Consider the following 287,366-nt stretch of genomic DNA (forward strand, 5'->3'; position numbering starts at 1 on the left):
ATTTTTCCTCCATTCTGTCCTGTCTGAGGAAGAAATGCAGAGGGCTTTCCTTTCTGATAGTACAGACGTTGAAACAAGAATTGCAAGAGAGGCAGCACCATGTGCTGCTTAGGTACCAGACTGTAAAGATCACCTTTTCCACCTCTTGCTGTTGGAGCCAAGTACAGTGAGGCCTTCAGCATGCTGACAGTTCTGAACATCTCCTGCTTGGTTTCTGGCTGCGGAGAGCTGTTCAGGGTTGGAGATCTGATTAAAGACTGAATATAATCATTGGGATAATGTTGCTGGGAAGTCATCTTTAGAGAAAGAAGGAAGCTTGTGTTTTGTGAGTTTGTAGAAGGTTTTCTGTTAATAAGTAGTTCTTTGGGAAGCCTAACCAAAGGAAAATGCAGTTACCCATCTCTCTTTAGTGGAGTTTCTGGTGTCTAACAAGGTGTGAGCATAAATGTCTTTCAAAAGGGGCAGTAGCCTCTTTTCCTACCCTACCCCCCATCCCTTCAAGTTCTTAAAATTTCAGAGCCTGTTGAAGTTGTTGGCAGACACTGTCTGCATTAATGGTTTATCTTTAAGAAACCAGGTTCAAAGTAGCAGCTGCTTGAAAGTTTAGACTATTAGAAGCAATATCTGAGGGGAATTGAAGGGCAGGAAGCAGCTAAGAAAAAATGCAATCCATCTCATAATTGTAGAAATGTTTGTTTAGCATGCATGTCGGTGTTTTTGGGTAGCAGTTGTGTATGTATCCATCTCTTGACCCCAAAAACATGAACCCCAGCAGAATAGGACCAAATGTTATAATGTTTGTAAAAAAGGCACAGTATGCAAATAGACATTAGCAATTGCATAAGGAGTTACTCTCTCATTCTGCACATATAAGCATGTGGATAATGGTCAAGTTGAGACATATATGCATGTTCTACTGTGGCAGGAAATTCCTTTGCTCCCAATATTGTTCTCTCTGTGCATCTGCAGTCTTTATGGTCAGACTCTTGGTTGTGAATAAATGTCTTGGTTCAAATTACAAAAGCTGTGCTGATTTTAAAAGTGGCTTACTGTATTTGATTGCAGATGGCTGCAGTGTGCATTGCTATCAGTAGATAAGCTGGTAATAGCCGTTTGTGTTTGTGGTGGCTTTTGCTTCTGTGATGGATGTAGTTTTTCCTATGATCTGTTCTCATGAAAGCCAGGTTGCCCTGTTCTTAACCTCTCATTCCAGCACCAAAGGAGCTGTTAAGGCTGTGACTCTGCGTGTTGTCATTACAGTGCAGGTTTTGACTTGCCTCTTGCTTTTGTACTCTCCTTGTCTTCCAGGTGAGTCACTGCTGTTATCTGGTATCACACCCTATTTTTAAGCCACAATGCTTTTCTGTTTCTAGGGCTGCTGGAATACTTGTGCTTCATAGGATTGGAGTTTAAACTTGCTCATTCTGTGTCCTGTTTCAATTATTTAAGTTTTGTTTTGTATTTTCTGTGTGAGCTTGCTTGTTTATCAAATGGTTATCTGTGTTGCCCTCATCGGATGCTTAGAATCATGAGTCAGACAGCAAAACTATGAGGTTTCATAAATAAACAGTAGAGTTATAATAGAAGCTAGGGCTGAAAGGATATCCGTGAGTCTTCCGATTCCTCCACCACCACAGGCATGATCAACTACAGTTTAAGTGCTCCTGATTGTTTATTTACAGAAGCTTTAGAATATCTGCAACTGAAGCTTGGAAGAACAGGTTGGATAATTATTAAGTGCTTAGACACCATAAGGGTGGGTATTCTGTTGCCTTTGAGTTTTAGAAGTAAGATTCATACTTGTGCTTTGCCTCACCGTAAATGTTAAAGGAATGAAACTAAATTACCAGTAGACTTGTCTATAGTAGACAAGTGAGAAGATGTGGAATGGTGGAAGGAAAGCATTAGACTGAATCAGTGATCAGAATCAATATTGACAGAATTGCATGTGTTTGAAGCCTTGATCTTACATAGTAGGTTTCAGTATAGCATTGAAAAAGTTTGAAGCTTAAAGAAAGTGTTCATCTTTCTCAGGAAATTGTCCATGAACTGGATTCAAGAAACGTCTCTTATTTGAGATGGCACTTCTCAGCCTGTGCATATGTCCCTCTAGAATCATTCAAACTAATAATATTTTAAATTATGACCTAATTATGACCTATTCTGCACATTTGGTGCCTGTAAGTTTCCCCCAATTATGCATATGCCTCTCTTGCCTCCCTCCCAAAAAACCCACCATTGTAAACCAGAATACAATGTGGATGACCCCCTGTCCTTGTTCGGTGTGTGTCTGTGGTACAGTGCTTTGGCTGGATAATGTATGTGAGGTAACTCTTAATGACTGAGTCCTGCTGCTGGAAGCCGTGGTGCCAGTTGTGTGGCAAGGCTTCCTGTGCAGCTTGATAAGCCTTGCTGAAAAGCAGTGATTTTCAGGGAGACAACACATGTGTCAGAGGTAGCAGGAGGGGCCTTAGGCAACTCCTGTGCCTTCATAGGGTTTGTCCCAAAGGGGAGTTATTGTGGGAGCAGGTAATGAAATGGAATAGAAAAGATTTGAGATGCAGGCAATGGTCGTTCACTCCAGAACAGCTTAAGAATTTGACTTGGCCTCTCAGATGTTCTCTGGGAGCATCTACTCATCAAACTCCTTCATACAGCTCTGTGTTGATGCATATGCAATATTGCTTATTCTCTTCTTCTTAATCTTGGTTCTCTGTCTGTTGGTTGTTGGACTAATCTGCTTCTGCAGCTCATTGCAGCTGTACTGTGAACTGTCATTTGTTCTGCTCCTTTCTGCTCTTTCTCTGCCACCTGGCTTTCTCTGCAAGGCACTGAAGTTTTGCTGCAAAGCAAGGCAACTAAGTACAGCTCACCTTCTCTGACCCAGGTGTAGAAATTCTTGCATGCTGAGATGTTGTTTTCAGGCACAGCTTGCTGGGCAATTATTCAGATGAGTCATAATACATAGGTCTAATTTAATCTGCAATGTTTTTTTGAGTTTGTCAGCACTGTTGGGTCACAAGCTCCACTTGTCTGCTTGTTTCTGATGTAGCATTTAATGTTTCATTTTTAGGACACTTTTGCAGGTCTTGGACTCCTCAGGCATGGACTGTGGAACCCAAATGAGCATATTTGTGGGTTTTGATACTTAGAGTTTTGCTTCTTTTTTCAGAAGTACTTTGCATTTTCCTGAAAACAGTTAACACAAGCCTGAGGATCTTCTGTTCCACATCTCCTAAAGTGAAAGCAGATGCAGAAGCAGAAATATGTAGTGTTACTGCACCGACTTTATCTGCTTTATCCTTGTCCTGGTAGTTTAGAAACCATTTAGCTAGCTGGCTTCTGATGTAATGCAAAACCTACATGCTCTTTTTGTTCTCTGCTCTTGAAATCCCTAGCTAATAAATTTTCAATTTCACTTGTAGTTTTACTTTCTGGTGCCCTAAGTCATCCTAAACTTTCTTTAATCTGACCTGCATGGCTCCCAGTTCCTTGGTTTGTCAGGGGTAACTCTGTCTTGTGTGACTCTGAGGGGAGCTGACCCTGGCCAGCAACTAATCACCCACCAGCCGATGGCTGAGGCCCACACAGTGGGATGAGAGAGAGAATTAGAAGAGCAAAAGCAAGAAAAACTCATGGGTCAAGATCAAGACAGTTTAAACGAAGCAGGGCGAGGGGGAGGCGGGGGGGACAATAAGCAATGCAAAGGCAATAACTCATGACCTTCCACAAGCAGTGGGATGCCCAGCCAGCCTCTGAGCAATGACTACTTTGGAAAATACTACCTCCCAGGTTTTTTGCCAAGGATGATATGTGGTGTGGAAAATTCCTTTGATCGATTTGGGTCAGCTGTCCTGTCTGTGACCCCTCCCAATCTTTTGCCTACCTTTAGCCTACTTGTTGGCAGGGAGGGGAAGAGTAGAGTGAGAAACAGAAGACCTTGTTGCTATGCAAGCACTGTTCAGCAATAGCTAAAATATTGGTGTGTTATCAACACTGTTTTGGTCACAAATCCAAAACACCAAATGGGCTGCTGTAAAGAAAATTAACTCCATCCCAACCAGACCAAGTATACTCTTCTGTGATGGAAGTCTCTGCAAGGAGTTAAACTGTTTTAATTGCCTCCTATTTTATTTTATAGCGTACTAACTGCCACTTTTGAAGTTCTCTTTAAATTTGTGTCATGTAACAACATGTTAGTTCTTCCTCAGAGTATTGAAGTAGAAATATTAATTATGGGTATATGATAGGTTAATTATCTTAATTATGGCTTCTTTGGGTATTATAGTTGCTTCAAATGTGGATATATTAGATAAAAATTTGACAATCCAAAGAATAGCAAAAATAACTTTGCTTTGAGAACAAAAAAGTTTGGGTTTTTTTTTTTTGCTCAAGGTCATTCTGACAATGCTAGATTACTTAAATTTTAAGGCTTCTGTATTTTTTCTTAAAAACAATAAATTTAAACCAAATTTTTTTTCCCAAGCTGTTCTATAGAGCAAAAGCATTAAAAAAATTTCAGTATCTGAGCTACTCCAACTTAATCAATTCCACTTATTCTGCTTGTAACGCCTATAATTTTGAGATGTGGCCGCAAGTTATTTTGCTCAACTTAAGTAACTATCTCCTAGTCTCAAGTCTGACAAGGAGGCTGTGACACTGAGGAAGCCAGAAACCTTCCGACTTGGTTCCCGATCAGCGTCACCTCATCTTGGAAGGCTGGATGACAGCTGTCCCTCCTTGGAATAGACATTCCTAGTTTTTGGGGACCCCTTGGTTCTTAGCTGCCTTTTTGCTGTGGGAGAGCGCATGGGCTCTCTTTTGTGGGTCAGCCATCTTAAAGTGCTTATGGGATTGTGAGAGGTATTGGTTTCAGTTCCTGTGTTACCAAGTAGATCACATCACATCCAGGTAGTTTAATTTGGGCAGTGAATTAAAAAACTCTTAAATGGATGGAGTTAGATTGTGTACACAAATACGGGCAGTATCAAGGCAACCTGGATGACATGAAGTTTGGTTTTCCCAAAAGAAAGAGGGGAACAGTACAAGGTCATGAAGCCTAATGCTTAGGCTGCTTGATTTCAATCTGCTTGATTGATAAGTGGCAAAAGGGATGCCAGAGCCCTGGGAGCCTGACACTGATGGGGAGATGCCATAGAGTTGGGGAGCAGGTGGCCGGACCTCTTGTGATGGAAAGAGCAACTTCCTTGGGGGAGGGATAGTACAGGGTTTGCTGCAATCCAGAAACCCAATAGAGTGACCAGAATCAAACTTGCAATAGGGGAGAAGTCTCTTAGGAGAGACCTGTCTGTAAATCTGTTTTGTTTCTGTTGTGATTTGCATAGGCACTTTGCTTTTCCTTCTTAAAAAGTTAATTCAGGTTCTAGTAAAACTTGTCTTTTTGAGTTGAAAAGTCTCTTAAATTTCTGCAGAGCTCGCTACTCAACAGATGTCTAGACAGATGCAGCTAGGGAGGCCATCTCACCAGGTGAGACCTGTTGCAGATGACAGCAGACAGTGTGCAGGCAAGCTGCTTGGCAGCCCCAGCTAGCCTGGAGTGCATAGACGCTGGCTTCTTGAGAACCTGCTGGCAAGGAATGGTGCATTGTGATGGCTTTCCCTTCTGCTATTGTACAGGAGAGTAGGACTTGGCTTTCTTCCAAATTAGGAGCTAGGCACTATTAGTGGATTAACAGACTAGGGGCTTTGGCTTAATTCTTGGATCAGAGGCTTTAGCGGTAAGCGATACCTCCACGCTTGTCCTAGCTCCTGCTGTCTGTCTGTCCAAATGGCTAGCACTGCTCACAGAGCTAAGGTCAGCATTTTTACTGCCTTCTCAAAACACCAGCTGTGTGCAGTGAGACTGAGGAAGTTGGATTTGTGTGGATCTTTATTCACTGGCTTTTGTTCAGTGGTGTTGGCTGTGTCGTTGATCACCTCACTCGTGAGGGTTCCCTGGTGTCTAGAAGTCCTGAGTTCAAACTCCAGCCTTTCTCTCAGTAGGGGTGTAAATATCATCTCCCTTTCATTAACATGTGGTGGCATCGAACTATTGAGGGTAAATACAGAGGAAGTGTGATTGCGGAAGACTTTTTCCCATAAGAAACCAGGCTGTGGTATTTTTTTCTTCCCATACCAAATGGGATGGGTATGATACCAGTCTGGTATACATCCAAAACCAGATCTACTTCACTTGTAGTTCAAAAGAAAAATGGAAATACTAGAAGTGGATATAGTCTGATGATCAGGGCAGTAATGCTGTGGGAGATATGTAAGGATATGCTTGTTGCTTGTTCTTTCTCTTTTCCTCTACAGCTTTATAATACAGTCATCTAAGTGCAAGTTGGGTAGACCAGAACAATAGTACCTTACAGTGATCCAGGTTTAACTAATGTGGTAGCTTGTCTCTTAGGGGCCAATGGCAGTTGTGTGGGAGGTTATGTCCTTGGAGATCCTTGTCTTTATGACCCATTTGCTGATTGCTTTGCAGCATGCTAAGTGAGGACTGCTGCAGTGTTACCACAGCTGGAGACAAATTCCCTCCAGTTACAAGTAAGAGTGATGTCAGCCCAGAACTGGCCTGTTATTTAAAGCTGGATAGTCAACTGCTTTATATTTTTCATAAATATTACAAAGCTGTTTCTCACGTTCATATCCTGCAGCAAGGTAGTAATTGCATAATGTGTAAAAACTCACTGTAAACTCATTACTTTTCATTTTACTAAACGCCTGTAGCATTTGCATTGTCTGATAGTTTTCCAAAGTGCTGGAACTTAAACCTGGTCTGCAGATTGTTAAGTCATGTCTCTCGCTAGTATGTGGAGACGAAGCACAGTGTTTAGTGTTTTAGATAAAAGCACTTTACAATTTCATGTTGTAAACTACCTATATTTAGTCACTTATTTTCCAGTTTTGGATACTATTTATTTCTATGTCTGCTCTTAATACCAGTAATATGTTTAAGGTAAACTCAGTCTAAACAGTTCAGCCACTTAAAGCCAGATAGAGTGATTCTGTCACATTGCAGCTCTATAATCACCCTCTAGAAAGAGTAAAGGATGTAAAAGAGCAGGCAGCCTGTTTTCCCCTTTTCCACACAGCTCGTGTTACTGTGAGAATTCATATTGTCTCTGCTCATTTTGGGGCATGAGAGTTAAAAATGAGAATGATAGTAATAATCCTTTGGTCATTACTAGCTCTTCTCAATGATGCTAGGAATGAGATTGTTAGGCTGTGTACGTAGTTGACTGTGTTTCCATGCTGACCTTGTTCTGAGGCGCTGTTGTGGTTTAACCCCAGCCAGCAAATAAACCCCACGCAGCCGCTCACTCACCCCCCCCTCTGGTGGGATGGGTGACAGAATTGGGAGGGCACAAGTAGGAAAGCTCCCGGGTTGAGATAAAAACAGTTTAATATGAGAACAACAACAATAACAGAATACACAAAGCAGGAGATGTGCAATGCAACTGCTCACCGACTGTGTGTCACGAACGGGGGCGAGCCCCCCCCCCACCTGGTTTTTATACTGAGCATGATGTCACATGGTATAGAATACCCCATTGGCCAGCTGGGTCCACCACCCCGGCTGTGCTCCCCCCTCCCGGTGCAAGCACTACCCAGCAACAGCCAAAGCATCAGTGGGCCATCAATGCTCCTTTCACACTAAGCCCAAAACACAGCACACCCCCAAGCTACTGGGAAGAAAGTTAACCCTGTCCCAGCCGGAACCAGGACAGGCGCTGACATCCAGTCCTATCCTGGACAAGGCACGCCTGTGGCTCGACATACTGCAGTAGGTTGAAGCAGCCTCTTCAATGGTCTGGGGAAAGGCCAGATGCTGTACAGTCTTGTTTAGATCAGCGCAGTTTCTGACCTAGTGGAGTTAGCTCCACTGGATTTCCCCCAACTCCTCTCCAGTGTGATATCTCTGTCTGTGTATCATGCTATCTTAAGGAGAAAAATCGGAGAGGAGGTACTTCCTTTTTTTCTTTAGAAAGGGTGAGGCTTGTTCTGACTACAGATGCTGAGAAATATTGGCAAAGATATCAGAAAATACAGACTGATTAAAACTATCACACTACATGGTCCCCTACTGTTTTGGAGGCATGTTTGTTTGCTTGCCATCTTGCTAGGTGGACTGCTGAGGTTATCAGACCTCTAGTTTTTCATCCCATTCCCTCTTGAGGTTTAGCTAAGAACCTGACAGAAATTTTGATGCCTGTCCTGCTTCTGCTCTTGTGTTTATTGCCATGTGCTGATGGTCTCTGTTTGATTTGCTAGCTACCTTATCTGCGTGGAAGTAGCATCTTGAGAACCAGCTCAAGTTTTAACATAGTAACTCTCCCTCCTAGCTGCCCTCACAAGTCTCAGTCTTCAGGAGGGGAAGTTTCTGTTCTCCCCTTCTTCCTGCTCTCCTTTGAAGGCGTTCTCTTTGAATGTTTGGGTGAATATTACCTGGCCTTAGCAAGTGGTAATGGAAGAATGAAAAAAATCAAATTCTGCTCTGCTGACACTTCTTTTGGGGAGAACATAGGAGATAATCTATTTCTAAAGAGAGGTTCCAGAGTACAAAATTCCCCAGGCTGGTGTGAAGAACTTACTTAACTTTTCATTTTGAATGCATCCTCTGTCAATACTTCTTTAATAGTCTGATAGTCTGTTGATCCTATGGACTTCCTGCTCTGACATGCTGGAAGAGGACTTATTAGTCAGATTATGCCTTGATTACACTGTTCTTTGAATCTTTACCTGAGACTTTGTTATGTTGTGTTGGTATTTCATGAACCAGAGTTTATTTTTGTCATCTGCATTTGGACATATCTCCAGCTTCTTGAAGGGCATCTTCTTAATAGACTCCCTTCCTCTGCTCTGCATTGTCTCTTTCTTCCCTTGTTTCTAAAGCCTTTTTTGTCACAAAAGAATAAACTTAGTCCAGGCTTCCAGCATGATGACCTTAAACAACCTTCATTTTTCTTACAAATGTTTAACCCATTTAGTTGTTGAGACCTGATGGGAGAGACTAAGAATAGGTCTGGCACGCCCATGCTGCTGTCACTCATGGGACCGGATGTGTGGCAGACATCCTGCAGATAGCATTAAATTGGTTAAACTGCATTCTGGAAGATGTCTGACCAGCTAAGCTCAGTAGAGGCTGCCAGAGCTGCCTAAAAGGCTGAGGGAATAAACTGAGCAGTTAACCTGCAATGGTACTACATACCTGCTTCTCTTGTTCGGGTTGAGCCACCATGGCATGTTTTTAAGATGGTTTGGTTTAGGTACCGGTAGCTACCTAGAGAACGTTCTGCACACACATGGGTACGTGCTCTGTCTATACAGTCACTGTCTTATGTCTGGAAAAGTCTTTGTAGGGGTGGAGGGATTTGCCTCCAGCACTATCTTTTTGTTGTTTCTTTCCTGTTTCCTCCTTTATCAAGAAGAGTCAAAGGTTGATTTAGCCTTTCAGCCAGTTTTGCAGCATCCTTGATGTGGAAGACTACTGCAAAAGATGGCCATGGACAACCTTGGTTGCTTCATAAGGGTGTGGAAGGAATGACTGGTGGTAGTCCATGTGCAAGAGGCAGGGGTGACTCTTGGAGGAAACAGGAAGAGTGTGGCTGGTGTGGCACTACAGAATTTGAGCAAGGAAATTGCGTTGTCTATTGTCTTGGGAAGGAAAAAGTTAATATATTCATTTAGGTGCAGATGAGACTATGTCTTAACTGGTTTTTTGCTCATGTGAAAGTATCTCTACTTTATGCATAAGATGCTCAGACCAAGGAAGAACAGTTCTTGCTACTATAAGCTGTGGCAGGGCAACAGTAAGTGTGAGCTGTGTCAGTAGCAAATGTGGCCTTTCTTAATCCTTTGCAGAGCTGTTGTGTGGGTTCAGGGTTTAAATATCCAGCTAGAGTGGCTAAGGACAGGTAAGCACAGGTGGAAGCCATAAAGAATAAGCAAAGCTTGCCTGTGTTCCCATGCTAGGGAAGCATGCGCTTGCTCTAGCTGGGTTTCCCTGTCTTTTCTCCCCTCCTGCAGAGCTGGGAAGTAGTTGGCTAATGCTTGGCACATGCTCAGCAGTGACAGACCTGCGTAATGTTTGTAAGCTGTCACAAGAAGGGGCTCAGAGTTGAAACTGTCCCTGTTAAATTGTGGGTATTGTGGACAGCGATACTGGAGCGCAGTAGGGGAGCACTATGGTTTATCCCAGGAAGTAGTGCATGCAAATGAGAGGGAAAAACAACAGCTTTAAAAACCTTAGTTTATTGATAGGATGTAACAGCTGAATACAAATTGCCTAGCTATCTGTAAAATCTGTTAACTCCAGACAGATCATCTCCCTGTTCCAAGTGTTCAATACCAGTACACAGGGGTCCTGGGAAGAGGCTGGCAGTCAGAGCCAGTTCCAGATGATCAGAGATCATTTCAGGTGTTGGGGTTATATGCTTTAGCAACAGTAAGCCCTGGTGTTTTCCCGGCTGGAGCCAAGTAGCTTCTTGTTCATGACAGATTTGCGTTGTTTGGCTTGGCTTTCTTGAAAGAAGATGAAGAACTGAAAAGAAATGAAATATCCTTTGTTATTAAAGATGTATAGATATAATATATATCATGCCTTAGTAACATGCCATTGCAAGCAGCAAACTGATTCTGGTTTTCCTTTCCATATAGAAGTTGATTAAAGTTTTAGGCGGTCACAGTCTAGGTCCTTGTGAAGCACCTCTCAACCAGAGCATATTTTGATCTTCCATTTCATTTTCAGTGGGCTTTTTTTTGACCCCTGTCTTAAATGTATGTTCAGGCAGTAGCAGTTAGTCCTTTCCATCATGGAGGTACAACTGAATGTAGCTGGTAATCAAGCTGTCATTTTAAAACCTGCAATCTACAGAGGAAAGAAGTGTGGTTGTCACCAGGAGTGGAGGTAGGGTGAAGGTCAAGGAAAACTGGTCTTCAAGACAGAAAGGCGGAGACCTTTATCTGGAATATAAAACAGTGTAACATATGCTATTCCAGTCATGGATTATAGTTAGAACAAAGCAGGCTGCTTTACTTAACAGTTAGGAATGTCTAATGAAGACCTAGTAGCTTAAATGGTATAAATGAGTCTTCACTCCTCACACAATTAAGTTTTCCACATTATTGGTGAACATTACACTTGGAGTAGAGTAACATAAGTTTACATTTCCTTGAACTGATTATATTTAGATTTTTGTCAGGCCTTGGTAGTGTGTGTGGGAGAATTCTGCCTGTTAGGTTTTTATCTTAAATCTTGTGGCTAGTGACAGACTGCCTCTTGCTGTTACAACAGCAGCTCCACCTCTTTCCAACGTTAATTAGGAGAGGTTACATACAATTTAAGTAAACTAGTCCTGGGGCTATTTGTGAGGATGACCACAAAGATACAGGACGTGGAGTGGAGAGGGAGGGAAGAAAAGACTCATGGTTAAGAGGTTTCTTAAATTCTCTTCTAATTTTTTTTTTATGTGTTTTCCTTCAGGATAGGGGAAGGGGTTAATAGTGAACTACTGGTAATGCTGCGAAGGTGCCGCACCCCAGTGTTACAGGAAGGATCATTGGGGACGCCGGAAAAAGGGGTGACCTTTGGATTGCTTTTGTTCAACACAGTACAGCTCAGTTGAGTCATGTTGACGGCATGCTTGTTTCTATCCTATCGCAGCACAAAGCAAGATTATATTAGCTTAACATGTTGTTATAGATCAACTGGAAGTAAGTTCAGGTTACCCTGCAACTGGCAATTGACTAGTTAATACAGTTTAGCAAATACTTTGTAGCTAGCTAACAGCTAGTGACTTGACTGTTAGCAGTCATCTCTCTTTAGCCTCAGCTCCTTACAGGACCACCTCACAACACTTGTCCCCTGCGATCCTAACTGCCAACATACAGGGTTAAAGATAGGTAGCTTTGAAAGGCAAGCTTATGTGTTCAAACATAGGACTCTCAAAGGTGCTAGGCATAGAGCTAGCTGTTTCTTTCAAAAATCCTTGGAGTCGTTTGTGTAGGTAAATAGAAATGTGTACTTAAATGCTTACCAGGTGAAAGCTTTTGGTTTTGGTGCAAATTTAAGCCTGAATGATTTTAGCAGTGTCCCCCACAGGTTGTTCTCAATGTAAGGATCCTGGATTATTTAAAGTATAAACAGCACTTTCCTACCTGATCATGTCTGGGAATTAATTTTCCTCCAGCAGTGCTGAACGTTCAGGGAGAATACTTGAGGTGCCTTATACCCCCAGTGTAATGGAGATCTATGTCCCTGCACTGGAAAGAGCAGTGTTCCCTTGGGTTTGATTAGTTGTCATCATATTGGCTTCTAACACTATCTGAGACAGCTTGGGGTATCTGAGATGTGCTCTTGAGTCTGGCACGTAGGACTTGGGCAGACCCTCACCCTTCCTGAGCAGCAGTTGGAGCCTGTGCACGATACAGATGTCAGCACAGACATAGAGCTGCCTGCTGTTAGCTCTTTTGTCTTGAGGAAAGAGGCAGAAGAGCCAGTCCAGCAGCACCTGACTGCTAGGCTAAGGGGGTGCGGGGGGAGTTGATACTTGTGAGTATCAACTACTAGTAGTTTTACCATAAGTCTGTCAGTGTTTGAAATATGGCTAATAGTAAGAGAGTTTCTCCCTCCCTCTGTGGCCAGAGATGTTGGAAATGTCAGTTTTCCTTTTCAAACGTATTTGCACTCATTCTCGTCTTGCTGAGATATCTTAACTTGAGTTAAGATACCTTTGAAAAGTTGTAATCTTTTTATTGAAGACTTTTATTTGAAGACCTTTCTTTCTCCAAAACCCATGTCTTGCTGACTCCTGTGGGAATGTCCTGTATGGCTGAACATCTTGAATACATGTTCCTCATTTCCAGCATAAGATTTAGGGTTGACAAGCACTTCCCAAGGGTTTGGCCTGGGGAAGTTCTTGAGTATTTGAATTAAAACACCATTTACAATGGATGAGCACTAGTCCATGTAAAGCCAACTGCCAAACCCTTGTAGAGTCACCATTATTGCAAAGCGTTTGTTTTGTGGACAATGTCAGTATGAGTGAGTCTTACTGGCTTCCTGAATTAAAAATCATGCAAACTTCTAGACTTTTGCATTCTGCTAGTGCTAACACCTGTGTTAGATTAGCTTTGGATCAAGCACAAAGGGCATTTGTATGCCTTCAAGTTGTAACAATATCAGCTATCTTTACTAAGCATCATTCAGTGTGGAGGGAAAGAGATTTCCTGTTTATATTAGCAACTAAGTCATACAGTCATGAATGCTCTTGGCTAGAACATGTGTTTTGCAACACTTGTTCTTACAAAGCATTTCTTCTAGAATGGGTGCAAGACCAGTTTTTAATGAATATTATGCACTGACCCTGACAAATCCTTCATGTTCACTTTGAGACTCTAACTCAGTATGTAAAAGCTTTTGAGAGGGCTTCACAGATATTCCTGTTGATCAGCTGGCTGTGAGGCCATGTGATGGCCTGAGCAAACCTTGCAGCGAAATTGACTTGTTCTGTATGCCATCCTACAGGGAAGCCAGCCTTTTGGAGAGGCAGCCTACGGATGAAGGGTGAAAAGTCACCCTTTGTGCATGTTTTCCTCTCCTGAAAAGTACTGTAGTTAGTCTGGCAAAGCTCAGAGCACTTCTGTCTGTGGCCTAGCAATGAAAACCCATCTCAGCTCATCCAGCAGTTTATCTGAAGTGATTTCTTCCTGCCCTTTGGCTTCAAGCTATCAGCTCTGTGCTGAAAGATAGTTTACATAATTAGAAACCATGCAGTCAGTTTTCTTTAAACATCATGTATCCACTTCTGTTCCCTTCCAAATGTAGTTCTCTTCCTCTGCTTCCTCTGCTCCCTCCACTCAAGTCTAGAGAGTTTTGGGGGGAAAAAAGGACCAGTCAAGAGGGAGCTGACTGCTTAAGGATGAGCTACCATCCAGGAGGACCAGTAAGATACTGTCCTCCCTCTCGCCCCCTGAAACCAGCCAAGAAGTGTTTTCCCCCTGCCATTGAAGACTTGTCTTTCAGAATGTGAGTAATGCCATGCAAAAGAGCACTTAAAGTGTTGTAAACAAAATGATTGCACCAGGTGCAATGTCAAAGTATGGCTGTTTCCAGGAAAAATGTGTGGCTTGCCATGTAGTTCATGGCTGTTATTTCACTGGGTGGCTTGGTATTTACCACACTGCAGCTGTTTCTAATTCCAGCCAAGGCTCATAGTGGAATAACAGCCCAAGCAGATTTTGATTGTCTAGCTCTTGTCCTCCATGTCCTTTTAAAATAGACTTTGAGCTCTGTCTTGTCTAGTTTTTACTTTGCTCTTGTAAGAATAGCTTTCCATTGCTTTCATTTTCTTGACAACCCTCCTCATGTCTGCTCTAGGTATAGTTCATCTGTGGCAGTAGAATTGTACATGATGCTCCAGAGGGAGTCTGTGTTGCTGTGCATGGCATATACTTCTGTCTCAGAGTAGCTCATCTGCAATACCGACTAGATTTGTATTTTCCTTTTTGATGGCTGAATCACAATTTTGGCTCCAAGCCATTTCTATATTGCCTACAGCATGGTCAAGTATTTCCCCTTTTTCAGTGGATGATCTTTCAGAATTTGAGTTGTTGTTTAGTCTACAAGCGTTTGATCTTGCACTTCACCCTATTGCATACTATTGTATTTGTTACTTGATTTACTTCTGAATTAAATCCTGATTTGTTTCCAAATACCTAGGACCCACTTCAGTCTTGGTGTACTCTCACATTAGTCTATGACAGCTTTCAGAGCTGACTTTTTTCTCCTCTGTCCTTACTTGTAGTAACTATTTTGATGAGGCCATACAGTTAGGTGTATCACCCCTTTAAAATGTTTAGGATATTAACTTACATGCAGACGACTGAGGGCTGTGCCTCCAGAAGGGAGGGTGGGTTCGGTGTCTCTCACACTGCGCATGCTGTCTTTGCTCCCTGTCGATGGAGGACATGGGTTAATGACTGCAGCAGCAGCAAGTCCTTCAGCAGGCCCTTGACTGTCCACTCAGTCCAGCTCTGCTCCCCTGTCAACCTGGAGCAGAGAAGCAAGAGGTGACTTTTGCCCATTTGGCTCAGAGCTGTTGTCCCTGCGTCCCTTGCAAATGTCAGATTATTATTTCACCCAGGTCTCCAACCTTACCTAGATGGTCTCGGAAGTGATCTTGCTGACTTGTCCCTGCACAGTTGTAGCACAGGAGCTGACTTATCACTGCCAAAACTTCTCCCCTTGTAGTTGCTGTGCGCTGGAGTGCGCTGGCCTGGCTCCCTGAACGCATGCTGCCTGGCAATGTCTGTGCATAGCAGAGATGATTTGGGAAAGACGGAGCCTCCTTCCACTTCAGTCCGAGAGCCTCATCTCTCCACAAGTAAAAGAGGTACCAAGGCTGTTTGTAGTATGCAGAAACAGCCTGAGAAACTCAGCTGTCACCAGCACTGTTTGATTCCATCTCCCCACCCAAATCCTTTGTAAGCCTAGCTCCCTGCACCAGCCTTCTCCTTTTTTAGCAATCCAGACCAGGGTCTGGCCCACCCAGTCTCAGCAAGCAGGAAGGGTGCAACATCCCAAGAACCCTGCCTGTCTGCAGGGAGATCACCCATATGCTCAGCACAAAGATGTTACCATGTTGTTATTGCAGCCCTGTTATAGCTAAGCATTCCATATGTATATGTCTTTCTGTTTTAACGTAAATATGTGAAAGTACTGGCACCAGGGTGGGGATGGTCCTCTTAGATTTAAAAGAAAGAAAAAAAAAATCCTTAAAATGCCATGTTCCAGCTAGTAAAAATCTTGAAGCACTGTGACTCAACGTTTGCAGTGGAAGGTTGCTGGTTATAGAAAGATTGTCTCCCACCACTGTGTGCCCTATCTATTCATAGTATTGAGTGTTACAGGGTACCCTAAGCATGCTCTGTACCTTGCTCTGTTTCCTGTAGGGGGTGAAGCTCTAGGCTTACTAGAGAAGTCATCTGTGGTTGCTGCTAGTCTTTGCTGCTGGGACACTTTGGGTGCAGGAGGGAATTTGATCAGTCTGCAAGAATAATCCCTCCCTGAGTATTGGAGCAGGGAGGCGCAGGCAGTTGTGTACAGTCAGGGGCAACACTGTGTTCTTGCTGGTGATGGTCTAGTGCATTTCTGCACATCATGGACAGGAGCGATGAAATGCAACAGGTCATGGGTAGTGTCCCTCACATGCTGGTAGCTACTTGCATGGTGTCTTTGCCCTGTATTCCCTGAGTCTGGTATCTCTGTAGTGCCACTGTAACATGCCCCTCTGTGGCAGGAAGATTTCTGGATCCATGAGACTGCAGGGTCCACTGGGCTAGTATTGAAGAGCTGTTCCTTTTTGCTGTCCAGCAATTCAAACTTTGATATTCCTTTATTTGTTGCTGTAGCCTCAAAATTTCCTGACTCCTTTCTGGAGGCTAAAAGTGGGCATGGGAATGACACAAATTTAATGGTTTTTTTTTTTTTCCTTCTTAGCTGAGTTTAGATCCTTGTCATTCATGGCAGCCTCAGCCTTCATGGGCAAATGCTCCAAGGTCTAATTTACAGTATTTTTGATTCTCGTCTTACTGTTCCTCACCACCACATTCCCTTTCCTGATTTAGAAACCAGAGCTGTGCTCAAGAACACATCCACTTCCATTTCCTTGAGTCTCTTTCTTCATACAGACTAAGGATAACATGGAAATGGACATGTTGTTAATTTCATCCTTCACAACAGGAATATGGTAATTAAATTTCTCTTCATCTTAATACTAGCTTTGTAGAGCAATTGTGTTAAACAGAAAACACAAATATAAAATTGCTTTACTCTTTGGAGTTGTCTTTCATCCCCTAGAGATGAACATAAATCCAAAAACAAATTATAAGGAAAGATATTATTTCTTAATCTCTCTGTTCCTTCTCCCCTTTTTTACTTTGCCTTTAACAAGACTTGTAGCTTAGTCTCCAAGCACATGCATCATTGCCTGTACCTGAATAGCCATCCCTGAAGTAAAGGGAAGAAATCTTCAGCTAGTGGGTATTAGCACAGCTCAGTATTGGGTAAGCAACTGCAGGTGATTTGAGTCAGCTGTAGACCTATGCCTGCATATCAGTTTCTATTTTTGCACTAACTTCTACATGGGCAATTCATTACAGCAGATGATTGTTCTTGCTTCTCTGTGTTTCAAGAAGAACTGCCCAAGGAGAGGTTAAATACTATGGTGATAGCATGTACTGTAGGCATGTATATGTCTCAATATCATTTAAGGAAGAAAATGAGAACTGTCGTGGCAAACGTGATGGGGAGGAGTCGCAAGGGTTGTTGAAGCAATTTCGATGACACATCAGTATAGCAAGATCTTAAAGGCTTAGTGTTTAAGACAATTCTTCAGCATTCTGCAAGTCAGGGCAGTTCCAGATAATGTACGTTTCTCAATTAGGGAAGAGATTGACAAGGCAGCAGGAGGCTCCAACCAGAAAATTACTTCACAGTAGTTTAGTAAGGAGGAGGTTTTTTAGGATTATCCTAAGTGAGAGACTGAGTAAATGCTGCTTGACTCAGAGCCCTGGGTGAAACTATACAGTTTGCTCTTAAGGGCACAGGAAGCAAAACAAGATGGGAAAAAAAAAAAGTGAAGGGTCACAGGCATAAAAAATTATCCTCTGGCTTCCCCCATCTCCTCGCAATATGCATGAGTTCAATTAAGTTGGTAGTAGAGCAATAACAAAGGACAGCTGAAGACTTAAGTTTGCTTGTGCAGTAAGCTCTGCTTTAATTTCCAGCTTGTACACAAGCTGTTTATACTGGCTGCTGCTGAACAGAATCCTGGATATTCTGTAGCTTGTGCTGATACAGTTCTAGCAGCGCAACCTAATCCTATTAGTGTTTCATTAGTGGCAAATCAAAGCAGTGTGCTAAAAGGAGGTAGTTAGCAAATGCCTATCCAAAGGCTGAAACAGCACTTACCTTTTTTTGCTTATGGCTTTCTTACTGTATCCTTTATACAAAGAATGAGACTGAAGACATAGAATGTTGGAATTATTTGGGTGACACTAGATGTACCAGAGCATTTGTGGACCAGATGGGATGGTGAGCTCTTTGTGGGGAAACTGCTCTCTGTGTGCGCCATGTAGGAAACTTCGGTGCTTAAGATGAAGCTGTGAAACTACCCTGGGAGTCAGCTACATGTCTACCCCTTCGTGGATTTTTTCTTTCTCTTTAATAACAGAACCAGAGTTAATTAAGTGATATACATGTCTTGCTGCCGTAGGATGTCTCTGTTCAGACACCATGAGAAAAAAAAAAGTCTAGTTTTGTGTCAAGTTTCTTTGTGTGCAAGTTTGTGTCAACTTGCAATAACTGCAATAAATGCAGTTATTGTGCCTGAGTATTACTTTGATTCTCACGTTCAGGGGGACCTGACATCAACAAGATGATCCGGTTTGAACATACCGGGTAGACAAGTGTCAGGCTAGAGCAGGCTCCAAAGTTGGACTGAAGGCTTCAAGTTCCAAGCATATTTTGACTTTAATTAAACAGACTATTAATAAAATGAACTTGGCAGCAAATCCTCTGGTGACTGTAATCAAACACAGCCCTATGACAGTCTCAGCTGCAGCAGCGCTACCAAGAAAAAAAGCAAAAAGTGGATGAAGGTCCTTGTGTATTGAAAGCTTCTCTTGTTTCCTGAAGTTTCATAATGAAGGATACTCCCTCAATAAAATCAGAAAGGAAAGTGAAGGTTTAGTAGCTGTTGTTTCTCTGGGCGTGATAAAGGAGGTTGACGGCTTCCGGAAAAGTGACTGGATTTTGTTTTTCAGGAGCTTTATTTTAACTACTAGGTGAGAATTTGGAGCTAGGTCTTCAGAGAAGCACAGGCAGGTCTGTACTGGGATAGTTCAGCACCTGCCATGCAAAGGTATTGTGCTCACATGGCCTAACTGCTAGCCTGGGCAGAGGAACCTGAGTGCTGGTCAGTGTGCGAGGCTGCAGGCACACTGTGTTCTTGGCTGCCATTTTGTGTTTAGTAAAGTTTGTCTAACTAGAGTTTATCCTGGGAAATTCTACATCTTTAAAAGTTTCCTGCTCCTAAATATCTGGTTTAAAGAATCATGGTCTGGAACCCTGGTTTTGAGTCCTTTGTTAGGAAATTTTGGGTTTATTTGAATATGCAGATTTTCTCTTTGGAAACCCACTTGTACAAAGATGAGCCAAGATGAGCTTTGTGTGCCTGTTTGTGCAGTCTAATAATTGGTGTTTGTAAAGGCAAATGAATGTGACCAAAATCCAGTGGCAGATACACTTGAGCCACATGCACTGTGTGGGAAAGGACACTGAAACTTAGGGACAAGCCAAGTTGTAAGGTGTGTTGGGTGTATACTGTGCTTTTTCCTCATACAGAAGTTTGAATATGTCTTTCCTGAATACTTCGAAAGAACTATTTTAAAATATATTTGTGCTGAATATTTAAAATATTGCTAATATATTGGAAGATACTTGTGTGTAACTATGCGGAAAAGCATAAGCTATGAAATTTGGACTGGTGTTTGTAATGGGTAACAACAGAGCTGCTGTGCAAACTTTAATTATACAGGCCTAGGCTTTTCCATTCCAACTTGCACAGCCCATAGGCAGCCTTCCTTTCTTTCCCAAATGTATCTGCAGATCACAACTGTGAAAGAGTCAGTGTCCTGCACTGAGGACTGGACTCGCTTAAACTTGTGGCTACAAAGGTGTAGCCTGAGTTTCCTTCAGCTTTTCTGTTCAGGAAGGCTGCCTGGTAGCTGCCTGCCTCAAGAGCTGTATTTGGGGTGGCAGCACTGGATCAGTATTGACTTTTTCTTGAAGGAAGAGCTATTGTCCCAACAAAAGAGATAAGCAATTTGTCTGGCAAGAACCTTTGTAAATGCAAATATTCTCTCGAGAGTCTTCTATCCTAATATTAATTTAGGATTGTTATGAATAAAGTGGTTTTTGTTTCCTTGGCAGGTGCCTTGGTAACCGGACACCTCTGGAAGAGAAAAGATGAAGAACACGCTTGGCTCATCAGTCACTGATGAACTGATGACATCGCAGTGTCCGCATGTGAAAGAAAGTAATTTTCTGCCTTGACTTCAGGTAAGTGCCTGTTGTATACCATACCTCACTTGCCAAGCTTTGGGGGAATCTAGGAAAATGACAGTGCGTGTCTGAAATTAATTTCCAAAAAGACAGTGGCTGTTGCTTTTGTGACACTCCTTTAGGCTCTCTCAGATCAGAGGAACACCATTCAGCTCACCTGGGAGGCCACAGCCCCTTTCTGGAGTCTGATGTGTCATTAGATACAGATACCATACACATAAGGTGATCTGTAGCCAGGAATGCACGCTGCTGCAAAGCACAAGCTTCCTCTGTAACCTGAGCTGAATGCACTGTTGAGGGCTGAGAAACATGGTGCCTATAGTTTCTTGGCTGTTGGACTTCAGGATAAACTCTAGTTAGACAAACTTCACTAATGGACTAGATGATCACTGTAGGACCCTTCCAACTGAACTATTCTGATGAGAGGGCTGCCATGGGTTCCTTAACTAAGAGCAGACACCAATACATCCTTCCTGTGGCTACTGATCTAGCTAGGCAGGTCAGCCCACGTTTTGTTCAGGAGACAGATGGGGAAAACATTGATCCCAAGCTGGCAATTGTTCTATCACAGGATTAATAATACTTCATTATTATTATGAAGGAATGCCTGGCAGCTAAATGAACTAGAGACTTGTGGAGTAGTCAATGGAGGACACCTAGGGAAGATGATTGAGATTATGGTGCTTCCTGAGAGTGTTTTTTAAACTTCCAATGATTTGAGTCAGGAAATTCTTGGATCACAAAGGTGAAATCATCATATTTAAGAGCTCTATGTGGCATTTTCTTCCAGAAAAGTGATTATTCCCTTTAAATGTGCAAAATATTTGGCATTTTACATACCTTGCAGCAAGGAGTCACATACCTTACCTGTATATTATACGACAGTATCTTCTTGTGCTTGTATTAAACCTGCTGCTCTTGTTTGAAGTCCCCTAGTTATTGTATGAGGAGAAACAGTGAATAGTGTCTTCCTGTTCACTTTCACTAGTCCACACATTACTCTCTAGACCCCTATCCCTTCCTCCATACCTTTTTCAGGTTGCAGAATCCTATTCAGGCATTCCATGCATAGAAGCTGCTTTGTTCCTTTGATCAGCTGTGCTGCTTCTTTCGGGATCTTTTACAGTTCCTCTGTATTGGCTTTGAGATGGGCAAATGGACCAGAATTTAACACGGTATTCAGGATACAGGCGTGATGTGGATTCATGATGCGATACAAGTTTGTTCCCTTTCTGCTTTTCTGTTCCCTTTACAAGTAGTTTCTAGTGTTCCTCTTGTTTTTTGTCTGCTCCTGAGTTGATATTCTCATAGGAGACTCTGCCTCAATCTTATTCCTGAAAAGAATAACCAGCTCAACATCTGACACTTAGTAGGTAAGGTTAGGGCTGTTTTTTCTGTATGTGTGTCACTTCATACTTTTTCATTTTGAAGTTCATTTGTTGTTTTATTACATAGCATCTCAATATTATAAGATGTTTCTACAGCATGTTGTAGTTTTTCTCTTTACTGTCATGAGTAGACAGTTATCATTGGATGATTGGCATCTCAGTATTTCCTTTTTCCAGACCACTTATGAATATAGCAGAGATTCCTGTGAGATAGTGACCTGGCTTCACAAAAAGCATTATCACTTATTTCCTATGTTTCCTCTCAAGTGATTTTCTATCTCAAGCCTTCATATCCCATGGCAGCTCAGATCTTTTAAGAGGCTTTTGTGAGAGATCTTATTTAATTTCTTTTGGAAATCCAAGCAGACATTATCAATCCAATCTGCCTTATGCACCAGCTGTTGGCCTGCTCAGGAATTGATGTAGGTTTGCAAGGCAGCACTTCGCTTTACAAAAGCTGTGATGATTCTACCCCATACAGCATATTTATAGAAATACCTGCTACTTTTATTACTTAGTTGCTTGTGCTAATGTGGCCATTTTGTATATCATACTACACTGCCAAAGGTTCCCCATGCTTGCTTTAGAATGCTTTTTTGGAAAGATTTCCCTCGCTCTTCTGGCAATAAAGTAGTGTTGGGTGAGAGGCTGCATACCATCATCGATAATGCAGTTTTTCCATCTTTCACCCTGGAAGAGTGCTACCTGATCTTCATCACTTTGTTGGCTTCCCCCCAGTTTCTTATACTGATACTTTCCTCCCGAGAAATATCAGCTAGATGGTTCTGGTATGCTTCTGCCTAACTTTGGGTTGGTTTGTTTTTTTTTTTTCTTTCAGTTTGTGCCTGAGTTTATAACCCTTTCATTTTTTTCAGCTTTTCTTAAGTATGCTTTCTTGCTCCCAATGGTGTGTTGTGTGTTGTTGTTTTTTTTTTTTTAAATACCATTATGTTTAGCTTTAGGCTTCCTCAAGGATTTTTTTTCCTTTGGCAGGCAGGATGCATTTGCTATGAGACTAACATGATGTCTTGAAATAGTCTCTCTGTCTCCAGAAAACATGCAGTTCTTTAAGGTTCCCCTTTTATGTTCATTGATTTTTCTACTTTTGTGTGGCTCCTGTCTTTGAAATTGAGCATGGCAGTAGTTGATCTTCTGGGGGTCTGTAGAAATGCTGAATCTGATGCTGATGTAGTTTAGGTACATGGCAGAAATATGATAAACCAATTGTGTACTGGTCAGGACTGAATCAAGGGTTGCTTCCCATTTTGTGGGTTTCCTAGCTGCCTGTTCCTGAAACAGTTATTCACAGCATCTAGAAATCTAGTATTATCTGAGTGGTCAATGTAAAGATTTCACATTTTACTTCAGAGTAATTAAAATAATTGGAAATAATAGTTCCCTGGGATTTCTGCATTCCATTGCCTTCCTGCCACCATGTTTCCTTTATACCTGCTGTGTCCACGTCCTTGTTTAAGGTAAGCATCCTGGGTCTGTGCCATCATTATCTTCTCAGAGAATTCTCTGAAACATGGAAAGCATTGTTTTGGCTTTCTGTCACTGTATCCTGTTCATATCAGAGTTTTCTTTTACTACTTTTGTTTACTATTTGACTTTTGTCAACTTCTATCCTATTCTTTACTTGAGGTTGCCATAGGATTCAGAACAGTGCACCCTGTGTGCACCAGTCTGCTTTCTCCTACTTGTCAGTTTGAAATTTCTGTATGATCTTCCTGATGTGAAGTGCAAATCCCGTTTCCCTCCCAGTTCAGGTGGAAATCTGGTCATCTTTTGCTGGGCTTAATCTACTTTAGAAGCTTCCCCAGTCCCTGATGAACCTTAGCCTCTCTTCCTTACTCCATTGCTTTAGTTATACATTGAGACTTCGTCTCCTCACCAGCTGTGTTAATTTGGGGGTCCTGGTCTTTGGGATCTACGTTCTGCATCCAGAATCTCTCTTCTTTCTTTAACGTGGTACCCAGGTAGACCATAATCCCTGCCTCCTTCCCAGCATTTCCCAACGTGTCCAGACTTTTTTTTGAAGCTTGTCAGTGTAGCTCCAGTGAGCACATCAGTATACTGTCTCTGGAATCAGAAGCCAAACCTATTAGGTACCTGGTAACTGAACGACTGATGGCTATTGCCTGTCCTTTTTTCTCAACTGGGGTTTTTGCCCCAGGGAAGTATTGTCAGTACAAAAAGATACACAGACACCTTGTGCAGAAAGGGGACCATTGACCAGGATTATTACATCCTTTATCAGTTTGGTGCCTTCCCACCATGAAACTAGGGCTGGAAGAGCTTTTCAGTGCCCTAAAAAGCCTTCTCAGTTTAACCTCTTTCCTTGAGCAGCAACAGGTTTTTTGCCTGCAGGTGAGACTGTTCAGAGATTGCCATGAAACCTCTGTGTCGTGCATTCTTCCCCCTGTGCCATGATAAAGTCACAAGAAAGGGGTTTGTCTCTGAGGATCATGGGCTGCCTGGAATGAATACGTCTTTGCACCATCTACACACGGGTCAGGTAATCATATGACACTTGATACTTTACCCTTGGAAATTGTCACCCTCTAGCTAGGCTTCTAACTGCATTTCTCTTGCACATCTGGACTGACTCAATAGAAATGTTCCTATATGGGATGGCAATGCAGCTTCCAGTTAAAGTATTGAGAAGCAATTATGTTGTGTGCATCATTAGCAACGGTATTCATTGTGTTTTGTAACAAATTATGCTAAGACATTGACTGAACCCAAATTATGAGAAGCTGAGGCTTATCTTTAGCCTATGTTTCATTCAAAAGAAGCTGGCCTTCCCAGAAAGGCAGTCTTCCTGTTACTTGGCTATGGACTTGATATAAGTTGGAAGGAAGAGCTCTAGCCATGTAAAATGCATTTGCATAAGTGTGTTACTAAGCTGGTGATTCCTGAGCTGTAGAGGGGTCAAATGAAGGTCATTAAGGTGGAGGAAAAGAGTCCCTAGATGTTAGAAACTTTATTGCAGCCAAGCAAAGAAAATATGTGCCACATGCGTATCTTGTGATGATCTGTCATCTTTATTTGCTTTCTGAAACAAATCTGTGTGTAAGGCTATGTGGGCATATATATCTTCTAGTAAGCTTGATGGAACTGAGAAAACTTAAAATTGAAGAAAGGGTTCCCAAGAAAAGATTGAGAAATGCTACTTTAGGTTAGAATTTGTGCTTGTGCTAGCTGACTTGCCAGTTAACTTGCTCTAACTAGCACAAGTAGAAATTCTTATCTGGACAACCTGCAAATATTTCTATCACAAATGTTTATGACCTAGAAGAATTTTTCCAGGACACAAATGTGTGTGTGGCTAGGTGGCCACAATTAAAATTAACGTCTAAGGAGTTAAAGAAGAATGACAAACTTGAATGTAGCTGTTGTTATGGGGGCAAGTTCTTGTCTGGCCAAATGTCCAATTTCAAGGAAGTTCAATGTAGTTAAGAGGCACATGCCACTGAATCTACATCAATTTATGTCAGCTCCGTATCTGGCCTGGGACTGAACATTGCCTCTTTAGAACATGCAAATTTTCTGTGTTGGTCATGCCCATAATTTCTGATTTGTTTTTAATTATACCAAAGAAGGAAATAAACTCTGCGTCCTTGCAAAATTTTCATGGCTCTTCTGATTCGGGGTGTTGCAGGGTGTAGTTAATGCTCTGAAAAGGCTTCGGGATTCCTGGATGAAAGGTGTGATGAAAGAAGTATATTGTTATTGTTTTAGGGGAGGAATCATGCTACTGGGTAAGCCTCTGTCACTGAGACTTGCTGGACTTGTTTGTTCTGACTTGCCTATGACTCCTTTCTTTCCTAATTTGGGAGATAAAGCCTCAAGTCTATGCTGAGATGCAGCATAGTGCGTTGTGGCGTTCGGGACAGTGCATTTCCCAGACAGAAGAGCTTCTTGCTGACCTCTCAGTGATACCCAGAGGTGAGTGCCACAGCCTTCTGACTTGCTCCTTGGTAGTTTGGGCAGCATGGCTATATTATGCATAGATTCATAGGGCAGTTTGAGCTTTGACCGAGGGCGTGGGGAGAATGGCACTAGCTCTGAGCTTCTGATTTGAGCTGCCTTCCATACATCAGTAATCCTTCTGATATTTCGCCCTTTTTCCTCACCCAAAATGCATTTGTTTTCTGAGAATTCCCCAGCTCCTCTACAGCATGGTATGGTGACAAATCAAGGTGGCCTATGGCTACTGAAGGTTGCAGCAGGGGAGCAGGTGAGAGTCATCTCACTGTGCCCTGACTCTAATCTGCTCCTCGTGCTAGTGCGGTTAGAATATGTTGCAGTCACAACCGCTGAGCTAATAGCGTGGTATGAGAGGGTGAGTGGAGTAAAGTAGGTAAAAGTAGCTTCTTGTGCTCTTGTTTATTTTCATGGGCTTTGTATGCAGCCAGTGAAGTGTTAATCTGTGCAGAATCAGCTTGGAAACGCACCAAATCTGGCACCAGACCATTTCACCCACCCTGCCTTGGAATGAAAATCAAACCAAAAACGCATAAAGACTATAACTGCTTGTTTGGTGTCTCGCTTCTGGAGTAGATTTCAACCAGTCAAAGTGGGATGAAGGAAGGCAGGCAGAACTATTTTCAAAGGCTGAAAAGCAGAGATCTACTGCTATATTCTGGGACTGCTGAACCAGCAAAATAAGATACTTGTCTATGACCAACACAGCTAGAAGTGGAAATCTGAGAGGTAAAGATGATGTAGAAGTTGTAGAACTTTATCCTAAACTGATTGCTATCAGTGGTCGTGTACTTAATATTTACTTTACACTGGGATGGCCTCTCTCATGTTCATGCAGATTGTAAAGTCCTTATGTAGTGAATAGCCCTCCTAGTTCTACTAAAGCTTATTTCAGAATGGGAGTCTTTCTCAAGATGTTGGCTGTGGTAGTCAACTGTAGAAAGATGCGTTATCGATCAAGGATATTTCAGTTGTTGGCATTACAGCTATGTCCCACAGACTGTTGTAGAAGTACGGGAGGTTAGCTCTATCCCAACAATTAAAGAGTTCATAACCTCCAAAAAGCTGTATGCAAAATGGATGAGTAAGGAACAACAAACCTTTTGTGCTGATTGCAAAGGTGATCAAATAATCAGGGAAGCCTGTACGAGCAGCATTCTGGTATCATGGATATAGTTGCTGGTAAGCTCTGAATTAACACATCCCAAAGACTGAATGCTGCCCTTGAATCTTGATGCAAATGACAAGAACAGTATTTGGAGCTGTTGTCTTTACCCAGCTGAAGTGTGCTCCTGGGAAGCAGTGAGACCTTGGTAGAATTGGATGGTTAAGGGGAGAAGCTCAATTAGTAAGTGGCAAATGTATTAGTGATGCTTTATCTGACTGCAGAGGGGTGGCATGCAGCACCTACTGTTTTTGTAGGATGTTTGAGGGTGTGGGGAGATCAAGCTGATTCAGCGTGACGCATAGAAGGACACACACATTTTGTTTCCCTCTGCAGATCCCTTCAATGTTTGGAAGTCTTCCATTGTATCAGAATTGCTTTGGGAGATATCATACATTGAGTGATTGATGCTGGTAGGTAACTGACCTCATCCAGATAAGGGTCTTGCAGTACTTAGGCAGGCACTAGCTGCTTCTGTTTCGATGCCCAAAGTAGTAGAGGTTGTTGTCCCATTCTCTTAGAAGTGTGTGTGTCCCGAGTATGCCACAAAAGTGGAGGAGAAGCATTGGGCTGGTGTGATTGCTGGTGGGAGTGGAATCAGCATGTCTTGCTTCGTGGCCCTGTGCTTTTGCTACAGGACTCCTGGACTAAGCCAGATGTATTTCAGTTGCTGCTATTCCCAACCACCCTGCCAAGGTAGATAGCTTCAGGGACCTAGTCTGGATTTTCAAATTGCACTCACCAGGCCAGCAGATTAGTCTGTTCAGTTGTCTTGTGAAAGGTCCCATTTCTAGGAAGAGTGATTGGAGGGATGTGCCTGAATCCATCTTTGAATGGAAAAACTGGTCATGGCTATAAATGTAGAGAGACCCCCATCAGCAGATGTGCCATCCAAGCTCTGCCACTGGCTCTTCAAGAGTATTGGAATATCAGTGAGCAGGGATATAATAATAAAAAATATAATAATAAATGTATTATAGGAAGACAGCAGCAGATCAGATAGAAGAGGTTGCATGTTTTCTTCTATGCAGAGCCTGGCAAAACACTTTCAGTAAACAGCTGGTACCAGAAAAAGATTCATCTAAAAGCCAATCTAGGTTGGGATGCTATGAGGGCTTAGCTTAAGAAGTCAAAAAATGTCAAGGACAGATTTGTAAAACAGAACAGGGCAGTTGCTCCCTGCATATCCAGCAGCTCAGTGACGAGGGTGTTTTCTTAGGACACAGATGATAAAGTTACACTTTCTTTTCTTACCTGAAAAGACATTTTCTGATCAGTTTTCTGCTATTGTTCTTACTGAGGCTTTTGATAACACACAGTAGCTTAACTGGAAGAGATGGATAAGGTCAATATAGTGAATCAAATCCTGTCAGGCAGAGGTAGGAGCTGAACTTTCATCATTTGCATTGTGAATGAACACAGTAACCTTCTAGGGAGTTTGATACAGGATGAGAGAGGAAAAACAGCTTGTTACCTATGTATTGTGCTTGCCTTTTGCTTTCGGGTAAATGTTGCAAATTGGAAGGTGAAGAATTCATTTGGGGTTGATCAGAAACCCAACCTGAAATCCTATCTGGTTTCACAAGGAAGACCAGCCAATTTTAGCTCCTTAAAAATTTCAGTACAACTCTTCTTCCTAATGTGCCAATAACCATTAATGTAGCTTTTCCTTGCTGTATTTCACTTATTAAAATATTCTGTATTGAGGCTTGATTTAATATATCTCTCTCTAAATGCAACTTTACTGTGTTCAAAGTAATTCTATACGAACATAGCTATTTCCAAGATAGTTCATTCAGATTAATTTTTTTCAGTATGGAGTAACTTTTTAGTGATCAAAACACATTCTTTGGCTCAGAGCCAAGGGGTGTAAACTAGGAGACTTAATAGTTTGCATTTCCAGACCCAAATGAACTGTGATATGAAATTGTCAGCTGCTGCTGTCTCCATGGGTTGTCTTGGGCTCCTTGGGAATGAAGTGTGTTTTTAAATGAGAACAGGGATTGCTGGAGGAGGTCTAATGTTCATCCATATATTGCCAAGATAAGCAATTTTGTACTGAACTGAAAGATCTTAGGTTTGAAACTTCTTGCTAATTCACTGCAGACTGAAAGCTGCCAGACACAGACCGTGAGGAGGTGGTTTTCAGAGCAGAGAAGACTCAGCCTTCGAGATTTCCTGGTGGAGTCTGGCTTCTGATCTCTTGTTAAGGTTTGCTCTCGAAGAATGAAAGTTATCCTCATCCATGCTGGAGGATGAATGCATTGGTGTTACCTGAATTCCTCTGTCTGCCCCCTGAAAGTTAATTCGCAGCTTACTGGAGTTTGGGCAGTAAAAAAATCAAAGCATGTGGTATAAGGAAGCAAGAAATGTGAGGCTGTACAAAATACCTGACTCTGGAAGGCATCTACACAGACAGCTGTGGTATTGGGGGTCTTCTGAGGAGAACGCCTATCCATTAAGCAGTGCCTCTTTGCCACAAGAAGAAAGAAAGGATGCATCTATGGTTGAAGGCAATGAGATCATCTCTGCCTCTGCATTCATCAGCACTGCAGAGGATCAGTGTTTCTCTAGCCAGTGAGTGTTGCTGGGTGGAGCAGAGTTTTCTTGGTTACTAGAGTGCAGAGAAGACCATGCAGAAGTCTGATTCCTAAACAGGGGGATCCACCTGCCACTGAATTATTTAACTACAGAGATGGATGTCCCAGACACAGGAATCCCTGTCAGGTGGTTATTCTGGTAGAGCATGACAGTCCTGGCATAATAGCAAAAAGCCTAGGGGGGCGAAGGAGCTGGTTGGAGGTATAATGTGTGTGATTAATGACTGAATGCATTGAGTGGACATAACCTGAACAAGAACTGTCTTTCACTAAACATCCTAGTAGGTCTCTGCAGAGGCAGGCTCACCTAGTTGTGAGTGTGTTTTGTTTTGTGAATACAGCCTCTAGCATGACAGTGTCAAAGGCTAGAACTCCTGGGCACTACTGGAAATAGATGCTGCTCTAATATAAGCAATACACACTTGGTGTTGCCTGCACTTGAGCTGTTCTTCAAAGAGTAGAGGATAGCTGATTTGGGGTCAAACAAGACCATTTGCTCCTGCGTTCATGCTGCTTTCTAAAACAAGTGGAAAAAAAAAGATTAGCTATTTCCTAAAAAGCTAAAAACAGGAGAGTTTTTCTTTCCCAACGCTTCTGCACAACTGGTGACTAGCATGTCTGCTGATAAAATAGACCGAAAAAAAATGGGGGCTGCTGAGCTGGGTCCTGCACACAGGCATCACAGTTGAAGGATACATACTGGCAACTGTACACTGTGGGAGGAGATGAGGCTTGGTGCTTCCATTGCACAAGAGATTTTTTTTCCTGTTCTGGTACTTATCTTAGCAAGATGGAAGTTGAGAGCATCCTGCTAAAGGGAGGAAACTGTTTTGGGTTTGAAGAGGTATTTCCACTTTAATTTGTGTATCATATATACAAATTAATTACTTATATGAATGTAGAAATATACGGAAGTGCTTCCTTTAAACTGTTTTCTTAAAAAAATTTAAAGTGAAATCAGTATCAGAAGCGGAGGAGGTTACTATTCCTCATCTCCCATGTTTCCATTTCCCCCAGCACTGCAGCAGTTCCTAAGGTATGTTTCCCCTTGCAAGGGAAAAGTCTGTGTGACCTGTGGAGAGCAAGCAGTTCTGAAATGTTGGAGGAGAAGGGGGTCTGTGCTGCCAATGTTTGTCAATCTAGCTGGTATTTGCATGAAAAAGAAACAGAGGCAGATTGAAATGGAGGACAGTACTGCCTGCCAGAGCGCGAGTCCCACAGGCAGCGAGATGCTAGTTTCTCAAGTGTGAGTCTTAAGCTTTTGTAGCTTAGGCATAAGGCCATGTCTTGAGGAAATCTGTCTGTATACAGTTCAAGAAAGCTGGTGGTTATGAAACAAGAGTACTATTGCCTCAGTATCTGCAGAGTCAGCCATACGCCATCAGGGCTGTGCCGCGTGTTCTCTGTGTCAAGAGCAATGGAGGGATGTTGCTGTCATTGCCATTCAAGTGGAAGCACACTGGGGTGGGGACAGCTGAAGCACAGAGAACCAGCCTGATTGAGACTGATGGCAGGGACTCAGGCTGGAGAGCAAAAGCTCTCCAGTGAGGAGAGCAAAGTCAGATGCTAAAGCAGAATCTTTAAAACATGAGAGGTGGGTAGCTAAGGAGGGGCAGAGGCATATTGCCATAGTGGGCTGTTCTGGTTAGCCAAGGGGCTTGCTGTCAAGGGCAGTAATTGGCTGCCCATGAGGTATGATGCAATTCCATGAGCTAGGACTGTGAAAGACTGAGCTATGAGATGAGGATGGCAATGCTCCATGGGAGGCTGCAGCATGTCAAAGAAATTGAGGCAGAACAGTCCCACTGGTCTCAGGTTTTTATCTGAATCTCTGTATCCGTTAAACCTTAATGGATAATGTATACAGTGAAGGTCTAGATGGTGAGAAGTCAAGGCCTCCATGGAACCATTGAGTTCTAGTCTGTGTATATTACGTGCTTACTGCAACTTGCAGTTTCCAAAGAAAGTAATCTTGGCCAGCCTGGGCTTTCAGACTCCTATCAACTGCCCTACAGTCCATTTTGCAAAGCCTTGCCATCAGGGAACTGACCCAGTCTAGTGGGGAGACAGCTAGATTTGGGGAAAACTTGGACTGTGCATTGCCAGAACATAACTTTGCCCAATAAAGCAGGCACAACAGGAGAGGTACTAGGCTTCTCCGTAGCATGTGACTCTGAAGCAGAAGGCTTGATCCTGGTCACCTGTTCTGTCTATTTTGGTAACACTAAGCTGCTGCTTGTGACCACCTCCAGTTGTGGTGCTGACTGAAGCTACCCTGTTTAACTTTTTCTTTCCACCTGTTTTGAGTGGGTAAAAACTTGCCAGCTTCCCTTCTTAAGCAATGGACTGGGATACCTGCCAGCACTCTCACTAGCCAAAAACAAGGTTTTATGTGAGGAGATTAAACTCTGAGTTGCTTCCAACTTCCCTGTCACTTGCTGAGCACACCATCACTGTGTGCAGACCTCTCAGCAGCTTCCTCTGTGGCTCTATTCTTTTTTTTTTTCCTAGTTTCCCTTGCTTACCAACTCTTCCTTGTAGCTTCGCTCAGCTTTCTTGCCCTCAGGGCAGAGTGTATAACCCCATTCTTCTCTCCCACCACTTCACGGTCTTTTACTGTCTTGGATTTGTGCATCATACCCTTGCCTTCACTGCTCATCTGCCCCCTCAGCTCATTTCCTAAGATGGAACCTCTGCTGGTGTCCTGCTCTGCTTTCACTGTGATTTCTTCTTTGCCATCTTGTAGTCAGAAAAACCTGCAAAGACTTACTCTTTCTGCCTGCCTTTCTGCCCCTTCCTGCCCCTATTTCCTCAGATGTTGCTCAGAAATGGCTGTGCCATAGGCCTGAAAAGGGGAAAATAGCATTTAGTACGTCTTGTCCACAGCAATACAAACATGGATCAGTGGGTGTAAAAACAGCATGGTGACTAGCCAGCTGAGTCCCTCCTCCCCAGAGCTGGCTGCTGCCATTTGTCACTCCAGGCACCTTTGAGAGATTATCCCATATGTTTTTTGTGATACCCTGTACTAATGCCAACCATGATGTAGAGACTCAGTGCGTGGCATGACAACAATTACTACATAGTGTGCTGTGGAATTACTGGGGATCTGAAATAATTGTCCTTAAGACTTTGCATCATCCTATAAGAAAGCTACTGAGGACATGCGCAAAAATGTAGTTTTCCTAATGTTCTCTTGCTTAATGCTGCACAGGAGGACATAAGTGGAGGAGAAAGGCTTATGTGCCTTTGTCCATGTGTGAGTCAAGTTCCCAACCCCTTTACAGGTCTGCTGTTAGCTTTCAGCGAGTCATTAAGTCTTGTTGCCATATCACATTTACACGAGTAGCTATTTCTCTCCCCTCTGACAGACTGTCTGGCAGGAGATGGGATGCGGTCTCTTACAGTGTATGTGTGGTTTTGGTGCAATAAAACCCAAACCCTGTAGGGGATCAATAAATGTTACTACTCATACCAACTAAAAATAACTCAAAGCTGCATGTTATATGGCATGTCTGGTAGCCTAGAGTATCCTTGGTGCAGAAGTTATTTCGTCAGTCATGAATTATTACATTTATGTTCAATTTAAGCACCTCTGTGGGCAGTCAGCTGCACTTGAAATCTGTGTAATATTTCTTGATGGGAAATTGTCTCTACTAGCCATACCTGCACAACTCTAGGCTTTTTTCAGGGGTGCATGTGAAGCAACAGAGGCAAGTTAGAACACAGGAAATTCTGACTAAATATAAAGAAAAAGCTTTTGCCGTGAGGGTGGTCAGAGACTGGACCAGGAGTCCTGAGACACTGGGGGATCTCTGTCCTTGGAGAAACTAAAAACTTGACTGGACAAAGCTTGGAGCAACCTGCTGTAGTGGGACCTGGTTTGAGCAGAAGGTCAGACCCGCAGGGTCCAGAGATCCTTCCCAACCTACCTCATTCTGTGAGATTTGTCAGCTAAACTAAGCTGTGCCAGATATGATTTGGGTCAGGATGTGCTATTGTCTTTGTAATAGAGTTGAATTTCTCCATGTTGTTGTCTTCAATGCAGATAGTGATCCAGATGGACAGAGCAACGAGGCGTATAGAGCCATGGAAGATAGCAGTCATCGTTGTGTCGGTGATAGTAGGCTTAGCCCTCATCATTGGCTTGATTACATTTTTTTTGTGCCACGGTAAGCGCACCAATCTTTTTGTTGTCACAAATGTTCAGGAATCTGTTGTTTCACTTGCTACTGTGGTCTTGCCTGATGATTTAGGTTTACAATTCACCCCTGGTATAGAATCTGCATGAGAAAACGTTCTAGACCCTATTGAAGATCTGAATTGATTAGAAAACCTGCAAGAATACTTAAAATGTCATTTACCTGAAGCAGGGATTTAAGTGTTGTCTCTCTCTGTTTCTTGTCTTGCCCTGGTGCCTCCACTGGTATCCATGGTTAACCAAAGGCTAGTAGTCTTCTGTGTAAGTCAGGGGTGTGTCTAGTACTCAGGCTATGCATAGTAAGCTTGGTCTTGAACAGGGTTTTTTCAGAAACTGAACCTGACACCTCTAGCTGAGGATATTCCAGAAAGAGAGAAGGCAGAGGTTTAGGCTTTTTAGAGCCCACAAGTCAGTCCTGGTTGCCAAGGGCCCAGTTTCAGTAGCAGATGAATGAAGCCAAGTCATTCCCAGTCTCTGAGATACCAGTGTGAGGGGTTTTGAAATGCCGTCCTGCTGGGATGGAACTAATCATGTTGCTGTCACAGCTCACCGAGAGTCAACAAGGCCATGGCTTGCATTAGGACACTAGACAGAGCACTAGGCAGAGCTACAGCTTAGCTTTACTTACTTTAGCTAACTGCATTATGGGGCCCCTCTCTGCCATTCACCTGAGAGCCAGATTTTAAACTTAACCTGACTGCTGAATGGATGCAAACAGCTCTGGGCCACCTGCCTCTGAGGGGCAGGGACATGCCAGAGTGCAGCTAGGGAGGAGCGAGTGTGTCTACTGAGTCAGAAGGGACATATGTGGGATGGTACATCTTGTGCTGTGCTCACCTCAGTCTGATGAGAAGATGGTTCCCAGAGAAATGTTGTAGTGGGTGTAATTTAGAGCCACTTGGGATGGTCCTCAAAGTAGAAGTGAGCCCCTAGCTGGTCCATGGAGGAACAGGATGGTCCAGAGCCTGCTTTTCCCAAAGTGCTGCTAAAGCTGTAATTCTACAGCTGACAGGGTCACAGCCAGAGCCTGGGAGCCTTACTTGTGCCAAGCTCTGTAAGGTGCTGTACATGTCCGAATTGTACTGAAGGAGATAAGCCACCTTTCCTTTTCCTCTCCTCTGTAGATCAGGACCGATACTACAATGCATCTTTCCTAATTACCAATGTCAAGTATGACTCTCAGTACGAAAGGCAAACCACAGAAGAGTTCAGGCACCTGAGCCAAGAGATTGAAACCATGGTAAGCTACGATGTTTCTCTGTTTCTGCCTGACCTATAGTGAAGAGTCCTGCGATTGCATGACTGGAAATAAAGAGTCAGAGGTGATTGTGCCTCATCCTTATGCGGCTGGCCTTACCTTTCAAATCTTACTGTAGTGGGTTAAAGATGTATTGCTGACTGTGCATAAGCAGGTGGTAAGCACCTGCTGTCTGTTCCAGCAGCCCTGTGGTGGAACAGGCACCCTCAGAGCAGAAGGGACAGCAAAATCGGCCAACTCAGCTGTTTATTTTGGTTCTGCATCCTCTGATGGAAATTTAGCAGTAGCTTTGGTGTAAAGATGGAGATCTGAAGGCATTTTCTTGTGTTTTGGAGGCTCACGAGACTGTATATCTTGAGAGCATGAACATATTACAGGTGTATTTTAATACACTCTTCTCCTTTAACAGATATCTGCAGTATTCACGGGGTCCTTTCTAAGTAAAAGGTACATCAGGTCCCATGTTGTCAGTCTAAGGTAAGTAATGTGAAGGTCAGGAATAAGCAGGGGTGTGATAAATATCCTTTCTTCCTACCCCTTGACCATATGGAGTGTGCCTGGTTGTTTATGCTTGGATTACACCAGCAGGATGACTAAGTCTTGGCTGGTTGTCACTCTCCTTTGGTGCTCACAATACTGAGCTCAGTTACCCTCAGAGGTCAGCAAGGAAGAGAAATTGGGCCTTATACTTCTGCAGATTGATTACCTCAACACCAGTTGTCTGTGGCTGTGATGCAGTAACTGAATTACTAGGTGATCCCAGCCTTCACTACTAGTTAAGGGCTTGAGAGATGCAGAATCAGCTCTTTATTCCACTTAATGCTTCCTGTAGAAGCTCAGGCTGGTGTTTACCCCTCTGCTTGGTGTACAGCAGAAGGTGGCTATTTTCCTTCCTCAGGAGGAAATTTATTCCTCTCACAGGAATAAATGATTCCACTGTGAGATACCTGGATACAGAGTTGAAGGGAGGAGGCAAGTGGGACGTATAGGTATAAAGGTCCAGTGTGAGAGCTTTTAAGTCTTTCCTCCCTGGAGTATTTATGTATCACTCTCAGCGATAAGAGCCATTGCTTCCCTCTCCTTCACATTACTTTAGTTTGGACTTGTATTTCTATAAGGCTCAATTCTGCTGTGGAATATTTTTCCCTAGGCAGCAAAGAATGCCAGACTTCCCACAAATGTCCTTCTTCACAGCACTTCTGGGCTTTCTTGCCCTTTTACCTGTCTCTAGATGGAATGAGCCATATCCTTAAACTGTTCTACATTGTTTTCTGCTGCTGGTTTCTTCCACAAGCCTCCCATACTGCATATCAACTGAAATTACAGAACTTGGGAGCTAGACTTCAAGCAACCTCTTTACACCTTTTAGGTTGACCAAACAGTGTATGTCTTCCAAGCTTTTTTTCACTACAAATACCTTGTTGTGCAGCTAGGCACTGGACCAGCTTAGCTACATCTCTGCTACATCTCAGTTGGTTTTCCTTTAGACTGTTAGTCTAAAATATTGGGCCCAATATTTTATACTGACAGTAAGTGATCATGCCTTGCTCTGATAACTCAAAATATTGAGATTTTTGTCTCTAGATACAATGGAGCTAACTGGCCAATGAATGGACAAGTGACTTAAATGGAAAGAAATGCCAAAAGACCTTTGTAACTTCTGTGGCTCTAAACTGGGTCTTTTGCATGGCTGTTAGGAATGGCTTGTTGGATATCTGTTGGAGGATTTTAACTTGCTATATTGTTCCTACTGCCATCTGTGTCCTACTGACGCTGAGCTGCGTGGAGGCCAAAGGGAGTGATCCCTCCTCTCCTTCTCAGCTGTACTGCTTATAACAGTTCCCAGAAAATTCCCCTCTGATTATTGTAATAGTGAGAACAAAGCCTTTTGCTGCCTGCTGACATGTCATCATCTTCTTTTACTTGTGCACAGCTATGCTGTTTGTTCTATACATCTGTGCAGACCAGACCTGTTCTCATATAAAGAAGGCAGACTATGCAAAGCAGAACAAAGAGGATTAGTGGGCAAAGAGAATGACACCACTGTGTTTTTGTTGATTTGCAGCCCAGATCCTGGCGGAGTGTTTGCATCTGTTGTTCTGGTATTTAAATTTGCCTCGGCTGACAATAAGGCAACAAGCTGGGGTCATATCAACAGTGTGTTACGCAGAAGGCTGAAAACAAGCTCCACGTTCTTGACTGTTGACCAGTCTACCCTTAGACTCACAGGCAAGTGCCTTAGATTTGTGTTTTTAGCTTGGAATTTGTTCCTCATACTTTGCTGTTCTTAGTGTAATGAGTTTCACTTCAGTATGCAAATATGGGCTATTCTTGTTTTTTACTTTTGACTTTTGAAAATTGTGTGTTACGGCTGACAGCTCGGGAACTTGGAAGAAGCAGCATGAAAAGAACTAAAGCATGCTGGCATTGATTTATGAGTGTGAGCTCTCCTCTGCGTCAGAGGCTCTCTCTGTGTGACCTAGCTCTGTTGAATGAGATAGTGCCCCCCCAATTAATCAAAAAAGCCTGACTTTGTGACCATGGGTTCACAGATTACTTTAAGGCACACAGTGAATTGGACAAGAACCTGTATTACCAGGTACTGAAATGCAGAGTCCTCAAGCTATTAAAAAAAAATGCAAGGCTGAGATGGTTCCCTTCTCCACCCCCTGCCATTTCCTTTGTTTATTTGACAGATTGCTGTAGCAAGTGTTCATAACAAAATCCTGAGGTTCCCTGGGCAGTAATCCTCTGCCATGAATCTGTCGCTGGTTACCATCAGAATCTGGCAGAGGGTTTTCTGTAGGAAAGAAATCAGTAACGTTACAGTTTAGCTCCAGTCAATCTCAGCACTGAGGATTTGTGAAGACTGTTTTGACCACCTTGCCATACTGAACGTAAACAAATGCATGTAGGTGTTTATATCGTGCACAGCCACCAGCACATGTAGATGTTACTTGGACCTATTTGCAGTCATCTGCTGCTTTTGTTAGCTTTGAGCTAAGGCAAGAAAGATGTATGCTTTGGCCTTACACTTTTGGTGAGGAACAGAGGCTTAATTGAACTTCTCCGACAGAGCAAATTACTCCTTTTACCGTACTGTCACTCCATGCAGCAATGCAAGCCATTTAATTTGTGTTTGCTGGGTACAGGGAGGGAGTCTGTGCTAGATCAGATAGCAGTATGAGATACTCACTGTGGTGTTTGCTTTTCATTTCAGAGTTGAATAAGGAAAAAGGAGATAACCTTTTAAACAACTGTAAGTACAAATGCTTTATAGAAAAAGTCCAGGGATATGGTGCTGTAGGTTCTGTGTGTACAAGATTCTTACACTTTTGAGATGCAAGTTGAAAAAATAACTTGTTAAAGATACTAGAGCAGTAGACAGTGCATGAGCCAGGGAAGACTTCAGCTTATTTTCTTGCAGTCAGGCTGGCTCTGTAGTGTTTACAGAATCAGACATTCTGACTTGGTGGTGGGAAGCACTTGCTTTAATGTTGGTTATGGGAAGAAGGGGCATGTAGATGAGCTGCTGATAGTGAGCTTTGCACAAGGACTGCGGTTGCTGTGGGCCAAGAGTCTTGCTGGAATCCTTCCAAAAACATTTTCCCTCCTGCCCTCTCCTCCCTCCAGAAAGGTTTGGCAATAGGTGTCTGTCAGATTTGAGCTAAACCTTGCAATATACAGGGAAATGCCAGAGAATGGGAGAGGGAGAAGAGCTGTCCACAGTGAGAACAAGGCAGTGGCACAGCCCTGGAGAGGGGCAGGTTCTCATTCTCTCCCCTGTTCTGTGCTTTCCGGTGAGGTCTTAAAGCTCCTCTGGAAACAGGGAGACAGCATAAGTCCCCTCCCTACATAATCTCGGAGCCTTTGAATGTTAGCTTTCCATCTTTAAATGGATTCTGAGAATTAACTGGTTTGGATCTAACTTTTTTCAGCTGAGTAATACATGACTGTGCTGTTGGCACAGCGGCTATAAGTAACTGTTGGAAGAAGAGGACACTTTTTTTTGTTGCTGTTGTCAAGGCTGACCTAGAGGTGACCTGACAAAATCCTTTCTTCATTTGCTTAGTTTGTGGGTGGATTTTTTGTTTGGTTTTGTGGGTTTTTTTGCAAACTAGTCTTCAGCAATTCTGTGACATTTAAAGCTATACTGACTATATTGGTCTTGCCTTTGCTATACAGGTGGGATGTAATAAATGATGGGAAGATTGCCTCCACTGAGTTCACAAGTGATGTGCAGTGTCTGTCTTGTGCATATTTTGGTGGTGATGTGTGTATTAAAGCTTAGAGCTGCCCTGGTGTGGTTATTGTTTATGTGGGGGTTCCTCAGTATTTTCATACTCAATTTTTAAGTAGGTTTTTTTTTTTAAAAAAAAAGGCAAACTAAGGATATGCTTTTTTTTCATACAGTACCAAGAGAGGTTTAGCCTTTAGATGAAACTTACATGCCTTATTATGAAAGCTATATGAATTTAAATGCTTAGGTTAATTATCAGTGCATGTCTTTGTGCCTAATAACGTGTGTGTATCTGTATGCACCGACACACTAATGGCTATGTATGTTACCTTTCCCTCTGTACAGCTCTGGTCAAACATCAAAGCAAGGTTTATAGAGGCAATATTTTTTTTTAAGTAGGTAAACAGTTACAACTGGGGAAAATAAACAGTGTCTCAGATATACAGCCTTCAGTTCCCATGGGAGTGCATATGGGCTTGTGTGTCTGAAAACTGGCGTAATGAACCAAACTTCTTTGTTTGCCCCACACCTATTCTGAGATGCTTGTAACTATGACTCTTGGTTTCCTGCTATTGGAGACCCTGCTTTAAGTGAAGGCTGTCTCTTGACACCCCTGCCCTGTTATGCCTGTGCCTGCAGGCATGTGGCCCTTTCCCAAAGCAACACCCTGATTTCCCTCAATAAGCTAAAGCAGAGCTGCCTTTTCTTTGACAGGCTGTGGAATACGAAGACAGACATTCTCCTTCGCAGGAGTGGAGAGAATAGTTGGCGGGCAGCGTGCGAGGGATGGGGAATGGCCGTGGCAGGCTAGTATTCAGCTTGATGGGACCCATCGCTGTGGTGCATCAGTGATCAGTAATACGTGGCTAGTGACTGCAGCCCACTGCTTTAGAGGGTAAGTCATCAGCACCTTTCTGATCCTACAGTCCTTAGGACTCTTGGATGCTCTGACTTTTTGTGGCCCACTAATGTCTGTATCTGCTGAAAGATAATGAAGTTTGGCTCTTCTCTGTCCTGTTAGGGAAACCTGACCACATTGTGTTTTCATGCTTAAATGGAGAGGTAAGCTCCTTTGGTGATCTTGTTTTGTGTGGCTGTGACATAACCTCAAATATCTTACAGAGGAAGAGATCCTCGGAGGTGGACTGCCAGCTTTGGAATTCTGCTGAGACCTCCAAAACAGAAAAAATTCGTCCGAAGAATTATCATTCATGAAAGATACAGCAACTTTGTCTTTGATCATGAATATGATGTGGCTGTTGTGGAACTTGCCTCTGCTATTGAGTTCACAAGTGATGTGCACAGTGTCTGTCTTCCTGAAGCATCTCACATTTTCCCAGTGAACACTTCGTGTTTTGTCACAGGTTGGGGAGCTTTGGAGAACGATGGTGAGTGTCTCTTGCCTTCCCGTGCCCTGTCACACGTGTATCTGAGAAGATTGCTGTTAGTTTTATGGGCTTTCTTGTTTATTTTGGGTTCCTTAGACTTGGCGTTTGATAGGTGCATGTGCCAATGATATACTTGTGGACTTAGTTTGCTGGGTTTTTTTCTGGCTTGGTCAGTGAATTGGAATATGGGGGAAAGACCCTACAGGTTAGCCTTACAGGAGTAAGAGCAGCTTTTTTCTGTTGCTGCATGCATTGTGCTGGTTGAATACATTCTGTTCTCCATTCCCACTGGCCCAATCCCTCTGGGTTTAGCTCTGACATGAGTTCTTTCACCATTCAGCTTTGTCATAGATTTATCATGACGGTTTTCATCAGTTATTCTCTCTTTGGTCAAAAATCAGGCTTCAGGTCATCCAATGACTTGAGTGAGCTTTGTTCAAATTAGTCCATGTCATTGAGGTTAGAGATGATGGGACTATAAATCTGTTTGAGAGCCATTGAACTATATAGGTTGTGTTTCATGGTAGACTCTTGGGGTGTATAGTGATTGTCCAAAGCTACATTGCAGTTAACCGAATGGGTCTTCCCAATGATATCAAGGACGTATCTTGTAGCCTACAGTTGAATTCAGCACTGAAACATGTACAAAAATCCCTTTGCCTGTTATGCTAAAGAGCATCTGGTGAGGATGAAAGATGGAGAAGGGTTATGTTTGGGAACAAGTGAAGGACTTTGCAAGGGGTGAGGGCCGGGGGGGACACACTTCTTCCTAAGACATTGTCTGGGTAGCTCCCTTCATTGCCTGTAATGGCAGAAAAGCTGTAGGAAAATCTGGCTACTCCTAATCCTTGAGTGTTTTAAGTTGCATACCCTGTCTGCAAATTCTAATGCCACTTCTTCTAGGCTATAGTGTTAATCAGCTTCGACAAGCAGAAGTGAAAATTATAAGCACTGCGACTTGTAATAGAAGACAAGTGTACGCTGGAGCAATAACACCTGGAATGTTGTGTGCTGGATACTTGGAGGGGCAAGTGGATGCCTGCCAGGTAAGTCTCTTCAGAGGTAATAGTAAAAAGGAAATAGGTGGGATGGGAGGTGATGTCTCCTAGAAATAAAATATACTTTGGGGGATCTTGATTAAGTTTATGGGGTTCAGTATCTTGACAGATGTAAACGAAGAGCTTCATGGCTCATGGGCTGAAGTCTGCACTTAGGTGCTTGGGATTTATACATAATGCACATGTGAAAGAATACAAATGTGAGGGTGTGGAGTGGGAGAGGCTGAATTAGACATAGGCTGTCAGCCTCTGTCTTGTCAGTAAACCATGTGGAGGTTGAATTATAGCTGTGGTCTAGAGACAAATATCTGTCAGTTGTAACAGAACAATTTGAGGCTTGCTGCATTAGCGAGGTGAATGCTGTTTACTTTGTTCCTGCCTGTTGACATTTTTCTCCTTAGGGTGACTCTGGTGGGCCACTGGTGCATGCGAACTCCAGAGGAATCTGGTATCTTGTGGGAATAGTGAGCTGGGGAGATGAATGTGGCAAGCCAAATAAACCAGGAGTGTACACAAGAGTGACTTACTATCGAAACTGGATCAACTCCAAAACAGGCATCTGAAACCTGCAGCGGGTTAAGTTTTGTGGGCTGTGTACGGCTATTCCTCTGACGCGTTCTGCTCTGTGGTTACCCTCTAAACAGCTGCTGGCTTAGCTTGTGGTCGTGTATCAAGTGCCAGCAAGCTCGGAGTAGTCTAGGACTTGAAATTGGTTTGGCCTACAGCCAGACAGGAAGGGACTTGATCCACGTGACAGCTGTTTGTTCAGGAAGTACTCTGTCAAAGGGAGAACTGCCTTTGTCTATATGCAATCTACTGACCTTTTTTTCTCCATGGCCAAATGTCTTGGCCCCTTCTTTTATACCCAGGCAAAAGCGTTTGAGCCTGAACAATCATTTACCAGCATCCGAGACAAGTTACAACTAAAACTTGTAGGGCCCGCCCATTTGCTGTGTGCTCCCAAGGCCCCATCTATCTGTAGACCAGCTACAATCCAGCCCCTGACTCGACTGCTGCGTTTCTGAATTCTTCTTGAGCTTTTTCCTGCATCATTCCAGGGAGCATACTCTAATGAAGAACGGAAGATGGCTTAGAGAAGTCCTCGTTCCTAATATCACATCAGACTGTTACTTAGGTGAATAGAGGATTTTTCGTTGCTGTGTTGTCCTGAAAAAGGAATCAGTGGAAAACACCAGCTTCTGTCCACCTTCTTTGAACGCGTGTATGTTCACCCACTCATCGCTTCATATGAACAGCCCCTACCACAGTGTTTGCCGTGAGAGGGATTGCTGGACTTAAGACCAAAAACCACTTTATGTTCATTCCAGTCTGTTGTCATATCAGACTATTTGGCTGAGTTAATTTCCATTTTTAACTTTCCAGATTGTATTGTTCTGAATAAAAGTCCTTTTATTGGACTGGAGGATTGTAACAATCTCAGTATGACCATTGCCAAAAAATCCCCTCTCAAACTGCTTATTCTTGTGAATGCTGTTCTCGAGTCTTTATAATTTAATATGTGCATCTTCAGCTGCATCCTAAAAAAAAAAAGCTTTTGCGTTATGGTGGAAATACCTGTCTCCTTCAGAGCAGGGCAGAACTTCTGACTGACCCAGTAACCTTATGTAAAGATCTCTCTCTTCTGTCAGGAAGAATTGCCTGTGTCTCATTGCCAGACCATGGCTAACTCATTTGATCTCCACTACACAAAATTCATATTCTCTCTGACTTCATGTTTTCAGGAGCCCGTGTTTCTGTCTGCCAGGTAGATCTCAAACACTTTCTATACCCCAGCAGCAGAACATGCCTATTCCTTGTGAGGATGCTCTCCTTGGTGTGTCTGCAGATGCTTTCCAACACTTTGTGTGGATGCTGATCCTGACAACAGCAAGTGCTGTGGTCTTAGTTGCTAGATAATGAGCCACTCAATTGCTCTCTTTTCCCTCTATGGTCAGAAGAGAAAGAACTTGGTGAAGGAGATACCGGCCACACTGCTAAGACTCGGAGCTGGTCCAGCGTGGTAAGCAAGTGAGAATCTTATGCCAGGCTAGAAAAGGCAAACAGCAGGCTTTTGGCATGCTCATAGTTAGAAGATCTGGGGGAAACAGGTCCTCAGTGATTACAGTCTTAGGATCAAAGTGTTGTCCAAACTGAGTACAAGTCAGTTGACATAGTCAATGGCAGTTCAGGGGATCACCTCTGGACTATGCAGCTTGCTGTAAACGCTGCCAAAGAGAGGAGCAATCCATCGAGTTAACAGAAGTATTTTGATTACGCATCCTGTGATCTGGCTGCTTGCCATTACAGAGAACTATGCTTTTCTAGAGCCTCACTGGAGGTACTGGAATATTTGCATGCCCAGAGAAGGTCTGAGTAAAAGACAAGGGTCTGCAGCTGTTGTGTGTTCTGTACTTGAGTGTACAGGAAACCTGGCACTTAAAAAAATTTTCTCAGGGAACTTTTCTTGTGGAATGTTGTGAGCTTCAGAAACAAAACTTGGTGACTTAACTTCTACATAGGGAGTAAAAAGTGTCAGACTGGTTCCATAGTCTGTTAAGCCCAACAAATCTCATTTTAGTCCCTTAAGCAGAACATGGCTTTGAAGTATATTGCTCGTAGAGGAAGTTTAAAAATTATGTATGACAAGTATATATGAATTTTTTTCTTGCTGGGAGCAATTGTCTTACCAGGACAGTGAACAAAATTTGATGTTCACGAAGAAAAGCATCATTACAAGATGCCATGGATTTCCAATTCCCAAAGCACTTTAGGTTTGGGTTTTCAAAGAGCGTAATGGTTTCCTCATCCTGCTGGATTTCATTGTAACTTGGAAACTTAATATTCTTAGGCTTGCAAATCCCAGCTATCTCACTGGTTCTTCAAAACAGGTAAGTAGATGTCCAAAAAATTTTATTTTGCATCTGTGAACTTTCCAGTTGTGCTTATTTTGGGTACAAAATCAGAAGGCCTTAAGCATTTTGTTCTGTATCAAGGGCTGCAGTAAATATCATTCTCCAAAGTGGTGCACACAAGGCTGAAAAAGTGAACTTGTCATTTGCTTAAGGAGCTACCAGTTCTGAGCATCTACTCAGAGATCTACAGTGCCCGAACCACCTTAACGCTGAGTGCCAGCGTTAAGCACAGTGCAGCCAGGAGGAGTGAGGCTGAAGAGGACCTGACATCTACATGGTGTATGTTTTGGGAGCCTTTATTTTGGACTGCCGTGTGGAGTTTTCCTGATAGCAGCTGGAACAAGTCTTCTGATCCAGTTTCTTCTGGAAGCAATGTAGTTTACATGCTCTGAGACCTCTTGGTGGTGGAAAGCAGTATCAATGGGGACTGTCAAGAAGAGCGCTTGAAAGAATACCCCTCATCCACTGGGAATGTTGGTGCGGATGGATGTGATGGGTCTGAATCCCTTACTCGTGGCAAAGCGTTGTCTGGCTTTTCCTGAGGGAAATTCTAGAAACCTGAAGCAATGCAGGCGGCCAAAATGTTTTATTTGGTTTAGATGGCCTAGCAGACTTCTATTTCTTCTAAGCTGCAGTGTCACGTATTTATGAAGCCACAAGCTCATCTTCTCTCAGCCATGTTTTTGTAGGAATTAACATCTTCACTCAAGGCAAAATGGGATGTAGCTAACTATACAATCATGCATGACACGCAGGAACGTAATTTATATGTAAATTTAATAAAACCTGTTAAAAATTTGCCTTCTGTTTCGTGTACTTGTTAATTTCCTGTGTCATGGTAAGCAACTGTGAGATTGGGGACTCCTGTTTTAGAATGTGTTACACTGATCCTATACCATGTATTTATGTACTGGATTTTATGTAGTCTTAACCATCTCGTTGTATTGACTTTTTAGAAGAGCATAACTGGAAGAAGAGCATAACTCTTAGAAGAGCAAAACGCCATCCAGACTAGGACAGAATTTACCCACCTGGCCAGAGGTTACCCAAATTTATCTGCAGGCGAACAGGTCTCATGTCAGCCACTAGAGGGTGAATTGTATTGTATAAGAGCCTTAAACTCTTGGCTGCTGGTGGTGCTCTGTTTCATCTCAATAGAGAGGATCTGGAGGACAAAGCACCGTGTCCATGTTGCCTTGAAGATGCAGAGATGCTACACGATTGTATTGCAAAGTTTGAGGAGACTACGGCCGTTCAGCTTTTAGCATAGGCCTCTGCAGCACTTTGTGAGTTTGTCTTTTCCCCCATCAGAAAGTTGGCATCAAATGCTCCCCTTTAAGTACATTAAGTACAGTGTGCTATGGCTGTGAGGAAGGGGCTGAGCAGGTTTTGCCTGCTTCTCTGCCACACCATAGCCAGACCTTTGTCTGTGGAAAAGTAGACTGGAAAGGCACATTGTCAGGTATTGTTGGCATTATGGGTCTGTTTTCTCAGCTCATCAGCCTTCTTGCAAACAAGATAGCAAAGAGCAGCCGTAATTTTGAGAATCTGATAGGACGGAGGTGTGCAGTGGCATACAGCTGCTGTTTGCTTTGCCCTCCCATTTTGACAACTTCTGATGATTCTTGTAGATCAAAGACACTTACCAGACTTCTTGTGCCTTTCCTGTCAGGATGGGAAACTTGATACAAATTGCACCATATTCTGAGCTAGAAGAGCAAGCTCTTGATGAATGAAACATGCTGGAGTTCATTGATCCTGGTCTATAATACCTAACAGCTGAAGGTCTGGGATTGGAATTTCAGATTATCTGAGAGGGTAAAAAGGAGTGCAACAGCTTTATTGCAGTATTACAGGACATGCCAAGTTGGCTATGGATGGGAAGGTGGCTGTTCATTTGGAGGAACAGTAGCCCTTTTGTCACATTTTACTGGGTCAAGTGCAATAAAGGGAGTCTTAGAGACAGACTTCTTAAAGGACATCATTTTAACAAATCTGATTTTTTTTTTTTATGGCTTAGAGAAAACTGCTTTGTGCTGAGTTTCTGACAGAGCACGTGCTGTGTATGTAACACTTAAAGCATTTATGAGCATTCAGTAGCTGATAAGTGTGCCATGACCCAAGGATATGTTCAGCTGGTGTGGTTGTATCTGGCTGGGGGAGCTATGTCGGTGGAGTTTCTGTCAAAGGGTTTGAAGTGAAGAACTGAACAGAAGAATAACTCTCATGTTCTTCTGTATGTGTGGTTGAACCAGGATCCTTCTATAAAACATAGCTGTCAGTATTTCAGCTTGCTTGGGGTTTTGGATCTACTATTGCTGCAAAGAACACTTTTCAAAACTCATCTGGTTAGAATAGTTCAGAAACAAATGGCAGTTAATCTGCTTTATCGTAGGGTAAAGTTTTATTTTTAATTGAACCCATTCTTAAATGACACTTCCTTTGAAGAATAGTTTCCTCACCATTCATTGCTGGTGGCTTTTTCTCAGGTGCAAATAAATTATTTCTGTAAAGACAGAGAAAAGGCTTTTGGGAATTTGTTATCCAAAAATGCAATTATTTTCTTTTATGTAAGCTTGAATAGGTCCAAGAAATACATGGCATGTCTCTGATTCACTTGATTAGCTACTGAATTCTTTCCTCCTCCCAGTAAACTTGAAAGGTTGTGCTTGCTATGTGATGTTTGTCCCCTCAGCTCCTGTGCTTTCCATTTTCCAGTTGTGCCACTGGGCAGTCCCTTCCTTGAGGAAGGACTTGCCATCAGCCTTGCATCCAGAGCCTGTTTTAACCACAGATTGTTCTTTGTAAGTCAATACAAACAGTCAGCTGCCCATAATTGTCACACATCTCTGACCTTCCCCAGGCTCTTGGCATCACCTGCAGTCTGCAGCCTTTAGAGTTATGACCCAGACAGTCTGGCACTGTTCTCCAGGCCAGTGGAGATGACCTGCATACCAAGGAGAGCTGTTACTGGGATCATTTCTTCCCCGGTGGGCAGACCAGATGGAGGGACTGTGCTAGGAAATAATGTCTCCCATACTAGAGAGTGGTGAGAACATAAGAAAAAACTTTTTTACTGTGAGAGTGGTTGAACATTGTAACAGGTTGTCAGGAAAGGTTATGGAGCTCCATCCTTGGAGATATGCAAAACCCAATTGCATATGATCCTGAGCACCCTAGTCCAGCTGCCCTTGTTTTGAGCAGGGATTTTGGGCTAGACTATCTCCAGAGTTCCCTTCCCACCTCAGCTACTCTGTGATTCTGTTCTCCTGAAGTGCCTGGCAGCTTCAGGGAAAAGAACATGGCCATGGCTAAGTGACAGGTACTGTCTCAGATGAGCTGACTGCCCCTCAACTGTTCTGTGACAGGTGAATGCACTGGTAGACAATCTAAAGACGACTGACACCAGGACATCTTCATGCTTGACCCTTAGATGCAGTACCCAGTGCTGTTATCCCCAACTTGTCTGGCACTGTTACCATTGATTGAGTAATCAATGAAAATAGCAGGGTGCAGAAGGGAAAACAATCCATTCTGTGCCACCTAGGTAGAGAGCAGGTTACCCAAGAGTGAGGTCAGCCAGAAGGTCTCACAGGGAGGCAGCAAACCAAGTGGGACCTTCATTTGGTACTGAGCAGTCCTGCCTGAAGCATGCTGCATTTTTCTGTCAGAGTCACTCAGCTCCTGAGCTTGGCTAAAAGGACAGCCAGAGTTGAAACGGCTGCAGGATGGAGGTCTTGGGCTTGATTTTCATTATGTCTAATTTAGTCTATGAAGCCTTGTGAAGGGTAATGCAGTGTATGATAAATCAGGTGATTGCTCACAAGAATCACGTTTAGGATCTTCCATGCTGTTGCAGAGTAAAGTGGAACAGATGAGAGCTGTGGCAGAAAGCATCTCAAAGAGCCAGACTCCGTTTGGCTTCCACCAGGCAAGTTAGCTGCCAACAAATAATATGAAATCAAATCCAAGCTAACCATTCTCTGGGGATATAGAGATGTAGGAAAAGTCTTGTTTTGAGTGTGTTGTCTTCTGCAGAGCTCTGTGTTAGTGCTCCCAGTAAGTCTAGTGCTTCTGATGTGTGAAACAATGCTGCTGTTCTTTTGTTTATTTTGAGCTGTGCCTGTAAAGGATTTATTTTTATCTTAATGTGCCTTATTTCTTTGTAGGCCTAACCCAATTCATATAAAGATCTCCTGTCTCTTTGGAGATGCTGTGTATCTTGACTGGGAGCAGAGGATTTGTGCAGTGGATATAGAGAGCGGCTTGTTAGCCTGCTTGCTAGGCAACACCTGGAAGAAAATGCAGGCTGGCCTGTTTCACTGTACCAAGTAGCAGCTCTGGCTGAGCAGCTGCAGAGGACAGGTACATGTGTGCTACCTTTTTGCCTCGAATGGGGTGACGGGCTATGAATTCTTTTTTAATGACTGTGGCAGTGGGGGACTTCTGTTGTCTAAGGGCGTTGTTGGTATTCTGGGCTGGCCTATCTGGTTGCAACTCAGATGGGTGTAGCAGTTTCTGTTATAAGGGCCTGGAAAGAGGGACTATTTGGAAACCAACCAGGGCAGGATCTAGCATACTTCAGAGCTTGAGGCCATTGCTATAGCATTTGAGAGCCTCCGCACATTCAGTATCTCAAAGCTGCATGGGTATGTAATAAAATCTGGCCCCGAGTGACTTTTCAAGGCTCAAGATAAAGGACCTGCCTTCTCTCTTAGACCTGACATTGGAGAATCATTCCATCCTTTTAGTGGATTTTCTGGTTTTGTTTTTCTACTTATCAGTTATTAAAAGCAACAGCTGGGAATTTCATGTGGCAAAGGAAAGCATGAGGTAATAAACTGGTGACCTTTTTTTTGTCAAAACAGTAAAGTTGTGTAGCATGCCCATAGCTGAAGTTAAAAAGTATAAAGAAATGCAGCTTATTTAGAACTTTCCCTGAATTTTGAAGGCCAAATGCAAGATGCCGTTGTATTTTTTGGGAGGGGAAAAATGGCTTTGTTTGAAGCCATCACTGAGCTGTCAAGTGTGCTGATGAGCAGACTTGTCCTAGGGAAGGATTTCATCGCAGTGTACCAGTTTGGTCTTATCAGATGCTTACAGAATCACAGAGTAACTTAGATTGGGAGGGATGTACAGAGGTCATCTAGTCGAACCCCCTGCTCAAAGTAGGTCTAATTAGTTCAGGTTGTTTAAGGTCATGCTGTTTGACAGTGCTTCAGTCAGTTCTGTTAAATATCACTGGCAAGAACATTCACTTCTCAGTTTAAAAGTAATGACTGACCGCTGTCTTTGGTCTAAAATTCGTGGCCTGGGTTGAGTAACTGGTAGACAATTATGTAAAACATCTTTGCTTGTAAATTCCAAAGATGTTATTGCTATGGGGCTGGCCAGTGGCCTTCTGTGAAGGTGTTCTTTGTCTCTACAGCCAGGGAGCCTATGTAAGTATGCAAGCATAAACCAAGGTAGCCTATTATTACCATTCTTAGGCAAGCAGTCTGTCTGACCGGCTGGGCTGACTTTGCAGGGTTAAACGGAGAGAATGGTCATTACATCTTTTTACACTTTCATTCACAAAATCCTGTGCACCCACATTCTCGGATTTCCACCCTACGCTTTGACAGCTAGTTTCTGTCCTGCTTCCCTAGTATTAACCAAAAAGGTTAGTAACTGCCTTAGCTTACTGAATAACTCCATAATACCAAACACTTTGCAACTGGCTAATTTATTGTGAGGAAAATTGTTCCTTAATGATTGTCTTTTCTTGGCCTGTCTGTACCATTGTTCCTGGGGGATAGGTATGTGTAAATTGGTCTTGCATAATCTGACACAGGCAAGTGTATTTCCTTATTTTCCACTGTTTTCCAGGACAGTTCATTTTAATGGCTAATTTGAAAACAAAAGCGACCTACTTCAATTTTTATTAGGCAGCTCGCAAAAAATTCTTGATTGTAAGGAAATCAAATCACGTTTTTGGAATATCCCTGTTGTTCATGCTCTGGAGTAACAACAGGAAGGTCTGTCCTAGTGTGCTCTGACAGTTACTGGAAGTTCATTCATCTGTTGTCCAAGACCCTTCCCCTAGCACTACCTCCTGAGACACTTTGCAACCTGGTATTCTTCTAATGAATGTTCTTCATCTCCATGAAATCTTGTCGCAGAGCTCAAGATCTCAGGTAACTTTTGTCTTGAACTCTAGCTGTTTGCTAAAACCTACTTCTGCTGGAATATGTTTTTTACCTGACCCAGGTGGGTAGAGCTGGCCTTTGAACCTCCTCGGCACAGCAGGGAAAATTCTGTGCATCTTAAAGGGTAAACACTTCAAGGGCCACCTTTTCCCAATATGCTTGGCCTGGGTACTCAGGGCACCTGATTAATTTCTTCATTAGTATTTAGAGACTACTAATGTTATAACCCACTAACAATGCTGCCAAGGTTTATCTCTGTGAGCAGACCACTATGCACAGCCTCCGCCTGACCATTCTGGGCAGAAATTGCTATGTGCTTTTTTGTTACATCCCAAACTTAATTAAGCTTTTTCTATTCTAGGAATGTATTTTGTAAGGATGACAGGTTTTGTGATCACAATATTAAAAAAGAAAAAAAAATTAAACCAAGGAATTCTAAGGTGTTTTCTTGACTCCTGGATTGAATTGGTTTGTAATCGATCTTTAGCACTCCATCGAGTGCCGGAGTTCCTATGGGTGTGCGTGTGTTTCTGGGTGGAGCAGGGATTTCCTTTGTGCACAAACTTTTTTGAGTTTTACTAATCTTGAAAAAGAAAATAATGGGGCTGGGGGGTGGGGAAGAGGAAGGGAATGCCCAGGGAGGATATTAGTACTTGACAGGTAACTGTGTATTCAGTCAGTAAAGCCCCACGTAAGGTAGGTAACTGCAACAATGCCTTTTCTACAGGGAGCTAGGAGAAGCCAAAAAACCCAATTGATTTGATCAAAGCAAAGGAAGAAATCAGTATTAAAGAAATAGGAGATGCCGTGCAGCGGTGTTCAGCTTTTCCTGCTGTCCTAAAAATGGGCTGTCCAGACACTTACTTCTATAATTGCATTGATGTGCCTGTGAATGGGCATCTTTGGGGAAAGATGGAAAAGGACTTGGTATGATTAGGTGAAATTTTCCTCTTGCTGTTTTTTTTTTTTACCCTTTGTTGCTGAGGTTCTTTCTGGAAGATAAGAAGTGTTCCCATAAAAATGACTGCGAAATCTTGAGACTTCATTGGAAAACGAAATGCTTCAAACTTTTTGGCACAAATCCAAGCGCATCAAAGACTAGAAACCAGAAGTTTGGTTTCTGGTAACTTTCCTTTTTGGTTTGGGATTTTTAGATGCAAGTGCAGAATTTCTTACTAGAGAATATCCATTTTTCCCCTTTCCAGTTGGCTCTGAAGAATCATGTTTGTGCTGGAGAAGGGAATTCCAAGGAGATTGGTGGCCCTTTTCACAGAGTAAGCATTTTCCACAGGCGGGGTTATGCCAACCATTAAATGACTAACATGTAATTAGGGGGCTGGATACTTATAGTTGTCATGTCCCTGATGCCAAGGGAGTCCAGGACAGCTGTGGAGGAGTGAGCACCGAGGTAGATCAGGCTTGGCTGACCAAGCCATTTATGTCTGTGTTTGTTTTTGTGTTTGGCCTTTGTGTTGGCTATCTCGGGAGGCAAGTGACTTAGCTTTGCGGACAGTGTGGTGCCTCTTCCATGTGGGTTTTACAGTGAGTGTATGGTAGAAGGTGCTGCTGCTGCTCAGGAGAAGGCCTGCTGTAGGGATACAAGTTGGACAGAAAGGGAGTGCTGGAAAAGGGAAATCTCGCACACTTCCTGTTCTGCTGTGGTGAAGAACAAGTCTTCTTGCCTGGGCCGGTTTATCTGCTCTGTCCATCTCTGCCTGGGGAGCTCTTTGATGCAGAGCTGATCCGAAGGTTACAGTCTCCTTATCAACTCCATGCTTACCTCTGTTTGTTTTTATTCTGAAGTTCGCTCCCTCGTTTTGCAATAACCCACAGGGTGCTGGGTGTTGTGCCAGCCGTGCCTCAATGAAGGATCTTCATTCAACACCTTTCCCTTCCCGTCACACCAGTCAATGCGACTCCTGCGTTTTCCAGCAGCATTCGCTACGCAGTCCAGACTTTAGCCAAGCCTTGGTTGGCGGTCAGAAAGGCTACCAGACCTACCGGGACCTACCATGGGATCTTCAAAAGTAGGTGGCATCTTTTAACTCAGCAAGTCTGATTTGGAGGTGTAATGGTGGTAGAGGATGCTGTTTATGGGACAGCTTTAGGACTTCAAGGACACATACAGATCCAGAAAAAAAAATCTGTTTGTTCTCTTGCCTGACCTTGGACCTCATTGCTCTATCTCTGCCCCTTTCATCCTTTTAGATCTAGGGTACATCATGGATTTGTCTGAAATGTGCAGCCTGAAAAGGGGTGATAAACAGAGGGAAAGCTAAACAATAAGTTGCAGGCTGAAAGGGAGGTTTTGGGGGTTGTGGTCTGGGTGAAAAGAATAACATATGGCTGGAGTGAGAAATGCAGAGGGAAATCCTTCCCTAGCATGGCCAGGAGCACAAAGATTCGCTTTCTGTTTAGAAAGATGATGTGATGGCTTAGGTTGACACCTTTCCTCCCTGTGATTGTCTTATCCTGCCCCCAGCAGGCTTTTATTGCAGCAGTGCAGAATCCAGGAAGCTCTTTTGTGTCAAAATCAAATGTTTATAACACGATTTTGGGAAACCATGGGTTTTGATCAGGTCTACTTCCAATATTATTTCCCCCAAAACCTGCAGAAGGTCCAAGTTAAATCAGTGGCAGCAGCACAGCTATGTAAGGAGAACCCTATAGGTGTTCATCATTCCAGTTTTGACCCTAATACTTTTAAGGAAGAAGCCATGATTTCTAGGGAGTAATGACAAGGTGTTTTGTGTCTGAAAGTATTTTGTGCAGTCAGAGATGCTGGATATCCTTATTTTTGTTTTACTGTAACAATATTTAAGACAGTGCTGGAAAGTTCAGAGTATTTTTACAAAAATAAGTCTCCCAGCTGCAACACTGTACTATGCTCTCTTGGGTCAGAGCAGGGATCTGGTCATAAATGTACAGCGAGCCTCCTGGCATTTGTCGTTTCTGTTCAACGCTCTGGCTCCTGGATTCATGTGGCAATAGGAGATGCTCAGTCTCCCTTTTCTTTTTTGTTGTTGCTTCAGCAATTGATAAAGCTTAAAAGTATGATCACAGAAATAAAATCCAAAAGAATCTGATTTTTTTTTTAACACCCTAATGATTTGGCTGGATGGCTGAATTTTTGTGTGTGATTGCTAAAGACTACAATATTAGTCTCCTCTCTGGCATTGCTTTGGGCAAATGGCTGTGGATGATTGCAAGATGTTACTTTTTCCATCCTCAGTATTTTTAAAAATTGGGGTTTTTTTAATAATTTCTGGACATGCTGAAATAGAAACATTGTTTCTGGATTGACAAAACGTATTCTTTATGCCCACTTAAGTGTTTTTCTCATTTTGTGCAGACAATATCATTTTAGTCAATACAGTGTTGACTTTGCCAGGTGAAGACTGAGTTCAGCTTTTGGTTCTGTGCTCCTTAGTAGTATCCTGCTCAATACCCAAAGATCCTCTGCCCTATTTAATATCCATACCTTAAAAGCTATGTTGCTCTAACTGTCAGGTGAGGGAGAAATCCCAATCAGCTGTGAATACCAGTTTGTGCATGTTACATAAAGAGGGAAAACTAAGTGAGAGTTCTCTACCTAGCAGAATTGAAAAGCCATTCTTTTTTCTAGTTAGATGTAAATCTAGTTTCCATGTCTTGTTGATATCAACGGCGGTGTAAATAATTTTAATAACAGTGTGCTAGAGGGTAGTTAAACAACATCTGAGTCCAGTTTCATTACCTCCTAGTTAGAAAAGGATTTAGTTGTTTAAATAGTTGTTTAGATAATTATTATAAAATCTAAAGTATGCTAGGGGGAATCTGTATTGGATAATTAAATATTTACAAATTTTGGAAGGGATGGAGACTGGCTGGTCTTAATAAAAGACCCTGTGTAGCCTGTTAAATGACCAGAGTTCTTTGCTGGGCAGGGATGTAGATCTGAGCATGGAGCTGTAAGCTTTGCTATTTGAGCTCATCATGCTGTGCCTTAGTCTTTTAAGAGCGATGCTTCAGAATTAGCTTTATCCAGTTCCAAGATGCCTCTTTTCACAACATTTCAAGCTAAGGTGGAATGCGTGTTCCATAAAATCCTTCAGGAAGCAAAGATGCTAAGGAAAACTGGGTGGAGGAGACATCCTTGCTGGTTTTATCCCTCCTCTGTTGTGCTGTGTCCTGCAGCCTGGGGAGCAAATGCAGTGTCCTACCTGCAACTTCCTTGTGAAGATCTTGTGCCCTGGCAGGGTGAGGTACAGAGTAGCTGGTGTTGTATATGGTAGTCTAAAAGTGAATATGTAGGTGGAAATGCAGTGCCACTTGCACCAATTTGTCATGCAGTAGGTGGGCAAAATGAGTGTAAATTACAGACTGCTGAGGTGTAGCAGGAAATGGATACCAGCCCTGGTGCAAGGATACTCATGTCCCATTGGCATTAGTGGGAGTTAACCTTGATTATTGCAGGAGGCAGATGTGGTTCCTGCACGATACCAAACAGAAACCTATTCTGCTCAGTTTGCCCCAGAGTAGATACTGATTCCAGGAAACCCTAGTGAAATACCTTTGATTCTGGTACGCACTACACCTCATTTGACTTGTATGGGATTGGTACCATTTGTGTTTCCTTGCCACATTCGCTCAGTTCCTGACCATTTTAGACAGGAAAACCAGAATGAGAAAGGACCTCCTCCTGAGCCTTAAAATCTAGTCGTCTTCATTAACTGAGCAAGCCCCAGTGTAAACCCAGCAGCTTTTCTGGCCTCTGCTGTTCCTGCTAGAGGGTGTTGCAGAAGTGCTTCACTTTATTAATGTTTTTCACAGACAGTTTTATGATTGGGTATTTTGGTCAGCAAAAGCTTTTAAAATCAAGTCATTATGCTTCCTTCACATACTCCTTCCATGTCTGTATTTCTGGTTACACAGACATCTTCATTCTGAATGAAGTCAAACTTACACAAAGCTTGGGATGGCTTAATTTGACATGCTTCTGATACAAGGCAGTCTGAAAACTTCATGTGGTCTGTGGACAGATTTGGTGATAACAGGGGGACAGATTTCATGCAGCACTGAACATGGGAATTGTCCAGTTTCTCTGCCACTGGAGAATTGCCTGGGGTTTCAGAGTCTCAGCTGAACCTCTTGTCTAAGGAGCCTTCTCTAATTTCAGCAGCATTTCTCCCATGAAGAAATTTGTCCATCTCTGTTCAGTGAAAATACATTGCTAGGTTACAGCATCTCACTGTTTGTTTACCCAGCCTAGCAATTGTTTATTATATATAAAGTATAAAATACAGGGAAACTTATTATTCAGCCAGAAACGTAAGCTTCCAAACTACAGGAAAAGCTGGATACTTTGGGTCAGATTCTCAGTGGATATAAGCTGTCACAGGTGCACGCAAACTATCATGAAAGCAGAAGGGCTGGTCTGTTGTATCAGTCTTGGAGAAGTCTTCAGGAGTGTGCCAGTATAGTTGTTTTACAGTGACATTTCATATACCAGTAAACATTTATTTCAGTAAACAGGTTAAAACACCATCACTGTCCTATTATGTGTGTATTTATATATTACAATTATTGCTAAGGCTGATACAGTGGTTTTTATCAATTTTTTTTCTCAAAGCACCTTAATAAGAGAGAAGTACCACACGTATTCTAAAATCGTGGAAAAAATTTGTCTGTCTAAGCGTGCCTCTCTTACAGGACTAAAAACAAAGGACATTTAATAGCCCACAAGAGATCATCTCTAGGTGACTGTTTTGGGTTTGGCTGTTAGGCTGTCCTGTCAGCACCTTTCCTGAGCAGACACTGTCAGTGCATGCATGCCGAAGCAGAGCCTGTGTTCTCTGTCATGGTGCATGCTGACTTAGCTAGACACTGACTCTGATATGAAGCTCACTGCAGGTAATGGAGGGGTTCCCACAGGTGTCAAAGCGTGCTTTCTGCCCTGGTGAGGAAGACCTTTGAGGCTTTTCACTCTGAAGTGGTTTGACTCGTAGAAGGCAGTTTTAATTCTGCTTCTTTGCAAGAAGTGAATCTAAATTCCAATAGGTAAAAGACACTCATTTCTTTTGTAAACAGTTTCAGGCTTCAGTGAGGCAAGTTCATGCATGATTTATTTAATGTCATGTTTATGATATGTTTATTGAATGGCACCCTTAAAAAAAAAAAGTTAGGATATTAGGTAAGATTTTTAATTTTTCTTTGAGACTGACTTTTTTCCCCCCCGATATTCCTCTGTTACTAAAAATCAACAGACATAATTAGCTGTGTCCTTCTTATGTCTGCCTTGTAAAATGCATAAGGGGAGAGATCCCTCTGGCTCTGTGTTTATTGGTGTGAGCTCCTTGTTGACGAAAGGGTTCCTGGGGGCTTCTTTGTACTCATGATGGGGGGAATCCAAGTACAGAATGCAGGGCTCCAAATCACCTACCACCACTCAGAAAGGTCTCAGTAGGTATTTCTAGGAAAATGCCACCTGAATGCCAGTTGAAAAAGCTAAGACAGTGTTAGGAATTATTAGGAAACAAAGAGAGGACAATCAAGTAAAATTGTTATGTCAGTGTGGGCAATTTTATATCAGTTTTTGTTGTTTCTCTTTGCCAGCAAATATTTCACTCCTTCCCAATTGGACGAATCTTAATCTCAGACTTGGCAGTCTTCTGCTGAGAGATGAAATCCAGTCCCTGATTGCAGTATATTTAAGATTACTGTGCGGGCATGATTGTCTGGGAAAGAGCAGAGTCTCTGGGGTAAAGGGGAGGACCACGCAAGGCTGCAGGCAGAAGGGACCCTGACAGAAAGCCCGCTGAGGTCAGTGGGAGGCTTTCAGCTGGTATTTTGTTCAGGCTTAAAATCTCTATTTCTACTATGGAGGATTTCAGTGACCTTCTCAACTGGAGTGTCTTTAATCCTGCTGTGCATTTCTAAGTTACGCTCCCTGTTCCCTCTTTGCTGAGCAGATAGTTCCCAAGGAGTTAGCATGGACTGCTTGACTCTTGATGTGAGAAAATAAATTTCCACTGTTGAACCTTTATCAGCTCTCTGCAGAGTATTCAAGGTCTGATGGGTCATCATGTGGATCGAAGCTGTTTCAGTTCTGGGGTAGTTACTTCTCTTGTGTGTATTGAATCCCTGTAAGTACTGTCCAACTTTACACAATGGGACATGTTGTCAGATGAAATAATTGATCTTTGAGGAATGAACCTCAGTAGACGGAGCAAAGCAGCAATAAAGCTCAAAGTTAATAGGAATGAAAAAGTATCAGCCCAGCAATCTTCATGGGTTTGTCTCACAGATATCTTTGAAAACCTGGATTTGAAATCTTCCTGGTGTGCTCAGTCTGCACTTCTGTTCAAATGGAGAAGTATCCAGATGGTACAGCCTAACCAAGGACATTTTACTCAAAAATATCTTTTGTTTTTTAAAACAAATTTTTGTTTTTAAAACAAATTAGGAGTGGAGAGTAAACCTTAACAGTCGTTTCATGTTGTTATTTAAAAGGAAGGGGGAAGGTTTATTCAGGAGAAAAAGGAAGAAAAAAAAGACATCACTCTTAAGTGACTTTCTAAAATGTATTTATCAAACAGCTTCTTGTCTGAGGAAATTCAGTTTAGAAGCTGATGCTGAGTCCCATCTGCACCTCTTTGAAATGATGTTCTTGAACAGGTTTTCACAAATTAAGTGAAAGTCACGTGTGTGAGTAAAATTACACGTGTGAGTAACTGTTGTGGATTGGGGTTTCTGTTTGCTAAATGATAACATAGAACTTGGAAGGGAAGAAATAAAGAATAAGAGTTATAAAAAAATGTTATACTATGTACAAAAGGATGCTGAAAAGATTTCGAATTATCTAGTACTCTATATTTAACTGTGTCCCAGCCACTTCTGGTCTGAAACAGCTCTTTCACTGATATGATAGGCAGTAATTTCTTCACACTCACCTGCTGTGGTGTAGAGGTGGCATTCAGCCTTTCAAATGGGCTTCTCAAACCCAGCATTTTGGTTTGGGGCTATGCCAGGATCATTGTAGCTGAAAGGCCTTCTGAGTGTTTTTCCTTCTGTGCAGCTTAATCAAGCCAACTGCTTTTTAAATGAGAGTATCTGCAAGAATGAATGAGTAGGTTGTGTCAAGTTAAATGTGTTTGTTTTGTTTGTTTTGTTGGCTTTTCTTGTAACTTAGTCTCACTTCAAACATGGTAGAAACATTTGCAAAGCATATAAGCCATGCAAAGGACTACTAGGTGGAGCGGTGGGAAAAAAACCCTAACAAACCCACATCACAAATTAAAGCTGAACTTGCCACTGACTTTATGGTTTCACCTAAGAGCTACTATTTAGAAATATTCTTCTTAATGAGGTAGAGTCCTGACTATTTTTACCTGCATAGCTTTCATTTCTCCAGTTAAATTATTAAAGCAACTTCAATACAGTAGTCTCAGAAATAACTTTGGAGCTGCTCATCTGCAAACTCTTAACAAGACTCTTTAATTTCCGTCTTTTTTTTTTTTTTCTGCTGTGGATTCACAGATGCATTTTGAAGCAAGCCAGATGAGATGAGAGGTTAATTAATATCTGTTTTAGAGGATAGCAGGAGTGAAGGAAACACTAACTAGGAGATCCAGGACAAGTCAGAACAGATATGAGTGACAAATGAGTATTCCCATTTTCACTCAATCAAATGTCACGATATTTAGCCCCAGTCAGTTGTTTTCCAAGCCAAAATAAGAAGGCTGTAATTGTAAGGCTTTACAATGAAATTAGAATGAAATATCAGAACCTGCTTCGATATTTATGTACAGTGCACAGTGTGCTTGCTGTCTCATTCCTGCACGCAGCTGCAGTGGTTGCTTGCAATTATTTTCAACTTATTTTAATGTATTTAAACTTATGGCTCATGAGGTATGTGTTCCGGAATCGAGCTGTATGTACTTTGTTATGAATGTGGGAACTCACTGAGATGCCTCATACCCTCAGGAGAGGATCCCTGCAGCCTGCTTTCCTGGGGGAGGCTGTACCTTAACATGAAGATGTGCCTGTTTGCATGAGTGAGGTAGCTGGCTCTAGAATGAAGGACTCTGCCAAAAATTGTGGCTTCCTGTTCTGTATTTTGTAATGGCTGATAACATAATAGAAAAATGGCTTTAGATGTCTTTGAGTTTATAGCCAAAGGCAGAATTTGCTGTAAGTACGCTTTTTCAGGCAGTTTTTTGTCTAACTATAATACTGACCTACTGACTGTTGACTTTCCTTGAGTTAATTTGGATTAGCACCTGTATAATTAAGAGCATGGCAGACAGAAATATCTGGCGAGGCTTCCTACCCATGTTCCCTGGTCTGCTCACATGTCCTTGCCCTTCCCTGTCATGGCATCACTTTAGCAAATACTGCTTAAAGCAGTGCTTGCCTTTTGCTTTTAGATTTAGTGTGAGTAAAACAAGAAGCACAGGCTGGCCCTCTGAAATACCTTTCTCTTTTTTTTTTTTCCTCCAGCCCTGCTTTGCAGGTTGAAATGCACTGAGCAGCTTGGATAATGTATAGATATGTACTATACAAAGCATGGGACGCTTTTTACGAATTTTATCGCACAAAGCAGTTTTGGGAGCAAAGGTCCCACTGTGTCTGTGATAACTGATTGGGTTTTTTTTAACCAATTGAAAGCTGCCTACATTTCTGTATGAAAGTGCACCTAGCTGAAAAATAAGTTTTAGTCTTGCAAATTTCCAGTCGAGGGTCACAGAAGAACGTGCTTAGTGGGACTCCTATTTAATTTGGCCCTAATAATAAAGAAAACCCAAACCCTCAAACCCTGTCTGTGTTCTGTGATTTCTAGCATAGCCCAACATCTATTTCAAAATAGTCTTGAGTCATGGTTTCATTTTCAAGGACGTTGGGTGAGAAGTCAATTAATACTGCTGGGAAGAATCAGCTGGCGTTGAGGGAGAAAACTTAAGCTTCATTTTTGGGGGGTTTTAAATAGAAAATGATCTCTTATTAATCTTCTCCCTCTGTTCTTCTTATTTTCCCACAGAATTCATCAGCCAGCCATCAAAATAAGACATCTTGAGCCCTGGAAAGTTGCTCTAATTGTTATTGGAACAGCAGTGGCAGCAGCTATCACCATTGGTCTCCTAGTTTATTTTCTGGCATATGGTAAGTTTTACATACCACTGTTCCTATGTTTAGTGCATTTCCTTTGTGCTTGTAGTGCCACACAATGCTGGGAGTTTACTTTTTTTTTTGCCTTTTCATCATTGCTCTCTTTCCTTCCTCATTTAGCACCTTTGCAGATTTCTTAGGAACACTTCCTGCTGTGCAGGATGCTTTAGGGCTGTGGTTTCTTTGGCTTTCACTTGCTTTCACTCCCTTCACATCTTCCTCACAATCTACTTCTGTGATGAGGTCAACACACAGTTTTTCTGGTCTCCCTTATGTGAGTGACAGACAGAGCCTTACGTTTGTCTCTACCTGTGGTGTTTCTCTGTTCCCTTGCCCTGATCACCAGCAGCCACCTGCCAGGCGTTGAGTGGACGTACAGGCCAGGAAGGAAGGTAGCTGACCAGCAAGATGCAGCTTGTGATCCTGTGTGAGCTCAAAGTGCTGTTGGTTGGCCACAAATGTAACTGTTCAGGAAACTGGGTTTTTTGTCACTACTTGGCTTAGATCACCTAACTCAACTGAGTTCTCGCTCCTGGGCTCCTAGCTTTTGGAAGCTGTATTTGAATGTGTTGGATACAGGTGAAGGCTAATCCACTCCCTAGATATCAGTCAGGCCCAGGTGTTTCTCTAAAGTTCATTCATCTTGGTGCTTTGAGTATTGCCTGTTCCTCTTCTTTCCCTTACAGATCAGAAGCTGTTCTATTACAGTGGCAACGTAAAAATCACCAACATCCGATACAATAATGAATTGTCCAGACAGTCCTCGGGAAGGTTTAGAGACCTGAGCGAGAGGGTTGAGAAACTGGTAAGTTTGGACCGTTGTGCCTTTCCATTATTAAGGATTGTGTGATAATACAAGAGCCATTAATGTGAACAGCACGCTTTTAGACCACAGGTGTCTGGTGTACCCTGAGCCCCCATGGTTAGCAGATCTGGGAAATGGATAGCATGAGAGATAGTAGATCGTACCTGGCAGACCAGGCACTTCCCAGTCTGCTTGTTCTAGCATGTCATCTCTCTTTGTCCCTGCAATGGTGAAGTGGATATTGACAATAATCTTAGCTTCCTCCTATATCACTAATCATTGGTGTGTGTCTTCTCTTTCCTTGCCCTGAGCCTGGCTTTGTGGTTTATGCCCCACTGTCTCAAAGGAAAGCATGCTTTTACACCCTCTCCTTTACGGGGTGGGGAACTCTACCTGTCAGGCTATTGCTGTGTGTTGAGAAAACAATACACAAGCCCTTTTCCTGCGCCTCTGGTATGTTTTGTTGGGAAACCCTCCTACAAATAGCAGAGGCTGCTGAGTGGCTCTCAGTCATACAGTAGCTATGGAAATAAATAGACACATTGCAATTTCCTTTCTTGTTTTCTCTTTGAGACACTTCCCCACAGATCATAATTACAGAGTTCAGCTCTTCACAGCAATAAGCATGTGATTGTGCTTGTATCTTTTTGTGTTTCATTCATCAGAGTCCGATGCGTATCTCTTACCTCCTGTTTAGCAACCTTGCACAGATACTCAGTTAATAGGACAATCAATCCTTTGCTCCCCACTGTCATTTAATTTAGGGCCATGCCATTTGTCCACAACAAAATGTGAGCTGTGGTGAACATTTTTCTGGAGAAGTAGGGTGTTATATAGGGATTTGGCAGTGCTAGCATCTCTTCCTGGCTCCACTGCTGAGGGCCTCGGAGATCTTAGTCAAGTTGTCCTCTTTACTGTACTTGCTTCCTTTCTGCCCTCTTTGCCTACCAGGGACCGTACCATATTTCCCAAGATCTGCTCCTGGTGCATATCTGTATGTATAGAGTCTTACATAAGCTGCAGTTACTTAGGTGCTACCACTTTACAACTATTACCTAATAATTGCAGGCTTTTAACCTTGTGATATAGGACCTTGGAGAGGGAATGTTCTCCCTGACCAAGACGACATTGTGTATTGCTGAGGCGTGAGGAAGGCAAGCGCTGGGGAGAAGTCTGAGGAATAACGCTTCATTGAGTAAAGTTGTATCCCTTTCTACCACTCCATTCCCTCTTCATTTTTTAAAAGTGTGGCTCCTTTGGCAAAGAAACACTTAATTTAGCTAAGAAGTTTTTTCAGACAGCGTCCAATGCAGTCAGATTTCCTCTGAACATGGCTGTTAATTTAGATGCTTGAATGGAAGCCAATGCTTTAGAAACCCCGTCTCCTCTATGGGTGTTGAGCACTTCTGACAGTAGTGACAGTAAATACCAGTGCTGGTTGAGCAGTGAGAACCATTATTTCAGAGCATGTTAATTGTACCTGATAAGTAACACCATAACAAACCTATAGAGAACTGCGTTGCCTTTCCTTCATTCCTGTGACTTTTCATAAGCGCTGTCTTGAATTCAGCCATTAACTTCTACCTCTCTCTCTCAAATTTGGTGAGTTTTTTGCTGTGATTTTAGGTCAGCTGATATAAATGGTCCCTGCCATAAACTTTGACTTTTTGTGATTTTAGCTCCAGGTGTTCCATCTAACAAGGATGTATGAGATTGAGAATTGTCCTTAAGCTTATTTAAAGTGACTCCATACACTAATGAATAACAGTATGTTCTTTGTAAGTCTGATTTTCTACAAGCAAAACTCGGCTTGTGGTGATAAAAATCATAAAATCATATAATCATAGAATAGTTTGGGTTGAAAGGGACCTTTAAAGGCCTCTAGTCCAACCCCCCTGCAGTGAGCTGGGACATCTTCAATTAGAGCAGGTGGCTCAGAGCCCTGTCCAAGCTAACCTTGAATGTTTCCAGGGATGGGGCATCTGCCACCTCTCTGGGTAACCTGTGCTAGTGTTTCACCACCCTCATGGTAAAAAATTTCTTCCTTACATCTAGTCTAAATCTACCTTCTTTTAGTTTAAAACCATTCCCCCTTGTCCTGTCGCAACAGGCCCTGCTAAAAAGTCTGTCCCCATCTTTCTTATAAGCCCCCTTTAAGTACTGATAGGCCTCAATAAAGTCTCCCTGAAGCCTTCTCTTCTTGAAGCTGAATAACCCCAACTCTCTCAGCCTTTCTTCATAGGAGAGACATTCCATCCCTCTGATCATCTTCGTGGCCCTCCTCTGACCTGCTCCAACAGGTCCATGTCTTTCCTGTGCTGAGGGCTCCAGAGCTGGACGCAGTACTCCAGGTGGGGTCTCACCAGAGCAGAGCAGAGGGGCAGAATCCTCTCTCTCGACCTGCTGGCCACGCTTCTTTTGATGCAGCCCAGGATACGGTTGGCCTTCTGGGCTGCGAGCGCACATCGCCGGATCATGTCCAGCTTTTTGTCCACCAGTACCCCCAAGTCCTTCTCAGCAGGGCTGCTCTCAATCCCTTCATCCCCCAGCCTGTACTGATAATGGGGGTTGCCCTGACCCAGGTGCAGGACCTTGCACTTGGCCTTGTTGAACCTCATGAGGTTCACATGGGCCTATTTGAGCTTGTCCAGGTCTCTCTGGATGGCATCCCGTCCCTCAGGCGTGTCAGCTGCACCAGTCAGCTTGGTGTCGTCTGCAAACTTGCTCAGGGTGCACTCGAACCCACTGTCTATGCCATTGATGAAGATACTAAACAGTTCCGGTCCCAATACAGACCCCTGAGGGGCACCACTCATCACCAACCTCTGTCTAGACACTGAGCCGTTGACCACTACCCTCTGGATGCATCCATCAAAGCAATCTTTCCAGAGGCAGGTGTCTGTCAAGAAGACAAGAGGATATTTCTGTCTCAGAACACCTGCATTTTTATTTTCAGGGTTTTCACACCATCTCTTTAATAGAGAAGGAGTGTGTTGAGTTTTTTATCACATTTCCTGATTTGTCTGGATTTACCAAAATCCTTTGTAGTCTTTCCCCAGCTGGCGTCAGGGTTTTGGATGTCCAAGCCTTCCCATTGTCATAGTAGTAACGATACCTTAAGCTCATGTTGTGAAACAGTGAGTCAATGCAGATAAATGCAATGTCTTTCACAATACTTGGTGCAAAGTGAACAGAAGTGAATCATCTCTGATAATCAGAAGCATTCAAATTACCTGAGTTAGTGCAACTCCTTGCCAAGTGCTCCCTTCTCTGATCCCTCCCTGATGAAGCCTCCTTCGTTTGTCCCCAGAACAACCGTGAAAGGAGGTCTTTTCAGAGTTGATGTTTCACCAGGAAAAATGATTTTGCTCCCGTAGGGAAGTCATCCCATGCCTTCCTTGGGACTGGCATGTTTGCTTTGGTTTCCAGAGTTGAGTAGTAACACCCTTTGTGTGAACGACATTCCCGACTCTTATCTCATTGAAGGTGGGAGGGAATGCAGCGAGATCATGCCAGAGAGCTGATGAAGCTGGTGCACCAGTCAACATCTCAGGGCTGACTGGAAAGTCTGGAAAATATCTTGTGGGGTGGAGCAGGGGGGACTGAGGAACAGATGATGAAAGATCTTTGCTCCTTGCTTGGCTTCCTGCAAGTGGCTGTGAGGGTTCCCTTTGTGCTCTCTTGAAAAAGTAGACCTGACTGAATGCCACTGTGGAAAGAAATGTTCCAGCTCACTAGAGCCTCCTCATTTTTCTAGCTGGACCAGTCATTCTTCCCTTGCCAAGCTAAAATGCACTGTGCCAGACCATCCCCTCTTGCACTGGATAAAAAGGACACAGTCACAGCCTTAATGGCTCCTTCCCCCAGGAGCCTCTATTTTACAGTGGGTTCACTTAATGCTTGGCTGATCTGCACAACTTTTACCCACTGGTTTTCTTCGACTCCTGCACCAGACTTGGATTTTTTTTTTCTTCTCCCACAAAATGTATTAATTCTTTCAGATTTCCCAAGAATGCCTTGGAGGCCCTAACTACCCTCTTACTAACAGCATCCCATAACACATGCCTTGGAAGGCCCTGCTCTAAGCTTGGCTTCTTCAGCCCCTCTGGCACCCTGAAGTGTGGAGGGAGCTGAGACAGCCAGCTCTAGATACACCTGGGTGACTGGGATGATCCCCGTTGCCTGCTCTGGGCAGCAGCACTAACTGCCCTGTGTGCAGGGAGGAGGGTGGAGGGGCTTCATGTCCAGCATGGAAAGTCACCTTTGACCCCAAGGGAAGGAGGTGTGCATTCAGGAGAGCTTAAAATGAGTACCTCATTAAGCCCATCTTAATGAGAATTGGCTCAGCTGAAGGCTGGCAAGTGTCTAGGTGTGAGAGATAGATACCAAGAGTGGATACCAAGCAGACACAGCACATGACCCCTTCAGTACATGGCTGGTTGCTCAATAGAAAGGGACACCAGCCTTTACCCTGCCCACCAGTGACTTGCAAATGTACCTGTCTGCGCTTTTTATCACTACAATAACTTTCTGATACTTTCTCCTAGATGTTGTGGGCTTTCCCCTCCTCGAGGACAGCCTATGCCACCCTTCTCCTTTCCCAGGCACCTAGTATCTCCCTGTCTCCTTCTCCTCTGGCCAGAGCTGTTCCCAGTGCTGCTGTTGGGCTGCTTCTCCCTGTCCTAGTCCATGTCTTTATGGACTCTTGCATTAGACATTGTACCCTCCCCTGCTTCTGGGGCTATGCCCTGTCCATTATCCCCTACTCTCTCCTGCTCCCATGTGATGGTAAGCCAGGCCATCGGTTGGGTGGATGGATGCTCCTCAGGTATGAGTGTTGTGTGGCTCCCTCCTTGGCTAATTGGGTGGCTGGGGGAGAGGTGTGGTGTTTGTTTTCTCTCTGTGAGTGCCTCGAGCCACGGAATGGACTGGCACAGATTTCTCCTGTTGTCTCATCATCTGCAAGGCACCTGGACTCTCCCCTGTCCTTCCACCATCTGAAACCAACACAGAACTAACTGGCTGGATCTGGGCAGAGAGTTTGGGGATTGTATTAAGAGGATACCTGGGTACTTCCCCTGGGGAAACTACTGCCTATCCCAATATTTCATGGAATTTCATCAAATAATTCTTGCCTCAGAATTCAGTGTTGTGTGTCAGGAAATCTCTTTTAGAAAAAGACATCTTGCTTCTGTGACTTAGAGTGATAAGAGAATCTTGTGTTTCCTTGTGTGTACGTTGGGGAAAGTTTTTAATGAATACAGCTCTTGAAGTTTGTCCTGTCTGATAGAATTGAATTAGCGTGGGTTTAATTTAGAAATGGTGTCTCTACTGAGTATGGCAGAGGCACTTGCGATACCACAGGAAAATGCTGCAGAAGAGTTCTGATGACTGTGTCTGTTCTCTGTCAGTTTAAGGACTCACTGATGGGTCCCTGTACTGGAGCTGGTAAGGAAGGAGGCAGTTTTCTCCCTTGGGAGATGATGACTTTAGAGGTTGTCAACACATTTCTCTCTCTACGAGGGGGGAGAAGCAGAGGGGCAGGCAGGTGCCATGCACCTCCCTCCCCCCACACACACCTCCCGTTCTTTGTGCTGCTAAGGTGAGTGAGGATCCCAAGCACTGTCAAGTGCAGCCTTTGGTGCTCAGTAGTTCTCTGCAGCTCTGCGCTGTCCCTGCCGCTTTGTGGCTCACAAACAGGGCTTGTTAGCTGAATCCAATGCCTCTGCTTAGCTGCCCTCTGGGCCACCACCTCAAAAGATACTAGTGGGGTGCAATGAGAGCTCACTTTGTCCTCTGCATCCTCAGTGGTGCAGATTCTCAGCTGCTTCAGCACAATTCAATTACAACCAAAGCACCCCACAGTTTCCCAGCCCCCGGGCACTGATGTCTCCTCTGTGCAGACAGGGAACTTAGTTGGAGAGAGTTGAAAGGCCAAATCCATAAAGCCACTTCACCTGAGAAGAGATCCCCAGAGATAGGAAAGAATTTTTCAAGTGCCTATGGGTAATCAGGAAAGGACCCACCTAGTTCCTTTGGCACACTCAGGTTTTCTTTTCCCTCATCACAGTACTTGAGTTTCTTTGTTTGTTCTCTCTTAACTCCTATGTAGACACTTATGTTTCCATGGAAAGCAGAGCTTTAACACCTGATAACCTTGTTTGGTGGATAGGTTAGCCTTCAACAGGATGCTTGTAACTGAAAGACTCTCTGCTTTATACCGAGTGATAAGCTTGCAGTCATCCCGATATCAGGAAGTACCCTGTATCATTTGAGTTGTGAATAGGTTAGTGTCACATCTGCAGGGCCAAAGCCTGAAGTACTGGCTAAGGTTCCACCTGAGCTGAACTCAAAGGAAGCCTAGCTGAAAAGACCAGCAGCAGTGAGTAGAGGAGACTGCTGTTTTATGACCCGTTTTTCGGGTCAGATGTGACTCAAGTCTTCCTGGGGAGCAGAAGTGTGAATGTGTGTATTTGGGAGAGAGAGGGAGGTGAAATACAAACCACTTCAGAGCCAAGAGCTAGCTGCAAAGCTGGCTGAAACTTGTCACACCTTCCATGTGGGTGTTAAGGTAAAGCTCAGAAGCATGTGGCTTGCTTGATCAGTGCCTTATGGTCCTTGGGTCGAGAGGTTAATTCAGTAGGAGCAGACCCCCAAGGCAGCAGGTTTTTAAAACGCTCTTAAAGACTATTTGCCCTGTGAAGCCAGACTGTGAGGACTAATTTAGAGGTGATAACTGAAGGTGTCCCAAGAAAAGGGAGTGTGCTGAAGTTCAAGGGAATCTAACATGACTCTCTTTTTTTACAGCAAGTTGAAAAGTACAAGTATCTACAAGTATCATGTAGCTTCATTTGCGGTATGTGTGCTGTTCCCCCCCATAAAACACTTCTTTTCCCTCTCAGCCCCTGAAACAAAAGAAAATTGAAGATAAATTGGGCAGATCACAGCAAGAGAAATTATGATAACTGCAGCAGCCAATCTTTCAAAGGACTTTTCAGAGTCTTGCAGCACCCAGAACAAACTGAGTAAGAATGTTCCTGGTTGTAATAAGTTTCAAAAGATTTGGTAGTGTTTTCAGATATGGATCCCAAAATTTAAAACCTAAGTCCATATTTAAACCCAAGCATTCCTAGGCTCTGTATATGCTCCCTCAAGTACTTCTTAGTACCAATATGAAGTGAAAAGAATGGAACTTTTATTGAAAATAAAATGCAGTGGTCATTACTTTATGTTCTAGAAAGTGACAAAAGAAAAAAAAATGCAATTAGGGAGCTGAGCAGCGCTGGTTGATGGTTGTGGATGGCTGGGCAGCAGCAATTCTTCACTGGTCCCTAAGCAGCCAATGTCCCCAGCAGGACTTTTCTTTTACTCCTATGGGAACATAACCACCAGTAATGACAACTATTATCCTTGATTGGGCATCAACCGCTTTCAAAACCAAACGAAAGATCTGCTACAGATAGACAAGGGATAGAGAGGAAAATCAATTAATATGGCTGCAAAGAGTGGAGATAGTTTAACTTCAATGGACATGTGCTCATCCAAGCCTGGGTCTGGTTCTGCCAGCACAGATTTGATCCCACCAGCTCTCACTTTGTAAGGGACATGGTGTAGTGGGCATGGGTAGTGTTGGGTTGACGGTTGGACTCGATGATCTTAGAGGTCTTTTCCAACCTTAATGATTCTATGATTCTATGAAAGTTTTTCTTGTTCTTCACTGAAGGCAATTTTATTTAGAAGTGCATCTATAGTACAAAAGCCAGAAAAATGAAGCTTTTTAAATGAAGGTTTTTAGAGACTTTTTAATAATATTCTCCTTCTTTTCTTGTTCTGCAAAATAATGTTGTAAAACGAAAAAAAATCTTTTATCTATGTAAAAAAGATCTTTAAGATTAAGAAGCATTTTGAGAAAAAGATCCTAAAATAAATTTAGGGCATTTGACAACTTCTGCTTTAAAAGTTTTATTTTAAAGGAATGGTTCTCGCATATAGGAAGCATTGTCTTTGGACCGGCATGGTACAATAAGGGTGCCCTCTATGGGTGGCTGGGGCTAGAAACAAAGCAGAAAGCATCTTTCCACGGTAATTCAGCGAACTGGGAAACATGGTAATGTAACCAATGGCCAAGATGACAGTGTGGCAAGTTGTTTATTTAGCTCTGGAATTAGAGTTTGGCAGCACACTGGACTGTCAGTATGTATATATACAGGTGTGGCCTTAAAGATATAGGTGAAATGCTGTACACTGAGAGAGGAAATAACTCACAGAAAGCGCTTGCATCTCACTTGTAATGCTTTTTTCAGAAATTCCTATTGAAATCAAAAGAAGAAAAAGACCACTGGCATAGGCATATACTGCATTGATTTAAAAATTGAGATGCTTTCTGGCTTTAACTCTTGTTTCCAGTTTTTTCTCTTTCCACAGGTCACAGTAGCACAGGGAACTAAAAAATATTGAAGAAAATAAGAAGTACTTTTAAATGCTAGTGTGAGTTGATGAGTGTAGTGCATGAAGCTGTAGCTTAGTGTTTTTTCCTCACCTGTAAGATCTCAAACTGTCAGTGTGCTCTACCTAAATAGCATGAATTTCCAGGATGAAATGGTTAGTTATCAACAATGGTTAGTTATCAACAATCAACACACAAATATCCAACTTTTTCTCTAACTTAGAATTCAATGATCCTTCAACTTTGTTGATTCTTTGATTTATTAATACAATGTAATTTTCTCAAGTAATAGGCATACAAGCTGATTTTTTTTTCACTTTTTTTCTTGGTTCATCAAGGAAGAAAGTCTAATAAGCACGTACAAAGCCAGAAAAATCATAAGACGACACATCGCCGCCCCACCCCCCACCCCCCCCCCCGCAAAATAAGTAACTCTAATTCAGATCCAGTGTGTAGCAAAAAAAGCTATAAAATGTGCACAAGGAAAATGGATGTGAACCTGAGCTGGAAAAAGGAATTCAAAATGAAATACAGGGCAGTTATTGATAGTGTGTGAGATAAGGGTAGAATCTTATCTTAATTATAGACCCACAATCCAGAATTACTGCATTGTTTACAGGTAATTAAATCAATAAAGTGATTCAAGATGTGAACTGGTGTCACTGAGATCAAAATCTGGCCAGTCAAGAGAGTGGTTATTTAGAACATGGTGTTGTCAAAAGGGAGAATCCAAATTCAGTACTGAACTTGCGTGGCTGATGGTATACGGGCACTTGTGACCTGAATACATCATTATTAAACTTCCTTAGATTTCATAAAACTATTCTTTTCCTAAGAGCTATTTGCTCCTGTATTTCAGCTCCTTACCTCTAAGTATTGCTTAAAAAAACCAGAGGGCGCAGAGTAATTTTCATGGGAAAAGCATACTTTTTTGGCGGGGAAGAGAGGTGGAAACTAACACATAAAAGCCCTTCTCTGGATATTGGCCCAGATGGTTTTCTCTCCAAACTTGATTTTCTCTCCATAAGTTGGAAAATCTCCTCCCTAAGTGGACAAAATTTCAATGGCAGTGTGAAAGTTTTAGGAAGCTAATTATGGACAATTGAAAGCAGGGAGTAGGAATGGCAATACTTAGGTGACCTTAATTCCAGCTGTCACTATTACATGGCTATAATGAAACTCTCATGCCATTACATGCCTTTGAAATTGGTTGCAGTAGGTATAAGCATGGTACTTTAAATCCTGACGTTATCCCATGTATTAGCCCTCTTAATTTCTTTTATCTGAAAGACCAATCTTTTTAGGAACGATTGTACAAGGTCAGTTACTTCTCTTTTGCAGCCGACACTTCCAAGAACCATCCAGCTGAGCTCCTTATTTTAGTGCAAGTTCAGCTAGTGCTTGCTCACCTCCCAGCTTTAGCAGTCCTGTTAGTTTAAACTCTGTGAAGAGTTTGTGATACCATTTGCAGATGTATGGGATCATACTGCTCTTGCCCGCCGTGACACATGCTGTCTTTGTGTATGTGTGGTTTCTGATGGGAAAGTTTCTGATCTTCTGGTTTGCTGGAGGCCTCTGGATCATTACACTCGCTCTCCTTCAGGTCCATTTTCTTTGCCTCGGGCAAGCACTGTGGCTGTAGGGCTGTTGCTGCTGCGAGTAATTGGTATCTCTGTTTCTAAGGGGAGTGTGATGTCCACATCCTGGTTTGGGACAGTGCCAGGTTCAGTTTTTGCTCTCCCTGTATGTTTTTCTCCTCCTACCCTCTCTCTTTCTAATCTCTGGTAGGGTTCCCAACTAACCCCTCAGTTGAAACCTGGGCAGGAGATATGTCAGGTTCTCAAGGGAGCTCCTACTGGATTTGCATTATGGTCAGCTCTGGGGGTCTCAGCAGGATGAGCTGTAAATTGGATGCAAATTGGCTAGCAAGTTGGATGCTAGGTACAGAATTAACACAACTGATTAATAGTAATTCATATTGTATGCTTGCCACAAAACTGGAGAGAGTCACTGAATGAAGTGGTATGTTCCAATTAATATTTATGGTCAAAAAACTTTAAAAATCACTGATAATAGGCTTTACATCCTAAAGAGCTAGGGAGGCATGAGGAAGAATGTAGTATGAGGATAGCTGTTGAAGGACTAAACTGGCAGCAGGCAAAAGAGCAATAGTATTAAGCAACAAGAGGATTTGTGCTCCCAAACCTACTGAATGCTTTTGAGTGTCCCACGCAAGGAATTCAGTGGGTTCAGCAAATATTCCAGAGGAAAGTTCTGTCAAACTAGATTTAAGATAACCTTTTCGATAAATCCTGTTACCCTGCGTGCAGTGGCAGAGCAGTGTGTGGTAGGAGAAAGCAAGGGCTGACACAGCCAACCTTGCTGGGTCACTTCCTGACCCAGCTACACATCTGGGCAAGCCCAGCTCGTGTCAGCCCTGTCCTACACTGGAGTGATGGGATCCCTGTGGCATGTGATCTACTTCCAGAGCTTGGGGTTTTTTTGGGTCCCAGGGAGGCAGGTCATATTGCGTGACTGAAATCATGAAGATTTTAGTAGGTTGCTCACAGGCCTCAGAGGGTTGGCCATGGTGCAACACAAGAAAAAGAGGAAAATTATGAGATCCGGAGTTATTCAAGATAGGATAGGAAAACAAGTCTGGTTCATCAAGGTGTAAAGCAACTTCTGGCTGCAAGGAACAAGAATGAATTTCCTTTGTGGCTGGGTTTGTACAGGTGGGAATGTTTTGCCCTCTTATTACATCTTTGGTACTAGCCACTATTAGTTACTGTATTAGCATAGATGGACCAGTGTTCAAGAGTGAAGTCCAATTTGTCTTAGAAAATTATACTGCATGGAGACAAGTTTTATAAAAAGGATAGAGGATATGAAATTAAATTGAGGAAATACCAGGTAGCATTAAGCTAAACTAGCCAGCAAACATTAACTTAAAGAAAATCTTGTTTGGACGAATGCTAAAATAAAGGCTGTCAGGAAAATGCTGCTTACTTGAAAGGAGCAGGACTTGGCACTTGGTTAAGAATGCTTATAGACCTTGCCTGCAGCACCAACTGTCACCATTGAAGAGCTGCTAGACAAGGGCCGGGAAAACAAGTGAGATGCACTTAATCAGTGGTGAATTTAAGGGATCCGGTCATGACAGTGTCACTTTTAAGTGGCTGTAATCAAAGCAAAATGCTTAAAATGAGTGTAGATGCTTCTCCCAGACAGGACTGGGTTCCACCTAGTTACTGGACAAAGTTCTAGTTGCTTTTGCTTCCAGGGTTGTGACTCAAGCTGAAAAGAAAGCTATAAGCAGGCTGGAGAGAAAGGTTTACTATTTGATATGGGTGTAAAAGGCTTCACCAGAAGATGAACAGTAAAAACATGAGACACAACATTAATCTTTGAAAGTTGTTATCTGAAGGCATCTTGCTACATCTTTTCCTCTTACATAAACTCTGTCTGAATATAAAGATTACTTTTAACAATTCAGGTTACCAAAATCATCGTTGAAGGAAAGAGGAGATTTGGGATAGATTCATATCTGTCAAATGAGTTCATCAGCAGGTGAGAGATAGGGGCCACAGTGCAGAGCCCATGGTTGGGCTACCATGCCTTTCCTGATAAGATACAGCAGATTACAAAAGTAAAAAATACCAGGTCAAGTTTGAAGGTGTTAAAGGCCCTGCAAGTATCACTGGAAACAAAACCACTGTCCAGTAGGTTTTTTTTATCTATTGGTATGTGGTACTAAGGCAACTCTTAAGGTCGGGAAAGTTAGTGACAGTATGTAACAGGAAGAGAGAAGCGGCTACTTTCTCCTTCAGATATGAAATTGAGAAAGAGAATGGAAGTAACACAAATCCAGTAATTTTGGTATAATTTTAAATCATATGCTTACTGTTCTGCCCATAAAAATAACTAACATGCCTTTTGGATTGAATTTTCTGAAAACAATGTCTGTTGCTGATAGTTCAGTTGCATTTGGACTCCTTAGATTATTTCTGTAAAAAGCAGTGTGTGTCATTGTGTTTTGTCAGATGCCACTGGAAATCTGTCTTTGCTGCAGCACGTGGTGTTCCTGGTCAGACTCTATAGAGTGTCTAGGAAGTGGTCCAGCGTGAGGAGAAAAGGAGAAAGCTGAACATGTTGGGAGTACAAAAAACACAATTACATTAGCTGCTCAGGCTGTAGCAAGGGTACACAAGAGAATGGGTGACAGAAGTAAGGATCCCTGTATCTGCTGCAAAATGCAAGTGGACAGTGTAGCAAAACCACTTGCAATCTCTGAGATGAGTACCGGTAGCTTGGAAACACAATTGCCAGGAGGAGATCAAGGATTCAGGAATGTCATATTGACTGAACCCTCTCTTGCAAGGGGTTGTGAATTCTTGCTCTCTTCAGTCCCAAGCTTAAAGTCAACCTGCTTTCGCTTTATTCTTTAGCGATGTAGAAGGTTGAGGTGTACCTCAGCCCATCTCAAGGCTCTCTCTTTTTTGCAAAGCACTCTGCAAAGAAGTCCGGGTCCCAAAGATCTCAAAAGTTCTCAGAGGCAGTGCAGCCAAAGATAGCATATGCCACAAAGCTGGCAGTGCTGCTTAACTACATGCTTCTGCTTACACAATCATCAGTGTAGCAGTTAACACTGACAGAAACGATAAACAAATGTTATCATTAAAAAAAACCCCAAACTTTTTGTCTGAGGGCAAATACTTCCAGTAACCAAGGGGCATGGTGGTGGAACAGGCTGCAGAGCTATAGGAAACAAAACACTTTATTCTTGACTTCTAACTGTATGCCTCATAAAATGCAGTGGTAGCAGCTGGCAATCCGTGAAATGACAGGATAAAGCGCATTCTGCATTCTGCAGTAGCTTGTCGCAGTTGATATATTTTTTCCATAGAATTTTGTCTTGTTTCAGATGCCTAAGTAATTCCAGATAACTGCCAGTAACAGCAAGATAAAAGATCAGCTCAATGCATGACCATTAAGAACTTTTCTTTTTTTCCTTACTGATTTCCTTAAAATCACCTTAAAATAATAAAATGTGCAGTTTTCATCTTGAAATTACTCTGCTTCAGTATCACTGTGTAATGACATGAGGCTTCATCTTCTGACAGCCAAGGCTGGAAAGAGGGGCTTTGTGTTCTTTGGGAGGAATCACCCCCAGATTTCATGCTTACATGCTTGTTTCTGTACCTGAAAGATTTCAACATACTAGAAGTTTGAGAGCCATTACTTTTTTTCTTTCCTTTGGAAGACAGAAAATCTGGAGACTTGGCTAAATCAGACAGTCTTTATGGGTTAAAAACTACAAAAAAGACAACTTGCACGATTTTGTAAAGCATTTCTACGTATTTCTTCCTGTAATACATTTGAAGTTTACAGGATACGTTCGATTTACTGTGTCTTGCTGACAGGAGGAACTGCATAACTCACTAGTGACTTTGCTATTTCTCAATACTTGAGTGATCCTGAGCCATTCCTGGCAGAAGTTCATGCCACGTTATATCACACTGTGCTGTCTCAGACTGATCACGCAATCTTGAGACAACGTTCAGCCTAAAACAGGACGTGGTTAAGCAGGTACCAGCAAAGATGCCATTTGGGCATTGATTCCTTATGAGTCCTAGATTTGCGATTTCTGATGAGAATTGCTTGACAATTCCCCTAGCATATGGCAAATCACAAGGGTGTTTGGGGGTATAATTTGAGATCACTGGTAGTTTTGCTATAAATTTCTATAGGACCAAGGATAAGTGCTGTATCAGAAAGGAGCCCTACAAGAGAGGATTGGTGCAGTGCAGAGCACAGCATGCTGTATCCTTTCTGTAGGACATCTTTAGGAGGCTGTGCTTTGGGAGATTGCAGCAGTGTGTTTCAAGGATGTTTATAAATATCCCTCATTATGCCTGGGAGTGGATGGGACAGCACTATAGTGGCACACTGATGTAATCATAGGATATTTAGAAAAACGGGTTAACTTTTTATGATGTGCCTTAGGCCAAATGGGGAACGGTTAGGAAAAGCCTGTGTCAAATGTTATCTAGAGGCTGGAGTGGATTACGTTTCTTGGCTCTGTAAGCTGTGAGTTTGCAACTGAATGCTGTTTTCTGAATGCTCCTTCCAGCAATATGTCCATTTCCCTTCTTTTTTGTTATCTTATATTTTTCTTTTTTCAACAGATCGACAAGACATTTTACAATTCCATTTTAAGGAAAAAATACATCCGTTCACGCTTAATCAGAGTGAGGTATGTGAGATTACAATAAATGCATGCAGCTGAGATAAAATGAAATGTACACCAAGCCCAGCTAGAGAGCCATTTGGTCTGATTCAGTAAAGTGTATTTTATGTAAGACTGGAACATAATGCCCAATTAAGCATAATCTTATTCTGAACCATGCTTTCCTTTGGATCTTGATGCAGAAGATAAACTTCAGTCAGTCCAAATTCTATACAAGTTTGTGTTCAGATCTTGAGCAAACTTTAGCTAATAAAGCAGATATAACTTGAGCTATCTAAAAATAAAAAGCATTTTCAAGACTATTTCCTTCACTGTAATGCAGATGTCATTTCACTTCTAGTATTGCTACTGTGCTGGGCTTGTCAAGTAAAATCCAAGTATGGCTGTGCTGGTTCAGAAAGTCCCACTTGTTACTGTAGCGTCTCTAAGAATGGGCATAAGTAGGTGCCTAGGGAACAGTAGCAGCACAACAGACATGTATGATAACTGCTTCTTGGTATGCTTCCTGTCTCCAGCTATTTACCACTTGGGATTTCCTGAAGTGGATCTGGTTTGTTTAGCAGCCTCTGGTGGAGTTATTTTCCAAGGACCTGTCCAGTCTCTCCTGGACTCTCGAAATTCATGCATCTCAATCCTTTAGCAAGGACTTACTTGCGAAGAGCCACCTTCTTTGGATCATTCAATGGCCCCTAGTCTTGTGCTGGAAGAGGTGATGAAAAGTTGATCTCTATCCCTTTTCTCCATGCAATTAGTGGTATCAGACACTCCCATCATATCCCTTTTCTCTCCTGTACTCCATGGGGTCTACTCCTTTTTTCAATTGAAAGTCCCAGCCTGCTCAGCCATTCTTTGCAGGAACTGGTCCTTGTCACCCTGCTCCGTATCTCTTTCAGGTCTGCTGTCTCTGCTTTTTGAGATGAAGGGGTCAGACCTGTGGTTGGGATTATCATTGAGCAATGTTTTTTTTTCTCTTTTATTCTCTGTTCATTTGCCAATAATGTTTGATTTGATTTTTTGACCACTGTCGAGTGCTGAAAATGACCTTTATAGAACTGTCTATGGTAATACTAAGGTCTTGTTCCTGAGTGACAAGTGCCCATCACTTTGCAAGTAAAACTTGAACGTCTTAATAATCATGTGCTAAAGCTGCAAGACTAATGATAGCAGCCTCAAGATCTTATTCCTGTGAATGTATTTCTCTTTGTTCTTCTATGGTTTGTGACATCCTGCCTCCTGCTCTACCTTAGCTTAATCCCCAGTTAGGCAAACCACACAAGTTATTATGTGAATGTAGCTTTAGGAATATTTTTCAATACTGACTAGAGTGTTATAAGTGTAGACAAGGTGATTTAAGGACCTGAGAGACCAATCTGTAGGGAGAAGTAATAGTTTTCATTACTTCTTGTTCCCAAGGACTGAGTGAGGTATTTGCTGTGTTGAATGCAAGACTTGTATGTGCCAAAGCTTGTTTGCTTTTTCAAATATACAAGCTTTATACCTCTTTAAGTGCTCAGACTGCAAGCTCTTTCAAGCAGGGTCATTGTTGTGAATTTGCTTGGAAAGTACTGTGCATATTTTTTGGCTCAGTATAAACAATGCATTAGTAATAATGCCCACTGCTCACTGAGAAAGACAAAACAAATCTTGATTAGGTGTCTTTTGCTCCGGACCTTTGCTATATAGTGAGTGATTCAAGGCAGGCTGTACTTACCTGAGGGTTTCGAGAGGTGTGGTGTACTTGCAAGAGTTGATACGGTAATTCCAGTGTGGCACAGCACAGGAAGAGGAGTGGGGGGAGAGGTGAGGGAACACCTCAGAAATGCAGAGCAACACCCACAGTTGGATCAGATAATATCTGGAAAATAAACGGAGTGGCAATCATGCTGAAGTTGGCACCAAGGGGAAAAACAGCCTGTTGGAAAGTTCACATAGAGCTACTCACTCTCAATTATGAGATCCTTGAGGCAAGGAACGTGTCTTTCTGCTCAGCTACGAAACACTCAGTGTGCCTTGGTGTGCTCATAACACGTGGCCTTTTATTTGCCCTGCACTGGAAATAGCAGGAATGTCTGTTTCATTTTGGTGCAGGTTCCTTTTGAACATCATAGCCTGATTGCATGACTTTTGTATAAGCTACTTGCCTTCTATTTTTAATTTTCTTATTTTTCCTTCATATAATTACAAATTTCCAAGATAGTGAGACATAACTGGAAGATCTTCTCCTTTCCTATCTGAATGATGCTTAAGACAGAGCAACCTGCTTTTAGCTTGCCCCCTGTATGAAGTAACTGTGATTCCACCTGTTGTGGGTTGTGTCATTGCTTCTTGGCTCAGATAGGAGGAGGCACAGGAGAGAAGGTTCTCGGTGCACGCTCTTATCTTCCCTGTGTAATGACCAAGGATAAGCCATGTGCAAGCACAGAGCAAGACTCACTATACCAGATTAGACACTTTGGTGTTTGTAGTCTAGCATTCAGTCTCTTGCAGTATCTGATGCTTTAAGGAAAAATAAATACTACTACTGGGTGAATTCAGTCTGTTAGAAGATTTTTCTTCCTTTTCTTTCCTCTGATCTTACGTGAAAACAGTGGAATTGTGTGTCCTAGTGTGCGTGCTGCTTGTACTTTTCAGTGAGATGTTAAAGGCCACTTTTGTGGCCCATCTCTTGGACTGTGATAAGCAGACTGTGGATATGCTGCAGAGTTTTTTATTGTTGCATAACGTGAGGTTACATTCACATTCTCCTAAGAGGTTGCAGTGGCAGAATTGGGTTGTGTGGTCTCTCCCCTTTGCTCAAGTACCTTTTTGATGATAATTGGAAATGTTTATTCTGTGTATGTACAGGGCCCTGGAAAGGTCTATCTAGATACCATTAACCATCTACCTGATGTTTCTGAAGTGCTGTGTATCCAGCTTTTCATTGCAATCAAATCAGTTCATTCCCTCCTGCTCTTGTGTCCCAAGCACGTAGTCAGCGACTGCTTTTTAGACTCCATTATAACATTGGTCTGGCTATTTGTTCAGAGAAAGCATCATGCCACCCTCTAGCCTAAGACACGTTTGACCATTCAGCATTTGCTTGGATTTCTTTTGGCAATTCCTTCTCTCAAAAATGTACAAAATGTTTAAAAATCTATCTAATCCTTTATGTTACATTGCCATTGCTGGAGGAGCTAAGATTAAGAAATGTAGAAATGGGCTGAAGGTAACCAGACTGTTTCATTGGTTTGTAGCCCAGATGCTGATGGTGTGATGGCAGAGGCTTTGCTCACATTCTGGTTCTCCTCCACGGATTCTAGAGAAGCATTGCGAGAAAGAGTTGAAAGGATCTTACGGAGGGGCCTGAAAAAATACACAGGGTCCCTGCGAATAAATGTCAGATCTTCTACCGTCTCAAGTAAGTATATTACATCTTTCTTAAAAGTAGTTCTTGCCCGTCTTTGATTGATGGGACTTGATTTTTCCCTTCTGATGATGGCTGTTACCGAGTCTTTCCTGCTCATTAACTTAGAACAAAATCAGTAGCAATGTATAACCTCCACCTAAGTCTTTTAAATACGTCTTAAATATAGATAAATAGGAGCAGTTGCTTTGTGGCCTCGCAGTACAGCCTTAGCCTCCCTCCAAACTGCAGTACCAACCTCATGCTACTATCAGGGTAATGAGTAGGAGCCTCACCACAGTGCTTCAGTACACAGCAACACAAACATGCTCCCTAGGTCTTTGCTTCTCTGGGGAGCCTGAAAGTGCAGAAATTATGCTTGGATGACAGTGGGGAAACAGCCAATGCATTGAAAAAATATATTTGGTGGGAGGATCAAAATCCTTGCAAATTCCTCAGGGGAAAGGGTAAGAAAGGGAAAATGTTCTTATCTAAGTGTCTTTTCAGCTGAGGATCTAGCCCCTTCTTTGCAAAGCAGACCTGCGTCTGCAGGATATGAAAACTAACAGCACTATCTTTTTGATTTAGTGAATTACCAAACAGACACTGAAAGGTGGGTTTCCCTCCTCTTCTACACTTCTGATCTGTTAGAGAATTTTTGTGCAGGCTTAGACTCTTGTCTCTGACTTGGCTTCAGTTATATATAGTCAGCATTTTTTGTGGGTGTCACGCTTTTCAAGAATGAGTTGCTAGTTGAAAGGAAGGGGCAGATACTTGCTCCATTTGTTCTTGCAGGCCTTCCACTTACTCCTAGCGTAAGGGTGACAGTACAGCCCATGGGTGGGTACTTGCTGCTTGCTTTTCCACACTAGACTACTTAAACCAGCAGAGATCTGCAGAGGCCAGACAGGTGTGTTGAAAGAACAAGAAGCCTGGGCCAGATTCCATGCTGGATGGATCCAGACTTCCTCCCACTCAGAAATGACCAAGAGCAACATCTTGTCCTGCCTCTTGGTGCTGGAACTGGGCACACTGCATTGCGGCAATGCAGCGAAACTCCAACAGGAGCTGTCAAGCACCCATTGTTTCTCGATGGGCCAACCAGTCTTCCCCATTGGAATGGCTCAGGATGATAGGTGACATCCCTTTGGGCAAAGAATCACCATTTCTCTGCAGTGTTGTTTATATGCCAGTAGAATCATAGAATAGAATAGTTTGGGTTGGAAGGGACCTTTAAAGGTCATCTAGTCCAACCCCCCTGCAGTGAGCAGGGACATCTTCAATTAGAGCAGGTTGCTCAGAGCCCCGTCCAACCTGACCTTGAATTTTTCCAGGGATGGGGCATCTGCCACCTCTCTGAGCAACCTGTGCCAGTGTTTCACCACCTTCATTGTAAAAAATTTCTTCCTTACATCTAGTCTGAATCTACCCTCTTTTAGTTTAAAACCATTCCCCCTTGTCCTGTCGCAACAGGCCCTACTAAAAAGTTTGCTGCCGTCTTTCTTATAAGCCCTCTTTAAGTATTAAAAGGCTGCAATAAGGTCTCCCCGGAGCCTTCTCTTCTCCAGGCTGAAGGACCCCAACTCTCTCAGCCTTTCTTCATAGGAGAAGCATTCCATCCCCGCGATCATTTTCGTGGCCCTCCTCTGGACCCGCTCCAACAAGTCCATGTCTTTCCTGTGCTGAGGGCTCCAGAGCTGGATGCAGGACTCCAGGTGGAGTCTCACCAGAGCAGAGTAGAGGGGCAGAATCCCCTCCCTCGACCTGCTGGCCACGCTGCTTTTGATGCAGCCCAGGATACGGTTGGCTTTCTGGGCTGTGAGCACACATTGTCGGCTCACGTCCAGCTTTTCATCCACCAGTACCCTCAGTTGCTGTTCAGCAAAGTGCACATGTAATTTCTCCCAGATAGAAATAGTGTGTGGGCATCAACTAGAGAGATTCAAAGAGTTTTTTTGGGGGGTTATTTTTTGGTTTTTTGTTTTGTTTTTCTTTTTAAAGACAGTCAGGTCATGATTTAGTGAATTTTGAAGCTTCAGTTTAATTTGGTGCCTTACATAAAGGATAAAATTGGAAGGAGTACAAAAATGCTTGTTACAAAAGGACAGTGATCTTCTCATCGAGTTATCTGATTAGCTGCTTTTATTCAGTCTGATAAATGTGGGAAGTGACTCAAAACACTGTTTTAGTTGACCTTGAACTGCACCAGGGCTGTTACAGTAATGCACTAGTTGCTAGTTAAAAAAATTAGCTGATATGATTGAATCACAATGTTTTCATTAAATATTTGGTCTCAGTAAAGGATGGCATCTCTGTGTTACTTTGATAAAGTTGTTTGATAAATTTCGTGTTGTTTTTCTTGGCTCTTCCAGCCTAACCATAAAACACTGACTACATAGGTCTACTCCTCACTACAGGACTAGCATTGTGCAACCGTTACATGTGACACAAAGGAACATAAACAGTACCTTGCCATTTCTAGGAGATGACAATAAAAGGTTCCATTTGGATCTTTCTTTGCTAATAGGATTTCAGCAGTGCTATGAGGCTTAGGCAAGCTCCTCCATAGCTATGAGGCTATGCTGTTTAAGAAAACCAGGTTGACTCACGTGAAGAGTATAGAACGGAGCACTCCCATGCTTTTAGAGGAGATGCAGGTCTCAGTTTATAAAGCTCGTCTTCTTCCTCACACCTGGGAGAAGCCACAATTTTCAACAGAACCTGGAAGTCCAGAGAAGGATCTAGGTTTTGCATTTCCCACTTCTCTCTCCCCTCCTGAAATATCCTGTCCAACATTAGTATTTAAACCAAGGAAACCTAAGAAGCCTTATATTTTTTTCCATGCTCTGCAGCAGCTTTCTAAATCTTGCTTCATCTAGCTCTGATGGTTTTGCCAACTGGAATCCTTGTTTATCTGGAGGCAATCTCAGAACATTTTCATAATGGCTTGTAAAAAATCATTAACCTGTTCATTGTAATCACCTTATCAGAAGGTTCTAATTTGGGGCCCATGATATAGCTTAGTTTAGCTAAGCATAGCTAACTAGTTGAACAAATCCAAGTCAGGCACTTACGTACATTGCATGCTAGGAGAGTCTGATAAGGAGAACCTCCTTAAGTCTTCCTCCCTGGATCTAATCATCTTGTTGTTCAACACTGTGTCTCAACTTGCACTTCACTCAAAAGTATTTGCTTTGAGGATCAGTTCCAACAAACTCCTGCAAATTGGGTGCAACACTTGAGATCTTCAGCTGCAGTTCAGGGCAGCAGTAGAAAACTAAGTAGTCTGCCAGACCAGGGGTAGAACTTGCTTTGCCCCTTCATTCCTGAGGATTGGGAATACAGAGGGGATAAAATCTAAACTGACAATGTTTTATTAGTTCAGTTTTTTTCAAAAAGAGAGAGAAGCTTGACTGTACAGGTGTGAAAAAATAGCAACTGTGCAAAACTTAAATGAAAACAAAATAATGTTGTCTCTGTTTTGTATCATCACTAAACAATAGATGTTCTTTATACGGAGCTGCAAAAATAATTTGTATCGGGGTATCTTCAGAGGAGTTATTACTCAAGTCTCTGCTTTCTTATTTAGCTACACTTCATAGTCCCCTGGTCAAGGACAATGGTATCTCCAGACATCCACTATAGCTTTGATAGCAAATAGGAGGTGATAGAGATCTCTGCACTTGTGTACAAACCCCACTGGAAGTCCAAATATTTTCCAGTGGAGAATCAAGCAAACTAAGTCCTATCTTCTCTGAACAGCAATGCAAGGGCCAGCAAAATGAGATATCAAAGTCGGGTGACTTGGAAACGCCCACATTAGGACTTGCTTTTCCTGGCACTGAAAGAAGAAAGTGCCGCAGTTTGTGCTCTGTATAGTTCTGACACCAAAGAGATCTCCTACAAGGCTGAATTTTTTTCCCCAGGGTTTCTTGGTTAGAAGTAGAGTCACCTCACAGTCTGGATCCCTATTAAATAAAGTGTAGAGCAGCTTGCCAGACTACTTCCCTTTGTCAGGTAGGTTGGAAGTCTCTCAAAATGTATTTTTGAGAATGTACTTCTGACGTCAGAAAGAAACTGGTTGCAAGATCACTGGCACTGTTCAAAGTGAGTAGGAAGTATTCCCACCTGTTGCACAGCCAAGGGTTTTGACCATGAACAATGAGTCATGAATTGGTTTTGATCAACAAGTCAACTGTTATTGTTTCTATTTATCTGGCATCTGGGGCTTGCCAAATGTCCTTACAAATACAAAGTACAGAACCTGGGAGACAGATTCTCCCTTCTTTACCGAGTCTTCCGTGGGAGACACGGAGATGAGTGTCTGACCTGGATGATTGAGGAATGTTTCATCTCAAATTATGTCGCTGTCTGGTTTTTTGTACTTTACCAGCCACAACAGCAGCTTGGGGGAGTGGAACAGGACATGAATCTGTACATTGGGAAATACAGTGGAGATCTGGCATTTATCCACTTCGATGCCATTAGTTTGGCACAAGGTGGTACATTTCAGTGTTTGCAAGTCTAGAGAGGCTGACTGAAATGGGAGGGACTGAAATGTATTTTTAAATTAATATTTTGCAAGACATGCTTGTGATGAAGTAATTAAGCAGGAAATCATCCTGGCCTGACTTCTTAGAAGACCCAGATAAGTTGATTTAATTAATTTCCTCACTTAATTCTTGTTTTTCCTTTTCTCTGCCTTGCCTGCAGAGGTTGCAAGTGATTTGGGCTGCCCCTTCTGTAGTGGGACCTTCATTGCAGCTGGGGCATGAGTGTAGATAAGAAGAAAAATAATGCTAAAAACTGTATCAGCTTGGATACATGCTACAGAACTGGTACATAGTTCCTCATGCAGATCCCTCTTTGAGCTGCAGGATGCCCAGATGGAGGAGTTGTAAGTACGCTGTGAGGTGTGGACTGCTGTCTGTCCTCATGGACAGAATTAAGATGCAGTTGATGGGGTGGTGGGGGGAAGTCATGGATGTGAGGACAGGTCCAGTGGACATAAGTAGGGAGGGAAGGGCTGAGTGATAGGGACAATTAGAGGTACAAAGCCTTTGTCTTGTCTCTACCAGGTTACTCTCCCCTGTTGAAGGAATAAGAATTGCATCACCTGTAGCTAAGCCATGTTTTGCTACTTCTACAAGGGTGCATTAACTCTAGGGAGGTAATTCCTGTTGAGAGAGCAGTGAGAATATTGGAAGGTTAGTGGGGAGACATTTTAGGTTGTGTGCACTATTTAGCCACACAAGAGCATGACTTTCCTGCTGACCCCAAAGCTCATGTTTTGCCATCTTTCAGGAAACTCCCGCATTTCCTTTTCGGTACAGTTTTTGGAACGTGACCGAATCTGCTGCTCACTGCTCTCATTCCCATTTCACCCCAGTACCCTGGGCCTTCACAGTCTTTTACATAATTAAAGAGTATTAGAGTAGAGGTATTATCCCCACCTCTGTCTGCACTGCAGGACAGATGCGCTCTGTGACATTTCTCTCAGCTGCCCAGGTTGGTGACCTACTGAAACTTGACAGAGATCCTTTTTTTGCCTGCATGCACTGTTGTTACCCTAAATAACACCCAACTAGGTGAGCCCCCTGTTTCTGATGCGGCTGAGAATTTTGTAATTCTCTCTCTTTTCGAGGAAGTCATTATTAAAATGTGACAAAGGACAGTGGGGAAAACGCTCCCTCTGCTCCCTGCTGCATTTCTCAAAGCTGTGCTTCAAATGCATGTCCAAGAATGTGTTATTAGTAGTGAAGCACATACTTTTTCTTAAATTTTTTTATGTTTACAATCCTCTCTCCCCATTTAAGATAATCTCTACCTTGCCTTTTCTGTGCGGAAAAAAAACTTATACAAGCAAAATGTGGGAACTTGATATAATAGTGGATGGAACATGCAGTTTGCCTTTGAAGCTAGCAGTTATATTATGACATATAGAAAATCAAGGGTGGAAACCTTTAAAGAAAATCAAGTTTCTCGTGGGAATCAATATCTGTGAAAAATTATATAACTGGGTAGAGCTGTATCAAGTTTTTAAAACTGATTTCTCACCTTTAATTTTGCAGCCATTTGTGGCCCTTTCCACACTAAAAATGCATAATATCCCCTAATAATGCATTTGCTTGCCTTACTTGAACATTCAATATAACGTCTAGTCCATTTATGTCACTGAGGGTTCTACCTGTTATTTTCCTTTTCAGAGACGTGGCAAAGCAAGCACATTTTTCTGTAGGAATCTCTGAATCCCTCAGAGATAAGTGTTCACATTCACTCTGCAGTTAACTATGAACTTGCAAATGTTTAGATGGTTGCCAAATAGGTCCACGGGCTTTGGGCACTGAAATCCCTTAACTGGCTGTTGCATATAAACAATTACCAAAATAAAGATGCTTTCCTGCTCTTGCTTATTCCCCTTTTCTTTCCATGTTTGCTCAAAACATATGTTGAGGAGTAAAAAAGTTATTTACTGATAAGTTATTAGTCTTAAATAGTAACTGCAAGTCGCTATTCTCATTAGTCGGAAATTAAGACCAATAATTTGTGTTTTAAGGTTACTCTGTTTACTAAATATGCAAATAACTGTATTAACAAAATTTCTTGTCCAGCTGGAGAACACAACCCTCTTCTGAAAGATGGAATCCCTAAGCCACGTTTAATAGATTGCTGTGATTTTAATTTAAACATTAAGTTTTAAGTTAGGTAAGCTTTAATTAAATAGCAAGTTCAATTTTACAGGTAGGCAATGCATGTTCAAGTTGAACTTGTTCTTGTTTACAGTGGAAGCCTGAACGCTGTTTTCCTAAATGTGGCACAAACAACTATTTTTGCAGCTCTATGTGGCTGGGACAAGATATGACACTTTAATTGTTACTAATTGATGCTTTTTCTTGGTAGCGCAAACAACTAGGGCAACAAGTAAATGAGCAGGGCAGCAAAATTCTCTCTCGTGCCTTACAAGTGATTGCTTCAAGGCAGGGCTTACAGTACGTTGGCTGGCACAATGTGAACAGCTATGCTGTTGACCAGGCCAAAAATGTCAAGCTATGAAGGCAAGCCCCTAATGAGGTAAGCCAGTAAGCAGCCTGATTTTCAGCAGTATCGTGTCAGTCAAAGTGCTTTTGATGGGATCTACTGTGGGCTCAGCTTATCTGAAAATAATGTCAGTTAGTTCAGGTTTCCAAACACATACGTGTGCTCTGGGTTTGGGATCTTGGTTTTGAGTCCTGGGTATTGTGCCCTTAGTTTCACCTGATCTGGGTTCCTGGGTCTGTTGCCAGGCAGACCTGCATTCACTTCTTAAAAACTCCCTTTACTTTGATGTTTTCTCCATGGCTGTGCTGTTTTCTTTAGTACTTGTGTTCCAGCTCCCACTGTGGGATACATGGTCAGGGCACTGTATCTGGCAGATCTCTAAAGCAAAGCAGTGCCCCTACCCTGGTGAATACAACATTGAATTTACTGACAGGCGTCACTGCCCTTTTTCTTTCAGCAGTGGGTGGGTGGGTGGGAGAGTACATCAGCTGCATGGTCATGATATATTATAAAAAATGCTAAAATGCAAAGCTGCACAGACACGCTATTTAACACTTGCAGTGTGTGTGTGGAAGACTTGGTTCTCCAATTACACACAAGTCAGTCCAACTGGAAGCAATGGGTAAAATTTTGCCCACGTGAGGTTTGTACTTTTTTCTAAGTGCCTCGTAAAAAGGCAAACAGATATAGACAGATGCCTTGCAGAACAGCTGTGTGACTCACAGCAAAACTCAGTGCAGTGAGAACATGCCAATTGAATTGCTTCCCAGCACTGTGCTTGAACAAGCTGGTTGTTCCTTTTGTCTTCTCGATGAGCTTTGCAACATAATGTAAGTGTTAATAATTGACTACAGGCTTTATAATTGGGCATTATGAGGTAAATGTCTCTCCACCCAGAGAGAAGCTAAAAAACCATTATTATCAATATTGCACTTGAAGGCAAAAGGTATTCTTTCATTGTTGATTACATTTGTTGGTTTCTTACCAGTTTCCAGCTATAAAATATTAGAGTGACTGAAATGATGAGCTAGTTCTGAAGGTTGCATGAATTTCTAGGAAAACACTGGATGCTCATCATAATTGAAATAAACAAGTAGGGCCAGATTTTTCAAAGCACTTCTTGCCAATATAAACATATAGGTGAAGTAGCCAAATTAGCACAGCTCAGCACCCACTTTTTTTTCCTCACTTTGTAACTTACCAAACAGTAATGTTTACACCACTGCTGAATCCCTCTGCGGGCCTAGCTTTTACTGTCTGGTATTATTACATTTTGATGCAAGGGATCTTGGCAACAACCAACCATATTATCCATGGAAATTCACAGAATATAACTGACATTCCTGAAATGCAGAAGTACCTGTACTTTAAGGTTTTCCTCCTTCTTTCATAGGAATTGAGAAAGTACAAGTGAGCATTTTTACTGAAAGGGGACCTCACAAGTTGTTGCTTGCCCACCAGTAAAATTTATTTATCTTTATTATGTGAACAGTTCCTCTTTATAGTGAATAAGACTGTGTTGCTGTATAAATGTTCAATTATAACTTACCTCCCATTCTTACAAAATAAAGCAGCGGCTGCCCTAGCACTGCCTTTGCTCTGTAACATTGCCCTCAGTCAAGTTGTACATGCACTGGAGTTCTGTTTGTTTCCTTTTTCTATCATAATCTGCTTAATGTCATATTAAGAAATGAATGAGTACATGTCTAGTAATGGTGGATTGCAAACATGCAATTCACCCTGCATACCAGGAGGAGTGTCAAGCCCATAAGCAAAACACAAATGATACAAGCACAATAGGCGACAAGTATGAGCCAGAGCCCTTTGCATTCAAAAGAGACTCCTCCTGGCTTGGTGTGGTTTTGGATCAAAACTAGGATATTATTCTGTGTAGCTGCAAAGAGAAAAGAGAAATTAAGTGGATAAGGATGGGGATCTGCTGAAAAAGGCTATCCAGCTGCAAAATGTGAAGTTGTGGATGCTGTACAAGAATCACTACGTAATTTAAAAATTGTACTGAAAGTGGGATTTTTTTTTTAATTTTTATTTTTTAAATTTGTTTTGACTGCTGGCAACTAAAATGGTAGCTCTAGTAAAAATAGCATTCTGGAAGAAGGGGAATAGACTTACACCTTGAGCCAATGCTTGTTACTGTCAGCATGAGCATACTGTATTTTCCATAAACGTACAACATGCATATTAAAGCAGGGAATGTAATGCTAGAACCTGTTGTGCCGTGCAATAAATTGCTATTAACTATGTCTTTTAGTATTAATAGTGTACCAGACACCCTGTTGCTTAGTAAGATAGGAGAAAGGAGAGCGAGCCACTGCTATTGTAAGCTGGCATTGCTGCAGTGAAGTCAGTGCCGTCTGATGTCAAAGAGGGCACAGACTGAGTACCAGATCTCCTCTGGCCCTCACTCTGGTGCAAAATGCGGCCAGCTGATTTTTTACAAAAAAGGAACTTCAAAACTTTCCACTGTAAAAACTTCTCCCCAACAAAATTGTGGATCTTGAGTAATACAGGACTTGTTTTATCTGTACTCCCCTCCAGAAACATCAGGGTCCACAGCAGGATGGGGGAGACCCTGTGCCTGGTCCTCAGAGGATATTGGCTGGCTGGAGAACAGCAAGCAGCACCGCAGAGAGGAGTGCAACAGCCAGCGCAAGAACGTGACCACATATGAGCTACGCTGGTTTCTCTAGCAGCCCCCCTCAGCCGTACCTCCTGTGGTGGTACCTCCTGTGGTGCCCTGTACTCAAATAGCTGTCGGGTGGGATAACCACACAGATGGGAAACCTTGTCTGTGCTGTCCTGGCCTTACCCTCGCTGTTTGTTTGTTTCAGGTATGGAGACGAAAAGAGCAGAAGCCCTCTTCAATGACAGTAAGTGAGGGCTTTTTAAGCCTGGGAAATCTCCAATTGTTTTAATTAGCATTAATAGTCTCTGAGCACTTTTCCTGGCCCTTAAAAGCCTTTTCTCATCTGCCTGTCTAATGAATGTCACCTTGTACTTCACACAGATGAGCCGTGTGTTTAGAAATCCTGCTCAGTCACGAGGAAGCCTTTTTCATTAGTGTCTTCTGGGAGACTTAAGACGACTGGCTTGGCTTTAAACTAGTGGTGATGGGGTAAAAATCCCTTCTAGAAGAAGTCTACACCCACTGCTGAGTTCCCTGGTCAGCTTTTTTGCAGTGAGATGCTCCTGCTGTTAAAAATATCAGCAATTCTGTGAGAAAAGAGCAAACTGAGAAAAGAGCAAGTGCTGAGGGCTCTATAGAAATCCCCAGTGTGGGGCAGAGAGGAGAACGTAGGTCCTGCTGCATAAGTGCCTATGGCATGCTTCTGCCTCCAGCAGTGCTGGTGTGGAAGGTGGAGGGTGCATCTTAAATGTAAACCCTGCCATCTAGGAAACAGAGGACTTAGCCAGTGAGGGCTGAGCACTGTAACGTTCAGGATACTTGTTTTTTTACTAGCCTGATCCAGTTGCTGTTGGTACCACTGAGAGCTTTTACACTGTGTCTGCTTAATTGTGTATTTGGAAACACAGAGACTAAGACATGTTTCTACGTGAAAGCTAAGACATTTCAGATGACTGCTAGGTGTACGTAGTAAAATTGAGTGAGCGAGGAGGACTTCCAATAAATAAAGGAACTTAATTGCTTGGGCTAGTTGACTGCTTTAATGTCAGGCACAGCAGCTAGCTGAAAGGTGTACTACAATGTGCTAAAGGCAGGAGAGTCCTTATCATGGATTTCAGTGCATTTTATATTTAAGCAGATTATAGTTAGAAGCAAACTCTATAATAAATTGATTAAAACATGATTAAATAAAATACTCTGTCAAATCTAATCCTGCCGGCACAGGGCAGACGCCCTGCCCTCTGTCTCCCTGATGTAAAGCATTAGAACTGCATCTTGGAGCAGCGACTGCAGAATCCGTTTCATATATGCTTGTCTTGGATGCTGTAGCATAACAATTATTCTCCACCTTGCTACCTGTTTTTTTTCCTATACGCACGTTAAGTGGTGAGATTTACACCTGAACATGTACCAGCATGTTGTTCAATTGGTGCTTTAAGGATGGCAGCCTAGCAGAGACCTCTAACACAGCCTGCAAGTGAGAAGTGCCCAATAGCCGGTAGGATTGGGCCCATGCAGAAGAGTTTGGAATAATGGCTTTCTGTGTGCGCTCAGAAATTGGGAATATGTCATTTTCTTTAGTGTGCATTGGGAGGAAGGACCATAAGGAAATGTATAGAAGTTACATCAGCCTGTGATTATAATGAAAATGTTCTGGATTTTGGAATGGCTAGTAGCACAAAATTGTTCCTTATGGAAATATAAGGCAATATGATTGGTCTTCTCAAGGTATTGCTGTAGGATTAAGTTGAGGTAGTTTGTTTTAGAGATGTTTTTAAGCTTTCAGAGAAGGAAGTCAACTTGTTTGGAGATTTAATAGTCATAAAAAGCCATCTTTGCTTACAAGTTGGGTTTCTTTTAACTCTGGGAAGGTTTGATCAGTTCCTCAGCAGCTGGCTGTCAAGTAATGGAAGATTAAATAACATCACTTTTTGGGTCCGTTTTAGGTGCTGGTGTTCTGGGGCACTGATGGAACTGTGAGTTTTTCCTTGAGTTTTGAACACTGACTGCTCAGGTGGTTGATAGGATTGTACAGTTTTAGGACCAGTAATTGAGGATTACCGATAGCTTTCAGGAGGGAAACATGCTAGTGCAGACAGTCTTATCCATTATGGCATATTCTCCAGTTTTCCTTTCACATGGAAAGTTTTGGACAAGTAGATTTAGATTTCGCTGATTTCCTTCATTGTGGTTTTAAATCTCAGAACAGGGCAGACTCTACACTGAGCACGTGAGCTTCTCAATATTGTATGACTCTTTTTCCCAAATTTATGAACAGCTTTCAATCTGCTGTGTTAATGCTGCTGCTTTTGACTATGAGGTACTGTTAACATAACCTTGTGCAGATCCTAGCAGGAAGGGGCAGAGGTTACACTCTGCGTGGCTCCAGTGTTTTGCCTCTGAGGACTTCAAGGGCCCTGGGGCTGGCAGCCCTTCAGTGACGTACTACCGATTTCTGCTTTGTCCCCCTCTGGGTCACGGTCTGCAGGAGACAGGCAGTGCAATGGTTTGGATTGTGTTGTCACTATGCAAATAATTCTTAGCTCTGTTTCTTTTTCAATGAATTGGGGTAGTCCTGTCTGTCAACCTTCCTAATGTCTAGCTGAAATCGGGGCCTGGATGAAAACTAGTGGGTCTTGGTCCAGGTAAGATGGATTGGATGCTGTTTGGATGGGAGAAGACAGCTGAAGCAGCTCTGTCCATTGAGGAAGTTTCTAAAGCTACGGGGGAGCTTCAGCTGCTCCTGAATATCCTGAGTTTAGTGGCTGAAACCATGGATATTTTAATTTCTCTCTGGGTTTGGAGGATAATACTTTTTGTCATGGATGCACACCGTGCTGGAAGTATCCATGCCTTTGCCATCTCTGGCTTGGATTAGTGTGATGCTCTTTGCCTGAAGTGCCTCTCCAGGTCTACTTGCAGACTGCCATTTGTGCAATGCGCAATTGCCTGTTGACATCTTGCTGATGTAATCTGCATGCATGCGTGGTAAAAACCCATGGCTTGGATCATTCCCATCTTAGATTTTGCCTTGTTCATGTTTTATCTTAATGACAAATTATCTGGGACATTAAAGTTGGCAATCCCTGTATTTGGGAATTGTCCTGGGTGTGTGGTGAAGGTTTTGATTCCTGATTTCGGCTGCTTATGCAGCTAAGCCTGAATGGTTGACCATCATGGCTTTCCATAATAGTCAGTTGTTCATTCAGGCTTCTAACAGAACGGGTTGTGCATGAGGATTTCTGATGTGGGGGGCTGGTGGAAGGTATGTTTTCTTGTTGATTTTAATACTGTTAGAGAACCTAGGTGGTGTGTGTAATTTTACGTATGTTTTCCACAGCCATTGGCAGGCATATTTACTAAACAGAATAATAGCTAATACACTCTTTCTCCTTTTTGACAGTCTGTGGGTTACGGCAGAATAGATCAGTCAAGTCAATGGCAAAATCATCATCATTGCGAATAGTTGGCGGATTGTCTTCTGCAGAGACCGGGGACTGGCCATGGCAAGCTAGTTTGCAGTTCAATAATATCCATCGCTGTGGTGCAACACTCATCAGCAATACGTGGCTTGTATCTGCAGCTCACTGCTTCAGAGAGTAAGTTCCCATCTTAGAGAGAATCTGCAGTAGAATGTGCCCCATGTGTATCAAGTTGTGTGGCTTTCCAGATTTGCACCACACCCCTGGCTCTTTCCAGGGGAACAATTTTCTGCCTTGGAGGAGAAAAGTCAGGGTTAAGCAGACCCATCACTCAAATGTTTCAATGAGAAATTAAAGACTGACTCTTTGGAGCAGAACTGGCAATTGTATGAGTGGAAATCAATAGTCACTTGGCAAAGCAGTGCGGAAAAGGTAATGTGACTGAAATGGCAGAGTATTTGTTTCCTATTGCACTAAATGTTTCTAAAGGTGCTCCTTCATGTCACAACTAGGTTGCTGCCACTGCAGGCTGCTACCAGAAGTTATAATCCCACATTCCTACCCCTCCATTCAGCCATGCACTCCCAGCACTTTTTTGTTTTGAGCATGGCAACTTCGAAGCTGCAGGGCATATAAGAAGGAACAGCTGATTGAACAGATTATTAACATGTAGAAAGAGTAACGGAGATGGAGAGTTTTCTAGCAGAAGAGCTTTTTGATTTGATTACACCCTGCGGCCGCACAATGGCTAGATCCGGTACAAGGAGCGGGGGAGGAGTATGAGACTGGTTGAGGAAGGAATGCAGGATTGCCCTCTTCTAGCAGCAGCCCACAATTACATGGGACACAGTATTATGGAAAGTGATGGATGCCTTAAGAATCTAGTAGGGAGCTGGCTTGAAGGAGCTTTACAATAAAGGTGCTCAGCAAGTTTAAAGTCCCGAACGCTTAATATTTACAGCTAAATACTTACAGCACTCTTACCTTTTTCAGCATGAGTCACCCTCAGAAGTGGACTGCTACTTTTGGAGCTCTTTTGAAGCCACCAAGTTTGAAACGATCCGTCAAGACTATTATTATTCATGAAAAGTACCGCTACCCAGAACATGATTATGACATTGCACTTGTGCAGCTCTCTAAACGAGTTGAGTTTACGAGTAGCATACACCGTGTTTGTCTGCCTGAGCCATCTCAGACTTTTCCGTACAATATTTATGCTGTCATCACAGGCTGGGGAGCGCTTACCAATGATGGTGAGTCCTGAGTCTACCAGGCGACCTGTATGTTACACAAACAGAGGCTCTGATCTACTACTGAATTGATACCACTTCTGTAACCATATGTTGCATGGCAGCAAGCCTAACGCTTTGTCTATATGCAATAGGTTTGTTTAATCGTAAGCAGCAGTTTCTTGTTCTAAAATTAGACTGGACAAAGACAGGGCCTCAATTCACTGAAGCAGAAAACAGGAAGACTGTTTTTTCCAGCCTTTCCATGTCATATTGTAAATTCTTAAGACAGGCGGTCCAGCCATGCATGTGTTTATATAGCATCTAAAGAATATTTTCCCAGTGCTAGCCAGAAGCTACAGGTAACTCTGTGGGCTTTCAGGTAAATGTGCAGAGTGAGCTGCAGATGGTGACTAACCCAAGCTCGCACTCTTATCAGGCCACGCCAAGAGTAGATTTAGCAATGGAACCAAGATGTCTTCATTTCGTACCATCTGCCCAAATTGCTAGGTAATTTGTGTTCCATGGCATTATATGGAACATGTATAAAATATATGGTTTTACACTTAAGGCGCTACGTACCATGCAATCATTACTTCTACCTTAATGGTACAGTTCCTAAGTGAGACTATGAGTACGTACATTTTCCTTAAGGGCCTAACCTAGACAGATCAAGCAAAACCTCCACATTAAACCAAGTCAAGCTGGCCCTTCATAAGAGAACATTAAATGCTCTTCCTGTATCTTAACTACTGCAAAGTAATTCTGTTGATAAATACCTAAACTATATTTTCCCTCAGGTCCAACTCCAAATGCTCTTCAGGAAGCAACAGTGAAACTTATCAGCTCAAACACTTGCAACAGAAAAGAAGTGTACAATGGGGACATAACACCCAGGATGTTGTGTGCTGGATACTTGGAAGGAGGAGTAGATGCTTGTCAGGTAACTGTAGCTGAAAATTAGAAAGGAAAACTATTTTAATGCTGACTCTAACATCTGGTTGACCAAATCTTAACTGACGGTGTATTAGTCCTTTAAATAGGCTCCATTCAAACAGGAATTAAGTTGTAAAATGAAATAGCAGTTAGTACACATCATTTAGCACATAAAACCCCTTCTAAGAGAGCTAAATTAGTATAATATTCAGAATTTAAACCTTTCATAGCATGAAATGAAATTCTTACTCTGTAACTCAGAATAGCTGCTTCTCATAATTTCTTGTGTGTGAAATCTAATTAACAATTTGCTTGCAAAGTGATACGACAAGACATTGACAGAGATACTAAATGCTGAAAGACTAAATACGAGCTAAAATTTAAATGTCTCAAGTAGCCAAGACTAGACATCTGTACAGTTGGGAAGGAAGAAGCTTAAGAATGTAGCAGTTAAGTTGCCAGCAAAAATGCACTATCACTCATTGAAATTAAATTCTGGACTGGATCATCTCATAACAGATCTGTTATGATACGATCTTTGGTAACAGACTTTGATCAGGAAGGAAAACTGTCTGAAACAAAGATGACTATAAGGAAGCTAGGTGTAAATGCAATGGTAAGGATACATGCAAGTACAGGTTTGCAAATGTTGCAAGGAAATGCTTATGTTCAAACAAAATATTTCCATAATGATAACTTTTAAAAAGGTAATTTCTATTTATGTTATTTACAAAGAATGTACTCCTAAGTGCTGGTTCAAAACAGACCCTTTCCACAATCCCAGTCCTACAAATTTATGCCCAAAACAAACTCCCTGCAGAGTAAGTCTGGGAGGCTCAATTCCTCTGTTCCTGTCTGGCTCAGCATTGAAGAGACCTGAATAGAAGGGTGGAACTGCTGTTTATTTTAGTAAAGCATTTTGGTGGAAGATGGGGAATCTGGTCTGTCGTGTGAGGATTGCCTTTCAGCCTATAAGGTTTCTAGTTTAACTGTTATTACCATGTCATGCTATTAACAGTATCTGAATTCAGCCTTTGAAAGTGGCTAACAACGTAAGGAGATATTGTCTAATTAGAAGACCAAGTTCCTGATGAAATCCTTTTTGAAATGTTATTGCAGCAAGTGACTAAAAGAATTTCTTGGAAGGATAGTGGTTACTGTAAAAAAAAAAAAGTTCCTGTTGGCTTAGATTCCTCTACATATTTGTGTTTCCCTACTTTGTACAAGGAGGAGGACAAGGCAGGTGGGAAGCAGTGTTTCACAAAACAGAAGAGAAGCTTTTTTTTTTTACTGTAAACAGTCAGGAGGTTCCATGGCAAACAGGAAAAAGCCACAGACTTCAGTCAGAAGTTTCAGAAATAGTCTGGATTCTGCACAAATGACAGTTCTTGAAATACTGCTTCCTTTCTTCTCTTAGTGGACACACACTCCTGCCTATGGACAGAATTGTATTTTCCCTTCTGATCAATTAAATCTTTTTCTTCCCCTCCTTTTTCTCTAGGGGGACTCTGGGGGACCACTGGTTACTCCAGACTCTAGACTGATGTGGTACCTCGTGGGAATAGTGAGCTGGGGAGATGAATGTGCCAAACCAAATAAACCTGGAGTTTACACACGAGTGACTTATTTCCGTGACTGGATTACCTCAAAAACTGGCATCTAATTCCAAACTCAGAAATGGATTTAACCACATAGACTACATGTAACTCATATTTGTTTGTAATACTGAAAGTTTATTTTTTTAGTATATATATTCCTATGTAGTTTTGGTTGAAGCAACTTTTGCCCGCAGCAAGCGCTATCTTTGCTGTCAGAGATCCTAACCCCTTGTGAATTTATACTAAACATGTGAGATTGCCTGCCTCATCTTTGAACCTTGAAACATTCTCACTTACCAGAAATTACAAACAGACATAATTAAACTAACATTTAAAAGCTACCAATTTACCTGCTTTAAAATATAAACATTTTCCAGGGGAAGAAAAGAAATTTGTCAGCCAGGGCCAAGGCATGAAGCTGAACCTTCCTCCTCCAGTGAAGCAAATGCTGTCACAGCTGTGTTTCTAGCAAAGTGAACCCTTGATGATTATTCTTGTTAGAGACTATCATCTGCACAGACTGCAGTCGAGACCCTGGATGCTCACCCTGCTCGGTGGCCTTGATCCTTAACAGTGGATCAGCCAGGACTGAGGGTAGGTCCTAGCTAAGGAAAAGGAGGATTTCTGTGCTTGCAGTAAGTTGGAAAGGAAGAGAGAAAAGCTTGATGTTCTTCTTTCGAAGCACATTTTTAACAGGAAATTTTTTGTGGATTCTGTGAAGTGCAAGTTACTTGAAAGTGCAGTTGTGGAAGTGCTTTATCACAGTGCTATGCTGCTACCTCTGTACCAGTTGCCTTCTAGATCTACTCTGTTCAACTCACAATATGCTTAAGATACAGAAACACAAGCTCTACCCAAATTTGTTTCTAATAAGTGTGTCCCCACAACCAACCTCCCTGGAAGGAAACTCAGCATTTAAATTTGTGCTAAAGGAAGAACAAATATTCACCATAAATGAACTGGGAACTACGTTTTTCGTTCAAGAAATAAGTGTGCTTTTCCAAAGGCATGCCAGCCAGTGGAAATCATCTCACTGCAAAGAAAGCAATTAGTGATACTGTCTTGCTTCATTCATGGATTAATCTCTGCCGTGAAGGAATATGATCCTGTCTTATGAGGCTGAAGAGTAATTTCATACTAAAGAACAGTCCCAATAAGAACTTCAGAGTAAATGCAATCCTTATACACTGATTAACCACTTTTCCTACCTCTGTGCATGCCATCTCATTCCCCTGGTGGAAGGGGGTCCAGTGACATGACTATTACTGTCCCCTAGAGCCCAGGTCTTCGATATGAGGATCCAAAAATATCACTCCAGTACTGTCTCCTGCGGTCTTTGAATGGCCACCGGACTGCTTAGGCTGCAAATGCAGGACTCACAGGAGTCTGTATGAGACATGAAAGAAGCTGCAAGCCCCACAGCTGAACCTACTACAGCTGAAAATTTTTCCGATAATCAGCATCCCTTGGAATGAGATGCTCAGCATTTCTTGAAAACTCACACCCTGAATTACAAGTCTACATATGGATGGAAAAGCCTATGTTTAAGCCTTGGTGGTGGAGGAGGGGGTTGTCTTATTATCAGGCTCCTTCCAGTCTTTCTATATATCTTTTGAATTTCAGTAAAAGACAAGATGCCTTATCTCAGAAAGAAATCTATTGAAGGTTTTAGATTAGTTTTGGTTTTGAAATAGTAGTATCTTTATTCTGATTTTCCATGTCCATTACAAAATAAAAAGGATCTTGGGACAGTTAGGAGGATAGTCAGATGCAGCAAATCTGTTTCCTTAATTTATTGATGAAGTTTGTAATTTATGCACTTTTGAGTTGCTGCTATTTTTCAACTAAGAATTTACTCTGGGCCAGGTTCAGTTACAAAATAGAAACTTCATGGAGTTTTGGATTAGGTCACCTGGAAACACTGTTTTCTTCTAGTGTTCAGGTCCCCTTTTTTCGAAGGCATCCTTTGGAAAAAAATTACATCTAGTTTTTTGTGCCTTTTATTGCTTTGAAGGTGAAAATCATGACAAGTGTCCTTCCTTATAATCAGCTGATGAGTTGCAATTGAAAGTAAACAGTAGTTCACTTTCATAGTTAGCTAAGGCTTTGTTTTGCACTTAAATCTATCTTTTTGCCTAGCAAATGGAGGGGCAACAATAAGGAGGTGAGGCCCAGATTAGATACAACCCCTATAAACTGGTTCCTACCTCACACTGCAAGTGACATGTATATATAATACCTTTAAAATGAGAAAGGCAGCCTTTATTTCAGATTTTCCCGTGAGAGGCCAAACAGCCAAAAGGTGTATGGGAGAATGTCTACCTTACTCAGGGAGTCCTGAGCCAGCCAGATGCACTTTTCACAAATTTTTTAGCAAACTGTCTGGCCTGGGTTTGTCTTATACTCCATGTCAGTGTTTTATTTATGAAGACTCTGTTTGTTTTCTGCCGTAGAATAAAACAAAGACAATATTGTGTGATTAAAGACAAGATTTTTAAAAACCTTTTATTATTGTTGATGTTAAGATTTAGCAAGGATTTAAATAATATAAAGGTAATATGTTTCATAACATTAAATCTATTTAAAAACAATTGCTCCTTTTTTGTCCTTTTTTGCTTAATAATAACCAAGCTAAAAATTGTATATGATGCAAATAGACTAATCTTCCTTACTTTGATATAAGACTATTCTAAAACTGTAGTGCTCTCTGTTCATTCCACATCCTAGGAATTGTTTGTCTTTAACAGTGGTTGGAGCTTTACAGATGTTTCAGCAAAGACAAGGTGGGACATCTGCTTTTCTAAAATACTCAAAGGTGAATTTCAGTTAAGCTAGCGCTATGCAAATTTGAGAATGGATCTGAAGCTTCATCCAAGAATCCACCACCTTGCTTCTGGCCTTGGAAAAACTTAATTCTTGTAATGTGACATTCCTGGAAACTGGCTTTAGGGATGTCTACACAGCTGATGTACCGATTCTCCTGAGATTTCCCAGGCAGATTTAAAGCATCAAGAAACGTGTTCCAAACTTCTGGTTATTCAAATCAGGTTGTTTGAGGCTTGCCCAATGCTAATTTTCAGCCTGGAGCACAAGTAGGAAAGAAAGAAAAGGCTGATTGCACAAGCCCTAATCATGTGAGGTAGTCTGGTTGAATGACATCAATCCGTCACTGGGATTCCTTATGTAAGTAAATCTTGTAAAAACTCCAATTCCATATCTACTGTTCCTGTTAACAAATTAGAAGAGCTGGGAGCCAAAAGTTATTATTTAACCCAATGAATATTTATCTGGCAACTTGCAGCCTGCATTAGAGTTGCACGTGCATGGAAAAGCTGGCTCTTGCTTTTGGAAATGCATTCATGCACATGTCAGCGTGGAATCAGCTTAGGTAATTGGTGCCCTTGTTTATCTGGATCAGGATTTTAACAACATTGTTAACGTGGTTTCTAGGAAGGTGTCACTTGCTAGAGCAGTCTTAAGTGACAAGATCCTTCGGCCCACCCTATTGGAAGCTGGAGTCCTTTTAAACATGCCAGCAAAGCACTCCTACACCGCACGTTGTGCCAGAAAGAGGAGACAAAGCCTTGCCAGTCAGCACCTTGCTCCTCCAAGAGCTGATGGCAAGCCATAGCCTATGGAAACCCATTGAAGGATGTTGATGTGGATTTATGGTCATTTCTGCACTGGCCTGTTTGCTAAACTGAATTGTGTTGGCCTTAGTATTTTCAAATAACACATTTTTAGGGAGAAAACTACGTAGAGTTTTGTCTGCTAATTTGCTTATTAAGTAAATAAATCAGGCAAACAAATGCATCCCCCCCCAAATACCTACTTTGGAGTCCCCATTAAGAATGTGAAATCGTGCCTGGAAATCAGGAAATTAAAAGACAAAAAAACCCCAAAAGTGCAAGTGGCTGGGATTTTCCCAGCAGATGGAAAGGAGATTTACAGCTATATCAGCTTCAGCTCCTTTTGAAAATACTGGCTCTAAAGATGTATTCAATACCTGCATGCAGAATGAATCTACACTAGTGCACATAAACTGAAGTTACAGAGATTTTGGGCATGAATAGGCTTGTGTCCAGAGGTGGTGGTGTTCTCCTGACCACAGCCATGTACTGCTCATTGCTTCAACAAGTCAGTAAACTGACAGCCTTGCTTCGTACCTTTTGCCAATCTCAAAAGCTTTAGCTGACTTTAACATGGTACAAATATGGAGTTGGGATTTCTTTCAAAATTATTTAACCAAATTTACTAAGATTTTACAGTTATATGTATTTTTAAAAGAGAAGGTTATGGGGAAGAAGAAAAGTCAAATGGTTCCAGATGTTTCAAATTTTGCAGTCTTGGAAAATAAGAGAAAAACCTGTATTTTTTTTGATTTGGTACCATCGACCTAGAGGGCTCCTGAGTACACCTACTAATTGATGCATTTGGGAACCAGTTTCTTTGGCTTCCGGGGTAAACAGAATCTGTCCATTTTTATTTGGCAATTTATCTTAGAATGCCCATGTTCACGGTTTCACTGATGGTTAGTCTTTGCTTAATTACCGCTGAACTGTTAGGCGAGAATTAACTGGATATTACAGTTTCTCCATTTAGGCAAAAGGCTTGTCAGTATTCCCTGTTACTATGCAAAATCCGTTTCTTGTGAGATGACTGCATATCAAAGTGACTGGTATCTTAAAAAATGCAATGACCAGGACAGAAAGATGGTAGGTAGCAAATATTTTTTTTTATTTTTCACAACTAGTAAGTTCTTAAAAATAAGGATTGTTAGTTTAACCTTAAAAAAAAAAAATTGAGAGAGGTTCATTTTTAAGGAAAGAAACCACAAATTTAAAGGTAAAAATCACTGTCAGAACTAAAAATTAGCAAGTAGCAAAACTGAAGCTGACATTTTTTGCTGTCTTCAAACTCTCCTTCACTTTTTTCCCACCCTTTATAGCTGGGACTCCTGTTAACTCTGTTCATCAGGTACATGCACTGCTGTTTGAAATTACTTTATTGAAATAATGGAAGTAATTTTATTTTGTATTTTCTGATTTTTATGTATTATGTGAAAAAGCTACAAAGCTAATACCAGCCTTAAATATCAATTCCTTTACTGGTAAGGATTGCATTCGTCATCCTGAAGAACTGAATGGCTTTCTCCCTTTATCCCATCTTTCAATCCAGCATTCCAGACTTCTAGCGGCCTCTAGTGGTTCTTTGAAATTTGCCCACATCTTTCTTCTCTATTTCTGTGTGTCACAAAAAAGCTGCGTAGCAGACAAGTACTTTCACCCTGGTCCTGCCAAAGCATAGCGCATGTTTGAACGAGCACAGTGTTGTCCAGCTGCTCTCTCTTAGTCTTTGTTACTAATTCAGTACAAAAGCTGTGTGCATTGTTGGACTGAGGTGTAAATCTTGAGGAAGACATGGAGGGTTGCTAGAATTCTGTTCATTGGAGAGAGAGATAAATGCTAAAATAATGCATTGGATGCTCACAACGAGGACAAAACTTCGGTCTTCTTGACCCTACAAGTTCCCAAAAACCCAGTCAAGATAGAGAAAAGGCTTGCTTTTTTTTTTTTGTGTACTGTAGGATGCAGATAGTTGTTTTTTTTTTCCCAAAGTTACAAATATTTTAAAATATAAGGTGAGTATTCTGTATACACTGTATGCAATGACATTTTTCAGTTGTTGCTTGTGCAGTAGCATGAATCCCTCCTAATGGTATCAAGAAAGATTTAAACTCCTCTCACCTACCCCAATGAATAGGAATAACGAAAGGGAAGGCAGGGTTTCAGTTGAAGGGAGATTGAACTGCCTGATGGGCAGGTGGGCAGTGCTGGGATCTCAATCAGTTTGGGAAACAGGAAAGAAACTGTTTATAGGCGGTGATGTCGAGTTGCCTGTGGAGGCAGAGCGATGGTTGCCGCAGCTTGCTTTCTCCTGGTTAAACACCACCAAAAAAACAAGCCTATATACCATGTTGGCATGGGACGTACATTGGTTTTGACCACTTTTTCCCAAATCTCTGCTCCTCTACTGCCTTGGATGCTCTCTAGCATTTCGCCTCTTCACTCCCTAGCCCCTTTTAATGAAATTTTACCTATTTTTGAGGTAGGCGACATCTTGCTGGTGCTCTCCTGCAAGATGTGGAGGCAGTTACTTCAGGAGCAGGGCTCGGAAGCACTCTTGATCGTTTAAACTGGTAACGCTTGAACCTAACGGATTTTTTGTTTGTTTGTTTGTTTTTTTAAAACAACGCGGTGTGTTACTTTTTGGGCAGAAAGTGGTGGGTTTTTTTAATGGCTTACGCGTCTCCCGTTGGGCACTAGCGAAGGAAACGCTGCCCGCCGCCATGTCGCGCCGGCCTAGGGCCGCCCGCCGCGGCCCGCCTCCTCCCGCCGTGAGGAGGCGGGCCGCGGCGGGCGGCCTTAGCCCGGCCCCTCATGTCGGCGCAGGCGGGGAATCGCCGCGGCACCGGCGCTGCCGTTTCCCACCCCCTTCCTGCCTCTTCCCCCGTCGCCGCCGGCAGCGCTCAGGCCTTGATCGGAACGCCAGGCCGCCGCGGTGGTGAGGGCGGGCGGCGGTGGGGCCGAGGAGGGGGGTCCCTGAGGCGGGCAGTGGGAAGACGGCGAGTCCGGGGTAGGCCGGCCCGCCGGGTGGTTCCCAGCGCCTCAGGAGCGCCCCGAGAGCTGGGGCGTCGAGGTGGGGGGCTGCAGCCGGTGTGGCTCTGCTGGGACCCGGGTCGGGTTGGTTTCGACGCCGGTCGGCTCTGTCTCGGTTCCTCACTGTAGATCCGAGGTGTCGTTTTTCCCCCATTAGCCCGGCTGGGCAGTTAACAGTGGCTTTCAGCGTCCTCTCTGTCTCTCTCTCCCCCTCTCTCTCTCTCCCTCCCTCCGCCGACTGAACAGGGAGCCTGCGTCGACTGGGATCCGCCTCTGGAAACCCTGGGTAGGTGGGATGAATCCAGGCCTTCCCGCCATCCCAGCCTGCTGAACAGCAAGTAATTAACACCGCTTCAGCCTGCGCTGACTTGGAGGTAAGAAACACTGTGAAACTGGCCCACCGCAACAGCTCCTGTGCCTTTGCTGGTCTTCGGAGCATCTTAGTCCTTGGTAACACGTAGCTTCTCAGTTTGTCCCTGGGTTACGTCCCACAAGCAGCTGAGGCTCTAAAAAATGAAGGGCATTACTTACACAGTTAAATAGAAGCCTGGCATTAGAACTGATAGCGTTGGCTTTTAAAAGGAAACAGGCGAAGTGTATAAATGTCGAGCATCTGGTAAGAACTAGGACATAATGCTAGAATGGCTTTTTTCCCCACCATATTACATGCCTTTCTTTGAAACAGTTTCAATACTGGTTGAACTAAAATGAGAAATACAACTTGGATGCAGGAATACATTAGCAAAACTTTGTCCTAGAGCCACCTGACAATAGTATCACCAAGTCCTCTTTTGGAAGCAGATGTTTTGCCATACCTGACAGGTATGCTGGCAGCAGCTTAGTGCTGTAACGGCGAATGCAGGAGGAGAACTGGGAATTGATAAATATATTGGAAGAGCCACTGTCAAACGGGTCTGTGCAGTACAGGTGGAGGAGGCTCTCTTGTGGGTTGATCACACATCCTTGTTGTTTACAAAAGGCTGTTTGGGAGGGCACACTGATTGAGATGGCTGTCAGCAACCACAGCAGAGGAAGCTGGGTGTTTTTATCCAGGGGTAGATCAACTTCCCCTCCTTAGTACCACAACCTGTTTATGTTGGGCAGTCCCAGAGTGCCTGTGCTGTTTGTGGAAAGTGATCGTGGAGGAGCAGAACAGCTCGGGGATGGTTGCTCTGGGCCATTATGTGATGGCGCTGGCTTGCTTTGAGGGAAGCTTCCAGTCTTGTGTCCCAGGCAGTGGCTGAAATGGTTTTTACCTAAGCAGGGACTGAAGCCCGTGACTCTCAGATGAGGTATGTTGCTCTCTGGTTTGAGATCTGGGTCCTAGGATGATCTAGTAACATTGGCATTGCTTGTCTTCAGCCCTTGTGTAAGGGCATGGGAGCTGCACTGAAGTGACTGGTGGTGTAGATTGCAATGGAGGTGCCTCACGTTGACTGTCTTGTGTGCTAGCTTACGTGTAGGAGTCAGTATCCACACTGTGGAAGAGCTTCACTGGTGAGATTTGTGGCCTGCTTTCAACGTTACTCTGTCCCTTGCTGCACTACTTCAGTGCTTTCTAATTCAGCCTAAAACATCAAAAGGACAAATTTCAGGTCAGAATGTTGTAGTCTCCAAGTTGGGAGAAATGTTAAACTGTTTGCCAAAACCATCTGAACAGTAAATAGGAGTTTCCCTTTGGGCAGGATTGCCTTGAAAGCTGTTTTAGGGTATATCTGCACTCTCAGAGAAAAACCTTAGTATGTCTGGGCCTTTACTTTTCAATCTCTTAGGAGAAAGGGTTGTCAGCCATGTCTAATTTCCAAGACAGTTTGTAGGGAGTTGAAATAAGAAGTGTACCTTCCTAGTAGCGATGGGAACAGACGTTCTTGGTCAAACATGGGGTCTATTTTGCTCGTCCTGTATTTGGTGGCAGTCACCTGCCAGGTCCAGGAAGCATGAATTCCCAGCCTGCATAACTAAGAAACAAGCTGCCCAGTGGCAGTTTGGTCCTAATCCTAGTGCTTAGTTATCACTAAGGTAACTTAACAATGAAAAAGTCTTTGTTAATGACTGAAGGCCTTAATAACACAAATTATGTTTTTTCTTAAAATCCTATCAAGCTGTTTAACTTGATATCTTAGTTAAATATTGTGTTAATTCAGATCTTTGAGTATTGATTTTCAGGTAACATAGAAATAATGCAGCATAAATAACTATTCCTAGACATTCAGGGATCTCCTATCTTCTCTTCAAGAAAAAGCACCAATCAGGTAGATGCAAGTCAAATAGCTTGGAGCTGTTAATATAAAATGAAATTGTACTTTTACTAAGTCTAACTATGGCAAATACAAAAATTAAGTCTTGTATCTCCTCAGTGGGGAAATTAATGTGTCTGTATTTTGAAATCATTTATTGAAGGTTTGGGGGTTCTTGTATTCTGGCTCCTGTGTGTTTTAATTACCTAGATGCTGTGGTGTTCTATAGGCTTTTTAATGTTCAAAGTGATTCCTATGTAACATCGCTTTCTGTGTTTTTCAGTTCTTCTATTGAAGAATTGAGTGGGGTGGGGAAGGGAGGCCAACTGTGAAATTGCATCCAGTGTAACCAGATTATTTCTTTTTGTAACCCTTCTAGTGTAAACAAATCACACTGCATCATGGCGGCAGAGTCTATGGAAATTGATGATGCTTTGTATAGGTAAGAATATCTGATTTTTAAGCGTTGCTCTTGACTTTTCAGCAACACTTATATTTATGTGTTGTAATGTGAAAGACAAGGCTTGAAAACACTATCTGCGCCGGTTAGGTAAAGGTATGTGTACTTGTGCTGCTGTGTCCTGCCTTTTGTAAGGCAAAAAACCCAAAGTGTTCAGCAAGTGAAATAGAACCCACTTCTTGCAAAGTTAGCAGTGAGAACTGGTTGAATTGAGGATACGAGCCATCTTTCTGTAAAACTGTTCTTTTATTGGTCTCATAACAGGTGTTTTCTGACCATTATAAGTATTTGACCAGTAAAAAGCGTGGGTGAATACTATGGAGTTGTACAGAGTTCCAATAGTATCAATAATGTGTGCTTTTTGGAAAACAGGAATAATACTTCTCCTACTTGTAAAATGGATTTTTCTTTCTGCCTTTAGCTTGTTTCCCCTTTGACAAAGTAGATATTCCTCTCTTTCTTGTTCCTCATCTTCTTTCACCACCTTCTTTTTGCCTTCCTTTTCGACGTTGTGTAACTTTTCTCCTTCATAATTTCATTTATTCCTTATTCTTTGCCATACTTCTCTGTCCTTATGAACATCATCAGTATCTCTGTTATCCTCCAGACTTCAGGGTGTTGGGTTTTGTGGGTTTTTTTGGTAGATTTTTAAAAAATTATTTATTTTTTTATTATTAGTTTTGTTTTAATTTGTTAGCTGGGAGTGGCTTGAGATCACTTGGCATGGCAATAGTTCAGAGAGCCTGTACTGAAACAAATGGTATCCCTGGAAAAACGTGGTGGGATGAAAAGCTTCTTTATATAAGCAAAAAAAAAATGATAAAAAAAATCACCTGTATGCTGAACAAATGAGGCTTCTTTTTAACTCAGTGCAATTCTTCCTGTGTTGTATGTGTCATTTTACTTTTTGGCACTAGTCTTATGAAAGTGGAAGAGGTGGTGTTTAGAATGGTTGAAGTTTAATTGTATAGTTGGAAGCTAAGAATCTTTCAGAGCTCAGGATCTGGCTACAAAAGCTGCTGCATCCTCTGGTTTGAAGATTTCTGATAACAAAGAAATTCTTTGGCTTGCTTGTGTCTTCAATAGTTAATTCTAAAAACCTACTATCCTGAATAGGTTTTACACTGATTTAAAATTAAAAGTTATTTCTCTTCACTAAAACCTGGCACTGAAAATGTCTGTACTAAATGCATTTCACTATTTGGGTTATGAATGGAAATATTATATTTGATATACATTTATTTCCTAAAGCACTATAGAGTTCAGGTAGATGCATGTTGTGTCCTCAGTTGCTTGTTGAATAGAAGGCTGGTAAATAGAACTATGCACGTGTCACTAATGACACACACTGATCTGCAGAACTTGATATTGCGGATTAGAAACTGATTGGGATGGTAGAATAACTGAAAATATTTGAACTTTTTTGGAAATGACTGGGAATTCTTGACTTGCTTTTGTATGCTCTTGACTTTTTGTATCTTGTTTTGATCTGAATTTATCTTTGCTGTAGTCGCCAGAGGTATGTTCTTGGAGACACGGCAATGCAGAAGATGGCTCAGTCCCACGTATTCCTGAGTGGTATAGGTGGTCTTGGTGTGGAGATTGGTAAGTTAGGTAACATTTATTTAAGCAGCCACAAATGTATGTAAACATACTGTCCCAGAATACTTGTAAAGCCTATTTTAGAAGTAATAAGCATATCTGAAGTATCCGAGTGAATTTGTATGTGCATGATGCGTATGAGTAACATAGCAGACGCAGGAAAGATCCTGGACTTTTCTCTAGTAAGCTTTTTACTAGAACAACATTTCAAATTTTACTTTAAAATGTGCTTCCATGGACCAGATCGCTTTAACAAAATCTTGTGTCTTGGGTGAAGGTTGAGGGTGGATAATCCAAGTTATTCCTTTAGGCATCAGTATCAATGAATGTAATACAGGAACAGCTATAGCCCGAATTATCCCTGTGTAGGAAATGGGAGGTAGGAGAACAGATGCAATTTGGTGAAAAATGCGTAACTGCCCTGGTGCAAGAGACTCCTTAACAATTTCCCTTACTCTCTATGAGCAAGACTTGTCTTGGCTGGTTCTTACCTGGGATATTTCAGTTGGCTTTAAAGGTATACTCTGCACCAGATGCCAGATCAGAGTCATGGGGTTCTGCAGTTTATTGTCATTAGTGTCTCTGTAATCACGCTTGTGGGATGAACAGCTGACAAATGACAAATGTAGAGAGCCTTTTTAACCTTGCTCATGTTATTCTGCTTTCAGCGCTGCTGTAGAATGCTTGAGCCAAATGTTAAAAGAGAAAAACCCTTAAGCTGTGAAGTTCTTAGCAATGACATACTGTTATTGTCGACCCACATAACTATTCAATTACAGATTTGCAAGAAATCTGCAACAGTCCCTCTCTCTGTTTGTTTTTTTTTTTTCAGCCAAAAATATAATTCTGGCTGGGGTAAAGGTATGTAAAACCGTTCTGTTGTTGGGTATTCTTGGGTAAGCAGGAGAAAAAGGGGCAACACTACTAGCTAGTTAATCTTAAGTTTCTGAAACTGTCTTCCAGTAGAAGGATTGCAAAACATTTGAGGACCTGAGGGTGAAATCTTTTAATAATCTGGATGTTCTAGTGGTACGGTCCGAGTCTCATGTTAATGTCCACTGCACTCTGAAATAGCCCATGTAATATTTTAGCCAGCTGCTGATCAGACATTTAATTTTTTTGTACAAAGTGGCCTCTCCTAAATGGAGTGGTATAAACTCAAAAGCCAAACTGTTCAAAATATGTTATCCTATTCTGTCATCCATCAGAATCCTTTTGTGTAGACGTTAGAATGGTTGGGTGGTTTAATCCAACAACTGCTTTTGTGCTGCTGGGATTAATTTTATTAGAGAGAAGCCTTTTAAAACTCTTTCTTCAATCAAAAAAAACCTTGGTTATAATTTTGGGAGTACATTAATGTACAGATCGCAATTGCCCCTTAATTACAGTGTGGCAAAAATCATCCTCGGTATTTAAACGCTCTCATCACTGCAAGCTGGGAGGAAAATGCTTATTGAAATGCGTATTGCAGATGCATTTCTGTCTCTCAAACAGTAAGAGTTTTCTTGGAAAAGAGGTGGAAGGAGCTTGTTCTTGTAATGGTACAACTAAATCTTCTGCAGTGCTAGTCCTCCAGCATTTTATGTGGGGCTTAATCCATCCTTTTGGGTGCTATGATCATGTACAGTTCTTCCAGTAAATGTTTTTTGCTGAACTTTCTTAGGCTCTTACAGTTCATGACACCAAGCAGTGTACGAAATGGGATTTGGGGATCAACTTCTTCATCCATGAAGATGATATTACCAGTCAAAGGAACAGGTTGGTGAAGTCTTTGGAGTGAGGGAGGACTGAACTTGACTAGGAGTAACAGTTTCATCAGTGGCAAAAATAACAGTTCATTATCCAAGAGCTGCTAATACATATCAAATACTTGTTAAACCCTTTCTCTGGAGTTACTGGCTTTGAGTACAGTGCCCAGGTAGGTATTAGGGGAAGTCCAGGTTGGGACTGGAGTTCTGTCTGAGTCAAACATCTCACTTCTTGCAGCTGGGAGCTTGTAATGTAAATTTAATAGTGGGGGCCAGGGTGCATTTCTTCCTTGGGCGTTCTCAGCCACCTGTGCGAGACTAGAAAACAGCCATTGACACCAGATCACCAGTGAGTCCTGTTATATATTGGACAGAGCTGTTTTCCTCAAACCTGCTAGGAATTTAAGTGTGAATAAATGAATTGGTGATTGTTGCCAGGAGACTTCCTGAGAGACTCTTGTAGTGCGTGTGTGGTATGAAATCCTGTACTGAAAATACAATTTTGTAGATGCATAAAAAACTTGAAAGTTGCTGTTCTTTCAGGGCTGAGGCCACACTTCATCGTATTGCAGAACTCAATCCATATGTCCATGTAGCAGCATCAACTGTGCCACTAGATGAAACCACAGATCTGTCTTTTCTAAAGCAGTATCAGGTATGTCACTCTTAAAGCAGTTGTATGTGGTATTTTGCTTAGAGCAAACCACTTGGATTTTTTTATATAAGTTAATAAAATGAAAACAAACTTTAAAGTACATTTTGAGATGATGTAAAGAAAAAAGCAGGTCTTGTATTTGGACTAATGAAATGGTCGTGCTTGTTGTTTTCAAGGCTGAAACAGTGGTTTTGTATTCCTAGCACTTTCTTATGACACTTATTATGGAATTTGCTGTGACAATAAATAACTAAATGAGATTGCCATACAATATTTTTTTTTTGTTCAAAGGTGAAACTGTGACTTTTTTGCAGCTACATAGCACAGATGTTCTACATATATTTTGTGTGCTGTATTCCAGGCAGTAGAAACTCAGGCTATATAATTAGATCATTTATGTATGTATGTATCTAATGAAACGTAAGCTCCTCTGTGGTGGAATGAGCATGTTTTCAGTTGTTCAGTCAGCTGTCTCCTGCCTGTGTGCATGGCTCAGTCTGAGTTGGGAACTTTTACTGTGTGGCTATTGGTTATACCCAGGCTCACCAAGTTTCTGAATGTCCCAGCTATAATAAGCCATGTATAATTGAATGGGATGCAGTGCATATGCTTTGTAACCCAATACTGTCCTAAACTTTAAAAGAATGCTTGCAGAAATTGTGTGTCTGCAATTTCATGAGCACCAGTACTTGAAGCTTGTGCAGACTTCTTGGTGTGCACTGATGAGCATCATTTGTGTTTGTTTTGCTAACTTTAATCTTAAAACGCAAGATCGAAATTTTCTCTGAGATTATCTGTAACTGTTTTCCTAAGTATTCTAATTAGATTTTGAATTTCACAGCTGCAGTAAAAAAAAAAAAAAGAGAATTTGCAGTTCCTGCTCTTGCGCATCTTGTTGCCAGAACTTGTGGAGCAGTAACCCATCTGTTCTAATGTGTAATGAGAAAACTGACTCAGGACTGTTTTCTGTGTTATGTGTGGGGGAAATGAATCAGGACACCTGGGTAACTTACTGTTAGTACTAGTTTTTCCATAGCCTGTAGATGTTGATTGCTTTTGGTGTCTTATATTTATTTCTGTTCTTGTTCAGTGTGTCATATTGACTGAAGTAAGTCTGTTGCTGCAGAAGAAGATTAATGACTTCTGTCATGCTCAGCAGCCACCTATTAAGGTAACAGAAAAAATTAAACACATGAATAATCCATACAGTGAGCGTTCTGGACCTCCAACATGTTCTATCCAGAAATGGAGAAAGCTGGTTATGAGGTATATAGTTCTATGCAGATAGCATGTTGTTGGAGCAGTATGAATTTTGGGAGTACGATGCTGCTACTCTGTACATGTGGCTGGTGTTATCTGGATACCAGCTCTGATAACCATAACTTGGTTCTTTAAAAAAAAAAAGAAAAAAACCAAAACAAACAAGCAAAAAAAGAGGTTCAGTTAAAGAAATAGTTTTCACTGTTAACTCATAATTGTTCTGAAAGAACGTGCTGAGACCGAATGTAACAGTAGTAGAAATGACAGTATTTCACTGCATATTGATGTGATTCCTGTTTTTTGTGTAGGGGTTCTGAAATGCTCATGGAGGTTCAAAGTCTATCATGAATGCTGTGCTATATAGTCAGTGGTCTGCATGCACGTGACAGGTTTCCACCACAGAACTTAAACCTGCTAGCCTTGGACAAGGTTGAATGTGAGAGTTATTTCTTTGGCTTGTGCTGTTGTAGGGTTACTCATGGTTTTTACTTTCTTTTGTAGTTCATCAGTGCAGATGTATATGGAATATGTTCACGTTTGTTTTGTGACTTGGGTGATGAATTTGAAGTGCTGGATACAACAGGAGAGGAGCCAAAGGAGATCTTCATTTCAAATATAACACAAGTAAGGGGTAGAAGTCATTGTGCTGCTTTAATTTTTTTTTATAATGACTCATTATTGGCTATGTGACCAATCAGAGTGTTTCACTTCAGCAGCCTGCTAAGCAGTTGAAAATTGGCAGTATAGCAGAGGCAAACAAAGTTTGTTCTTGTGTTAGTCAAAACCAGTCAGTGATAACGTGCTAACATTGTAGAGCATACTGATGCCTCCGGTCATTACTTACAATCACAATATTGAGTCTTTCTTTTTTTTTTTTCCTTTTGAGAGAGAGAGAGAAATAAGTGAGGAGATGTAGAGAGAAGAGGACATAGCCTTGGTGTGGGAGTAGGTTAAGTCTTCTAAGGAAGCCCTGAAATAGGCATGAAAATAGCCCTTTTTAATGAGAAACTGCAGCACGTATAGAGGAGGACTACTGGAATGATCAAGGGGATTGAGAGCCTGTTTTGAAAAGAAATTTAAAGGTTAGTTTTAACCTACCAAAGCAGAGGTAATGAGAAAAGGATATGATTGCTAATACTTCCAGTGCAGAATATTACAGAAGATGTCCATTTGATCTTGTATTATTGTTTGATAAATGGAAACGACTTTAGCTCCTTCTCTCAACTCTGGAAGTCAGACTATAACCTCACTCATCCAGTAGCAAGTTTTTGTCATATCTCTGGTCTAGATGTAATAATAACCAAACTAGAAGGGGTTGTATAGCAAGTTGGGTTTGATCTGAATTAAAGATATGATATGATGATTTGGGTAGCGTGTTCTTTGGTATCTTTAAAAAGGAATGGATGACTTGATTGTTCTCATTGATTACATAAAGAGTACACAGTTACATTTCATGGCTTGTGCTGATTGCCTGCCAAGTCAAGGAATGATTATATATCTGTATATATATCCTGTGATTCATAATCTGACACTTGAGTTTAGTTGTATCTTGCTCCCACTCTCTGAAGTGTAAAACTGACCAGAATTACAACTCAATACCAAAAACACCATCAAGTGGCTGTTCTTGTCCTGTAGATTGGATCAAGGTGGCATGCTGTTCCTAAATCAGAGAATAATTTTCTCTGGTCAACTCATTTGCCGTTCTCCATGTCACAGAGAATGTAGTCCACTGTAATTAAGTTTTATGCTACTTAAGTGAAATCTTTCTAATATTGGGAGCTCAGGAAGGGATGGCAGGAGACTTTACAGGCCAGGCTTGCTTGCAAATCCACTATGTTACAGCCTGAGCTGCACAACAAGGTCTTGATGAGCTGTCCTCAGACTGCAGAGGGGTCTCTGTGTGCATGGGAGGTTGGCATGACATCCTGTAACAGGAGGAGATGTTGTCGGAGATTCCTGCAAGTGTAAGCTTGTTTGTGATCTGCTTGAGGCTGTGGCTTTCCTGTATTTAAGGATGTCCAGCTTTGTAAGCTTCCTAACTTTCAAGGATGAGTATGAGGTGTCCTTTTTAAGGAGATCAGATGGAAAGGAAGAATGGAGTAATAAGGACCATTCACAGGACTTTATTTCTTAATGTCTGTGAAAATTTCTTTGTACATATAGTCTATTTTTGGTTTGGAAAAAGGACATAAATTTGCTACTACTTCAGGACATAACAATGAATTTGACTGCTAAGAACTAACAAATGCAGTTTGCTAACATGCTGAGAACTGTAAAAGGTAAAAATGAGAAAGTCTGTGTTATGAAAACACTGTTAAACTGAAAATAACAGAACTGAAAAAGTTATCATAGGCAACTCCCTTGTTACGGCAGAACTGAGCTGCTAAAAGTATTAGAAGCTGCAGTTTCAGTAGGCAAAAAGCTATGTGTCTACAATCAAGCGTGACTCCTTCACACAAAACACTTTCCTCCTTGCTAACTTTGCCATTTTCGCTTTCAGTCAAATCCTGGTATTGTCACTTGCCTTGAAAATCATCCACACAGGCTCGAAACAGGACAGTTCTTAACCTTTCGGGAAGTTAATGGAATGTCATGCTTAAATGGATCCACACACCAAATAACAGGTAAACTGTTGCTGACTCATTTGCAAGGTATTTGGTTTTTGGCCTCTTTTAGCTACAGTAGTGTTACTTACTGTAGCCAGAGGAGTGCTGGGTTGTGCAGACCTCCAGTGAGCTTGCACAAAAAAAATTGCTTTCTGGTGCAAAGGTATTCCTAGTGTTGTCTTGACTCCATTTCCATTGAGTAAAGTCTTTCCAAACTCATCTTGCTACTTAAGGAGCAGTGGAAACTCTCAGCTAGTGGAAACTAGATGGCAGCCTCTGAGGTTACTGTCGTTAGTTTGCTGACAAAACTGTTTTGTTTTTTGGAGGGTCCCGTAATGCCTGTGCTTCTGTCATGGTTTTGGACTAAATTAACACCACTTTGTCTGTCATTGTTTGCCTTATGGTTTTTGGGGTGACAATGTAAGTGTGCAGGCATGCATTGGTATCACTGTGTTTCTGAGCACGCTTTTGAAGTGATTTTCATGATTTATGTTTACATTGCTTTGGTCTGCATCATGCATGTCTCAAGGCATACTACATTCCTTTTGGATGCTGGGGAATTGCCCAGTTCCCAGATCTGAATGCCTGTTTGTCTGGAGCAGAAGAGAGAGCGGGTGGGTGGGATTGTTTGTTTGTTTTTAACTATTTTGTGGTCTGAGACAAAAACAGTACCCTTGAAACTGGTTGAGTCTGTTTTCTCTGGATGCTTTTGTTTTGCTAGTGCTGATGCTGTGTTCAGTTCCGTCCTCTTAATCACAGCCCAGCCCAGGTTTCAGTTTTCCATGAATTAACAATTTTTGTGTCGTCTTGCTTTATCTGAATGATGGTCCAGGTGGTAGGAGAGCAAAGATGTGACTTCAGTGCTCCAGCTGCCCTTTTTGATTGCCTGTTGTTCTAGTCATGGGGCTAAAATCCTACTCTGAGCAGTATACTGGACACTGATGTGCACAGTCTAAATAAAACTGAGAGTGATTTCATTTTTGTTACAGAGCTGTAGTCATCAGAATTCCTGTTAAATCTGCTGCCACTTTAAAAAGCTTATTTCACAACAGATCATGTGAAACTAATACTTTAGCCCAGAAGCTGGCAGAGAGGTACAATCCTGTTAGTTAGCAGTATCAGCTGTGTTTATGCTATCAAAGCAAGGTTGCACACTACAAAACTACAGCATAAAAAGCATCGGCAAAACCCCACTTTACTGTATAGAGAATTGTAGTATCCAATGATACTTTTAATTATCAGTCACTGTTTATTCTCTTCTCTTTTCAGTGGTATCACCTTATTCCTTCAGCATTGGTGATACGTCAGATATGGAGCCTTACTTACATGGAGGCATAGCTGTCCAAGTGAAGACACCCAAGATGTTTTACTTTGTAAGTGTGTGCTTGACATAGCCAGGTTCTTGAGTGTAATGGTCTGAGCACTGGAAGCAGAGTTCAGCAGATACATGATCTGGTTACCCGCGATTTGGGTTTACACTAATTTTATTGGGTAAGAATAGTGATACCTATTTACTAAACCGTAGAGAATAGGAAATACTTCAAAAATACCTGCCATTGTAGAGAAAAAAAAAATTAATGGGCAGCCTATCCCTGTACTGCTGGGGACTCCGTGAAGGTCTACGAATGTGTGGTTTCTTGGTGGCCGCCTGAGAAGAAGAGACAGTTGGATGAGTTTGTATAAGAGGGGTTGCAAGCTACAGGGTGCTGTGTGCCTTTTTGGGCCTGCAGAAAGTAGATCCTGACTGCCCTCAAACATTCTTCTAAAAAGCTGAGAGCAAGCACCAGCTGCTTCTGATATGAAAATGCACAGCTCAGTATCTTGTCTCTGTGAAGCAGTAGCTTCCTGTTCTTCCTGAGTGGGGAAGTTCTACAAGCAAACAGCCAGTTGCCTATAAAATCTCTGGTAGCCGACCTCAGAGCAGTTTAAGAAATGAGTCTTGCCACGAGGATGTGAAACATCTCTCTGACCGTTTTTGATTGACAAAACTTGCAGTAGGTGATTATTTTATGCATCTTTTGTGGCGCTGGACTTGATGATCTTAAAGGTCTTTTCCAACCTAAACGAGTCTATGATTAATAATGGAGAGAGTAATAGCAATGCTAGTAAGAAAGGATATTTGGTTCTTAGTCTCTCCAGGAAGAGTATTGTTTTGTCAGGTAGCAGTGACTGTTGTATCCTTAAGTGGGTGTGGTGTTACCATGAATTCTATTTTTCCAGGAACGGTTGGAGAAGCAGATAACAAATCCATTATGCCTTGTTGCGGATTTTAGCAAGCCTGAGGTAATTAGCATGAGGGGATTTGGGTGTATGTGCTTTAATGTTAAAACTACGTGGAATGTAATCTGCAGCTTTATATGTAGAACAATATAATTTCCTAACTGTATTCTGTAGTAGTTCAATATGAGTTTAAAGTGTGAAATAAGAGTGAGATATCAGTTTGTGTGGTCACACAGAATATACATTATGGTTTAGATCACTGTAGAGGCTTGTTATCCATGATTTGCACCAAGTGTATTGTAAATGCATAGTTCGGCCACCTCTGCTGTTTAAAATCTCAGTTTTTGATAAGTCTTTAATTCATGGGAGTGTAAATTTTGCAAGTGACACAATGATTTTTCCTGTATTTAATGATGTTCCTCAAGAAGGAAGTCTTAAAGGCGCAGGAGCGGGCTGTCCCCATGTGCTGTAGGAAGAACTGGCGGGGAAGATGACTGGCCTGGCTGAATGGGGAGCTCTGGCTGGGACTCAGGAAAGAAAGGAGAGTTTACCACTTTTGGAAGAAGGAGCAGGCAACTCAAGAAGAGTACAGGGATCTCGTTAGGTCATGCAGAGAGAAAATTAGAAAGGCAAAAGCCCATCTAGAACTCAGTTTGGCCACTGTCATAACAGATAACAAAAAATGTTTTTACAAATATATTAAAAGCAAAAAGAGAGCCAAGGAGAATCTCCATTGGATGCAGAGGGGAACATTGCCACCAAGGATGAGGAAAAGGCCAAGGTACTTAACGCCTTCTTTGCCTCAGTCTTTAACAGTCAGACCAGTTATCCTCAGGGTACTCAGCCCCCTGAGCTGGAAGACAGGGACGGAGAGCAGGATAAACCCCCCATAATCCAAGAGGACGCAGTTAACGACCTGCTGCGCCACCTGGACGCTCACAAGTCTATGGGGCCGGATGGGATCCACCCAAGGTTGCTGAGGGAGCCGGCGGAGGAGCTTGCCAAGCCACTCTCCATCATTTACCAGCAGTCCTCGTTAACAGGGGAGGTCCTGGACGACTGGAGGCTTGCCAATGTGATGCCTATCTACAAGAAGGGCCGGAAGGAGAACCTGGGGAACTACAGGCCGGTCAGCCTGACCTTGGTGCCGGGGAAGTTTATGGAGCGGTTCATCTTGAGGGCGCTCACAAGCCATGTCCGGGACAACCAGGGGATCAGGCCCAGCCAGCACGGGTTCATGGAAGGCAGGTCCTGCTTGACCAACCTGATCTCCTTCTATGACCAGGTGACCCGCCTCGTGGATGAGGGAAAGGCTGTGGATGTGATCTGCCTGGACTTCAGTAAAGCCTTTGACACTGTCTCTCACAGCATTCTGCTAGAGAAGCTGGCGGCTCACGGCCTAGACAGGTGCACTCTTGGCTGGGTAAAAAACTGGCTGGACGGCCGAGCCCAGAGAGTTGTGGTCAATGGAGTTAAATCCAGTTGGCGGCCGGTCACAGGGCTCAGTTTTGGGGCCTGTCTTGTTCAATATCTTTATCAATTATCTGGATGAGGGGATCGAGTGCTCCCTCAGTCAGTTTGCAGACGACACCAAGCTGGGCGGGAGTGTTGATCTGCTGGAGGGTAGGAAGGCTCTGCAGAGGGACCTGGCTGGACAGGCTGGATTGATGGGCTGAGGCCAACTGTATGAGGTTCAACAAGGCCAAGGGCCGGGTCCTGCCCTTGGGTCACAACAACCCCATGCAACACTACAGGCTTGGGGAAGAGTGGCTGGAAAGCTGCCCAGAGGAAAAGGACCTGGGGGTGCTGATTGACAGCCGGCTGAACATGAGCCGGCAGTGTGCCCAGGTGGCCAAGAAGGCCAATGGCATCCTGGCCTGTATCAGAAATAGTGTGGCCAGCAGCAGCAGGGAGGTGATCGTGCCCCTGTACTCGGCCCTGCTGAGGCCGCACCTCGAATCCTGTGTTCAGTTTTGGGCCCCTCACTACAAGAAGGACATGGAGGTGCTGGAGCGTGTCCAGAGAAGGGCAACGAAGCTGGTGAAGGGTCTGGAGCACAAGTCTTATGAGGAGCGGCTGAGGGAACTGGGACTGTTTAGCCTGGAGAAGAGGAGGCTGAGGGGAGACCTCATCGCGCTCTACAACTACCTGAAAGGAGGTTGTAGCGAGGTGGGTGTTGGTCTCTTCTCCCAAGTAACTAGCGATCGGACGAGAGGAAATGGCCCCAAGTTGCGCCAAGGGAGGTTTAGATTGGACATTAGGAGAAATTTCTTTACTGAAAGAGTGGTCAGGCCTTGGAACAGGCTGCCCAGGGAAGTGGTGGAGTCACCATCCCTGGAAGTATTTAAAAGACGTGTAGGTGAGGCCCTTAGGGACATGGTGTAGTGGGCATGGTGGTGTTGGGTTGACGGTTGGACTCGATGATCTTAGAGGTCTTTTCCAACCTTAATGATTCTATGATTCTATGTTTGGTTGATAAAAATCCTACTGGTATCAAAGCTGGGATAATCAGAAAAAGGTGATCATAGGTTGGTTGGAAACTGGAGTTAGAAGTGTAAGAATAAATTCTTTTTCTCTTTGAAAAAATGATTCAGAGATAATTTTAAAATCTGAGAGGAAGCTAGCAGTATTTGCCTCTAACACAGTTTTAGTTAAGTATTATGGACATACAACGCATGTAAGTCTCAGGCTTATTAAAATCTTAAACTAAAAAATGTTGATCTAATGATTTTTTTGTTTGTTTGATAATGTAAGGTCTGACTTGCCTGTTCAGATTTTCTACTTTTGACCCTTAATGCTCGGCTTTGCTGTTGATGTTTGGCAAAATGCAATGCATTCTAATGTCTAGTTAAACGAAGATTACTGCGTTTTCCAATTTCAGCACTAAATTGTTTTGGGGACTCTTTAGTTGGACTTAGTTGAAGTGGGTGCTGAATGTGTGTGAAGGGTATTTTATTACTACTGAGTAATACTTCATAATCCCAATTAGTAAAAACATTAGTGTAAGGTATTTCAAGTTCACTTTTTAATGCTATTTAAAAACTTTTTTGGAGCAGTATGGTTAAGAGACAAGGAAGTGAAATGGTAATAGAAGTGTTCAAATAGGTGCTTTTGGTTTTTTCGGTTTTCTCAAGTTTGTAACTGATCAACAGCTATTGTTGTCTTAACAGGCACCACTGCAGATTCATGTTGCCATGCTTGCCTTGAACCACTTCCAGGAGAACTTTGGTCGCGGACCGAACATTGGGTAATGCAGCAGTCTTGTGTTTGCTAAACCTTGAATCAGACAGATCTTTCCTTTTATTGTAGTTACTGGTTTGATGTGCAGCAGGGCACCTTGTCTGTCTGGTACTTAATAGATGACATAGAAATGAAAAGTTGCAATCTAGAGGAAAAATGTTACCTAATGCGTGTCTGGGTTTGTAACAGGTCTTTCCCAATATAGCAGTGGCACTTTCTGGGCCCAGGTAGACAGAAAATGCTTCTGGAGGAAGTCCTCTGTTCCAGTTTTTTCACATTGTGGGGTTAATATGGAAAAGTTGTTTCAGTGATTCCTGAATTATCCTGTAGCTTATGGATTTTTTTGTTTTTAAAAAAAAAGGTCTGAAGGATTTGTTTTTCATTTTCAGTATTTTTTTCAGCTGTGGTTCTTGATGTGCGTAATTTTGAGTTAAACAAGACAAAACTACTTACAAAGTAAAAATCTTAAGACTGGACTTGCACATGGGCTTCTCCGTTGAGACTCCTGCTCTTGAGCTAACTGTAACATTTAGAAGTGCATCTTTAATGCTTACTGTTAAAGCCAATATAAATTTCCAAACTCTTCCTACTGTATCTAGTGCTTTTTTCACCATCGATTGTGTTTCTAGAAGGACTCTGGAATGTTTAAGTGATCATTATTGTTTCTACCCTGGTGTCTAGATGCCTTCAAGATGCTGAGGAAATGTTGAAAATAGCCATGTCTATAAGTGAAACACTGGAAAACAAAGTGAGTAAGGAATCATCATCATTATGAGTTGTTTCTGATGCGCTCATTTACTTGTCTAAAGATCATGCTTTAGCTGTTGGTCCTTGTTCTGGTCTTTGCATCCATCTTTAGATGGATCAGCTGGCTTTCTGAAGGCCATGCAAGGAAGCAGAATGGTGTTTCAGCATGGGTTCAACCGAACATTCACCTGACATGAAGGTTGAATCCTGTGGCTATGTGAATCCAGTTTTTAGATAAATGCATATTACAAGTACAGGGTATACAGTGGATCTGTCTTGGCTGGAAACCTTTTTGCTAGTCAGAGTGAAATAATTTGTCTGTCTTTTACTGAAGAACAATAATCTATGAAACGGTCAAGCACTGACTTGCTCGATTGAAGGGGTAAATCTGTTGTTTTTACGTCTTATTTTTCAGCCTCAGGTGAATGGAGATGTAGTGAAATGGCTGTCTAGGACTGCTCAGGGATTTCTAGCTCCTCTGGCTGCAGCAGTGGGTGGTGTTGCTAGCCAGGAAGTCTTGAAAGCAGTAACAGGAAAATTTTCTCCATTGCAGCAGTGGGTAAGGCTGTGTTTGGTTTTGGATTTTTATTTTGACAGTGATGTTATGAATGTATGGTTGTGTGAGAATGCTATGTGATCAGAATAGCCTGAGCAACTTCTATAACGGGGGGAAAAAAAAAGCCTTTAGACTGAATTTAGGAAAATGTACACTATAAAAGTGCAGCCAGTTTTAGTTAAAATTTTCATATTTGGGGTTCAGGCATCACATTCTTTTTTCCCCACAAGCAAGGAGAGCATTGGCCTGTCAGTGCATGGCTGCAAAGGTGTGATACAGTCAGGATGCCAGCTTAAGCAACTGTACATAAGAGCAGTGCTTTCAGACTCTCGGGATAAGTGTCAGAATTTGGAGGGGTAACATGCCTGTCAGAAGTCAAAAGCTTGTGGCTCACGTTTCAGTGAGCTTTTTTTTCCCCTCCGTGTCCAGGTTCTTTTTCCTGTCCACTAAAATTGTGAAGTGAACTGTAGGGAACTGAATGCTGTATAGTCTTCCACTGACAGTAAAAACTTAGTGCTTCTGAATTTCTAGACTCTGTTGTCATAGAAAATATTTACTTTGGTTTTTAAATGAAAATAACATGAATGTTTTTCACAGGTTTTGATTGTTTTTTTTTTTCTTTTTTTTACAGCTATATATAGATATGCTAGACATTGTAACACCTCTAGAAAAGATGGGCTCTGAAGAATTTCTCCCACGGTAAATATAACTACAATCTGCTGTTTTATGTACTGTTCACATCTGAGTCCCAAGCAGGCACAGAACGTGTCTTTCAAAGTTAGTTCAGTGCCGTTTACTGGAGGGACAAGTTTGGGGTGGAGAATGTGTGTCCTATTCGCACATGGGAGGAATAGGAATTATAGGGGACTTAGTCTGATTTTCTTAGTTCATGTCAAAGTGCAGTTTGGCATCAATGATACTACTGTGATAAATGGCAACTTACTTGTCTCCTATGCCTTCATAGGGGAGATAGGTATGATGCCTTGAGGGCTTGTATTGGAGACTCTCTGTGCCAGAAGCTGCATGATTTGAATGTTTTCTTGGTGAGTATGACTGACGCTGTTACACTTTTTGCAAATGCTTTGTCGATACAGCTAACATCTTCAAAATAGTGAGAGCTGCCTGATGATGTGTGCCACTGCAGAATAAATGATCCAAAATTGTAATGGGACTTGTCTATTACACTTGGTTTTCACTTGCATTTCTGACTCTAAAAATGTAATTTTCTTTAGGTTGGCTGTGGAGCGATAGGCTGTGAAATGCTAAAAAACTTTGCACTTCTTGGTGTTGGTACTGGGCAAGACAAAGGATTGGTAAGTCACCTGTTAACCTCACTTTGCTTATTAAAAAGTAATGTGACAAGGAATAATTAAATAATTAGACTATTTAAAAATGTTAAAAATCTAAGCCTTATTTCAGGTTGATCTCTGCACAGAGGGTAAAATGGCCTCAGCATAGAGTGGAAGTAGTATGCAATTAGAAGCAGAACACACTTGGAGCAGTCTTACTGTATTTTGATTTTAAAACAAAATTTAATCAGTCAGTATAGGCAGAGCTGTTAGCCACAGTGGATGCCAACAGGAGTGCTTTGTTTTGACAAGTTTCTGTAGAGATTTCATCAAGATAATTGCTCAGTGCTACACTAAAATTGTAACTTCAGCTGTTGCTTTTGCCCCTTCTGACTTAGGTTACAATTACAGATCCAGACTTGATAGAGAAATCCAACCTGAACAGGCAGTTTCTTTTTCGACCACATCACATACAGGTAGGCTTTCTTGTTCAATAAACTTTCTGGACTATTGTTCTGTTTCCCTATCTTGTGTCCCCACCGAGAGCTGAACTTTTGAGTGTATGTACTTCTGTCCAGAAAAGACTTAAAAGGCTGTAATGAAATCCAGTATCTTTTAAAACAATATCTAGAACTACGTTGGCATCCCACTATCACTAGTATCAGTTGAGTAAAATTGGCTGTTCTGATCTTAATTTGTACTGGTGTCGTTGACTAATAAAATGTCTCAAACTTGAGAATTGGATGAGGAATGCTGTGTTGCATAAGAAGCTGCCATGGGTTAATATGCCAGAAATGCTTTACTATGCCATTGAAATTTGCGGAGAATAAAAAAAAAAACAACAAAAAATAGACAGACAGCACTGGTGGAAGTGTTCCCAATAGAAGAACTACTGCTAATGGAACTTGACCAAAGTTGCTATCTTCTGACTTAATTCAGTCTTCATTAAGCTGGTAAATAGCTTGGCCAAAAAACATGTACATTCAGTAAATGCATGATACAGAAACTGTTAATTCCTTAGAAGCAGAGAGAATATCCCTGTACTGCAAACACAGCACAAAATAAAAAAGGTGGCTCAGATCTTCACAGCAATGGGGAAAAGGGATTCCCCTGCCCAAAATCCAGCAGCTGAATTTTCTGCCCCCTGTTTATGTCTAGCAAATCTGGGAACAGATTACATTTTGGATGGATAGATAAATGGAAGGTGAACTCTGCAAGTTTTCAGAAGCCACGCTGTCTTGGGTTCTGCTGTTCTAAGTGCTGATCCCTAGATAATTGAATGTAGTATGGCTAGAAGTCTCAGGTAGGTTAAGGACTCTATTTCAGTTTAGCTTCTGAAATTGGCTTTGTGTGGAATGCCTTGCAGTAATGTGATTATTCACAGGTGTTTGATGTCTATGCTGCATAGACATAGTCACAATAACTGATGGGTTTATCCTCTGGCAGTCATGAACTGGTCCTTTCTTATGGCATTTTGAGAGCATGAGAGGCAGCACATGGCATCAGTTTCAGTTACTTGATACAGTTCTGCTGCACCGTTTAAGCACTTTCACCTTGTGGTCTCTGATGCACTACTTTAAATAAAACTAAAAATAAAACTAGATTAATAAGATATTTATTAGTGAGGGGGGTATATGATTAAAGAATTTCCTTTACTGTATGTTTTGCATACTAATATTTCTGTCAGCGAATTATTGTCTGATCAGCAAATGAAGTCGATACTTCTGTGTCTCAGAAGTTCTTTATCTGAATATTGTTGAGATGTAGATATATGTATTTATACTTTCAGAAACCTAAAAGCTATACTGCAGCAGAAGCAACTCTGAACATCAATCCTTACTTAAAGATTGACTCATATATTAATAAAGTTTGTCCAGCCACTGAGAACACTTACAGCGATGAGTTCTATACCAAGCAAGATGTGATTGTGACTGCTTTGGACAATGTGGAGGCAAGGAGATACATTGATAGGTAGGTTGTGGAAAGGAAGCGAGGGCTACTTTCCACATTCTTATGTGAACTCTGCTTTTTTTATTCTTAATCTTCCTGATCTGCAACTGCTTATAAGATCTGATAGCTAATTGCTCAGATTTATCTTGCTCCTTTATAGGGATGCTGGCTGGGGGGAGGAAGGGGTTTATACTCGTGGTGGAAAACAACTCTGATGTCGTGCGGCTGGTACTGTTCATGTGGCAGAGAGCCTTGGAGTGAGTTCTTGGAAATGAATAGCTGTCAAGGTCTGATGAGAGGGAGAATACTGTGGCAGTCTTAAGGTTGAATTATTTATGCATAAGAATATGTATTTAAATTTATAAGTGGGATGTTTCTATTTAAACAAAATTACTAATGCTCCTAATCCAGACAGGGTCAGGTTTATGGTATCCTGGTCTAACTTGAAATAGCTCTTCCTATTTAATCTCTTCTTTTCCTGAGTTTGGTGTAACTTTCCACTCTTCTAAAAGTGCCTAGAGTTAATTCTGGTTACAGGCCAGTGATGTCTGCAAGGCAACAGTGTAGTGATTACGCTGTATTCTGATAGTCTGTGTCTTTCCATATCAGTCGTTGTGTAGCAAACCTGCGTCCTCTTATAGACTCTGGAACTATGGGAACGAAAGGACACACGGAAGTTATTGTGCCCCATCTGACAGAGTCCTATAATAGTCACGTAAGTGTTTTTAAGACCATCGCTTTCTTTCTGTAGCTAGTCCCATAATGCCCTCCGATTCTTTAATCGTTTATGTATCTGTCTAAAGTAAGTGGCCTATTTGGGTTGCTGAAGATCAGTACTATTAGGAAATAATTACTTACTTGGTTTCTGAAGAAAAGCTCACAGGAAATAAAATTTGAGCAGACTAGAGGTATCATGTCTGCTACCTAGCTGGTGATTACACCTAGGCTAATAATTAAAAGCAACTACTATATGAATCATGAAACACAAGCTTTGGAAAAAGTCCTAATTTTGAAGCATTTCCAAGGGACTGACGTTTTTTTTGTCCCCTTGAAAACTCCGTTCTAAATAATGGCATTGCAGACTGGTTTTGTACTTGTGGGTTTCTTTCTTAGGACTGCCTTCTGCCTGCTCATTCTGTTCTTGGTGAATATCACCTCCACAGGCAGGTAGGAGAAACACAAACCTCTGTAGTAGGAATTAGTCTGCCAGTTTCCACAAGCATACATAACAATTTTGTTTGAATGGGGAAGGGGGAAATGAACCTTCAAACTCTTGCATTTAAGTTCTTGCGAAACTGCCTTTACAAGGTAGAAATTCACTGGTTGAGAACACGGTGAAATGGTGACACGTGGACACAGAGACAGGACTTCGAGCATCCTAACGGTTTCGCTAGTGTCCACAAAGAAAGAAGTCTTTCTGGCCTTGAGTGAAAGCACGTATTTCATGTTGAGAGTGTATGTGAACGCGAACTGCACATCTTGGAAAAGCTGGCTGGCAATTTCTTCTGTTGTTTGTGTTTCAGAGTTGAGCTTTGCTTTCCAGTGATATGAGTTTAGGCTATTTTTCATGAGCAGGAAGTGATATTTTAGTGTTCATAAAACAAATTTTGTTCTAAGCATAAATAAGCCACCTTGTATTTTGTAACAGTGGAGTTTTAAACTTAGATAGTCTAGAAATTCTTGGTCCTATTATTAGAAATAAACTTTAATAAGCCTGCATCTATACGCAACTGTCCTTAATTACAGCGGGATCCACCAGAAGAAGAAATACCTTTTTGCACCTTGAAGTCTTTCCCAGCTGCAATTGAGCATACGATACAGTGGGCAAGAGATAAGGTAAGGGAATAAGCTTGCTGGCTTTCAGCATAACTTAATGTATATTTGGAAAGGTAGGGGATCTGATATACTTCTTGCAAAATGCCATATTTGTTCTTTTTATTTTCTAGTTTGAAAGTTCATTTTCTCACAAGCCTTCATTGTTTAACAAATTCTGGCAAACCTACCCATCAGCAGAAGAAGTTTTACAGGTAGGGGAACGTTGCCAGGGTAAAATACAGAGTTTAAACTAATGCTTTATGGGTTTTGTTTCTATTTAAGTTCAGTGAGATTTGGGTTATTTTCTGACTTTATTCAGAAAACCTGAAGACTTATTTGGCCAAGACATCAGTTGATCTTTTATGGGAACAGTATTTCTGGTGTGTCTTATAACTAAGAGCTGAAGTCTGCTCCTTTAGCTCATGTGTGCTCTGAACATGATGTAGAAATATCAGAAATACTGAGGCACTGCTAGTGAGTGTATAGTAGATGTCACACTGATGTGCAACCAGCTGGGAAAAATAAAGGGAAGACTTAGTTTCAAGTGAATTCAACTATGTAATAAATTAAATTGCTTAATATCTTTTCTTGTGAGTCTATAATGGCCTATGGTCCATAGGGCTGGGTGATAATAAATCAAGTAGACTACAGCACCTGGGGAAAAACCCAGTGAAGAGGATCACGTAAAGGATAATATTTCACAAAGTGACCCTCTGTTTCCTTTTGCCTATAACTTACTAAAAACGTATTTACTGTTTGACTGAATTGGGAGAAAACTTGCCTGTTTTAACATTTTCATATTTCCTTCTCGATCTAGAGAATAAAATCAGGGGAGAGCTTAGAAGGCTGTTTTCATGTTATTAAAACACTCAGTAGAAGACCACGAAGTTGGACTCAATGTGTGGAACTAGCAAGAGTAAAATTTGAGAAGTATTTTAGCCATAAGGTAGGTAAGACCTGGAAATGAGGTGACGCTAGACTGATAAGGATTTTAGAAAACATGGTAGCTCTAATAACTAGGTGTCCAAGTCTTTGCACCCACTTCTGTCTCTTCATAAATAACGAACTGTACTTGAAACTTAAAAATGCTGCATCCCTTCCTCTTTCTACTGTACTGCTTTTAAGTCTAGCTTATTAACACACTCCTAGTGGCTCTGTTCAGTAGTCCCCATGCAGTTTCCTTGGCATTTTTCCAGCTGACTAGGTATTGTGTTTTTCCAGAGCAGCAGGATTATCAGATGTCTTTTACTAAAGGACAGTGGCTTTTTGTTTCCCCCACTAAACTTTTGTTACTGAACATGTCTTCATATTCCTGATTTTCTCAAAGGTGTCACAGAAAGGTTGGCTGAAATAAAAGCCAGTCATTCTGAGAATCTGGTTCATAGTGTTGCTTAAAGTATGTGTGTGTGTAATTTTGTAGGAAAGATGTGATCATGATGTTGTGTATTAATAAACATATAATATCTGTGTGTATGGAAGCTCTGGTGGTAGTTGTCATATTGAGAAAACATTGCATTCCCAATTGTGAATCCGTATGCAAGAATCCTAAAGTGACAGCAGGGTGGGGGGGACGCTTCACTTGTTGGAGTAAGTGTCTTGCTTGGACTTTGAACAGATGAGGCAACCTTGTCATCTTTGTCCTGTGAATGAATGGGCAAGTCACTCCATCTCGTGGTAGTTGTGTCTTTAAGCTCTCCATCTTGACACAGGCGTCTTAGATTTTCTTAACTCCTTAAATTACTTCAGCTACGTATTGGAGTGTCTTAAAAGCTGTATCAAGATTTCGCACTATTACTAAAAGAAGGCTTGATTTAGTGTGGTCATGTCAATCTGTATATAACAAATTACTAAAGCTACTCTGGCTTTTCCTCTAGGCTCTTCAGCTCCTTCATTCATTTCCCCTTGATACACGATTAAAAGATGGAAGTAAGTACAAATGCCCCTTCGTGCCCGTTGTGAATTCATGGCGCACATCATGTGTTGCTGTTCCTTATTCCTTAGGATTTCATCTTAAGTCTGTCTTCTTACCAGGTTTGTTTTGGCAGTCACCAAAGAGGCCACCTTTCCCAGTGAAGTTTGAATTTAATGATCCTTTGTGAGTATGGTACTACCACTGATGCATTTTATAGCATCCTGTAAAACTCACCCTACAGTAGAAAGTGCAAGGCAATGGCTTTATAGCACTAGAAGTTAGACTGGTACTTGATAGGTACCAGTGCATAGTCTTACGCTGTGGCAGATTCGGTGAGCTGTCTCATACTTTCACTGCAGGTAATTTAACTTTCAGTGACATGGGATTGGAGGGTGCTGTGGAAAGTTCTGACAACATCTAATGTGAAATGGCTTAGAACAACCCATTTCATTTATTGCATGACTACAGAATTACTGAGGAGTTGTTGTCGTATCCCCCTGCGCCCATCGGCCCACATCGCAAAATACAGGATGTACCAAATTAAATTGACTACCTAAAATGACCTAGTGCAGGGACCCCTTTTCTTCTTCATCAAAATTTGGGTCTGATCTAGATGGCTTGGGTATTACAGATAACTTAAAAAATTGATGTGGTTGAAGGATTGAAAAGCCTTTATCTGCTGCATATCTACACCTGCTTTGAGAAACTGTCCGGATTGCCGTTTTTAGTTTGAGTGAAAACTGAGATCATGGCAAATAGCAAAGTATTTCTAAGGTGAAGCTTTTTATTATCATATTGATGCCATGTGAGCATTTGTAGTTGTTTTCTTGACTGCAGAGGTTAAGGAAATGTGGTTTTCATTAAATAACTCTTCACTCATCAAAGTTTGCTTAGTTTTGGGGAGGGCTTTTGAGTCCCTCAAAATCTGTCATCCGTTTTATACTGTGTGTGCTGAAGGATGGAAATTCTGTTTCTCTGTGTGTGTTTTCAAGACCTCTTTGAATATGATTGCAAACCTTTGGGGAACTGAAGAAAAAACCAAGCAAACAAAAATAATTATGTTCCTCTTTTCTTCAGGCACTATGGTTTTATTGTGAGTGCAGCAAAACTCTTTGCAACAGTGTACTGTGTTCCTTTCACAGAAAAGGTAATCCATACTGTAACAGTGTTCCCATCACATAACTTGGATGTACATGTTCAGTTTTGGCCCGATGTCCAGTTGCCAATTCTTTCCAAGAACTGATCAGAAACTGATTAAAGTGATTCTTAAAGTAATCTATCGTTCAGCACTGGCTGTTCAGCAACTGCTTACATTTAGTCTTCTTTATTTAAATCCCTAACCCAGAGAAGAAATGAGCAGTGTATTGGGTATTTTCAGTAAGCACTGAATTCTTATTTTGATGGACCTATTTCATGTGCAATATAATAACTGAACTGAGAGAAGATCTCTTTAAGGCATTTTTTTAATTGTCTTAGCTATGGTCTGGGAATTTTATTTTTTTACTACTCACAGCGTCTGTGATGATAACCTTTGTTTTTCTTGTTACCCTTTTTCTTTTCTAATTGAATCTTCCTGTAAGTCCTGTTTACACTTCAGTTCTGTTCAGTTTTCAAGTGCTAGGCACTTCACACCACTCTGGTTCACTGTGGCAACTGAAACATCACTTGTTGTTTCAATGATGATATTTCACCGAAACATCATTAAATGTTTGTGGGATTTTTTGGTTTTGGTATTCTTTGAAATGTTACTGGATATACAGTCTTTTTATGGGGGCCTTTTTGTGTTGATGTGAATTTAAATTGTTTTTCTTAAAAACCATAACAGGATTTGTCAGAGGAAACTATTTTGAAGATTATTTCAGCTGTGAAGGTACCAGAGTTCAGACCTTCAAACAAAGTAAGTGTGATATTTAGTTTAAAGGAAAAAAAAAGTCCACAAGCAGTGTCCCACATCTCCCAACTACTTCTTGCATTGATGCCTATGAGAAATAAACAAACTAAAATGTGTTTTGGGGAAACAAGAGTGTGGCATACAGGACTGCTTCAATTGATATGGCTAAGGTATCTATGTACCAGATGCTAAATACAAGATGTGTGGGGGTTTTTTGCCTTTTGCAAATGATTTGTTGTAGCATCGGTTTCCATGCATGAGTGTGATTGTAAGTCTGCAAGCTTTTTTTAAGTTTATATGAGTCTATACTATTTTAATAAAAGTAGTAAAATTTTACTCGTAAGCAACTTAAAAGCAATCCAAGACTAGTGTCAATTTGTTATTTCTTTCTAGATAATATAAAGGAAGTGTCATTACTTTTATGTTTATTTTTGAAGTGTTAACTTCAAAATAGCTTAAGTGTTATTGTGCAGTGGCTAGCATTTGTCATCATTTAAAATTAGCAAATATTCCAGGGTGTTTTCATATTTTCTTGCCCAGTGTTAACACTTGTCTCATGAATGCTTGCCTTGTGAGACAAAACCGATACTTTGACTCGAAATCACAGAATGGTTGAGGTTGGAAGGGACTTCTGGAGACTGCCTAGTCCAATGCCCTTGCTCAAGCAGGGGCAGCTAGAGCAGGTCATCAAGGACTGTAGCCCATCGGGTTTTGAATATCTCTGAGGATGGAGACTCCACAGCCTCTCTCTGCTACCTGTGCCAGTGTTCAACCACCCTCACAGTTTTGGTTGGGTTTTTTTGTTTTTTCTTTAAAGTATTTTCATATGTTTCTTACAGAATTTTATGCACTTCGATTTGTGCCCATACCCCCTTGCCCTGTCACTGGGCACCAATGAAAAGAGTCTGGCTCTGCTTTCTGCACTTTCCCCCTATCAGATATTTATACACATTGATAAGATCCCACTGAGCCTTCTCTTCTCCGGGCTGAACTGTCTGAGCTCTCTCAGCTTCTCCTTGTATGAGAGATGCTCCAGTCCTTTAAAGATCTTTGTGGCACTTGGCTGGACTTGCTCCAGTAAGTCTATGTCTCTCTTGAACTGGGGAGGAAAGACTGCAGGGAAGACAGGAAATCTAGTACACTTCACACTTGTGCTGTACAAAATTCATGTATTTTATTACTCAAGCACTGCACACACTTGCAGGTTGTACAGACTGATGAAACTGCAAGAAAGCCAGATCATATTCCAGTCAGCAGTGAGGATGAAAGAAATGCTATTTTCCAGCTGGAGAAGTCTATACTATCCAATGAAGCTCTGGAAAGTGAGTAGTGCAAACTAGCTTCATAGCTTAGTAACATCTTGCAATTGCACTGCCAGTAGCATGACATTCGGGTCTTTGGATAAAGCAGTTCGGTAATTCTGCAAGAAGCAGATAGCTGATATCTAAAGCTTTCTGAAGTGCCATGCAGATAACTGTCCTTATTGCTTGATGTTACCCTATGCTTCTGTATTTCTGAGATTCCTGCAAGTTTTAGGATTCTCTGTTATACTTGTATGTAAGTACAACCCTGATGACAGCAAGCAGGCAGCAGGGAATTGAACAGTAAAGAGGGAAAGGGTGCTGGCTAGATCCCAGATGGACTGAAAGTGATTCTGTTATGAGAAGGTTGAGAGTTACTACTTACAGGAATCAACCTGAAATTATCCTAAATTGTGAAGGCTGTTAGAGTCTTCTTCAGCATCTTCTAGATATGTTAAAATGAGGATGCTTGAATCCCATTTTTGTGCCTGGCCACATGAAGAGGTCATTGGGCAACAACTACATGCATGCATTTTTAGCTTGTGAACACAGGGGAAAAAGATTAGCTAGCTGTAACCCATCCCACGGAGAGTCAACCTTCACCTCTGTCTCCCATGCTACTGAGTCCGTAGTGAAATGGTTACAGGTGAACAAAGCTTATAGAGGGAATTCTCGCAGGATGGAGCTATAGCGAGGTGGGCTGTATAAGAAACATCCATAGAACTGTCCAAAATCTGTTCCTGGTGTGGCAAGGAAAATAAAATTATGGAGCTCTGCTGGTATTTCTTTCTTTACTCACTTTTAACAGCTGGTATTGATAGAGGCATTTCTGCTTCTAACATGGGAAAGCAAGTTATAAGTAAGGCACTGAGCTCCAGAATGTGAAATTTTAAATTTAAGGTTCTAGTTCCCTATAACTTATGTTTAGAGTATCTTCAGTTCAGTTTTCTAATAATAATTTTTGCTCTTTTTTTTTTTTTCATGACCAGATGACTTGCAAATGAAGCCCATCTCCTTTGAAAAAGATGATGATAGTAATGGGCATATAGATTTCATAACAGCAGCATCAAACTTGCGAGCCAAGATGTACAACATTGAACCAGCAGATCGGTTCAAAACAAAGCGCATTGCTGGAAAGATTATTCCTGCGATTGCAACAGCTACTGCTGCAGTATCAGGGCTGGTGAGTATGCTTTTTAAAATGCTTAAAATGCATATTTCTTTCTCTTACTGTTCCTTGCCTAAAACCACTGTTGTCTGGATATTGTTTAACACTACCCTGACAGCGCCTCGTTAAATTTAATAATCTTCTTTTCTCATGTACCAATACAAAAGGTCACTCTTGGTTCTAGATGTGGTAAGCCCTTGGTGCTTATATTTCTGATCTGCTGCCCAGAAAGAGGAGTTAGAGATCAGCATTTTGGTTTGTTTTCTGCAGTTAATACTAACTTCTGTCAGAGTCCCACTGCCAAGAGTGGAAAGGATCTGTTCTTTAGTAGTTCACATCCATGCACCTCAACAGAACTGCATGCTTTATGGAGGTGTCTTGTATTAAACAATTTTGGAAGAGTCCTACATTAGGAACACTTTTGAACATTTTAAATATTTCCATCAGCAGAACTGATTTCTGTGGCATATTGGGTTGCATCTCCAGATGTGATTTACTCTGCTGATCGGACAAAGGCTGGTCTCATTAACAACTTACTCTGTAGTTGCTGGCCTTTTAACTAAACTAGTGTTGATAACACAGTATCTAAAGCCTGTGTTTGGTCTCATGGAAGTATGGGATTCTTATTTGCTGCAGGTTGCACTGGAACTCATCAAAGTTGTGGGTGGCTACCCAGCTGATGCGTACAAGAACTGTTTTCTGAACCTAGCCATTCCCATAATGGTCTTTACAGAAACTGCTGAAGTAAGAAGAACAGAAATCAGGTAGGAAGGACAATGGCAGAAGGGTGGTATTTGGAAACCTGGTAATTGATGCTTAGAACTTGGTGAGCCTTTACAAGAAGTGCAAAGTTTGTACAGTTATTAAATCCAGATAACCAGGTTAAGGCCTTATGTGCTCACATAGCAGAACTATGATGGAACCACAGTTCACTGTCATGCTCCAATTAAACGTTACAGATATTGAAGGTTATTTTGTTGTTGTTCTTTAAACTTGGAAGATCATGAATCACTTAGTGCTTGCTATCAAACTCTATTATGTATTTACTGTGTACTGCTAAAGGTGTAAGTGATATTCTTAATACCACCAAGGGTGTCCCCTAATGCATTGCTCAAGAACTTCCTGTTTGGAAAATGCAGCACATACTCTTCTGTCCTAATTTTAAAAACAGTGGTTTTAAGGGCTTAGTTTTGTTTTCAGTGGAAGCTGTTGCTAGTGAGGCTTTAAAAATCTAGCTAAGTTAGATGTGCGGCATGGTTTTTAATAAACATCCTGTCTGCACAGACTGGACACACTTCTGCATCTTAGTCAATACAAGAGCTATTTTTCAGTAAGTCTGAAAACTCAGTAAGTTCATTGAAAGATACCATGTTTACTCAGAGATTTTACTGTGTCTTGTGTTTAGCCAGGTCAAGGGCTGGAGAAATGACAGCAGAGAGGGAAGAGATTTTTGCTCAAGACAAAACAGCAAGTCGCTAGAAGAGTTAGCAGTTCTTCAATACATGTTTAAAGGAAGTGCCTGAGTTCACATTCTAAAGTAACAACCAACCTTTCTCTTTTTAAAACAGAAATGGGATATCATTTACAATCTGGGACAGGTGGACAATTTATGGAAAAGAGGATTTTACACTGTTGGACTTCATAAATGCTGTCAGAGTAAGTTATCGTCTGTTGTACCAGGTTAATACAAGATGAGAGGAAAGGGGTTTCTTGTTTTGGGTTGTTAGTTTGGGTGTTTTTTTTTTTCTTTTACCAAGTTATTGTTCAAACCAGAGTAATTCTAGAAAGAATTAATGTCAACGGGAATATCTCTAAGTAAACGCATCCAAGCCTATTTTCAAATTCTTTGTTAACTTGATTGGCTCAAATGTATCTTAATAAAATTCTGTCAGCGTCCATGTAAGTTTTCTGGTTGGGATCTTATGGTTTTGAATAATTAGTTGTAGTATTAGCAGTAGTAGTATCTGCTGGCTTGTGCAGCTGTCCTAGTCCTTTAATAAGTTTTAATTTCTGAATTCCAGGAGAAATATGGAATTGAACCAACTATGGTTGTACAGGGAGTCAAAATGCTGTATGTTCCTGTGATGCCAGGTCATATTAAAAGATTAAAGCTGACGTAAGTATAACTGGAAAATGGATCGAGGGATGCGAGTGCATGTACAAATTATGTTCACTGGTTGTATCATAAGGACATATGTTTGACAGCAATGTTTTCTTTCAAAGTGGTTGCTAGTTGTTAATATTTGGGAAAGAAAAAGGTAATTTCCTCCTTTTGAAAAAAAAAAAAAAAGAAAAAAGGAAAAGTGAATTAATTTCTGTGATAAGGGCAGGAGACTTGCAAAATGCTACTCTGATGAATGCCAGAATGAGAAACCCAAAGAAGTCTGACAGTTTTTTTTGGGAAAGAATGTACCTTGATTCAAGCAGAACAAGACTAATCAAACCTTTTTAAACTGGCTTAAAACGAACAGTGGTATTTAGCAACTTAGTTCTGAAAGAATGAGAAAACTTATTCAGGAAGGAGTTAATGTATTGGTTGCAGATTGAGATTTCTGGAAGTCTGTTCCGTTCATAGTAATTCCTTGAGATTCTAGCTCACTTTAGCCGTTTTAAAAATGAAGACATTCACAAGTCTTTGCAGTGCTGCTCAGGGACAGGAAATTGGGGTATAACAAACTGGAAGTTTGGGAGGGTGTGAAGGCAGGACATTGGTTTTTGACTGATAGGCCTTTGCAAAGTAACAACCAGATCTCACCCAGGTTTAGTTCTACCGTATATGTTGATTGAACTTCTTTAGCTCAAAATTTGTTCCTCACAGCTCCTGTGAAGTGTATGCTGGTCAGTGCTCACAGGCTTTGCTAGAGCAAGTAGATGCATTGATCAGTACTGTTTCGAAACTCTGCCAGTAGGTAACGTCAGGCAAAGTAGTATATGTTATGTGCAAGCTACTTCAAACTTCCAGGGAGAGAAAAGCCTCTAAGTTGGTACTGCCTTTAGAGTGCCTGGCATACTAAGATGTGAATTTACAGCCTTTCTCAAAATAAGTTGTTTATATTCTTTCTTCTACAGCTGTATAAATAATTTTGAATGAGTGGGGTGTGTGATGAAGTCAAAGGCATTGTGTGAAGCTGCCTTCTTGTGAATATCAGGTTTTCTTACTACCCTGAGAATCTGTTCAAGCTTTCCATGTAGTTACAGCGACTTGGGGTTCTGTTACAAACAGTCCCAAAAGCTTTATAAGATATTTGCACAGCAAACTCTGGTCTTGCTTGTGTGTTTGTTTTTTTCTTAAGGTGTTTAAAATCTTTCTCTCGCTGTAATGACAAGCATTGCAAGACTCTGTCTTCATTTCAGAATTACAGCATTGACTGGTAGCATACTCCTTAAAAGCAAGTTTTAGAGACATAGGTATCTGCCTTGCTCTGTAGCTTGGGGCTTCCTCATGCAAATTGATATGACCTCAATACCTCTGCTGAGCAGAGCTTAATGTTTTGTGTTCTTGCAAGGGACCAAGTACTTTGGGGAAAGCAGCTTTTTGACCTGTGTGCTAAAGCATAGCCAGAAGGGAAATCCTTCCCTAAGGGACCTGTGAGGAATAGAAATGAGTGACTGTATTCCCCCAGCCTCCTGGCGTTTGAGCTGACCTCATGAACTGGTGCTCAGAGTAGGCAAGAAAGTAATTTTGAGACATCTGAAGATACGTAATGAAAGTGAGGTTGATTGACCGTCTACTTCAGTATTTTATTGTGCAACTTCCAAGCAATAGCTGTAGCTTTTGAAACTGCAGAGAGCAAAAGGGGGGAAGTTGCACTAAGACATGACACACTTACCTAGTTTAAACTCACATTGTGATCATGGAGGAAGAAGTCCCAGATCCTGGCTGTTCCCCGCCCCCCCCCATTGCCATTTGCCTTCGAAATTCAAGGACTTAACAAGTCTTAACTCCAGCAGAATTACTTTCCATCAGAACTCTGTATCTAGTGTCTGCACTGGAGTGCTTCTCCCTAATATCGTATTAAAACCAGCCATTATTGGTAGACCGAGAACTTACTCCTCTTCATTGTCCAAAATCCTGCACAGAAAGCTAACTTTGCCTTGTGCCTCATTAGGACGCCAAAGAGAAATCATGTTGGTGAGGAATCCCATCCAAAACTGGCCATTTTCTTTTCTCTTTTGTGCTGAGCACTTGTTAGTGAACAACGTAATAGCTCACTAACGGGCTAAATCTATCTAGAAAATGGAATACCGTTTGCTATACCTCAGGTATAGCAGGAGGAACAGCTTTTGTGTCAAAATTAAAAAGGCGGCTTATTCTCCATTTTAATCTGGTTTCTAGTATGTTTGGCTTCATTGCTGGCAGTGAAATTCATCCTAGTCTGGCCCTGAATTCCCACTGCCAATCCTCCTTCTCGTATGTTAACAACCTGTTCTTCATTTCCCTGTAGGATGCAAAAACTTGTGAAACCATCAGCTGATAAGAAGTATGTGGATTTGACAGTATCGTTTGCTCCAGAGACTGATGGAGAGGAAGACTTGCCAGGGCCACCAGTGAGATACTACTTTGTTCAGGAAGACAATTGATGGCAGAGACACAAAAGTCACTCCCGGACCATTTGTTCTGAAAGGAGTGTGCTAATTTTCAGCTATTAAAGATGGTACTGTATATTTCTTTTTGGTGAAGCCTTAATTAAAGCAAATGGTGAAAATCAGTGGCTTTGCACTGAAGACAGACTGGATTTATGTTTCATCTGCTCCCGTTTTCTTCAAACCTGTTTGCTCAAAGGAGGATTGGTCACTCCATGAGATGGAATGTCCAGTACAGTCCTTACCTTAAAGACAAGATTTGTATTAATTTTTGGGGAGCTGAAGAAAGCAAGAAGAATGGTGAACCTAACAAATGGTCCCCATGAGCAAATTAGGCGCTACTTAGAGAAGAGTGCAAAAACTGGGGAAACTGCCATTTTACGATACTCCTGGTGTTCTAAGAACAACTCAAATCCATTTCATATGTTACTTAATTCTCAAACAAGAATTTCATTCTTTCCATCTACACGTGAGATTTAATCCATCCAAAAGGTTTAAACTCCCACTTAAAAGCAGATGAACTGCTTTATTGTGTTGTTGGTGCTCTCTTCTGAACAGTTAAGTGATGCTGTGTGTCAGAGCAGCTATCTTATGTCAGTCTCAACATGGGAACATAGGGAAGCAGGTCTTGGGTAGGTGTAAATTGTCACAGCTCCCCTGAAGTCGAGAGCTGGAATGGTTGATTATCTGCACTAAGACTGTTCTTTGGGGAATACTGCAATATGGGGAAAGTGGAAACCTATCGGAGAGCTGAGTTAACACTTCAAACAATAAAACTTTGTCTTCAAGAAAGAGAAGAATGTTTGGTGTGGTTGAGCCTTTCTGCCCTCACCAAATTAAAAACACTGTAGCAAATGATGACTTTGAAAGGAGGAAAAGGCAAATGGCTCTGGATGTTTGTCATAGCAAACACTGTTTCCTCAGCTGCTCCTTTTGGTACCATTTCCTTATAGCGAATGGTTATGCTGTACACCTGGCCACAGCACAAGTCTGAGTTGCACTGAACACTGAGGTTTTTTATCATCAGTCAGTTACTAGGATATTTAAGTATAAAGAATCTGCTTAATTGGAAATAATTAAGGACCAGCTTTGCTGCTGTGCTGAGGCAGAGGTTTGTTACAGAAACAGCTGTGACACCACCTTATTTTCTCTATCATTTAAACACTGGATAGTTGAACTGGTAGTTCTTCTTTTCTCCCAATGATGATAGAGTGAAGTGAGGTTAGAATGAAAATCTATGAACTGGAAAACCTTTTAATGTGTTTAAGCTTTAGAGATTGTGATTGCACATTATCTCTTGCAGCTGTTGCAAAAGCTATTGGCTACTTAGCCATTTAGCCTTGATGATAATTTATTGAGCTTTAGGGATATCTTCAGATTTAATGAACATTATTGGCCAGGCATTTTACCTCTCCTTTTTTCCCTTCTCGGTTAGTTGTAGTCAGGAATAACAGCTCTCAGGCTGGGAACTTGAACACCAAGATGTATGGAACTGAATAGCTGGAATCAACACAATTATTCCAATATTTGGGATTTAGTCTTACGTGCAGGATATCTTCTGGAAGGTGTATATAGTTTTACAGTCAGTCTAGTTTATAGATATAATTTTCTAGATTAATAATACTGCTTTTTAAACTACCTAACTTATTTCATTTTTTTTAAGAACTTCTTTTAGAGAAACTTTTTGAAACAGGAGAAAAGATGACTACATTTAGAGTGCAGAGAAGGCACAAGCGGACATTAAGTTCCCAGTTCTAATTAACAACGAAAATATATTTCACTGTGGCAGTATGAGAATCTGAACTCTTAGCTGAAATCACTAATTAGTGCTAAGGATCACTTAAAGGATTAGGTCAAGTCAAAAGCACTGTCCCCTCTCACAGTTGGAGACTGGGAAACAAATGAAACTTTGAGTAAGTACACTCTGGTACGCTAGTGTGGTGTTAACATCATGCTTATGCTTTTGAAGTAAGCAGCATATAAAAATAGTAAAGTCTCAGTACTTTGCTAGAATGCCATCTGACGGTCCTCAGGGTTTAAAGTAAATTTTCAGAGACAATTAATGGAATGGCTTTTATTAATGATATTGCATTCAGCTTTGTGAGACCCTTGCCAAAAAGTCCAGGTTGAGGTTGGCAGGGATCGGGGCCAGAATTTACGGACATGGCTGTATCTCTATGCTGCTCTTATTGTGTGTATCTGTTGGATGGATGTCTGTTCTATGGGTGGGTTCTGCTGAGTTAAACAGTTGCTGATGGAAAAAATGAAAATGCACAATAGCTCTAGATATTTATTAGCAGACCTTTAAAATTTTCTGGATATAAGTTAAGCTAGGTAAAATCTTGCAAGTAATAACCTAAAGAGGACTTTATATGGAAGAACTGTGCATGTCAAGTGGCTCATTAAAATTGTTTTTCATGTTTTAAAACTTTCTGAATTGCTAATACGGAGAGTAAATATATTTATGTTGAAGGTTGTGCACAGTGGAGTGAGCTGATTCAGTGTGAATTTGTGTTTGATACAGCCCATTTCTCAATCTGTTGCTGCTTTTTATCAAAACTCTCTGCAGGTGCTCAGCATGATCACACTAAAAGGGCTCAATCAAACCAGGCAAGTGAATTTCGGGATGCTGGTCTTCCAGATCTCCAGCGTTGTCACTACCAGTGCTAGCAGTGCAGAGGCTTGTAGCACTACCTGGAATCTAAGAACTGCTTTTTTTTTTCTTTTTTTTTTCATTGTAGTGAAAGCTTGTGTGTGTCTAGGACTGTTTGATGCTCTATTCCCATGGAGCAGCTACAGCTAGCAATCTCCCTGCAGCAATGAAGAACTATCTTTCCACTAGAACACTTTGAATAGCTTTCTTTCAAAATGTTATTCCTTGAAAGAGCAGTTGACTTGCAGAGATGAAGTTTTATATCAGTATTAAAGATCTTTCTCACTCAAATGCTTTCTTACAGAGTTTGCTCATATTTACGGTAATTTTCCCTCAATTTCTCGCATTCTTAATAGGTGCAGGAATGTTTGTGCATGCAAAACACAAGGCATTTAGCACCCAGCTCAACAGTTCTGTGTGGTTAATTTCCATGTTTCTTTAATGCTAGGAGTAGCGAGGATTCTGTGTGAAGATCATGCTACTGTTAACAAGACTGTTTCGGTGGGTCTGATGGATTTAGGACTTCATTTACCTATACAAGGAGTAAAAAGTACACGTTTTCAGCTTTTTTTCCACCATATAGTGAATATGTGAATGTCTATTTAAAAAAAAAAAAAGTGCTATTCAAGAATAATGACTACATAGAAAGAACAACTCTGGCACCAGCTGGGCCTCTGTGAATGCAGAAACCCTGTCACCTCATCATGGCATCTCACAACCAGAAATAATGCGGGTTTGAGCTAGGCAGAGAGTTTGTGTATCTGTCTGACTTGTATCAAACATAAGTAAAGGCTTTAGATAAGTTCATGTTCTTAATTTTTCCTTGTGTCTTTGAAACAATGTGGCTGTAGGCCAGTTGTTTGAAGAAAGGAACTGAATTTCAGCCAAATGCAACTGGCTTATTAGCTTGGAAGGTTTATCCATCCCTGTTAATTATATCCTGTTTTGCAATTACAGAAAGCATACTCTGCTACAACACAGTGCAGCAATCTAAACCTTTGTCCAAAGGTTGGTAAGTTTTGACCAGGTAACTTTTGAGAGCTTATTTTAGTAAGCGTGTCTTGTGGTATCTTTTGTGTGGTCGATGAAGTAGCTAGCGTGGGTGTTTATACGTGCTGCAGAAACTGTACTGAGGCTCAAGCTTAAAGGTGTCATGAGTTACAGCATTGATTAACACCAGCAGAACTGTCTTGCTAGTAAGTGAATCATTTTGCATAGCAAAAGTGAGATACAGTGAAGAAGTATTAAGTTCCCACTCCTCACAGCAACACACAAGTTTCAGTTTCGTACTGAGGAAAAGCTGCAACTCTAACCTGATGCATACTGAGCAGCACCATCTTCACGAAGTGATTTTAAGTATTTTCATGAAAAGAAAGTGCTAATATCTCATGTTATGTTGTACTTTTATAAATACAGTGGATGTGCCTTCATATGGTCACACATGATCTATTATTTAGAAACACATTCTTTTTAAAATTTCCCAAGCCTTGACTGACTTCCATAATCCTTGAAACAAGTAATAATTAATTTGTGATTCCCAACTGATATCAAAGGAACATGACGATCAGTCTTGGTCTGGAAATAAGAGCAACTCTACCTAGAGCACTCCCTGCGTGTGTAGTGAAGGCGCTAGCTGCTTCGGTACCTAGATCATAGCTGTCTTCAGCTGAGCTGTGCGAATGCTCCCCCACCGCTGTCAAAGAAAAGGTGCGGTTTATTTGGTTGGGTTTTTTTTAAAGAAAAAAGCCAGGCTCTGGAGCTAGTCCTCTCCACTAACTATGAAGGAGTATAGCTCAGCAGTGGTACCCATCCTGTAAGCACTTTATTCAGTCCAGCTGCCTGGCAGAACTTAGAGGCTAAAAATACTGAACTTGGATCTTACTGCTGATCACTTAAGTTGCTTGTTTTGAAGGGTGGATCCCCAGTTTCCAAGAAGAGGGATGCTGTGCCTAAGGCTCGGTGGGGTTCCACAACTTTGGTATTATCAGCAGAGCTCTCACATGCCCTGCTGCCTTCCCTCGTTACCAGCTGTGCAGTCTTGTCCTCCTTGTGCACTCACTGGGGCTTGTCTCAGCCCATGGAGAATGTAGTTCAGGGGGCTTAACCAACAGGGACACTAACTAACTTACTTTTGTTTAGTTTCCTGAAGTTTCTCACGGCTGGGTCTGATGAACACCCCTGCTGGCACGTAAAAGGGGTGGGAATGTTCAGCTGGGCAGGAGATGTCTCAGTTTGCTTGCATTTATGCCCTCCCTCAGTTGCTTAACATGGGAAATGCCTCACCCACCTTCCTCAGGATGTTCCAGGTCCTGTAAGGGTTGCATGACCTTGCAGAGAACCAGGAACCCCCAGTTTAAGCTACCCAGACTTGTAATTTCTACATTTTGGTCTGTATTGCACCTCTCTGGCAGTGCTCCAAGCCCCAACAGAGGTGAGACATCCCTGCTGTCTCTGTGGGATGTCATAAATGGCACTGATCCTGTTACAAGTGAGTAGACAAGAAACAGGGTTTTTAACACGAAGAGTTTATTGCACTGTGAGCCAGTGACAGAATTGGGCCCACAAACGCTGTCGGCCTAATTTCAATGCAGTATTTTTCCATCGCATTTTGCAGAGGCAATGTATCCTCTCTTTCCCACTCTTGTCTTTTCTTTTTTTCCCACATTTAATCTTCTACAGGAATTGGGGTTATTTGCGCTCCCCAAATCTCAGAAAATTCTCTGGGAGAAGTTGCATCACATTCTTGGTTTAGGGCCAACAGAGCTGTTCTAGAAATTGCGAGAGACAGTAGCTTGTGCAATGCCTTTTGTTTATCTTCAGTAGAGCGAAGTTCCTGTGCTGCTTCTCGTGCTTCTTTCTTTTAGCAGGATCACTCCTGTGTGTGCCTTCAGCAACCAGCTTGCTTTCAGAACACTGGGTCCTCTGCAGTGCACGTCTGTATGACAAACGGCTTCAGGTTCCCTCGGGTTTGGGTCACAAAGTAATTGACAACATCCTGAAGGCTTGGGAGTGTCACCTGTTTCACCAAAACAAAAAAAAACAACCAAAACAAAGCAAAAAAACCCCACCAAATAAAACATGCTATCTGTGTTGAGAATGTATTTTCAAAAACATGCTGGCAGGCTGGGATCCCTAGCAATGTTTCTCAAACTACTGATACGGGATTTACATCCAGCATTTGGATGCAGTGAGGTCTAGGACAGCCCTCTGCAATCTATGGTAACGTTTTGACCCTCGAACATGTAACTCCTTCCCTTCCATCAAATGAGTAAACAAACCAAAAGAGAGATTGCTCTCTGTACCATTGTGCTCTTCAATGACTGCTGATGCTCTTTCAGCAGATGCTTTTTGAAACCAATAGGATGTTTCTCAGGCCATGAGTTAAACATGTCTTAAGAAAAGTGGAAGAAAACTGTTTTAAACCAAATAACAGGGTCCATACAGCCTTGCTCACACTTCAACAAAGTTAATTTTATTTCTCTAAGTTACATGGAGTGCATTTTGAACTTCCTCTAGCTGCAATCAGAGCTCAGTTTTCAGAGTTAGTACTGAAGCCTGAGTTGGGGGGAAAAAAAAAAAAAGCAATCTTGGGTGCTTTGTGAGTGGTTTGAATTTATTTTTGTTAGGGAGAAGATGCTGATTTGGGTTTTTTTTCCCTACTTTTCTAGTTCTTAAAAGATAACTTGTTTTTTGAGATTAGGTTAGTTGGACTAACAAGAGAGGTGAACTGTCCACATACTTTACTTTGACTCACAAATTATAGTTAGGAATTTACTAGAGCTTTTCTAATTTTCTGCAAAGTGATATTTCTTACACCTACTTACGAATCTTCAACAAGAGAATTGCTCACTTACCCGTCTTTCCAATTCAATAATGTAACTTGTTCCTTTGGATATCACTTTGTAGTGCTTTAAGTGTGGGGCACTGAAAGAAAATGAAAGTTGATATGCTGCCTGAAATGAAATACTTTTTGATATATTGTTGTCATTACAAACTCCTTTGCAGGAGCAATGGGTGTGCTTTCTAATATTCCCAGGGCTTATTGAAGATGTGTGGCAGGTTTGTTTTTTCCCGTTTTAGTTTAAAAACACCGAGAATTGCAAATGTCATTCCTGGTATCTCAGATGCCTCTTGTTCTGAAGCTCTGCAAAAGCTAAAACATGGCAGTTCAGTTGAAATGTGTGTTTTTAGACTAAGTTATTGTTTGAAAATATTTGTCTCTTTCATTTTTCGTTGTTCATTTTACAAAGGGGTACGGCTTTTTCCATTTTCATTCTGCGTGATGATTTCTTAAACCGAGTGGGGTTTCATGGCAAACAGGGGAAGCCCATTTACCAAGAAAATGGGCTTTTGCTGGCTGGTCTTTTTTGTTTCTTTGTTTAATCTGACCAGCTTTGGAGGAGGAGAGCGCCAAGAAATCAGTCTCAAGCCCGCCCCTGCTGCCTCATTTTCCTTTCTCAAAATAGCCTTAAGGCAAGGCATATGTTTCACATGTCAACTCTGGGTATTAAGAATTCAGTTTTTAATACAGTGCATACTAGTTAAGAATGGGATAATATGTTGTGGAATCAACCTACTCCAGCTCATGTCGGATAGTGACTGCATAGTTCTTGCTGTCGCTGCCAGGACGCAGGATTAAATTCCCACATGAAGCGTTCTTTTCTAACATCTCTATTGCTTCTTGCCGAGATACTGCATAGAAGCACCTGCATAGAAGGGAGGAGAAACACGGCATAAATGCGAGTTATGCTGGCAAGGCCACATCATTCTGAGCTGCGTGAAGAGACGTAGTCTACCGGGCTAACACCTCTTCACAGTGCTAGGCTTTATCCAGGGTAACTAGCCATGGCTGCCGAAAGACATGACATCTGAAGGACTCTTGCTGATCAATGCTACTACAGGAGCACAATTCAGGACAGCAGTGCGTTGGCATTCTCAGAGAGAAAGTGAAGCTTTCATACAGGTATGATGCTTTCTGGACCCTTGGAAAGAATGTGAGAACAGTAACCTGGACTTGCCTTGAATTTCTCAATGGTAATCAGCATTTTATCAGAAGGGCAGATACAGCAGCCCAACATGTGGCTTTCTGAAAAGTTTTTTAAGCATAGCAATATGCTGCATTCAGCCTTTTCAAAACAAAAGGCATTGTAGGAAAGCTGCAGGAGTAATCTTTCCCTTAGGAAATCTCTAAAAAGGCCTTAAGGTAGATTTTGTTCATTGAATATTATACAACCCTTGTACAACAGCTGAATTTTGAACCTCTGCATGGAAATAATACTTGGAAAGAAGAAGGGAAGGCTCTTTAGTCAGGTTAGGGTTCACATAGTTCAGTCAGAGCTTACTCTGGCATAGGGGTCAACATACTGCTGGGAGGACTTTTTCTGCTCAAGGATGCACTGGAACAGTCGTTAAATGTAATCCTTCTTTTCTTTTCCTTCTCTAGCACTTCATGCATTCTTGTAAGTTGCCCAGGTAGTAATGACTCATCTGGTGGAACTGACAGCTGAAAATGAATGGTGTAATTGAAAAGAAAATGAAAGAGTGGACAAACATTGTGAGCAATCCTTTCTGTGTGCACATCACAGGTAATCTCTGAGCGCAGCTGCTGTGCAGAAATCTTTCTTACCTGCTTGGTTTAAGCAGCTGTGATAATCTGGAAGGTTTGGATGTGCCTCTGCTTTGAATAAAATGCTGCACATGTGTTTTTGTTAGAATAGTGAAATAAGGATATCCGTGTCCTGATTTAGAAGAAATGTGCATTGACAGAAGTGGGAATGATGGCAAGAATCCACAAGGGTATCTTGCAGTTGCTCTACTGCAAAAGGCTGTGTAAATGTAATTTAACCTGTTTCAGCCATCCTCAGCTTTTTAAGTGATTCAGCTAGGCCAATGTAAAGTCATTTATAAACAAATGTCATTTATTTTTCCACTGGTCATTATCAAAGAGGATGTTGTTATTTTCAAAGTGCATTTAGCTAAGAAGAATAGTAGAACAAAACACAGGGTTGAGGGATTCTCTCAGGTGTGCAGTTTGGCCATTTCTTTGGTTATGTCTTTATCCCATGGTAAAGACCTAGAGAGTTGCCTTTCTCAGAGCAGGCTCTCTTTGTCACAGCTGCAGGGGATGGACTTGTGCTGGAAGTCTTTTCTTTCCTGGACAGCAAACAGTGGACTGGGAACTGCGTCTGACTAGATACCATGGCAGAGTGTGTATTGCAGATGAGCTGGGATTAAATCAGCCTGAATTTCGCTCTCCTCAGGAAAACAAACAAACAAACAAACCAACCAAAAAACAACAACAACCCCCCCCAAAAGAAAAAAAAACAAACCAAACAAAAAAAAACCAAACAAAAAACCAAACCCAACAAAACCCTGAACAGTTCAGTGTGTGCAAACACGTTAGAAGTGAGGCTTTGTGCCTGTGGAAGCCAATTTCTGGCATGCATGAAGACAAAACCCCCCTATAGACACTTTTGACATGAAGTGAGATATAAAACTCTTCCGTACCTTTGTTACGGTGAGAATAAAACCCTTCCATTCTTTCCTACATTCACAGTCATTAGCCTGAGAGAACAGAAAATGACGGTGTTAGAACAACTAGAGCAACAAAAAAAAAGTAAAATATTTCATGTGGAAGCCTCAAATTGCTCTCGCCCTTTTAGAAGTACCATGCCTGGAAATGAGCTCCCTGCCAAGCTACATCACACCCTGAAACCCTGCACTTCCCCAGTACTCCACGTTCAATTAGAGGGCGAGGACAGAGGTGGGAAGGTAAAAAAAAATCATAGCTCTGTTGGAGTAGAAGGAGAAGGTTATGTGAATCCAAGGAGAAGGCCAAGTTAAGGAGATAGGTGAGTCTTAAGTATAAAACCTTCTAGGTAGTTTCTGAGCACTACAGTCTGTATGGCTTCTGAATGGTGGGGTGGTCAGACATTTTATCCCTTTCTTGGTTTTACAGGTGATGTGGGCCTGTCAGTGTGGTACTTCCTGGTTTCTCTTGTATATTTTCTTGTTCAGTTCTTTGCTCATTTCCTATTCCCAGATACTCCTGAGAAAAACTTCTAATGCCTCGAAGGGGAGTTTTCCAGGTTCCTTTGCCCTGCCTCCCTCTCTTTGGTGCTGCCTGGCTGTTTGCTTAGATGTCAAGAAGGCAGCTCTACTCCCACACCAAAATGGAGCTCTGAGTATTTGTAGGAGAAGGAGTCAAGTACCGAGTGGCTTACAAATCACAGCCTTCCTCTCTTTACCTTCAGTTCTAATTCCCCATTCGACAGCATCAGGATGAACCGTGCAGAGCCATTTTCATCTGGATGAACATTGGTTGCTGAGGTCAAAGCTGATATATCTAATTTCTGTGAGTACTAAGGAAGAGGGAAAAGAGAAATAGCACAAGTTGTAATTTTCACCAAAAATCTAGCTGCTCTCCAAAGGAATTTGTTTAGAAGAAAATAGATTGAAACTTTTTTTTTGCTAGAACTTGGGTTAAGTTTAACTGACAGATGTGCCAAAGCTCAGTCCTTTGCTTCTGCTTACAGAAGCTCTTCTCACCAACAGCGTACCTTCTGGATTTTTCCCATCCTAATCTTCATCACAAACAATTAAATCCACGGGACCTACCTGAGTATTTGCTTTGTGACTCCAACTAAAGCCTCAGCCAGAATACACCATAATAATACCAAGCACTTTTTCCTCATAAAGGAAAGTCATGTTACACACCACTTTCCAAAGGAAAGTCATGCTACCCTTGTGCACAGCTGAGGAAAAAGCACATGGTAAAATTATGGAGCAATGCGGATACGTTTGTAGCTCAGGTGCCAAAAAACATACTCCTTTTTTGTTTTGATGAGGCAAATTAACATGCTATAGTTTGTTTCACTCCGGCTTTTTTTGATCTCAGCCTTTCTGTTACAATGTTCAGTACTATTTTTTTGGACTATGCAGATGAGAGAGGAAAGGGTGCAAGAGGTGTCTGGAGTACATAAGGATTACTTGATGAAAATAATTGATGCACTTAATCAGATGGGTAGTTACAAAGATAGCACATTACTCACTGTTGGGGCTTTCTTATCGTCATAAAAGAAAAGCATAGTTCCTCTGAGTTCTGTCCAATACACTCTAAATTCCTGTTGGAAAGGAGGAAGTGTCAGTTTGTGAAGATGATCTTTTTAGTTTCCCAAAATGCTGAAAGTGAAAAAAACTGCTAAGAAAAAACTGTGTCGTCATATGTTAGTTTTCAGTGTTTTAAAGATCGTTAAAGAGCAAGTATGGGAGGGATTGTTCAGGGGGGAAAAAAGGTTTTACATAAAAGGATATAAATAAAGGAATGTAACAGGGAGCTTTATTAAACTTGCAGGTATTCTCCTGCTAGATACAACAAAGCAATGCGTTGAATAATTTCTAGTGCTGCAGAAGAATTAATTGTAAGTTTATTAGTCTACTTTTTGTTTCTTGGAGTTCCTGTTTTCTGTGGTACCTGGGTGTTCCTGTGTTTGTGAACCACCATGCTATTTTGGTTTTTTTATTATATCTACCTTTAGCACTGCGTGACTCTCATTTTCTCTACTCTGTGCTTCTGCATCTACAGAGATGTGAGTGTAGGTAGGGTAAAAACGACTTTGTAACCCTAAGTACAGGGCTTGTCATTATCAAGTGCCAAAAAAGGGCCACCAGCTTGGTTAGGGGCTATGGTCTGAACATACATGCTATTGTAACATACACAAGCATGTAGGCATTTACAGATTTGCATCTTAAATAGTTATCTTGGGTCAAAAAAATCACTCTTATTTTCCCAGTTAGTCCGCATATGTTAAATCATCAGCCTTTACTAACAAGAAGAAAAAAGATGTAGACAATCTCACACATACTTCAGGTGGCGTGTCACTGAAGACCTCAGGATGGATACTGTTCTCCAGTAAACAGAGGATGCGTCACAGCAATATAATCATGTCAAATTTTTCTCTTGGTATTAAAAATACTGCATTAGCTTTTCATCATGGTGGTAGCTATGAAATCAGTCAAACTCAATCCACATTTCCGTAGGTAATAGTAAATTATAATAGGATCCTGGAGATATTGATGGTTACCTTACATAATTTATTTTACACCCCCCCCCCCCAAGTAATATGAACAGTAATAATTAGATATGATTATTTCAGTGCAACCATTTGTGTCAGCCACTGCTGAGAAACATTTCCCCCCACAGACCTGTAGCTCCCAGCAATACATTTTTGAAGAAATATTTCAACACATCTACTTCCCGGGACTGCGCGCCTTACCTGGCATCTTGAGTGCCGGACAGACAGGTAACCCTGGAAGTACAAAGGCAGACCGGTGATCCTCCGCCTCTCCTGGAAGATTCGCCGGGGCGCTGGCTGAGGAGTTTCCTCCAGCTGTTCCCTAATGCCTCTCAGCATTCTTTGGATATCTCAGCAGGATATCTGGATATCCTCTGTTGCTGTGCTCTTTTTTCCCCCCCACTCCTATTGTTCTCAGTCTGCTCCGTATCAGCCTCAGCCAGAGAACTCGCCCCGGTGAGAGGGGGAAAAAGCAGCACCTTGAAGAGGAAGTCTCTGTACTTGCTTTAGGTCAGCGCATGCGGCCGACTCTTTGCTGGGTGTATGACCGTGGGGGGAACCAGACTGAATGGATTAAAAGGATCTTTTTCTTTAGAGTGTGCTCCTTGCATTTGCTCGAGGGGAGACATTCAAATGATGAGCATGCCGGTACAAAAGTGCATCATTACTGTGATGGGTGTCACCTGGAGGTCATGGCAGAAAAGCCTGCTTTTTATGGCTTACAGCACCGGACTTTCGTGGGCTGCTGCCAGGGGGGAGGCTGCTCTCAGCTGCCTCTGAAATAACACTTAAATTTTTCATTGGGAGCGTGGATTAACTTTGGGACTATCAGAGTTGAACTTTCTTTAGCAAATGACTAGGGGGATTATAGGACACTAAAATTAATATTGGAAATAAATCTACCTAACCGGCAAGGATAAATCAACTTCGTGACGTGCATGTAGGAAGACGACTTTCATTGTTAAAGAGCTAATATACCAAAGCCTTTAAGGAAATTGTGAAGGGAGGTCGTAGTTCAGGAACAAAATGTTGGTCCTGATAAATGAGGGGTGAAATTTCCATCAAGTTCACGGAACCATGATTTTTAACTTAGTTTCTGGCCTTCCCCTTAGCGGTCAGAAAGAATAGAGATGGCAAGACTTGGTGTTTTGATGCTGGTTGCTACTAAATGCAAAGCGAACGTTATAATGATAAAAAAAAAAAAGCGGCTTGTTTTTTGTTGAACATCTTCATGACCTTTTCTGTTTCTCAGCTGTGTGTAGGTATAACAGGAACTAGCCAGTAAGGTGATCTGTGATAGATCAGATAGCCACCAACCAACTCTAGCAGAAGAGGGGTTCAGCCCTACTTGTGAAAGTAAACTCTCCATGTCATCTCTAAACATGGCTGGGGACAGGTACATGTTCTCAGATTTTGGCTGAATTGCAGATTTTTGTACATGTTCTCTATTTGTTGTATTTAAATGGTGGAATTTGACTTTGCTGTTGAATGTTGCAGAAAAGCTACTGAACATGGGTACCTGCACCTCTTTGCTTGGCAAGGCTGATGGTGACGAGCCAGCACTTAGTCCACTGCTTGCCAGTGTGTGGTAAGAAGCATCATTTAAAATTGTAATTTTGGGCTGTCTTTTGCAGATACTGTAAGATATTGTGGATATTGTGGTGTTATGTTCTCAAGCAGTTGTTTTCGCTCATTATCGAATTCTTCACTAATGTTTTAAAGAAAAAATTGCAACCCCCTGTGGTGACTGTAGAGGTTTTGTAGCGTTTAGAAACCCGAGGATCTGAACCGGCGTTTCCCATGAGGGAAAAAAGAACGAGTACTGCCACCTCTCCTCAGGGAATGAAACCCGCTCTGAGGCGGTACAGAGGTCTGGGGGTGGGGGGAGAGCCGCTGGCTCCTGCGCAGGCGCGACAACGGCCCGCGGGGGGGCGCGCGCGCAAAGCAGCCGCCCCTGTTGGCGCGCGGCGGCCGCCGACCAATGGGGCGGGGGGGGGGGGAAGGGGCGTGGCTGGTGCGCTGCCTGTCGCCGGTACGCGCGCGCAGCGGGAAGGCGCCCGAGGTTTGAAAGCGGCGGGGGGGGTGGGGGCGCGGGGGCGACGGCTTGGCCGGGTCCCGCGGCCGGGGAGTCCTCGTCGCGGCGGCCCGGGATGGCGGAGGCCTTGGTGAGAGAGCGCGGGCGCGGGGGAAGCGGCGGGAGGAGCGGGGGTGTGCTGGGGGCAGCGGCCGTTCCCTTCCGTAACAGTCGGGGCGCGGGCCTCTCCTCACTGCGCTCGTGAGGGGGCGGGCGGGGCCGCGGGGCCGTCCTTCCGCCCCTGTCGGCGCGGTGAAGCGCTGGGGGTCCCCCACTTCCCCCTGAGAAAAACAGGGCCGGTGTTAGTGCTCTGCCCTCCCTCTTGGCCCCGATTGCTGGCATGAACGCTTCTGCTCCGAGGGCTTGCCTTTTGGGAGCCCCGTTTCCCTTAGGCTGCCTGCAACTGCGCCTATTGCCCCTCTCTGGAGATCTTCCTTTCGCGGGTTAGCGTGTAAAGAACCAGTGACTCTTGCCTAGACATGCTAGAGACGTACTCATCTTCCTCTTACTGTCCTCTGTCAGAGGTACACGGGAAGCTTGAGTTTTAAAAGCTCTGTATGTGTAGCGGGGTATGAACATAATGATAAATAAACTGTTAAAAGCTCTTTTAGATCCACTCCAGGAATTTTTCATTTTCTTGTATGAAATGTTGCTTGCCAGTTGATTACACCGCAATCTGCTGCAAGGGGAAGAGGTTTAAGCCTGAGTGACTGATTTGCTGTGGAGTATGGTTCTGCACTGTTTCTGAAGTGATGACTTTTGGTCAGTCGTTTTCCCATCTGACCTAGAGTTTCTGCCTGCTATTTTAAGCTGATGTTGAAAATTTGCAGTGGAATAAACCCTTATGTGGTTTTGGTTATTTTTATTACCAGAAATAATATCTAAAGAGGAATCACAAAGAAATGCAAAGTAATGTCAGTATGGCAAACTTAGGAAAAATGTGCTGTATTAGGACTAGCTAATCTCCACACTGTACATACACTCTATTCCAGTTTCCACAAATGAAAAAGAGGTCATAATTGTTTTTCAGCTAAACATTTACAATTTTTTTGAGATATCTTCTTGTCACATCGGTGAAAAACTGCACTCTGCTTAGCTCTAATTTTTCTTGCTTTGCCCTTCCTTCCTGTTTTTATCCTCTACATTCTTTGCCTGTTCCCAGCTCAGTAGGCTTTATTTCATTTGTTGGCATAGAAAGTGATGCTGATATATACTGTCGTTCGAATTATTACTACTCTAGTTGTGGTAATAGATGACTGGAGTCAAGTCTACTATTCGAATGACTTTGATTATATTCAGAGTTCAAGTATATGAAGAAGGGCTGGGAGTTAATCGAGACTTTAGTTTTACCATGGAACAGCTGATGTGCTCTCACTGCCTGTCAATGTGGTCTTGCCTGTGATAAACATGGGGTAAGAATCTCTGTGTGAGCAGTTCTCACAGAGCAGCGGATGTGTTGTAAGGTTATGTCATGTCCTAGCTTGCTTTGTGGTAGTTCATTCCTTTTCCTTACTTTAAAGATTGTTTCTGTAGTCATCACAGAAATGTTAACTAAATCCTTAGATTCTCTGTGATTTCTGTCATGTAAGTCTCCTGTAAGTGTCTCCGACTTTAAATGCAACAGATGCTTGATGGTTCTTGATGAAAGCTGGATTTCTGGCAGTTGTTACAGGGGTTGTAGCTACTGTGGCATTCTAAGAAAAACAGCAGGGCTGCAGTAACTCCCACTAGTTCCAGATGGATCGAGAATCCTCAAGACTTCCTTACAGGAGAAACAGGAGGTTGGTCACTTATTTGTTTTTCTGTCGAGTGTCACCATGCTTAGTAAAAATTGATTCTTATTTTTTCACAGAATCATTTTAAAAAAGACTACAGAGCAAGATTCTGCCATGGAGGAGGGTAATTTACATTTAAAAATTTATTCTTAGATATGATTGCTTGGAAAACTTAGGTTGACTTTTGTCCGAGAGCTTAATGTCAAAACTATCGGGTGTATCTTATTAAACTGATCATATGATATTTCCCAAACTTGTATTTCTTAGTGGTGGGAGGAGCAAACTGTGCTAGGGGGCAAAGCACCAAGGATTTCCTTTGTATTCCTCTGCTGAGGCAGCAGACTGTGGTGTAGCTATACCTAAGCTACCCTTAACTAGGCTGCCTGAGCACGGAAGCAGCAGTCTGTGCAAACATTTTGCCTTTCAAGAGGTAGAGAAATGAAGCCCACGGAGAGTTCTAGCTTATTTGGCCCTTGCTGATAGATGTTAGAGATGAGTTTGAGTATTTGCAGTGCTGTAGCTTTCTTTAAAGGCATGTCAGAAGTCCGTGAGCTTTTTGTTACTGGAATCCATTTTTAGACATGCATTTCATGAGCTTACCAGATCTACCAAATTACCTATTTTTAAAGGCATATAATAATCATTATGGGAGAAATACTCCATGGCTTTTCTCTTGTTATTTTGGTTTTAATCAACATGGTCTGGCTAGTGGATCACTTCTGCCATTTTCATTTGTCCTGGGGAAGTTTGAAATAGTGATCCAAGCAGCTGAGCTGCTAGCTTGCTTACGGATTTGATACCTCAACCAATTCTGGCTGCTGAAACTTTTGTAGAAGCACAGAATAACTGTGGATAAGTGGTAGAAAGAGAAGCAGAGAGTGACTCCTTGTATGAAAGGATAGATGTGCAGCCTACATGTTTCATTTCTGGGTCTGCTGAGACTGGATCACTGTGCAGGTAATACTACTTGAGGACTGATTTTTTTAAAAATTTGTTTATTTCAAGCGAGAATCTCTATTCATCCCAAAACTCTTTTACCTGAGGACTGTTGCAGTAGTTGTATGTTTTCTTTTATGTAGAGAGATTTCTTCATTCTCATCATACTCTGTGGCAGTGGGGCTTTTTCTCCTGGAATACTTATTTCTTTGCAGATATCTGTGCATGGAAATGGTAGATAAAATATATTAAAGTTGGGACTACTGGAAATAATAATCTAAAATACTAAATAGTAATAACTTTACTATTTTTATATTGCTGGGATAGGAACATCTAGTATTTTTGATTGAAAATATTTTTTTTTCCCCCTTTTCTTTCTAGAAATAAGATTGAAGTACAGCCAGGTCAAAATGTACTGAAACTCATACAGGATTGTTTCGAAAGTAAGCTTTTATTTGGTTTTGCTTAATTTGCTGGTTAAAGAAAAAAATTCATTTCTGCCTTGTATTATATTTAGTGGTAAATAAATAGAAATAAAAAATAGAGATAAAATGGATAAAAATAAAGTCTTTCTCACAGTCTTTAAAAGCACCCCCTTCCCAGCGCTTAAAACTGTGTCTTAGCTGTCTTATAAAGGTGATCTTTTCCTGAGTAGCTGGTTTCTTGTTTGGATTTACATGACCTTAACGAGCCTTAGCAACTTGTTAAGATAAATGAAACCTGGACGATTCCAAGAATCCCTTATTTATAGTTTTTTCTTTATAGGTTGTGGCAGTGATCTTACAATAAGCTCTCCAAGTGCAACCCATTGCTCAACTCCTATTGTTAGAAATGAGAAGAGGACTTCAATACAGAGCCAACGGGTAAGTTAGTTATGGCAGAGTCACAATGTAGCATTGGGTACAGCTTCACTTGGGTACAGCTTCACTTGGGTACACGTTTAGGTCTGTAGGATTTAGTTCTGTATGAGTGTTGAATGAATAAGCTCCATATGTCACTTGTATTAGTATATAGGCTATAATTTAACCTTCTGCAATAGTTGTTGGTAATGTTTTTTTCTTAGTTTGTTGTGCTCTAATAGTAAATAAAAAAGTATAGTATATACTTAAACCTATCTATCTATATATCTAAAATAACTAGATTTATTTAATAGCTATTTTCTTGGGTTTTTGCTAATGAAAACCTTTTCAGCTTTTTGTCCAGGATAATTAAATTTCTTGTGGTCTCAGATTGAAGCACGCTGCCTTTTAATTGGTGGTGGGTATGAGTCTTGGGCTCCATTGGGGTTGGTTTCAGTCACTTCGCCAGATATATGGACACAGTTCTTAGCTATCTCATGGACAGTAAAATTGAAAGATGATTCTTGTGTAAAAGCAGCTTGTCAACTCCTGATAAACAGTTATCCATACAATAATTTTGTATATCTGTAATTTTGTTCAAGAGTGGAAACAAGTTGAAGGACTTGTTAGTGTGCTGTCTGAGAGAATGATGCCAGTAATCTACTTCGTATGTTTAGTTTTAGTATTTTGATTCCAGTAGGTTTTTGTAAAAATAAGATATTCTATTAATGGCAGTGTTGAGAACAGGCATCCTTTATAATGGCGTTTGTTTACTTTAGTCTGATGTTAACATACCATATAATCTCCAAGTAATTCTTGCAAAACCTCAGCCTGACTTAATAAAGGTGAATTAAATTGTTTGTATTAATTTATTCTAATGAAAAGAGTAAATAGCTTGCCTGTGGACTAGGATGTCTGTTCAAAGCTGCAAATTGATTTTTACTGTACACACTGTTTTACCTGTTGTTAGAAATTTACAGTTAGTTTTAGAAAGTCTTACATGATAGAAAATTGAAGTGTTTGGTTAAAATAGAACTGTGCTTCAAATGAGTAAGCATCAAGGGAAGGAAGTTATATTGTGTTCTGTAGAAATTTATATTCCTGTCAATATACTGTTGCTTTATCAAATATTTTACTTTGTCTCATTATTCGTTACTGACTATGACAGCCAAAGGCAGGGTTAACTAACTCTGTGAAAAGAGCCTGTAATTCTGCAGGATCCTTACTTGCATCACCACTAAAACCAGTCAGCCGCAGAGGTTGGTAGCACCATTATTGCATTAAGTTTTTTTGGGTAACTGTTTCTTGGGATTTTGTAAGGTTTTGAGTAGAAGAATTAAACCTATTCTATATATATAGCAGGATGGTCACATGAATCACCCCTGAAGCCTGCAATAAATGATTATGTAGCTGATTCTAAAAAAACAGTGTCTCCTGGGTCTAAAAGAGAAACAAATAATATATTAAAAGATGTTGACGCACTACGCAAAAGTCCTGCCATGTCTTCAGACCCTGAGGATGATCACGGGTCTGTTGGATCACCTCTTCTTGTGGAGGAAGCAAAAAGTTTTCCTGTACATAAGTAAGTAGAGCTGAACGTGGTGGTGGTGTCGTGTCCGTGTGTCGTCCCTTCCCTTTCCCCCCTGCTGTGCCCACCCCGGGTAAATTAACATGGTGGCTTCAATCACTTATGAGTTTGGATTGTGAACTCATAAAAAATAATTCCAAGCTTTTTAGAAAATTTCCATATCTGGGTTTAGAAAGAGCAGAATTGTTTTTTATTAAATATTCTGGTGATAAGGGTTAATTCCCAAAAGTGCAGTACCCAAGTGCAGGAAGCCTGTCAGAATAGATCTGAACTCCTTTTTCACAGGGAAGTGCCCCAAATTACCAGCTTCTCAGATGTCTAGACTTTTTCAGTGAATCCTATTGACAGCGTTGACTTAAAAGTTAACAAAAAATTTATTAAAGCAGAGATGAGCAGTCATTGTTCCTCTCACACTGAATATACAAATGTTTTATTCAAAGTAGAACAACTTCAGTTGTGATCATTATCTCCTCTTTGGAAAATTTGAAGCCCAGCTGCATTAGCAGCCAGTGGTCCCTGCCACAGTTCTGCTTTCCTGGAGGACTGAATCTCCAGGGTAGATGATAGAGAGGGACTGACACTGATTCCATTGACTCCCATTGGAGGAGTGAGGTTGGGAAGAGTGCACCTAGGGTCTAGAAAACCTGACAATTTCTGAAGCACCTTCTCCTGCAATTAGGAATTTGTCTTGCTGAGCTGCCCTCACCTTGATCTGGAGTCCCAAACTGCCCCCCTGTTGCCTCATTGATTTGGACACTTGCTACTATGCTGGGAAGTAGTACTGCTAACCTGTGTTCCAGCAAACTACCAAACGGAAGCTCATTCCTAAGAAGTGAGACACTGTCAGCAGGAAAAAATGAGAGCATCTGTCCATCCACACGATACTTTAATGTGCACTCAGGATTTATAGCATGATATTTGAATGCTGTTTCTCATACATAGATTACATTTTGATGACCAAAATACTCCTGCTGCAGTGAAGAGCCACATGGAAGTTGAAAATTTGGAAGGACCTCAGACTGGGAGAGCTGAGCAGGTTGTTCTCGTGCAAGGAACAGAACATATTGCTACGTCTTCTGTACAGAAAGAGAAGCCTTTCTCTTCGGTCGTCTTAGCAGCTGTAGCAACAGGAACGCTTGGAAAAAGGTTTATTTTGAGCTTTAATATGGAACATAATTTGCTAGTAAAATAACCCAGTCCTGAGTACTGGAGCAACATCCTTTTATCTATAAACATGGTCTGGGAGAATGTATTGGGATAGTCCAACATTGCTGAAAAGTGCCACTTGAGAAAGGGTTTGAATAGTTGTTTCTAAGTTTTGTGCTGTTAATATTTAACAGTGCTGTTGCTTTTGTCTGCCAGTAAAATAGTATGTGGCTGTTGAGTGGTGTTTCCGATTGAGTCTGAGATGTTTTGATAGCTGGGTTGGAGGATTCAGGAAAACCTTATTCTGAAGTTATCAGCGATCAAGCAGTCTTCTTCAGAGCTAATATGGATCTGACCGGTTAGATAGGAAGTTGACTCTCCAGCATCTGAGAAATAATGAGGCATGAATATGAGGCCAAAGCAAGGAGAAGCAGGCCTTGTGCTCTTTCTGGAAGCTAAAGGGCAATGAACGATGAACTGTGTAATAATTCTTCCGAGGAATGTCCTGTAGTGTGTTTAGGTGTTCTAGAGTCACCACTAGATTTGCAAGATTGAAAGTAAATATTTTCCCCCCCCAAATGATGTGAATACTTTGTCCCTCCTTTCTTTAGGTATTCAGCCTCAATATCGCCGCCATCACCTCCTCCTGTGAAAGATCAAGATTTGGAAATAGAAAATGAATGTGAATTTTTAATTGATGAATCAGATGGTGTATCTTTTAATTCTTGGTTTTCAATACCCCATAAGAACAAAAAATCAAAAAAATATGGCTCTGCAACTCCTGTTTCTAAATCTCAGCCCTCTGAAAAGGAGAAGACAGAGAGTAAGAAAGGCAAGAACAGAAAAGTACAGGTTGAAGCACTTACTAAACAGAAAATGAATGATTTGGATGTCAGAATACATGACTTCAAAGGAACATCAGAATCAGATCCAGTCTCTAAGAGTGAAGGAAATGTCCTTAAATCTCAAAGGCAAAACAGTACTCACATGGGTAAGTTATTTAACAGGTCTTCAGACTTCTCCTTCCAGGTCATGGTGCTGGATTTTTTGGGGGTGGCTTATTGGGAAATAAGGATAAAGTAGATGAGAGACATTAATGGATTCCTAATTATTGATGTTTCAATGTTTCAGTTGCACAGTTAGGTTTGGGTGTATATAAGGCAGTGAGACAGTGTCTTCAATTTTTCCTCCCTCCCTCCCCACCACCCCCAAATTAAGTTAGCAGTGTTGCTTTTTCTTATGAGCAGACAAGAAGGTAGGTACCCACAAGCTTTTGCTCCTCTCTCCATAGAAAGGAGGTTAAGATACGTGCTTTGAACTGGAGGGGATCAGTTTTTAGCAATTATTTGAGAAGGGTTTTGTAACAGGAAGCACTGAAAACCAGAAAGCAGATTGAATGTAACATTTCTGCCCTTTTTTTCTGCTAGGAAATACTGGAAGTACACCAAAAATTCTGTTTTGAATTTTTCATATGCTATAGTTCAGAGAAAGCCTTCTTTTAACCATCAGGGAAAAATCTGGTTTTGTGATACTTTTTTTTTTTTTTTTGATTCTTTGGTTTATTTTTATGTGTTCATATGTCAACATATATCTTCAGGTTTAATGGGAAAAGATATTAATGTCCAGGTGTTTTTTGTATTGATAGGAAAGACTAAAAAGGATGCACTTAGGCAAGGCTCTCCAAACCAGAAAAAGGACACGTCCTGTAAACCAGAAGCTGAAGAACTGAGGGTGTCATGGTCTGGATTGGAAACAAAAGCATCTGATGCAGAACAATGTAAACCAAGGGTGATGCCAAGTGAGGATTCACCTATGCCCTCAGCTGGGCATCAGCAAGAGAGGACTGTGTCTCCAAAAAAGAATCTCAAGTCTTCCAAGTATCCGCAGTCGGCTTCAAAAGCTTCTCAGCATTTAGTTCGCAAGAAACAAACTGCTAAGCAGAAACTTCCAAAAGATACAGTAGCTAAGAGACAGGCAGAAAGTCCAAGGAAGAAGCTTAAAAAATCTGGCAAGAAAAGTAGTAATAAAAAGCCTCAGTTACAAAGAGAGGAGAGTTCTGACAGTGAACCTGGTGAAGAAGAGCTTGAAAAAGAGCTTGTAAAATTGAATGAAGTGTTTACCTCACCCCTGCATCAGAAATTACAGACTTCCGTGAGTCAGAAGTTGGCTAAGTCTGAAAAGCCTAAAAATGTATCGCACACATTGGAGTCACTTGCCGGTGCAAATAACAAAACTCCTGCAAAAGCCCTACAGCATCTCATAGACAGCGTGAAGAATTCTGAAAAGAAACGATTGTCAGCTAAGTCTTCAGGGAAGATACCCAAAAAGATTCATCACAGAACCAGTAAAGGTGTTTGCTCAGACCCTGAGGACACTGAGTCTCAAACGGATTCTGACAGCTTTTCTGTACAGGACATGGCAAGAAAAAAACAGAAGTTATCAGATGTGAAAATAAAAAGTAACAAAAGAAAACGTAACATGCAACGTGGTCTACAGTAAGCTTTTTATGTAATTCCTTAGAAGTGTGGTATAACTTGGTAGATAATTAAACACATCTTGTTAACTTTTAAGCAGTAATGGCCCAATTGAACTATGTGACAGTTTCAGACTGGTTGAATAGCTAATAGAGAAACCAAGTGGTGTAATCAATGTCCTATTCTCACAGGTGGGTGCCAAATCTAGTGTCTGCTTCTACATAAGGAAACTTACGCTGGAATTTTTAAAGTGTTCTTTTGAGACTTGAGTAGCAGATCCAGTTTATAAACAAAAAAAAAGACAAAAAAAGACACACATGCACACACAACCCCCCCACCTGTAGAATAACTTCACTGTCAGGTTTGTTACTTTGTTTATGAATTGAGAAAATAGTGTGTTTAATTCTTCAGCTATATTTATTTTTGTGGAGGTAACTTTACTAATGATTGGTACTCAAAAGAGAAAGTTTCTTTAAACAGTTTGAGTTTTTAATCACTGTTCTTTGCATTGCTTTTTAAGTTTTTTTTAAAAATGTCTTTTTTATGGTTCTGTTCAGTATGTAAAGTTATTGACCTACAGGTTCCTTTCAGTAAGTAAAATTGACTGAACAGTAAATGTAATAATAATAATAATAATAATAATTTTTTCTCTTCTAGAGATTCCTTTGCAGCTGAGAAGGCTACGAGTCATGAAAGGTGATTTCCTGAGTTGTCTGTAAAACTTGCATTTAATCCCACTTCTGCCCCACTGAGACAGAACAGCTGTTTGGTACTACTGCTGTGTTCCGTGTTCTACTAGTGAAGAACCTCATTGAAAAGGGATCATGATTGATGCGTGAGGTGTTTAAATACCTGCTAATACAGTTAATAAACTAATAAAATTCTTCTTCCTGTCATGAATAAGGGGTCATAGTAAGTTTCTTACCTTTGGGGATTTTTTTTTTCCTTTGAGGCTTGCTTCGACATTAGTGTGTGATTTTTGAACAGAAATACCAGTGCTCCTATAACTAATAACAACTGTACTAATGAAGTTGCTGTTAAGTAGGGTATAGAACTATATCTACAATCCAAACTCTTGTTTGTGCATGTAGATATGCACATATCTTCTCCTTCATGGGATGGGAACTTGATAACAAAGCAAACAGGAGTGGCAGTCTGTGAATTTACTAAATTCTTACTGAATTCTACTGTTGAACTGAATTCAGTTGTAATTCTACTGAAAATGTTTTTTTTTTTTTTATTATAAGTGAGCCCACTGCAGACTTAATTGGACAAATTTGTAGTGTAGGTTTGCTAATCTAGCATCGAAATGCATCTTTTGGAGTTTGAGTGGATCACAGCTGAACTTCATTGGCACGGTAAAAACAATGAAGCACAGCCACAGATTGGGGAAGGAAGAAAGGTTAGGGGTACTAATGCTAAGGCTGTAAGAGCAGTCCTGTTATAAGTGATTTGATTGCTAGAGAATCTTTGGTGGAGTTACATACATGTTAATTATTGCCATTTTATGGGGGAGATTTTATGACAGAATACATTTTACAAATTACAGTTACAAACTATTTTACTGTCCTTTCCTTACAGTATGCAAAACATTTCTTTAAAGCACTTCTATAATCATGGTCTATGGAAAATTGTTTGAAAGGTAATGCTGCAGAGGAGAGGAAAAGGTCCGTTTATTCTGCAAGGGGGGAAAAAGAAAAAGAAGTTACAAGATTTGTAGGAAACCTGTTTAGAGGGGTGTGAACACTAGTTTGTCTGCCTGATGACCGAGTAGAGGAGCAATTGATGAATTTCAGACCTGTGATTCCTAACTAGCAGTCATTTGCTTCAGTGTCTAATCGGTACGGACAGATGTCTAGAAAGAAAAAAACCTATCCCACATGATCTGAAAAAAACTTAAATTTGCTATTCTTGCTAGTGCTGTAGTGTTCCTTTGACATTTAACATATTCAAGCAGGTGTATTTTTTTTTTTCCTTTGAAGTGGGCCTGTTCTAGAACATTGTGATAAATTTGCTTCCAGAAGTAAGTCTCATGAACAGGATAATACATCTTCAGGTAATGTTTAAAGTTGGTATTTTCTTGCATTTTATGTATAAGCTTCTTCTAAGCTGTAATTGATGGTACAGTAATTTCTGTTGTGTTCTGCTTGTCCAGAATAAGAAATGCAGATTGTATTGGCTGTGGTCATATTTCTGCCCACGTACGTGATACAGTATGCCAGCTTTACATCGTGTTAGCTTTGGAAGGACAAGCACTACACGGTTTGGCATCAAGCCTACCAGGATAGTTATCCTTCCAAAATACTTTGAGCAAATTTTTTAGACTCAGTTTGTACCAGTTTGGTGTGTTGCCTTGTGATGGTACTATATACGATCACTTCAGGCCACCCTAGACCAAATTGTACAGTCTTATGGAGTCGTGGCCTGTTCGCCTAAAAATATTTTGGTTTTCTTTTAAGTTTACCTACACAAGTTGCACATATTGTCATAATGAATATGAGCCCCGGGGATAGAAAGTCTTTTCGTTAGTATTTTAGAGCCAGTTGTGAATGTTATTAATTCATGCAATGCTTTCTCCAGAGATGAGGTTTTGCGTGTGTTCTAGTAAGAAGTTTGTTCTAAAGTTAGGTTTGAGTGGTATAAAGCTGAATGACCGTGCATTTTGATCAATAAGATTATATGTGTAGTTATAATTTGCCAATGTTTGTTTTATCAGAGGGATGGGTCTGAGGAATATTTACTTGAATATGTAGTTTTAATGTAATTTTCAAGCTTACACTGTTTAAAAATTAATTACATATACTGTTTATCTACATCGGGTTTCATACATGTTTAAAGAAAAAATTGTTAGTGGGAATACTAACATTGGGACTTCTGCTTGTATTACCTTTGGTTGCTTCCAATGGGTATGTTGAATAAAAGTCAGGAATAGTAAATGCCTATAGTGGTGGTTTTTTGAATATATTTTCAGATACTTCTGAAGACTTCAATTGTCAAGTAAGAGATCTGTTGTCAGACAACATAGCAAGGCATAAAATAGGTAAGATTATTTTAAAATATCTTAGTGTAAGTGCATAAATACAAATGCATTTCCAACTTGATGTAAATTTTGCTGAAGGAGACACAGGAAAATGCCTAGAAATGGGTTCATATGTTAATAATTATTTACCGATAAGACTTGTTGGTTCTTCAGGGTATTATAACCCTGCTCCAATTTTAAGTTACTTTTAAAAACTTCTGGTGTTTCTTTTTTTATTACTATATTCAACAATTATCTTTAACTGTCACATTTCTATTTTTCGTTTAATGTTGAGTTCAGTGAGAACAGTAAGAGTTTGAATTAGTTCTACACAGTGTAACTGAGGGTGCAAATAACCTGCCTTCTGTGGTGGTCTGAGTCTGGGTAGGATGGAACAATGGGCATGCAGTTGATTGTAGTCCCATACTAGTCTGTTTTTATTGGTTTTTATTCCCTTCATTATTATTTTATGCACAGCACTATAGTTGTCTACCTTCAAAAACTATTTCAGCAAGGTTTTCTTTATTTACCATTTTTATTTTTAGCATTTAAATATTCTTGACTAATTTGCTCTTAACTCTTAAGGGGCTTTTATTCTTTCTTACAAACACTAAAATATCGAATCTTACTGTATTCATATATGGCAGCTTAGAAAATTTGAAAGTTGAGACTATGTAATAAGTAAGTCTGAAGATAAGTATCTAAGAAGTCTTGGAAATGTGTGGGATTTCTGGTGGCAAAAGTGCTGCTCTTCCGGACCTTGGAGATGGGACTTAAGAATCTGGAAGAGGAGGGGCTGCTTATGCAGTCTCTGTTACTCTCCTCTTGCCATAACCAAGGCAGTGCCTTTTCCCTGTTGCTAATGAAATCCCTCAGACTTAGGCAGGGTTCTTAGTCTTTGTCGAGAGCTTTGTCTTCGCAGTTGTAGCGTGTTTGCTGCTCCTTGTGCTTGAGCCCCTAATGTCCATATCTCAGTGATTCACCAAGATGCAGAGAATGAAATCTGATGTAAAGTCAGCATGGTGACTGTTTAAGAAAAAGGAGAGTGAAATACTGATGTATGCAGAAGAAGGTTTTTGGCAATACTTGATTCCCTTTTCCTGTCATCATAGCAATGTGATAAAAATATCAGCTGGGAAGTGCTGATAAGGAACAACAGGAAAGTATATTTAATGTTTTCCATTTCTGAATTTTCCTTTCATACTTAATGTGAATGAATTTATCCTTGAAATTAGTAATGCCTTCCAACACACCTAATGTTCGTCGGACAAAAAGGATACGACTAAGACCTCTGGAATACTGGCGAGGCGAGCGCGTAAACTATACGATGAGGCCTTCAGGTATTAGTTCCAAAACACCTATTTGCTTTCTCCTGGTAGGGCAATAAAAAGAAATCTGTGGGTTGATCTTGTGCCATGAAAGCTTTGAGACGCTTACTATTTGGTAATTTTTTTAAAAAGCAGATTATTTATGGTGTCCAGCTATTTAGTCATCTTTCTGTGTAGTCTTTTTCTGTCCTGATACTCCTGTGTCAGCTAGAAATAGTATCAGCAGAGCATGTTAAGTACTCTTGCCTTAACTGTTTAGGGAAGAACAAAACAGTTTCTCTGTACTGGTAGGTTTATTACATCAAAGATTCTGATCATCTGATACCAGAAAAAGAGACAATTGACTAGATCATTCATTGGAGCATTTCTCTTTGTGTGGGGATTGTTCTCCAGAACAGATACTATAATATTTTATCCAGTCTCAGTCTTAAATTCCCTAAGTGATAGAATGTATCTTGTTCTCAGGGATTTTTTCTGACAATTCAGCCTAATGTGGTCCTTTCCTAATTAATTAGTCTGCTTGAAAATAGTATTTCTTTGTGTCCCTAAACTTGATATTTTGTTTTAAAAATTGACTCTCATGTCATTGCTTTCTGAAATGTTCTTTGACTGAAATATGATCAAATTCTTTTCAAAAAGTCTCAAGTTGCATTCACTCCAAAATACTTGATGTTGAAAAGCTTTTTGGTTCGTTCTGGCTTTCTAAAGCTATCTGAAAAGTTCAGCATCAAGGAAATATGTTCTCAACTGAAATGCTTGTTGGTTGTGCAAGTCTGCATTCTTATAAAATTATTAGGAGTTAGTGAACTTTGTTTAACTTCCTTTTGTTTCAGGAGGGCTTGTGATTAGTGGAATAGTGTGTCCAGAAACAGAACCTCACAGGAAGATTAAACGGAAGAAGGGTGGTCACAAGCAGAAAAGAGATGAAACAAGTATGAACACAGCCTTTTTTTTCCTGATACCTTAAAAAAAAAAATAAATCTGTAATCAAATACTCTATTGCTGTAAGATTTTTCTCCTGTAAAAACTTGATTCTCTCTCTGAGTGAAAATAATTCTATAATGAAATGTGTTAATGTGATCTGATGTGGAAGAACCTGTTCTTATTGTAGCTATAGCAATGCTGTATAATCTTCTTGTAAAAACTTTAACTTCTCAGCATTAGAAAGGAAGAGATACAGGACATATCTGGAAGTGTTGTGGTGCCTTTAAAGCAGGGGTTGAAGAAAATAAGCTGTTCTTCTGTCCTTGTTCCGCTCGTTGATTAATGATGCTAATGTGTTTAGTTTCATAACGCACAGTTAAGGTATAAAAACTTCTGGTCGTTTTACTGATACCTGTAATATCACATCTGAAAAGGCAGCATATGGTGTCAATAGAGTTTTAAGCTATTGTAGGTTAAATACAAAAACATAACAAGGTAGGTGAAGAGAGAGCTTTAAGAACAGTGCATAAAATGGTTAAAAGTGGGCAATAAATCTATGTTTAAACAAACAGGAACAAGAAGCTTGCTAGAGCCTCTATGGCCAGCAGATAATAAATATGTAGGTAGTGCTCAGAAAAGGGAGATGGAGTCCAAGTCCAAAAACCAAATTATTTTTGCTGTGCTCTCTGTGGAAGATGTTTTGATGCTAAAGAACCTTTCTTTATGGGGACTGTGTAGAGCTTTTGTTTGAGACGGAAACATTTCTATGTGAAGTTATGGAACAAATAAAACAAATGCTAACAAACGTGGAAAATGCCATATGGTCCTGACACAGTTCTAAAACAAATCAGGGCTGAAAAAATCAGTAGAGAAACAAGGAAGAAAACAATCAATATTGGTACAAATTTCTGATTTTCTAGAGTGTCTAGAATGTAAATTTTATTCCTTACCTCAAAAAGAAAGTAGCAGGACTAGAGAAGGTTCAGAGAAAGATTGTCAAAAACATGGAAGGACTTCTGTACAAGAAGCAACTACATGGTGAAGGCTCCTCAATCCTGAAGAGAGTACTGCGGAGATGTGAGAAAGACCCATAAAATCACGAGTGGCATGGAGCAGGGGAATAGAAATAAATTGTCATTAGTTTTGTTGGGTTTTTTGTTTGTTTTTAAACACAAGAACTAGAAGATGTGGAAAGAAGATAGTGAGAGCTGGGTTTTTCAAACAAAATAAGGTCGCTCTTCTCACTATGTGCTTTCTGCCTCAGAATACTGTGGATAAAAATATTTATGTAGATTCAAGGCGAGAACTAGATAAATTCACAGAAGACTTAACTGTTAATAGCTCTAAATAAAGTGTGTGAGCTCCATGTGGAAAGTATTCCATGAAAGTGCCATTACTCTATTATGGCATTTTGGGGGATGGAAGGGGACCGGCTTTTGGCCGTAGATGGGAGACAGGACCCTGGTCTAGATCAACCTTTGATCTAAGTACAGTTTATGTTTTAATATAAATCATTTGCAGTCCATGTAAACCTGAGCTGGTAGTGACTCTTCATACTGTATCTTACAAGAATTATTGGTTGCTTTAGGTGCATTTGAACTGTCTTCCGGAAGTGATGGATTTCATCTTTAACAGACATTCATCCTGAGAGATAATTTTTCGCTTGCATCCTTGAATTTTAAGTGATGCATATAAGGACCATCAGCTGAGTAGAATTTCTCGGACAAATTCCTAAATTTTATTGATACGATAAAAATTCTGTGGTAATAGCTATAGAGTTGCACCTGTTGCTGCTTCTTTTTATAGAGAGATGGTTATGTTGGAACAAAGCTATTTCAAACACAGTAACTTACTTCCTACCCCTGACTGTCTTGGCGTAAGAGTATTTAAGCAGCCACAAGTGCCTATAAAGCACTATAGCTTGCCTTTAACATCCTTGTTCTGACTCCATTTAAAGAAATTTCCCGTGCACTGTGGAGCTTAAATTGTCTGCTTAAGAGAGTTCTGCAAGAGAGCTTTGGGATATTTATTCTGTCATGAACATTCTCCAGTGTTTCTTTTCTATTTGAAAAGCATAAGGTTGTCATCAACTCTTAGGCTATTTCCTTCTGTGGAAAAATCCTTTTTATTATAGAAACAGTTCTCTGATTTACAACTTACAGTGAGATTCCTGTAATGGTATTTCTTGAGAAAAAGAAAATTGAACATGTGCTTATTCTTTAGAACACTTTATCTCTTAAGTCTCCTGATGCCCATCAGCAGTAGGTAAAAGGAAAAAACTTGTTCTTCATACTTCATCACATGTTTTATATCCTCTCAATATCCTCTCAGCATCTGTTGCTAGAAAAGCACTTCTCTTAAAACACAGATACTTTTGAGTAAATACTGTTATTAATAGCGTAGAATAAATAGTTGGCATTCCCCTGGAAAATTCTTTAGGATTTAGAGACCCTTTATCTATTACACACAGAAATAATTCCAATGAAAATTACATTTTCAAAGAATTGTTATGGATGGTTTCCTTTTATGTGAAGAAAGTGTATTCAGTCTGTTAATAAAACAGATTTAAATACTTATGTGTGAAATCTAAAATTGTGGAAAAGTTGTGGTTAAATAATTAAGTTTTTAAAATGTAGAATGGTTATTTTTCTGGTTTTGTTTTGGTTTTTTTTGTCTCCTCAGGAAATGAGATACCTGCAAATTTGGATCACACCCTAGCTGATACTTCTAAGCCAACCATTGTGCTGGACCCAGTAACAAATGAGGAAGTACTTCTAGGTGAGTTGAGGGATGTGACCAAGGGCCTTTCTGAATTATGTAATAAGTGTTTAGACTGATAAGAAAACAAATTGTTCATGCCACATTGGGCATAAGAAGGTGAGCTGTTGCCCTTCTGGAGAAAATTCTGAGGGAGACACAAGAAGTGTCCTGATTTTTCAGCTAAATATTGAGTCTAGCTCTTGGGGATGTTACACTGCAACAATATGTAATACGTATGATCTACTAAGTAGTTATTGAGCAAGTAACAAGAGTAATTATGTGTTAGCATTAATCTCCTGGACTTTTTTTTGTAGAATGTGTTAACACTGAAAGCAGTCACTCATGCTTCTTCAAAGATGAATCAGTAGAAATATATAAAAATTTGAATACATCTGCTTTTGCCACTGGTAGATTGATTTTGAAACCGTTTAAAGAAAAGGGACACCAGTTTGTCCACATGGATACAATAGTAAGTATGCTTTTTTCTTATTTTTATAAAATGGACTATGTAAACGGAAAATCTTAGAATGGTTAGAAGTAGCATACGTAGTTGACAGTTTTTCAGGATTTTTTTCCCCTGTAATGCAAATAAATACAGGAAACATTAATGAATCATTTCAGTTGTGAAATCAGTTATAACAAAAGAAACTTGCTAGAGGTACTTTGCATGCACATTGCCCTGCTTTGCTTCTCATTAATCCATATGTCCAGGTACGCTTACTGTCTGGATCTTGCAGGCAAGATAAAAGTATCAAATAAATAAAATTAGCCCCCATTCCCCTTCTAAGTTGTGCATCTTATTTTTCAGCAGGGTAGGAAAAAGGGATTGCCGGTCTGCTAGCTTATTTGTTTTTTGATCTTTGTTACAACATGTATGCAAAACAAAGAGTATGTTTTCTTGGATAGCTTTCTTAAATGTTTGCAAAGGAAACATTGCTAATCTTAGAACCCTTTGGCTTTCATTAAGGCTTTCCATGTTATCTGCGGCAAAATTATTGTTACCTTACATAAGACATCATATTATCTGACTACAGGGGACTTCTTCTATGTTCCAGCAGGTAAGTACATGGAGATGGGTGAGACTGAATTAGCATGTTGGGAAGCAAAACCGAGCTGAATGATGGGAAGAGGTAAGTTTCAGTAGAGAGGGGGAAAGTGTAGGGTTACGAAGGAAGGAATGTGACCCAACACTGGACGTGAGTTGATGACCTAACCTTTGAATGCAGTGATGCAAAGTTGGCCTCAAAGTTTTTGATTACACTACCAAGTTCTAAGAGTGAATTTCTCTTGGTATTCTGGTTCTGTCCCTAGCTATAATGTTGGGGAAACTTCACAGACAGCTTAATATAGTTGTAGTTAATATAATTGTTTTGGTCACCATCTGTTTGCTGTTTTTTCTACATAAAATTACGAAAATCCATTTGGATCTGTTCACCATATTTTACGCTTTGTGCTTGATACATAGAAGATGCAGAATGTCTTGTTGAACAGGTTGTAACTTCATGTGGGTTGTTGAGAGTTTAGACCCCTCTGATTTTGCCCTTCTGAGGTAAAAGTGGAATGAATTCCATATGGGAAGCTGTCCTTCAGTGGGTAAGACACTAGTCAGGAGAGTTTGTAGTAGTTGTAAAGCAGGCTGTTCATGAAGCTGTAGAAAGCTTTTGTACAGCTTTCTTGTGAAGAGGCTATGTTAGAAAATGACAAGCTACCACTTGTTTTTACATTAACTTTTCACCATGATGTCCCGATTGAACAATCATTGTTCAATTAATGCTTGATGCTTTGAAGCTTTTTCTTGTGTTTGTTTTAATCTTAAAAGTTTAGGGGTCTGCAGAGACAATTTTGGGTAGTTTGCTTTTTGGGAAAGCAGATTATGTAAACTGCTGAAAGTTCCGTAGGCCATAAGGGTCTATGCTTCATTTCCATTCTTCCCAGCTTCTCGATGGCCTGTCTCAGTATGCCTGGATGGGCAATGCAATGGTTGTGACAGGTCATCTCTTTGTAATTCATCAAGTGTGGCTGTATATGAATGTTAGGATGTTGATCATTCCCGACATTCAGTGCCTTTTAGATCTTTCTATATTTGTGGTCACGTATGTATGCAAATCTCAAGTGAAGATCTGCAGATAAGTTTCCATGTGCAGTTTTTATTGAGATTTCCTATAGGAATAAGTTAAAGTAAATTCAGTTACCTTAAAGTTTTCCTGTGGGTTTTGAGAGCTGAGAGCTCAAGCCGTTACATTCTTTTCAGTAAAAATCTTCTCAGCAAAGATGCGCTTTATTCTTACCACAGGTTAAAATAAATTACACTAGCTGTGTATTCCTTGTTATCTCTTTGAAATGCAATGACGTGCTTGTAAGAGTGGCATCCTAGATTAGGAGCTGATATTCCTTCTGTTAAAATATATGAAATAAAAATACACTTGGTTGAAGACAGGACTTCAAAAATTGCTGGTGGCTTCTAAAGAAAACTTTCTCTGTTTTTATTTGTAGGAAACGGATATAACATACGTAATCTTCTGAATGAAGAAAGTGTTCTTCTCTTCACACAACTCAAAAAAGACAGGTGAAGAACTTTCTGCAGAAAAGTTTGCTGAAACAGTTTTCAAGCTTTTGTATGTTTTGAAGTTCTTTTTACATACAAAAAGTGTTTGAGTTTGCCCAGCTTAACATTACAAATTAATACAGAACAGCTGAATTCAACGTAAGAAGAGTTAAGAATAAAACCAAAAGAACCTCAGTAGTTTGCTATCAGACTGAAATGACGTACTGAAGGGCTTCACTCTGCATCAGTTACTGTTCTCATGTCATCTGAAGACAGAAAGATATACGTATAAAATTTGTGGCTAAAGCACATTGTTGTTCCAAATTGTATGTATATGCCTAATCTCCCTAAAGATGCTTAGCACTTGAAAAAATTTTGACACCTTCAGCTAACGTTTGGTAGTCTTAATATCTGCCTGGTACAAACTGCTTAGAATAATCTCTATTTAAATGTAGGACCATACTGTTCGCATTCCAGTAATTGTTGTCTAGGAGATGGATTGCTGGAATACTTGTATGCTGGGGTCCACCTTCTTCTAATATGTTAATGACAGGCGTTTCTTCCTTGTCTAGCAGATATATGATTAGTGCCTCAAATTCAAATTGTAAAATGGCAGCTCTTAAGTAGGAGCTTATCGGTTGTGTCTTTTGTATGGAAGCTATGGCTTGATTAGCTCTGAACATTGTGGATAGCTTTATTTTGTGTAGCAGCAATAGGTCATTGCCAAATGTATTACTTTAATATCTCCTTTTGTTTTACTTGCTGTGTTCCTGGATAATAATGAGGACCTTTGGGAAAACTGTAATTATACTGTATACTCCAGAAGCCAAGTCTAGACAGCAGATGGTATACACAGCATTTGTCTCCCAAGCTCTTCAAGGTTCCTTCTGGCTGAAGATAAGGATAAACTACAGCTATTCTGGTAGGGTGCTTTCTCTCCATGGTCACTGCTATTCTAGAAGAGAAGGAGGCAGGGAAAATTGAATTGGAATCATAAACTTTAAGGACTTGAGGATTGAGTATTGAGCTTGTAAACAGTCTTGGCCATGATCTTTATGCTAAATTTAGAGTATACATTAAAATAGGAAAGACGAATTGGCTTTAGTGCTTCCCTTAAGCTTTCAGCTGCCAGCTAACTTCGTGTGATTGTGAAAGGGCTTGGACACCAAGATTACCATGCCTGTGTGCAAGACCCTTTAGATTGGGGAATTTAAGATAATGTATTCTTTTTTTTTTACCACTTTATTTCAAGCAGTAGTTCCTATGATTAGTGCTTATATAGACTGGCAGTGGAAATACTTAGTAGAAGTATGTGGCATCTTTTTGCGTTCATGGCTAGGTCATGCTTAACTCTGAGAAGATGAAACAGAGGAACATGCCTATTGCCATTTAGTTCTTCCTCTGTCCTGATGCGACCTATTTGCTGTCAAAGTTCAGACTGCACAGAAGGACCTTTTTTTTTTCTTTTTTTTCACAGCCTCAACTTTTGTAAGCAGTTTAAGAGTTAAAATTAAAAAAAAGTCATTTAGTTACATCTGATAATAATTTGATGTTGGCAGCTTTTCTAAATTTTGGACTTGGGTAGGTCTCTTCAAGGTCAGCAAGATTCAAATATTGTCTCTTCTGTGTTGCATCCATATCAGCTACCAGATGGGCACACATGCTGTCTCCGTTGCTTGAGGGGATCTTACCCACTAAAACGTTTAGTTTGTAAGTCTTTCAACTCCTCAGGCCTGCAGAGGTCTGGAAATTTGCCACTTGGAAAACAGTACAGGGCTAGCATTAGACCAAAGATCCTCTGCTCCTCGCCCAAGCATGTCTCCCAGTGGCCAGGGCATGGATGTGGTGGTCTCTGAGCCCAACAGCTCATTGGTTCCAGCTGAAAGTCAGAACAAGACCACTTTTCAGTTGTGTTAAAGGCCAGGGAGTTCAGAAGGAAGATACCCTGCAAATTTTCTTCTGCATTACCTGTCTGCAGATTGGGTAGCAGAAGAATACTTCGTTAAGGGGTTAGTGAACATGTATGGACTATGGAGCTCATGGCCCTAAAGGAAAGTGTCGATTCATGTTGTGACAGAGCTCAAGGCAGCCTGCTGCTTTCCAGCAATATGTTCTAGTTTGGTGGGTTCAGATGAGAAGTGATACATTGTCCTTGTTGTATCAGGCACCGATGTGTCTTCCCCCACTGCACTATACTGCAACTTGGCAGCAAAGTTTTGAGTGGATATTCTTTTGGGTCATGAGTAAATGATGAGAAATATGTCCTTCAGGATGTTTTCTTAAGCAGAAGTAACATGTGTGCAAACTTTTCCTGACACAGGCTGGAAAATGGCAGATGTTTAAGTGCAGGTTCGAGGTCAGCATCCCATGAATGCCTGTTTGTGTTTTCCTATTTTCTCTATGGCTGGGAGCATCATCAGAGTAGGGTGGATTTGGTAAAGTATGTAACTTTTTAGGCTGGATGGTTTTGTCGCTTCCTGGCTAGTCGGTTTCTTGGGAGAAATATCCTGTATAGTTTGCAGAGAACATTTTGTAGTTGGACTATATCTCAAAATGTTTATGGTTTTTTTTTTTTTAAGTAGCAAAATCAATTGTGCGAAGCGTGGTGATGGATCTAGGATGTTGCTTTAGTTTAGCAACAATTCCACTATTTGTCACTAGATGGGGCTTCAAGCACAGCTGTTTGTCCTTGGCTGGCACCTATATTCAGTAGGGTTTGGTTTTTGAAAGGGAGGAAGAAGAGTATGTTACAGATGGAGATAAATTCAGTGGAATTCTGTTGCAAGGAGATGTAAAACGGTTTCCATTAACATTAGCACTTGGCACTGAACCTTGCTAAGTTCATTCTGTTAGCATGTATGTTGTACTAGTTGCAGCCACTTGCTCAAAGCAGTTTTTTAAAACATCAGTGCACAGCAGGAGTTAAGCTGGGTTGTTCACCATTTGTCTGGATTGCATTTTAGATGTTTTTTCTTCAACTTGACACTTGTAAAAAACTTGCTTCCGTGTCATTAGCCTGGATATAGCGTGAGGAGGTACAGGATAATGTTCTGAGCTCCAGGACTCCTATGGGTGCTGAATTGTGCAGTGTGGCAAACAAGAATTGGTCATTATTTAGAAGAAGCAGGTGATGTTTCACCTCTACCTGGTCTTGCTTTGGCTCCTGCTTCCAAATTTTTGTGTACATCAGGCTACTAGCAGTCGTAGGTAACGTTTGGTGGTCTAATTTTTTCCTTTACCAAATGTGATATTGCTAAGAAAGAAAAAAGCCTTCTCTGAAATGCGAGAAGTTAGCATTCTTCTTCCTGCATACGTGTGATTCTTTTCATCAGCATATTTTCTACTCTGTTGAGTAATCTAACTTCCACCAACTACTGTGGTGGTTTCAAATAGATATGTGACAAAATTATTTAGACTTGGTAAAATGCTAAAGTAATAGCCCGTGCATGTTGTGGTCTGTAGCTTAAATATATATTCTTAGGGTTTCTTTAATGTTATTTGCCTGTTGTAGCTTTTAAACCAGCTTTTAAATTATTTCATAGACTATATATTCAGCTCAGATGGCACAACTTTTTACGTACAATAGAGTACAGAACATCACCTCTAATCGTAGTAGAGATCTGAGCCAGGTTTGTGCTAAGCTAGGCCAAAGTCGGTTAGCCAGTGTTACCTGCTGTGGAGTGAAGTTAGGATTGTTGTCGTGAAAGAGATATGGCCTTTTCTGTTGCCTGTGTGGTACAAGTACTGTTCCTGGAGGATATCACTGATTTAGCATATTAATTGATTGCTTTCTGTCAATTGAGAGAGCTGGAAACAAAAGCAGTCACATACTTCATTAGCTTCATGTTAGTAGGTACCTGTGTTCTATGATAGGTATTGTGGTAACAACTAGAGGCTTATTTTAAGGAGCTTAACTGACAATGTCGCACCACAATAAAAAGTCAGATTTTTGAAGGCTTTGGCTCCCTTTGAAAAAAATCACTTTACTTGTTAGTAGGTTCTTTTGAAAATCTATCTTTTTGTAGTTTCATTTGGTTAGAAAGCTGTTCCTGTTTTACTAAACAAAGCTTTTTGCAGTTTAAAGCGGCAGAAAAATGGTTGCAAAACTGTCAGATATGTGTGCACATCCATATTTATACAACTTTGTAAACATAAAATAGGAGAATATGAGCTGAGTAATTACAGAAAAATAAACAGCGCCAATAAAACAAACTGTTGAGGCCCATATACCATTTCTTCTGTTTTTCAAGTACGCAGCTGAATTGGTTATCTGCAGATGATTTTAACATTTGGGGAACGCAATAAAACTAGAGAGCTATTTCCTCATTTCATAACAGCTGAAAAGGCATTTCTTACATTTCTACTGATGTATAGACTCTGTTGCATGATGTCTTCTATAATACAGGATTTACTTTAAGTGGTGATTGATTGCAGATAATACATCTAACTGAAGAGTATGAAACATGCCTCTTTAATGGTATTGACAGCTGTTGTAACTGAATATCTTAGACTTTCCAAACTGATACATTTCCTCTTCAGAATATCCTATCACTTCATGGATGTTCACAAATGTAGACAGAAGACATCTCGAAGTCAAACATTTCTCAGGTTGCATGGAAAAGCTTCATTTAGGATTTCACAACCAAAGTGATTCCTGTGGTCCAGTTCTAAGATGAATGCAGTAGTTTATCCTCAGTCAAAACAGTTGGCTGCAGATCTTAGGGAATGAATACGTTAAAAGGAGCGCCTGCAGAGCCTGTGTTCTTAAGCCCACCCACAAAGCTCCTATTCTGGTTTGCTTCATTTAAACTCCTATGCCCAAGTAAAGGCGCACACAAAAGGTTGTAAAACCACATTTACTTTGCACTTCTTCTGCAGTCTTTTCTTGTGTGGAGCACAAGAGGGGCAATAATTGAAACAAGGAGCTGAAAGAAGCAAAGTGTTTACTTTCTCAATCTGACTGTTCAGTTGAGATGAAAATCTAAAAGCGTTCACAGGAAAACATATTAATGTCCCGAGTAAGATTTTTAACTTCTCTTTGCAGCTTGATAGGTAAAGACTTTTAAATTTGAAAACTGAAGAATTGCAGTACTCTTGACAATTATTTAGGAAGTTTATTAAAATGGGTACAATAGCTGTTAACATATTATTTTATTTAGCTTATTAAATTTTTTCATGGTCATGGTGTTTGAAGTTGCCTTTTCCTGTGTTTTCAGTAACAGTAGCTGAAACGAGAATTGATCAAGATGGCAGATGCATGGTAATGCTGTGTGGCTGTCTTCTGGAATCCACGTGCCATAAAGAGGGAGAGGAAAGGAGTGATATGAGAGGTGTAAACATAATGAAGAGCTATAGTAGTGTCCAAAGGTGTTGCAGACTGGCTTGTCTAGGTTATACAAAGGGTTTTCAATGAAATTCAATAACTTTTGGAAGAGCAGAACATGACTCTTCCGATGGATAAGGGAAACCTTGCCGGTATCGGTGCCATGAGAACACAGCTCTGTGCTGGTAACCTACACTCGTGGTTTGGGATTCCAGTAGTGCTATGATCACTTGCGTAAAAGAGCATTAAGTCATCCTATCTAAAACTGCAGGATTCAGCTAATGCAAATGATGTATAATCCACTGAACAAGAGGCCTAAACTTACTGAATTTTATCCTTTCTTTATGTTATCATCGCTTTTGTGTTGTAGTACAGAGGGGGCAGTTACAAGAAATGAAAGTTAATTATGAAGAAGTTTTTTTCAAACACAATCTGAACTTGAAGTTTTATTGCTGACAAAGAGGGGGCTCCCCTAGGATGCATAGCCTATACACTGAAGAAACTAAGCATTTCTCCTATATTTCAGTTAGTGCCAAGTCAGCTCTGAGGCTAATTAATCAAAACAAATTTACAATTAAGCCCAGAAGGAAGACTAATTAAGTAGCCAGTTAAGAAAAAGTGCTGAAGGAGGGATCAACCTTAAGGGGAAAGTATGAGACTCCCAGTATTGGCCCATGAAGGACAATTAAGTGATAATTGCAGGGGCCTTTTTGCATCCAGCAAATGCTCTCCGACTTTTATTACAGCTGATTTTCTTCATATTAGTAGCAGCAGACATTTGCCTGTTGAGCGACTAAGCTTTGCTGTGCACTCTTAAGGTAATTCATAGGTAAAGCACAGAGGTCGCTGCAGGAATAAATTAGAACACAGCTGCCAGACTTGAACAGTATTTTAGCTAGCGAAAAAGCCCCGCTGTGTTTTAAAGATAAAGTAACTCTAAATGTTTGCTTTATTTGCCTCTACATTTTGTGGCATACCGAATCCATGTTAGCATCCTGTTTAACCTTTCAAACAAATTACATTGAGTGAATTATCTTTCCAGAATATAGAATAGTTTCATTTTGTTCAGTTGCTAACCCCACTTAAGTTCACAGAAATCATTACCTTGTCATGAAATGGCTTCTGTTGTTTACATCCTGCGCTCACACTGCATGACATACTTGTGTTTCTTGATGGAAAAAAAGAGGGGGGGACTATAATGGTAATATTGTTTTTACTGAAAATAATTTAGCTCCCCTTCTGAAGGACTTTTTAAGCTTGCAAAGCTCATCTCTGGTGAGATGCTGAGGGTTGCAAATGAGGTGCATGCTCCAGTCCTCCTGCGCCCCTCCTTCCCCATTTCCATGGAACTGTGATGCTGATGAGGTACAAAACCTGCCTTAATTAATTGGACACATGCACAGGCTAAGAATTTGCTTAAATGTCCACTTTTTTTTTGGTGCACTTATCTGGAACTTGAATTATTTCAGAAATTACAAAGAAGGGATCTCCTCATGTATTAAAAAAGGTGTAATAGTAATTACACATAGTAATTTCCTTTTCTTCATGAAATTCCGTGTGCACATGGTGCCAGTGTGATGCACTCTGGCCTGCTATGCAAGCTGGCAGTTGTCTCCTTGAAGTATCTGCGAAAGATGTGCTTTTGTCTCTTTTTTTTTTTATTCCCCTTACCCTTGGAGCAGGCTGTGGGATGAGACATTCACCTGCCACTGTTTCAGCGCAGCTGCTGCATCAAGTTTCAATCTGCTCCTTCATTTTTTGTCTTGCTGCCTAAACTAATTTCTTGCCTTTTTTGGATGCATTTCCCTTACCAAAGTTGTCTTTTTTGTCTTGGTGCCACTTGCCAGGATTGTATCATTTTTCTAACTCAGTTCCAGGTATTTGAATTATTTCAGAGGTGTTCTTGTGCCTGAAGGTTCCTTTGCTATCTCTCCTTCAAGCTTTGTACAGGGCCTGGCAAAGCTCCCAATTTGCTTGCTCAGAGAAGTGATGCAAAGCTTCCTTTGGCCTCCATTCTTTGAAAGACTTTTGTGTAGTTTTAATCTCAAGAAGGTTGGCTTAGGATGTCACTGGCAAGGGGTATGTTATCGTCGTTATCTGCCACTTTCCAGACTGCAGAAGCAGAACCGAGACCACTTCAGGCCTGCATGGATCCCCTTGAGCCTCATCCATCTGTTCAGGCTGGCTGTGTTTGAATCCGTCCCAGCACCATTCCTGGCCAGACTTATCCCAGAGCATCGTAGCATTGTGCTTTTTGCTCCTCTTGTAGCGCTAATTCAGCATGCTGGTGACTTCCTTTGCCTTGGCACAATCTTGCCGTGGCTCAGCCATCACTTAGGCACCACGCCATACCCTGATTTTGTATTTGGCAGGCTAGTCCAGGCATTCACCTGCTCGTACATCTTCATTCCTCTTTGCCAGTGGGAATGCCGTTTGGCACCAGCTGCTTTTGGCACAGAGGTCTAGCATGGCAGTGCATGCCCGTTGCTGCAAATATGGATGTGGACGCATATGCCCTCTCACACCCCGTTGCTGCCTGACTTTTCTGGTAAATGCCAGGAGAAAATAATCTTCCTGGTTTTTGATGTTTCTGCGGTGTCTAAGGAGGAGCCTGGACTGAATAAGCTGGAGGAGCGGGTGGCCCTTCAGGATCACCTTCATACATTTCTTTTAGAGACAGAGCTGAGACCTGACCAAGCTCATTTGACATATCCTTCCAGGTAGAACAGCTCTGTCCACACAGTTCAGAACCTGCCATCTAGCGATAGGACGAGAGGAAATGGCCTCAAGTTGCGCCAAGGGAGGTTTAGATTAGACATTAGGAAAAATTTCTTTACTGAAAGAGTGGTCAGGCCTTGGAACAGGCTGCCCAGGGAAGTGGTTGAGTCACCATCCCTGGAAGTATTTAAAAGACGTGCAGATGAGGCGCTTAGGGACATGGTGTAGTGGGCATGGTGTGTTGGGTTGATGGTTGGACTCAATGATCTTAGAGGTCTTTTCCAACCTTAATGATTCTATGATTCTATGATTCTATCTCTGTTCTACCCTACTTATTGCCAGTGGGCGGGCGCGTGTCTTTGCAAAGTACATTGGAGTGTGTGTGTACACACTTGGCATCCTCATTCTTATCACTGTGGTTGCTGTGGAGAGGTCAAGAGGTACAGAAGAGATCAGGAGGCAAAAGTTCATATGTGGGGAAAGAGTGTATCTGGATCCAGGGCAGCCGGCTCTAGGTGGTCCTGCTTGAGCAGGAGGGTTGGACCAGATGACTTCCAGAGGTCCGTTCCAATCTCAACCGTTCTGTGAAATCAGAGACTCCCATGCTATGGAAGCTGCTCCTCTATAAGTTTAGTTCACGTGTGTGTTGGGAGGACCCTTATGCCGTACACCTCAAGTGGAGGCCTTTCCCGTGTCACACAGCAGGCCATGAATATGCCAACCGGAGGGGTGTGCGGGGTGTGCCAGAGGGCTTGGCCACCGGTGAACAGCCACTGTTTTCCCTTTCTCTGTAGTAAAAGATGAATGTGCATACTAAGTTGTGTTGCAACTGTCAGCTTTAACTTTCCCCTTCTGGTCTTTGCTCTGAGGTGTCCCTCTAAGGAAGACACGTACCTGCGTTTGATGAGAAGTCCACTGATCAGTTTTGGGGAATTAACTAAGAATTTTCTGCATATATACCCCAAGACATTTTAGTATAAGATATGTTGATAGCGGGCTGTTATTTTCACTTGCAAGTCCTAACAGCAGTCTTCGTTCTGTATGCGGGTTTTAAACCAGCTTGAAAATTTGGCATCTTGTGCAGCCCAGGCTATCAAGTGGCTGCTTTTTCCATGTAAGTCTACATCTGGAGTAATAGTCCTCAGCTGTCACCTGATGTGGTGAGTTGCATCAGACGTTATTCTCTCAGTTGGCAACAGTTTTAATTCTTGGACTTTTCCCTACTATCAGCAGCTTTGTGTGACCTTTGGGACTGTAAATCATAGATTGTGGACTGTTTGTCTAAACCTGAGCTTAAGTGAATTAAAATACACACAATAGCATGAAACTCGCACACATTAACTACTGAGGCCTCTTGGTCCTACACAAAATACAACATTTCATATTAGAGATAGCATGAGAAAATACATGCAGAACAAGTGCCAGTGTCACAACCGGGTGCGGCTTTGACAACTCTAAACTTTGCACAGAGGAACGCATTGGTTAGCGACCACTGTTAGTTAAATTAAATTAGGTAATATGCTCTCTTGAGCATAATTAAAATGATACTAATATTTTTATTGATTTGCCACTGGAATATGTGAATGCTCTAATGTCCTTGCTGCTGTGAGTACAATTTGCAGTTGCTCCACTTTACTGTCGAGTAACTCCCTAATATTATGGCACAGGCCTTTTTTTAACTGTGTTAATTTGAACTAATTTCTATTCTTTATATAATTTAGACCAAAAGCAAGAAGCATGTAGTTGGAGACCTCTTCCCCATAACTTTGCCTGCAAATTGAAGATCGTCTAACGCAAAGGAGTTTTAAAGAACACTGTAACTACCATCCAACTGGAAATACACCCCAGTTTTACAGGCACGTTGTTTCATTGATCTTAAAAGATCTTTTTCCAGTATAAATTGTAAATACATGGTTTGTTACAAATTATTTTTTCTTTTGTATCAATAAATATTAAGTAATGCAAATCAGGTTTGATTTCTTTGATTTCTAAATAATTTAAGAATTAATTTTCTAGTAGTCTGTGCAGTTTTGAAAATGCAGGTAACTGCATGAGTTTGACTTGTAAATATTTATAAATAATGTGAGCTACCTTGAGTGGCTTCAAGGATGTCACCAACAGTGAAATCTTTCAACTGTTCCATTGGAGTTGTTGAAACTCTTAAAAGGAGTTTGAAAGTAAAATATTTTTCATGGAGTAGAAACATAGAATCATTTAGGTTGGAAAAGACCTTTAATATCACATCCAACCGTTAACCTAGCACTGCAAGTCCACCACTAAACCATGTCCCTAAGTGACACGTCTACACGTCTTTTAAATAGCCCCAGGGATGGTGACTCAACCACTTCCCTGGGCAGCCTGTTCCAAGGCTTGATAACCCTTTGGGTGAAGAAATTTTTCCTACTGTCCAATCTAAACCTCTCTTGGTGCAACTTGAGGCCGTTTCCTCTCGTCCTATCACTAGTTACTTGGGAGAAGAGACCAACACCCACCTCGCTACAACCTCCTTCCAGGTAGTTGTAGAGCGCGATGAGGTCTCCCCTCAGCCTCCTCTTCTCCAGACTAAACAACCCCAGTTCCCTCAGCCGCTCCTCATAAGACTTGTGCTCCAGGCCCTTCACCAGCTTCGTTGCCCTCCTCTGGACGCGCTCCAGCACCTCCATGTCCTTCTTGTAGTGAGGGGCCCAAAACTGAACACAGGATTCGAGGTGCGGCCTCACCAGTGCCGAGTACAGGGGCACGATCACCTCCCTATTCCTGCTGGCCACACTATTTCTGATACAGGCCAGGATGCCGTTGGCCTTCTTGGCCACCTGAGCACACTGCCGGCTCATGTTCAGCCGGCTGTCAACCAGCACCCCCAGTTCCTTTTCCTCTGGGCAGCTTTCCAGCCACTCTTCCCCAAGCCTGTAGCGTTGCACGGGGTTGTTGTGACCCAAGTGCAGGACCCGGCACTTGGCCTTGTTAAACCTCAGATGCCAATACAGATTAGCTTTGAAAAAACAATGTTCCTAGTTGACAGTGGCTTTGGTTCCAATTCGAATCCCTGCTGCTCCTGCCGTAGTTACACAGAAACTCTGGGTTGAAACATTGCAGAATTCTTTTGTTTTTCAGGTAAATCATAAACAGAACTACATTCTGCTGCAGTGTCGTGATCATTCGGTGCTCTTCGGTTGTGTTATGTGATGATTTACACTCTCCTCCACATTCTCTATGAAATTTTCAAGGTGTTTCCATTTAGCTGGAAATGGTTCTCCCTGAGAGTTACCCATTACGGCAGGTCTCGCATAGTCATCAGAGTGAAATAAAATGAAAGCACCTCCCATCCCTTCAGGAAAATACGGTCCATTAGTTTTTCATTTGCCAGGAGCATTCGTTTTTTAATATTTTTCCCTTTCCCTTTATCTCTTGGGAATATCAATCTGCATAGATCTATTATTAATTCCACAGCAACGAGCTCATTTTCTCAAAAAATCTTTACTGTAGGTTGTCGGTCTCCCTAGGAATGATTTAAAATCCAAACTGGACTCAAGTATACTATGCATAGTGCTGGGTGGTGGTTGTTGGGTTTCTTTTTAGTAGTGGTGTTTGGTTGTTTTTTTTTAAAGTAGCTTTGCCTCATCTAAACTCACTGTTTTTGTTATAAGCCAAGCATTGTAGAGTTGTCCAGCATTTAAAACTTGGGAGTCTGGATCACTATTAAAACAGTTGTGGAACCAAAAAAATTTTTGAAGGTTGAGAGGGTGAGAAAAAAATCTTCTCCTGAACAACAGGACAACAGTGTACTATGCTATGAATGAGAGTGTATTAAGTTCTTTAAATGTTGCAGAAAAGGGAGCAAGAGGGGTTTTCCACTCCTGGAAGGTTCTATAAGCTCCGTTTACAACAGCCATTCCCATCAACCCTGCCCAAGCAGCACTTGTTAGCATTTTGGCAGCGAGAGCCCTGCTGAAGTGGTTCTTGAAGCCCTGTCTCAATTCCAGTAAGTATTTACCATTAACTAAAGCAGCGGAGAATCCGGCTCTAACACTCAGCCGTCTCTCGGCTCTTCTGCCTGCCTGGGTCAGTGGGCGCACGTCCATAGCACGTGTGCTCCTGGGCTGTGCAGGACGGGGAGGGGAGGCTGGCGCTGCCTTCTTGCCTAAAACTGATGGGACTTGAGCGCTGGTGTGTTCTGGTCAGCTGCTGCGTAGGATCCCTCCAGCAGGACACGGGTCTGGGGACTCTTTCCTCATCCTGACTGTTCAGACGGGGTCGTGCTCTCTTGTGCTTGCGGTCTGACGCTTTTCTTCACTGCAGCGTTTTGGAGGTGCTTTCATCCAGAGCAGTCCATCACAGTTTCTTCGTTAATTGGATCAAATCAATGCATTGGACAGAAACAGAGCAATAACTACATATATCATGTTCTGTATTTTGATAAGCAGGAAGATTGTTAATACATCTTTTTCTTTTACCTGCCTTAACCTGGAAGAATCAGAACATGTGCCCTTCCTATGCCAACTAGACTCAGTCATAACTTCACAGAAGGACGGCAGTTCCAGTAAAATCTGTATGGTGACCCAGTATTAACTTTTAGGAAGCAAGGAGCTGCTTTGTCTTGTATCTTTGTATTGGTTCTTTTTTTTTTTTGAAGTGTGGTGTGGTGTTTTTTCAGTTCCTCCAGTGATCATAGATGTACTGTTTCAAGTTTGTCATGTCACTGGAAGGTCTAAAAAGTTTCAGGAGTTGTAAGAAGTGATAAACAGGTAAGGTGCATAATTCATAGGGGGCACAAGAGAAGCTGAGGCTGATCTTTCTCTTGCGTGTAAAAGAATTCAACTTAAATTTTTTAATCTTAGTGGATAAAAAGTAAAGTACTGGTCTTAAAAATTATCCCAATCAGCTGGCTTTCTCCCCTGCACAGTGGGAGGAGGCAGGTTATCCAGCGGCCCAGGACCAAGCCAAGGTGCTGGTGGTTATACTGTGGCCCAGTTGAGGCATGGCACGTGAGTTACTTGCTCGGCATGTGCCGCGAGCCACAGAGTCGCCGCTCGGGGATTACCAAGCCAGTTCTCAGCTCGTGTGCTCATCTGTGCCTTGAGATGTGGTGGATGTAAAGGCAAATGCTTGTACCTGGGACTTGAGAACAGCCTCAGAAGCTCCACGTTGTCTGGTGGTAGAAGAGATTATTAAAAGTCACATTTATTACACACCTTTGGCAGCTCAGGGGAGTCTTTTGAGTATTTTCAGTATCTTGAGTTAAAAGGATCCTTCTCTCCTGTAGGAAGCAAGGTGGTCACACTGGTATGTGGTCTGCTGGTACACCCTGTGACTGCTTTCTCATGTGATTCAGCTATTACTAAAATAAGACTCTCATTCCTCTGCAGGGAAGCAGGTTTAACTTGTCTGTTAAGGATCGTGTGATTTTTTTTTTTTTTTTCCTTTTCTGTTTTGAACTGGGTATTATCCATACACACGCTTAACTGAAAGAATATATATTGAACCAGTGCCAAATGTTTTGCAGCCTAAGGAATTAAGACTGTAGAGTGGAGTTCATTATGTTGTGCAAAGAAAGCTAAAGGATGAGGTGTGGAAAGCTCTCCCGGCTGCCTCTCTTGCCACTGGGGAAAGCTTTCCTGTGCCACAGTAACCTTGCTTTGCTTCTGGTGCTGCCCCAGCCTGGTGAAGCTCTGCCATACACCGGTCCTACTGCCATCGTATCTGCTTTCTACTTCTATCCCAGCCTGTGCAAGAGGCGGAGAGAAGCCTGTTTCCAGCTCAGACTGATTGTATTTAATCTTTTTTCTTTTTTTTTTTTTCCTTTCCTCATGAAGGAAATAAACATAATATAACTAATCTGTAGGATTTACAGATGGGAGTTCAGCCAGCCCTGAGGATTCATGGACTCAAAGCCCTGTGCTTGATTATTTTACGTTCACGGCATAAAAATCAGGCTGCTTTAGGTTACTCTGCTAAATGTTGCAGAAAAAAAGGCACTTGGGCCAGCACTGGGTCAAGGGAACTTCAGCAAGAGGTAGCCTGGTATTTACTGCATAGAGTTTCCCTGCTGCTGGTTACATTTCTCTCACTCACTCACACACAGGGTGGGTGGTGTGAACACTTCTGAATTGGCAAAAAATATTAACATGGTGGCTTTTGGGCGTTGGTGTCTCTTCCCTTCTCTCCTTGAAGGTAAACAGGGGGTGCAAGCAATTTGACCCAGAACAAGTCGAAGACTGCACTTGGCTTTCAAAAATGTTTTTTTTTCAGATTTGTTCGGTAGCTCACATCATCTCACTCTGAATGAATGAATGCTGTGTTGTTTTGGCATGGGTTTGTTTTGTTTGTTTGCTTTTTTTGGGCCGTTCATCCTCCAAAGAAGCTTCTAATGGCATGCCTCTGCACCCTAGGCTAGCATGGAGGCTGCTAAAATGAATGCAGGAGAAAATTGACACAAAACCCAGTCAAAATACACCGAAAATATGTTTTGAATAAGTTTTTTCCCAGGTTTGAGAGTGCTTGTTGCTCTTCTCCCTTTTCCTGTGTACCGAGGCTCCAGAGTGCCAAGCCTCTGCAGAGGATCGAAGGCGCATCCTCGGAGCTGGGTGCAGGGCCGTGCCCCTGCTGAATGCCAGCCGAGCGGTCTGCTCGCTGCCGAGTACGGTGCTGCCATCTGCCTTCCGCCATCTCAAGGCTGCCGTGAGGGATGCCGTTCCCCAGGGAGCAAACCTTGCCGCGCTGCCCTGGGCTCCAGAAGGCAGGCGTCGGAGGAGGGAGGAAACCAAGCCAAGCTGACGGAGCTGTTGGAGGGATGCACAGAGATTTATACTCAGCCGGAGGAGGCCAGCGTCCGCCAGCGATCCGCATCCCTTCTCTGCGCAGGGGGTATCCGTTCACTGCTGGTGCGCACAGTTCTGCTGGGGGCGGCGTCTGCTTTTTAGCTGGCTCTGGTTTTGAGAGCTCTGCTCTGTCCAACAGATGACTTGCTCTTTGATGCTATCCAATATCTCTGCGCTGAGCCTACTGCCCTTCATTGACTTCCCTTTTTGGAGGTTTGCTCCTGTGCTCCTACTTAGTGCTTTCTTTTGATTATGGTTTGTATTTTTAATTAATTGAGGAGAGTTGTCTCCGTTTATATCCATGGAAACTGGAGCCATGGGTTTTGAATCACTAAATTTATACCTAGGCAGAACTGCTATCACAATCGCTGCCTGCTCCATACAGGCATATGTTTTCATTTTGAGAGCCTGTGTTTACAGAAGATAGCAACTGAACTCCTTATTTTAGAGTCTACTTTATAGCCAAACTGCTGCGGTCTGAGTGCTGCGAGGGTTAACATCCAGTGGAGCACATACAATGGCATGGAACTTCTAGCCCAAATATTGACAAACTTAGTGCCTCTGCAGGTGAAATTTTATTTCTTTTATGGCAGACAGCTAAGAGGCGCACCTGAATGGGAACATATGTAGAAAAGAACTAATATTTAACTCAATGTCTTCCCTGAATGATAGCAATACCAAGACTGTGTATGTAGCTAATGCAGAACAGTCGTCCTTTTTAGTCACATGCCTTGCATTCCTTCGTCAGATATGTATTCGAACTCTGTATGGGGAATGGTATATTTTCCCCTGTGCTCTGTAAATGAAGTTTTGTGATCGCAAGACATAGCTTCTGTTTTCCACTAGAGGCCAATAAAGTGTAGGACAAGACTGCTGCAAGGCTTTCAGCAGAAAGCCCCATCTTTTGTTCCCTTCCAGACCTGTTGCTCAACTGTTGTATTTCCATCTTGATGATTATTTCTTCTTTTAGAAATGGTTCTCCCTCTAGTGAAGTGGAATTCAATTGCTAAGTCTTCCTTCTAGTGTTTTGTTTCCAAAACCTTCAAGAAGTTAAAGAATTGTCCTCTTGATTCGCTCATACGTATTCCTTCCACGTCTTCAATTCCTAGCTGTTAACTCGGTAGCAGCCTCCATGGAATAAAGGGGACACCAAAAAGGCGATGGAAACAGAGTGGGTAATACCAGTGCTTTGGTCTTTTAAGAGTTTCAGGAAATGGTGTGCCTTTAGCTACTACATTTTACTGGGGATCTTCCTAAATTTCATGCTTACCAGTGACCAAGCCAATGACATCTGATTCCAGCTGAGGGGCAGGGTCCTGTCCACACTCTGTCATCAGTCTGCCCGAGCGCCTTTGCCTCCTGACTCTCAGTCCTGGGTAATAGCACTGCTCTATTGCACAGTTATTAGGAGGGTTGGGACAGCAGAAGTCCCAAATGTGAGGACGGTGGTGCCAGCTCTGTGTCACAGACAGGAGAAGCCACCTGGGACAACGCTTGTTGGCCTGGGAACTACCCCATGTTTCCCGGCTCAAATCAGCGAGGACTAACTCTGCCTAACATGTTGGTTAAAGCCAGAAATGTTTACAGCAAGACGAAGGCACTGCTCGGTGCGTTAGCTTGGAAGACTGTTTAGGATTTTGTTGCTGCCTAGCAGGGGTCTCGTGTGAGCAGCGCATACGTGTAAGCTCCCCCCGTTGCCGCGCTGCTGGGCCTGGTTATAGCACTGTGCTTTGGCTGCTTCTCCTAAACCCGCGAGATTTCTCTGGGGATTGTGGGGAACTTGACTTTAGAGGGAGCTGGGCTTCTCCTTTTGGAGGATATGCTGCTGTGGTAGGAAGCAAAACCGAGGTGGGATTGCAGCTCAGAGGGACGTTGCCCGAGCCTAACCGTGTGGCGGCATGGCTTAACGCAACCCTTTCAGCCAGGGCGCCCACCACCCCCTGAGGATTTATCTGCATCTGCCCGCTCCCCCCCCACCCCGCGAGCCAGGAGGGCTCTGCCGCAGCGTTTCTTTGGTAGATAGGGGACGTCAAGCCCAGGCGCGCGCTGCATGAGACAGGCTGTAACCCATGAGGGCGAGTGTCCCCTCCGGCTTCTTTCATCTGCCATCTGCAAAGGATTTCCTAATCCGGCAGAATGGGGTGCTTTGAAGTTTATACCATAGAGTTGCTCTTCCAGAATATATGGTGTTTGCAGTATTGCAACGTTTGCTAGGCAGGGGCCTCTGGAAACGAACCTTGAGTTGCCAGTGGCTTCAGCGAATATTGAATGCCTTACTGTCAACAGAAGAAAGCTGATTCGTTATTATTATTTACTGCTCATTAACACTGGTGTAACGTAGCAGGGAATCGAGAGCAGCAGCAGCTTCCTGGCCGATATCTGATGCTGCCGGTGGCCGCGCGTGTGCAGTGCTACGGTGTTATGCTCATGCAGGACCTACGATCAGGGGGAGGTACCAGCTGGTAAAAACCCGGAAAAAAGGAAGCGGAGGGAATCTGGCTTGCCTTTATTTATCCCCTGGTGCGAGGAGTGTCACAAACACTCATACGGTAAATAACATAAAATAAAGAAGATGTAGGAAGTGAGACTGACACATCAGCTTTCGGTCTAAAAAAGTCCACAGCTATTTTTGTGAAATGAACAATTTTGTGTATTACCGGTCACACATGCTGTTTAATTTCCCTCGCTTTCCTGCTGTGCATCTTCTCTTTCTCTCACATGTGGATATCAAATAAAGTGTCAGTGGGAATCAGTGTTAACGTTAAATGCTCGGTACCTGTTTTGATCCTCTTTGTGTGCGTTCAGATATGCCTGAATGATTAGGACCTTATGGTACAAGGTGCTGTGCAAACAAGAAGTAAGAATCTCTGCTCTACAGTGTTTATGTTCTAACTGACGGGGGAGGGGGGGAAATACAACTCTAATTTTTCTGGTGTTTCTACGCTGCTTGAAACAGTGGGGCCAGGGCCTCTAGGCACTCTTATAAACCAAGTCAATATTAACAATTCTTCATTTTCTGGAATAATGGTGTTACAGAGTGACTTTCTTGCTGTAACTCAAGCAGAGCAAAACAGGCGCGTAGTCTGAAACGTGAGCCCCAAGTTCCTTGGCGGAGTTTCAAGACAAGCACATCTCTCTCTGCTGAGGTTTGCCACATCAGAAATGCTCAAATGAGAAAAGGGACTTGGGGACCTTTCCTAGCTTTAACCCCAAGGTGCTATTCCGCTTGGCAAGTGACAGTCCCTTTCTGCCCAGCTGTTTTGCCCTCATGTAAAATGGGCACGTTGGAAACTCGCCTTGGGTAAGGGCAGGTGCCACAAGCCCAAGAGATGCTGAGCAGAGGCAATGACTGTCACATCATTTGTGCATGCACAAATGGAGGATATTTTTAATGCTTTTTAGTAAGTTAAATTAGAGGAATGTTCAGCCCTATTTTCTCAGGGCAGGTATTAATTCTGGAGGCGAATTATGCCCAGGGAATACCTTCCTGCTCCTCGTAGCATGGGCAGATTTCAGGTGGAGCGGGCAGCCCTCTGGCCGTGCTCAGGTTATGGCACACGGAGGCGGCAGCTCTGCGTTGGGCCGAAACAGAGACTTACGCTAGCACCGAACCTCAGCTCCCGTTCGCTTAGCGCCATCAACTGCGTTGGGGCCCATTTCAAGCTGTTCCGATGGGGGAAAATACTATTAGATCAGCGCATGTAGTATTTTATCCTAAGCCTTTTGTGCCATCCCTAATATCGCAAGTCAGCGGGACGCTTGCAAACGAGCAGGAATGTTTGATCTGGTCCTGTAATTTTGTTAACTGTTTCTCTTTATATTAATTTACATTTGGGTGATTCTGTAAGAAACTATAGCAGAATTTAATAACACTAATATTAAAAAACCAATATCAGGTCTGCATATTTCCATCTGATTAGTAGCTTTTCCTCTTGATTAAATTATGCATTTTTAATACAAGCCCTTCATTTGTCTGCAATAACATGGCACTGTAGCCCTCTGTGTAAAGCGAGCACACTTCTGTGCCCCCTTCGCTGTGCTGGTGCTGGATGCAAATTTCCTTGTTTCTCAGTAATTTTTTTCTGTATCCATCACACTGCTTGCCTTTGCTTGCCTAGAATAAAAGGTCATTGTAAATCCTGATTATTCTTGGAAGTTTCTCACACACTTATTTCCTAGACTTGATATGATTCGTCCTTGAGCACATCAGAAATAGATTTAATCAAAAATGAAAATTTGTCTGGGAGAAACTGTTGGTGATTCTTTCTGTTTGTGGTTTTTTTCCCCCCATATAAAGTGTTTTTGACAAATACACAAAAAAACCCTGAATTTAAACTGTTCTTCATTTTGGTTTGGAGAGCTGAAGTGGAATAAAGTTGTTATTCTTTTAAGACTTTCCACATTTTTTTTTTACAGGGGAGATGGACAAGAATTCACTCCTCACCTGACTGTCATCTTCAAGTGATTCTCCAAAGCCAGCCCCAACAAAGTGCGGTTAAAATGATAACGAGAAAGCTCAGGATCTCATTGAAGTCAATAGCAAGAGGTGTGTTGAGTTCAGTGAAGCCAGGACATCATGCTGCTGGGGTTACTGAGTAAGTACATCTCATTTCTGATGCCCTCAACGTTTATTTGGTGTGTATTTTTTTGTGTGAGGTTGATTACAAGTTCTATCTTTTCCATGTAAAGAGCCAAGACGGGCACCTTCACCCAGTTCACCTCTTTGCACTTTCTCATCAAAACGATAAGCTGGGCCGGATTGCTGTGAAAAATGGTGAGAATTCAGCTGGGGTTCCGTCTCTGCTCTTCCACTTGGCCGTTGTCGTGGCTGACGCTGGCTTGGTACCAGCCCTGGCTCTGTTTGCCGCAGGAGGATCATGCAGAGGTGTGAACCCTTGCCCAGCCTCCCCGCCAGCACGTACAGCTGTGCTTTACTTTAGGGTTCGGGAGGGGTTGGGTCCAGTTCAATGGGGCCTGTCGGTGTTTCAGGGGAGACTGGTGGAGGAGACGCTGTGAAATCCAGCTCTTCTTTCCCATCCGTCAAAAGACTGTTGTAATAGCTGCAACCCAAATAGCTCCTGCGTTCTTTGTGGGAAGAAAATTAAAGCAGATGGATTTGCTAAACTCCAGTTTGGACAGGTATAGTCCGAATAGATTCAGGAGAGAGAAAAAAAAAGTCAAAATGTTTTGAGGGGAAAAAGGGCAAAAATAAAGTTCTGAAGCCCTAAATCCTCCACGGGCCTATATTGTGTTTGTGTGATTTCAGAGAAAAAGATAATGTAGAAATGTTTATTGTGAACATTTTTCATGAGGGAATAAGTGGAAGATGCAAGAAATAATTTTCTAGCCCCGATTCTGAGCACATGCAAATATTTCTATTGCTTTTTCTTTAAGCAGGACTGATTTTTCTGGTATACTTCAGGTAACTCCTCTAAGGAGGTTATTTACAACACTGATACTATCCTAAGGCAAATTGAAATGATGGTGAAGGTGGGCTGACTTCGCTGCCTTGGCGTTTCTCCCCTTTTGGGGAGCAATATGTGCATACTGGGCTTTGCTTTCCTGTGGGCTCTCCTTGCCCGTGCTTTAGAAAATCCATGCATTCAGGTTGTCTGATTAATTAGCCAATGCTAATTACTTTTTAGTCAGAGTTGTGCTTCATCCCCAACTAAGTGCGATCTGCTTTTTGGCTGTGATGGAGCAGCTACCAGGGGGCTGCCGTTTGGTTTCAAGGCAGGAAACGGAGCAGCAGTTAACTTTTGGAAGAGAACTCTTGCTGGGTGCTATATGAATCCGGCCCTTAAGTAATGGCGTGTATCGAGCATGTTGTCCTTTGTGTGTCCCCTTCAGTGCTGTGCCCATGGGATCACATATTGTACGATTGCTTGCTGAGATTTTGCAAAAACATGGACAGGTGTCCCAAACCTGGAAAAGAATCCCAGTATAGAGAAATTTCCAAAGAGACAGCTCTGGTTCGGGATATTTCTCCCAAAAGAATCCATTTTGGCTCAGGACTGCATGCTGATCTTTCCCCGTGATCAGAGTCAGAGCTGTGACAACATGCCAGTTGAAGATGGACATAGGTAATGTGCTCTCCGCGTGAATTCGGGGGCTTGGAGGGGCACGGTAGGAGGGACACAGCTTCAAACTGCTGGTGGAAACAGGAATTCGCTTCTCGCTGCATCCGTCTCCATCCTCAAGCAGGCCTTGCATGGGAAATACCGGTGTTTTTCTCCAAAGCATCAACCTTGTTCATCTCACAACCTCGTAGCTCTTAAGCGTGGCACTTTGTATGTTTCTTTGGCTATTAAATCTGGCAAAATTCATCATAATCTGCAAGAATTGTAGAGAAAAGATAGGGAACCACTTTGTCCTGAAGAGTATAGTTAAGATAGTTTGGCTCAAAGTAACGTGTCGCCCCTCTCAGCACATGCTGTGTGTAGGTAGTAAAAGCTAAAAAAAAAAAAAAGAAAAAAAAATTTTAAAAATTCTAAAGTCTAAAAAAAATCCTTATATGATAAGATTAAAAAGCAGGTAAGAAAGCAATGCATTAGGCAAGAAAAAAAATACGGCTGTGAAACAGACATTAAGTGCTTTAGAAGGAGGGCTTAGGTGATACATGTGGTTCTGCCTGGAGAGATGGTACTGGAGGACTTATCTGGGGCTCATAGAAAAATCCCCGGTCACCAGTATCCTCAGTGCCAGCAAGCATGAGTTGGAGCCATGCTTTAGTCGAGAGCTTAGATAAAGAGCATGTTTCTCGACTGGGGAATTTGGGTGGTATAAATCTGTAGCCTTAACGGGTTCGAGTCTCGGGGGCAGGCATGCTCCCGTTGTGAGCGCTTTTCCTAGGGGTAGATAAAAGCCTCCCATAAATAAAGCTTTGAAATCTTCCAGGAGAGGTTAGCAATACAAATATGGGCACATGAAGCTCAGCGTAAGCAATAATTCCACAGATTTTTATTAGAAAGTAGATATATGGGAGCAGCAATGCATGATAAATCAACGTATCTGCCTCCTTACTGGCTTTTATGATAGGCATTAGCAGTAGCGACTGTCACAGAGATCATAACTGCTTTATTTCAACTGTCTCTATAAGGTGTATTCAAATACAGGCAGTTGTTATTATTTTTTCAGTTTAAACTCTTTTCCCCTGCATTGAATTGATGACAAAAGCATTCCTGGTAAACATCAAATTTGGGGGGGAGGAAGGAAGGAAGGAAACAGTGCGCTCATTTGTTTGTTTTGGTAGGGTTTTCTTGGAGCCTTGGGGGCAGCTGACATGCATTGCCCAGCGCACTGGGGCACGGCTAACCTGCCGACGGGGCAGTTTGGGGCTGCTGATGGGAGCATGAGGACCCACTGACCTCTCCTTCAGGGTTACGGAGTGAGTTTTGCTGCTGTAATGCTGATGCCACCAAGGAAACACAGTGTTTAATCTTTCTCAGTTGTCTCCTTGAGTAAATCAGCTTATATGTAATCTGATTATGCATATAATATAGACATATAAATTAAGTAGATAATTGGTAAATAATGTCATGGCCAACAAAATAATTTTAATACAGGGTTAGAGAGGCTGTTCTGTCTTAAAAAATCTTTCTCTCTTTCTAAGGTAGGCTTTCAAAGACACCTAAACCTAGACCTGTAAATGCGCATAACAGCTATTGACTTAAATACCTGGTGGGAAACCAGGCACTCAGCTCTGACTGGGAACTCCCTGGAGCCCTTTATAAGCTGTGGGAAGAGGGGGCTGTCATGTTGGTATCAAAGTAATGTGTCCTTGCACCCTTCTTAACTGCTCGCTCAACACGTACTGTGCAGTGGACAGCTTGGTGAGTTGAATGCCAAATAGATGTTTTATTTTGGAGCTGCCCTTTTTGGATTCACGTTGTAGGCAAGACTGGAAGCAGTGTCGTGTAGGATGGTAGCAGTAGAGAAGATGAGAGGTAGTTTTGTCCACTGTTTCATCTTCCACTGGTTGTCCTCCTCCCCTTAGCCATATCTGTGGCAATCCCACCCCTTTCAGACTCTCCTGCCTTCCATAAAACAACCCGTGGCTGCCCTGGAGAATAATCAGACACATAATTGCAATCTTCCTCCTCTGTGGTTAGTCCTGCAAAATAGTGCTTGGTCCATATGGTGCTGCTGACACTATAGAAATGATGCTATGGATTAATTACAGCTGGGGACACTAGGAGGGGGGAGCTTTGCGTGCGTTGCTCTCCCACGAGGTGTGCAGTTGCGAAGCAACCTGACACATCTGCCAGGGCTGTCTAAGAAACTATTAGCCAGTTGCTACCTCCTGTGCTCGAGAGCTGCAGGCAATTTCACAGTAATAGTTTCTCGGTTTCTCTCACGCAGGCAGCCGTGGTGCCGAGATACTGACTTAAATATGTATCACGGAATGGCATCCTTAATAGAGGCTTTACAGGAACAAAATGTATGTGGGTAATCCACAAAGGCTGGTTGCAACTGACAGCTTCGTTATTGCTCTGAAGATGCATGGCAGGCACCGCGTGCCGGGAGCAGGGAGCAGCCACAGGAATGGACAGCTTTGATTCGGGCCCTGGGAAAGATTCCTCAGCCCACCTGCATGGGCTCAGGGGTAAAAACAGAAGCAACTATGCAAGGAGTCCCAAAAAGTGCAATATTATTGCGCTGTAGAGAAGCGGTGGTGAGTTACTGGGAGGCTGGAGCACTCTGGCTTGCAGAAAGGACCACGAGCTGGTTTCCTCTGCAAACACAAGAAGAAGGGAGACTTTTATGCAGCAAAGCTGGGCCGAGTATGGAAGTCGCCTAGTGTGGCCTGACATCGAAATGAATAATTCACCTTTTTAGTTTTTTTAGTAAGTGGGAAGCTGAACTTGAAAGCAAAGGCAGTTTGGGTGTGTGCATGTGCAGAAGTAGGTTTAAGGCTCGTTGCAGGTGAATGAGGTAGGAGATCGTTCTCGTACGTCTTGGGAACTTGATTTAAAGCATCTGAAATCTTAAATGACATTTAGCGCCTTCGGAAAACTACCGGAATCCTCAAAGCAGGGGCAAGCTCTAAATTTTGACAGCACCGTCAAGATGTGTACCCAGTGCCCGGAGACATCTCCTGCTGCACTGCTTCCCCTTAGCAGTGTTCCTTGCCTAAATGGAGGGGAAAAAAAAAATCCACTAAAGGACTTGGCCCTGGAAGTATGCATTAGCTGGCGTCATTTTCTCGGTCGTCAAGTTTCAGCAATTCAGAACAAGTAGTGATGCCTCTCTGTATGGCTTTAATGACGTTTGCTGTCAGAGACGTGAGCCATAGGAAAGGACAGGGCTGTAACTTTATTTTAAGCTGGATAGGCTGTAGCTAAATCTCCTGAATCCCCTTCAGCTTTGGAAATGGCTTTCCCCTATCTCTGCCTTCTACCTGGTGCCTTCACATTGTTTGTGCTAAAAGGGGAGTGATACTTTTAATCTCAAAAATGCCTTTAGAGCTTTGGAGTGGATCATTTTAAAGTCAACAGTGTTTAAAGCACATTAATGAGGGTATTCACCATAAAACAGTTTTATTTCTGTGCGTAACTGATAAACATGAATGTGAGAGAATATAAGGGAAAAGAGGTGGGAAAACAGTCGTGCTTGGAAAAGCAAACAAATTGTGGATCCACGGTGAAAAGGGTATCGTATTATGATAACACTAAAGCCGGTTGTGAATTTTCCAGTGAAACACCTGTGTGGTTTTTTTTTTTTCATTTTCCCCCTGGGAGAATGCTCATTTGTCTCAGCTGGAACTGAATATCCTCAAAGGTTTTAATGACATTTTGCTGAAAAACATGCAAGCTTTTTGCCGGAGCACCCACCTGTATCCCGAGCGATCCTCCAGGGCTGAGGCAGCACCATCCTCTCCCTGGGGTGCTGGCTGCCCCCGTTCCCCTTGCTACAAAAATGGTAGCTGATGCTCATCATCCTGGCTTATTCCTGTGCAGACACAGGGTAACGCAAAATGGGGGAGGGCAGAAGCAAACAGGAGTGTTGCCTTCTATCAGGCAGAAAAATTAAAGAAAAAAAAAATTTAAAGCCGTTTAAAAATTAAGAAAAAAGCGGGTCAGGTGGGTTCCTGGGCATCATCCCCTTTTGCTTTGACATTTGCCTCTATCAGGGTAGAAGACCTGAAAGCCCAAATGTAAATTGCGTGTCTGTTAATGGCAATAAGTAAGTGCTATCACCCTTTGCTAAAATGAACTGGAGGGAAAAAAAAATCAAGCCAATCATTTAAATCAGGCACTTGTTTGGCTCTTAAGGATGTACAATATGATTATAAAACAAATCAATAAGCTTTCAGACTTTCTGAATGTCATCGCAAATGATTAGGTTACATGAATGGGTCTGAGCTCACACCTCTCTGGCCCCAGGGAAGTCCGAAGTGCCACGTTTGGACCAAACGGGAGTGCACCTGCCTCAGAAATGTAAATTTTTGTCATCATTGCTGTCCCCCAAAGGACACTTATTAATAGAAAAAGCAGATAGAGCTGTAACACAGTATGCAACCATAGTGATACTCTTCTTTTAACATGGGTAGAAATCAGCTTCTAAGAGCCATTAGGACACGCATGAAAATGTGTTAGGTCTAGTGGATATTCCTGCGGATTTGGGGCTTGTGTAAATGGCATCCCATTAGGGATAGCCATGCTCACCCTTGCAGCTGACTTTTCGGAGGTGCTCGTCATCCTCACGTAGATACTTAAGCCTTAAAGGAGGTGTAGAGAGAATCATCATGAGTGGCAGGACCTGATGAAAGTTGATGTCTTCTTGCAGATCTGGCCTTGCTCATCTGAGTCTCCACCGCCTGGGTCCCATGTACCTATTCAGGCCTGTGTAAGGCCAAATTGGACAGGTTTTAGGGAGGAGAAATCCCACTTCCCCCCATCCAACTGCACTGCAGTGCTGAGGGGCTTAAACACATTGAAATGCAGAGCAAAAAAAAAATTAAAGAAAAAAATCATGTAGTAATGCATTTATGTGCTCTGGGCTCCACAACAATTTTAACTTAGTCCCCATGAGGCTACAGAGTAGTTTTGACTATGGACGTGTTTACTTTAATATTGTAATAGCTGTGTGTAAAGTAATTGATTTGTAGTCGCTATGGCAACTATAACATTGTATTTTCTAATGCAGGGGTTCAAAATGTTAACCTGAACGGGTTTTTTGCCATAGAGTTTGCGTTCCATTTCTTTCATTTCTCGGGTGTGGGTTTTTTTCCTCCTTCAGCAAGAAACATTGTTCCAACTGATGGATTTGAGAATGGGTTTTCAAGACAAAAGGTTTTAAAACAACTAGCTTTTCTTGCTACGATGTTGCACTCCCCAGCACTGGTGGCAGGTTAAAAACATCTCTAATCATGGTAAACTGTAAGAAATGTTAACTTTTAAATGGAGTAATTTTCATTATTGCCTGATTCTTTACTCTGAACTGGTTCATCTACAACATTGAGAAATACTGAAATAGAAATAAGTACCCTTGATCAAACTGAGTAGCAGGCTTGAAAACTCCACCTGGTTAGCATCATCTCCTGTTTTATTAGGACTCATTTCGGAGAGGACTGGAGGCAGCCTCTAAACCCAGTAGCTTTACACTCAAAAGCAGGGCCCCGCTACTGGCGTTAACGGGAGGGGCTGGGAGCTGGATTTCTTTGAAAATCTGGCTTTTTCTGTCAATTAACTCACTCTGTGGGCAGTCCTGCCAGGTAAGCCCCTAAGAGATGTGTAATTGTACCCTTTGGCTGCAAAAAGAAATTCTCGTTCTCTGTCCTCTTCGTTACACTAATCCTCCCCTCCTGCTCTCGTTGGACAAGCAGATTAATATTTGTTCTTTGCTTCTCTTTTGAGAGCTTTCTGAAATGGCCTGGTTTTTTTCTTTCCCCTGCATCCTCTTTAGCCTTTCCTTTTTTTTGTGGACCTGTTACTGAAGTAAGAGGTAGCCCACTTCATAGCTTCAGGAAACCATAGGAAAAAAAAATGTTTGGTAGGGAACTTTAAAAAAAAAACCACAGGATTTTCCCCATTACCCATCCTGCTTTAGAATGAAGACTTCAATTTTGCTCTCAGCATTGAAGCCTCGCTCCTCTTTCTGCCCATTAAATACTTCATTTCCAAGTTTATTCCAGCTTTCTTTCTAAAGATACGGAGATGATCTTCAGCACCAGTCAGAAGTTAGCAGAGTAATCAATGAAAAGAGAAGGCTTGACTCTCCAGGCAAATCGGGTCTGAGCCGGTTAAATATTTACATGGGAAGAAAGCAAAGCCCGCCCTCCTCACTTCTGTGTCACTTCTGTAGCAGAATTGCTGGGGTGAGGGCAACGTTTGCTATAAAAGTGGGGTTTGGGCTGATGTTCTATTTGCAAGTGTGTGCTGAGCTTTGGAAACAGTTTTAGGTGAAAGAAAGAAGGACAGGTATTTTCAAGAAGTGTATGGAACAAGGTGAAAATTGGGAAATAAAGAAGAAATGCCCCAGTCTTTAATTTTGGGAGCAAATTCTTTCAGCAAGGTGAAAAACCTGTCCTCAAACATGGAATGAAAGGTTTCATTTTGAGTAAAACAAATTGTTTTGGTTAACCTGAAGTGTGTCGTACGGTACTGCTCACATCTTATTTTATACATCATGGGTACTTAATAACATGGAATAATTTGGAGGATTATTCTACAAGTAGAAGAGATTTGGAAAAGATTTGCTGCCATATGTGGCTTCCCTTGTATGGGAGGCATGCAAATAAGGAAACACGTCCTGAGGAGTTTTATACAATTTTCATCCATTATTGTTTTCCTTGAACAAAACAATCTTTCACTATATAATGATAAGCACCAAAATATTTAAGTGAGCAGTTCTGATAAATTTGAGGCATTTGGATGTTTAGCTTCTGGTTGAGGATAGGGATGAGAAGACTGCAAGTGTCCACTGAGGAATTTGTTGAAGCCTGCGTAAGTACAGTAAGCCAAGGCCATCAGTTTGTGACCTGTACCATTTCTTCTCTGTGCCACAGAGTGCCTGGCCTCCAGCAGGATCCATAGCATGAATACTTTCATATTGATACTTGATAAGCTGATGCCCTGTGGATCTGATTGTAAGACCATTCTGCTTTTATATTTTGTACTATCACTGACTTTGCTGGTACGTTGGCTCAGGTAGCCTAAAGCGCTTTTTGCTGATCTTCTGCATTACCTTCCCTGTGCGGCCAACAGCTAAGCTGCTGCAGCCATGTCAGCCTTAAGCCCAGCAGATTTGTGGTGTGAATACTTGCATGATGATATTTTTGCAGCCATCCCTGGAGGCTGCGGGTGCCTTGGAGATGCCTGGAAGAAAAGACCCAGGTGAAGGGGAGTTAAAGGAAAAATATCATTAAGAAACATCACTAGAAGTACTCCATGGGAAGCAGTGTGGGTGTCCTCGGCTGCTGGTGAGAGATCAATGGGGAAAGGTCGTTTTATTTGCCAATTCTTCTCCTTTGCAAGGCAGAGCTACAGCTAAATTGCAGCCCGGTAGTGCTTCCCATGCTGGAGATGAGGAAGGCTGCTTCCATGGGTCTAATTGGGCCGCAGAAAAACTTTTTGATGCCTTGGCTGAGATGGTGTTTAATTTAAAGGAAAAAGCCTTTCTGGTCAGAACGGATGCATCCCTCCCCTTGGGCCAGGGTTTGGTGATGGTATCAGATGCTGCTTAAGAGGCGCGGATGTAAAAGCCATCTGTAGTCACAGATATATGACCCCGTGGTTAAGTAATGGAGTAACATGCCAACACAGCCGGCTGCTCCCTAAATGTGTATCCAGAAAGTGTTTGATTTCATTTTTGAATTGCTTTGCGGGTGCTAAGTGGAGCTATTGCATTACTGGCAATTAAGGCACTTCTCCCCGAGGCTGCTCGGGCGCTACTTGGCCCCAACATGTAAAGCGATGCAGGCTCACGTAGCTGGTGGGCTGACCTGTTGCAAAGGATGAGGATAATGGAAAGGTTTTCTTATCCCGCTGAAAAACGAGCCTTTTCAGAACATGTTGCAAAATGATCTCTGCACCCTGGGGGGCTGCACCCTCTGCGGGAAGCTTTATATGGAGGGTGGGAAGAATCATAGAATAGTTTGGGTTGGAAGGGACCTTTAAAGGTCATCTAGTCCAACCCCCCCTGCAATGAGCAGGGACATCTTCAACTAGAGCAGGTTGCTCAGAGCCCCGTCCAACCTGACCTTGAACGTTTCCAGGGATGGGGCATCTACCACCTCTCTGGGCAACCTGTGCCAGTGTTTCACCACCCTCATCGTAAAAAATTTCTTCCTTATATCCAGTCTAAATCTGCCTTCTTTTAGTTTAAAACCATTATCCCTTGTCCTATCGCATAGGCCCTACTAAAAGCTTCCCACCCCAGGCTTGTCATCCCTCGGCTTCAGTTACAGGTGGACTTTCTTTGGCCAGTTCATAGCATCTGCAACACTAATTGTAATCATTTTTATTATGCTCTTTTTAAGGCACCCCCTTTTCTCTAGCCAGAGAGAAGAGAAATAACTTGGGTCCCCCAGACTTACATGTAATGAACATGGTATTTCATACGTGCCTCGGAGAGGTGAAAAAAAGGGCTGGGTTGAGTAACCTGTGTGTAGCAGCTTTTAATAAGGCATATTCATGTGCCAAAATGAATCATTTTGGTCCATTGGGTAAATATGTATTAAAGTAATTTTCAAAATACTTTTCTGCAGCCAATGAGCTGGAAAGGGTCAGTCCAACCATGCATTATTTTTCAATGCATACGCTTATTTATGGAATAGAAGGAGGAACACAAGATCTTTCCAGTTACCTGCCTGGCCAAAGGCATCTTTCATTTCTTCCAGCATGGCTATAGTGTTTGGAAGGAGGGTCAGTACTGCTCTTCCCTGGTGTTGGGATTGCTCAGTGAAGGGGTCCAGATCCACCACAACAGGACAAGGACCGCATCTTGCCCTCTGAGTAGCAGCTCCCACTGCATTTGGCATGAAATCCCAGGAGATGGGAGGCCTCAGAGCAAGCCCAAGGGAAATGGGTGAGGTACCCCCTTGTTTTGAGGCTGTTATTAGGATTGCGTGTGAGCAGAAACCCAGTGGCTTGGCCTCGATTTTTCCAGCATGCAGGGCAGGTTTGGAGCACCTAAAAACTTTCTGGCAATCTAGCATGGTGCCTGATGAATTTAGGTGAGCTGTGCGCAGGCAACAGCTGCGTAATGGTTTTTTAGGTTAGACTTTGGTGGCTTAAATTCCAACCAGTTAACTCTTCAGGCACCTAAATTTGGTTTTGGATGAGGACAAAACGTGGGCAGAACCCCTATTTTTGAAGGTGTGCAGCAGGGAAGTTGGAGTCAGTAGCAGAAGTGTGATTAACCTTGGATTTATTCACATGTTTTTAGATTGATTTTCATTTTGCAACAGTAAACCATAAAGCATCTGGGACAGTTTAACATACACGTGCAGCCAGCAATTAGTCCAGATATTATCTAGCCTGGGGGCAAGGGAGGAGGGGGGGATTTTGTGCCAAGGTCTCTGACCGTTTGTGGATTGCTTTATCTTTATTGTACATGTGTGGGCTTAGCACCTAGGAATGGAGGCAGAACAGCAGAAATGCCCTAAAAAACACCTAAACAACATTAGTCATTTGCCTCCTCTATAGAAAAAGAGCATTTTAAAAATATATCCCAAGCAGGAATGTGCATGTGTGCCATATTCCATCATTAACGTATCTCCAGCCAGAGTACTTGATAAGTATGCACAGATGGTTCTTGTTCCTGGTTAAGATTTACAATTTGGTGGTTCGTATTTTTAAATAAAATCTCAAGTGCTAAATAAAGAAAATGTCACAACTCTTTAACAATGGAGAAAAAGGTCTAGTTCAAAGGCACAGCTGCGGGACATCATGGGAGTAGAATAAAATAGGAGGCCTTTCCCTGGAGGAGCTGGATATCATATATTTAAACCATTATTTTTGCCCTTATAAAGAGAAGTCTCTGGGCCTGATGTCACCTTATGGAGCCCTTCTGCCCCTTCAGATGAATGGAGGGGCTGAGAGCCGCGGGTTGCTTTGCATCTGTTGTCTCCCCTGAGTGCTGGTGGGTACATTACAAGGGCAGGCAGCAGCTCAAAGAGGGTTGGGACTGTGGTGCTGCAGTTTGCAGAGCAAAGAGAGATGCTCTGTCCTGAAGAATCTGCTGTCTGGGGGCGGTTATATCCAGGTTTGTGTGTATGTGTACATATATATGTATATATATTAAAAATATAAATAATATACCCACCAGCACACATGGGTGATGACAGATGATGTTAATAGTGATAATAATTATGCATCATTTACTTTTATCTGCATTTTTACCCACTTATTGCAGTGAAATGGACATCAAACAGTTCCAGTCTGTGCCTCCCTTCATACCCACAGTTAGGAGGAAACCCTTCATTTTAGTTATTTTTGAAGCAAAATATTAGTGAGTTAGTGGGTTAAGATTAAGGTAAGGAAAAAAAAAATCAGACACTAAATGAAGCAGTGCTTTAAAGTGAGTGGAGTTCTTTGTGTTGTGTATTTGAATATTTTTAATTGTTTGGTCTCTTCTTCCTGGTGCTGCTATCTATTTGCCACCAGTGCAGGAGGCAGGGAGCAACGTGGATGTGCTGAGCATACCCAGCCCAAGCCGTTGCTTGCTGTATCACTGAAAGGCACTTTAGCAGCCTTCACCAACTCTTCCTTTTCTCAGCACCTGTAAAACCAGTGCTAACCAATCCTTGGCTATGGAAACCTGCAGCAAGGCAAACACCTGGGGACAAACTTTTTACTTGGTGTTTTGTTTTTTTTTTTTTAGTGGTTGATATGCTGGCTTTGTTTCCCCACATTGACGTGCTCTTCTTTCTTTTTCCCCGTCTTTGATAATTTTTCTTCTTTTCATACACCGGGACAGATGCAGGGGTAACCGGGTAATGTTTTTTGGTCTGTGTTAATCCCCCTCTGGTCAGTGTGCGAGGTGCCCTGAATTCGCAGGATGCAAGATGCAGAGCTGGGGAATAACTGGCGTCTTGTGCCAATCTGGAGGAATGCCTAGCTTCTTGCTTTTAGTGTGATTATTTGTCCTGAAAAAGATGCTGCTGTGTAAATATGATGGTCTTTTGAAAGAGGTAGGGCCAAGAGGATAAGGTCTGTATTGAGCCCCTGTGAAGCTGCTCCTGGAATAATGCTTTGCATTTTCCGTGATTGCCCTTCAAAATGAAAGATGTGGGAGCTGCCCAGAAGCTCTGCCCATTCAGCTTGACAAAGAGCAAACCGAAAAGTAATTTGATCAAAGACTGAATGTAGCCATGTTTTCTTGAGCTAAAGAGCTCTTCAGTTGAGCACACAAGATTGTGCAATGAGATTTGAAGGCTGAAAGCTGAAGGCTACAAAACAACGGGCAGATTTTAACAGTGGAATTAACTGTTGAAACAGCTCACTGAGAGATGTGGTGCGTGTCCTTTTGCCTTAAGTCTTCATAGCAAAACTTATGCCTCTCTCTGAAATGTTATGACTCAGACTAAAAGTTTCCAGCCCAGCTGCAGGCGTAGCTGGGTACAAAGTTCCCCTCTCGCCGTTTGTAGATTTCTGACCCTTAAATTTCTTCCTAGCTGAGCTTTAGTTTGGGATGCATTTGAGGAGAAAATGCAAAATTTCCTTTCAATCTAATAATGTAAAATACTTTCAGAAGTCCTTTGCAATCTATTGCTAATAATTTTTGTATAGCTCCTGATGGTTTCTCTTCATGACTTGAGCTGTGCTGAGCTGACTGAGGTCCAGGAAAGCTGAGCTACACTGAACTTAGCAACTCCTGTTCTCTCTCTGGATTTGCTCCCCTTTACACTTCTTAATCACCAGTTGATAGCAGATACCCTATTAAACAGCTGCTGGACAGTCAGAAAATTCTTATTTTATTCACTTCCATAAATTAACCCTCCATTTTTTTAACCATGCTCATCAGACATATTTCACATCCGAAGTGGAGTTCATTTTTGGTAGTGATGATGCTGAACAACTCATTTTCATGGCACTTAGGCTTGCTTAAGGGTTAGATTAGCCCATCTTTTAATTGTTTCTCATCTCTCAAAAATTATTAATTTAATGATGATTAATTTAAATAAGTCACACCTTCAGGAAATACCCCTCAGCTCAGGCGTGGGGCCTCTCCTCCACAGGCTGCAAGGGGATCTCTGCTCCGGTGCCTGGAGCACCTCCTCCCCTTCCTCCTTCTCTCACCTCAGTGCTTGCAGGGCTGTTTCTCACACTTTTTTCCCTCACCCCTTGCCGGTTGTGGCTTTTTGCCTTTTCTTGAATGCATTTTTCCCTGAGGCACTGCCGAGGGGCTGTGCAGTGCCTGCCTGTGGGGCTGCCGCGGAACCATCTGGAACTCGGTGGGCAGCGCCTCTCCTCAAGCAGGCGCCTGTCACCGACACCTCGCCACACACATGGCGGTGCGAGGGCAGCGCAAACGCAGCGCTTTTCCAGATAGTTTTGGCCAAAGACGTCCCCCACGAGCTGAGCTTCTCCTTCAAGTTGCCTTGTTTCAGGTCGCTTGTCCCCGGGACCCGCGCGCGGCTGTCTTGTGGAGGCTGGGGAGCCGGTTCGCCTGAGGCGGCAGCCTGGCTTTAGAGGAGGGAAGCGCTCGCCGATCTTTCTTGACAAAGTCGGACTTCAGACCATAAGTTATCATTGATTTTTTTTAATTTTTTTTTTTTTTTTTAAACGGCTTAATTATTTGTCGGTTTGTTTTTAAGTAAGCTCTTCTTCGTGTGGTCAAACTGGTGGTTTAAGGAAAAAAAAAAAAAGAAAAAGGTGTGCAGCACCTGATGCCCAAGGACAGCCTGGGATTTATTCAAGGCCTGCAGTGCTGGGGAGGGCTATCCTTTCAGCTCCTTTTACTAGTTTTATAACTGCAATTCAGGCATCTCCTACAAACAGTATCACTAAAAGCTATGTGCAGTTAGGTTTTATTTCATTTTTATTTCTCTGATGTCTGGTTTGGCCCTCTTAGTGGCTTGGCATTTCTGTATCTTAATCTTCTCAGTTTGCTAGCAAGGAAAGAAAGAAATGTACAAATACTGGAAAAAGACACATTATGGCAGCAGAGTTTTTCCCTGCGATAGGAAGAGCAGCACCACATCTCATCCTCGATGGTGAAGGGCTCTTGTTGATCTCTGGACACTCTCCTCCAAGAGTAACATCAATTTTTCCTTTCTCTGCACCTGTGTTTTACCCATGTTTCTATAAGGGCTGGGAGAAGTTTTGTTAGCCGAAGGGGAGTGATTCCACCCACAAAATTATTTGCTCGGTTAGAGGCTTTCAATAGTGCACAGAAAAATTAAAACAGGTGAACTACTGTGAATGGCAGAGGGAAGGGAAGCTGCCTTGAGGGCACATTCAATAGGCTATGGGAGCTGGGGCATGCTCGGAGACCTCGGAATAGCCATCTGAAGAAAAAAACCCTGGTAATTGTCTTGCCCTGACTCCCTTTATCCAGTGAGCGAGCGGCAACCACTGGAACAAATATTCAATAGAAACGCAGTGGGTGACTGTCATTTTTCTGATCCACGCCATAAGGGGTCCAGGAGTTGAGAGTTTTGCTGCAAACAGAGGATTTCAACTGAACAAAAGCAAGTTGCAGAGAGAATCAGGCAGTTGAAATTGCATTGCCTTTTGCAAGGTGATGTTCGCCCTGTATTTTGTCACCTGATGGCATGGTCTGGGTATGGGAAGGAGCCATACGTGATCCACCCAGCCCTCATGTGCCTGGTGTTTATCATGGTCCATGCATGCGTGTTGAAAACCTTCCCCATGTGCGTCTGGCTTTTAGAGCTACAATATGACTTGATTTCCCACAGGAATCCCTCATCTCTGATTTGTCTATGCATCTCCATTTCATAGTAAGCATTTGCACTGTGGCTTTAGAGTAAGCTAAGTCACTGCTCTGTGTCTTGTAGTGTCCAGTATAGTAAGGCTACGTGAAAGTCATCCATTTAAAATCATGGGTTTTGTGATCTTTGATCGAGATTTTCTGCACTGGGAATCTGTAGAAGTTATCCTCATTTTCAGAAAAAATATTTATTGAAATCAGTGAAGAAAAGCAGGGCAGTTATTTAGGCGCCTGGGTACAGAGTTGGCTTTAAGCACTGAGCTTTGCCAGTGTTGTCTCCCATAGACAGTGCACTGAGCTGCACCCATTGCTAATCGCATAATAAACCAGTACAAATAGCACAGTGTGTGGTGCTCCAGAGCAGCCTTTGCAAACCTGCGTCCTCTGCTCACCAAGCAGCTGCTGCCCCGTGCGAACCCACTGTCCTGCTGCTCCTGAACACATCAGCTAAAATCAGTCATAAGCAGATAAGAAAAAGTGTGTGCTGGTGGACTGATGAACCAAGGATCCCTGGGGTTTAAGAACATTAATCCTCTTGATTTCAATAGCAGTGAAGCTTTTTAATTGCTTAGGTGGTCTTCCAAACATCCCTTAAGGAAAAAACTAGTCTTCCCCCATTGTGAGGTTGGCTGTCTCCCTTGGAATAGATGGAGCTTGTGGGAACTAGAGGTAAGGACTGGACTGGAGCTTGAGTAAAATTGTCCAGTGTGAGGCACCGACACCTCTACCCCTTACTGTGGTGGAAAAACCTCTAGCAAAGGATGAAACTCATTTGTATGAACAGCAGCTGTGTCTTGCCTAGCCCTAACAGCTTCAGGGCAACGTGTGCTGACCTCGTCCTGTATCAGGAGCTGTTGTGGATGGGGATGATGGTGTGTTGCAGCACACTTGCAGTTAGGTTTCATTTGCAAATAATTTGGCAAGGCAGTTCTAGTTTTCCTTATTTATTCTTGAAGGGCAGATCTTCCCTGCTGGGTTGTCAATTGGCAGGCATCTAGGGGTGTTTCCATGCTTTGATGGTGATCAGAGGAAAAAAGGAGAAGAGGGATTGCAGCAGTGGTTGTGTGTCAGTCCTTGGGGATACAGTCCTTGGTGTGCAACGTATAAAGACCTTTTTATATGATAAATCGCTACAGGGACAGGCACATCTGTCACAGACAGATTCCTACTCCACAAGATGCTGAACAAACAGGGAGCAAAAGCCTGGCTGTTGTCCTAGCCAGGTCACCAGGAGGGTACATATGTAACCTGAAGTCTGTGTGCACTGCTCCTTGCACTGGTGCCAAACACAGAATGGTTTTCCCACCCCATGTAGATTTTCTGAGTTCCAGAGAAGTTCCCAAACAGAGCCAAATTCTGTCCCGAGACTGCAAAAGTCAAAAGGAAACTTTTATGTTTCTTTTAAATGAAATTAAATAAATTTAAATACTTTCTTTGATAAATTTAAAGTTTTACATTGTGCTTTGGATATTTCATTTTTTAACAATCTTTTTTAAATTATAAATTCAAGTTTCAAAACAGATGAAATTAAAAAATATGACATTTCAAGAGGCTTAAAATATCTTGCTCCCTTCTTCCTGATTTCTTTTTTGCAATCAGAAATTAATCACAAATGCCCCTTTCATACAAATGGCTTTAATTTTGACAAAGTATTTGCTTTCTGATGAAAAACTGTTTTGGTAGAAAATCTCCAGACAGTGTCAGTAGCAAGGACTCTTAGCTTCTGTAGTTTAAATATTGTTAATGTATCAGGGACTTGAAGTTAACTCAAGTGTTCAGATTTTTTTTTGGTTCGAAATGAAGAAAATCCAAAGCTGTAAAAGCTGTTTTAATTTTATCTGCACATGGCTTTGCCCTGTTTGTTTGTTCCTTCTGAGAATGAGTATATTTTTTTTGTCTGTGTGTTTTGTTTAGGGTTTTATATAAGGACAGGAAAAAATATTTTAGAGGACGACTTGTGGACAAGCATGCTGGAGGAATACTGTTTCTCCATGAGTTTCAGACTGAAGCGTAACCTGATTTATTAGAGTTTTTCCTTATTTGTAACAAATGTTTTTCTATTGCCCCTATTAGTTGGTGACACCATTTCTGTGGTAAATGAACTGACATGTGAAGGTAATGATGACAAGGGGCTGGTAATGGATGGCAAGGGGAAGGGGGGGCTCAGTGCAACAACATGCCCAACTGAGGTTGATCCAAGGACACATATCAATCAAAATGGTGACAGCAGTCAGGGAAATTTAATTGGAGATTCATTGAACCTTTAATGATGTGACAAAGAAAAATAAGGAGGCTAAAAAAGGCTTCTGGGCTTTTCTTCCCCCTCATTCTGCCAGTTCTCAGAAGGAGAAGGGGACCATGGGATTGCCAAAGGCGCCTCTTGTCATTGCGTCTGTAAGAGGTAATCATCATGCTTTGAAAGGGAGCAAAGTGTTTGGAGCCGTGCGTATATATATTTCATTGCTTCAGTACAGAAAGGGAGTTGCCAAAGACCTTTAACTCACGCGGCGGGCCTACCTGCCTTTTGGTCGTAATTGGAAGTATTAAAAGAAATGCTAACAAAGTACGTGTGCCTTGCATGAAAATGGGGTAAAGCCGTATAGCGGCTTGGGCAGTGTTCCCCACAGAAAGCTTTATTCAAACCCCCCTTTCTCCTAATCTTGTTTTATTACCAACAAACACAATGAGTTACATTTGGGAGCATGCAATCTGTTGGAACTCAAGAGCTGAGTTACATGGCTTGTAAATGACAGGATAGATAAAATGCTACCGTTTTTTCTGAGCTGCCTTGCAAAATTAGCACGGGTGCTTAGTGCATATGGATAGCTTCTCTTGTTTAGCTTTTGCATACATTTCCATAAATAATACGTTAATATTATTTTAGTGGCAATGCCCACTATGTGGAGGGGACTCTCTGCAGATGGAGGGAATCTGTTCATTTTTTTCCACCCAGCAATTGTCTCTCTCTTTGAATATGCCACGTAAGAGCTTGCTCTTCGGGTTGGGAGGACTCTGCTGGGAAAATATTTACTGCACTTGAGATCTTATTCATCTTTTTCATTGATTGGAAAATCCATCCCTTCCCCTGTTTTGCTTCAGCTTGCTTAGTTCAGTGTTGAGACTGGGTAAAATGACAGTGAATGGTGAGTTTTATCGGAGAATGGTGAATTTTATCTACATCTTTAAGTTCTCTTTAGTCTGATCTGGTCCTACCAAATGAGACTAAGCCATGTACTTGTAACATGACCTGTCTCGGAGAAAGTCCTGAAGTACAACAACAGGCCCTGCAGACACATCTAAACATTTGGGTTTCTAAAGAGCTAAATAGCTCAATATTTGGATATCTAGAGAGATAAATATCTAAATATTGTGGCCACAAGCAAAGCCCCTGGGCAGATGTCGCCATTAATGTGATGGTCAGAATTTGTTTTGGCCAAATTTGTAAAGATGTGTAAAATTAAAAAGTGAAGGGGAGACCTTCTTGCTTCCCCCTCCCCTCCCGCTATGAGCTGAGAAAGGCTGATAGGAACTGATCTGGATGTAGAGTGTATGATAACACACAGCATAAGATGGGATTCAATAATCCTCACCTTATCTCTTCTTATTTCTCAAGCTGGTGATGTGCGTCGATAATTAAAGTGAATGGCAAGCCACAGTGCCACCCTGACCTCTGGGGTACCAGTTGCCATTAATAATAATGCAGCCAGACAATACAAGGTTTTAGCACCACGTTAATACAGACAGGATGAGAAAAGGGGGATAAAGCCAAAGGGATAAGCCAAACCCCTTGGTGTCATCTGGGTATTCTTTCATGCTGATCTTTCCCTTCATGCTCTTTGATTCCAATTATTCTCTTCTCTTTACAGGCAGGAATATTTCTTTAATTATGCTGTGGGATGGGAGGGGGAAGGAAGAACAGATTTGAATCTAGCTACCCTTTTTTGGCTCTTCTGTAGTTGTATTTGCTCAGCAGAAATCAGTACTTGCCTTGGCAGAGCCTGCATTTGGAGACCTTGCGTGCCTGACTGGACGTGCAGATCGGCTCCATATAGCTTTAGTCAGAAGCTGAAGGGCCCATGCTGGAAAATTCAGGCACAACTCCTCTCCTGCCAGCTGAGAGCACAGCTCACAACACCTCTGAGCTCATGCTAAAGCTTTCAGGAAAGAGCAGCCCTCTGGTTTGCTGCTATCTGCATGCTTGGGTAGCTGAAAAATTAGCCTGGCTTTACCACTGTGTAGAGCTTTCCTGATGTAAAGTGAGAGTATCTGCATTCCCCAGCCTCCCCGGGCCTGCCCTAAAGCCCACAGACACCTTGGGCTGTAATACTAGAAGAGTCTACATTAGAGCCTGCGTATTATTCCTAGGCATAAAAATAACGGGTGGAGAGATTTCTAGAAGCCTTCAACATTGCCCCAGCTCTGCTGTTTCTCAAGTCAGGTGAAGTTTTACTACCAATTTTGGTGACTGCTGGGCTTCTAGCCCAAAGTCAGCCCTGTACCAGTATCCTCTGCTGTCCCTCTGTGTTCCCCAGTTCAACAAAATGCCTTGAATCTCTCACAATGCAGGGATAGAAATGGAAATGTTCTGTCAGATAATAATGTATATGTAACAAAAATTATTGCTGTCAGAACTGGAGCTGGAGATTTCTTTGTCCTGCCTGGGAAGGGGTTTCACAGCAGTGTGCTCCATGAGCACAGCCTTTGTGGAGAGGCCTCCATTAGTGTTTCACTTTGACTTTGTTAGGACCCCTGTGCGCAATCAGTGGGACCGCACAAGCTGTTGTCTGTTAGCTGTCCAAATAGTCTTACCATCCGCACATAATCCAACCTGCCTCTGGAAAATGTATTCGCAGTCATTTTTGTGTTGTAAAGGATTGGTCCTTCTCCCCTTCTCCATATTTTCATGAATGCATAGCAGTCCTCTCTTCCATTTGACTTACAGCCTTTCTGTGCCCCTCTTGAAATTGTTTCCCTCCTCTCATTGCATTCCCAGTTTGGCAGTGCTTCCTACTGCCAGCACATGTTCTCTCCTACGTTTAACAGCTGCCCTTGAAATGGGATTAGGCTTTTATATGCATCTGGCCTCGGATAGATTTGTGAGAGGAGATTTAGGGTATTACAGGGTGTTTAGGGCCACACAGGGTTGTGCTGTGTACGGGAGCCTGTTAGCAAGCAACGGATGATAATCTGTGCTACAAGTTGTACGTGCTTCATCTGCTTTAACCACTCTGATTAGTTCTCAGAAATGCAGATTGGCACCAATCTTAAAACTGCTTTTTTTGAAAGGGCATTTGCCCCGACTCCTTCAGCGTCCCTGTAGCTTTGCCTTTTGGGGCAGCACAGTTGATGCAGCATTTTTGCTTGAGGTTGATCTTATGGCCATAACCTAGATGTGACCACTGGTGCTACAGCTGGCCTTGTGTGTTATTTCCGCCCCCTAAATTTGCACTGCAGGAAAAATGTGCACAAAGAAGGAGCTATTTGGGGAAATCATCTGGCTGGGACAGGTAGCCCCAAACACATTTATTTCAGAAATGGCTTTGCCCCAGAGCTCCATGTCCCAACAGTCCTGCAAACTTGGGAGGAACGAGGATCCTCTTCCCTTCTTTGCCGTTTCGCCCAATCTCCAGTTAATTTGATCTCTATCTGAGAGCACCAGGGAGAGAACATCTATTAAACAATAAAATAGACCGATTGTGATGTATTTTCAACTGCTTTAGGGGAATTCTACAAAATTAAGTATCAGAATTGTTTTTCTTATTGGCAACTATTGATCTCCGGCTGTGCCAGTTTCTCACATTAACACTTTTATTACCTTGTCAATCACAGCACAACCTGCACTAACCAGAGGCTAAAAGGATTTACCGTTATTAACAAAACTGTCTGGTGCCTCAGGGCAATAAAAACAGCTGAAACCACTGGAGGAGGGAGAAGTCTGCAGAGATTTTGGTAGCATTTTATCTGGAGACTCTGATTCAGAGGAAAAAAAAGATCCATAAAATAGGAGCCAGTTTCTTGGCTGATGCAAATGATCAAAACATGTAAGAAGCATCAGAGCCATGGGGCCATCTGTCTGCAAGTAAAGGTCCGGCCGGAAATTCAGGGTAATATCTAAAAATAGAGTAATACTAAAAATGCTCTTTGTGGGCCAGAAGCCTGGTATGCGAGGCAGTCTGCAAACACTGAATCAGTCAATGCCTGCCCAGGCAAACACGTGGTTCAGGGGCAGCGACTGGTTTCCATAACCTGGGAGTCCAGTTTAGGGGACTCAGTAACTTTGTAAACCAGTCCCTTTAGGTACGTGTCTCCTTACAGACTGAAAAAGGATGTTTTAGGCTTTTGCGAGTCACAAAAATGCCTCATTTTGAGTAACTGTGGGAATGACTGTTGGCAGGGGTTGGGCGTGCACTGTAATGAAGTTGGGGGCATCTGATGTACACATGATAACATGATGACAGCAAATGAAATAGTGAGCTTGCTGCTGGCACCTTTCAGTAATAAGAATAAAAAAAATCTATTTCTTCTGAAAAGCATCCCAAAGCTGGCAGTTTGAAGGGCTTGGTCCTTGGTGTGATGGGAAGCATAATTCTGTTTCTTCAGGGCAGGGTGTCCCAGCACTCTGAAAGCTGATCCTAAAAATGCAATGGGACATGGTTATCAAGCCTCTCTTGATAACCTCCGGGGGAGGGTACTCAATAACAGCTTCTGGCAAGAAAGGACATGTTGCTTTCAGTACCTAGGTCTTCTCTCAGGCTAGAGCACCTTTAAAGGCACTGTGGTTAAAAATCTCTATTTGTAGTCAGTGGTGCTACAGCATTTATAAATAGAAGGCTGCATCCTTGTTCTCAGTTTCCAAGTGGCAAAATAGAAGCCTTGACTTCTGGTGTGACTCGCAGAGCTGGCCCTCAAGTTCGGTGCGAGAAGGTGCTCTTTCGCACTGGCTGTGGGAGAGATGCATGTCATTGGAATGCGAAGGTGGTGGGAATGGAGGGTCCCATCCTGAGTATTTAGCATCCCTCAATACCTGAGCACTTGGCTGGCTTGCTTTCTTAGGGTAACATTTCCAACAGCATCTGTTTTAAGACAGCAAACTACAGGTATGCTTGCAATAAGCTCAAGGCAGACATAGCCCCGCTGTGAATACGGATGGAGGAGCAGAGCCCCTGTCTATGCGTCAGGCCGTGGGACAGGTGGTGCTGCCTGTGCTGGAGCACAGGACATATATGCACCCCTCTCTTCTCCCTCCGCTCGTCCAGACCAGATTGTGTGATGGGGGCAAGTCTCGATACTGGCATCACTCCTAAACTCTGCAGTGTGGCGAAGAGCATCTCATTTCTCAGGGCGTCCCCTCCCCTTGCCATTGCTCCTGAATGGACAAGGGTACAAGGTCTTTTTTTTTTTTTTTTTTTTTAAAGAGGAGGGCTTCCTTTTGCCAGTGTCTTTGGAACACAGTGGGTTCTTTTTCATTACTACTATGGTAACATAGTCCAGAATTTTTGTCGTTTCTCCTAACCTCCAAGGTCACCTAGACACTTCAGGGATGCAAGGCTGCTCACTGGAGTAAGGAAGCAATTGACAAAAGGCACAAGATGGGTGAAGACAGCCATTAAAATCCTGCTCTGCCTCTAAATATAGCAACCTTTCCATGCCAGTCTCCTGTAATTTGCATGTTGAATTAGCATCTCATTAATATCTTATTAGGGACACTGGAAACCTAATGACAAAAACAAACGCAGCATGTGCAAAGAAGAATAATAGGAGGAATGAACTGAATAAAAGAGCTTTTTTTCCCCTTGTGAGTATTCAGATGAAGACTCAGCTGCACTCTGTCAGCTGGGCTGTGGTTTCTGACCACCTCAGTGTCAGCAGCGCCAGGAGGCTGGAGGTGCCTCCATCACACAGACAAGGCCAAGGGATAAAGCCCCAAAGGATGTCAGGAGACCCTTGGTGGCTGGTGCACCCTGGCAGTGCCTTGCACTCATTTACACTCAAGTTCCATTTTAGCGGAGGTTCCCCACAACCATGCCAGCTCCTCAGGATTTTGAGAAGTTAGGTGCTGGGATCAGAGATCCTGAGCTGCAGGTTTTGGAACCAAATTGTCCCCAAAAATGAGGGATAAGAGAGGAAATTAATTGGGCTTTTCTGGGATCCAAACAGAGTTCAGCCTAGTTCAGAAATTTCTCTTTCTTAACTCATCTCTATCTAATTTTCTCAGAGTTCACAGCAATGAGCCCAGCCACCACAGCTTGTATCAACTCTCTCCAAATGACCGAGCGCTTCAGCGCACACGTTTCTGTCACTGATTTTGCTGTTAAAGTGCTCCAGTAATAAGGTACCAATTAGATTATCTCTCTCTAGAAGCATATTGCAGCTGCAAAATGGGATCATATCATTAGCACCTTTCCCTTCCATCGTCCCAGGGGATAGAAACACCAGGCAATGGGAGCAGCTCACTGCCAGCAGCCCCTCACAGTTTGGTGGAGAAGACACTCTTTCTGGATAACAAAAGAGAAGTGGGTTTAAAGAATGCCGCCCATGCTTTCTGCAAACTGCAGTAGGGAAATGCTGCTGGTACCTGTAAGGCGGCTCTCGTGAGAGTCAGAGACCATCTGATAGAGAAAAGGGACTCTGGAAAATGAGAAACTCAAAAGCTGAAGCTGGGAAGTTTAAGGGAGAGACATGGTAGGAAAACTGTGTGCATAAAAGCATAAAGCATAGGGTTCTATAGATCACAAATGGGCTTTGCTATGAGGGCAGGATCAGGCTGCAGAGCAGGTGAGGGGAGGGATATGAGTCCCCCTTGGTCTGTAACTAGCAGTGCATGGCATAGGGGCTGAAACTTGGATATAGTTAGGTTGCAATTAGAAATCCAGCACACGAAAGTGAAATCAAACAGTCATAAATCAGGGAAAACATGAAAACAATCCTTTGGGGACTCTAGTGAGCTGTTTCCTCATCAGATTTAGCTGTAATGTATTGGATTACATTAAAAAAAAAATCACCGGTAATGCAAACCATGCAGAGCATGGAAATGCTCTTCAGTTCCTCTTTATAAGCCTGTTACAAGAAATAATATGGGTCTGCATTTATGTGGACTGTTGAGTTCCTGGGTGCTGGCATTGTACAGCTGTAAATGAGTTAGTCTAAACCTGTTTTGCAGCCTTATGCTGAAAGAAGCAGAAGAAATTATGTGCTCTACATAGCTCCCTGACCCGGTGCATGGAGGCCCGAATGGTGATTGAGCTCTTCTTGTATCCCTCAAGCCACTGGACCCCCAAGGTCCAGTGCCAACCCACGCTGCCATCACAGAAAACCCTCTAGCTGTTGTTCCGCAGAGAAGAGATGGCAAAAAAGAGAGGGTGCTAGGTAGAGTGCGCAAGGGTTTGCGACCCCTATGTTGTGCTGCTTGGGAGGCCTCCTTCGCTAATTATGGTGCTTGGCATCATCACTTGATCTCACCTAGTGTCTCCAAAGCATGGAATCGAGACAAATGATAATTTGGTAATGGGTAATGCCTCCAACGTACTGTGGAGGGGTTTTCACCTTTTCTGCACGCTGCCATTGCACAGCACCCTAGAGTGCCCCCGTGTCAGGGGATACTTGGGTTTCTTTCTTGCTCTGAACCACCTTGTAAGTTCCTCGCTCTGCAGAGGCTGTAAAGGTTCCTCCAGAGCACCGAAAGCTCACCCCTATGTACATGCCCAAGCTCGGGAAACCTGCTCGCTTAAAACTGTGACCCCCATGTAGTAGGACAACTGTACACTAGAGGTTGCTAGTGGGCCTTTGCCATTTCCCGGGTAGGCGGGTAGATTATTTCAGTCAAGCAGTAATCCAGCCATAAATCTTGATCTGGATTTTTAAGACAGCATGATCCAAACCCTGAAGAGGCTCTGCTGTCACTCATAGCCCTACCTTCCCCCACACCGAAAAACTCCACAATACATCAGCACATTGGCTGTTGGCATCTGTCTCTCCACAACTCTTCTTTACAAAGGCAAAGTGATTGATCCTTTAAGCAGGGGTTCACTAATCGTATTCATTTATTCAGGCACTGCCCTGCTGCATGCTCTGAAAGAGCAGAGCTGCCTTTCCAAATGTATTTTTCAAAGCTCTTTAACAACTTAAGAGCAGCGGTCTGCAGGGGAGGGAGGGTGAGTCTATCATTTAGAAACACAGAGGAAAGAGGGTGCAGTGATTTTTGTTGATCAAGTGGCATCATATGAGGTCAGGGCAAGATGGATGAACACCATACGCTATCTTGGTGCATTGAATATGCAAAGAGGTGACATGTTGGACATTTGGTCTTGGTCCAAAGTGATATTGATATGCTGCATTGACACACAACTGGCTAAATGTCCTCAACAACAAGCGGGGTTATGGTTTTCCAGTGTGCAAGGCACTTGTTGAGGAGGTAAAAAGTCCAAACCAATGCACAACATCTCTGCCCCACTGGAATCTCCCACAAGGTCAGCGTTCCTTATAGCAAGATGGACAAGCTTTTGGTATACTCTGAACTCCTTTTTCTACCAAAAAATGAAGACAGCTTGTCTGTCATTTGAGGTCCATAGGGTTCTTCTCATTTTGGAGTACTGTGACTGTACCACCACCCCTACATTGAGCCGCACTGCTGCAAGAGCTGGTTGAAGTGTTCCTCTATCTGCCATAGTTGCTTTTCCTGATTGCAATGTAGAGGTGCCCTTAATAAAAAGGAGACTTGGTCCTGAAGTGTTAGTTACTCATTTCTGCCTTCTGAAAACCCTTTGGGCTGGTTCTCGGTATCACCTGACCTTGGATGTTGACCAGCTTTTAGTCTTTAAGGCTGTCACTTCCTGCATGATAAGATAATCATAACAGACCCAGAGCTGACAAGTGGTGTTTTGATGTAAGCAATGGGCAAACAGACAGATCAATAAGTGCTGAGCAAGGCACGCTTCACCTCATATCGTATCGACTTACTGCAAAAATAATGGGGCAACAAAATGAAAATGTGTTGTGTTCTATCTGAGTTATGGTCAGTGGTTATATATAATATAACACAATATATTAACTCAGATGGGACTTGCTGTTGAAAAAAATACAAATGGGCAGACACAAAATGTACTGTCTCTAAACGTACACGGCAACACATCGAGATTAATTACACAGAATATGGGAGGAAACGAAAGCAACAATAAATTTCTATTATTATAACCATAGAAAGAACATGAGAAAGATTTATGGCACTAAGAGCAAAATTTCTGTGTCCTGTTAGTCTGGCTGTCTAATGTGTGAGAGATTTATGAGGCCAGTGAGTAATGATCAAAAGTATTTATAAAAGTTTACCATTTGTTAGCTTTTATTTTTTGCTCTCATTGAGGCTGTTTATGAGCAGTGGAAGGATGACACAGGGCTGACTGGCTGTTGGTGGGACTTGTGCTATAGATTGGTTATAAACTTTATAAACACTTTGATTTCAGAAGCTCTGACCTCCAAAAACCAGATGACAGCCAAGGTAGAGAGAGGCACAAGAAGGAAACTGAAGAAAATCTGATGTTTAGAGGCTTTTGGCTTGTGGAGGTATAAGTGTAGGCACACTGAGGCAGGGAGGCACTCTGTTGTGCTAAGGTTGCTTTTTATGCACCGGAGACTCTCCTGCTTTGCCCTCTCTTGCCTCTGCTGATTAATCATGATGGGCACCCCTGTGAGGGATACATTCTTATGTTGGTGCATGATTTCTCTAAGTGCAGACAGGCACTTCTGTATTTCCTACTGCATGGCCACACTTGGAGAAATGATGGGCAAGTGTATAAACGGGACTGCTGCGGGAGGAAGGCAGAGTCCCTGTGATAATCAGGTTGCAGAGAGAGAAAGGTTATGGGGAAGAGTGGAATAGCACACTCTTGGGCATTTATTGCCTTTGAAATGGATTGTGTGTATCTAGAAAATAGGATGTTTCTCACAGTTATGTGGGCATCTATCTTATCGCCCAACAGCAGATAGCAAACTGCCTACTCAGGGACTCAGCAAGATAGAAGATGATTATGGCTGCTTGGTTAATTGTGATATGACATGACAGAGAATATAATTTGCCTTGATGATAATTATCACTGACCCAGGTAGTTTTGCAAAGCTTGGACAGAGTGTAGAGGGTCGCTCTGATGGATCAGCTCCTTCCAGAAAGGCTCTTCTGCAGCTCTAGCTTCACAGGTGCTCTCTGGGTGTGCTGGAATATGTTTTTCTGGGTGTGGAATATATTTTTCATTTGTTTAATGTAGAAATCCACACATAAAAAGAAAACAAAACCAAAGTTTTGTTTTCAAAAATACCCTGGAAAATAAGTATGTAAATCTGGAATGCATTTGCAGTGGGCTTTGGGGACAGTAAATGCCACAGATATTCGCAGAATCATATAGCCATTGGGGTCACAATATTGAATCCAAATATTCTGACTGTCAGGACTTACTGGGGTTGCTGTCCTCTCATTTCTTTTTTCTTGTGAAGCAGGGAAAATCGGAAGTTTCGTCTTTGCTGCGATCGTAGGTCAGGGATATAATTAGACATCTAAGCACAGACTGGAGAGGGGAAGTATTTTAAAGCGGGGTGCAGCATTTCAAATAGTTAGGTAGGTTGCTTCCCAGTTCTTGCCTGAATTTGTCAGGAAATCGTAAGATTTGAATAAGATTTTTTTGCTGATAGCATCATTCAAATGATTATCAAAATACTTTTGTCATCATAAGGGATTATCAAAACAGTTTTGAGCAGCCAAAAGCCTAAGACACTACAAACATGGTTTGCAAGAAAATACCAGGCCATTTAAAAAAAAAAAAGGTCTATTTGGATATTTAATTGCTAAAGAAAAATGCTGTTTCAGAGAAAAAAGATGCTGAAAAATACTTGAATATCTGTTATTCAAAAAGATCAGCTAGACAACCCTAAACTTACCCAGATAAAAGAGGTGACACCATTATTTCAAGTAACCCCTGGTAGAAATGAGAGCAGATTTTGGCATAGTGAATAGATTCTTAGTATAAAAATGAGTATATTCAGGCAATTAATCATGATGCCTGATTTTACAAAAATATGCAGAGCTCCCAGCAGCAACTAGTGCTGTTGAAAGGAAGGCCTATTATTTAGATGTGAAATTTCATTTGAGGCTCCTATTACTGACAGCTTTTGTCTTAAAAGTAAGTATTATGTGCTTTGGGGACCCCCGATTGCGTTTTTGGACTTTTCCTTTGCTGTTTTGGGAATTTTGGAAGGAACTTTTTTTCAGAGGCACTAGAGGTGGTCTGAGTGGTTGCAAAAGCCTTTAGCTCATGGGAATTCTGTGACGCTCATGGACTTCAGCAGGGTCTGGTGATTTGCAGTTTTTAGGATCTGCCTTTGTGGCTGCGAGGGTGCTGCAGTGCTTCATTCCTCCTGCAGATTCGCCCCCCGCCATTTCCCTGACGTGATGCTGCTGCATGCAGCCGTGGGTCAGAGCGGAGCGGCATTAGCTGGCAGAGCTCTGTTGCTTGCATCTCCTCTCTGCAATTTAAAAAACTGCTTGCAGCAAAGTGGCTTGTTGCTGGGAGCAAGTTGTGTTTCCTGTTGATGCCTGCACCAATGGCTGCGGTCTGGCTTTTTTGCTGCGTCCCACCTTTGCTTGGGTATCGAGCTCTCTCTCCTGCTCTTTCATCTCCACACCTTTCATCTTGTGCCTCATTTTTGGATGGTGAAGGAAGTATGTGGCAGGAAGAGGCTGAAAGAATCAAAGACACCTTGGGGACTTTGAAGCCTTGGAATGCTGACCAATGCAAGGGGCCAAAGGGGTGAAAGAGGGTACAGTAGGGGGTCACGGCCCAAAGGGGGAAAGAGGCAGGGTTTTGTCATTGAGTGGGGGAGCAGCATTGGAGGGATGTGCTTTCCTTTTCCTGGGGTTCAAGGATGTGAGGCCGTTGACTGATGGCTTTGCTGCATGCCAAGTGCTTGCCCTGCCGTAAACGAGCTGGAAACAAGAGAAAAAAGAAAGAAAAGGGAATGGGAGTAATTTGAAACATGGAACATCTGCATGTTCGTTATTAAAAGAAAAATAAAACAAATCCTTAAAAAGTCAAAGTGGTCCCTGGAGACGCATTGCTTAGCAGGTGACAAGCTAAGCAGGCATCTACATGCAGAGATTTATTTTTCCTGCTTTCTCATCAGTCCTCCCAGGCTGGAGTCTCAGCCCACAGCTGACTGAGCCCTGGCTGAAGCCTCACCAATACTTGATCTCTAGCAGGTCGTGGCTGGGGATGAAAAGGAGCTGCAAAAGGATCGCAAGAGGGAGCTTCAGTGATGATTAAAAGGGGGAAAAAGCATTTGAATAAATATCTTTTAGCACCTGCTGGGAGTGGAATACACCTGACATTTGGTGTTTGCTTCCCCGTGCTCTGATAAAAATTTAATCCATTTGGGGAATAGGGCTGGGGGGGCGTCATGATTTGTCTCCCCTGATTGCATACAACCCTGTTGTACAATCCTGTTTGTATGGCTATCAAGCTCTATCTTAAAACTCATGGGCAGCTCACTCCTGGCCTTGTGCAAACCTTAAAGCAACTCAACTTTGCCAGCACCATTTGCAAACATCCTGGCACATGCTATAGCGTGACTGAGCTCTCTCACAAGTTAGCCTAAAAATGCCAGAAGAAAATGTTTTTGTCCTTGTTGTATCAAATCCAGGGCTGATTAGAGCAGGAATTTTCTAGAGGGACTATTGATTTTTGTCTCATGGACTGTACCCAGCAATTTGCAAGTCACGCAGCCATCATTTATATCTGGAGTTCAGCAGCAAGATAATGGTCTCTGTAAAAAGACTGATATGTTAACCATTGGCTTGGTGACGGATCACATTAATAAGAGCCTCAGATTCACCACAACCAAATCACGAGGCAGTCCCAGCTGCAGTATTTTAGCTGGAAGATGGCAAAGCATATGTGCAAATTGCTAGGAGAGCACCTTCTTCATTTCAGATGAAAGCCGCCTGACATGAGGAATCTTGATTTCTTCTCCAGGATTAAAAATAAGGAAGACTTTGCTCTTCTGAAGAAGCACCTTTCCCAGGTTTCTTTTCCAGTCTGATGGAAAGTCCATGAAGTCAATGGTCTTCTGTGGACGTGTATGTGTCCTTCTACGTGATGGTCTACATCAGCCATTGGAGTCAAGATCAGCTTGCCTTGCGGGGAAAGGGTGTGCGTGATGGGCTCGCAGAGTCCCATCTAGCCCCTTTTCTTGTGGTTTTGTGGTCTCAGCAAGACTTTATAAAAATCTAGGCACGCTGCTTGAGACATGTAATTGTGCGTTGTCGTTGCTTAAAACCACAGCTCCTATTTTGGATGTGGAAAACTGCTGTTTGGAATTTTTTTTTTTTTTAACTTTGTTTTTGTTTAGAAAATGTTGACTTTTCAAGGAGAACAACTGCCAAAAACCAAACCAGTAACCCCCACAGAAAAAGAATGGAAAAGATACAGATGGGAAAAAAAGATCTGATACTATGGTTAAACAACATAGGAAAAAGAAGGATGGAGGGACGCATGCGCTTTCTGTGAATATTTGCAAGCAGGAACTGTGCTCCTGACCTGCAGCTGAACAAGTTTCACATGCCCCATGAGAGTTTTGAAGCTTTGTTCTAGAACTCCCCTGCAAGACTGAGGCTTCAAGTGTTGTGCATGGGAGACTGTGAGGCCCTCCAAAGTTATAAAATTCACAAAAATGACAGAAATTTTGGGTTCTGTCCTTCTCTGAAACTTGTCAAGGTGGCTTCTGCTGAATTACTGATCTGAGGGGCTTGGGGGCTGGCTGGCTCTGTTAATAGTAGCGTTAAACATATCAGACCTTTTCTGTATCAAAATAGCATTCTTCAAAAAATATACAGCACGTGCAAGCCAGCAAAGCTTAGTGTCGGGAGGCTTTGAAAGGTGCCCAGCACAATTTGGAAGAAAGCTGCCTATGGCAGCTGATGCTAAGGTACATCCCCAGTGCCTGCAGAGCTCCTGTAGAGCAAGAGCAGTGCAAATGACTGAACCTTGCCTGCCCAGCAACACAGAGCGATCCAGAAAAACTGCTTTTCACTTAGTGCATAGGGCAGGAGAGGGGCATCTGGTGCTGACCTAAAGTCCTGCTTTGGGCTACAAGACAGCTCAGTGCAAAGCTTTTCCCTGATGTATTCCAGCTCTCCGACCGCTATAACATGATCCCAGCCTCCTGCGGAGAACCGCTGCAGCCCTCTTTGCATGCAAATTGTTAATGCATTGTGCATGAGGGCCCTAATTAATACTCTGTTGCAGATAACGATTTTACATTATAGCTATTAACCTTGGCATATTTGAAACTAAATGCCGGTGCATTGGGGAGGATTTTGTGTATGTTGCATTGTGAAATAATGAATTATGTTTTTGCATATTTTATATACTGATTTTCTTTAGTAATCATGAGACTAATGTTAGGGAAAAGAGGCCTGCAGTAGTGTATTGACTACTCCAATGGTTAGGGCATTAGCTAGGCATTTTGGAGACTCAGGTTCAGTTCCTTGCTCTGCATTGGCTTCCTGCAGGTCTTTTAAGCTTGCGTGTGCAATGGATATAGAAGTGCTTCAGCCCTCATAGGGATGGATTTGTAGTCCTGAGAGAAGAGTAGCCCTCTTTTTCTGTGTCCCTTTTTCCCAGATTTTGTAAGAAAAGCTCCTTGATTCTCAGCTCACTTGGGTGTCCATCTGCAGTGATCTGATTCCTAGATCAAGATTATGAAGAATATATCATCAAATTTTGGATGATAATGTGTTTTTAAATGAGATTTTTTAAAGATTTCTTTTTAGGATTTAATTAATTTCTCCTTAATAATAGACCAGAAGTGATTACATGGAGTACCAATGTTGAAAGCCTGGTCTAGTGGGGTTTGTCCGAGGGCACAACCTGTTCTGAGGAGGACATCTGGTTCACACTGAGGACAAGGAGACTTGGAGGCTAAATGCCACTAATAGCTGATGGACACTGGTGCTAATGGTGGTTTAAGCTGTTTGCATCTGCAGTTCTCTGCCCTGTCATCTTCTTGGGGGTGTTAGGAGAGAGCGTTTTCCATTGCCTCTTCTGCCAAAAGAAAAAAACTAGACTTGTGTTCAAAGCGCCCTATAAACCAGTTTGCTCTGCCAGGGCAAGTGCAATGCCTGGGGCAGGGCTACAACCTGCATTTACCGTGAGGAGGAGAATGTCCAAGGGTTTTCAGTCCTTTCCAGCACACCCATCCTCCTATACTTAGTCCTTGAGCGATGTTTAAATGCAGAATATCCCGAAGTGCCGAACTACGAGGAAACCTGGCCCTCATTTACCCTGCAGTTGCCATGATGTGTAATGGAAAAAGGATGCTTACAAGGCCACTTTCTTTCAGAAGAATTTTGTTTCTGATCCAACTGGCAATAACTCTAACTCTGTGTAAACTATTTTATGGATCTGTATAGTCAACAGATCAATTTTATTATACTTGGCCACTGTAGAAAAACTGTAAACTCCTGCTGTTAGCTGATGTCTGGGAAATATGTTTACAACTTTATTCCTTTCCTTTGGTGGCATCAATGTATTTATTTTTTTATTTAATAAAAATTGTGCTGTGCTCTCTCCCATGCTATTTTATAATGCAGAACTTTTCCACATGGCCAGCTCCAGCATAACATATTACACTAATGAGAAAGCATTCACAATTCTAATTAATGACAGGTCTCTTGATTTTCCTGGGCTGGTAGAAGTTCAATTCCCCTTTGTCTTTCAACTATTAGGTTTTACTGATTTTAAAAGTATTTTATGTAGTGTGCTTGCAAATATCAGTTTCCAGTGAAGCCCCCAAAGTGACTGAGAAAGCAAGCTTTGCTTCAAAATGAGTTAACCCTTTTTAAAATGATGTAGAAAGTATTAAAAGGTGTAGGAGTGGGTTGCTGGTTTTGGCTGGGATAGAGTTAATTTTCTTCACAGTAGCTAGTATGAGGCTCTGTTTTGGCGTGCTGAAAACAGTGGTGATAACACAGAGATGTTTTCATTGTTGCTGAGCAGTGCTTACACAGAGCCAAGGTCTTTTCTGCTTCTCACCCCACCCCACCAGCGAGTAGGCTGGGGGTGCACAAGGAGTTGGGAGGGGACACAGCCGAGACAGCTGACCCCAACTGACCAAAGGGATATTCCATAACATAGGACGTCATGCTCAGCATATAAAGCTGGGGGAAGAAGAAGGAAGGGGGGCACATTCGTCGTGATGGTGTTTGTCTTCCCAAGTAACCATTACGCGTGATGGAGCCCTGCTTTCCTGGTGATGGCTGAACACCTGCCTGCCGATGGGAAGCAGTGAATGAATTCCTTGTTTTGCTTTGCTTGCGTGCGCGGCTTTTGCTTTCCCTATTAAACTGTCTTGATCTCAGCCCATGAGTTTTCTCACTTCTACCCTTCCGATTCTCTCCCCCATCCCACCAAGGGGGAGTGAGCGAGTGGCTCTGTGGGGCTTAGTTGCTGGCTGGGGTTAAACCACGACACTGGTATTTACAGCCATGGCAGCTGGCACGCCGGAGAGGCTTCCTTACGTGGCCATCCTCCACCCCATGACGGGGTTAGCCCCGAGCACATCCCTCCTTGCTATTTAATTGGTTTAGCGACAATTTTGGTTTATGCAGGGAATTGGGCTGTGGCAATGAGCTACCCAGGGACCCGAATGCTGCTTGGCTGAGAGCAAGGGCTTCTCTATGGGACATCAAACTGTTACCTTTTTGCAAGCTGGCACTGCCTCTCTGGAAGGATATATTTGAAGGGAATGTTGGATCAGTAACTTTAAAAGCCCCTTTAAAAATAATCAAGTTTGGTAACATGTTTTCATGTGATCTAAGCTTCGTCTAACCCAGTATCCCATCTGTGACAAGCATCAGTATCAGATGTTTCTAAATAAGATATGAAACTCCCACAGCAATAGATGTGATATGATTTGCCCTAAACAAAGGTCTCACCCCGACCTTGCATAGTTACAGATCAATCCTGGAGCAGGTGTTTTACTATGAATACCTGGTGGACAGGGAAAGCTCATGATACACGCATTATTTACTGAATTACACTAAATAAAAATATACAGCTTCCTGACGAATCTCAGCTGTGCCATCTTTTGAAGTACACTAAACTGGCATTTTCCTGTTCAAAAGAACTGACCGCAGAGTCACAGGATAGACAAAGTGGGAAAGAACCTCTTGAGTGAGCTTCAGACATGGGCTGCATTTAGGAGCCTTCAAATTAGCAACAGGGAAAACAAATTACCGATGGCTTTTACTTGAATGGGAATCAGTGAAAAGCACTCCGGTGGGCCTTGCATTTGCAAAGTCATTTTTTGGAGTGGATTCACACCTCAGCGATTGCTGTGATATCTTGGTAACTCTATTATTTCATATTTTCTTTTAGTTCCTACGCAATTTGCACATTCAGGGTCAAGCCTTTGCTAATGACAGCTCCTTGCATTTCAAGGTGGCCGAATCAGCAGGATGTATGGCACGTATCCACAGAGCTTTAAAAATATCTCTCTACATGACATATGCTGTTTGTCCCTGAACACCAGATAGGTTAATTGTTAAAGAAACATTAATAACATTAACTGATGGTATGGCTTCCCACTGCCTCTGCCCTGGCAATCTCACACTGGCAAATGGATTAATAATCCTATCGGAAATGAATGTCGTTGCTATGCAAGTAACTCAAAACTAGATAATTTAAGAATAGTTTGGATGATTACTAATTAGATCCACCGACACAGGGGAATTTGAATTATTCATGACTGGCTGAAAACAGCGGGTAATTCATTTGTGCACTTCTCTGCAACTAATGTGAAAGTTGTTTATTTTTCCCCACACACACACCCAGATGATCTGCTAAAAATGATCCCTTGTTTCACTACTGATCATTTCACTGCGGAGGAATGTCAGGGCTGCAAGGTCTAAATAAATACAATAAAAATCCTTGAAAAGTTAGTTGGAGAAACATGTGGACAAACCATACTTTGAGACATGAGCTTTATTCTTTATTCATTGAGTTTCAATAGGCCAAGCCAACATCTGAACTTCTGAATAAATATCCAAATTAGGATGCTCATGCACTCCTGGGGTAGGTGAGGAGATGCCACATGGTGGCACCTACATCCCCGCATGCACGCTTTTTTCGGTGCTGGGGTGCATGGCGCTAGCTGCGAAGACTCAAGGGCACCCTTTGCAATCCCCTCTGCTCCCTCCACTCTCCCTGGACTCATCCAGCACCACCCTGTCTCCCTGCAGCAGAGGCACCAAGCACTCTCCAGAGCTCCCCTCTCACCCGGGGGAACACCCTCAGGAGCTTCCCCCTCTGAGGACCCTGTGCATGTACAGATGCACATGCCGTTCAAATCTGACACCCCCAAATCAGAAGCATGCTGTTTTTCACAAGAAAAGGCATCCTTAGCAGCTCTGCAAACACATACTGCTGGACATAGAATTTGCTAAGATGAGCTGGGTAATTCAAGTTAAGTACACGTAGGAGGTAGTAAAAGGTGTTGCTCCAGCTGTGCTCTGTTTATCCTTAATGGCATGCAAATGACTTCAAAATAGTGTGCAAAAGCTTTCTGGACCGTCTGATAGCTCCTTCTGTCCTGGCACTGAGCTGAGAGCCCCAGCCAGCAAAGATGCCTGAGCAAACCAATTTTAGGACTCCTCCTTTTTACCTTGTTCATTCCCTGAAATGGCTCTGATTAGTTTAAATAGGGGAGTGTGGGGGGGAAGGGAAGGTGACTCTGGAACTGGAGGATAAATAACCTCACACATGAAATTACCCAGCTCGTTCAATACCAGGCTCTGCAGATCCTATTGCCTTTATTAATTTACGAGCTTTATTATCTTGATTTTTCATTAAAATACAATAAGTTGGTCTAACTCATAAAATAGATAAAGTGAAGTACAATAGTTCATTTACCATTGATCCATATTTGTAACTCACAGAAGACGACAGCTACGGCTGTCATACACGAAGCCATACCCTATTCAGAAGCACTACACAACTATGAATAGTTAAAGCAGAGAACAGCGCCTTGCCTTTCCTCCCTGGCTCATCAGCGCACTTCTTGCTCTTCTTTCCAGCACAGCAGCACTAGCTCATGTCAGTGTCTTAGATGTGTCTAACCCTTCTCCAAGTGGGAGGCAGAGAAATGTAACTTGCCTGAGACCACAAACAGGAGCAGTTACTGAACTTGATCTTGTGGTTTAAGAAAAAAGGGCAAAAAAAAGGGTGTGAAAGCTGCTGTAGGGGGGATTAGTATGCAAAAGGCGGCACATAAAGCACACCATGTGGCAGTGAACACATTTTAAGCTTGAGAGGCTTGCATCTTTTTTTTGGTGAAACACCATATTCAAACCTTTCTTCCATCTTAAACCAGCCAATACTTGAGCACAGGGGATCTGTGTTTCTCCACATGTGTGTATGTGTGTGCGCACGCCACATATATCCATTACTGGATAGAAGTGAGAAAAATGTCAAGGGCTCAAAGTGTGCTTGCACACTAATTCCCGTATACATAAATTTCTTAGAATTTTCCTCTTACAAAATCAAAGATGCATTAAAAAGCAGAAATGTTTCAATAGCATGTAGCCCCTAGAGGAGCAATGTTAGTTGTGTGGCAAAGTCATGTCTGAAATGCTGCTGGTTTTACAGCTGTTGTTGTGGTTGTAGCCAGCTCCCTGCCCCTTGGCAGTCTGCAGCAGACACCATGGCCCTGCATTTCCCTCCCAGCTTAGCCCACATTAAGTCAGAGCTTAACCCTGGCAGCCACCTCCTCGTCTGGGTCTTCCTCAATATGAGCAGCGCTGGCACTGTGGGACCACAAACAGCATGAAAACACAAGAAAAAAATGACTACGTGACTTTTGTTTAATGTGTATTTCTATTTCCTCCTCCTTGCAAGCGGGGGAAGCTTAACTGGTTATTTCATCCTGCTGTCCCTTTCTCCTTGACCCCAGACCTTGGTTGCTGGCATCTCCAGCATCACTCTATAAATGACAGTAAAAACACCTGATGTGGCAAGTGGGTGCTTTATGAAGAGTGATATGGCATCAATCATAATTAACCCGCGTGTCCCTGTCACAGGCTGGGGCAGGCCCTGTCACATCTGGTTTCCTGTTTGAAAATACTTTAGTTTATGTAGGTTTAGCTGAAAACAACCAAGAGACTGATCTCTAGGCAATGGGAGCTGGTAAAAGATGAATTATCTGTCACTCAGAAAGATGCTCCGGCTGTGGAAACCGTCAAGCACGTTCATAGGGTTTCATTAGTCCTGCTTCCCCCTGCTCCCCACGCTTGGCGTTGTTTGCTTTTCAGATTGGTTAGCAGCCCAGCATCTGCTCTCTGAGCCTTTTGGAAAACACTCTGGAGGATGTGAAGCATCTGAGTCCTGCAACAGCATGATTGTACAGCCATTCGCAAAAGCAGGGTCATTCCCTTTATTTCTTGAATTAAATGCCACACCATGAACATTTCAGACCTGGCATCTGTGTATGCACAAATAAATATTAGCCAAATCAGTGCAAAGCGCATTGGCACTCTGCATTAGCACAACAGGTGCTGTGGGTTTTGTATCCCTGGACTGTAAAGCGCTGGAGATTTTTGGTCCTGATTTTTGGTTCTTAAGGCAGAAAGTGGCTTGCAGAGCCACTAGGTAAGTGGGATTGAGACTGTCCTTCACGCTGCCCAGCCAGTGCTGGGTGCTTTTGGTTTCCTTTGCTCCTGCTTGCTCAGCTGTACAGCAGCTCCTCCTGGTAACAGAGAGCAGAGTCTGTGGTCATTGCCTTTTACAAGCCACACCATCAAACACAACTCTTCTGGTTAACTCTTTTGGTGACTAGCTGATGGCCAGTGGGAGCCAGGAAACTTGGGCCTGCCGGTGTTGTATTTTCCTCCTTTTGCTCCCTTGAGCATTAAATTGGCTCCTCCACCTCCTAATCTTCAGCTACAGCCTGTTGTTTAATTCTTTTTTAAACCAGCCTTGTCCCTTACAGAATCCCAGTGTTACTGTGGCGATGCCAGGACTTGCCCCAGCACTCGCTGGTGCTATAAGGGATACTAAAAGTGTATTACGGGACACTGTACTTAAGAACTTGCAAGGCAGCGAGGTATTATAGGAAACTCTTTTTTTCTTCTTCCCTTGCTCTTCAGATGGATGAGGAGGTAAGCTGTGATGGTGAGCAGAGTATGCTTTTGGGTATTAGATGTTACTCCACAAACGATTACAGTGAAATTCATGGAAATGGTGGAGTAAGGTGCTGCTCAGCAAGAGTTACGGGTATTGGACTCTGAACTTGAAGCATTTAAAACATAACCGATCCTAGCACAGCTAAGGAAGTGCAGTGCACTCAGGGATTTAAATCCTATTAAATCCAGAGCCCAAGCAACCTTTGAAAACACCATGTGCAATTCCAAATCGCATAGGGCCCCAAACAGTTTTCCTTGCTTTTAGGTAAGAATTGGGAGCTGTAGCGTTATTCTCTTCTCTGGATATTAACCTTCCTATGCGTAACTATATGCAGGTCTCTAAACTGGAATGATATTTTCTAATCTTGTATCTCCCTCTGAACTATCAAGACGATTGCATTGTCCTAATGTGCCTTACTGGCTCAACTGAGTCAGAGTTGTTAACGCATTTTAAGAATATTCCTGCCTGCTTCAAATGTGTGCACTCCTCCCCCTTCCCTCCAAATAGCTCTTTGACTGTATTAAGAGTTAAACTGGTAGCTCTCTTAGACTTGACATGGTAATAAATCTAATAATGTCCTGCTAACAGAGCTAAATACCTCATTTGAGGAAAAATGAAGGAACGTTTTTCCCTGAGCTGCAAAATATGTTGAGTGATTTCATTTCCTTCGTATGGAACATTAGGGCTTGGCATAATCCTCGCTCACTCCAAAAGAGCATAAAAGTTGTCTCCCGTGTGATAGCTCCAGTCGCCTTGCTGCCAGGTACCTGCTGCACACTCTGCGCTGCCTGGCCTGCTTCCAGCAATAGCATGTGTGGTTTTCCCTCTTGCTAAAGAGAAAAGAAAACAGGTCCATTCTGGCATTCGGTTGCAGGCTGTAAAATTGAAATTAGCATTCAAGACACAGCCGTCTCTACCTACAAAGGCCACCTGCACCACTGATGCTTCACTTTCAGGCTCAGTCTGCCAAGGTCCAAATGTGAGACACGTTATCTGGCCAAGTCCTAAAATAAAGGATGAATGAAATTTGAGTAAGGACAGTGAGGTCCCAAAAGATCAAGTTTTAAAAATCTAAATGGCTTTCTTTGTATCTCTGTCTGGGAGTCTTTACTTTCGATGTAGATAGCTTTCAGTGGGAAAGTGTGGGGAAGGGAGACCTTATTTGGGAAGATTCTCAGTTATTTCAGGAGCTGAAGGGGAAGGATACAAGAGGAATTTTGCGCGCCTCAGATATTTTTGTCACCTCTGCTGTTTAATTTATCTTCTTCTAAAAACAGAGCAGTTAGGAATCTTAGAATCCAGCTTTTTGGGATTCACTACATAGAATACCCCAAATGAAGTTTGCCTCTCATTTCTCCTCCATGCAACTCCATTAGCTACATTGAGCAAAAAACTGACCATGAATTATGTTGTTTATATAAATATAGAGATATAAAATATAGAATATAATATTGTCTATATTAGAATATAGATAAAAAATATATATCTATATTATTTCACCCTTCTGTTAATGATTTTCAGTCTTTCGATTCTTATACTGAATCCTCTTTATCAGTTGGATGTTTTGCAGTCTTAAATGGATACCTATTTATGTTTTCTAGTCCTTAGACTGGTAGCTTTTCATCTAATTCTGGCAAACTTAGTTCCAGTTTCATGGACTGGACTGCATTCTTTTATTTCCATTAAAGGCAACTATTGCAAATAAACACAAACATAAACATATTCAGCCCCTCACATCTGTGGATACACATGCATCTGTCACGGTTCTCCTAATCTGCCTTTTTCAGTTCATCCTTCACACTCCAAATATAACTAAATCTTTGAGTCAAACCACTTTTATTCTTCCTGGATGTAAGTTACTTGGTCATTTCCTATACGTCATGAGCTTCCTTTTCATATCACTGAGATGAAATCAAATGCATAGCCCTTTGTGTATCTCTAAGTCTTTTATATTGATTATATATGAATCGCTTCAATTTGTTAGATGTGGAGAGACCTAAAATAACAATGTTTTAAGCACTGCTTGGCTTTAGCACAGAGTACCTGTTACGTGTCCGTGAGCAGGTCAGCATTAAGACTTTGTGCCTGAAGCGATAACAGATTGCTTTTGTTGTTGTGTTACTGCATGAGGTGCTGTCTGTTGGATGTTTCCTTAGCAAAGCTGTGGCTGAGTGGCAGGAAGGAAGGCTTCTGATTTGTGTTGATTATAGCAATTGATAATAATAATAAATTGATTCTAATTATCATGGATGCAATCATTTCCCACCTGTAATGACAGAAAATGCTTAGATACTTGGAAAAAAATACTAGAAGCCAAGTGGAAGAACTGTTTGGAAGATTTGTTTGTTCACGTCTTGCTGCCTGAAGCAAGGAGAGATGGAAAGTGCCAGCTAGTGGCCAGGTATGTTAGGAGTATTTTGCGCTCACCCTTTACTCAAATGTCTATGGAAAAATACATCCCTTTAAAATACACAGTGTTTGAAATTCATGTCTTCCTTAGAAGGAAGAATTAATAACATTTTGCTGGTTTTTTTATTTGAATAGTTTCCATAATTGGAAAAGAAATCTACTACATTTTTCCTTATCTCTTAGTATTATTTACAGCTCTGTGATACTATTTTGATCACCTTACCATGATCAAACCATTATTTTAATTCTTAGTAATTCCCACAGAACATGCTGCAGCAAATATAAAAGCATAGAGACTTCTACAATTTTTTTAAGAAAAAGGGTGTGCAACTCAAACAGCTTTGTAGCTATTTTTAATTCCCCCAAAGCACAGGATAAATAAATATGCTGTTGATAGTATTTTCAGAAGATGGACTTCAGTAATAACCCCCCCCTTATTTTTTTTCCTTTGTAACAGCAGTTACTACTTATGAGAAATGAATATGTTGATACAATTTTTCCAAATGTTCTGAATGCATAATTTTCAACAGGGATTAAAGTAGGAGAAATATATGTTGAAATTTTAAATTTTGTACAAGGCTTATCTCCATAACAGCTCTCCAACTTTCTACTTCCCCTGATAGTCCTATTTAGAGAACAGGTCCTGTCCTGTCCCATCAGGACACCACATCTTCTCTTCCCCTGCTACCTGCTTGCCTTGCATGCTTAGCACAGAACTTACTTAAAAAATGGGGATTAATTGCTGGGCCTATTACGGCGTCTCAGCTTGTCCCTTGCGCAGTTTATGCTGATGGAGAAGGCAACACTGAACTCAAGCTGCCGGCTTTTCCCTGTGACATGACTTTTAAACTTTTGGGCTGGCCTAGGGTACTAGGGATGTGTGGCAACAGATCCAGGAGGGACCGATCTACTCTAAGGTATTGATAGGGTTCCCTGTTCCACTTGTATTTGTGCCTCTCACCCTGCCAAACTGATGGGAGCCAGTTTTACAGAGGTGGGAAAACACCAATCCACAAAACATTTAGAGGTGTCTTAATTCTTCCTTGAAGTCATTTGGGAGTTAGTTCAGATCAAGGCGAAAGTGATTTTCCCCCAAAATGTGTGGCAAGGAACCATAAATTCCCATAATTCCATTAAATGGGACTATGACCTTGCATGAATATCACCGCTTGCTCCTCTGTTGTGGGTTTGCAGATACAAAGAGCTGGGATGTTGTACAGTTTTGCAGAGAATGAGTTCTGCTGAAGGAAATAGGCTCCGACTTACACTGGTTTCACATCGAGCAGAAAAATCCTGAGGTTTTTCCTTCAAAATGTGAGGATGAGAAAGCATGGAAAAACACAACAGCTGCCAAACCCAATCTTTGGGGTTTTTAAAACACTTCTCCCTATTTCTAAACTCTCAGGTGTCATTCATTTAACATTTTCAAATATTACTTTGCCATAATGAGAACTGGCAATTTAAAAGCAAACTGGCTCTCTGCTGAGAGTTAGTATTTTTATATAATTGCACAACCCTGTGAGCAAAGAATTTAGGGCTTGTCTCATGGCCTTGCACAATCCTTTTCCCCTTGTATCCCCTCCAAGGGCTGCAAAGCTCTGCTGGACTGAGTGTGCCAAAGACCTGCTGTGGTGTTAGCAGCATTCATTAGAAACCGCAGTGCTGATATGCATTACCATTTATGCTGCTTTCTGGGCAGATCACTAAACTTCAGGCCCATTGATTTCGACTAGAAGGGTGCAGCGCACCACCTACGTTCTCATATTAAACCATCTTGGCTACATCCCACTGCCGTAGGTTGCAACGACGTCTTTTCCTGTCTTAGGGCTTTTGCTTCTGTTGACAGGCTGTAATTTAGGTTGGCATGCAATAATTCTGTCACCGAGTCCTTTGGTGAAATAAAGTTATTTTTAAAACTAGTAAGAATCTTTACAAAATAACACAAAAAAGGGATTTATTACAGTTTCATTGCTGTGTTCTCAAAATCGTGCCCCTTCTCATCCATTCTGATAAATTTGTTTGGACTTTGGCTTCTTGAGCAAGTGATGAACTTGGAAGGCACTGGGTTTTCTCACACTGCAGATCTCAAGCGCTCAGAAATGGACTGAAAAATCATAGCTTTAGCATAGCAGTCTTGGTTTGTTTTTCAGAATAATGGTTCTCTGTCTTTGGACCTTCTTTTATTTTATTCTCTTTTTTCTTCTTTTGTTTTGTACTTGTGTTTGAATTTTGGTGATATCTTTTTATCTTTTTTTGTTCCAGAATCCTAAGAATTTTTTTTTTTAAATAAAAGCTGAGATTCTGATGTTTGGGGGCTGGACCATTAAAGAAACCCCTAACATTTACTTCTAGGAAAATTAAAGATTGACAGCTTGTCCTCTTCACTGATATTGCCATGGCTTATATTCCTATTTTACTTACACTCTTCTTTAATGTAGTCTGTGGATGATACATTGCTTTAAATTATTTATATTGCAGACTTTATTCCCCAACACTTGTTAGTTCACTTTGAGGTAGAGCCCAGTGAAAGGTCTGGAAAGCCTTTCTGAAAAATCAATACCTCTGTGATTCAAACTGTAATAATTAAACAAGGGCAATTAAACGATCAAGCAGCCAACTTAGTCCGTCTTGACAAAGTGCCCTTTTGTCTAGGAAAGGTGAGATTGTTAATGCATGCAGTGATTAAAAGTCCTTTAGCAGTGTCCTTTCCAGCTGCCGGGTGTTGTGGTAGCTGCAGACATCTCTGTGCAACATGTGGTCTTGCTTAATCTGGATTTGGGCCATTTGGCTCGTGTATGCTCTCACTTGCTGAGCTGCTGCAAATTTGTCTGATTTAAATTAAAATTATTTTTGATGTATCCACAGTTGCGTATAACCACTTACCATAAGCAGACTCTGGAGCGCGTAGGTCTGTGACCCTTCTCCGTAGTCTCTCTTTGCTCCTTGCGACACCGAGGGCACATCCTTCCCACTTGCCACCGTGGTGTGGGACGCATCGCTGGCAAAGCTGGACAGGCAAGTTTGGGGGGGATGCATTACCAGGAGGGACAGTAATGGTACAGGAAAGTGTGTTTGCAGGCTGCGGTGCAGCATCCGACCCTCGGTGAGGGGCTTGTCGCCGGCTTTGACTGCTCTCTCTAATTGGGATCACACTGATCGGATGCTAAAATGATGCTCCCAATAGGCCAGAGTGAGTTTTCCTAAGAAAAGCCCGAATCACGTCTCTCAGCATGGTAGTCTGGCTGATGTGAAATAAAAGGTATGTTTGTCAGTTTTGTGTCACGCTTCCTCCCTCACCTCCTGCTGGGGAGCAGGGCTGATACGATTAGAAGCAGCTCAGACATGCCTTTTGGATTGCCTGCAGCAATACTAGCAGGGACTTTGTTTTTTGGTTTCCATTTTTAAAGCTGGACTTGGTTCCTTCCAGTTCTCCATTTCTTCTGAAGATTGCTCAGCTTGCTGAATACATACAGCTATTAGAGAAATGCTTAAAATAACCCCAGATTTCTGGCTTAGGTCACAAACTGGAGAGTGAAATATTTAGTCAAAAGTACCTTGGGTGTTTAAGCAGCAGACAGCAGTGTTTGCAAATAATCCTAAAAAATAAACAGGGATCTCTCTGGAAAGTCAGAAATGAGGGTTTCTGTGCCAACTGGGAGCCTGCAGAAGTCGATTAATGGTTGTGATTGCATTGACACGACGTTTGCAAGTGTGATGCAGCGCTTTGTGTCAGTATACACCACTTACGCTGTGCACACCTTCACTTTTAAACGTGTGTGTGGGAAAAATGATTCAACACTTTCCGTATAGATGATGTTGTGGCCTGTGTGAAACATAGAAACGTAAAATACTAAGGCAGGCAAAAGCCTAAATATCTCAGTCTCGAAGCACTGCCTCAGGGCCTAGTGGATGTGGTACTCGAGGACTCTGCTTTTCTGGTTTCCTGCTGGGAATGTGTTTTCCATGAAGTGCTTCTCCATTTGCTGAGTTTCTAAGATGAGAAATTAGAGTTTTCCACTGAAAATAGACCTTTGTGCGTGAGCCTGTGATTAGCCAGAAGTCCAAGTTTTCTCAAGTAATAGCTTGTAAGGAAATTTTCAACCACCTCTCTGCAGCCTAATTTGGGAAACTCAGGCTCTCAGCTCCAAAATTTTTCTGATAGTGAGCACTGGTGGCGTTAATTTATGAAAGGGCTGAGAAAAACATTCCAGATCCGACTTACTCCAAGCATGTGTGATTGACAGTCCTGCTATGTGTACTGGATTGTACCACAAACACTTTGTTAGGTGGGAACCAGACCCTTTGCAGTACCATCTCCTTTTGCCATAGGGGCTGCATCCTGGCTTACACTGCATTTCTTAAAAGTCATCTGGATTTATGAGGGCTTTGTGCAGACTGCACTGGAAATCTCTGTAGCGTCTGGACTTCCATAATCTTTCTTTAGCAGGGTCCATGGCCCAGAGGGAAATTTTGGTTTCCCTCTTTCACCTCACAAGTGTTTTATTCTTGCTGGCGAAGTCTCCGTCTGGACAATGTGCCAGTTCTCTTTGGCCTGCAATAAACTGCTGCCAGCTCACGGTGCAGTGGGCATCTAGTTTAATGCTACTGGTATTATGATAAATGTTGTGTGATACTAAATTAGGTCTGCCAAGGATTGATAGGACTTTTATCCCGTTTTTTAAATACATATAAAAGTGTCTCTGCTGTAGAGCTGCCTCCTTTGGCAGATTTATGGGTGCATTTGGGAATAATGGTGCTGTATGATGATTATAAAACTATATAAAGCATTCTTTATTGTTCATTACCATTGCTCTATATTAACTCACGATTATCTCCTGATGCATTGCAGTTGCAAAACCCAGGCCCCGCCATATGAGAGTCTGAACAGTCTGATCTCGTTTGGACACTAGATGGTTTGGGGAGGAATACACTTTCACTTGTTTTCATGCAGAGGCAATGACCTGTCTTCTTCCAGCAGCTTGCAGAGATTCCCACAAATACTAGAAATGAGTGGTGGGAGGTTTTTCTATGGGCTGTGGGCAACCCATACGCAATCCATGTTGTAGATATGCTGATGTGCCCCCAGGACAGTCAGCAGGGCGGTGGGACTCCTCAGCACGAGCAGCCTGGTCGGCTGAAAGCCCCCTCAGGGGCTTGAACAGATGCCGTAGCTGAAGAAAATGCCCCTCCTGCAAGGAAGCAGTAATGGTGGCACTTCTAAACTTGACAAACTCCAACAGCAAACACAATTGCCAAATCTTCAGCGGCTCTTAGCGTGTTGCATACCAATAAAAAGGCACTTCAAAAAAATCTGTCAGAATTGCATTAGGTGGAGCTAAGCTCTTTCGGATACCTGGCCTCACTGGTGAGAATTAAACAGCCAAAAAATCCAGCCCTGAGCACCTCAAAACCTTTGGTTTTTGACATGAGGCAAATCCCAGAGATACACCTGAAAATAACTTTCATTGCCTTCAGAAGGCTTGGGATAATGCCATTAGCACCCCAGCTGCTCTTCTTCCTGTTGGTGAACATATATACGTGGGAATTGCCCGCTGATTTTTTGAACATCAAACTTGCATCAATTAAATATCACAGCGTACTGGGATAGCTCTTTCACTGCTCGTGACTTTTGTTTGCGTATAAAACATCTGGCTCTGTGAATGCAGCATTAGTTTGATTTTTCTAGTTGCTTCTTTCTCTTTGAGTGAAACAAAGCCCATCTTGAATGCCTTCCCCAGAAGTCAGAAGTGCACGTCTATGTCTCATAGCCATGCGTGCAATAGCACTCTGATTGCATTTCACGTGGCTGGCCGATGATAACATTTTATTGAATTGGTGCATAGATTAAATCCCCTCAGCCATGACAATTAAATAGGAAAAAATGTGTATGCCATTTACAGGGATAATATTTAATCAGAAATAGACAAGAACATGAGTCACCAGCTCAGAAACAAACCCAGTCTTGATATAAATTCAATTGAACTTGTTCCAGCTGTTTGCAGCAAAAAAAAGTGGCATTTTTCATAGATGCGACAACTGCAAATGAGCCCAATTGAATTTGTCCAAAAGTGGAACCTTCAGGGCATTTTAAGGACCCCACGTCACCGTTTATTGATGGCAGCTGGGGAAAATAACTAGGCAGCGGCAAAGGCCGGTCACTGGCAAGGAAGGTGCTGAGCAATGTGGGGCTTGGGAATACGGCACACAAAAGTTGCATCTCGCTATGACTTCAGTTCGCAGGTGTGCATGAAGGACAGCAATAGTTGCCATGCGCTGGTCCTGTGGTCCTGGCTGCAGCCCCACTGCCAATCCCATGGGGCTCAGACTCCTGTGAGGGAGTGGAGGTGCTTTAGGTGGAGGCAAGGCTGGAGCTTGTTGAAACAAACTCTTTTTCATACAGCACATTCCCATTAGGGACAGCAGAGAGAGCACTGGGCACTCGGCTGCATTTTTGACAGTCAATTAGTACTAATCAAACCCAAGACATAGAGATAAATTATTAAGAATAGTCAGAATTGAATAGTTGAGGGAGGTCTGCTGGGACAGCAGCAGTCTGGAGATGTTCCAGTTGTTTTCAAGTTTACCATAACCACTTTGGCAGAGAAAACAAGCTGGACATTTCACGCTGACAGGTTTAGTTGCACAATATGACACTCCAGCCTGGATGGAGACAAAAGCAGGAGGAAATTTCTCATTGAAACTTTGCTCCTGTCTTCAGTGTATCTAAGAATTGCAAGTGAGTATGCGTTAGGACCCCACTAGCAGCATCCCCCACTCTGCAAGCTTTCCCCCAAAAAACAAAGCTTGTCAATTAATTCCTTTTAAATCCATTCAATCTGTTCCGCTGCTTCCAAACTTTAGTGATTAAAGTGCCTCATGGTCCCAAGCCCTAAAGTCTAAGTAGGATACAATCTTTGTGGCAGCGACCTTAGAGCTTTTCCAAAATTAGTATTATGTTAACTTGACAGGGTCTTTTGCCCTCATAAACGCATGTTAAGTGAGGTTAATTATCCCATCCTTTCATTCTTTGCTAACCCATTTCCTCTCACCTGCCCAAACTGATTTTGGCTGACAGGCCTGTACGTGCTATTCCCTTTAATCATTTTAAGGCTTGGGTCCTGTGTTTATTTTATTCTGGCCCTGTGAGACCTGGCTGTGTTCCAGGCAGTGCTGAAAAAATCAATGCTGATTTTGCTGAGTGCCCCTTGGCCACCCCTTTTTAAAATTCTTGGCTATGAAGTAAGTAGACTACTGCTCTTAATACATCCGACTTGAGTAAATAAACTGGTTCATCCTGGCTGGGAAGGAGAAACATTAGTTTCACCTGCCTAGAAATTTACCTCAAGGAATAGCTGAAGGAAGTTCCAGTGTGGATCAGCTAATGACACCGAAATCAGCCACTCCGCTAAAAAGACAGGAAAATGAATTTACGTCCTCAAGGAGACCTTATGCATCCGTGTATGCCTTAGTAAAGAAGATATACACACATTTACTCAGAGGAAATGCTCAATCACCGTGTTATACAAGCAAGAGCATGAATGACAATGTACAAATAAGTGACGCGTGTGAGCGTATTGAATACAGCAGCACCATTCCCGGCGCGGCAGCAGTGTGCTAGTATTTACCAATCCCTTTCAGTCTCCTACTTAGGACGGATGCATTTTCAAAAAGCGCAAGAGGTAAAATCCAGGGCAATTTAATTTGGTGTTGAATCAAAGATGGGGAAGTGGGGGGAGAAAAAACCCTAAGCATTCTTCTAGTAGAGGAAACTAAAAATTCAGCGTCCAGCAAGTGGAGAGGGACATCAGCTGATTCTCTCTCTGAGGGTATATCTGCACCCCAGTGTGGGAATGCAATTTGGGTAGACGTGCCCGAGATCCCACGCACCGTTCAGGAACTCATGGTCACAGAGTTGCAGCTGCAGAGGGCAGTGCTAAGTAACCTGTTAAATAATAGTATTTAAGGCCGTGGGATTTATTAACCTTGCTGCAAATGTTATATTTTGAAAGAATAAAACCTGAACTTTTGATTTATTTGTAATACGTAGTGTGTGCGTCAAAATAGAAATGGTCCTTCTTTGGCTTTGGCTATTGCCATGCCAGCTAGACTTGTCTCCTGACCTTGAAACCCAAAGAAAACGGGTTTCTGTTGTCATCAAGCATTCTTCTGCAAATGAACAGGCCCTCCTGAGTGCTAGGACAGCAGCAGAACAGGCAATATTCTCCAGGCTATAAGAGTGGCTTGCCTCGCTTGGCAAGCTGGCACGTTTAGTGTGTGAGGGAGAAATAAAAGGTAGATCAGCAGCTGAATGGTGCCTTCAGTAAGCAATATAAAATAGGGAAGTACTTTGGTAGTGTTGGCTCTGGTAAGGACGGAGCTACAAAGTCCGCTTGTAACCTCCTGCACAGCAGTGAGCTGCCAGTGCTGTTCTTGCGGGGACATGAGGCTCATTAAGTAGGGAGCTATGTCTCTCCCCCAACCTCAGTCCCACTGGTTGCAGCAAAAGGTGTTTTTTTTAAGTGATGAGATCTGCTCAGTGTCACCTTGCCTCCTCTGCATCTTCACCATTGGAGTCTCCTCGGACCACCGGGTGCTCACAGTGACAACAGGCTAGAAGGAGGTGACGCACAGGGGAAAGCAAATTGTGCTTATCTTTTTTTGGCCAAGAAGGCTGTTAAGATGTGCCTTTTCTTAATGACTTTTCTTGATGACTGGCACACTTTGTTGTTATCCCAAAAGTCAGTGGAGTCTCAGCTTAAAGCTGGGGGAAAACTATGGCAAATCAGATCCCTTCTATAGAAGTAGTTACGTTATAAGCTCAGTCATAGCCTAGCTACGACTAACAGGTACTCAAAATATTATAGGTGTAACTGTTGTAAAAGAACATCTCTGACATCAGGCCTCGATTGAGGGTGAACAATACGTTATTTTCTTCCATAATACTAGTAGCAGATTTCAGAGAGTGGAGCTGCTTTCTCTACAAGAAAGGAAAAAAGACACACAAAGCAAAGTAGCAGACAGCAATGTAGGTTTCCGACTGAGGGCAAATAGGTCGTGTTTAAGACGTCAAGGGGGACTTGAGAGATTTATGTTCAAGCTTCTCCGCAAGCAACTTTTTCCGTATCCATGAATGGGTCCTTTAACCTTGCTGCGTTGCAGTGACCTGTTTGTAAACCGCAGGTATTTTTTGCTTAATTCGGGCTTGCTGATGCCAGTGAATTTCTTTGATGTGACCTCAGCAGGCATTGCTCATATCCTCAGGTTGTGGGGTCTTCAGGAAGGATTAGATATGTATAATTCTCTTATGTATATCCTATAAGTGTTTGTACAGCACCTTGCACAGCATGATCCCAATGCTACCATGTGGGTTCTTTAAGTGCTGCCAAAACACACATCATGGTCAGTAAAATAGGATGCTATCGCCTTTCCTGTTACCTTCTACATCGGTTTTATTTTTGCTGGAAAACTGAAGTATGAATTGGTTAGTAGTACGTCTCTCTGCATCTGCGTGCATGCACACGTAGTGTTGTGGTAAGTAGGAAGCTATTAGCTTCCTAGGAAGCTAGGAAGTAGGAAGCTGTTAGCAGGACAACCATTATAAGACATGGAAATATTTGTGTTGGGAAGTACCCAAGCATTTCCTAATAGCCTGTGCTAAATTCCCAGGCAGGGGAATGAAGACATGTACTTGCTTGGAAAGTCCATGCATGCCTATGGAATGAACTGCTAGAATAGTATTTTATCCCTATCTGGAAGATAAAAGCTTTGCTCTTGTTCTTGGGAGAAGGCCTGGTTGAAAATGAGGTAGGAGATTTTCCTCTTTTTCTGCCTCTGTCTCTGTGTGTGTGTGAGAGAGAGAGTTGCTATGGTGAACAAAGGGTAGGAAGAACTCTGATTTTTCCCGACAAAACTGTAATCTTATTCCTCTTGATACTGCTTGTTTTCTGAGATATATATACATATGTATATATATTCATATGAAATATATATATGTGTGCAGTCACTCACATGCATGCACAAAAAGCTACTTTGGAAAAAGGGATATGTGACTCGTCACCGTGTAAAGTGACAGTTTTCTAAAGCCATGGAGCTAGTTTTTTGTGAATGGCTCAGCTGGTGACATTACTTGGCTATGTTTCCAATTTAAACAAACCAATCTTGGGAGGACTGAATGAATCAGAAAAAGACTTCCAGATTGTTAGCATTTTAATAGCAAAATGAGGGCTATCGTCCCCTTACCCCAGCAAGGTTCATGTGGAGGTGCAGCAGAAATGTGTATGAAGAACTGGAAGCTATTACATTAAACACAGCATCTTCAGCCACTGCAAACATAAAAATGAACAGGGATGGCTTTTCTATTTAATAATCCACATTTTTTCGCTTACTGTTAAAACAGATACAGTGAGAACAGTATGATCTCACTGCAGGAGATTTCAGTAAGGACAGAGCAGGTTTCAGCCTTGTGTTAACTTTGCCATAGCGAAATTTCTTTTAGGGCTTAAGCCTGTGGACTGCAGCACATTCCTGCCTTTGCAGTGAGCTTGGGAAATATTTCACCCCAGCTTCACATCAGGGCTGGGGAAATGCTCCTCAAACTAAACTCATAAATGGAGCTGCTGAGAAGTTTTTGCAATTGCATATTGTTTTTCACTGGGGACTGACAGTAAGCTGAAAGGAGAAGGGAAGCATTTCAGTGGCATTTCAAAATTTCATTTTGAAATACAGGTGACTTCGGAATATACTGGTTCTAGTTTTTTAGGCTGGAGTATTTCAATGTACCACTTCAAAATGACTTTTTGGTTCAATCTGTATCTCTCAAACAGTATCATTTGACTGTATAAAGTCAGAACTGACAGAACTTCATTTTCATAAAATAAATTACTACCAGATAGACCAGATAAATATGGATAAAGCAAGGAATCCCTGCACACGTGTGTCTCTAGTGCCTGGGTTATTACCTTTCCTCCTAGAATACACATCCAATTTCTTTTCTCGCCTGATGTCTAGACTCCAGGAGACGTGTAGAAAAAGGTTGGAGTGCCTGGCCCCTTTTGATCAAAATATTCAAATATGGATACATCTGGTCCAGAATATGACAGATGCTTGCTAAAAAACTAATGTTCTCCAGCACTTTCAGGCACAGGTAACACAGGTCCATGTGGAGAGCCTGGTTGGCAAATGTCTTGGTCCATATTATCTTAGTATATCTTACTCTTGAAATACAACCGGGGGAAGTGCTCTCAGTGGTAGTTAAACGTTACTGCTATGGTCTTTGTTCTATGGTGTTATGGCTTTATTATTTTACAAAGGTCAGCATTAATTCAGCAATTTTCTTGACTTTATTCCAGTAAAAACCTTACCATATCCGTTTGTTCCTTGCATTTTATTATTCCTAGTCTGGTGTCTGCTTTCAAAACTTAATGGAAATCCTGAGAAATATGATTTCCCACCTGTCTGTGTGAGTTTAGTACTTACAGCAGTTTTGAGTAATTTCTTCACCTGTTCTGTCCATAATTACAGCTGTACCTAAGTGAAATGTGGAGTCAAGCTAAAGCCAAAGGAGCTCTGCTGATACCCTGCTTCCTTTTACTTTTAAAGTTAAGGACAATAGGAGTATGAGTCTCTCTTACTTTCACAAGCATTTCAAATTATATTTTCTCAAATTATATTCATTTCTGGGCTCGGCCATAGCCTGAGCATCCTTGAGCAAATGAGTGATGCTGAGGTCTCCACCTGGTGAGGACACAACCCTTTTTTAAGGGCTGCAGTGGGATAAATGCCATTGACGAGTCCAGCACACTGAAAACCGTGGTGACAGAGTCCAATAGAAATGCTTAGGTGCCAAGGCATCTCTCTCTTTCTCTCTTTGGCATGCCAGGTTCACCCTGCTTTGCTGCCCTGAGTCTTAGCAGGGCTTTCAAAATTAGCTTTGACCTTTTAGGTAGCTTGCTTCCATCTAATGAGCATGGCAGCTTCTTTAACAAACATCAGAGCCAGGTGCCGACTCAGCTAATTTGATTGCATTTTATGCATTAATCAAAACCCTCATAGTAATCTGACCTTGACTAGGACATAACAATGTTGAGCACTGGTCTGCACTTCCCTTTCAACGCTATGGTGGGACATTGCAGTGAAGAAGGTCCTCTGGGCCACAGTCCAAGCTTCCCTCTGACCCTTCCTGTAATCTATATTCCCTGGGAGTGTTCGCCCTCTGCGTTATTCACAAAGGCACGGTGGCTCTTTCTTCTTCAGGATCAGGCCATGCTATTTTATTTCCCACCCCTTCTTTTAGGTCATCATGTTGTGAAACTTAAAAAAAAACCCGTGGAAAACAAACTTCTCTTGGAAACTATGAGAGTACATTTATTCAAAGGGAGGGTTGCTTCCTCATTTGTGAAATTAAAAATGGAGAAAATTGCCTACAGGCTTCTAGCGAGGCAGCTAGATAACTTTCATAACATATCAACTCCAGAAAGTACTTTGGAAGATGATGACAGACAGTAATTAATTTAACAATTAGTAAGGTATCGATTCACGATGTCTTAAAAATTTTTGTTGCCATTGAACCAACCAATAACTTATCTTGACAGAAGTAATGTTTGGTTCAACGTTTCCATTAAGCCTCTCCCCAATCTATCAATCAGTTGGGCTTGGCCCCCCAGATATCTCCCGCCTGACAAAAAGTGCACAAGTGCCAATCCTTCAGCCTTCCCACATCTGTCCCTCTGCTGTACAGGGCTTCGGTGGCTTTAGCACAGTAGCAGCCAACATGGACAGAGATGGAAAGCACAGCACCTTTTTACAAGACCTCATCAAGGACAGAGACCACCAGAGGTGTAAGGATGCCCTGTGGACAGCTATGTGTTATCCACATAAAGAAATCCATCATAAAAAATGTTATTGGAGTGAAGTCACATATCCATGTCTGCACATCAGTCTAGAAAATACTTTTCTAACCTCTCCTGATGTTTATCCCCAGATGATCTTGCCTTAATCTAGGTGCCTTAATAGTTCAGATGAATTGAAACCTAAAAGCAGCTGGTTTTGCTTCCTTGGCTATGAAAGGAGCTTACCTTAGCCCATCTGTGGCCATTGGCACTGTGGATGTCTGAAGATAGTTGCAATTCTGTCCGTGTCTGTCCATCTGTCTCATGTGTTTCCACTCGTGACAGTCAACAGTGGATTTTAGGCTCCCAACATTCCGGTAATCATCTATTTTGTAATTTCTACCCATAAGGGTAAGGACAAGGGTAAGTTTAGTGACCTGCCTAAAACTGTGTAGAGGCTGAAACCCGAACCATACCCACCTTCCCATTCTGAATAAATAATTTAAGACTGGGCTCAGAAACGGCTGAGGACTCAGTGGACTTGGAGAAAGCTTTGACCTTGGGGAAAGCTTTGATCTTGGGCAGCTAGGTTTGGAGTCCTGAAAGCTCTGCGCCAGAGCCAGGGACCTCAGCTTTATTCCCAGGTTTGTCTCTGAACTGATGAATCACCTTGTGTAAATAATTTCTATAACCTGTTTGTATTTCCCTCTCCTCAGTCTTTGTCTTCCTTGTCTGACTAGAGAGGAACAGCTCCCTTTAACACTATAGGGCCTTTGGTGTCTTTTGGAGCTGCTAGCTGCTACTGAAATGTAAATATTAATTATGTAGAGAATACATTAAAAATGCTGTTAAAGCTGCAGATGGGGCAGCCTGAAGGACAAACCGTTCAGCTTTGGAATGTCTCTGGGATGAAGAAAAAACTTTTGAATGCCTTTGAGAAAAGAGATTGTGTCAAAATGTCCACTTTCCTTTTAGGCAGAACAGATGTTTTCTGTTTTAATTCTCTTTGTTTTTTGTTTCTATTTATGGAGGAGGCAGGTGACCCTGCCCCCAGAAAAAAATCAGCAAAAGGAATCGCTGTTTGTTACACTTCCTTACGTTGAAAATTTCTGATGCATTTGCAACTTTAGCTCTCTTTCTAATGTAGTATATTGGGCAGGTTATTTTGTTCAAAGCAAAGTGAACCCTGCTGGTTTTGCCCAATCCCCTCCAACGTAAAAATTGTAAAAGCAGTCCCAGCTCACAGATCCTTCCTTCAGACAGCCCCGTCATACGTCGTGGCATATTCAAGCTATTGCATCCTGTCCTACTGCAGCCATCCCACTGGCTCATCTGCTGTTTCTGTCCAACCTGGCTTCTGTCAAACACTCCAGCCTCCCCAAACACCTCTCTCCCTGCTGCCCCTATCTGTCCTTCCCTATGCCCTATATGTTTGGGGCTTACAGCTGTCTGGTCCAGCACATAATATTGTACGGTCATGTTGCCTGGATCCGTGTATACAGGCAAGGTCCATATAATTTACCTCTGGCTCTTACCCCCATTTTCTTCTCATCCTGCAGTCAGAAACCTTCGCTCCTGTCTCCACCCCAAAGGGGTCCTAGCAGCTCTGAAACTACAGCTGCAAAGAAGAATAAGGGCAGCAGTAATTCCATAGCATGCAATAGCACGGCTGGCTTGATAGACTGAGGCCCGCTATTGATCTTTGGGCGCTCACTGCGTAGTGCCACCGAGATCGTCAGCACTTCTGCAATTAGCTACTGATCAGGGTGAGCAAAGATTGGCAGAATGAAACCCATGACTTCTTCTGTGCAGATAAGCCACAGGGTTTTTTTTTCTTTCAGTGCCGCAATCTCCTTTCCAGCAGTATAATTCTCTGCTGCCTTTGAAGGTCTGCATATTTTTCAGTCAGTTTTTTCTTTCCGGTTCTTGGTTGGCACTTTGCAGTTGAGCAATATTCCCAGGGGACAAATTTTAAGAGGGTTTGTGAGAGGAGAAATAGAGATGTCTGAAAACTGACAGGATCCTGGCACACATGAAATTAAAATATTTCCTTTTCGTGGCAGTGCTCTTGTCAATGCAAGACTGACATCCAAGCACAACCGGGAAATTGAGACCTCGTTAGCACTTCTCTGAATAGGTGTGTTGGGGTATATCTCTTTCAAGCATAGCCACGTGTTTATTGGTGTGGCTGTAGGTAGTTTCTGTGTGCCACTGACTGGTTCATCTATGGGTCCATCTCTCTCTACCTATACACAGGACCACAAGTACTGTTGTACTGTCATTGCTGCTTCACCAAGGAGCATTTTCCCTACTGTTTTATACTTTACTGCTTGAATTCAACCTCAAAATTAATTCCTATTTTGGCCCTGAACCTCTTCAAGAAAGAAGTGAAATTTCTGCACTATAATGACAGCGAAAGACTCCAGCCTGTTTGTCATGGGATAATATTTTAAAAATGCCCCCTTTCAGAATTTGGATTTGTTTATTTTTCTGCCAATGCTTTATTCTTCTCTGGCTTAAATAAAAAAAATGGTTCCCAAGCTTGAGATATCCTTAAAATATCTGGACCTAGGCTGGGACAGGGGAAAAGCAAGCTGCAGGACTGGAAAGAGAGAGCAGTCAGTGACACTTCTTAGTGTAAGGAAAAATAAGCTGGATATCTTATAGGAGTCAAGGAGTAGAAAATGAACTGAGGTTCCTCATATGAAAAGTGTCGTCGTGCTGAGGGAGTCATGCATGCCATGTCAGAGGCAAGATGCTTATTGTAGCCCATAATTTGCAGGTGGTTTTTGCCTTTCTCCTCTGGGCTTGTCGGCTCACCTCTACCTTGAGCTTCCTCCACCATTGGCCATCTTGTCACACTGTTGGGCGCAAAGCAGTTCCATCGTGTGTCCTTCAGCAAAAGGTGGTTCCTACTCTGAGGGATTTACCGTCTTAAATCCGCAAAAGATTAGAGGAGAAAGGCACAGGCATGCGCTGTTGTGTCAGCCAGCAGGTCAGCAATGCAGCTGGGCACATGGTTCAGGTCTCATCTCCCCTCCCGTGCTGTCTTCACAGGGCAACAGGGTCACCGATAAAACCAATTTGGAAAATTAAGCTGTTAAATATAAATGTGATTTGGCTTTAACGGCAGTGGAAAGCTGGGGAACAGGTCAGGTCCAAGAGGGCTGTGTACAGCTATGTTTGGAAATAAATTTTTTGTCTGGAACGGAAATGATGTGAGATTGCAAATATTGGAAAAAAACATTAAACCTACCAAAAGTACTACAGCAAAATCCTGTATAAGCACATACAAAGCCTACTGGCTTGTCTTTTCATGCAGACAGTGCTTTATGCAAATAAAACAAACAAAAAAAAAAGGCAAATCACCTCAGAGAGAATGAGCAACTAATGCACATTGAATATAAAAATCCATACGAGTTCTTTTCTTTTCTGGAAGTTAGCAAAGGTCACTGAATCCTTTTAAGATTAATTCCCTTTTTAAAAATCCCAATTCTCCCAGATGCCATCAAATTGTTTCTTCTAATGACCACAGATATAATCTCAGAGCCAAATGCCGTACTGTGCATCTGTTAGAGCTGCAAATCACTGGCCTAGCACCGTGTTTCCGAAGCACGGATGCATCCTTGCAGCGTGCTGTTGCTTGTTCTCTGCACTCACTGTTTCTGTTTAATGGCATTGGCTCCTTCCCTGTTATCTTCGCGAAGAATGACTTTGAGTGAATAGCACAGTTACCAGTGGCGAGCCCCAACTCAATTTCTGAGCCTAATGTATCTTTTTCAAGTCTGGGTGGAAACTAGAGGATACTTTTTTTCCCCCTCCAAATAAACCAATGTAAATCCTACTCCTCTTCCCCCTGCACACTTTTTGGATTAAGTGCTTTGTTTGGCTGCAGGTTTCTTTGTATTGCAGAAGGAGTCCTTCTTTGTATAAAGCAAAGCGACGGTCTCTAGATGCCAGGTAGCAATGCAAACTGCCGTCTGTTCACCCATTTCCCTTCCCTGGCTAGGCAAACTGCCCTGCACTATTACACATAACTTGGATGAATGGTGATTGCAAGGAGAGAGTATATCTGAGGGTTAAAAAGCACAGACCCCCTAAATCAGGTGGGTTTCTTTTTCTGCTGACTTTCGTTGCCTTTGAGTGTGCTGATTTTCAAGCTTTTCTGCATAGCCCAGAGAGCTGATTGCATTTGAGATTCTTGTGTGATCACGTGAGTCCAGGAGCTGGTGTTTTAAAAAAGACAAATATTGTGTGAGTCATGAGAGCTGGGGCATGGCATTGGCTTAAATCTCCTCCCAGTGAAATCGATAGAAATTTCCATATGAACAGAGATAAGCCACTGCTAAGAGCTTTGTGGGGTGTACAAGATACTGGATTATGCATCTTGTTTCATGCAGCATTGTCGTTTATGGGGTAAGTAAATTCTGGTCCTGGTCTGGTCTTGATAATGCTAAATTTCTACAGTTAGTCTTTCCCTCACTCAATGACAAGAAAGGATTCCCGTGGAGCAAAATCAAAGGCCAAAAGAACAGAAAGGTCTATACGTCAAAAACCCCCACCATCCACTCAAAAGAGGTTGAAGCTACTATCTCCAACTGCAGGTGTGCTCCAAGGGAGAGCCACCTCTCTGTTAAATGCTGCATCTCTTATTTTATCCTGAATATGTCCAGCTTCAGCTATCTCAGCCTCAATTTGGAGCACCTTACAAAGGCTTGACCTATTTATAAGTCCCTCAAGTTCAGTCCACAAAGACGAAAAGACCTAAACATGCCAGTCACTTTGAAATATTAGGCCAATTTATATAGTCAGGAACTTAACAGTAAAATGAGGGAGTGTTTGCTCACTTTGTTTCTCCTCTTGCTGAATTTTATTTCTACTTGGCTGTGACTTTTAAAAATAATTCCATCACCCCTGTAAATTCTATTCATTCTGTGTCCTTAACCGTGTTCTCTAGCTTTTTCTCACTCTTAGATAGCAGGTTGATGATGTGACCTGCATATTTGACATAACATCAATGAAGAAATAATGAATTGAGACCTTCTTTGGTGATAAAGCCCATTTTTTAGGATGGACAATTGGAATGTGTCGGCTCTGATTGCTACATCAGGCGATAGCAGGTGCTTTGTCATCTCTAACTTGTATTTTCAGTAACTTTCTCTTCTGCCTTACGGGATCGTTTATCTTCTGTTGGTAAATTCCCATCTGCACCCAAAATGAGTTTTCAGTGCTGCATCGATGGATGGATGTAGTCAGTCTCTGTCCATTTAGTCTTCATCTATGTCGGCTCCCATGGTTTTTTGTGTCACAAATTAAAGAAGGGGTCTGTTTACAAAAACACCCCTGTCGTCATTTTTATGCATGTCGATTTATCAATATTTTTTGCTTCTAGAGTGATATTACATTTGCAGAAAGAGAAAGCATTTTCATCAGAATAAGGAAAGTGTTCATAAGTAATCTGGATTTCCAGAGAGTTGTGAGACCAAATTGATCATGCTAGTCTATTCAGCCCATTTTAAGTACTTTAGGAAAGAAAATATTAGTAAGAACGTTTTGATACAAAATCAGTTGGATTTCCCTGAAAGTCAGAAGTAAATATTTTTAAGTTTTTTAATTAAAATGATGTAGCATCATTGGGTCTGATTCTTCAGGTATGAAAGCAATCCTAATAAGCTTCTTGGATACCTTTGGTCCTTCAGTTCAAATCCATATAGCTATCTACAGTAGACTATAGCTTTTCCTGATACTGAGCTCATTGTGAGGAGACCGGGTCGGTGGTTACCCATGTCTTTTCATTCCTTTTCAGGAAGGAAGAGCCCATAGGAGTATTTAGCAGAGAACAGCCCTTGTGCACTCAAATGACTGTGCAAGGATGCAAGTTCTGGAAGATTTCTGGCACAAGTCCCAGCGTTGCACATGATTACATAGCTGTCCGTCATGAAGACTGAGTGATCCCTGCCTGATGGTGGGGTTGTTCCAGTCCTGCTAAATTTTGCGCATGTAACCTCTTCCAAAATAACTTTCACCTTAAAGGCACTGCATAGCCAGACTAAAATGCAAGAGGGGAATAAGACAAAAGAAAAATACATAATCTGTATTTCCCCTGGTAAAGCACAGTAGTTTCACTTTTAGTCTAAAGCACATGCCACAAGCAAATGCCATTTCTGTGTATCACAGGCAGATTTCCCTTTTGCTCAGTTTTATCATTTTTGGAAAAGTTTGCTTTCCTTTAGCCTTTTAAATGTCTTGTTTTAACAGCATTACTGTAGACAGTGCTACTAGTCACAGAACTTTAGAGCTGCGTGTGTATATACCTCTTACCCCTGTGTCACAAGTCCAAACCCTAGATCCACAGGCTAATTTCAGCCACCGTCAGGACTAATTCCCCAAAATGTTTTCAAGTGCCTTGGTTTTACTGTGGGTAAGCATCCTCCATAAGCTCTGCTCCCCTAACATCATTCATTTCCATGCAACTTCTGTTTGCAAGGGTCCAATCATAGAATCATAGAATCATTAAGGTTGGAAAAGACCTCTAAGATCATCGAGTCCAACCGTCAACCCAACACCACCATGCCCACTACACCATGTCCCTAAATCCAGGTAATGGTAGCCAATCCAGGCTACCATTCCCATTCTCCTACCTTTCTAACATATGAAACTTCAGAGTTATTTTTTTCTAATCATTTGATAGTAAACCATAGAAAGAGTAATTTCTTCCCTCTGGTATCTGGTTACTAACTCTCTAGTAACTACGAAGTGCTGTAATATTAAGTGACTGTTCCTTAGGATGTTTAATTATCCCCCAAAAGGCCCCAAAGTGCTACTACTGGATCCTCTGGCTCACGACACACATTACTATTATCCCCCTTTGCTTCTGGTTCTTATTCCAGAAAATGGCACAGGTCCTGCAAACAGGAATTTTTTGCAACATGATCTCAGCCCGCTTCTGTTCCTAATCCAGAAGATTTTTGTAGTTCACTGATCTTGAGTCATTCTAAATAGGTCTCTTTTGGGGCTTGCTTTGCATTGCGATGAAACCGCGGGTGCCTTCCGTTCTCTTGTGTCATGGAAAATTGGGTTATTGTTTCAAAGCTGTTCCCCCTGTGTCTGTTTTAGGTAGCTTGACTATTTATCCCAGTCCTTACACACATTGCCACCCTGCCTCCCTCTGCAGGGAGGAACCAAATCTCTGCCAGTGACATACCGCTGATAAAGACTTCTCTCCTTGGAGTAGCCCAGTCTCTTGGACAGGCTGTCCTTTGGCCTCATAGAGAAATACAGTGGAAAATCTGATTTTAAATGGTGGCAGAACGGTGTCAGGGAAAGCCGGCCACGAAGACCAAGCACTTTTTCTGAATGACCTTGGCAAACATGGTCAGTTGTCTCAAAGCTGTTTAATTTTTATTTCATTTTTACATCTGTATGGATTTTAATTGCTGTAGCTTGAAATACATCTATTGTGATTCCCGGTTACACAGTGTGTCTGGTGAAAAATGGGGATGATAACTTCCCAGGGAATGGCCAGTGTTTCAGACCAACTGCTCTGTTAACGTCTTGGCTGCCAGATGTATTTCAGAGCTGCACTGCTGCTTTTTATAATCCATGGAATACAATTTGTAAGAGCAATCATCTTCCCAAATTGGTCATTACCAAAGTTAATGACCTGTTTATTAGAACATCAACCTTGGCTTTGCCTCATGCTGTTAATTAACAAATCTGTCATTAACTGCTGGTAGCCATGAATTTGTGCGTGTGTGTGTTTCGGGGGAAGAGGATAGGGATGCTTCATTAGGTATGGCATATTTAAGGTGGTATCCCTGCATTTTGGTAAGACCCCATTCTTACATGGTTCTTACAGACTGCACCATTCACAAGTTGTCTGTGAATCTGTGTAATCCCTTTTGGGACCTGCTTTGTTTCTCTGTTTCAGTCAGATTCTGTACCAGTTTCTGCAGGTGCTCCCTCATTCTCATATACTGATATATTCTCAATGAATGGCAGCTTTGCACTGACTTTATCCCTGCCGTAGGTGTGATTTGTGATCGTTGTGTGTTGGGAAGTGCACTCAGAGGGACTTGAGGGCTAACCTCAGAACAAAGAAATTGTTTATGATGGAAACTTCTCCCTGCAATAAAATTGTCTGTTTTGCAAAAGGTACCTATAACTAATCAGCTATTTGTTATTTTCAAGAAAAATGCAATCTATAATAGCAAGGTCTGGCATAACATCTGTCTCCTTGGAGAGGGTTTTGAAAACCATAATTCAGGTGAGAATTACAGATTTTATTTGCCTTTGTTGAGATAAATGTATTTTGCCACTCCTCTCAGCCTCTAGTACTAATTACAGTTTCATAAAATGCCCTGGATTAATGAGGTTTCAAAACATGTACACCAGTTTCGGGCCCTTCCTTGGTTCTGCCATGAGCTGTTCCTCCTCTCTGCAAATGAGTCCTGTTTGTATCACTGCGTAGGTGGAGATCCCAGCTGAGAGTGACTTAAATATCAAGAGGCCCTTTGGGTAATGCCCAGCATGAACAGATATGAGAACAAAACCATTCAAAGGCATTTACAGTCCAGGGGCAACCTTCTGTGAGGTGACTGAGTTGGTCTCATGACCATTTGCCCAACAGGGAGATCTCCCTACCCCAGCTCCTATCCATGCATTTCTTTACCTGTCTTGGCATCCATCGCACATGGCACTGATCCAGTTCACCTCACTGACCCACCACAAAAATAGCTATATTTTCCACTGTTGGTTTTACTAAGCAGCACTGACTTGAGGAGAGTATAGCAAACACCCAGCCTGAGTGGAGAGGATGGAGCAAGTGTGGGTGGGCACATGGCACGGGAAGGATAAATGGAGGTCAAGGGGGACCTGGTGGTGGTGGTGGTGAAGCACCGGGGTAGCTTGAGACAGCCTGTAGCAGAGCTCCCTATAACAATGAACTCTCAGACAAAATAATGGACTTGGAAAAAATAGCTCCTTGGGCAGATACCTGATTTTAAATCTGAGGGGAATCTGTTTAACAGAGCTACTTACGTATCTCAGAGCTGGTTTTCTGTAAGCGCTAAGGCAGTTTGGTATCAAAACCCCTCTCAATTCACATGAAAATTAAGTGCCCCTGAGTACAATTAAAAATCCCCACCTTAGAGCTGTGTTGGCTGAGGGTGCAGATAACCTTTTCAAGGTCACAGAGAAAGGCAGGAGCTAAACCTTCCCCAGTGCCACTCTGAGCAGGGCATCCCACCACTCTGGCACAGATGAAGGGAGATGACACTGAGGTTACCACACAGGTTGCTGCTATTTACAGACTCTGGCTGTAAGGATTGTCAGCACCCAGAGGATAACGTTTTCTACAGAGCAGTCCTTTTCCTTCATTAGGTATTTTCACCTTGCGCACTGGATTAGCCAGGAGTTAAACTGTTTGCAAATAGCAGCTCCCTCACACCAGCCCTCTCCCCAGGATCTGCAGACTCCCCTTTTCTTCTTTTTCCTGGGGGATTTGCTGTTTTAAAATAATTTGTCTATATTTCATCAGTGGACAAAGAAGGGAGAAGAGGAATGGACTGTTGAGACCAGGCTGTTTCATCCTACATGGACAGATATAAGGCAAAATAAAATGTAAAGTTTAAGTCATTCAGATGAAACCTTGATCCCAGAGCTCACTCAGCTGGCAAAAGACAAGCCCTTTGCTCTCCATCAACTCCAGTCTTAGTTCACAGCCAGAAAAGCAAAATAAATGGGGAGTTTGAGAACAGGTGCTTCAAAGCTATTTTTACCTTTGAAATGTACCACTGAAAAAACCATCTTCTAAATAAAAAAAAGAACAAAATAAAAAATACCCTATTCACCAAGTCATCAAGAAAGGAATGTAATGAAAGACTCAAATCTTGGAAGGTAAGTCCAATTTTAGGGTAAAAAATTTTAAATCGCATTTTTTTGTGATTTTGGCTGGCAGATGTCTTAGCAAGTGTGAACTTAAGAGGTACTTTGTAGGCTCCAGGCTGCTCTACTACCTAATCAGAGCCCTGGTCCCCTTGAAGCTCTAGTGTGATACCTTGTATAAATAGCTAAATTAAAGCAGCCATCAAAACAACCTGCAGCTTTGACTGGCCACTGGAGCCTTCGTATAAATGGGAGGAATATAAATGGTAAATAAGCAAATGATTCTTCCATTTGTGGCAAAAATCTTACCCTTCACATTCTGTGTTTGATGTGTTGATTATAATCAGGCTGCTTACTGAATGTGCTCAGAGCAAGAAGGGGGGCAGAATGGAGCTGGAAGCATTGTATTTTCAGTAAATCATTTCTTTTAAACAGCAGTCTCCTTACCAGCTAAAGACCTTCTCATCTTAAGTGCATCTGGCATTGTCAACAAATTCTGTGTCTTTTCACTTGATTGATCATGGACTTTAAAGAAGTGGTTATTTCCCTGATAAATGAGATATCATACGCATTCATCTATTACAAAACTGCTGTAGATAATTAATCACTGAACCATCAGCTCATTACAGCTCTTAAGGGTACGTGTGAATATTCTCTAAGTTAACAGAACAAAAACTCCAGGTGGAAGGTTAATAGTACTTTTAAAATCAAAGTGACATTGCAGAACAGGTCAGCCACTGCCTTTTAGATTTGGTAGTTGCACCACAGGATCTCTTATGAGACCCCTTGCCCGGTAATGACAGACCAAGGTCGTACCCAGCGGGAAATGGAGAAGTTGTGCTGAAATCTGGGGAACTCTCTCTGCTGGAGGTGCAAAGCTCTGTGGGTACTGCCAGCTGAGAAAGCGCCCTGCTTTTTCAATGCAAAGCATAACGCACAGCTAAAAGCAGACCACAAAATGTTTCAAACACACACGGGATCCTCTGGGCGAACTGCCCCTGGACCTCAGCAGTCAACAGGACGAGTGATCATTTTATGCCTCTCTTCATCCCTTCTACCAGTGGATGAGAGTGGACCTGTTTGACAGTGATGATAAATGTTCACTTTAGGAGAGGTGATTGTCACTCTGCTAGTTTGCTAGCCCAAGCCCATGTGTCTGCATTGTTTTCTTTCAAAGGATTGTCTTTAAAAGCGGCAGCATAAGATCCCAGCAACTCTGGCTTGCTGAGCTGTTGGGAAAGATTATCGTGAAATTTTTTATTTCTGCCAGCAGTGGCCACATCAGATAGGCTGAAATCTCTCACCTGCATGTGTGCAGCTCCCTGGGAAGTCACGGGCCTCACACCTCGCTAACTGATGCTGTTCATCTTGATATATTACCTCCTACTGAATCTCTCTCTCTTTCAAAGCCTTTGGGAAAAAGTGCAGACAAATGGTGAAAGATTTGTTTTCTTTACCCATGCAGTTCGCTCACTGGTTTGTACAAATACCTATGGAGTGTCTTGAGTCAGGTTAGGCTCTGTTCACCCAGAAAACAGTCTTGGAGGGACCGGTAGAAATGACCAAACATGTTTCCTGAGAGATTTTTTTCATAATCAAATTGGAGGCTTCGCTTGCAGGGTCTGTTCAAGATGTGGTAGCAATAACTGCAATAGAAAAAGCTACAACATAAAACATTCAGGAAAGCATTCTAGGAGAATCATTTTCAAAAAGACAGACTCTTGTTTTGCCTGCTTCTCTGGAATTCTGAGTAGGATTAGCACAGGATGTGTGGATAGCAAGGCTTTCTGGAGTGTAACAGTTTTGGAGGGACATTTATTTTTAGCAATGTATTCCCGAGTTGTAACAAAGATGAAAACCATCTGATTCTGAAACAAGGCTGTTCAAGTTTTTGATTTGGGATTGTCTCAGCAGAAGGAATAAAAAGGTGCCAGTTTTGGGGAAAAAAGCAATGACCCCCGCCAATGTTTTCAACAGAGACTTGAAATTTATGGGTTTAGGCTTAGGCAAAGTACATGGTTGAAGAGGGCAGAAAGTTATGGAAACAAGATGGTGACACTGGGACAAACAGGATATTTGAGACAAGTTCTCCTTTAAATTATCAGGGGATTTTTACTTCCGGTTTTCTCTGTCCACTATAGTAATCCTTCCACTACTGAAATATGGAAGCGCCCTGGCAGGGACTTCAGGTTGTAGCTGCTTCTCAGGAGAGCCCAGTACAGGCAATTCAGGCCTTGATCAAGTGAAGGATCTCAGCTCATCTTTAATTTGACATTAATGAATAATCACATCTTCAAACAAGAGCAGTTTGCTTAAGTCTGCCCTGCAATATGGTCTTAACATGCTAAATGTCCTTTCTTCGACCTTGATAAAAAATTCAGACACATATGTTTTCAGAGGGAGCCCATTCATAGAGCAGAGGGGGCACCCGGAAATCATGAGAGAACAAGTAAGATTTTGCTTCATTGCACATGAAGCCAGAGGAGCAATCCGCAGATCTACAAGGAAGAAGAAACAACGCAGGCAGCTCTGCCGGCCGATGATGTACTGAAAGCCCCGAAGACTTGGATGTGTCTGAAGGCTGCTAAGGGATATGAACCCATACACTTAAAAGGAGCTGCCTTTCAAACACAAAACAAAAACAAGCCAGCCCTGTGAAAGGAAGGAATAAAAGCAGCTTGATGATTCTGATGGTGAAATTAGAAAGCAGACGTGTAAAAGCCAATGAGCAAACTGTGCAAGTCAAGAAATATGATGTGCCCCATATTCTTTTAATAGTTTATTACTTAGCAGATTACACAATATTTGACACTGATGCTTGAAAGCCTCCTGCCGTTTAACAGTATTCTGCAATAAAATGCTATAATCTGAGTGCACCGTGCTGCCACTATAACCCAGAACTTGTAGGGGAATATTTCCCTTCCCTTCAGTCTGTCTGTCATTTTGCTTAGAGAAAGAGAAGAAACTGTGATTTCTCTCCACCCTCTTTTCCCTGATTACATGCCCCCAGCCCTGATTGCTGCTCCCTGAGAGCTTTCCTCCTGCCTGGGTTTTCCTCGCAGTTAGCCTTCCTGTTGCTCGAAGACTGCAGAGGGGATGGCAAGAATACACAGAAAATTGCAGCAGAGGCAGTAAGGCAGCAGTAGGTGGAGGGAAAGTTACTATTTTCCAGTCAGGGAAAGAGGCTGTGCTGCAGCAGAGGGCGGAGGGCCTTACAGGCAGGGGGAAAGGCTCTTCTGCATGGGATTAGGGGTCCAGCTGAAGGGTGCTGAGGGGAAGCGATGCTACTTCAAACAACAGGCTGGAAAGATGATCCCTTGGCAGCATTTGGAGTTGGCAGAAGGGATACAGAATAACTCCAGCAAAAGATGAACTCTCTAGGCAGACAGGAGAGGCCAGATCTTAGAAATGTTACCTAGTAAATGTCCAAGATCTGGATGTGGCTTAGGCTGGGGAGAAGGCCACATTAAAAAACAAGAATGAAATGAAGATAAAGAATTTAGTGTCCTTTGCTAAATACCTGGATGCAGAACCGATGGGAAGCCTGGAGCAGCGCACTTGTTTTTCCACCATAGCAGTGCTGTAAGCAATCCCTGACAATGCATTTCTAATATTTCTCTCCTTCAATAGTTATAGCAGTAGCTGTTGGAATTAATTATGATTAATTTAATTATAGGTATAAACCAGGTCTTTTTCAAAGTGAATTATAGTTTCCTTCAATAGTATGTGGTGGTTAAGCACTGGTAATTAAGGGTTTGAATGAGGGCTTGACAGTGCATTTTCCCATAATTGAAATTCCACTGCAAAGCCTATAGTGTTTGCAATCCAGCACACAGCCATAAGCTTTCTCTGTTTTTTTTGGTGGCAATATATATATAAGGTAGGTTACCATGAAGGGCTGCCTTTTATCAACCTACTGCTGAATACTGAAGATGTCTAATAATTCATTTAATGTGTTTATCTGTGTAGTTCAGTCTTAATAGAGCAGGTAGGGAGATGACGGTGCTGTGGGTTTGAAACTCAAGTGTCAGTCCCATTCGCGTGGGAAGGGGAGAGGATTTGTATTTAGCCCAAAGTCTCTGGCTCTGACCCTCCAAAGGGGAAGAGCCTCATGAAGGCTGCAGGGAGGACTTTTGTTAGAGAAACCCAGTTCTTTCACAGAAGATATATTTGTGAATTGTGTAATTCTGAGAGCTCGGGTGCCAATAACGTGGTCTCAGGCATATCTTCAGAGCAGGAGCAGTAAGCCATGGGTGAGGGCTTCTGCCCAGCCAGGCTACTCCATCACTTTGACCTGGCTGCACGGTGGCTTTGATGAAGTGTTAGCTATTTAATCCCACTGAAAAAAAAGATGCTGTAGTCAATCTCTAGCACTCCCTGTGGTTTCCATTTGGAGAAATACTAACTTGTTGGAATGACTTTAAAGTAAACAGAAATAATTTGTCCTGTGCTGTGATAATTCAAAAGCACAAATCCACCTCGGCACTCGGTGACAGGGGAGTGCCAAGGGCTGGTGGTTGCAGGCACCGCCTGCTTCTCGGGAATACCTGTCCTTCTGGGACTGGCTGTAGGTACACCCAGCTACCTGGATGGGTTTCTGTGGCTTTTAAATCCAATGGGAAAATGAGCAGGTTAACCAGCTGTTTAAGGAGAGGTTTAAGAAGCCATTAGTTTGCTCAGCATGAAGTTACCTACAATTTCCGGGTGTCTCCTGTTGCAGGTTTAAGGGTGACCCTCCATACTAGATTCAGGCTCTATTCACAGCAAAATTTGGCACAGGGTGCAACAAGGAGAAAAAGGCCATTTCTGGGGTTGCGACAGGAGCTGGGTGTTAGTGGGAGCTTCATGCCCAGCAGGGAATGGCTGGGGGCTTTGGTCTCTCCTGCTTCCACGCAACAGCTGGATAAACACACCACATCTCCATACCCCACAAAACAGGGGGAGGTTTACACACCACACTTTATTGGCTTTGTACCAGGCCAAGCAATCTGTTGTGTAAAAATATACATCCATTCCCTGCTATGGGATGACACCACTGGAAATGAGTGAACAAGGAGGAGGGATGCAGTTCAGCTCAACACAAAGGTGATGTCACCTAGGTATGAACCCAAAGGTGTTCCACGATCACGGGGGAGGCAGCAAATGCCGGTCCCTTCTCATGTGTTCTCCAGGCTTTCCCCTCAGCCACAGAGGGAGGAAAAGTTTTCACATTGAATTTGCAGTCTTTTGTCAGGTTGTCACAACCTTAACGTTATTTAAATGTAATTTTTTAGTCTATGAATTTGAATTATCCATGGATTCGATTCATTACCAACACATGCCTAGTAGCCAGTTTCTAAATTATGTTGCTGCTGACTTGAATTATTATAAATAAGACTGTGCCAAATGTCAATTGATTATTCAGGAGTAATCAATAGAGAGAGAAAAGACAGCTTTGGTTGACTACCAGCAAATGATTTTTAGTCTACAGTCCTGGAATTTAGAGTAAGGCGGTAAGTCAGGCTGCATGCCAGTCCACCAACAAACAGTTGCAAAAGAAACGCGACACTGGCCTCCTTACAAATAAGAACCAGCAAGTCTGCAGTTAGCTCTCTGCCAGTGGGGCCACAAGCGCAAATGTCCCTGGAAAAGACTTGCCACTGGTAAACCTCCAGATTTTGTCACTGACTTGTTCTTAGACTAGTTTTTTTCTCCACATGTGGGAGCTCCTTCTGAATCCTCTCTCTGCAGTGTTGTGGTTGTGATGCCGGTGTGGTAGGTTGGCGGTGGCCGGCTCCCAGGTGCCCGCCAGGCCACTCACTCACTCCCCTTCCCAACAGGACGGGGGCAAAATGAGGTGAAAAAAAAGCTTGTGCATCGAGATAAAGACAGGGAGATCAGTTACCAGTTACCATCACTGGCAAAACAGTCTTGACTTGGGAAAAATTAAATTTGTATGTGATCCCAGAGGCGCCACCACCTTGGCTGAAGGGCTCAGGAAAAAAAGCCAAGAAGTGTGTCAGCATAATTCAAAGGGAAGCTTTGCTGCCAGACTTTTTTCTTCTTTGCAAAAGGCTTTCCCCCTGCCCACAGACAGGAGGTCATCCTCTTGAAACCTGTCTTTTCGTCACCCTTCACAGCATGAAAGTCTGAATCCAAAGAGGAAAGCGAATGTATATGTATTTTGTGTGATGGGAAGGCTGCATTAGTTGATGCACCTTTTCCTACTTGCATGCAGTTGCCAAAGGGGACCCGAACCTCTGTCCCAGGTGCCCTAGGTCACAGTCCTGTGTCTGGATCTAGAGATGCGTTTGCCAGTGCTTGCCGAAGATGGAGGGTTTATACTTAAGGACTAAGGTCTGGGAGCAGGTTTCATTCTGCTCCTGGAGATATATGGGGTTGCCTCTACCACAGGCCTCCGTGGGTGAAAGTATTTTAAACTGCAACATCAAATTCACCAGAGATATCCATCAGGACCCTCAGAAATGCTTGAGGTAATAACCGAAAATAGGGCAGATTAAGGAGCACGGTCCTATGACTTGCTTTCTAGTGGAAAGAGCTGTGCTGAGCTCAATAGGCCTCTTCAGTCATGCAGCATTGATGAAAAGAGCAGCAATCCTGTCCCAGAGACATAGCCAGCCCCTATATCTGCCTACAACTGAATTTCCAGGCTTATTTCTAATGAACAAATTGAAACACAACGAGTAAAATTCATCCTTCATGTAACTTCATGAATTTTATTACAATCACAGAGGAAAAACCTGTTATTGCTGTGACAGATCTGTGGTCTTGCCAGCTCTCACACTCTCATGGTATTTGCTGCTTTTCTGAAAGCTTGCTGGAGTCCTGCAGCTGCAGGATTCCCTGTAATTGCAGAGGAATCCAGCACTTCAAATAAGCAAATAAATAAAATACATGTTTCTAGATACTGTAGCTGCAAAGGAAAGCTTTAAAAATATGAACCTAAAAGGCAAATTTAAGAGAATCGTTGATGAACTCTTAAATAAAAATGTTCAGACAGGGTAGTTTTTTAAAAAAAAAAAGCCTCCCTACTGGGAAAATACTAGAGGTTTTTTAGCTATTTAGCAAGGAAACATGAAAATCATGGTCTGAAGTTTTTTAGTGCCCAGCCTGAGTTTTTTAACACTTCTCTCAAATCATATCATTGCCATGTAGTCAGAGTCAAAAAAGTAAGCTTTGTGGTTTTTATCTTGGAGGCCAGTTTAGAAGCTTTTGCGCTGGGTTTGCTTTGGGTTTCCAGGTGCGGTGATGTCAGTAGGGGCTGTAAAAGCACAGCTGCAGGTTTCAGAAGTGCTGGAGCAGTCAGCCCCAGTGTGCTCCAGCTGTGCAATGCAGGGCTCATTTGCACCTGGGGAAGATGGGAGCTGTGGGGCTGGGACAGCAGCTATGAGAAGTTGGGAGGAAAGGATATTGGATGAGTGCTTTGGCTGCATAGGAATGGCTTGGATGTTCCTGGAGCTCCTTGAAGTGAAGAGGTATGTGCTTCTTGGGGGTGTATACTACTTGCTGGCTGTGTTAGAAAGGAATTAGACCTTCTTTATTACTCTATGTTAGATGGAAAGTCTGTGTTTTGATGTGTTTGATATGAAATGGGGCAGTAGCAACTGCCACAGCAGCCTGTCTTGCCCTTGCTTTGTCCTGCGGTGGGGCCTTTGACGGTAGCTCTGCAAGTAAGTCTGGAGTCTCAGTGCTGTGAGAGCTGCCCATGGTGTGTGCAATATGGGGAAATGCTTAGCTGGGGTGGGGGTGAGGAGGTTGCCAAGCTTTTGTGGAGTTGTTTTTTGTCCGGTACCCGCAGTCCCTGTGCAGGGGCGTTGTGGAGCTGTTCCCCTCCCTGTGCCCTGAGTGACACCTTTATCCAGGAGGGCTAGGTAGGTAGACCCCTCTTCTTTTCTGGCAACATCTGTGTGCCACCATAGCTTTAGGCTTTACCCCAAAGCACATACAAAAAAAGCTCTAGCATCCAGATCAAACCTCTGGCATATGGCATGGCTGGGCTGAAACCTCATCAGAAAAATGCTGTTTTCTTTATGCCAGGCTGATCTGGGCCATCCCTGACCTCAATCACCTTTGCATTTTCATGAGCTTTTGGTTTTTTGGTGGGTTTTTTTTTTGGTGGGTTTCTTTGTATAATGATCACATAATGACGTTCCAATAACTTTGATTGTGGAGTGAGTCTGGTGCAAATGCTAATGAGTGCATTAATAGTTAGCCTGACACTAAGCCATTATACACTCTACTATTCCACAGCAATGAGATGTTTGTGTTGGTGAAACCAGGCTGGATGGAGGGACATTCAGTTTCTTTATGTGCTGTTGTTAATTAGGCATGTGAGGATGGTAAACATCCTTGGGAAAAGACTGACTGCTACAGCATGTCTTTGGGTGGCTGACATGGCATGGAATTTCCTGAGTGGTTGTGGATTCACTTTTAGATGTGCCGTAGGCAGTTACTGCAGCGTAGCTCTTGCCCTCTGCTCAGGGAGCCAATTAATGCTGAAAATGACTCTCTGCACTTCATATCTTGTGGTAAGCATTGGGAAAAGATGACGGTTGATGCAACTTTTCCTGTGGCTGCTCTCTGAACTCTCGCTACCATAGTTTGAAACTCAGAGCTAAGGATGGTGCCATCTCCGTGTTGCATGCAACTGATGGCCAGCTCCTTGTACCTGACCACTCATGAAGAACGTGCCTGGCAAAAAAAGCTAAGGGAGGGCTTTTGAACAAGGTGAGGGTACTTGTACTTTGTGCTCCTGTAGTGCTTAAGCACAGATTTGAAGTGGTGGAAAAAGCTCCTCATAGCATTTAAATAAATATATAGGCTGGGATGTTTAACAGGGAAATTCTTGCAGATGGTGATGGTGAGAATGGCAGCCAAACCATTGCAGAGAGCTGCAGGTTTCCTCCAGGTTAACAGCACATGCAAGTATTAGTATTTCAGCTGCCAGAATATATTGCCTTTAATTCTTTTTTTCTATGAAGCTTTAACTGAAAGGGAAAGAATAATTTTCCTGTATCTATGTGGTCAAACAATTAACCCCTTCTTATCTGGGTTACCTCTGCATGTGAAGCGCTTATGTGACAGGTGAATAGGATGTGCTTTCAGACTGACTGCTGACAAGTTTCTTGCACTAGACATCCAAACGCCACCAAAGTGACAAAATGTTCCAGACGTGCCGTACGTATGCATACATGTGCTAAAAAGGCTGCTAATATCAGAGCAGTTCAATCTGTGAAATATGTTGGCATAGGAATGCCTTAGCATCTTTCTAAGAGACTCATTTCTATAGTGCTGTGTGTCGCTCCAGAAACTTTCTATGTACTAGATAGTTTTTAAAAAACAAGAATTAATTGCTTGGCTTGAGATGTAGTGGAATAACTCAAGAGAACTAGGCTTTTAAATGTGACATAAATCAATGGGAGCCCTAACGCGGGATTTTCTGCAAGCAAGAAACAATCAATGCACTTGGAAAGGTTATTTTCAAAAAGCACCTTACTTCAAACTTTTAGAACAGCATCCATGGCAAAACTAGTGTTTGGGATGTTTTAAAATTTATTTTTTGTCTTGCTCTTTCTACCATGCTTTCACTGAAGGTCTGTGGTGTGGATGTTTCCAGAATGACTACCTAGTGATTATTCTGTTTTGATGCTGTGGGTTGTGGAGGATAGGTTTAAAGCAGCAAATGCTTACCAAGTTAACTGTGGCTTTCAGGAGGAAAAACTGCAGCTCTTTGTTCTGTGCTTGTCAGTCCTGCAGTGTAAGGCATGATTTCATTTCACATGCGTTAGCTGGCTGGGAATATGGTACTGGAGCCTTCTGCAACCAGGGTGCAAGGGCTTCTTGGCCAGTCCCCGGATGCCCCACCACTAGCCATGCAAGTTTGCATCTCTGCAGCACAGTCTAGCCAGAGCATGTGGTGGCCTGGGGCAAAGCTTCCCCAAATGGTTGTCTGAATATTAACTGGCCTTTGTGCTGCCAAGTGGTGCTGCTCCCCAAGCTGTGCAGCTAACAGTGGCTGTTGCTGCTTGGGTCAGGCTGCTGCTGAGTAGTAGGGCAGGTAGGATGACCTGAGCATGTTTGCCCCAAAATGGTGCAGGGTGGGCACCTCTCTTGCAGATGCTGTGTAAGAAGTGTCGGGGAATACAGTGATTTCACTGAGTGGCTCATGGAGGGAAGTATTTTGAGATGTGTCTGGAAACAATTTGACTGGCAGCATGAACCTCTTCGTGCATCTTGATGGCTGCTTGGAGAAGTCTGCAGTGATTGAGGCCTCCAAAGACATCCAATTCTGTGCCAAATCTTACAGGGAAGCCACAAAATAGTTTTTCTCTGCCTACTCTGCTTTCTAATCACAAGGTGATAGCTTTTGTCCTGAGTTGTGCTTTTACCCTTCAAGGCATCTCAATGTTGTGGGGAAGCATTGTGTGTAAGCAAGGTTGGCAAAACTCTCGTTTCTGTGCTTATGTAGATAGGCTAAATGCTTTCTCCAAGGAACAGAAGCTCTCCAATTCCAGGATGCTTTCCCCTTTCCATTGGTTTGTAGTGAATGCAGGGAGCAATCCAAGCACCCATTCTGTGCTTTGACAGCACAGGCAAATCCTATATGTATGAGATAAAATTAAATCTGTGCCGTTGTGGCTGGACAGTAACAACGGCAAATTCAGCATATCATCCCTCCTGTGCAGTCTGACGATGTTTACATGTAGTCATTACCCGTATAGGGGAGCTGGGCTGCTCAGCATTACTGCAATTTGTAAATGGCTTCATTTAGATGTCACCAATGAACTAATTTATGGAAGCTGTAATTAGTGATGATGGGACTGCAGGTGGAAAGCAGTAAGTGGTGACATTACTTAGTGACTTCATGAGGGATTTTGAGTGTCCAGCAGCCGGCTGCTGCATGTAAGGGAAGAATGACAGCAAATGAGGGAAAACAAAAACAAACAAACAAACAAAAAAACCCCAACAACAACAAAATGCAAAAAAAAAAAAAGGAAATACATCTGGAAGGATGGATGGAAAATGAAAATCTTCCAAGCAATGGATAACCTGATTTTAGGTTGTTATTTTCCAAGCAGGGAGGCATGATGTAGCCATGCACATGCTATCACAAATGTACTGAGTCAAATAACTTCCCAGTGGTGCCCATGTTTGTTATTCCCTTGAGGATACCAGTTGATCTCCAGGAAAGCGAGCTCTGCGGGAAAGTGTGTGCCCTAAGCATGCCTTGCCAGACTGATCTAAAATGTCCCAGTCGTTATGGCCTGGCCTGAGCACCCTTAATAAAGAAATGATGTGTGTGAAGCAAGGGACAGAGATTAGCCTGGCTTTAAAAGCAGGGCTTAAAATGATTGCTTGCTCTGCAAGTTGTAGTTTCCATTCCCCCAGGTGCCTGCCCCCTCATACCTGTAGCTCTGTGTGCTGTGGCCAGTTTCATTGCTGCATGATGAGTACAGGAAAATGCTCAGCTACGATGAAAAATGGGGGGGAAAAGTACACCACTGTGCTAGCTGATCCTCACTGGAGGATGTATTCAAAGGGACATATTTACTTGCATGTGGGTGCCAAGTTAGATCCCTGCAGAGACATCGTATCGTGGTTGTTGCACAGTTCCTGTTAAAAGCTGTTGGATCTGGTCCTTGCTTGTGCTGCTGCACAATGTGGGGAAAAAACCCAAAGAAAGGGGGATGGGACTACCTTAACTTCAAAGATCTGCTTTCTGGAGACACTTTCTCTTCTTTGGGTCCATGCTGTTTGGCATTGCTGGTGACTTTTGCTGTGCCAGCTGGAGTCAATACCTCTCCTGTGCTTACCCCATTCTTGATGCCCGGTGCATCTGTGGGTTGGGCTGTGTTACGTCGCTTTTCTGGCATAATGGGGCTGAAAAAGCAAAAGGCACACTTTGAGGTATTTTTATTGCAACTCCATAGCTTGAGAAGCGCATCTGTAGCCTCCTAACAGCTGAGTTTGGAGGAAAGCGATTCCTAAGCTGGCTCTGCAGTCACAAGCTTGGTAACTTCCTCTTTTCTTGCATGTTAAATCAGCAATTTTTTTTCATAATGCTCCATTCCCTGGACTCGTGTGATTAAGACTGAAATTGCTTTTCTGTTCAATTTAAGAAATACCTTTTCAGTAAAAATGGTAGAAAGAAAGGAATGAAATAACTGTATCAGTCTTTTCAGATGAATTAGGGGGAATTTCTAAGCTACCCCTAATGTTTAAAATCATGCGAAAACTCTATTCAATAGGAAACTCTATTTCAGCATCTCTTTTGTCCTAATTGCAGAAAATAATTAAATATTTTTCAATTAAATATTGAAATGCAACTCTCTGATTCTTTAAATCAAATTTCATACTTAGTTTTCTTACACAAGTATGAAATACCATGTCTTTGATCAGTTAAAAATTAAATCAACATCTGTCTAAAATGCTACTTTACCACACAAGTCAAACCAAGAAAACACATTTTCCTTCAAATTTTCCTGTGCAAAAGTCTTTTTACTCATATTTTGCAGAAATAATTAAGTAACTTTAAGAGAAGTCCTCCACCAGTTCTTCTGTTAGTACCCATGATTCAGGGCTAGGTGTAGGACTTTAACACTGTAAAATGACCCAAAACCTGGTTTAAATTGTAAAAATCATGCTTAACAAGGAGTTGATATAATTTAATCATGTATTGAGTAATAACAAATCAGTATTTGTCTGCCTGGGCTGTCTGAGAGCTGCAAATTCTTAAAAATGAAGCAATGCATGAAGTAACCACAAAATGGAGCAAAACCTGACGTGCTAACCAAAGGAGCAACGCTGATCTCTTGCAAAAGCCCGTCCTTGGAGGCAAGCGAGCAGCAGTGGCGGTTTGCAAGCTGGCATTGCCGTGTCTGCGTCCTGTCAGAGAGCGAGAGAGAGCCCAGCACAGGCGTAATCGGTTTAGTATTCCCCTTGGGTTGTTATAAACAAAATCAATATGTACTAATGACTGCAGCAATAAATTTCATCATGCTTCATATGGTAACGTTCTGCACTTACCCAGTTGTTGGTTTGACAGAGAGCAATAGAGTTTACCCTTTTAAAGTTGTAAATTACTATGAAAATGCTGAGCCTCACGGTAAAATACATTCATGGATTATTTTAAGCTTAGGAAATATTGGTAATACTTTCACTAAGCATACTATTAAAATAAATAAATAATATTTATTGCTTGGTTTCCCAGCTGTAGCTGGGTGAAGAAACATGGCATGCGTGTTTATCATGCTACTTGTGGTTTCATAATGTTTAAAATTGATTCTCAAAGAAGCCATCTGAGAAGCTTATTTTTTCACATATCTGTCCAAAAAAATCTTTCTCCAGAACAGATTTCTAGCAAGTAAAATCTTGATTTTTTTTTTTTTTTTTTTTTTGGTGCTGTTTCGTTTAGGAGCCCCTTTTCTATTTAGGAGACTTCCTCTTGCCTTCTTTTTGTATGCTGGCAGATAAGCATTTGGAAGTTGGATTAAATGTATCAGCCCAAAATGAATAATTTGAGACTTTTTGCTCATATTATATTCCAAATTTCAACACTTTCTTCTGGATAGAAATGGAATGCTGAAATTACAGGATTCTCCCACAAAGCAGAAATACAGATTTTTTTATTTTTCCTACGCGTCTGCTACAAAATCTTTTTCTCTCTAAACTTTGGAGCCTGTAAGGAGACAGAAAATCCAGGTGCTTTAAATTATACACTTATTATTAAAGTCCATCCACCTGAGATAACCCCCAAGAGTCAGTTTTGTATAGCCCTTAATTGTATTGCAGTCACTTTTACAAACTTCACTGAGCTGTGCACATTGTTGGCTCTTGAAAAGGACCCTTAAGCCACAGGTATATACAATGGTATACAATGGCTCTGAAAAGGATCTAGGTAAAGCACAGGAGAAAAGAAAGATAATTGTTGTTTTTCAATATTTAAGTTAAATTTCTCAAAGGCATAACTGACTCTAATCCGGTTGCCTCTGTATAGACACGTAGCACTGTTTGAGATGCCTGGTGCTTTCTGAGCCATCCTCATGGAGGGGCAGAGCCATCTGAGTGACCACCTGCAACAGGCTCAGCTCCAGGCCTGGCGTCAGTTTTAGAAGTTTTCCTAAAACTCAGCCATTACACTCCTAACACAACTCGGAGAGAGTTGTCTGCATGTGAATAATCCGGGCTCTCTGTGCCCGAGGGCAAATGAGATCCGCTCCCCAAGTCTGCTTCTCCACAATAATAATTTCTCATTGATCTGGAAATAAAGCAAGCTGCCAGAAGCTACAGTCCGAATGTGTATTATAGCTGAAAATAAATCAAACCTGCCATAGTATTGGCAAAGATCAAACCTGCCCTGCTGACTTGAATTCTGTGCAGTATGGCAGCACAGCATTTGGTCAAAGAAGGCAAAAACAAGTGCAGATTAATTCTTTGGCAGCTGCATCTTTGTGTAGGGAAGGGGGGGAAGTCCTGAATTCTTGTGGTGCTTCACAGCCAGCTGTGTGCTGGAGTTTGGCTCTGCAAAGCCAGACCTGCACTACCCAAATGCAGCAGGTTTGCTGTTGTAGAGGGATCCTTTCTGCATTTCCTCACCGCATGTGATAAAAGGAGATATCAGTCTGTTGCCTTATGCTGCATTGCCACTGTCCCATACCATGAGGACCTCTGTGGTTCTCACCAGTGAAGCTTTTGGATTTGAGTCCATCTGTCCTGGAGAAGAGCAGTCATGAGGCTGCAGTGGAGCAAAGCTAGCAGCATCACATTTAAAGGGCTACTTCTTGCAAACACTGCAAACAGCTGAAGGCTGACATCTGGGTTGCAATACATTGCTCTGAGTTTTTTCAAGTTAATTTCACTGGTATAGAGAAGACCAAGCATGTAGACACAAAAATTTAAGTCCATTTTGCCTTATGGTGTCCTGACTCTGAAATAGTTCCTAACTTAGGGGTTGTACCATGTTCCAGTATCTCAGAAGAGCAGCAATTCATCAGTACTACTCATTCTGTCCTCCTCCTTGTTTCTTTTGGGTGCTCTACACATGGTACTGCTTGAGACGTGCTGCTAGCCCTGGCCTATTTCCAGGTACTAGCTAGTGGCATTTCTGGGAAGGCTCTGGGATTTTTCCCCTAATACGTGCATTGCTGCATTAGGCAGCAGGTGCTGTAGCAGATAGCAGATCTGCATTCTCCAGGATGATCTCAATATTTTCCAAAGAGAAAAAGTTCATCCGCCCATTTACAGAAAAACTTTTCTTTCCTTTTTGGGTTGTCTCAACCTAAAATGAACAATATTTGCAATTGAAAGAGCTACATCTGCAGAGGGTGGGGGGAAAAAGCATATCGAGAGCACCACTGTCCTGAAAGGAAACATTACAGTGGCCGTGCACCACACACTTGTCTTAATGGCAAATCTCTCCAATGCTGCAGCTCCTGAGCTTGGGAAGGTAAGGGCAGAAAGGATGCAATGTATGCAACTGGACAAACATCAGATTTGCACAAATCCAGGCTCTGCTCTGAGCCTTTTCCCCCTGTCTGGGGCTGCATCGCAGTGAGATGCTTTGTTCTCAGGACTGGTGGGGGGGACCAGGGCAAAGAGGCACTGGGGTGCCTGCACTTGCCATAGCTTGCCCTGCCATCCCTTCCTGGGGACGTGAGCGTGGCCTCAAACGAGCCTTAGAGAGGCAAGTGGACCGCATGAGTGCAGCTGCCTTCTGCTTAGGGCAGAGCCTGCTTCCTTGCAAAATATGTTCCCTGCTTCCATCACCGGCCTGCTGAGCCCCTATTGGCAAATGAGCATAAATGTGCTATTAATGACAGGCTGAGTCTTTTCTTTGAGCTAGAGCTGGAGGTTTGTTGTTTCTTTTTTGGAGACGGGGGCATTCTCAGTGCTATGATTTACACCGCATATGTGCTGACATCTCAGCACTGCCCTTGAGCTGGGCTTTGCTGTTCCACATCAAAAAGGATCGCACGTAGCAGGATGGTGACTTTTTACAGCTCCGTAGGCAAGCTGTCTGTTTTCCATGTGAGCTGAGGCTCAGGTGTGTGTAGAGTCAAATACTGCTCAGTGTGGTGGCAGAGAAGCATCCCTTGCCAGGTCGCAATGGCTATCTGGGTCAGACTGGCGCAGCCAGGCTCCTCAGGATGCTTGGGCAGGGCATGAAGCTTCTCCACTTCTGCTGGTCTGTAGCTGAGGGATTTTCTGAGCCACAGGCAGCATTTCTGTCTTTCCTAATCCAAGAAAGATTTTTCTTCCATTAATTCCCACAAAAGGTTGTGGCATCTGTGATATCCCGTGGCTCAGCTGCACAGCTCAACCATACATCTTGTGAAGAAGTACCTCTTTTGGTCTGCTCTTGAACTTAATGGTTTTTTACTTCATTTGATGGCCTTGAGTTTTTGCATCAGAAAATGCTGAGCAGTCATTCCTTATACCCTTCTCCATGCTGCTCATGATTTTATAGACCTCTACTATATTATATTTTCCAGGCTGGAGTCCTATTAGTTTTAAGTCCCTCTCTACATAGAAGCCGTTTCACTCCTTTAACCGTTTTTGCTGCCTTCTTTATACCTTGTCCAGATCTCCTGTAATTTTTTGGCATGTGAGGCGAGTTTTCTTGCAGTGTTCAAGGCGCCATGGATTTGTATGGTAATATCAGGATGTTTCCTGTTTCATTCTCTGGCACTGTCAAATTAGGAGAACTGTGGGATTAAATAAAATGGTGTTGCAGAGTGTTAATGGGTTGGCCCCATCCCCAGACTGTAACTTTCAGTGTCCCCTGCTCCAAGGTATGTTTTCTTGTATCAGAGTCCAGCCGTTTTGGAGTACCCAACCATGGGGCAGACCTGCCCAGGAGCCCAGCAGATTTCTTGGCATCATGTTTTGGAATCGGGAAAAACATTCCTCTACTTTTCACATGTAAAATTAGGAAGAGCAGCTGTTTCCCAGAAAAGAGCTGCTGTGTGAGCACATAAAACAGAAACATGATCTGTCCTGCCACTTTCTGTCTGTCCCTGCTGTAAGGGCCTCAGCGGTGTTGCCCCTTGCAAGCAGCTTGCGTCTGCATGCTTGTCCCCTGCCTCCCAAACTCGCCACCCTGGAGCCTCATCAACACAAAGGCAAATTGCCATCTTCCACCCTGCTTCTTCAGCTAAAAACGTCCTTTGCTGGTCCTGTGTCAGCCCTGCTATACTTCATGCTGAAGAGCTGCACTGAGAAGGGACAGGATCAGACAGCACATTACATTTCTAGTTTGTCAACTGTCTCAAGGCTGTCTGCAAAAATTAGTGTAATATCATAACTTGTCTGTATATGTGTATAGCATTACATCCCACAAAACAATAAATTGCATTTGCGTTAGGATATGAAGCTGCTAGCAATGCCTATGTTAATTTTCCACAGTTTATTAAGAAAATCATAATAACGCACGCTATTTGTGCGGGATGTATTCAGAGATTTATCTCACTAGTAATGTATTAAATTAGAATGGTGACATTAGAGACATAGATTAATGTATTAGCATTTCTACTGTAGCTTAGAGTCAGGATTATATCACAAAAGGAATTAGTTTTGTGGTCTCTTCATAGATCCATTTTTGGGGCTGTCCTTCACCAGCTCATTGTCAATCACAGTCACCTGGATAGATTCATGTTTGTGTCACTTTTCTTCTTGTTATGCTCTTCACTATAAACAATGGGACACTGGGAATTTGAACGCTTAGCAGGGTCTGGGAAAATAACGTGTTCTACTGCTTTAATCCTTGCTTTCAGGAGTTACTTGGCCAACAGTTCATGTTTCTTCCACATCTGTTGCAATAATCCCAATAGCGACATCATAGGACATTGCAAAGGCCACATCCTCCCACTATGACTGTCATTCACTGAATACATGTGAGAGAACAAAAACCTTATTTTTTGAACAAGGATTGGTGTAATTGACCTCTTTTATTTGAATACTTAACTTACCTGTGATCTCAATAAATAAATTCGACTTTTAAAGAGTGTCCGTTGGTGTTGTAAAATGACGTCGAGAGGAACGTACCCTGTGTGCCTTTTGGACTAGTTGTAAGACAGGCTGCAATGTAAGCACTTCGAGGTTACCTCCTATCTGATTTGTTGCTAGAAAACCAGGAGACTTTTCCCACAGAGTTGGTCTTGACACAGTTTTGCAGTTTTGATGTAGGGAGTAACGTATTGACAAAGCGCTTTGGAGTGCGCTGCATGAGTCCTGTTTCTGGGTTGAGGTTTCAGTTTTCACACCATAAGCTAGAACTGCAAGTGAAATTCAGTCCTTCGATGAGAAACAGTGAGGGAAATCCACACGTACTGTCTGTCTCCAGTCTCCCCTCAGAGAATAGATAGCATCCTCCAAAAATTAGTCTGAGATCAGGGAAACCTCTACAGCTGCTGTTTGGTTACCACATGGGTAAAAAATTTTGTTTACTCTTGTTGCAAGACAAACTCAAATTGCTCATTTCTATCACTGAAGTGCTGGTCCTCAGAAAACTGGCTTTTCTTTAGTACCAGCTGAACTCTGTGAAAGTGCCCTTCTCCTTTCCTCTGTGCTCTCCCTGGGGAGACCTGAGCAAGTCTGGTGGGCTGAACTGAGAGCCAGAAAAATCTCCTAGGCTTTTCTGCATGTGTATCTGCGGCCTTTCCTATCATTTTCTGGATGCCTTAGCTGTCCGGAATATAAAGACGTCGAGGCAATGACTGTCCTTTGCGATGTTTGCCCTGCGCTGATAGCAGCGGTGCCCAGCTGCTATCCACAGAGCCCCCCCATAGCAAAAATAATATGAGTTTATATGAGATTACCTCTTTCTCTGTTTTGTTTGTTGTTTTTTTTTTCTGCTTCACACAATAAAATGCTGCCAGTGCGAAAGGATCTGATGGAAGTAGGAGATGAATGATTTGACTTTAAAGCTCTATGGCATTTTTTGGATTTTAATGCAATTTTGAATGTTTAAATTACAAGAGAAATGAATTAGTATCTTAGACATCACTAGGATTTTTCTCTCCTCCACCTATTTTTCAACCAAGTCCAATTAAACCAGACTAATTGTACGGAAAATTTCAGAATCCCTCCTTCAAAATGGAAATATCTTTTAAGAAAATGTTCTTGATCATCTAGTATATTCTGTTCTAAGTCACTTAATATTCCAGTGATGTTTCACCCACAAAAACTTTTGCTTTCTGTGGAATTCTATAGGAATGTGAAAAATTAGTAAGTAATTAGCAAATATTATTGTGTGTGCTGGAAAGATTAGTATGTGCCTTAGATTTAAAGACAGCTGAAGGTCCTCTCTTTTTTTTTTTTAAGAAGGAAAATGATGACTTAAAAATGTTAATCCCCAGTTGACATTCTTCAGATGCAAATGTACATGTACAGATTGTTCGTGTGTGTGGTGAGTTGACCTTGGCTGGATGCCAGGTGTCCACCAAAGCCGCTCTGTCACTCCCCTCCTCAACTGGACAGGGGAGAGAAAATATATTGGAAGGCTCATGGGTCGAGATAAGGACAGGGAGAGATCACTCACTAATTACTGTCATGGGCAAAACAGACTTGACTTGGGGAAAATTAATTTAATTTATTACCAATCAAATCAGAGTAGGATAATAAGAAAGAAAAACTAAATCTTAAAACACCTTCCCCCCACCCCTCCTGTCTTCCTGGGCTTAACTTTACTGCCAATTTCTCTACCTCCTCCCCCCAGCAGCGCAGGGGGACGGGGAATGGGGGTTGCGGTCAGTTCATCACACATTGTCTCTGCCGCTCCTTCCTCCTCAGGGGGAGGACTCTTCACACTCTTCCCCTGCTCCAGCGTGGGGTCCCTCCCATGGGGGACAGTCCTCCACGAACTTTTCCAACGTGAGTCCTTCCCATGGGCTACAGTTCTTCATGAACTGCTCCAGCGTGGGTCCCCCACGGGGTCACAAGTCCTGCCAGCAAACCTGCTCCAGCGTGGGCTCCTCCTCTCCACAGGTCCCCAGGTCCTGCCAGGAGCCTGCTCCAGCGCAGGCTTCCCATGGGCTCACAGCCTCCTTTGGGCATCCACCTGCTCTGGTGTGGGATCCTCCATGGGCTGCAGGTGGATATCTGCTCCACCATTAACCTCCATGGGCTGCAGGGGACAGCCTGCCTCACCATGGTCTTCACCACGGGCTGCAGGGGAATCTCTGCTCCAGCACCTGGAGCACCTCCTCCCCCGCCTTCTTCACTGACCTTGGTGTCTGCAGAGTTGTTTCTCTCACATATTCTCACTCCTCTCTCCAGCTGCAGTTGCTGTTGCGCAGTTTCCCCCGCCCTTCTTAAATATGTTATCACAGAGGTGCTACCGCCATCGCTGATGGGCTTGGCCTTGGCCAGCGGCGGGTCCGTCTTGGAGCCAGCTGGCATTGGCCCTATTGGACATAGAGGAAGCTTCTAGCAGCTTCTCACAGAAGCCACCCCTGTAGCCCTCCCTGCTACCAAAACCTGGCCACGCAAACCCAATACAATGTGTCGTTATAATTTCAGCATCCGTCATTTTTAAAACAGCCGTTTTAAAAAAAGTCAACAAAAATTCTCCCAACAACTCATGATTTCCTGGAATTTTTCAGTCTTGCAGAGATGCCAGTCTCATTTCCATAGTAATGCAGTTTAGAGTTTGCAAAATAACAATGCAAAGAGCAAGTTGTGTGTTCACTCATGCTAGCTCTTGTTTCTGGGTCTTGATGAAGCCAGTCACTGCACCACTGGCTGCATCTGCTCCAACAAGTACACCAACTTCTCACTGGTGAGGCTGTTGAATGTGCTCGGGTACTGTGGTTTGGTCAGTCAAGTGAGACACGTTTGCTGCTTGCACAGGGGCAAGCTGGACCTGAAGCATGCAAAAATAGCTGCAAGTGCTGTTTTGTACAGTTTTGAGCTCAGTTTCCCCTCAGTTTCTCTGCGCTTGCAGCACCCACAGAGGCTTTTGGGATGGCTTGGGGCTCATCTGCATTGCACTTTCTTCTCTGCTGCTGTTGAGAAGTGCCAGTTTTCTGGATGTGCATGGGTACCAGCAGCACCTGAAGAAAGGGAGAAAAGGAAACGCAGCCTTCAGAGAGCTTGCCCCAGATACCAGACCTCAGTGAGGAAGGGTACACATCGCTGTAGTAACTTTGGCAATGCTCTGAGGTGTTGTTTATAATAGTGTTTGGCATTGCGGAAGACTTCAAACTGAGAGCAGGTATTTAGAGCTTTCCCATGGTCCTGTGATTTTCAGTCTTTGCTCTCTGCCTGAAGCTGATTCTTTGGAAAAGTTAGAGATTAAAATTATTCAACCATTTCTAGAAACATGGCTAAGGAAAACAGGAAATCTATTTTTCCCTCCCTTCTTGGTGAACCCAACTATATCATGGGAATTTTCATTTTTTAAAAAAATCAGAGAAAACCTGTCATTTACCTGCCTGTCATTTCATCTCTCTTTGGCAAGACGAGATGGCCGTAAGGTGAGAGTAAATGTTTCTTATAGTCATTACCAGGTTTCTTTTCACAACATGCAGTGCCAGTCTCTGTGTAACGGGGTTTTGGGCTCAGGGCCTGCAGTTCTGAATGAAGATGCTGAAAATGAGCAACTGGCAATATGAAAGGGCCTTTCTGCGTTGAATGTCCTTGGTACAGTAAGGGGCAGTGGGCAGCAGTGTGTGCCCAAAGCATGGCAGCTTGGTGTAAGCCATGTTCTTCTCCCCATGTATCAGTGTTGTGGGACCATATCACACCCGGTCGCCATCATTTGACATCACTCACGCTCATCTCCAAGCTCTGTGATGTATTTCTGAACACACAGTGACTATTCAGGTGCTTTCTCCAGCCTCAGTAAGCGGTGAAGCTGCAGTTGGCAATACATGCAAAGCCACATGCTTCATCACTCAGAGTGAGCCTAGTACCTTGCTAACTGCAAGAGCTATTAGGCTTCTTCATCGGTTAATTCATGGCTGTGCAGGATTGTTTCTTCTGGTGTTTGTCTGTAATCGCACAGCTTGCAAAGGAGGTGACTACCACTGACCTGCAAGCTCAAATGTGCTGGAGTGGTCAGGCTGCATCTTGCCATCTCGTGACATAACTGAGTGACAGCCTGGGACAGCACAAGCATCCTGCCCAGGCTGCGCCCTTCCATGTAGTCAGATGAGATGACAGCTATAAGCCAAGCAGCACATGTTGATGATCCTTTTTTTTTTTTCCCTCCTCCGTCCTTTCTCTCTTTGCCTTGGAAAAACACTTACGGCTCCATTCCTACATGCCTCAAAGTGTTCAAACATGATCGAGACATTCTTTTGGAAGACTTGTCAAACTTACATCTCCATAAATTACTGCTGGTTTCATCGCTTATCTCTTTTGGCTAAATTTCTCAGATTTTTCAAAAGTACATGCTTGACTAGAGTCAGTTTGCAATTTAAATGGTACTTTCTTTAATTTAAATATCAGCAGACTCGTGTATGAAATGATCAAGCCAACACATCAAGCAGCTCATCCCAGACAGTCAGTGCTCCCTGCTGAGGGTTTATCTGATCTGCATCGGTTCAAGTTTGTGTTTTATTTCTGTTGTGTCAGAGAAATTTGTTGATCAAAAATGCTGATTCATCTTTGTCGTTATTTTTCCTCATGCTCCAGAAGACTTCTGATTCAATGTAAATGGGATTTTTAGTTTAGCTGGAGAGAAATTATGGCTTGATTTATCCTTGCATTGGATAGTACTGGTAAAACAATCCTGAGTTTTCAACTTTAACTCATGATTTTTGGATGCCTGACTCAGCACACCAAACAGAGGCCTGATCCTTATCATAGGTGCCCCTAAGTTTGGGCCTTCTGAGTTGCCATTTGTATTTGAGAATGCTATAATTCTTAATTCCTGTATGAATTAGGAATTTGCTTTTGAAATTGGGCATCAACCAGAAGAGACAATTTTTGTTACTTTGAGCAGATGCTACTTGCAAACCGAGGACCCCAGTAACTCTGGTGAAGGTAGCACAGAAAGAGGGTCAACAATGACAAGTCCATAATAGGCTAAACTGTAATCTAGTTTAGGGAGAAATCTTCTGGGTTTTTGTCAATCCAGAAGTAGACTGAGCTTCCCATAAAGTTTATATCTTTATTTACATCTCTTCAGGCAACAAATGCTGACCTACAATGCCATGTAGTCTAAGGAAACGAGCATGAGTCTTGCTCATGAGGCAGGGCAAGAAAACAAAGCAAATTGACTGACTGTTGGCTCTGCGTGTGATCTTCTGAATGGGAAGTTGTTGTCTATTTGAACCCTTGGATGGTGTAAAAGCATAAAAACCTCAGGCTCAGAGTTTATTTAGGATGGGTTTCTGATACAGGCATAAACAACCTACAGATCACACAAGTCAAATACATGTTCCTGAAGAGACTTAGGATGAGCTCAAATGCTGTCAGGGCTCTTGTGTGTCATGTGCACAAGGTGTGTGATTAAAACTAAAGACAAGGGTGGTAAAGCTTAGATCTAAAGTGGTGTATCTGTAGCAGCAAGTGGAGGACTCTGTGCGAAATTCTTCTGCTTGGCAGCTGCACGATAGATGGAGAGTTCACCATGCTTAAGGGACCTATGAGCATAATGTTTATTTTTTGAGGTTTCAGCAGTGCCTGATGCTCATCAGCAGGAAAACCTCATTGTTAAAATGAGGAAGCTATTTCAGGCTACTGGTTCTGACCTTTCGCGCTGGCGTGAGTAAAAGCCAGGTTAATGAAATGCGTTGCTCCACTAGCAAGTCAGGAAAAAACTTGTCTGCTGCTCGGAAAAACAGTAAATGCCACAGAGATTTATGCAGAGCTCTGGTGTAACTCCAGAGTCATGTGAGCCCTCTATATGCAAGACACTGAATTTCTGTGGGGAAAAGAAGTCACCACTTGGCTCTAGTGAAGTCCACAGCCCCTGATGTCTCAGGGTGACAGATGACAATAGTCATAATGATTGTGACTTGCTTGCTAAGAGACACGGTCCGTTTGGTGTTCTTGCCCTTATCACTTGCTGGCTTCAAAGCCACAATCCTGAAGTGCAATCAGGAAAACTGCATTTGACAGGGCATGTTGAAGAACGGCATAAATCCTCCAGTATGAAGCACTTACATGTGTGTTAGGCTGGCCACTAGTCATCCAGCCGCTGAGGAACACCCAGAAGAGTTGGCAGTTAATGAAAACCTTAAAGCTGGCACTGAACCAATAAGACACTTGGGTCCCTGTTTGCGTTTTCTGGGATCATGCAAGTGTTTGTACTTTAACAACCCAAATTCTTGCAAGCAGCGATTTTTAATTCAAAATATTAATGTAAAGCGGGTATAAAATTGGCTAGGCGCTTCAAAGTTAGTGCTCGACAAAGGAAACTATTTGTTGTTAAGAATGATTGTTATTTGTTGGATTACTTGCTCTGTGGTAGTGCCGAGGTGTTGGCTCTACAGTGATGCAAGCAGCTGGACGTTGCTCTAAAAAGCAACAGGAGTTGCTCACAGCCTGTGTCCGTAAGGCAACAGCGTGTGCTTTGCAACTGGTGTGTGCTTTGCCACCTATGTGCCTTAACGGCGTTGTGCAAATTGTGTGCAAATTATGCTCAATGAGCCATTTATCACCGATATGCAAACTAAGGTTTTTGTTGCTGTTGCAAGCATCTCTACACAAGCGACTGCAGCCTTTGCTAGTCTGGGGATTTAGGGGAGGTTTTTTTGCAACTATACTTCTTTGCTCTTCCTAGTACTTTTAGGGATAAAATCCTCTTGGAGGAATTAATACTCCCAGGAGACTGTAGCACTGGGGTGCAACACCAGCTATCTCCAAGGCGATGCAGCGGGTTCCTGCTTTTAGTGCATAGCAAGGTGTCCCAGTACTTTAGGATCGGGTGTTTCGTGGCTGGGACCTGGAATTGAAGAGATCTTCCTCGTCAGGCTTTAGCTCTGAAGAGGTTTTCTCCAGCCTAGAAACTAAAACTGGCTTTGTAGTTACTAAATGTGCCTCTATATGGGATGCAAGGAAGAATTCAGGGGGGAATTTCAGGCTTCTTTCCCCGTGTGACTCCCCATTGCTCTCCTAAACACGGGGAAAAGAAATGCTATGGCAAGACCCTTTTTAAAAGCAAATCTGGTTGTTTTCTTTCTAACCTCACTTTCCCTGGAGTAAAGTAAAATACATTTCTTTGGCTCAATTTGGCTGTTAGAGGTGCCCTGGGGCATCACTCCTGGCCTCCAGCTGCTGTCCAGAAAAGCAAAGTTCTCCCATAGCTCCCTTGTTGCCTCTGTTGGCCCCACGTGAGAGTCTCTGCTCCGCTACAGTGTGTTGAATGACACCGGGTGCTCAGGCAGTGGCACTGAATCAAACCCTGTGTCTCCCTCCAGCCCCAGCTGCTTGGAAGAATCGTGGCAATGAATAAAAGCCTGTAGATAAAATTTCATAGTGGATGACTCCTTCTTGGGGCCATTAGCGAGACTGAAAATCAGACTTTATAATACAAAGTAATCTTCCACCTGAACTGCGGGACAGCTACTCTAGCTCCACAATATGTTATTTAAAGCCTGTTTTATAATAGAATTTGGTATTGCAGTATGTATAATTTATAATATATTAAAACCCATTTCATAATATATTTTAATCTCAGATGATGAATAGCTGGGACAGTTTTGCAGGTTCCGTAATATCACTATGGCAACATCCTTTAAAAAAAAAAAAGCAGGACAATTGAGAGATACCAAGGACTGGTCAAGGAAAGAATAATGACACTTGTCAATTTGCATTCTTTCCTATAGTTTATTTTCTTCTTGGAAATGGTATCTATTCTGATATTTTTACATGTTTTTTCAAGAAATCGCTTGCAATGTTACTGAAATGTTGCATCTCCTTTAACCTTTGAGGGCTCAACTTTGAAAAGATCTGTTTTCCATTGCAGTGCTAAATGACTTAGCCCATCTACGAAGATGATTAGAACTCAGCAGCTATTGGTGGACTGGAAATATAGCTTCCATCAGATTTCCAATGTTTCTCAAAAATCAAAATAGTGCTTTATGAGTCCAATCTAACATGCTTAATTTAGAAAAATGGGACTTGTCTGTCATACTAAATGGTTGACTGTTTTTAAAAATCAGGCTGCTTGTTTTGAAGCCTACATTTTGACTAAGCCTCAAATGGCAATTATTCTTTTCCTGAGCAGTAGTCAGCAAAGCATATTCATCATTCATTATCAAAGAAAGAAAGAAAGAGAAGAAATCTCATTTCACCCTCCTTTCCAAGTGGTGGTGGTGCGTCTCTAAAATGTCACTGCAGTGTCTCAAAGAATTGGGATCAAAAAGCCTGAAGATCTGTGGATCACCATTTGCTTATCAGGTGATACGCAGTTCATCCATGGAAGACTGATTTTTGGCATATTCCCAAACTCAGGCAGTCTCTTCCTGAAGAGCAGACTTTTGAAGGCCCCAGATCTGAGGACTAAACACCAACAGTGTACCAGGTAGCCTTTTGAAATATATTTCTGTCGCTGGGTGTTATTCCTAGTCTCGTGCTTTCAAGTATTGGAAAAATACTTTTTGAGGATAAAAGATTATGGCTGTAATGGTTTGTTTTCTGATTTATATTGCCCAGCCACTGAGGGGCTGTTCTGTCAAATACATAAGAGCTCCAGGCATGAGTTCCTGGTCAATGGGGAAGACAGTGCTGGAATTGAGCTATGTAGGAGTTCACTTGCCCTCTGTGCTTCCTACTTAGTTTTCTTAAATACCTCAGGCCTCTGCTATTCTGATCAATTCAACAAATAATCCTCTTTCTTTTTGCACAGCTTCTTTTTTGTGATCCTCAGCACAACTGATTTCCTTCAACCTCCAAATTCTTCCTTTCTAGCCGGGCCTACCCCTTGCCATCAGAGGTTTTAACAGTCCCTGCCCTTCTTCACCTTTTACAGAGCAGATTCTCTGTTTCAATGCTCCTTCTCCTTCGTGAGCTAAAGCTTCTCCAGTGCCTTTTGGCACCCAGCCGTGTTTTGGCTGGTGGCAGGTCATGCAAACCAAGAGCAGGTATTTGCTAGCCCTAGTCATGGCCGCTGATATGAGACTGAAGCTAAGAATATAACAAAAATGTCTGGGGACATCTGGGCATTCATTTTTTCCCTTGTTCGTCCCAAAGCAGAACACAGATGTTGACCTTTACCTTATTAATCCATCTGCTTACTCAGGCTTTTGCTTGAGGGGTGACGGCAAATGAATTTCTGCCTATAGGGCAAATTCCAGGATGTATCCATTACCGTGCCATTGACATTTGCCAGCCGATTCTTGCGTTTTCAAAGTAATTTTGTTCATGTGCCCAGGGAAATTAACAGTGAACTGTTACCAGGGTTTAAAAAGCATTTCTGGAATAAAATTTCTTTTAACTCTTCCTATTTAAGTCATTGCTTGTACAAAGCTACTGATTACAGAAGAGCAGGAATCCTCCTGAGAAATAGGAGTAGTGAACTTGAGTTCCTGTTGTGACTTCTTTTATGTTCTCCGGTTATAAAAAGCCTCGTGCCATGGGCACCTCATCCGTGACATGGGATCACAGTCTACTAATAATGTTGGGATTTAATTTTTTCAGTTACATTGCTCCTGCAACATAGCTTTTAAATGTGCAGCTCAGATCCCGTAACTAGATATGTAAACAGCAAGGAGACAGACTTGGTCGTTTTCCGGTGAAGCAAAAACTCCCATAGCGATGGGAGCGGTGACAGAAATATCCAGCTTTGCATTGGGGCTGGTGCTCAGACTGCAGCCGTTATCTGTAAGAAAAGACTTTATTATGAAAGTGTATGAAAATGGACACATCGGGTCTCTTAGCAAGCAAGCTGATGCAGGCAGGCATTTCTCCATTTCGGATGGCAGAGTGTTGGGATGGTGGGGTTTCTTGAACGGGTTTTCTCTCTTCTCACACACACCTTACATTTGAGAATTAAAACCAGCTGAGAGCAGCATCACATAAACCTATTTTCTTGTTCTTTATGGAAGACGAGTACTTTCTTATCCCAGGACCACTGGACCCGTTCATAACTGAAACCTTTAAAGTTTATGAACTGTGAAATTAGGTGACTAATCGACAGGTAAATCATTAAGCAGAATGCCACAAAGGCCGCATTCAGAGACCTCCTTGTTCCCATTTCTTGCATCTCCCTGTAGACAAACACATTTATTTCAGCACAGAGTAAAAAAAAAAGCATCAAAAACTCTTCATGGCACTGAGATCCCACCTAATTGCAGGGGAATGGGATTTTCCCTAGGACATGGTGGATACCTACCATATCTAGCCATTCTCAGGGCGTCACGCCTTGTGCTGCATTGAGGCTCATCCACGAGCATGTAGGAGTTTTTACTGTTTTCTTCATTTTTTTTTTATGTGGGAGAAAACCTTTGCAGCCACTGTCTCTATCTGCTGGAGATCTTTTTTTGCTCTTCCAGACTGTGTCCTGTGCAAAGGGGTCAAAATAAGCAGGGAGCAAGGAGCTGATTTGTTTCGGGTCCTCCTGCCACAGGGGTATTCTAATAATAAAGTCCTCCCAGCTGTTTTGAAAAGCTTCAGCATTCCCTTTGAGGAAGAAAAGTCTGACACAGTCCCAGGAACAAAACAAAACTCAAATCAGCCCAATCAATAGCACTTCATTTGCTTACCGGAATGAAAACTCCACAAATGATTTTGGAGTGAAGACTCAGGGGACTTTACATTGCAGTTTTGCACGTGTCCTCGCTTTTAGATTTTACATAGGATGTGATTCAGGAGCATTGAAGTGGTCCTCATCTTTATCAGAACTCCCCTTCAACTTGCAGTTTCACCAGTTATTTACTGTCACATGTGGAATAAGAGCTATGGCCAGGCTGTATATCTTAGTTAATTAAAAGGAACATCTGCTTAATATAATGCATAGTATAAATGGTATTTCCTTTGTATACCAGGCTGAATGAAATAATATATCGTCTGTTGACCTTAGTTCCTGCGTGCCTATCGAATAACCATCAAAGAGCAGACTTCTTGACATCATGCACGTCCCCTTGAGGCAACATAAAAAATAAATATTGTAAGCTTACATAGAAGCAGGTGAGTCCGAAAGAGCAGAAGGGGATCTATACATTCCCAGAGTACAAACTCTAAGCGGTAACAGATGAATCCAGTCAGTGATTATAAAGCCCAGAGCTGGTTCATAAACTACTCAGGCTGCAATCTGTAGGGTCTGAGTGCAAAACTGTCTGTGATAGGCTTGTTTTCCTGTCTTTATAGCAAGAATAACTTCAGTTCTTTGTATGCTTAGGGAGGATGGATGAACAGATACTGATACTGTCAAGTTGTCTAAATGCCTAATAGGAGTGAAATAAAAATAACACACTTGAATGGTGAAACCGTAAATGAATTAGATAAATTTTTCTAGCTTCACGCAGCCAGAGCATTCTCGTCAGACCTGTTATATTCTCTGTTAATCTTGTTTGCATAACAAATATTTTAGTACTTGTTTTTTCTTTACAGAGCTTGAATTTCATGTGGGACTTTGCAGGAGGAAGAGTTGGATCCATGGTCAATAATCCAGGGGATTCTTGGCTGTTAACTTGCTTGTTCCTTGCTGGAGGTTACTGCTGGAGATGCTGTATCGTTGGGTAGACGTCGGGGGCAGGAAGTCTGTTGGATGCTTTCTGCTATACTTTGGTATGTTGGTGCATAGCTTGCAAGCTGAGAAAAGGGTGCTCTGCAGTGCTCTGGCACTGCGATACCTGACTCCCGTTGGTTAGGAACAGAAATGGGGGGGGATCTCACTGCACTGATTCCTAATCCAGCTTCACCATGTCCCTTCCCTTGTCTTTTCCCTGTGCTTTGGCTGCCAAAATGAAGAAGTGCAAGGACTAGGCATGGCTAGGGGCAGCGTGAAAGCTTCTGGAGCGAACAAGAAAGGTTGGGACTATAGAGTTTATTTGCAAGCCTCTCTGTCTAGATGTTCATATAATTATTTTCTGTGCTTATCCCGCTTTACTCAACACGCAGCTGAGAAGAGTAGCTGAGCCATTTCAGATGATTTGTTGCCTCAGACATAAGAGTGCAGGATGCTACCTCAGTAGGTTATGCTGTGTTTGCTCTTCTGATGCTAGAAACAATCATCTTTGCTCTTGAAACAAAACATTTCCAACTGCTTGGCTTTGGGGTTCCACTTTAATCCTATGTGCTAATGTGCTGGTTTACCATATTAATGCAGATTAACTGAAAATAACTTGGCATACCAGGATTTTCTGCTCTTCTTATGCATTATAATCTCTTTGCTTTGGATGATGTTTATTACATATTGAGATAATAGGTTTAGTGCTTTTATGACCTCTGTAACATGTTCTTTTTGTGCTTCCATTCAGAACTACTCTTGCTTACCTACCCTTCCAGCCAGTAATCAGTCCGGCACAATTACCCTGGGCATGCTGGCAGCCATTTCGAGGACTATGTTGGGCTGGGTCCCACTGCAAATCTGCTGCAAACAAAACAGGCATTTGAGCTTATTAATTTTGACTTATTAATTTCTTTCATTGCAGCTGTAACCAACTCTTCAGCCCTTACCGCAGGCTCCTTCCCAGCTGCTTTGTTTAGGATGCAGTATATGATGTTTGGGGGCTCAATAGGCAAGGCTGACAGAGACCCTTCTTGGCTGCCAAAGCATTTAAGCCCACCTTAGAGGGCTGTTGAAGGGATTCAACCAGCATGGGCCATGCGGGTAGGATGGCCTGTATTTATCTTGGTTGCTAACAGACTAGTTCTACTGCATCCATGTGTTGCTGCAGAGTTTTGCGTAGCTCAGTAATCTCTCCAATCCTCTGGCCAGATGTCCAATGGTATTGGGAGGCCAGAGGTGTTACACTTCAGAGGTCCACCCAGAGTCCGCTTGTTTAAATGATGCGTATTCACAGATTCCTGGGGCCTTTCTTCTGGTCACCATCTGTAGTCTTTCCAGCTCTTTGAGTCTGTTAATGCTGCTGTCTTGCTTCTATCTTTGTTTTTCCTCCCTCAACTCCCTCTTTTCTGTATCTTCCCAAGGATGTTTCTCACAGCCTGCCTTATCTCCTCCTCTTCTGCATAGGGGATCTGAAGTGACAGCCAGCACTTTTGTTATTTTTTGGCAGAGCTTTGCCTGCCCTACGTTTTGGGTGGTAGACGCTCAGCGGGAGCCTCACTAGGCAGCTGGGGATGGTGAGCAGTGCTGCTGTGCCCTGCATTGTGCCTGGCTGTGGTTTAGGCCCCTTTTTCCTAAAGACCTGCCGCTTGTGCTGGCCTAGCTAAAAGCAATTCCCTCATCTCTTTGCAAAAGTGCTTTCAGAGGGGAAAGTTTGATGTGTGTCTTTGATACCGAGCAGGAGCAAAGAGGAGGGAGTCGGTCTTACTAAGGGCAATTAATTCTGCTGCTGACAGTGAGCCCGTGTGCTCCTTGTTCTAACTTTCTCTCCTCTGAAGACAACTTTTGCAAACGGATGGAGATTGTCAAAGCCTGTAGCTTCAGGTACTGTGCCACCTTTAACATCACAGTGAGAGGAGTCTCCACCATCTGTCATCACTGGGAAAATGGCAACATTACCATCGCCTCTGTCTTCACAGGATTAAAACATGACATCAGAGGCAGTCTACATCTTCTCTCTGGCTTTTAGTGCAAGGATTTTTTTTTCCCCCTTTTGCAGTTTGCTTCTGTTTGGGAGATAACGAGGGCTACCGTCTCTCACATGCATTTTATCAGGGAACAGTGCTCTTCAGCAGACTCATTAAAATAATGGATGGCCTCAGATGGTTAATTATGTCTGAAACTTTCTTGCTGTCCAGCAGCAGGAAAGCTGTCCGACATGGGATGTGGATAGAGGTATTACAATGACAGTCCTTCTACCATATCCTTCAAGACATCAGACAGAAAAATGGTGTGTTGATACCACCAAACCCAGATGAATGATCTTCTTTGTTTAGGTGGGTGGTACGATCAGTTTGGCCATTGGGAGTGGCTGGATTTTGGACTGGGAGGACAACAGCAATTCATTGCATGCACGGGAGTTGCAGTGGAGTTTGTGAGGCACGTTGTAAGTGTGGCTGAGAGAAGAAAAAAGAAATCTCTCATGGAGGTCGTCATGATTGAGGGGAAAAGAACTTGGGCTCACCAAGCCCTTCAAGCTATGCTGTCAAAGAAATGCATGTTCTGGTTAATCCATCACTTCTGATGACAGGTTGCATATGGTGAACTGCTTGAAACGTGCTTCCTTTGTCCAAATTCTCATTCCTTAAAAGCTGGCTTTGAAAACTGTATTAGTAATAGAAGAGGCTTCTTCTGCTGTTGAAAAAATGTATAAAGCACAAGTCTATGAAATACATGTGTTTAGCTTAATAGAATTCAGCTTTCCTCATACAATCTGGGTCAGAATTCAAGATAAATTTGGTGGTCCTGACAGGGTTTGGCCATTTGGGAGCTCAGCTCTCATTTAGACACAGACCAGATATTAGGAGCTGCTGCACTTTCGGTCCTTTGGACTTCCCTGGGGATAGTGGTACTGCTGAGCAGTTGCAAAAACTCAGCTATTTCTTTACCTTTACTAAATGAGTACCATTCAGTCATGAAGTATACACCTAGATACATTATGTGATATCCAGTTTAATTAAAATCAGGACTTGTTTTCAAATAGGCATTAGTAATAGAGAACCACAGCCGGATGACACAGTAGGATGTATGTGAACCAGGTTCTTTGAGAAATCCTATGCAGGGTCTCAAAGGTGTTTTAAAGACCTTTCAGTTTACTTGACTGTTTCAAGTAGCATTGGAGACGTTTAGCATTGAACTTGTTTAGGGTGGGTGAGCCTGTGACATATGAGATGAAGTCCATTTTGCTATGGGAACTGAAGGAAAAAGCCTGTAGCTCACAGCTCTTGGAAGTCAGTCCATTTTTCTGTATGTGTGCAGGTGCCTTATACGTACCTTAGTAGAGCTGAGCCCCAATCCCTACCTGGAATCTGTACGTACTGCTGTGATGCAAATAACAACAGGTGCCCGCTTATAGGTTGTATTATAAGTAACTGAAATTACTCACATGGGTAACATTAGAGATCAAAGCTGTAAGGAAGTGTGTATATGACCAGGGACTTAGTGTTTGATGGGTGCTTATGAACTCTAAGGAACATCTGCTCTTGGTGGGTAGCAATTTCTTTTCTATATTGAATATTGAAGTGGGTTATCATACCGTGGAATGGGTTTCCTTCTTCCTTTCATCTCCGTGGCATTTTTTCCTTCCTTTCCTGTTCCGATTTCATACGGATTGAACAGTCATGATGAAAGAGTGGTAGGCAAATGCATACAGAAACAATTTAGCTTTGTATGGTGTCAGATGCTGCTATGAGAAATAAAGTTTTGCAGGTTTATACTTAAAATCGTAACTAAAGAACTCTGACGTGCCAAGTCTGGGCAGCTGCATAAGGTCCTCTGTCAGAAACGTCAATCAGCTGTCCTCCCAGGTGCACATGGCCTGCTTGACATGCTGATGTGGCCAGCATGAAAAATTCAGACTTTTCAGAAATGAGCCTTTAACGTTTGTTTATTCTGGAGAAGAATAAGTTCCTGGGCCTCATGGTTGCAAAGAGTGCCTTTCAGATGTGGACCAAAAGTAACGGATGTCTCTCAAAGCAAGCCTCCTCCTCTGCAACTTGGAGGGCCCAAAGCTGATCATTATACTTTAAACTGAATTTTAAAAATCAGCAAGATTTGTAAGCCTGTCTCATTGCAGCATTAGTGCTGATTCTGTATTTTTTGGTTAAGGAGCTTAGGAACGCTGTGTGTTGCAGGGGTAGGGGTGCTGTTGGGGCTTGCAGCCATGAACGTGTAGCAGAGGGAGTTTATTGTGTCCTTTTCTCCTCTTTGTCTCTAATTTCTATATAGCTTCATTGATTGAGCTAGCGTTATTCTTTGTGCACCATCGTGGGGCAGTGAGGGGATCCGAGTCCATCTTCAGCCATGCATTTAGTAGCTGAAGGCAGCAATCCCCCATGAGGCTTCCTGGCCTCAGACTGCATAAAATCTACCTCCAGGTCCCCAGCGGCCTTGATGGCCCTGTGATGGGCTTGCGCTCTCACCCCTGTGCAGTAGCTCCAGGGAAGTCAGGCCCTCTCCTCTCCTCTCCCTAGGGACTCCACTCCAGAAAAGAAACCACCTCTGGAGGCTCCAGGGCTAGGGAGGGGGACAGTGCAGCATTGGGAAGAAGGACTCAAGCAACACTTGAAACTCCACAGTTCTTTTATTGACGGCCAGGAGACATATGCAGACCCGCTGTGCTGATACCTCCCTTGTGTGCCTTGCCACTTTTGTTGGAGGTCAGTCAACCTCCATAGATTCAAACTCATCTTCTGGAGGGTCCACCTCTATCGGCTTCTTGTTGTCTTTCACATGATGACCGCCACATCATTTAGCCCATTCTTCAGGCTTTGTGGCACATCACCTGACGTTTGAGCACACCCGATGCACCATCCCTGCCTATGCTTCCCTGTACCAGGCCTGCTCCAGGTCTTCTTGGCACTCCAGGAGCGAGAGACTTTGGTGAGTTGCAGGCCAGCCTGCAAAAAATTTGCAAGAGAGTGAGGCAGAAAACATTGCTTTGGATTGGTAGATGACATGCTCCTGTGTTTTGTGCAGCTAATTATTTCAGTATCTAGTAAATAAGAATTGAGTATAGGCAAAGCCTGCCTCTGTTGCCCTGATGTTCCCCCCAGCAAAAGCGACTGCAAGGCAGAAAGGGATCTAGGTAGTTGCTGGAAGGATTTGGTGGGAAATACCCAACTGTTCTTCCAGAAGAGAGG

General features: G+C 42.2%; 5 protein-coding genes across 12 annotated transcripts; 4 read left to right on the top strand and 1 right to left on the bottom strand.

Annotated features, from left to right (window-relative positions):
• Positions 1-25,380: 25,380 nt before the first annotated feature.
• Positions 25,381-41,985, top strand: LOC142082490 (transmembrane protease serine 11E-like). Its single transcript, XM_075150611.1, is given in 10 exon segments — positions 25,381-25,473; positions 33,326-33,449; positions 34,603-34,718; positions 35,146-35,213; positions 36,802-36,965; positions 37,957-37,995; positions 39,691-39,871; positions 40,099-40,364; positions 41,268-41,410; positions 41,824-41,985. Coding segments are annotated over 10 exon segments (1,356 nt in total).
• Positions 41,986-52,385: 10,400 nt separating this feature from the next.
• On the top strand, positions 52,386-96,483 carry LOC142082491 (transmembrane protease serine 11A-like). The gene is made up of 10 exons (XM_075150612.1): positions 52,386-52,549; positions 60,541-60,662; positions 61,355-61,473; positions 76,108-76,175; positions 79,403-79,566; positions 89,439-89,477; positions 92,637-92,832; positions 93,649-93,908; positions 94,685-94,827; positions 96,322-96,483. The coding sequence occupies exons 1-10, from the start codon at positions 52,386-52,388 to the stop codon at positions 96,481-96,483; spliced, it is 1,437 nt and encodes a 478-aa protein (XP_075006713.1).
• Positions 96,484-102,825: 6,342 nt separating this feature from the next.
• Positions 102,826-145,278, top strand: UBA6 (ubiquitin like modifier activating enzyme 6). Of its 3 annotated transcripts, XR_012673576.1 has the most exons (35): positions 102,826-102,982; positions 103,324-103,451; positions 105,694-105,756; positions 107,285-107,379; positions 108,209-108,237; positions 109,040-109,134; positions 109,668-109,779; positions 110,870-110,950; positions 111,541-111,663; positions 113,540-113,663; positions 114,915-115,018; positions 115,866-115,928; positions 119,036-119,112; positions 119,787-119,853; positions 120,268-120,411; positions 121,040-121,107; positions 121,373-121,451; positions 121,641-121,721; positions 122,096-122,173; positions 123,487-123,668; positions 124,257-124,362; positions 125,394-125,483; positions 125,594-125,674; positions 126,280-126,408; positions 127,337-127,388; positions 127,494-127,557; positions 128,452-128,521; positions 129,200-129,271; positions 130,470-130,587; positions 131,556-131,749; positions 132,371-132,498; positions 133,303-133,390; positions 133,756-133,850; positions 136,180-138,231; positions 138,888-145,278. XR_012673576.1 is itself a non-coding variant. In XM_075149809.1 (34 exons), the coding sequence occupies exons 3-34, from the start codon at positions 105,716-105,718 to the stop codon at positions 136,313-136,315; spliced, it is 3,066 nt and encodes a 1,021-aa protein (XP_075005910.1). In that variant the 5' UTR covers positions 102,826-102,982; positions 103,324-103,451; positions 105,694-105,715; the 3' UTR covers positions 136,316-145,278. The 3 variants fall into 3 exon arrangements, 2 of the variants coding, with proteins under 2 accessions (XP_075005910.1, XP_075005911.1); XM_075149809.1 differs by having other exon boundaries at positions 136,180-145,278; XM_075149810.1 differs by having other exon boundaries at positions 102,851-103,054; positions 136,180-145,278.
• Positions 141,877-148,384, bottom strand: STAP1 (signal transducing adaptor family member 1). Its single transcript, XM_075150477.1, has 8 exons — positions 148,247-148,384; positions 147,023-147,094; positions 146,219-146,332; positions 145,479-145,535; positions 144,314-144,474; positions 143,549-143,677; positions 142,826-142,895; positions 141,877-141,987 (listed from the first exon to the last, which is right to left on the bottom strand). Exons 1-8 carry the CDS (start codon positions 148,382-148,384, stop codon positions 141,877-141,879), a joined length of 852 nt encoding a protein of 283 aa, XP_075006578.1.
• Positions 148,385-150,039: 1,655 nt separating this feature from the next.
• On the top strand, positions 150,040-179,463 carry CENPC (centromere protein C). 6 transcript variants are annotated; one of them, XM_075149813.1, is made up of 19 exons: positions 150,040-150,210; positions 151,972-152,018; positions 153,212-153,273; positions 153,596-153,693; positions 154,838-154,928; positions 155,029-155,251; positions 156,200-156,403; positions 157,015-157,394; positions 158,049-158,898; positions 159,535-159,573; positions 160,860-160,933; positions 161,849-161,917; positions 163,132-163,236; positions 164,058-164,156; positions 166,831-166,926; positions 167,223-167,377; positions 167,876-167,966; positions 169,402-169,523; positions 179,216-179,463. In XM_075149813.1, the coding sequence occupies exons 1-18, from the start codon at positions 150,196-150,198 to the stop codon at positions 169,476-169,478; spliced, it is 2,775 nt and encodes a 924-aa protein (XP_075005914.1). In that variant the 5' UTR covers positions 150,040-150,195; the 3' UTR covers positions 169,479-169,523; positions 179,216-179,463. The 6 variants fall into 6 exon arrangements, with proteins under 6 accessions (XP_075005914.1, XP_075005912.1, XP_075005916.1 ...); XM_075149811.1 differs by having other exon boundaries at positions 169,402-169,474; XM_075149815.1 differs by having other exon boundaries at positions 167,943-167,966; positions 169,402-169,474.
• The last annotated feature ends 107,903 nt before the right edge of the window (positions 179,464-287,366 follow it).

Source organism: Calonectris borealis, chromosome 4 (assembly GCF_964195595.1).
Source record: "Calonectris borealis chromosome 4, bCalBor7.hap1.2, whole genome shotgun sequence".
Lineage (NCBI taxonomy): Eukaryota > Metazoa > Chordata > Aves > Procellariiformes > Procellariidae > Calonectris > Calonectris borealis.

Excerpts from the sequence above, each read along its gene's own strand:
- LOC142082491 (XM_075150612.1), top strand. The coding sequence starts at position 52,386 with ATGAAGGATCTTCATTCAACACCTTTCCCTTCCCGTCACACCAGTCAA. Across the intron at positions 79,567-89,438 it reads CAGATCTTCTACCGTCTCAA|GTATGGAGACGAAAAGAGCA; the intron begins GTAAGTATATTA and ends TGTTTGTTTCAG. Across the intron at positions 93,909-94,684 it reads GGGAGCGCTTACCAATGATG|GTCCAACTCCAAATGCTCTT; the intron begins GTGAGTCCTGAG and ends ATTTTCCCTCAG.
- UBA6 (XM_075149809.1), top strand. The coding sequence starts at position 105,716 with ATGGCGGCAGAGTCTATGGAAATTGATGATGCTTTGTATAG. Across the intron at positions 113,664-114,914 it reads ATCCACACACCAAATAACAG|TGGTATCACCTTATTCCTTC; the intron begins GTAAACTGTTGC and ends TTCTCTTTTCAG. Across the intron at positions 129,272-130,469 it reads AGTTCAGACCTTCAAACAAA|GTTGTACAGACTGATGAAAC; the intron begins GTAAGTGTGATA and ends ACACACTTGCAG.
- STAP1 (XM_075150477.1), bottom strand. The coding sequence starts at position 148,384 with ATGCTGAGAGGCATTAGGGAACAGCTGGAGGAAACTCCTCAGCCAGCG. Across the intron at positions 147,095-148,246 it reads TCCGGCACTCAAGATGCCAG|GAATTTAGAGTGTATTGGAC; the intron begins GTAAGGCGCGCA and ends CCTTTCCAACAG. Across the intron at positions 145,536-146,218 it reads ATGGGGAATTAGAACTGAAG|GCTAATGACTGTGAATGTAG; the intron begins GTAAAGAGAGGA and ends CTGTTCTCTCAG.
- CENPC (XM_075149811.1), top strand. Across the intron at positions 156,404-157,014 it reads ACAGGAACGCTTGGAAAAAG|GTATTCAGCCTCAATATCGC; the intron begins GTTTATTTTGAG and ends TCCTTTCTTTAG. Across the intron at positions 160,934-161,848 it reads ACAGGATAATACATCTTCAG|ATACTTCTGAAGACTTCAAT; the intron begins GTAATGTTTAAA and ends ATATATTTTCAG.